The sequence below is a fragment of the Ornithorhynchus anatinus genome, chromosome 4 (assembly GCF_004115215.2).
Source record: "Ornithorhynchus anatinus isolate Pmale09 chromosome 4, mOrnAna1.pri.v4, whole genome shotgun sequence".
NCBI classification, from domain to species: domain Eukaryota; kingdom Metazoa; phylum Chordata; class Mammalia; order Monotremata; family Ornithorhynchidae; genus Ornithorhynchus; species Ornithorhynchus anatinus.
Genome location: NC_041731.1, coordinates 46014557 through 46226848, shown reverse-complemented (window position 1 = coordinate 46226848; position 212292 = coordinate 46014557). Strand labels below are relative to the sequence as shown.

The window sequence follows — 212292 nt, the reverse complement described above, 5'->3', positions numbered from 1 at the left end:
ACAAATCCGTAACAGATAGAGACAGTCGCTGCCCTTCGACGGTTATTCCACTCTTCTGCTTGGATTATTCTTCTAAAACATCATTCTGCCCACCTCTCTCCATTCCTCAAAAACTCCCGATAGCCACCCGCTCTTCTCTGTACTAAGTAGCAACTCCATGGCTCAGTGGAAAGAGCCCGGGCTTGGGAGTCGCAGGTCATGGGTTCGAAACCCGACTCTGCCACTTGTCAGCTGGGGGACTGTGGGCAAGTCACTTCACTTCTCTGGGCCTCAGTTCCCTCATCTGGAAAATGGGGATGAAGACTGTGAGCCTCATGAGGGACAACCTGATTACCCTGTATCTACCCCAATGCTTAGAACAGTGCTCTGCACATAGTAAGCGCTTAACGAATACCAACAGTATGAGCGAAACCGGGTGGTCTAGTGGAAAAACCACAGGCCTGGGAGTCAGAGAACCTGGGATCTAATCCCAGTTCTGCCATTTGCTTACTGTGTGACCTTGGGCAAGTCACTTAACTTCTCTGTGCCTCAGTTTCCTCGACTGCAAAAATGGGAATTCAGTACCTTTTCTCCCTCCTATTAGACTACGAGCTCCAACTGCATCCGACCTGATTAAATTCTATCTACCCCAGCGTTTACAATGGTGCTTGACACAGAGGAAGCACTTAACAAATACCATAATCATTATTAATTATTATCATTGGCTCTGAGGCAGTTCAATCACTCATCATGTATTCAGCTGAGTGACTGTGGGCAAGTCACTTCACTTCTCTGTGCCTCAGTTCCCTCATCTGTAAAATGAGGATTAACTGTGAGCCTCATGTGGGACAACCCGATGATCCTGTATCTCCCCCAGGGCTTAGAACAGTGCTCTGCACATAGTAAGCGCTTAACAAATACCAACATTATTATTATTGCATGCTAACTGTTTGCAGAGCACTGTCTTAAGCGCTTGGAGGAGTACACTAAAACTAGTAGACGTGATCAGGCAGTAGAAGGGAACAAAAGCACAGGAGATTAAAAATGAATTGGGGAAGGGAATATGTTACCAACGGTTATATCGCTATAATGTAATCTCCCCAGCGGTAGGGAAGTGCTCGGCACACGGTGGATGTTCAATAAATACGAGTGATTGATAGATTGGGAAGGCTTCGGTGATTTCAGAAGGGTTTTGAAAAGGAGGAAAAGTGTGATCTTCCAAATCGGAAAGGGTGAGGAGCTCCAGGCTCCTGGGAAAGCGTGAGTAGGAGGCCGATGGACTGGAAAGATGAAAGTGAGGCACAGTGACCAGGTTAGTTACTCTGAGGAGAATAATAATAATAATAATGATAATAATGTTGTTGAGAATAAAGAGGATGACCTGGAGGGCGGTGGGAGAGAGCTGACCGAATGCCCCACCAGTGGCTAGGAGTTTTGCTCGATGCAGAGAGGACTGGATAACTATTTTGAGGGCTGAGGAGGAGGGAAACGTGCAGAGCCGTGTTTTAGAAAAATTATCCAGGCAGCACAGTGAAGTATGGATTGGAGAGGGTAGAGGCAGGAGCTAGAAAGAACAGTGAGAGGCTGATATAGAATCCTGGCCTGGTTACCTGTTTCTTCTCCAGTTCAAAGGAGGTTTTTAATAAATTCTGTTACTACTACTAGGTGTTAAGGAAATAATAATGTTGGTATTTATTAAGCGCTTACTATGTGCAGAGCACTGTTCTAAGCACCGGGGTATACAAGGTAATTAGGTTGTCCCACATGAGGCTCACAGGCTTAATCCCCATTTGACAGATGAAGCAGCGTGGCTCAGTGGAAAGAGCACGGGCTTTGGAGTCACAGGTCATGGGTTCGAATCCAGGCTCGGCCACTTGTCAGCTGAGTGACTTTGGGCAAGTCACTTAACTTCTCGGTGCCTCAGTTCCCTCATCTGTAAAATGGGGATTAAGACTGAGCCCCACGCGGGACCACCTGATTCCCCTGTGTCTACCCCAGCGCTTAGAACAGTGCTCGGCACATAGTAAGTGCTTAACAAATACCAACATTATTATTATTATTATTATTATTATAGATGAGGTAACTGAGGCACAGAGAATAATAATGCTGGTATTTGTTAAGCGCTTTCTATGTGCAGAGCACTGTTCTAAGCCCTGAGGTGGATACAGGGTAGTCAAGTTGTCCCACGTGAAGCTCACAGTTAATCCCCATTTTACAGGCCCAGAGAAGTGAAGTGACTTGCCCACAGTCACACAGCTGACAAGTGGCAGAGCCGGCATTCGAACCCATGACCTCTGACTCCCAATCCTGTGTTCTTTCCACTGAGCCGCGCTGCTTCTCTAATGCTACGTGTTGTCCGTGATAATGACGAGAGGAGGAGATGCAGTAAATAAACAGTGACATTTCTAGGTAATGGCCGTGGAGAAAAAAAATGAAACGTCTGAAAGTGGGCAGAGAGACAGAGAAGGAAAAGTTTTCTAGCTATTGATAGCTCTGACTCAGCACCCAGATTGGGGCAATAAAACTGTGTCAAGGGTGAATTAATGCCCTCATCTTTCAAATGCCAGGGAACAAAGAGCTAGTGGGAGACTTCTTTGCTTGCCTGACTTTGTGTCTTCCCTGGTTAACCAGAAGGTCCCCCAAGAGAACATTACCTTGCTTACAATTAAACTACTTGGGCCTGAGGTCATCGGGAGCAAGGTAAATTCTTCTTGTGTGAATGTTGGCAACAGTCAGAACCCTATCACTTTTCTCTCAGACCCTACACCTCAAGTGGGAAGGCACTCCACGGCCCAGATGGAAATTTGGTTTTGAGATCGGGTCCCCTGTCTCATTTTCCACCTTGACTTGCAAAAGCACTAATTCACCCTCTGCGTATTTCAGAGCAGGGTCGTTTTCAAGAATTTCAAATCCCATTCAACGAAAATGTCCCCCATTAGAATGAGAGAAAATACGGCTCCACAGAGTAGTTCTGTTCTCCTTTGGCAATTTAAGGGCAGCGTCTGCTGAGCATCACCCTGCGGCCTGCATACAGATGAAGGCGTTTGCCCAGATCGGGATGCCGGCTCACGCTCTGATTTTCTCCGCTTCACATCTGCAGCCCGGATTCATTTCGAAGGACTCTGCCTTTCTCCAAAACAGTAAGTTTAGAGACAGTCGTGGGCACGGGCTGGGAGCTTGCCACCCCTTCATCAGATAACGCAGGATTTCTCGAGGCTATATCTGAGAAAGTAGAAGACCCCGGCTTATTGCCTGTTGGAAAAAAGACCGTTTAACCCAGACAGAAATTTACATTCTCCCCCATTATAAGCCCGACCCGCTTTCCGGAAACTCACTCAACGGGAGCCGCTCTGGCTTCGGTTGATCGCGATCTGCAGCTGTCGTGAAGACAAACGTGGCCAGTCTTTTCGAAGGACTGTCGCGTCGCGCCGTACAGCTCTTCTTCTGGAAAAGAACCTATGAAACGCCATACCTGCAGTGGAAGAATCCAGGCCCACATTCGCTCTCTCGCAGTGGTTACAAGATGCCTGGAGGAACCGTGGGATAGTTGCTTTCTTTGACATCTATCTTATTGTTTAGGGAGAGAGGTTTAGCCGTGAGAGACGCCTAAGGACCCTCCTGCCAAATTGGTAACTTGCCCAAACCTGTGGCTTCAAAGCCGCCAAGTGGAGGAGGGACTCGTATATTTTCCAAAATGGATAAAATACAAAGAATAACAGTCGGAGCACTGGCCACCTTTTCCTTCATTTGGTCTATTTCTTCCAGGGGTCTGAGCAGAACGAATTCCTATTCCCTACCTAGTCCTCTCCTCAATCAATCAATCGATGGTATTTCTTGAAGACTTCCTATGGGCAGAGCATTGGATTAAGCGCTTGGGAGAGCACAATATAACAGGATTGGCAGACACGTTCCCCACCCATACCGGGCTTACAGTCTAGAGGGGGAAACAGACATTAATACCAATAAATAATGTATAACATATAATTTAAAGATGCAAACTTAAGTGCTGTGGAGTTGGGATGGGGTGGATATCCAATGCCCATAGGTCACAGGTCGAAGTTCAACTCCTCCACCTCACTTTCCCATCACGGTGAACAGTATTTTTCCGGTCGTTCAAGCTCGTCGCCTTGGCATTATCTTTCACTCCTTCCTTTCTTTCAACCTCCATGTGCAGTCTGCCACCAAATCTTTTCTTTGTTTCCTCCACAACACTCCCAGAATATGCAGAGAAGCAGCGTGGCTCAGTGGAAAGAGCCCGGGCTTGGGAGTCAGAGGTCATGGGTTCAAATCCAGGCTCTGCCACTTGTCAGCTGTGTGACTTTGGGCAAGTCACTTCACTTCTCTGGGCCTCAGTTCCCTCATCTGTCAAATGGGGATGAAGACTGTGAGCCTCACGTGGGACAACTTGATGACCCTGTACCTACCCCACTGCTTAGAACAGTGCTCTGCCCATAGTAAACGCTTACAACAAATACCAACATTATTATTATTATTGAGTCACTTCACTTCTCTGGGCCTCAGTTCCCTCATCTGTCAAATGGGGATGAAGACTGTGAGCCTCACGTGGGACAACCTGATGACCCTGTACCTACCCCACCGCTTAGAACAGTGTTCTACACCTAGTAAGCGCTTAAAACAAATACCAACATTATTATTATTATTGTTACTTCACTTCTCTGTGCCTCAGTTCCCTCATCTGTAAAATGGGGATGAAGACTGTGAGCCTCATGTGGGACAACCTGATGACCCTGTATCTCCCCCAACGCTTAGAACAGTGCTCTGCACCTAGTAAGCGCTTAACAAATACCATAATTATTATTATTATTATTGTCACTTCATTTCTCTGGGCCTCAGTTCCCTCATCTGTCAAATGGGGATGAAGACTGTGAGCCTCACGTGGGACCACCTGATGACCCTGTATCTCCCCCAACGCTTAGAACAGTGCTCTGCACCTAGTAAGCGCTTAACAAATACCATAATTATTATTACTATTGTGACTTCACTTCTCTGGGCCTCAGTTCCCTCATCTGTCAAATGGGGATGAAGACTGTGAGCCTCACGTGGGACCACCTGATGACCCTGTATCTCCCCCAACGCTTAGAACAGTGCTCTGCACCTAGTAAGCGCTTAAAACAAATACCATAATTATTATTGTCACTTCACTTCTCTGGGCCTCAGTTCCCTCATCTGTAAAATGGGGATTAACTGTGAGCCTCACGTGGGACCACCTGATGACCCTGTATGTCCCCCAGCGCTTAGAACAGTGCTCTGCACCCAGTAAGCGCTTAACAAATACCAACATGATCATTAGCATTAAGATGGAGGAGGCGTGGGTGAGGCTGCTCCCCCCCACCCCGCCCGAAACTACAAATCCCAGCCTGCACCGCGGCCTCCCGGCAGCCCCCGGGGCGCCGAGGGCGGGCACTTCCGGCGCCCGCCAGGAAGCGGGCGGGGGTGTGACGTCAAGCGCCGTCGCGAGGGTCCGACGGGAAGTGACGTGTGGCGGCTTCCGGCTTCGCCCCCCGCCGCCGCCTCAGGTTGTTATTCCCAAAATGGCGCCCCTGGACTTGGATAAGTACGTGGAGATCGCGCGGCTCTGCAAGTACCTGCCGGAGAACGACCTCAAGGTGAGGGCGGGGGGCGCGGGCGGGCGGCCCTGCCCCTTCCTCGCCAACGCCGGGCCTTCCGGGAGGCGGCCCCGGCCCTCCGGCCGTCCGCCTTCGGCTTCCTCAGCCCCGCCGGGGGGGAGGGGAGAGGACCCGCCCGCTCCCCCGAAGGCTCGCCCCGCTGCGCCGCGCCCTGTCCCTTCCCCCCGCTTAGCCCAGTGCTCTGCACATAGCAAGCGCTCAGTAAATACCGTTGAGTGGACTGGGTGCCGAGCACTGGTCTAAGCGCTGGGCGGGGGCGGGGGGGGGGGATACCAGGTCATGGGGTGGGCCCACGTAGGGCTCCCAGTCTTCAGCCCCCATTTTACAGAGGAGGTCACCGAGAGGATCGTCATCATAATAATAATGTTGCATTTAAGGGCTTACTAGGTGCCGAGCACTGTTCTAAGCGCTGGGCAGGGGGGATAGAAGGTCATGGGGTGGGTCCATGGAGGGCTTCCAGGCTTCAGACCCATTTTACAGGTGAGGTCACTGAGAGAATCATAATAGTAATAATAAAAAGAACGTTGGTATTTGTTAAGTGTTTGCTAGGTGCCAAGCACTGTTCTAAGCGCTGGGCGGGGGCGGATAGAAGGTCTTCAGGTGGTCCCATGGAGGGCTCCCAGTCTTCAGCCCTCTTTTACAGATGAGGTCATCGAGAGGATAATAATAATAATGTTATAATAATAATAATGCTGCATTTAAGGGCTTACTAGGTGCCAAGCACTGTTCTGAGCGCCGGGCAGGGGGGATAGAAGGTCATGGGATGGTCCCACGTAGGGCTCCCGGTCTTCAGCCCCCATTTTACAGAGGAGGTCACCGAGAGGATCATAATAATGACAATAATGTTGCATTTAAGGGCTTACTAGGTGCCAAGCACTGTTCTGAGCGCCGGGCAGGCGGCATAGAAGGTCATGGGATGGTCCCACGTAGGGCTCCCAGTCTTCAGCCCCCATTTTACAGAGGAGGTCACCGAGAGGATCATAATAATAATAATGATGATGTTGGTAGATTACTGTAAGCCCGTCAAACGGCAGGGACTGTCTCTATCTGTTGCCGACTTGTTCATCCCAAGCGCTTAGTACAGTGCTCTGCACATAGTAAGCACTCAATAAATACTATTGAATGAATGAATGAATGGTATTTAAGTGCTTACTATGTGCCAAGCACTGTTCTAAGCGCTGGGCGGCGGGGGGCATACCAGGTCATAGGGTGGGCCCATGTAGGGCTCCAAGTCTTCAGCCCCATTTTACAGATGAGGGTACCGAGGGAATCATAATAGTGATAATGATAATGTTGGTATTTAAATGCTTACTCTGTGCCAAGCACTGTTCTAAGCGCTGGGCGGAAGGGATAGAAGGTCTTCAGGTGGCCCCATGTAGGGCTCCCAGTCTTCAGCCCTATTTTACAGACGAGGTCACTGAGAGAATCATAATAGTAATAATAATAATAATGTTGGTATTTGTTGTGTTTGCTAGGTGCCAAGCACTGGGCGGCAGGGGGGGATACCAGGTCATGGGGTGGGCCCATGTAGGGCTCCCGGTCTTCAGCCCCATTTTACAGAGGAGGTCACCGAGAGGATCATAATAATGAAAATAATGTTGCATTTAAGGGCTTACTAGGTGCCAAGCGCTGTTCTAAGCGCTGGGCAGGCGGCATAGAAGGTCATGGGATGGTCCCACGTAGGGCTCCCAGTCTTCAGCCCCCATTTTACAGATGAGGTCACCGAGAGGATCGTAATAATGATAATGTTGGTATTTAAGTGCTTACTATGTGCCAAGCACTGTTCTAAGCGCTGGGCGGAGGGGATAGAAGGTCTTCAGGTGGTCCCATGGAGGGCTCCCAGTCTTCAGCCCCATTTTACAGATGAGGTCACCGAGAGAATCATAATAATAACAGTGTTGGTATTTGTTAAGCACTTACTAGGTGCCGAGCACTGTTCTAAGCGCTGGGGGAGATAGAAGAAGGTGATCGCGTGGTCCCACGTGGGGCTCCCAGTCTTCAGCCCCCGTTTCCAGATGAGGGAACTGAGGCACAGAGGATAATAATAATAATAACGATGGTAGTAAGCGCTTACTAGGTGCCGAACACTGTTCTAAGCGCTGGGGGAGATACAAGGTCATCAGGTCCACAAGATACAAGGTCCCACAGAGGGCTTAGAATTTAAATCAGAGGGAGGAGGATTTCATTAATTCAGTCGTGTTTGTTGAGCGCTTACTGTTTGCAGAGCAGTAAGTGCTTAGAAAGTACGATTCAACAACAGATAATATAATAATAACGATGGTATTTGTTAAGCACTTACTATGTGCCAAGCATACAAGGTCATCAGGTTGTCCCACGTGGGGCTCACAGTCTTCATCCCCATTTTACAGATGAGGGAACTGAGGCCCAGAGAAGCGAAGTGACTTGGCCACGGTCACGCAGCTGACAAGTGGTGGAGCCGGGATTAGAACCCACAGCCGCCGACTCCCAAGCCCGGGCTCTTTCCACTGAGCCACGTGGTGACCGGGGATGGTGATGGTATTGGTTAAGCGCTCACTCTGTGCCAAGCGCTGTACTAAGCGCCGGGGGGAGAGAAGCAGCGTGGCTCAGTGGAAAGAGCCCGGGCTTTGGAGTCAGAGGTCATGGGTTCGAATCCCGGCTCGGCCACTTGCCAGCTGTGTGACTGTGGGCAAGTCACTTCTTCTCGGTGCCTCAGTTACCTCATCTGTAAAATGGGGATGAAGACTGTGAGCCCCACGTGGGACAACCTGATTCCCCTGTGTCTACCCCAGCGCTTAGAACAGTGCTTGGCACATAGTAAGCTCTTAACAAATACCAACATTAGAAGGTCATCGGGTTGTCCCACGTGGGGCGTCAGCTGTGTGACTTTGGGCAAGTCATATAACTTTTCCGTGCCTCGGTTACCCCATCTGTCAAATGGGGATGAAGACTGTGAGCCCCCACCTGGGACAACCTGATCACCTTGTGACCGCCCCAGCGCTTAGAACGGTGCTCTGCACGTAGTAAGTGCTTAACACATGCCATCATAATAATAATAATATCATCCCCATTTTACAGATGAGGCAACTGAGGCCCAGAGAAGTGAAGTGACTTGCCCAAAGGCACACAGCTGACAGGCAGCGGAGGTGGGATTAGAACCCACGACCTCTGATTCCCAAGCCCGGCCTCGTTCCACTGAGCCACGCTGACACCGAGTTTGGGGTGTCCCCGGTGACCCCCCCGTCCCCGCTGAACATGGGGAGAGCTAATCCCTCTGGACTGTGAGCTCCTTGTCGGCAGGGAATGTGTTTACTATTATAGTGCACTCTCTCAAGCGCTTAGTAGTAATAATAATAATAATAGTGGTATTTAAGTGCTTACTATGTGCCAAGCACTGTTCTAAGTGCTGGGGGAGATAGAAGATCATCAGGTTGCCCCAGGTGGGGCTCACAGTCTTTATCCCCATTTTTCAGATGAAGGAACCAAGGCACAGAGAAGTGAATAGTAATAATAATAATATTGTTATTTAAGTGCTTACTATGTGCCAAGCACTGTTCTAAACGCTGGGGGAGATACAGGGTAATCAGGTGGTCCCACGTGGGGCTCACAGTCTTAATCCCCATTTTACAGATGAGGTCCCTGAGGCACAGAGAATTGAAGTGACTTCTCCACAGTCACACAGCTGACAAGTGGCAGAGGGGGATTCGAACCCATGACCTCTGACTCCCAAGCCCGGGCTCTTTCTACTGAGCCCCGCTGCTTCAAGTGACTTGCCCAAAGTTCCACAGCTAAGTGCACGCAGTGAGCGCCCAGCAATACGATTAATATTCATAGTAATAATATTGGTATTTGTTAAGCGCTTAGGATATGCCAAGCACTGTTCTGTGCACTGGGCCACCATTAGTAGTAATAATGTTCTAGACCGTGAGCCCACTGTGGGCAGGGATTGTCTCTCAATTGTACTTTCCAAGCGTTTAGTACAGTGCTCTGCACACAGTAAGCGCTCAATAAATATGAATTAATAACCCGGCAGCCAGCGGACCGAGCTGACCCTTGGACTTGCAGAGTTGCCCTTTGGTTCGAAGGACAATGCGTGCATTGAGTCGTACTTATTGAGCGTTCGCTGTCTGCAAAGCACTGTACTAAGCGCCTAGGAGAGGGCCTAAACTAAACATCGTTTAAAGGAAACTCCTGCCGTCTCCTCCTCCCCAGTAGATGGGGGATGGCGAACGTGCCCGCCAACTCTGCCTTAGCGCGCTCTCCCAAGCGCTCGGTCCAGTGCCCCGCACGTGGTAGGCGCCCAATAAATGCCATCGATCGATTGGACTGGGGAAGACCCGTGGCACCAGGGTGCCGCCCTGCGTCTGTGTGTCGCCGGCGGAGGAAAGCTTCGCAGTGCTTTGAGGAGAGTTTGAGGCCCGCAGGATGCGGGGCCCGCACTCTTGTCCGATTTCCGACGGGGTCCTCTCATCTTCGGGACCTGGAGACTGGCTTCGATTCCTACTTTTTCCGAGGCGGGTGTGAGATAAGGGGTGTTTCATTCTAGCAAGGCAAGGAGAAGAAAGTTTCCTGGGATTTCTCCCCCCGGGTGCTCGGTCCCGGGAGAAGAGGGATGGAAATAATTGAGGAGTTGCTTTGGAAAACTAGGGTTTTAAGTCACGGGTCGGCGTTTCTCTAGGTGTGCCTGAGTGGGTGAATATTTGTTACTCTATAAATCCGATCTATCAGCAGGGGATGCTTAGTGGAGAGTCTCTACTTTGAACGCCGGACTATTCTGTTGGAGGGGGAGTTTCGCAATTTTTGTACATTTATAGAGGAATCTTTTATTCCTACCCTTTCTTCTAAATCCTTTTGGATCCGGTGTTGGCATTTATCCCCTACACGACTTTTTTTTTTTAATCTTTTTATAATGAGCAGGCACTTTCTGTTATGACAAACAATGTCAGACTGGATATTCCTGCTCTTATTATTTTTTTTTTGCTATTCTATTTTAGGTTGAAACGTTTGCTTTGTACTTTGATCTTTTCTCCTAAGTCCAAGTGACAAGTTAAAAATGGTTTCATGCAACTTGCCTGCCCCGAAACAACTCCGTAGGTTTGATTTCTGTTGTGCTTCAGAATGCAGACATTTCTGCTGTAACGTGATAGGTTCTTGAAGAACCTCAAATTATGGGGAAAATCAAGTTAGTAGTAATTAAATAATTGGGGAAAATGAGCGAGGGGGGTAGATGGTCCGACGATAACACCAAGAAGTACATCTTTCCGTACAGCTTCCTATACCGTTGTGGTGTTTATCCTTCATCTTTGTCACTCGTTTTTATTTAAAGTATTAAATACTGTCAAGTTGCAAACATACGTAGAAACGCGAATGCTGTCCTGTACGGTAAGGCTGAGGGAGAAGTTGGAACGCGTAGAAGTATCATGCTTTGAACCGAGCCGTGCACAAACGTACAGTTCTTCCTTCCTGTATCAGAAATACTTGGGCAGATCTGTCGATCGGGTTAAGCTGAGGCCAGACTCACGGTGTATCTACTATGTGCAGCCTTTTATATCCAAACTGTTAAATGAAAACGTTAAAGCCGAAATGACTGTATTTCTGAAGCCGCCAGGCCACTTTGAGGCTTTTTTGAAGCGGTGGCTTCTTGTCAGCACTTCAAGGTAGCCACACTTTTGTGATTAGGTCCTAAGTCAGTGAATTGGGTTTCTCTGGGGAGCACTCTTAACCCTTTGGGCCTTGCACAGAATTTGTGAGGTCAGTGAATTATGTGGGTTTTTGGTTTCCCTTTTGCTTAGCTGTGAAACTGCCCTACATTCTGTCCTGTTTTTACAAGTGATTAAAAAGTAGCCGTTAGAGTATCGAGCTGGATTATGCAATGAAAATATCAAGTCGCAGTTATGCTGTGAAAATAATTTTGACATACGTTTTTAAATAATTTGGAAATTAATTTTTTGGGTTAGTCAAGGTTTAGACTCTAGGAAGTGTAACCTAAAGAGCTCAAGTTACCTTTCTCCCCTACCTATCAAGAGAGGAAAAGGGTAGTTGTCTTCACATTTCATTTTCTTTCAAATTTTTTTTATAGTTTGTGTCCTTTAGTAAGTTGGAGGCGTTTTAACACATTTGTTTCATTTCAGAAGAACCGTGTCAAAGATGCTCATATTTTCTAAGGGTATTATTAGTTTTTTTTGGTTTTTCTTGAGAGAATTGGAGAAGCAGTGTGGCTTAATGGAACGAGCATGAGCCTGGGATTCAGAGGACCTGGGTTCCAATCTTAGCTCTGCAAATTGTTGCTGTGTGACATTGGACAAGTTACTTAACTTCTCTGTGCCTGATTCCTCAAATGGGGATTAATAATAATAATAATAATGACGATGGCATTTGTTAAGCACTTACTATGTGCCAAGCACTGTTCTAAGCGCTGGGTGGGGGGTACAAGGTAATGAGGTTGTCCCTCATGGGGCTCACAGTCTTAATCCCCATTTTACAGTTGAGGTAACTGAGGCACAGAGAAGTTAAATGACTTGCCCAAGGTGTCACAGCTGCTTGTGACGGAGCAGGGATTAGAACACATGACCTCTGACTCCCAAACCCGTGCTTTTTCCACTGAGCCGCGATTAAGTACCTGTTCTCCCTCCTACTTACTATGAACCCCGTGTGGGTCAGGGACTGTCCAACAAGTGCTTAGGACAATGCTTGGCACATAATAAGGGCTTAACAAATACCATAATAATAAATACCATAGGAATAATTAGCGACTTTAGAAAATCACGTTTGCTCGATTGAATGAGTGGAAAGAGATTTGACTTCATAATTTTTTTAAGCCGATCACACTGTGTTAAAATTGAGGTGGCCTAGTGTTTCTGTGGCAGTTACCAGGTAGCTGAAGAGCCTAATGTTGAAGAAGATGGGGTGAAAATAATGGTGTTTATTAAGCGCTGGGATAGAAGCCAATCAGGTTGGACACAGTCCACGTCCCACGTCACAGTCTTAATCCCCATTTTATAATTGAGGTGACTGAGGCACAGCGAAGTTAAATGAGTTGCCCATGGTCACCCAACAGACAGGTGGCAGAGGCAGGATTGGAATCCACATCCTCTTGACTCCCAGGCCCTTCTTTTATCCCCTGGGCCATGTTGCTGCTTCTCCCTGCATCTCTGACTTATTCCCCAACCCTCACATCTTCTTCAGAAGCAGACTTTTGGCATTAAACTATTATGAAATTGATTGATTTTTTTTTTTTTTTTGCCACAGAGAGAGGTAGCAACTGAGCTGCTGGTAGTGGGAGGTTGATGGGTTTGGATGAGGAAGGCCGCCTAGCCTGACCGAGCTAGTTATAGCAAGTGATTCCCTCTAATTCAGTAACTTTTGGGGAAATTTTTTTCAACTGGTTGGGAACCTTAAGAGTCTACAATCCTTGGGTGAACCCGGCCAACCTGGGATGTGTGACTGCCTAAATACGAAGAGTGTGGAATTTGCAGGGCAGGGTGGCTTAGTTTCGGCCTCTAGGAATGAAGATACTTTTTAGGGTGAATTCAAGAGGGACTTACCGGAGCCCTCCCCATTTTCCACCCACTCATGGAAGTCCCCCTCCTCCAACAGGCCAGCAGCCCAAGTCATGTAAAGACATTAGAGAAGCAGCGTGGCTCAGTGGAAAGAGCACAGGCTTTGGAGTCAGAGTTCATGGGTTCGAATCCCGGCTCGGCCACTTGTCAGCTGTGTGACTTTGGGCAAGTCACTTAACTTCTCTGGGCCTCAGTTACCTCATCTGTAAAATGGGGATTAAGACTGTGAGCCCCACGTGGGACAACCTGATTCCCCTGTGTCTACCCCAGCGCTTAGAACAGTGCTCGGCACATAGTAAGCGCTTAACAAATACCAACATTATTATTATTATTATTATTATTATTATTATTATTATTATTATTATGTAAACCCATTGGCCATCTCTACCACCTATGGACAAACTGACCCCCCTCAGTATTTTCCATAGTATTTATTGAGCACTTACTATGTGCAGAGCAGTGTACTAAGCGCTTGGAATGTACAGTTTGGCAACAGATAGAGACAATCCCTGCCCATTGACGGGCTTACAGTCTAGTCGCGGGAGACAGACGGACAAAACCAAGACAAATTAATAGCAATAAATAGAATCAAGGGGATGTGCACCTCATTAAAATAAATAGGGTAATAAAAATATATACAAATGAGCACAGTGCTGAGAGGAGGGGAAGGGAGTGAGGGAGGAGCAGAGGGAAAGGGGGCTTAGCTGAGGGGAGGTGAAGGGGGCAGAGAGGGAGCAGAGGGAAAAGGGAAAGCTCAATTTGGGAAGGCCTCTCGGAGGAGGTGAGCTCTCAGTAGGGCTTTGAAGAGGGGAAGAGAGTTTGGCGAAGGTGAGGAGGGAGGGCATTCCAGGGCAGCGGGAGGACGTGGGCCAAGGGTCGACAGCGGGATAGGCGAGGTTGGCGGGGTGACGGGCATGGGCGTCAATGAGGGAAGAAAAGTAGTTTTTGAGGGAAGAAGAGTAGTTTTCTGCATGTCTCTTGATTCTGTTATCCACGCAATTGTTTATCTTGAGTACTCCATCGGTAAAGATTTCTAGGCCCTCCTCTCTGCCAGAGGGTAAACTATCCCTATCTGTAATCTATTTTTAATATCTGTCTCCCTCTAGACTGTAATATACTTGTGGGCAGGGGTCACAACTCTGTTGTATTGTCCTTTCTGAAGCATTTAGCACAGTGCTGTGCACACAGTAAGTGCTCAGGGAGTACAAGTGGTGAAGTGCAGAAGGTAGAAAGGAAGAGAGAGATTGAGGGGTCTCCTTTGGCGAGTGCAGCCTCTTTAGCTCTTGGAAGGTAAGGGGTTTCCCACAATCTTGAAAGAAGGATTTCAAGATTAATGTAATTTTCATTAAGATTGTATTTTGTGGGGGGGGAATTAACGGCCATAAATTTCTTGTTCCTCATCCCCGCTCCGGATCCCGATAGAGGTACCAGCCCAGGTCTCCTGCATTGACTGGAGGGACCCCGTTGATCCCCGCTATTTCAACTCTCAGTAGTGGGTTTGCTTCTCAGTGACGGGATTAACTGCCATGGTGATGAAATGCCATCTAAGTGAATGCCTGGAATTGAAAGCAAACGCAAAATATGCTTGACTTTTTCCTTATTGTTTAAAATCGTTCTGATATTTTAATAATGGGGCTCATTTTACCCAGTTTATCTTGAATCTTAACTGGAAAAGTACCATCTCCAACAAATCCTCTCCATGTAGGTGTCACGAGGATTAATGACCGTGTCCGGAAAGTGGTTTGGACATCTCTGGAACCCGTAACGCCGGCACGTAGCTAGTTCACTGGCCTCTTTTTTTCCTGGGGAAGGGGAACTGGGAAATGACTCCTCACGTTTTTTATCTTTAGCATTCAAGCTTTATGGTCTCATGATCCATTCACAGGATAAATCGTTGTTTTCTCCAGGAGCACTTTGGCTTATCACAATATTTTTTTCTTTTTGGTTACATGTTTTATTTGTCTTCTTGAACTCCTGTCTCTTAAGACTAAGCAACAGGAACTTGTCTGCTGTGCGATCTTGGGCAAGTCACTTCACTTCTTTGTGCCTCAGTTCTCTCATCTGTAAAAAGGGGGTTGAGACTGTGAACCCCACATGGGACAAGGACTGTGTCCAACCCAATTTATCTCTATCCATCCCAGTGCTTAGAACAGTGCCTGGCACATAGTAAGCGCCTAACAAATATCCCAATAATTATTATTATTGAATGTTGTGTAATAATGATGGTATTTGTTAAAGCCTTACCGTGTGCTGGGGTAGATTTAAGATGATCAGACTGGACAGAGTCCCTGTCCCACAAGGGCTCCCCAAGTAGAGGGGAGAACACGAATTTAATCCCCATTTAACAGATGGGGAAACTGGGGCACCGAGAAATTAAGCGATTTGTCACCGGTCACACAACAGGCGAGTGGTGTAACGAGGAATAGAACTCAGATCCTCTGACTCCCAGGCCTGTGCTCTCTCCACTAGGCCATTCTGCTTGTCGCACAGTTCTGCCATCACAAATTTTTCCACAATAGATGTTGATTGGCGTGGGGTTTGGGAATTAGGGACTGTTCTTCTGACAGGACAAGTTGAGGCTGAGCATTGCCGCTTTATTGACAGGAACTGCTTGTGTGCATGTGCACAGTATCGGGTCGGGTGAGTACTACACTGCTGGTTTTCCTGAATGTGAAATTTTACAAAGATGCAACCCCGTGGTTGTATCTTTTTTTTTTTTTAATACAAGGGGTTACTAATTTGGGAGGCAGATATAAATTACACAACTTAGCCAGCCCAAATTTCTGGCAGTATTTGCAGGATGATTGCATTTCAACTGCAGTTTCCATTATTAAACAGTGCAGATTGCCATGTTTATCTCTGGTTTCAATTGCTGAGTTGATAATGGACAATTCTTTTGTGCAGTGAAATTTTCAAACTTTTTTTTGAATTTGTAGCGGTTATGTGATTACGTTTGTGACCTGCTGTTGGAAGAGTCAAATGTTCAGCCCGTATCTACACCAGTTACAGTCTGTGGAGACATACATGGACAGGTAAAAGATCATGCCTTTTTTTTTTTTTTTTTTTAAGGTATTTGGTCCATGGTTTGAGTGGGATCTTTGTTTTCATCTAGACATGCCTGATGGCTGTTGATTGAATGGGTTTTTTTCCCTCGCTGTGAACCCTGAACAAATTCTAGTTATATAATGTATTAAAGTAGTGGAAGGTCAATTACTAAGGGATAGTCTGAAAAAATGGCTAGAAGAAGAATTGGTTCAGGATTATCAATCAAGAGGGTGTGAATAAAAAGCAAATCGTTTTGTCAACTTGACTGCAGTTAATGGTACTTTAAAGTGTGTATTATAAAATGCCAGGGGCAAAGTTAATTTGAATATTGTTCTGTATTTCCTTTTTTCTGCATGATTCTGCTGTATCCTTTTACGCATTTCCAGACCTGCTGGTTTTTCATCTGCAAAGTGGTACTAGAGACCCTGAGTCAGTTTCAGGTCTGGATTAGAAACCCCTCCAAGTCTGCAGTCGCCTTTATAAAGCGCTTCAGATTTTAGGCGCTTCCCAGCAAAATTGCCGTTTACTTAATCACCTTCCCTTCCTTTTGAAGTATTTTGAGCAAGCGATTATAATTCACTTGAGTTTAGCCTAGGTAACAGTAGATGTGTTAGCAAAGTTCCCTGTAGCGTATTAGCATTCGGTGCTTTTTTGCCGCAGAGTGGGTGAGAGGAAACTTGGAGGTGATGGAGCCCGGGTCCAGATGCTAAGAGTTAGCGCTCTGGAAGGTGTGCTTGCTTCCTATATCCACTACACCAAGAGCGTGACTGGCAGGTGGTACGGGGCAAGCCACTAGCGCTAGAATCAATTTCTTGGTGCAGTTCTTTGGAACCGGACCAAGATTTGTCCATCATCTAGAATGAAAGGCTACGCCACTGTCTCCACGTATGTACAGGAAAAAATTGGATCCTAAATCTTTCATTAGTGGTTTATCTTCACCTTGCTATTTAATCAGACCTTTATTGTGGCTTTTATTGCCATTTTAACATATAGTTTTGACTAATTTTGGGATCTTGGGAATGCGCTTTACAGTGTTTCCCTGTGGGAAATGATACTTCATTTAGCACTGTGCTTTGTTGTTGAAAGACTGTTTTCATGGAACCAATGAGGAACAGTAGCTAGGGTGTAGCACAGTAAGACTGCAGAAAACATTCTTACCCACGTCAGGCACAACCCGCTCTAAAGTAGGTGCATTGATGATACCAGAGGTCACATAAGAGGTTGACCTCATTTATATGCAAGCGGGGCAAGAATCCTTTATTGACTAGCATCAGCAGTCGAATCTTCTAGTAAAAAAAGAAAAAAAAGTGGTCCCTGATGTTTAGAAGAATGAATTATGAATTTAGAAACCAAAAAATTGACATCGAACACTTACTCAAAAGAAGCAGTCCACTCAAAGCGCTAAACTCTGATTTATTTATCAACAGTCCCTGTCCACCCATGGATATGTGGCTTATTGGCTGCACGCCGTGGGTGTGATGTACTTTCTCTTTTATAGCTCCAGTCAAGGGCCTTCACAGTACTGCTCTGCAAACATGCTTCTAATTTCTTTCCACATGCAAGGGGAGAAAACACTTGCTCTCTTTCATAGATTCGTAGTAGTGGAGGGTGAGGGCTCGGATCCTCCATCTGGGAATATATTTTTAAGGACAGTTTTAAAATAAAATCTTAAAAATAGATTGCTGTCAAGTTGAAGATGACCGAGCGAGGCAGAAGAGTGCCTGAATTGACAGTCTATTCTTATACCCTGAGGTATTACTCTGGGGAGATTGAAGTCAGTTCAGTGAAAGGGGGACGTATATTTCATTTGGAACCTTTCCCGAGTTTCCTTTCACTATTCAGACCTAAGAGACAGTGCTTTAAAAGGGGATTCCCCGCCTCCTTTCTCTTGCAAGGATTTGGAAAATGTGGACGGCAATTCCGGTTCTGTTCCTTAATGATAAGGTTTCAGTACTGAAGTCTAGATCATGATTTTCAGCCATTTAAATGGGAAAGTGTTACATTTTTTAAGGGCAAGTGACCCACAGATTTAACAAGGGACACTTTAGATGCCACATTTCGTCTTCAGACTTTTCGGCCCTCTCTTGAAGTCGATTCTATAACCTCCGGTACTCAGGTGAGAACTAAGGCCCTGAGGTTTCCACATTTATTACTTTTAATCAAAACTTAGTAATAGACATGAATTATTTTTTATGGTATTGGCAAAACGCTTACTTTGTATCAAGCACTGTTCTAAGCGCTGGAGTAGATACACTCACAGTCTAAATAGGAGGGAGAACAGGTACTGAATCTCCATTCTCCAGTGGAAACTGAGGCACAGACAAGGGAAGTGAGTCGCCCAAGATCTCACAGCAGGAAAGTAAAGGAGCAGGCTCCCAGACCTGTGCCTTATCCACTAGGCCACTTTGCTTCCCACATAAAGTGGTTGTTTTTCCTTCTGAATCCTTATTCTGGGGGCAAATTGCCATGTTGCGCTTATTTATGTTCTAGTTAATGATGTAAAAAAACAAAAATTCAGAATCACAAGTGAATTTGGTAATCCACTAATTTTTCTACCACATTTAATTTTTTTCTTGTGAGCAGGTTGAGTGATGTAGATAATTTGTCTTTCTTTTCTAGTTCTATGACCTCTGTGAACTGTTCAGGACTGGAGGGCAGGTTCCTGATACAAACTACATATTTATGGTATGTAAATACTAGTGGGGTATATAAACCAAAAGTTAGCAGATGTAGAAGCATATTATTTCATATGTGTATGTATAGATGATATTATTTTATATATATATATATATATATATCCTCTGTTTTTGTCACAAGTTCCCAAAGTAGAGGTGATATTTAAAAAATCCAATATAGAGGTAATGAAGTAATTGGTTTAAAGTATATTTCTCCATCATTTTTTGGTAATTGTCCCAAAGAAAGTGAGCGGGTTTTTGTTTTTTTGGAATGATGACAGTTGCTCCATTTTTCACGAGGTTCAAATGAGGCTTAATTAACATGTGATGCCAGGTTAAATCAGTTTCCCAAATTACTCCCCTTCCTTTTTCTTCTCCTCTAAATGCCAACTTTGCAGCAGTAACTCTGTGGATGGCATTTCATCTTGGAGAAGTTCAAAGTTTAGGGAGCTGGGGCGTTACACAGGCTTGGATAGTTTGGAGAGCACAATCAGTTCTCCTGTGTTTTCACCAAGCCTTTTGAATTGAGTGTTGTTGGGGGTTCTTTCCACAATGCACGTCTATGTGGCTAGAGCACAGTGTTGAAAGAAACAGACGTGCCCGTTTGCGTGGCATGGATCTAGCCTTGCATGCAAGTTTTCCACAGCGCAGGGTTCTTCAGAAACGTAACCCCCATGGTTTTGGAGAACTGACTGTTTTGGAATTGCACTTCATCCTGCAGTTCTAGAATTCCAGTTAGTCTGAAAAGCCAGGTGTTCATCATTCCGGTCATTCCCTGTCCTCACCTTTGAAGTGTGGTGATCCCTTGCAGTCCAGTTCTAGGTTCTGTGTTTTTCTAGTTTTATGCTCAAACAGTTTGAGCTCTTCCACACTCACCTAGTTGCAAATGCCCCATCTGTGTTTTTGTGCCTGACTTCCCTTCTCTCCAGTCTCCTATTCTTTCCTCCCGTTGGCACATCACAACCTGTATGGCCTGCTTATATCTGCCTGCCCCTGCCGTGCTGCATTCATTATGTACACTGTCTCCTTGACAAAACAAACTGGTTTCCATATGATTCTTTTGCTTGAGCTTTCACTCATATTATTCCCCACTCCCCTTCCCCTAACCTCTTCTCTCCCTTTCTTTTAAACGTGACTAAAATTGCATTTCCATCAGGAAGCCTTCCTGATTTGACCCTCTCCCTTCTCCCCCCACCCCCGCCCCCACCAGCAAGCCATCCATTCACCTCAGTACTTCTGAATACCTCTGTGTCTTGTGCTCCTATTGTCTCCTCCAAACGCTTTAAACAGTGCCCTGCATGCAATAGGTGCTCAGAGAGTACCATGACTAATATTTCTGCTCATTGTGCTTTTGTGCTTTTATATAATTATTGCCTCTCCCCCATAAGATCAATAAAACCCATTAGGACGGGGCCCGGATTTTATTCTTTTCGGTAATTTCCCCCAGCACCTACTGTGGTGTTTTGCACCAGACCTTCAGGGAGTACCGTTTACGTTAAGTGGGAATAGCTCTTTTGGGTTTGTGATTGGAAGGATATTGGTTTGCACTCTTAAACAGCCACATTTAGTAATATCATGAGTTCTCAGATTGCCTACAACTGTGCTTTTAATTTGCAGGGTGATTTTGTAGACAGAGGATACTATAGTCTGGAGACCTTCACTTACCTCCTTGCACTAAAGGCTAAATGGCCTGATCGTATTACACTCTTACGAGGAAATCATGAGAGTAGACAGATAACACAGGTGTATGGATTTTATGGTAAGAAGTTCTCCCATCTGCTTTGGAATCCCATTTTATTTTCCTTTCTTGAAGTTACTGCTAAACCAATCTTGTACTTCTGTCTTCCCTGTGCACGCCATTTATTTTTCCTCATTTGTTGCATAATTCCCTGACTTGAGAAAACTATTCCATTTCTTTCACAGATGAGTGCCAAACCAAATATGGAAATGCTAATGCTTGGAGATACTGTACCAAAGTCTTTGACATGCTCACAGTAGCAGCTGTAAGTTTACACCTATGAGTGCATATGCCAAACTTTATCGTAGATCTCCCGTTAACCTCACTTGATGTTGAATTTGCTGTCGCTCTTGTCTCGTTCTGACGTCCGATGGGAAACATTCCTCACACCCCCCCCCCCCCCTTTTTTTTCCCCCAGTTAATAGACGAACAGATTCTGTGTGTACATGGCGGTCTGTCTCCGGATATCAAAACACTGGATCAAATTCGAACCATCGAACGGAATCAGGAAATTCCTCATAAAGGAGCATTTTGTGACCTCGTTTGGTCTGATCCTGAGGATGTGGATACTTGGGCAATCAGTCCACGGGGAGCAGGTTGGCTTTTTGGAGCAAAGGTCACAAATGAGGTAAAGGCGAAACCTTTGAAAAGTTACTTCCAGTATAAGAGAAATTTTCGTTGCCCATAACCAGTATCCTATGGAATGCATACTTGCCTGGTGTGATGTGAGAATTGTGATGTGCCTCCATTTATGCTGGCTTGATTTTGTTGGCCTCTGCTTTAATACGGGGGGTTGGGGAGGGGGGGTTGGGGTCGCGGTGGTAGTGAGAGTCAAACTGGGTGTACCCTTAATAAGTTTTCTCAAAATATTGAGTTTTCAGGTAGATTCTCCTCTAGAAATCTGCCCCGTGACAATCAGTTTGTGTCTTCTGCAGACATGTGAAGCCTGCTTTTTCAGCCACCTGAATTCTTCAGACCATCACCTCGTTGTGGGCGGGGACCACGTCTGCTCATTCTGTTGTATTGTACTCTCCCAAGCGCTCAGTACGGTACTCTGCACATAATAATGATGGTATTTGTTAAGCGCTTACAATGTGCCAAGCACTGGGCACAGGCACTGGGGGAGATGCGAGGTGATCAGGTTGTCCCACGTGGGGCTCACAGTCTTCACCCCCATTTTCCAGCTGAGGGAACTGAGGCTCAGAGAAGTGAAGTGACTTGCCCAAAGTCACACAGCTGACAAGTGGTGGAGCTGGGATTTGAACCCATGACCTCTGACTCCCCAGCCCGGGCTCTTTCCACTGAATCACGCTGCTTGTCTGGTTCTCTGCACATAGTAAGTGCTCAATAAATAACATTGATTGACTCTGTGCAGAAACAGGAAGGCAAGGGTAATTTAGCCGTAGTTTCTCAGAAGAGCAAAGGATTTGCTCTTTCGAGCGGTTGCCGCCAAGCTGAAGTTGATTTTTTTCTTTTCCCCCTACAACCTACTCAAGATTCAGTGAATATTTACAGAGCCTTTTTTCTTTAAATCGCAGTTCGTTCACATCAACAATTTAAAACTCATCTGCCGAGCACATCAGTTAGTCCACGAAGGTTATAAATTTATGTTCGATGAGAAGCTGGTGACAGTATGGTCTGCTCCTAATTACTGCTACCGTTGTGGAAATATTGCGTCAATCATGGTCTTCAAAGATGTAAATACAAGAGAACCAAAGTTATTCCGGGCAGTTCCAGATTCAGAACGTGTAATTCCTCCTAGAACAACTACGCCGTATTTCCTTTGAGGCCTTCACCCAAACTGCTGACCCTTTTCCCGTCCTCTTTTTCCCCCCGGTTTCCTTGTATTACCCCTTTACAGTATACTTTTTATTGAGCACTTTGCTGCTGAAATGCTGCCTCTTGCCTTTTTTTTTTTATTTTAAATTATCTAAATTTATTGTGTACTATGGTGTTTAGAGCAATATTTCTATTGATTTCCTCCCCATTCCATCCCCACCTTGGACTCATTTAAGAAGATTTGGGAATCGTCTTAACACTCACTGCTGCATGTAGCTCTTGCTTATTAGTCATTAAGGGAAGACAGGATGTTTTTCCTTTCTCAAAAAGCCAATTAAAGATCCGACTGCACCAAAATACTCAATTATTATTATTCCCCCCCCCCCCCAGTCTCATTCAGCCGTCTGATTTAGTTGGGTAAGTTTTAAGAAATTTCAGCAGCAAAGTAGTTTTTTCAGTGGGCACGATGGACTGTAAATGCCTCTGCGTTGTGTACACCCGTCCCAGCTGTAAACTTCGTTGTCCTTTGTTGGATGATATTTTAAGTGGTTATAAAATAAATTGGTCTAAAGGGCTGCCCTCTTTGTTGTTTTTTTAAATTCAGATTAGAATACAAAAACTGCTACGGCTCGTGACTTTGTACATTAAGATGATTGTACTGATCTTTTACAGATTCCTTGTATTTTTAATAAAGTCCTCTTAAATAAAATCCATATAGGTTAAATATTGGAAATAAACCCTACAGCAGCAGTAGCTTAAAGGTAGTCTTTCTCTCCCTTCCATCCCCCCCCCCCCCCCCCCCCGCCACCCCAAAACCGTTAAAAATTGCTTGACCCTTTGGCTAGCAAGTTGAGAACGTCAATTGAAATTCAATAGTATTTCTATATTTAAAAAAAATCACTGTACTGTGCCTAAAGAACATAACTGCCATAATAGTATTTTGGTTTAGATCTTCTATAGTCGTATCGCAACAGTGAATTCTTGTACCGCTAGAGGCGATTTGATATCGGCAGAAGCGGGATGTGGAGACCGTCCCCTTCCTGGCAAGGTCTGTATTCCACTCGGAATCATTATGCTTACACTTGACCTCTGGAGAGCGTTTATTTTTGAACGTGACTGGAAAAGTTAAAACGGAAGACCCGTTCATGAGAAACACCAACTCTGTAAGATTAAAAATTCAGAGAGAGTCATACTTTTTTGTTAACTTCTGTGATGTCTTAGGCTTTTGTGCAAGTAATCATCACCACACCCGAAGGGTTATGAGGAATTCTTAATAGGCAACGGTCCGTTCAGCTAGGGCAAGCGTTTCGGTGGCGTAAAAGTCAGAGCTGGGTCGTTAATAATGCTGGGATTTACCGTTTTGTGAAAGATCTGGTATCCCTTTGCCGCAGTTCATTTTTATCATTCCAGGAATTTTCTTGTAAAGCCAGCTGATGATAAAGCACTTTAGCATCTCTTTCAGGTAGTTTTGAAAATCAACTTTTTCCCCTCTAGGAAAAGAACTTCCAGGTCACCCTGAAATGCAATAAAAACTATAGCAGCTAAAGCTCTTTGACATTGTTTTTCATTTTTGTTTTTTGTGTGTGTGTGGGGGGGGGGGTGTAAGTGAAGAGCTCAATACCAGTTTGATTTGATTTGTTTTTTTAAAAAAAAGTTTCTTCACTAGTCGGCAAATCTGTTTTCCCCTCACCCATTTCTGCCCTAACAGTTTCCTCGTGTGGTTTTTGGCTGTCTGAAACAGGAGTGGCACGGACCCCTTCTGTACTCACTTGAACTAATGTTGGGTCAGTAGCTTAATCTCAGTGACCCTGACCCCCAGTTTGATTCAGGGGGGAAAAGGTATTTTTGTGTTACAGGATTATATGTAGCTATGTATTTTACTAATTAATTGTGGAACACTGGAAATTGTTGCTCGTTTGGAATGTGATGCAAATAACTTGTTAATTTTGAACATCTTGCAGCATTTTTTCCGTTACCATAAATTGTATTTAATTGTTTGCTCGTTACTGCTTTTAAATTGTACCAATAAAAGAATAATACGTAGCATCTTCCCTTCCCCTCTGACACCCCAGAGCCTGTACTGATGTCATTGTTTTAATTCTCCCTCTGTGACTTTTTTCTGGTACCGAACTTGTTTCACCGGTTGGGAATGCGTGAATGATTGAATGTCCGCCTAATCTGCAGCCGGCAGTCCGATACACAAACGTGCGGAATTGCTCTTTAAAAAGATGGTCATTCTTCGGGACTGGGAAAAAGCAATTTTATAAAGTACCAACTTCTGAGGAATGGAAAAATGAATGTATTGGGCTCTGTCAATTTAACTGGGAATATTGTTTTGAATCTGATTTTTCTCAGAAGGGACTATGTACAGTGGATAAAATAAATCCCAGGAGGTGGGAGAGAGACTTGAAGTTCAAGGTTGAAATAGCCTAAACAGGTTGGGAGGCGGGTTGACAGCTGTTTCTCCCTGTGTAGAGTCTGTACAGGAAATCACTTGTGCTGTATTAATGGGGATGATGATTACTACTTTTTATTCACCTAGAGCAAACTTGGTTTCTAATAAAATATCTTAGGCTGTAGTGAGAACTGTTTGCTTCTACTTGCCATGTACTCCCTTCCTCTGCTTCCAGATACGTCTCGCATTCCGTAGTTAAATGTTTTCCGCTGAATTGAAAGATATTTCGCTGGGGTCGTGAGATCGGAGGGGACGTGTATCGAGCACACAGAGGAGTAGGAAACAGTCTTTTCGTCCCGAGTGGGATACCGCCCGTCAGTTGGTTAAAATGGTGCCCCCCTTTAGCACCGGCTGTAAACCGCTGTGCTGGAAAGCTCCACGACAAGTGTCGAGATTGGCATTCGAGTTGCGGTGACTCGGATATTACTCTTAGGGATGGCCTGGTTCTTCGTTGCCGTGTCGACCTGTGGACGAGGGAGGCTTGGATTACCAGAGAAAGGGTGTGAACAGTTAGGTTCTATCCCAGTTCACTTAAGATCACAAGCAGAGACAAACTCTGAACTGTCGACAGTAGGACGGGTCTCTAGCAGCTCGGGGAAAAGGTGCCTCCTTCGGAAGAGTGCTAGCGAAGATTCAAGTTATTTGTGTAATTGTTCTTACTAAAAGTTCGTAAAGCCCCTTAAGCTCATCAGAGGAAAGGTGCTGTATAACGAACAATAAAAAGGTGATAGGAAGCCCGTCAGATAACTAATAATGCGTGCGTTCGTGATCTTGGTCGATAGAAGAGGAAGCATCTTCCCAACGCGGTTTTGTGTCAAAAATCCATTTTCACTCAACTGGAGATGGTAACTAGTGGGGACAAAATAGATATGCAAACTTTCTCATTTGGAGTGGCGGGAGCTGGTGGCTCTAATTTAGGCTGAGTGATCAGTGATAGTGTTAGGAGGGTACTGATATCGAGAATTGTACTTAACGATCTATTTCTAGCTCTTTCCCTTCCCTGTACAGTCCTTGCATAGGTTAAGTATAGCAGGGGATTCACGCAGTGATTGACTCACTCAAGATATTAAAAGCCGGGCCTCTTTCAACAAAAGATCTGGATGCAGATGAGTTAAGGTGAATGTCGAGACCTGTGTTTCTCAAATCTCCAACTGCGGCTCATCTCTTTAACGGAGAGATCTGGATTTAATTCATTCGATAGTATTTATTGAGCGCTTACTATGTGCAGAGCACTGTACTAAGCGCTTGGAATGGACAATTCGGCAACAACTAGAGATAATCCCTGCTCATTGACGGGCTTACAGTTTCCGTGGGCTAGATCCTGGTAGGCGATCAGTCAATCGGTAGCATCTCATGAGGGCTGACTTTGTTCAGAGCCCTGTAGTGAGCATTTGGGAGGGTGCAATACAGTTGATAGAAATGATCCCTCCCCTCAAGGAGCTTACAGATTAAAAGATAATATTAAGGGGGCGAGGGGAGGATAATGGATTTCTGATTGGCATTTTTGCTCACTGTGTATTGTTTAAAGATCTGTGACGGTGGCAAAGGTCAATAGGTCACACTTTATGCCGCAATAGCGACTTAAAATATATTTCAAACTAACGGACTGTAACTTCCCCCTGCTTCTCCTACTTATCACGGGAGCATTTTCTCCTGCGCTTAGAACAGTGCTTTGCACATAGTAAGTGCTGAACAAATGCCGTCATCGTTATTCTTGTAACCGAGTCCTCGGAGCCTCGATCTCCCAGGCTTTCATCTTAATAGGAGATGCGAAGAACAAGATCAGTTGAGCCTGTTTCTTCGAACAGGGATTTAACTAATAAGGAAGTTCAGCTTTTCACTGTTTGAGCAGGCTGCCCCTCCCAGGCACAAGGACATTCAAGTAGGGCACGTGACAGGAACCCTTCTGCGCGGTAATGGGTCCCCTCTTTAATTTCTGCTCTGAAATTTAGGGGTTGTCAGCCCCACAGCACGTATGTACCTATGTTTGTACGTACGTGTGTATATCTTGATTCACATTAATGTCTGTCTCCCCCTCTTGGCTGTCAAGCTCCCTGTGGGGAGGGAAGAACCCACCCTCTTGTAATAACGATAATGATGATGGTATTTAAGTGCTTATTATGTGCCAGGCACTGTTTGAAGCACTGGGGTAGATACAAGGTGATCAGGTTGTCCCACGTGGAGCTCACAGGCTCAATCCCCATTTTCCAGATGAGGGAACTGAGGCCCAGAGAAGTGAAGTGACTCACCCAAGGTCACAGAGCTGATCAGGTGGAGGAGGGATTAGAACCCACGACTTCTGACTCCCAAACCCCGGCGGCTCTTGCCACTAGGCCACGCTGCTCCTCTTGTATTCTCCCAAGTGCTCAGGACAGTGCATTGCACACAGCAGAGCACCTAATAATAATAATAATGATGGTACTTGTTAAGCGATTACTAGGGTGAGTTGCAGTGCAGCTGTACTCTTGTCTCCTAAGATTTGGGTGGAAGGTACACTTTGAAATATATACAGTTTAAATGGCCGAAGACCCAGCTCTAACCGACTCTTAGGCGCTAGTTCAAGATTACTGTCCGTGGTCCAGTGCAGCCTAAGGTTCTCTTGGCGGGCGGGTGCCTTTTGAAGAAGCAGCGATTAATTTCCACTAAATTAGGGGCACTAAACACCTGCTACCTACTGGTCACCATGAGGTCACTTGAGGGTCCAAAAGATGGCAGCAAGTGGGGGAAAGCTGCTTCACAGACTAGGCCTTGTTCGGGGCGGAGTGCGGTGGGCAGGTGTGGATGGAGTGGGCAGGTAATAGTAATAATAATAATAGTGGTATTCATTAGGTGCTTACTATGTGCAAAGTACTGTTATAAGCGCTGGGGGGGGGGGTTACAGGGTGATCGGATGGTCCCACGTGGGGCTCACAGTTTCAATCCCCCATTTTCCAGACGAGGTAACTGAGGCCCAGAGAAGTGAAGTGACCTGCCCAAAGTCATACAGCTGGCAAGCGGCGGAGCCGGGATTAGAACTCATAACCTCTGACTCGCAAGCCCGGGCTCTTTCCACTGAGCCACGCTGCTTCTAATGATGGTATTTAAGTGCTTACTACTACTAATAATAGTAATGGTGGTGTTTAAGTGTTTACTAATATGTGCAAAGCACTGTTCTAAGTTCTGGGGAGGATACAGGTGATCAGGTTGTCCCACGGGGCTCACAGTTTTTAATCCCCATTTTACAGATGAGGTAATTGAGGCACAGAGAAGTGAAGTGACTTGACCAAAGTCACACAGCTGGCAAGCGGCGGAGCTGGGATTAGAACCCACGACCTCTGACTCTCAAGCCCAGGCTCTTTCCACTGAGCCACGCTGCTTCTAATGGTGGTATTTGTTGAGCGCTTGCTAGGTGCCAAGCACTCTTCTAAGCACTGGGTAGATGCAACGTAATGAGGTTGTCCCCCGTGGGGCTCCAGTCTTCATCCCCATTACTACGTGCCAAGCACTGCTCTAAGCGCTGGGATAGAGAGAGGGTGATGAGGTTGTCCCCATGTAGGGCTCCCAGACTTCATCCCCATTTGACAGATGCGGTCACTGAGGCCCAGAGCAGTGACTTAATAATAACGATGTTAGTATTTTCTTAAGCGCTTCCTATGTGTAAACACTGCTCTAAGCGCTGGAATAGAGAGAGGGTGATGAGGTTGTCCCCATGTAGGGCTCCCGGCCTTCATCCCCATTTGACAGAGGAGGTCACTGAGGCCCAGAGAAATGACTTAATAACCATATTAGTATTTGTTCAGGGCTTGCTATGTGCCAAGCACTGGTCTAAGCGCTGGGATAGGTGGAGACTGATGAGGTTGTCCCCATGTAGAGTTCCCGGCCTTCATCCCCATTTGACAGATGAGGTCACTGAGGCCCAGAGCAGTGACTTAATAATAAAGATGTTAGTATTTTGTTAAGCGCTTACTACATGCCAAGCACTGTTCTAAGCGCTGGGATAGAGAGAGGGTGATGAGGTTGTCCCCATTTGACAGAGGCGGTCACTGAGGCCCAGACTTAATAATAACGATGTTAGTATTTTCTTAAGCGCTTCCTACGTGTCAAGCACTGCTCTAAGCGCTGGGATAGAGAGAGGGTGATGAGGTTGTCCCCATTTGACAGAGGCGGTCACTGAGGCCCAGAGCAGTGACTTAATAATAACGATGTTAGTATTTTCTTAAGCGCTTCCTACGTGCCAAGCACTGCTCTAAGCGCTGGGATAGAGAGAGGGTGATGAGGTTGTCCCCATTTGACAGAGGAGGTGACTGCGGCCCAGCGAAGGGCCGCGTCCCAGGGCCCCCAGCGGGCGGGCGTCGGGATTCGAACCCACGCCCCGCGACGCCTCGCAGCCCGGCCGGTCTCCCCGGGGCGGCCGGGCGTGGTGGCGCGCTGGGGCCGGACGGTGGCGCTGTCCCCCTCCCCGCGGCCGTCCCCCGCGCCTCAACCGAACGCGGCGGGGCGGGCCTCGGCCGCGGACGGACGGGCGGCGCGGCCAATGGGAGGCGGCGGCGGCGGGCGGGAGGGCGGGGGCGGCCAATGGCGGGGCGCGGGGGGCGGGGGCGGGGTAGGCTGAGCCGCGGGGGCCGCTGCTGCTGCTGCTGCTGCTGCTGCTGCTGCTGCTCCTGCTCCTGCTGCTCCTGCCTCCCGCCGCCGCCGGCCAGGACCGGAGCGGCCAGGACAGGACAGGACCGGAGCGGAGCGGCGGAGGCCGGGCAGCGCGGGCTCCTCTCTCTGCTGGGCCCCAGCCCCACCCACACCCTGGACAAGACACCCCCGAAACGGAAAACCAGGTAAGGCCAGCCACGCTCCCTCCCTCCTTCCCTCCCTCCTGCTGCTGCTGCTGCTGCTGCTTCCTCCTCCTGGGCTGGGGGGGGATGGGGCCACGCTCCTCTCTCTCTAGTCCCCAGCGCTTAGTGCAGGGCTCCGCACACGGGCAGCGCTCAGTCCACCCCACCGAATGGAAGCTCCTTGTGGGCAAGGGGCCTCTCTCTCTCTAGTCCCCAACGCTTAGTGCAGGGCTCCGCACACGGGCAGCGCCCAGTCCACCCCACCGAATGGAAGCTCCTTGTGGGCAAAGGTCCTCTCTCTTTCTCTCCCCCTCTGTTGATGCATTGTATCATCCCCAACGCTTAGTGCAGGGCTCTGCACACGGTCAGCGCCCAGTCCACCCCACCGAATGGAAGCTCCTTGTGGGCAAAGGTCCTCTCTCTTTCTCTCCCCCTCTGTTGATGCATTGTACCATCCCCAACGCTTAGTGCAGGGCTCTGCACACGGTCAGCGCCCAGTCCACCCCACCGAATGGAAGCTCCTTGTGGGCAAAGGCTCCCTCTCTCTCTGTTCCCCAGCGCTTAGTGCAGGGCTCTGCACCAGGTCAGCGCTCAGTCCACACCACTGAATGGGAGCTCCTTGTGGGCAAAGGTCCTCTCTCTCTCTAGTCCCCAACGCTTAGTGCAGGGCCCTGCACACGGGCAGCGCTCAGTACACACCTCTGAATGGAAGCTCGTTGCGGGCAAAGGCTCCCTCTCTCTCTATTCCCCAGCGCTTAGTGCAGGGCTCTGCACATGGTCAGCGCTCAGTCCATCCCACTGAATGGGAGCTCCTTGTGGGCAAGGGGCCTCTCTCCCTCTGTCAATGCATTGTACCATCCCCAACGCTTAGTGCAGGGCTCTGCACATGGTCAGCGCTCAGTCCACACCACTGAATGGGAGCTCCTTGTGGGCAAGGGGCCTCTCTCCCTCTCTCCCCCACTCCCCCTCTGTTGATGCATTGTACCATCCCCAACGCTTAGTGCAGGGCTCCGCACACGGTCAGCGCTCAGTACACACCACCGAATGGGAGCTCCTTGTGGGCAAAGGCCCCTCTCTCTCTATTCCCCAGCGCTTAGTGCAGGGCTCCGCACACGGACAGCGCTCAGTCCACACCACCGAATGGGAGCTCCTTGTGGGCAGTGATGGTCTCTCGCTCGATGCATTGTACTATCCCCAGCGCTTACTACAGTGCTCTGCACACGGTCAGCGCTTAGTCCATACCCCTGAATGGGAGCTCGTTGTGGGCAGGGATCCTCTCTCTCTCTCTCTCTATTGATGCATTGTACCATCCCCAGCGCTTAGTGCAGGGCTCCGCACACGGTCGGCGCTCAGTACACACCACTGAATGGGAGCTGGTTGTGCACAGGGATGGTCCCTCTTGCCGGATTGGACTTTCCCCAGCGCTTACTACAGTGCTCTGCACACCGTAAGCGTTCCGCAAGTACCACCGAGTGGGAGCTCCTTGTGGGCAAGGGTCCTCTCTCTCCCTCTGTTGATGCATTGTACCATCCCTAACGCTTAGTACAGGGCTCCGCACACGGTCAGTGCTCAGTACACATCACCAAATGGGAGCTCCTTGTGGGCAAAGGTCCCCTCTCTCTTCCCCAGCGCTTAGTGCAGCGCTCCGCCCCCAGTCAGCGCTCAGTACATACCACTGATTGGGAGCTCGTTGTAGGCAGGGATGGTCCCTCTTGCCGAATTGGACTTTGCCCAGCGCTTACTACAGGGCTCCGCACCCCGTAAGCGTTCAGCAAATACCACTGAATTGGAGCTCGTTGTTGGCAGGGACCCTCTCTGTCCCTATTGATGCATTGTACCATCCCCAGTGCTTAGTACAGTGCTCTGCACACCGTAAGCACCCAGCAAATACCACCAAATGGGAGCTCGTTGTGGGCAAGGGTCCTCTCTCTCTCCCTCTGTTAATGCGTTGTACCATCCCCAACGCTTAGTACAGGGCTCCGCACACGGTCAGTGCTCAGTACACACCACCGAATGGGAGCTCGTTGTGGGCAAGGGTCCTCTCTCTCTCTCTATTCCCCAGCGCTTAGTACAGGGCTCCGCACACCGTCAGTGCTCAGTAAGCTCCACTGAATGGGAGCTGGTTATGCGCAGGGATGGTCCCTCTTGCCAGATTAGACTTGCCCCAGCGCTTACTCCAGGGCTCCGCACACGGTAAGCGCTCAATACATATTACTGAATGGGAGCTCACTGTGGGCAGGGATCGTCCCTATTGCCGGATTGGGCTTTCCCCAGCGCTTAGTACAGTGCTCTGCACACGGTTGGCGCTCAGTAAACACCACTGAATGGGAGCTGGTTGTGCGCAGGGATGGTCTCTCTTGCCGGATTGGGCTTTCCCCAGCGCTTAGTACACTGCTCTGCACACGGTAAGCGCCCAATAAATACGACTGAATGGGAGCTCATTGTGGGCAGGGATCGTCTCTTGCTGGATTGTACTTTCCCCAGCACTTACTACAGTGCTCTGCACACGGTAAGCACTCAGTAAATACGATTGCATGTGAGCTCGCTGTGGGCAGGGGTCGTGTCTCTCTCCTGCTGGATTGTAATTTCCCCAGCGCTTAGTACAGGGCTTTGCACACGGTAAGCGCTCAGTATATGCGAATGATTGGGAGCTCGTTGTGAGCAGGGGTCGGCTTTCTCTCTTGCTGGAGTGTACTTCCCCCAGCGCTTACTACAGGGTTTTGCACATGGTAAATGCTCAATACATACGACTGAATGGGAGCTCACTGTGGGCAGGGATTGTCTCTAATGCTGTATCGTACTTTCCCCAGCTCTCAGTTCAGGTACTCAGTTACTGCACACAGTAAGCGCTCAATAAATACAACTGAATGGGAGCTTGTTGGGGGCAGGGGTCGCCTCTCTTTATTTCAGTATTGTGCTTTCCCCAGTGCTTAGTACAGTGCTCTGCACACAGTAAGCTCTTAATATGATTGAATGGGTGCCCGCTGTGGACAGGGATCACCTCTCTTTATTGCAGTGTTGTACTTTCCCCAGTGCTTACTACAGTGCTCTGCACACGGTAAGCACTCAGTGAATACGATTGAATGTGAGCTCGTTGCGAGCAGGGATCATCTCTATTGCTGTATTGTACTTTCTCCAGCGTTTAGTACAGCGCTCTGCACACAGTAAGCACTCAGTAAATACGATCGAATGGGAGCTCGTTGTGGGCAGGGGTCGCCTCTCTCTATTGCTGAATTGTACTTTCTCCAGCGCTTAATACAGTGATCTGCACACAGTGAGCGCTCGATAAATACGATTGAACGTGAGCGCATTGTGGGCAGGGATTCTCTTTCTTTATTTTTGCTTGATTTTGCTGTACTTTCCCCAGCGCCTACTACAACGCTGTGCACACCGTCAGCGCTCAATAAGTACGATTGAATGGGAGCTAGTTGTGGGCCGGGGTCCTGTCTCTCCTGCTGTATTGTACTTTCCCCAGTGCTTAGTTCAGTGATCTGCACACGGTAAGCGCTTGATAAATACGATTGAACGCGAGCTCGTTGTGGGCAGGGGTCGTCTGTCTCTCTTGCTGCATTGTACTTTCCCCAACGCTTAGTACAGTGCCCTGCAGTAATTATGCCTGAATGAATGAATGAATGGCTCTTAGGCTTAGCCCCGAGGGCAGAGGGCTGGAGGAGACAGAGAGAGAGAAAGGCTTCCCCCCTACCTTGGTTATTGTCCAGCTTTGCTCTCCTCTCCAGAAGGCTCGATCGGCTCCCTGGAGAGAAATGTCTTACTGCCCCCAGGAACCCTTCCTTGGTTGGAGGAGAGAAAGAAACCAAGCAAAAACCAAGCAAAAACCTCACTTTAGCCCCTAAGCCCTCCATTTGGTTGAGCATCTTCACGGGCCATGGAAGAATTTCACTCAGAACTAACTCTCCTTATCCGTAGTAAGAGAGACAGGCAGAGAGAATGCACAAGCCAAGTCAGGACAAATACCTCGTTGAAGATCGTACCATTCAGTTGTATTTATTAAGCGCTGGCTGAGGTCCGAACACCGTACTGAGCGCTTGGGGAAGGACAATACGACAATAAAGAGTGACAGTCCCTGCCCACAACGAGCTAACAGTCTCTCCCAGGGTCAGATCTGTGAGCGGGCCAGGTGACAAGAAGCAAAATGCACTGATCTGAGTTTCATCTTCTCTTCCTTTCTGTGCCTCAATAGAGGAGCTAATGAACGGGGAAATGGAGGCAAGATTTGAGAAAGAGGTGAAGCAAGGGGTTTGGGTAGTCTATATTCTGAAAAGTCAGTTCCCGACGTCCAGAATAAAGGGCCGGCTCTACTTTTGTTTTTATCCCATGTGGGCCATCTCTAAAGCCCGCCATCCTTGACACTCTCCCAGTTCCAGGCCCGCGGCACTTACGTACAAATCTCTGTGCTCTGCCATTTCCCTTGTCTGTGATTTCTTTTAATGTCTTTCTCCCCGTCTATTCTAAAAGCAGCTTGAGAGCAGCGATGGTGTTCACCGCCTCTATAGTGTTGTACTCTCCGAAGCGCTTAGGCCAGTGCACTGCACATGGTAGGCACTCAATAAATACGGTCGATTGCCACATTCTTTGTGGTGGCCTGTTATTTCTCCTACCCAGCCTTAGCCTTAATAACCCCTCGGGGGTGGAGGGGAAGAATAACGTGTTTCTGCCGTTGCTGCTGTGCCTCTGTTTCATTATCCCTCTCATGTTAGCAGTTCTGCACCAAAGAGGAGGATAGGGGTGCACTCGCATTGAGCCATTTTTAGAACTTGGCTAGGAGCTGGGAACTGGAGAGGAAAGGGGCTGCCAGCAGTCTAGTGGGATTTTCTGGTGCAACTCTGGAGGCTGGAATTCCTCAGTCTTTTAGCCCACAGTCCCCAGAAGAGAGTTGGGAGGCCCACATCTGTCACCAATTTGAGTCACCCCCCCAACTGCTAAAAGTCTGACCATTTTTTACTCTCTCACCTGTCGTCCTGGATCGCTGCATCCCCGAGTAGTTTGTAGAAGGCACAGATGAAAAGAATAAGATAAACATCTTCTGTGTTTATGCATTTTTCGAGCCTACTTTTCCTCCCAGTAATTACAGAGGTGGCAAGATAAATTAGCATATTTTGATATTCCTTCAGATCGAGTTAGGTAAATAGGTGAACGGTTACATCATTTGAAGGGCTTTTGTTTGAGATTACGTGGCAAACAGGAATGCAGAGCTGAGATTAGACCTCAGTTCTGGGTTGAATTCTCTTGTTTATTATAGAACCTAGCTGTAGCCCTGCTAAACTCTTAGGAATTATGTTTAAAAAACACTCTTCCAGGAACTTGATCTGTTTTATAGGATTTTGGAGAAATAGGGTAATGTAATCCCATTGTTGTTTGCAAAAGAGGTAATCCCCACCTGTTCTGATTACCAAAATGCTTGAGACAAACATCTGTCAGTTATGCTAGGAGTCCTTCCCTAGCACATAATCCTCCCCCTGCCCCACAGCAGTTGCATGTTCATTGTTGTAAACTTTGATCTTCAAGCTATATCTCACATTAAAATAATGGGTTATTTTTTGCGGAAGAGTTTTTCAGAGCATAGGAGAACCAGACACAAAAATCCAGTTCCTAAGTGCGTACTTCTGGTACATGTCGAGGCAGTGAATAAAGGCATAAGAATAACTGTGGTATCTCTGGAACTCTAACTGTGCCAAGTGCTCTGCTAAGCTCTGGGGAAGGTACAGTGGAATGAGATCGGGCACAGCCCAGGTCCTACATAGGGCTCACATCCAAGGGGAGGTAAAAGGGGAGTTGATTGCCCATTTTATAGATGAGGAAACAGAGGCCCAGGTTGTCGTTTGTCCAAAGTCACACAACAGATGGCGGAGCCAGCGTTAGGATCCCAAGACACCTGACTCCCAGTCCTGGGTTCCATCCAACAGGCCACGCTATTCACCTGTAATGATCGATCTCCCAAAATGTGAACTCTATCATATCAGGTCTGTGGGTTGAGATGCGGTTTGACCCTGGATCAGAATCTTTTTTGGCCCCGCGGCTGGCCAGGGAAGGCAGGGAGCCTCCTTATTCAGGAGGCTAGCTCGCTGGAACCGCTTATCTGTATGGGAAGACTTCCTGGTCTCTCTGGCTAGCTGTCTCCCCTGCAGATTTTCTGCACCCAGAGTCACAGTCAATTCGTTTTAAATCAGTTGGTCATTATTACATTATTAATTACATGCGATGTGTGTCCTAAGGGACAGGACTATGCATCACTCCTTGAACAATTCAGATTCTGGTGGGTATATAAACCTGATTGGGTAGGGTTTTTCAGTCTTGCTTTGTATATTCTGTCTTCCCTGAAATAATACATGTGTGTTACCATTGCCCCTCACTCCTTGGGAGTTTACTGACCAGCCATATCTGCCTCTTAACATAAGAATGGCTACTTTTGACTGGTGTTGCGGTATTTTGTGAAAGTCCTCAAAAATTGAAATAGGTAAAGATGTAGCTCAAGTCTATCAGGATGAAGTAACAGAATAAGTAATTGAATAAACAAATGGACACCCAAATAAAAATATGTCCATACATAAAGAGGATGAGATAATGAAATGCATAAGAGCTAAGGGTGATAGTCGGGTGCTTGAAATTATTAGCAGACATTCTGAAGGAGGTCGGGTTTTAGGAGGGCTTTGAAGATGGAAGAGCTGTAGTTGGGGAATTTTTGTATGTGTATGTGTGTATGTGTTGGGGGCAAGGAAGGAGTTCTGGGCTGGGGGAAACAGTGTAAGCAAAGTGATGGGATGAGATTGTACAGAGCAGTAGCGTGCCAATTTTATTTTATGGCATTTGTTAAGTGCTTGCTATGTGTAAGCACTACACTGTTCTAAATCCCGGGGTAGATACCAGTTAATTAGGTCGAACACAGTCCCCGTCCCACGTGGGACCACTAGTAGGAGACACAAGCAGTATTCCCCATTTTGCAGTTGAGGAAACTGAGGCACTGAGAAGTTAAATGACTTGCCCAAGGTCACACAGCAACCCCTTAGCAGAGCTGGGATTGGAACCCTACTCCCAGGCCCTCGTTCTTTCCACTGGAGCAAGCTACCAATTGAAAGTAACACTAAACTTTCAATTGCAAACTAAGAAAAAAGTATTTTGCTTAAGGAACTTCTGTCTTTGAGGAAAAATTGCTCCTGGGTTAAATTAACAAAATTCTTCCAGTCTGACCATTTTAGTCAGTGCTCCTCGTGAGCAGTGGCTGTTCTTGGGTCCGGTCTGCTTGGTACCTCTTCCATCACTAGTACTTATTGAGCACCTCCTGCATGCAGATCACTGTTAGTGTTAGTGTTGAGAAGCAGCGTGGCGCAGTGGAAAGAACACGGGCTTTGGAGTCAGGGCTCATGAGTTCGAATCCCAGCTCTGCCACTTGTCAGCTGTGTGACTGTGGGCAAGTCACTTAACTTCTCTGTGCCTCAGTTCCCTCATCTGTAAAATGAGGATTAAGACTGTGAGCCCCACGTGGGACAACCTGATTCCCCTGTGTTTACCCCAGCGCTTAGAACAGTGCTCTGCACATAGTAAGCGCTTAACAAATACCAACATTATTATTATTATTGTTAGTGAGTGGTTGGAGAGTTCATCACCATCTCCACCCTCCAAGAGCTAGCAAACTATCAATTTTAAGAGGAGAGAAAGGCCCAGAATAAATTACCCATAGGAAAAAGAGAATGGAAAGATGTTTGAATTAGTACAGCACATAAATCGATTCGTGTGTATGTGCTTGAGTATTTAAGTGCTGAGGCGGAAGCTGGGAGGGTATGACCGGGAGAAGCAAATTAATTGGGGTAGGTGGGATTTCAGGAAGGCTTTTAAGATGAGGGGCTGTGGTCTGGAGGATTTCAAGGAGAAGGGAATTCCAGGCAGGAGGAACGTGTGAGTAAGAAGGGGATGAATGTAGAACAAGGCACAGTTGAAAGAGTAGCTAGGGAGGAGCAAAGAGGGTGAGCTGGAGGAGGTCTGCCAACTCTGTTATATTGTCCTCTCCCAAGCACCTAGTACAGTGCTCCGTGCACAGTAAGTGCCCAATAAATACGATTGATTGATAGCCAGAGTGTAGGCGGGAAAGAGAATGGATAAGTAAGAAAGAGATGGCTCTTATGAGCAGCATAAAGCCAGCGGTCAGGAGTTTCTGCTGGCTGTGGAGAGGAATGGGTAACTGTCGGAGGTTTTTGAGAAATGAAGAGATGGGTGTGGAGTGATATTTTAGCAAAATGACCCAGGCAGCAGAGTAAAGTTTGGATTGGAAAAGGGAGAGATTGGAGTAGTTGAGGAGGCTGATCCAGCAGTCTAGCTGGGATGGGAAAAGTGCCTGCACCAGGGTGGTGACCATTTGGATGGAGAGGAAAGATGGAGTGGATCTGGGAAATGTTAGCGGGATTTGGTGAGAGTCTGAATGTGTGAGTTGAAAGGCAGCGAGGAGTGAGGGATGCTATCAGCGTTACATACTTCTGAGACAGGGAGGTTGGTAATTAAATTATATATTAGAAATTATTTATATTAATGTCTGCCTCCCCCTCTAGACTGTAAGATCATTATGGGCGGGGAATGTGTCCAGTAAATCTGTTGTATGCAGAGAAGCAGTGTGGCTCAGCGGAAGGAGCACAGGCTGGGGAGTCAGAGATCATGGGATCAAATCCCGGCACCGCCGCTTGGCAGCTGTGTGACTTTGGCAAGTCACTTAACTTCTCTGTGCCTCTGTTACCTCATCTGTAAAATGGGCACTAAGACTGCGAGCCCAATGTGGGACAACCTGATCAACCTCATATCCTCCCCAGCGTTTAGAACAGTGCTTTGCATGTAGAAAGCGCTTAACAAATGCCATCGTTATTATTATTATTACTGTCCCAAGCACTTGGTACAGTGCTCCGTATGGAGTAAGTGCTCAAATTCCATTGATTTGATTATGATAAACTTTGGAGGAGCGCATTTGGAAGGGAAGATGAGTAATTCAGTTCTTGACCTATTGAGCTCAAGGCGATGATGGGACATTCATTCATTCAATAGTATTTATTGACCGCTTACTATGTGCAGAGCACTGTACTAAGCGCTTGGAATGAACAAGTCGGCAACAGATAGAGACAGTCCCTGCCGTTTGACGGGCTTACAGTCTAATCGGGGGAGACAGATAGACAAGAACAATGGCAATAAATAGAGTCAAGGGAAAGAACATCTCGTAAAAACAATGGCAACTAAATAGAATCAAGGTGATGTACATTTCATTAACAAAATAAATAGGGTAATGGAAATATATGACATCCAGGGGAGATGTCTGGAGACAGGAGGAAATTCACAATTTTAATCGAGGTTAGATTCGTCAAGTGGGATACTCATTAAATATTAACAGTGCTGATTTATCCCCGGAAAGCCCTCCATCTCTGCTGGCAACTGCCCTTCAGACAGCGGCAGGCAGGGTGAGCAGTTGAAATAGGCAGGGGTCGTTCTGGTGACCCTCAGTGGCTCCTCTCCTCCCTCCTAGTTTTCCTTTACCTTTGGATGATTAAAATAAAGACCCGTTTAACTTTCCTCCGTTCCCATTTATTTTCCCTTGCCATACTACTAGGTCTTTTTTATCTTCTGTCCTCCACCAGCTATTTCTCTCCTTCTTCTGGACTGCTACTTCCTTTGAAGTAAAGGTACAAAAAACTAGCTGGTTGGCATGAATTAAGGTAGGGCGAAAGTCAGTGCCCACGAAGACTGAGCTTCATTCAGTTGTATTTATTGAGGGCTTACTGTCTGCAGAACACTGTACTAACCACTTGGAAGAGTACAATATAACAATAAACAGACATTCCCTGCCCACAGTGAGCTTTCAATCTAGAGGGGCAGACGGGCATTAATATAAAGTACGTTACAGATATGTACACAAGTGTCGTGGGGCTGAGAGAGGAGATGAATAAAGGGAGCAAGTCAGGATGGCACAGGCGGGAGTGGAAGAAGAGGAAAGGAGGGTGTAGTGAAGGCCTCTTGGAGGAGATGTGTTTTCAGTAAGGCTTTGAAGGCAGAGAGGATAATTGTCCGTCGGATTGAGGAGGGAGGGCGTTCCAGGCCAGCCGGAGAGTAGTAGCGAGGTGAGTGTTGTCTGAGAGAGCATAAGCGATGCCATTAGTAGGTCGGACAAATGACCCACCCAGGTGAGGAATAGATTCTGATACTGGCCACAAGATGCCTGGAGGAAGTGTATTTGCTCATTGTTCTCCTGTGCATCCACCCTCCTGATAAAGGATGTACTTTTTAATCACCCTGAACCTTTCTATCTTTATGCGTAGTAATTAATAAGAGGGATTGTGCTGCAGGTATATCTCTGTGGATTGGGGTAGATATAGGCTTTGGAAATGTGCCACAATATTACCTCTTTCTGGAGTAGCATCACAAGGCAGTAGGAGCGATTAGGAAACACCTCGAAGGTAGAGGGAGTTGAACATTTTAAGTGAACATCTGCCCTTTTTACATTTCTAAAGTCTGCAGGTCATAAAATCCAAAATGATGAGTTTGACAAGTGAACAAAGTTGTTCTTTTGTTTTTATTATATTTCAAAGTGATCTCGGGATATTTTCTTCTATTTCGGTAATATTTATGTGACTTTCCCTTTGGACCTCTTTAACGTCTTCTCTCCTGCTTGCCCTTCTCTGGAAGTTGAGTCTTCAGTGAAATTGCTTTATAATGTTTTCCTGGGACAGAGTGATCGAATGACTGTTAGTTGACAGAGGATGATAAATGGGGTGAAGTGCTGCTCCGTGGGCTTTGGCTGGTCTTTGTGGGAGGGGAATTGCCTTATATTTTTCCTCTCCAATTAATTTTTTTTAAAGGAAGAAAAATCAATGACCGGTATTGAATTGTTAAAGAAAACGCTAGTAAAAAAATAAGGATTAGCCATTCTGATGCTTCGTTAGGTCTAGGTTCGAGGGAATGTAGAACTGTCGAGCTCCTCTGTTGGCTGTTGTCAGTTTAGAAAGGAATTTCAAATTCAGTGGATAGTTGATTCATCCATTCAGTCTTTGCTTTGCTGCTCTTAGTGGCTCCTCACATAATCAAGTGAGAGGAATCTTTCTCCATTATTAAATAATTTATAGATATCTCCACTTGAACATGTAATTACCAGGCTAAATTTAATCCTCATGCTTTAGATGTGGCCACAGTGAAAGTTTCCGTAGAGGACTTCAGTCTTTAGTTGAAGACGAAGTTGCCATCCAGATGTGCACTGAGAAACTAAAGCACCAGGAAGGTGAAGGTCATGAAAGAAAATTTACACTGCATTTCAAAAACAGACACTTCTACTAAATACTAAAATTCTAAATGAATTTTAAATCTACCAATTAATTTGATGTTTAGGACTTTGGAGGGTCAGCCCTTAAGGAAGGTTTACTATGGTTAAAGTCAAAATGAGGGCAGAGATCGAAGCGTAGTACAAATGGAAACCGGGGCTGAGTTATTCTTCTTAGCTTAGGCTCTGAAATTTCAATAACTACTGTCGCTGTAAGTTCTGAAGAATATTTTCAAATGTATTAATTTTATTTGCCTGTCCTGATTGTGCAGTTGTTTAAAAAGGAGAGATTGAAATCAAAGCAAAAAATAGTATCTTCAGTCTCTGAGACTTTGTAGTATCATCTTCAGTTCACGGACGAGTATTTGTCATGGGAAAGTGCTGATAACCCTGCCCTTCTGTTGAGAAAGCTGATAATCTAAAATTCCGGTGTTCAAAGTGGGAACTGATGTAGTAGAGTGCAAAGGAGATGTTAGATGCAAAGAAATAAATTTTGCATTTCTGTTTTTAGTTTTGTTCTCTCCCCCTTTGATTTAGTTTTTTCTGAAGTCTGGTTTTCCACGGTCCTAGTTCTAAGGTATTTCATAAGGCTCATGAAACTTTCCAGGCGATTGAGAAAAAGGAAACCGGAGTGTTTTTCACCGCAGCTGAGGTGAAGTACTTTAATACGGATTGTAGCATCTTAGAATCAATTATGATTAGGCTTTAAGATGATACTTGTACAAACTTTGTATATTTAGTGCGTTTTACCGTCTACAGTCTTAAACAACTCTGTAGGCAGCCAGTATTTTTTCTATAGAATTTCAGCAAGGAAGGGTTTGGGTTTGTTGGGGGAGGGGTCAGTTGGAGGTCTGTTTCTGTAAAGTATGTTAGTTTGCTGCCAAAAGAAATATTACCTAGCAGCAGTTTACATGTGCCAAGAGAGAGGCCAGCGAACTCTTGCAGGAGAAATAGTGCAGAGTAGCTGTCAAACTGGATCCCCGAGGATGTCAGACAGGAAACAAGAAATGTGATGCTAAAAGCCCTGGTGGAAAGCTAGGTTATACAAAGAACCACACTTCGTTTGACTCGTTAGGTGTTAGTTTCTCCAATACAATTAAAAGCGGTTTCTGAATCGTCATCTCGACATCATCGAGGAAGCTTCCAGGGTGACAAAGTGTTTAACGGCTGGGGGTCGATTTCATTTTTTCTTAGAAAGCAGTCTCTCTCACCGTTCGTCTCTCCCAGCAAACGAACCTCTGGGAAAGTCAACTTTGGCATCGGAGAGTAAAATTTGAGACTGAAAGCAATTTCCTCCCACCCTAGAAAATGGAAGCGCAGAGACCGCATGGGAGCTGTTGAACAGAAACGTTATCCGTGAAATTCTGTCTTTCCACTTCTGGTAAATATAAAAGTATTTCATTTCCCCTCCCCTCCATATGCTTCCACACTCACTTTGTAGAAGGGGTTGTTGTTTCCCCACCACAGAGGGCTGTTTAGTCTGACTCTGGAAAGCCCCCAAGATCTGGCAAAGGACAACTTTTGTTGCTTAACTGGAAGGGGAAAGAGACTGGGGAAAAGTGACCGCTACATGGACCAGTCGCCCAGAGGGCAATCAAGGCCGTCGTGCATCTGCCGCTGCCCTTAGGTTTTGTGGAGACCTGTGGTCCGGTAGGTTGGTGTCTCCTCCTCTGGCCTGGGCATCCTGTGGTGTCGCTACCAGAGATGGGCACATTGGGCACAATAGTGTAGGGTCCGGGTCAGTAAAGCAGGCCTTCAGAGTGGTTGCTCTAAACGAGAACTGACCTTCCTAGACTCTGAAATGCCAGTGTTGCCCCAAAAGTGGGCACTGATGCCCTAGCTTGGCAAGAGGCTGATGTGTCAGTCTGAATGGCTGAGTGTTCCAATCTTAGGTGGATGGGTTGGGGATATCCTACGCCTGCCCTAGGGGCTGAAATCCTCTCTATCTCTCCAGCAGGGAGCAATGTCAGCACACTTGGCTGTTGAAGTGAAGTCTTTTCCTGATTAATTTATAATCTCCCCACCCTTTATCCTCCAACTCTCACATTACCACTTTTGCGCCATCTAAGCTCTTAAATGCTCACATTTCTCCATAACGCTTATGAATATATCTTGTAGACTCTTTTGCTTCCTACTGTGTTATATACCACCTCTCGGTTGCTCTTGGAGAGTTTCCAGTTCTCTTCCAAGCAGAGGCTGATCCATTCCATTCCTAGCTTGGGCAGGGGCTAGCGAGTGGAAGGCAATCTGCTGCAAGTCAAAACTCACCCGTGCTGGGCAGCAGCGGCCTGGGGGAGACTCAGGTTTGCAGCGCAGAAGGAGGCAATGGTAAACTGCTTCAGTATTTTTACCGAGAAAACTCTATGGATCCACTACCAGAACGGTTGCAGATGGAGGTGGGGCGTTCTGGGAGAGATGTGTCCACGGCACCACTATGGGTCGGATATGACTCGACAGGATAAAACAATGGTGTTATATATTCTAGTGCCTTTCTCGTCCACTTTCTCGTCCTAGAGGACAGGGATTGTGTGCGCCGCATACGCTTAGGTGCTCAAAAAATCCCGTCGATCACTTATTATTGATATACAAGGTTCACTGTCAGTTGGGAGCAATTTTTAAAAGTAGGCATCTCAAGCCCCTTTATGAGATATTTCTATTTTCCCTGATTTGGTGAGAGGATCCAGTCAGGAATCCAGCTGCTGCTCGTATCACCGGGATTGCTAATGAGATTTCGATGATATAATTGCTGCTCTTTTGTTTAAGAGGAAATAGTCTGATTGAATGCAAGTGCCTCCCTCAACCTTCTGTGGTTCACTACTTCATATGGTGATGAAAAATTTACTAGTTGCAAATAAGAGAATAAAAAGTTTGGTTGTAGAGAAGAGGCAGACTCAGTCCATCAATCAGTGGTATTTGTTGAGCACTTACCATGTGCAGAGCACTGTACTAAATGCTTGGGAGAGTAATAATAATAATAATGTTGGTATTTGTTAAGTGCTTACTATGTGCAGAGCACTGTTCTAAGCGCTGGGGGAGATACAGGGTATTCAGGTTGTCCCACGTGAGGCTCACAATTAATCCCCATTTTACAGGTGAGGGAACTGAGGCCCAGAGAAGTTAAGTGACTTGCCCACAGTCACACAGCTGACAAGTGGCAGAGGCAGAATTCGAACCCATGACCTCTGACTCGCAAGCCTGGGCTCTTTCCACTGAGCCACGCTGCTTCTCTGTACATACAAACAACGTAACAGTACAACACATACACATAACAGAGTACAACATCGAGTCAGCGGCACATTCCCTGCCCATAATGAGTTTACAATTTAGAGGGGGAGACAGACAATATAAATCAGTGCTCTGTAATATACAATTTAAAGATATGGACATATGCCCGTACAGAACTATGAACCATCCCCTTCTCGGTAGTTTCGGGCGACTCGAGACTGTCAGCTCGTGATGGGCAGGGAACACGTCTGCTAATTATGTTGAACTCTTCCAAGCGCTTAGTACAGTGCTCTGCACATAGTAAACACTAAATAAGTACCATTAATGGGTCAACTGTGCCCTCCTACTGGACTCCCGGCAGTCCCCTCTCCAGCCCAGTTGAGGGAGGATAAAGCAGCAAAATGCCTTTCCAACTTCTAGAATGTCGGGAAACCAAAAGCTGTGGCTACCAGTCTCCTCCTGCACTGCGTGGCACCCTGTTCTGTAAGCACCCTTCTCTGACCACCAACAAGCATGGCTCAGAACCCCCTAGGACCAAGTCCCCAGGGTTTGACTCTGCCATCTTAAGACCTTTTCATTCATTCATTCAATAGTATTTATTGAGCGCTTACTATGTGCAGAGCACTGTACTAAGCGCTTGGGATGAACAAGTTGGCAACAGATAGAGACAGTCCCTGCCGTTTGACGGGCTTACGGTCTAATCGGGGGAGACGGACAGACAAGAACAATGGCAATAAACAGCGTCAAGGGGAAGAACATCTCGTAAAAACCGATGGCAACTAAATAGAATCAAGGCGATGTACAATTCATTAACAAAATAAATAGGGTAACGAAAATATATACAGTTGAGCGGACGAGTACAGTGCTGTGGGGATGGGAAGGGAGAGGTGGAGGAGCAGAGGGAAAAGGGGAAAATGAGGCTTTAGCTGCGGAGAGGTAAAGGGGGGATGGCAGAGGGAGTAGAGGGGGAAGAGGAGCTCTGTCTGGGAACGCCTCTTGGAGGAGGTGATTTTTAAGTAGGGTTTTGAAGAGGGAAAGAGAATCAGTTTGGCGGAGGTGAGGAGGGAGGGCGTTCCAGGACCGCGGGAGGACGTGACCCAGGGGTCGACGACGGGATAGGCGAGACCGAGGGACGGTGAGGAGGTGGGCGGCAGAGGAGCGGAGCGTGCGGGGTGGGCGGTAGAAAGAGAGAAGGGAGGAGAGGTAGGAAGGGGCAAGGTGATGGAGAGCCTTGAAGCCTAGAGTGAGGAGTTTTTGTTTGGAGCGGAGGTCGATAGGCACTGGAGTTGTTTAAGAAGGGGAGTGACATGCCCAGATCGTTTCTGCAGGAAGATGAGCCGGGCAGCGGAGTGAAGAATAGACCGGAGCGGGGCGAGAGAGGAGGAAGGGAGGTCAGAGAGAAGGCTGACACAGTAGTCTAGCCGGGATATAACGAGAGCCCGTAATAGTAAGGTAGCCTTTTGGGTGGAGAGGAAAGGGCGGATCTTGGCGATATTGTAGAGGTGAAACCGGCAGGTCTCGGTAACGGATAGGATGTGTGGGGTGAACGAGAGGGACGAGTCAAGGATGACACCGAGATTGCGGGCCTGCGGGACGGGAAGGATGGTTGTGCCATCCACGGTGATAGAGAAGTCTGGGAGAGGACCGGGTTTGGGAGGGAAGATGAGGAGCTCAGTCTTGCTCATGTTGAGTTTTAGGTGGCGGGCCGACATCCAGGTGGAGACGTCCTGGAGGCAGGAGGAGATGCGAGCCCGAAGGGAGGGGGAGAGGGCAGGGGCGGAGATGTAGATCTGCGTGTCATCTGGGTAGAGATGGTAGTCAAAGCCGTGAGAGCGGATGAGTTCACCGAGGGAGTGAGTGTAAATGGAGAACAGAAGAGGGCCAAGAACTGACCCTTGAGGAACTCCAACAGTTAAAGGATGGGAGGGGGAGGAGGCTCCAGCGAAGGAGACCGAGAATGATCGGCCAGAGAGGTAAGAGGAGAACCAGGAGAGGACAGAGTCCGTGAAGACCTGGCCTCCAGTGTTTTTCTCTGCCACTTTAAAACCAGGGCTCCAAGGTTTGTTTGGGCGAAGCAGCATGACGTTGTTGAAAGAGCCCTGGCTTGGGAGTCAGAGGTCGTGGGTTCTAACCCCGGCTCTGCCCCTTAGCAGCTGTGTGACTTTGGGCAAGTCACTTCTCTGTGCCTCAGTTCCCTCATCTGGAAAATGGGGATGAAGACTGTGAGCCCCACGTGGGGCAACCTGATTACCGTGTATCTATCCCAGCGCTTAGAATGGTGCTCGGCACATCGTCAGCGCTTAAATATTATAATTATTTTAATTATTATTTGTGCCACCTTAAGAGCAGGGCTCCAGGGTTTGATTCTGCTACCTTAAGGCCAGGACTCCCAGAGTTGTCCACCCCCACCGATGTCTGGAGCGGCTTCCTCCAACTCCGCAGGACATCAAGCATTGCCATTCCCCAAGTGGTCGGAGTTACTGGAGCCCTCTTAAGCCCAGAGCTCTGGAGTGTGCTACAGTAGCCTGGACCAGCCTGCCCCAGCTTGGCAGGACACATTGCTTTTAGATCCTTTTACATCCTCTGGAACCGTGGGGCGCTGGCAGATGGTTCCTAAGTACTTACTGTGTACCTGGAGCAATGGGCATCCGAGGTCTCTCACCCACAAGATACATTCTTTCATTTTTCTAGATGTCGTTGTCTCAGTTGCTTGTTGTTTTTGCAATCCACTGTTTAGAGTTGACTTTATAAGTCTGTTCCCACCTAGATGGTGAACCCCAATTGGGACAGGAACTGCGCCTCATCTTTTTGTTATGTTTGTGTCTATCCCAGCCTCTGACACATAGTGAGCATTTAATAAATGCCATCCCTAACTGCTTTCCGTAAGAGGGGCGGAATGGGCTGTGTATAATAGTCTGCATTTTTTTCCATTGGAATTTTTTTTTTCTTTTCAGTCCTTTTCTGGTACAACTCTTCCTATTTTCTCTGTGCCCTGGGCAGGTACTTTGGCTGGCAAGTTTGTGGGCCCCCAGGTTATCCCGTCTCTCACTTCTCTCTCCAGTTTTCTAAAAGAGTTGCTCTTGAGAAATTAGAAATTCCTAGTTCTCCTAAAATGCAGGGTTTGTGTTTTTCCAAAGCCCACTGTTAAGAAAACCCATAGTATCGTACTCATGGTATTCGAAATTTTATGCATGCTCACACGTCATTTCTTCCAGGACTGCGGTGTCCTCTGTCTAAACAGGTTCGTGTGTCAGATGACTGTTCCTTAACTCCCTAATAATGCTCCAGCCAAAATGCATTGATGAGCACATAGTTTCTCTTAAGGTTGAAGCGATAGTGCCAGAGAGTAAACTTGCTGTATAGATTATTCAGTTTTTTGTTTCCTAAGAGTCCCTCCCTAAATTAGAAAATAGTTGTCTTTTCATGACCAGTCTAGTTAATGCTCTGGGTGAATTAATAGATTTGTTGTTTGTTTTAAGAAATGAGTAACACCCACCCACATCCTGATAGGTGCTTCAGATAATGGCATGGCAATAAGTATCTGAGAAAAGTGAATTATTATGTTTTTATAATTTGTTTTCTCTCCAGAGTCCTTTTTCAACATTTTGTACTCAATACTTGGGGTGATATTCAAGTTCCTGGCAAAATATTGCCCAAAAGCTAGGTTATATAGGGAAGAGTAGGGAAGCTCTTTGTTTCAGATTATTATGATGGTCCAGTTTGAGTAGAAGGGAAATTGAATTCTGCTATCTAGATGGTACATTTTAGTAACACATTAGGAATGGGATGGCCAATCTTGATGAAGCCTCATGCGATTTACTGGAATTGGTACTGGTGATGGTCAGTTTGGCTTTACTACATTAAAGTGATTAGTAGTATTTCCGTGTAAGGATTTACCTTCTGTCAAGTTGTGCACCAGTTCCTGGAGAAAGATACAAAACTGGTAATTTAGACATGGACTTTAGCCCACAGGGGACTCATATATGCACCTCTCCTCTGGGAGGCCTACCCTAATTTACCTCTCATTTTCAGTGGAAAGAGCACGGGCTTGGGAGTCAGAGGTCATTGGTTCTAATCCCGACTCCGCCACTTGTCAGCTGTGTGACTTTGGGCAAGTCACTTTACTTCTCTGTGCCTCAGTTACCTCATCTGTAAAATGGGGACTAAGACTGTGAGCTCCACTGGGACAGCCTGATCACTTTGTATCCCCTGCGTGCTTAGAACAGTGCTTTGCACATAGTAAGCGCTTAACAAATACCATGATTATTATTATTATTATTCCCCCACCCCCTCACCCCCACTCCACTGCCACTTCAGAACTGTCATGTCCCCACTAGATTGTGAGCAACTTGAGGGCAGGGATTGTGTCCACCGACTGCATTGTATTGGACTCTCCCAAGCACATAGTAAAGTGCTCTGTACTGTAAATGCTCAATAATTAATCTAAGCATTTAGCTACCTACTTACCCTTCCCTCTCCAAGTGGCACCTATGTACACATCTTTATGCTGTAGAACTTCCTCCTAGCTGAATTTTAGTGTCTATCCTCCCATCATCATTAGTGGTATTTATAAGCATTTACTGTGTGTGGAGCATTATACGAAACATGTGGGAGAGTACGGTTCAACAGAATTGGAAGATACGATCCCTACCCACCTTAAGTTTACAGTCTAGAGGGAGAGACAGATATTAATGTAAATATTTTGTAATATATGTACATAAGTGCTGTGGGGTTGACGGTGGGACAAATATCAAATGCCCGAATCCCTACTAGGCTGTAAATTCCTTGAGGGTGGGGATCATATCTAATAATTCTGTTGTACTCTACCATGTACTTAGTACAGTACTCTGCACACAGGTGCTTGTCACTATTGCTTGATTGACAAGAAAATATGAGCATGATAAATGCAGCAAAAACAATGAGTGTAACAAAAAAGGACAGCTCTCAGAGTTGCACTACATCACCGTTGGAAAGAACAGTTTTCAAGTTTTTAACTACTCCATCAGGACATCCCTAGGCCAACAGTCACAATCTTCCCAACATTCCAGCCTGATTCCACTGCTCCTTCTGCCTGTAACAGCCAAGAGAACGGGGTAGGTTGCTCTGGTGTGCTGATAATTGTCCTTTTGGGCTGATAATTGTCCTTTTTCATCTTCTTGGATGAGGTCATGACCTCAGAACTCAGGGGACATAAATGGGATGAAGGGGATTATATAGCTGGGGTTGGAGGCACCAATGCCACTGGAGAAGAAAGCCATCACTCTTATGAAGTTGGTATTGAAAAGCATAGTTATTGGCTTTGTTTTTTGTTGGAGGGTCGGGGGTAGGAGATGTAGCTCCTGAACTGACCTCTCACTGAACAAACCTGGAGGCGGCACCAGCCCCCCAAACAGACTGGCCGCACTGACCCTGAGCCTTGGGGTTCCTCTTGTCTTCTTTAGGCCCAAAAGGAAGTGTTGGCCTAGAGTTAAATTTACTCCAGAGGGATGTAGGGAAAATCTTGAGAGTCCACTGGTCTTGGTCTCTACCTAAAATTGACATTTCCCCGACGGGATATGGAACTCTTCCGGTCAAAAATCCATTTCAGTCCCGGCTCTGCCACTTCTGTGCCGTGTGACCTTAGGCAAGTCACTTAACTTCTATGTGCCTCAGTTACCTCATCCGTAAAATGGGGATTGAGACTGTGAGCCCCTTGTGGGACAGGGACTGTCCAACCTGATTGCCTTGTATCTACCCCCAGTGCATAGAACAGCGTTTGGCACATAGTAAGCCCTTAACAAATACCATTATTATTATTATTTAGAGCTTAAGTCAATCTTACCTTGAAAGTAATAACTGTCCTCTTATGAAAACTTATCCAAACTCTGAACTTCAGAGCCAAAATGCTTCACCTCCATTTTCCAAAGAGGATTCTAGCCTAGTAGGAATTCAGCTGCTTTTATCTGTTAATTCTTGTGCTCTGGTTCTCAGAAAACTCTCTATTCATAAAAGCTGCAGAATGAATTGCTTTCTGTGTGCTTGATTAGATAATTCCCTGTACTGTCAGTTTCTGCTGAAAGCTAAAGCCATTTTAAGATCATCAAGGTTTTCTGGAGAGGCTGTAGTGTGCTTACTTGCAATTACAGTGAACTGTGGTTTTATTTCAAAATTTTTGCAGTTGCAAGAACTCAACAAAAGCAACTTCATCTTGTGAAGCCCAGTAAACCAGACACCCAGTCTTTCCCTCTAGCTCCTAGTTTAAGCTAGTAATGAGGGAAAATTTGCAAGGTGTTCTGGTGATTTTGGAGCCTTTGAACAAAATTTAGCATATCAGAATGTAAATATTTTCCAAGGACCCGTAGTATCTTAGCCACAAAACCTAGAGGTAGCTTGTCTCCAAGTGAGATAAAAGAAACTGAATTATCCTTCCATCTGTCCCCTGATCCTTTCCTATACTTTGACTAGAAAATGACATAATTTGCTCCCAAAAGAGAAGAATATAGGGAACCGTTGGACTTACGATCCAATTGGTTCTTGAAAGCAGCATCCTGAGTCAAAGGGCACATCGGAACTAATTTTCTCATAGGAATAATGTCATAAAAGTGGGGGATTGGCTCCTGACCCAAGGTCAGCTATCCTATTTGTTTTTAGCCATTGTTATCCAGAACTCTGTCCCCAGTCAATTAGAGTTGAAGAGCATAGCTACATTAATGTATTTGATTCAGTGTGTTTCCACCATAAAGTAGCTGACATTTACTTTATCGGAAGTAAAATGGATGTCTTAACCTTCCCTGATGACTCCGACTGGTGTCCAGGTAATAACTCCCTGGCTGCTTCTACCTCACCCCACCCACCACAACCTTCCGTATACATTTTTTAAAAATCTCATTTTTGCCCACGTGGTGGCTTTTAATTTTTTTTATGGCATTTGTTAAGTTCTTACTATGTGGCAGGCATTGTTCTAAGCCTTGGGGTAGGTACAGGATAAACAGGTTGGACATAGTCCCTCTCCCAGATGTGATTTACAGTCTTAATCCCCATTTCATAGATGAGGTAACTGCAGCACAGAGAAATGAAGTGACTTCCCCCAGGTCACACAGCAGACAAGTGGCAGAGTCAGGATTAGAACCCAGGTCCTTCTCACCCTCAGGCCCGTGCTCTAACCACTAGACCACGCTACTTCTCAGATTGTTTCCCTAATACTCCCTGGCTCCCATGCAATATGGTCTGCCCCCTCCACTGCTTGCTCACCCCAGAACTAGTACATAAATGAAGCTAGTCCGAAGTCAAATCCGATGGGTTGTAAAGCCGAAATGTAGTCAGTTTTGAAACATGAATGCTATTGGTCTGAACTCAAAATCTTTAGTCAAGGAATTGCCTTCATGCCAGTTATAAACAAAGACAACAAAAGAGGGAATGTATTTTCCTTTCCCAGTTCTGGCCAAGAAAGTTTCCTTTTCAGTTTACCTTTTTTTGTGGAATAACTGACACTGAACTGGTTTTAGAGAGACTGTCTGGCACTATAATTACCATTATTCAGCATGTTAATCATTATTTTGCTTTACCCACCACATGGAAAATTGTCTGTGTTTTCGTAACAGAAGATACATTTCAAATTAGCTACAATCTTCTTGGTAAAATGCAGAATGGCAAGCAGGGCTCTAGAGAGAATTAAAAAGAAAAAGGGAACAGGAGTAGCCTTAAGTTGTAGGATTCAGTAAGGGTTGTTGTTGTTATGTTTTGCTGTCAGTAAGGGTTAATATGTTTTATTCTTAAATAGAAAAGGACATTTTTTCTCTGGCACCCCTTAAAGCAAATTATTGGGAGAAAAAACATCTGATATACCTTGAATATTTAAATAGTGACTTTCAGAATAACAGGAAAACATGAAGGAAGGGTTGGGGGGGGTGGTGGCGGTGAGGGACAAGGGAGAAAAACGAGTTTTTATTTTCAAGGTTAATTTACATTGTAGATCAGTCATTTCCCTCCCATTAGTCCCCCAAATGGATTTTTGATTAGAGCGATGCAGATTCCAATGATGAAGCCTCCATTTTAGGTAATAATAATTTTGGTATTTGTTAAGCACTTATTATGTACCAATCACGGCACTAAGCGCTGGGGTAGGTACAAGGTAATCAAGTTGGGCATGTGAAGATTGGATGATGGGCATAGAGAGAGTGTGCGAGCTTTCTCCCAAGTGCTTTTTACCAACAATAGTGGTATTTATAAAGCACTTCCTTTGTGCCAAGCACCGTACTGAGGTCTGGGATGGATGCAAGGCAGTCAGGTTGCCTAAAGTCCTTGTCCCTCTTTGACCTCACAGCCTAAATAGGAATATGATTCACTTTTACCCCTTACCCTCTTCCCGATTTGTGAGGATGGCCACAAGGAAATTTGGGTGATAGCAGCTTCTGTGTACTTGGAACTAGAAATCCAGATTCAAGTAGCTCTTGAAAAAGAGCCGACTTGTTGCCAGCCAACTAGACATAATGGTAATTAGATTCTTGCCGTGGTGATTTTATAGCACAGTCATAGTTCTTCTGGCCTTTACCCTTCCTTGTGGAGACATTGTTATTCTTTTAATACTTAGTGCACACTATCCATGTGCTAAAAGAGGGGGTGAGGAAAAGATGCTATTAAATATTGGACTAGGTTATGGAATCTCCTTCCAAGAATGCCTTTAAAAATAGATACCCAGCTGTCTGGGCTAGTTTGAGTGTGGTCTTGCCTGAAGGCATTGGAATGGATTAGGTGACTTTGCAAAGCCCTTCTAACTCCAGGGCTCTCAGATGGTTCTCAGATGGAGGATGTTGGAGCTAGTATAGAAACTTGGAAAGTACAATGTCCTTAAGATGATGCCAACTAACTTCTGAAAGGTTAAGGAGCTCAGGGTGGGGGGCTCCTAAAAAGTTATGAGGCATCGTTAATAAAGTGTTTCTGGGTTACTTGCGGGCTCCCCAAAACACTTTAGTAACGGTGGTAGTGTAGTGGTTGTTGTTGAGCACGTATTGTGCACTGAGCACTGTAGACAAAAGAGCATGTGGTCAAACACGGTCCCCTTCCCTCAATGGGCTCACAGTCTGAGGAGGGAGAACAAGTACTGAATTCCAATTTTACAGATGAGGCCCAGAGAAGTGAAGTGGCTTGCCCAAAGGCAGAGTAGGCAAGTAGCATCTCTGTGCCCTGAGAATATTTTTATTGGGATGATTTCATTTAGGTCCAAATACTAATGTCTCACTGAATACAGTGTATCTCCCTTGCTTCCTACCAGAGAGAAGAGGAATGGAGGGCTCTCAGGGTTCTTAGGTCATGGACACCATGCCCACTGAGCTCACTTGTGCTAGTTCAAAGCATTTATCATAGACTTCGATAGACAACTACAATGCGTAAACTCCGTTTGTTTTTAAAGGAGGAGTAATTAGTCAGCATTTGATCCCTGACAGTAGTTCTGTTTAGAACAACAGGACTTTTGGGGCCATGAAATGGAAGTGTTTTTCCCTTCCAAATGGTAAATCCTGGGGCCCAGTTTTAAAAATACCTCGCACACCGCCGTAGCCCGGAGGTAATTCCTAAATTCCCAACTCTGCTGGAATCATGGAGAATACTATGATGAGAGAGAGCTCCCTCTCCCAAATTCAGAGAGCAAACCGATTCAGGCTTCGAAGCCTCACACCAGGATATTTAGTGATCGCCAAAAAGCAATCAAGGGCTTTGCAGATGGTTTGTACAAATGCTTCTAAAAGATCAGCAGGGAGTAGTTTTATACCATGGATACATTAACAGATGCACAGGAAGAGAAGTGTCAAATAATGAGGCATTCATAAAAGACATATGAGAAAAATAAATTCAGTTATTATTGCAGAGAGTGTTCAATAGCTGCTTAACTGCCCTTATTGGCAGGCCCTACTTCTCAAACCTAATACTTGCCTGAAAAATCAGGAATAGGGAACTCTGCCAGAACTTGAACCCAGGCTTCATGGATGGCTTTTTTTTTTTGTCTTGTTCCAATAATAGTTTTTAGGGTGCATTTTATTTGTTTTTGTTTTTTATAAATATTGCCTTGGTCCTGGCCGGTCCATTGATTTCATGGACAGCTGTCCTCCGCCTATGAGCGTGTATTACTAGCTAGAGGAAATAAGACAGGTGTAACAATTAGCTGGCATTTCAGCTTCAGATACATTTAAATAGCACAGTTCAGTCCCTGAAGTATAAATCTACTGTCCGATCTTTTTAATAGTTGTAGCTCATTTATTAACATTTGCCAAATGAGTTTACTGCAAATAACATTAAGGGATTAATGTTGGGAATGTCTTGTAGAAAAGGTAGAATGGGGTGTTTTCACATTTAAGGGTGATCAAGGAGATGGAGATGAAAAATTCTACACCCATTTAGAGATTGAGGAGGTGGATTCGAAGGATGCATCAGCAGCCTCACGGTACATACAAACTGAGGCTCTGTTCTGGACTGTTTCCTGATTTACCCCACCGATAGGGTTTTGCACAGTTCTTGAAGGTAAATCAGTTAATCTGATTGAACAAACTAATGAATGAAAAACCACTTACGGCATCTCTTTTTTCCCATCAGTTTTCAGTCAATCAGTCATATTTATTGAGCGCTTACTGTATGCAGAGCACTGTACTAAGCACTGAGGAGAGTACGATCTTGGGCAAGTCACTTAACTTCTCTGTGCCTCAGCTACCTCATCGTTTAGACTGTGAGCCCGTTGTTGGGCAGGGATTGTCTATCTGTTGCTGAATTGTACATTCCAAGCACTTAGTACAGTGTTCTGCACATTGTATGCGCTCAATAAATGCAATTGAATGAATGAATGATTAAAATGGGGATTGAGATTGTGAGCACCACGAGAGCTGATTACCCGATTACCTTCTATCTACTCCAGCGCTTAGAGCAGTGCTCGGCCCATAATAAGTGCTTAACAAATACCATCATTATTATTACACTCTAACAGAGTTGGTAGACAAGTTCCCTGCCTACAATAAGCTTGCAGTCTAGAGGGGGAGTTTACCTGCCTATCACCCACACCTCAAACTCAGCCTTCCTTCCTCTAATTTTTACCTCTCAGTAGACTCGACCATCATGTTGTAGGTTGTTCTGGAGCAGAACCTAACTTACTGCATGTAAGTCTATGGGAAAAGTCACCCCACGATGCAGACGTTTGTGATGCAGCCACATTTTTGTGGAATTTAATCCAGCTGACTAGTGGGCTGTGCCTTGTACTCTTAAATAACCCTTTAAAATCTTGAGTTCTAGCCTTTGTAATTGCTTCTGGCGCAATAGCTATTAGAACAGACAAACTGAAGGTTTAATAACTAGATTGGTTATTTCCTTCTGAAGTGTACAAATAGGAAAAACACTACCACAGAAAGTTCATTAAACACATTCTCCCTATTCCTCCCTTTCTGTGTCCCCAAACAACCGACTGCATCTTTTTCATGCCTCATTTTAAAGTTATTAAATTATAATGTTCTTGGAGATTGGATTTGCCAGGTTTTTGATAGCATTGTTTCAAGCAGTCACGAAATAGTCTTGCCACTTGCAAGAGTTTCTTTTTTGGAGGCAGCTGCTTGATTTTATGCACAATTAGTGGCACATTACACATATTTAGTCCTTTTGTGGAAAACAAATGATATACCAACCAGCAATTCCTTTTACTATTCTGATTTACCATTCAGTAAGACAATTTGTTTTATTTTTAGCCATATACTTCTTTGTCCATCATGCTTGAAATCTATTGATCAATGAATCAGCGGTATTTGAGCCCCTATTGTGTACAGAGCAGTGTACAGAGCAGTTTTAGTAGACTTCAGTGCAATAAGGGTTGGTAGGCACATTCCCTACCCACAAGGAGCTTATAGTTTAGGAGAGACAAGCGTATCTCGTGTCCAAAATGGAACTTCTTATCTTCCCGTACCCCATCCTCCCCTTGACTTTCCTGTCACCGGAGACGGCACTGCCATCCTTCCAGTCTCATAAGCCCGTAACCTTGGTGTTATTCTTGACTCATCTCATTCAACCCACATATTCAAATCTGTCCCTGTCTGGGCAGTTCAACCTTCCCAACTTGGCTAAAATCCACCCTTTCCTCTCCATCCAAACTGCTACTACAGTAATCCACACATTTACCCTCCCCTGCCTTGATTACTACATCAGCCTCCCTGCCTCCTGTCTCTCCCCACTCCAGTCCATACTTCAATCTGTTACCCAGATCATTTTTCTACATCAGTGTTCAGTCCATGTTTTCCCACTCCTCACGAACCTCCAGTGGTTGGCCATTTACCTCCGCATCAAACAGAAACTTCTTACCTTTGGCTTTAAAGCTCTCAATCGCCTTGCTGCCACCTACCTCTCCTGGCTGCTTTCCTACTTCAACTCAGCCCATAAGCATCTCTACTTTAGTGCCGAGAAGCAGCATGGCATAGTGGATAGAGCACTGGCCTGGGCGTCAGAAGGTCATGGGTTCTAATCCCAACTCTGCTACTTGTCTGCTGTTTGATCTTGGGCAAATTGCTTCACTTCTCTGTGCCTGTAACCTCATCTATAGAATAGGGATTGAGACTGTGAGCCCCACTTGCGACAGGGACTGTGTCCAACCCTACTCGCTTATGTCCACCCCAGTGCTTAGAACAGTGCCTGACACATAGTAAGCCCTTAACAAGTATCGTAATAATTATTAATTGCTAACCTACTCACTGCACCTGGAACTCATTTATCTCATTGCTGACCTCTTATCCTCATCCTGTCTCTGACATGGAATGCCCACCCTCTTCATGTCCGACAGACGATCACTTTCCCCACCTTGAAAGCCTTATCAAAGGCACAACTCCTCCAATAGGCCTTCCCCAACAAAGACCTCATTTCCTCTATTCCCACTCCCTTTTGCGTCACATTTGCACCCTTTATTCACACCTTTCTTAGCCCCCAGCACTTATACACGCAGCCGTAATATATATTAATATCTGTCTGTCTCTCTAGGCTGTAAGCTCATGGTGGGCAGGGAACATGTCTACCAACTCTGTTATACCATCCTCTCCCAAGTACCTAGGACAGTGCCGTGCATACGGTAAGCGCTCAGTAAATATGATTGACATTAAAACAAATTATGAGATGTACGTTAGTGCTGTGGAGCTGAGGGTGGGGTGAATAGCAAGGGCTTTAAAGATACTGATCCAAGAGCATAGGTGAAGGAGTTGGGGAAATGAGGGCTTATTTGGGGAAGGCCTCTTGGAAAAGATGTGATTTTAGTAGATCTTTGAAAGTGGTAACAGTGGTAGTCAGTTGGTTATGAAGAGGGAGGGAGTTCTAGGCCAGAGGGAGGACATGGGCAAGGGATTGGCAGTGAGACAGATGAGACTGAGGAGCAACGAGTAGGTTGGCATTAGAGGAGCAAAATGTGCAGGCTGGGTTGCAGTTGGAAATCGGTGAGGGAAGGTAGGGAGAGAGCTGATTGAGTTCCTTAAGGAGTTTGATTCAGCGTTGGATGGGCCACCACTGGAGATTTTTGGGGAGTGGGGAGAGACGGGCTGAATTTTTTTTATAAAAAAATGATCTGGACAGCACAGTGAAGTATGGACTGGAGCAGGAAGACGCAGGGAGGTCACTAAGAAGGCTGATGCAGTATTCAAGGTGGGATATGATCAGAGCTTGGATTAGCATAATAGCACTTTGGATGGAGAGGAAAGGGTAGATTTTAGAGGTGTTGTGAAGGTAAAACTGACAGGATCTGGTGCCAGATAGAATACTTGGGATGAATAAGAGAGATGAGTCGAGAATAACGCTGTTATAGGCTTGTGAGACAGGGAGGGTGGTGGAGCTGTCTACAGTGATGGGAAAGTCATAGGGAGGACAAGGTTGGGGTGGGAATATGAGGAGTTCAGTTTTGGACATGGGTGGTTTGAGGTGTTTTGGCAGGACACCCAAGTAAGGCAGGAGGAAATGCAAGACTGTAAAGAAGGAGAGAGATCAGGGCTGGAGACTGGAGACACAGATTTGGAAATCACCCACTTAGAGATGGTCGTTGAAGCCATCGGAGCCAACGAATTCTCCAAGAGAGTGGGTGAAGATGGAGAATAGAAAGTGACCCAGAACTGAGTGTCAAGGAACTCCAGTAGTTAGTAGTGATTGCTATCTTTAGAACAATATTTCTTTTCACGTTGATTTCTAAATGTTCGTTCGGTCATGAGAAGATTCTTCCAGAACCAGTCAATTATTTGGTTGTTAGCTTTACCAAGTTAAAAAAGATGGAGCTACATTTTACTCATGTTTCAAAACAGCCCTTCTTGAAGTTTTTAGAAAGTTTTGAAGCACAGCTATAAAGCCATTGTAAATGAGTTGGCAGAATAATTGCAACCGCCCCCCCCGCCGTAAGCAAAAAAGACTTAAAAGACGATTTAAAAGGTAATGATTCTGTGAACATTATATAATTGGTTTTTTACTCCACTGTAAGTTCAGTAATTACTCCAAAGCAGAATTTTAAGATTTAGATGAAAGCATAAGAAGAAACCGGTATAGCAAAATTGCACATTTTTATCCTGCATTATTACCTGCTAGAATCTTATCTTGTTGGTATCTTCTTTATACCATTTAGGAGGTAGAGAATCCCAATGCTATATCTTATTTCCTGGAAAAACTTAAAAAATTGTAATACTGGGTAACACATGTTTCATCCAGCCTTTTTTGTTGGGGGTTTTTGTGGTATCTAAGTGCTTATTATGTGTCAGGCACTGTACTAAGCACCGGGGTAGATATAAAGTAACTAGGGTGGACACAGTCCCATCCCACATAGGGCTCACATTTTACATTTTAATTTTACAGATTTTACAGATGAGGTAACTGAGGCACAGAGATGTGAAGTGACTTGCTGAAGGTTACACAGCAGACAAGTGGTGAAGCTGGGATTAGAACCCAGGTCCCTCTGATTTCCAGGCCCAAGCTCTATCCACTAGACCATACTGGTATTGTGTTTCCAGAAGAGGTTCCAGTACAGGGCAGAAGGGCACTTGAACAAAGAGTGTTGCCTTCCTTGACATCTATCCTCATGGTTATAAATGTATTATCCTACAGCACTAACTTTCTGTCTAATTATCTTATTATACATAAATCTGTTTAATCTTTCTTGAGCGCGCTAAGATATTTAACTGCTCCTTCTAACTGTGGATTAAGGCTCTTTCATGGATGAATTTATCTAAAACCTCTAGAACCGATTGGTTCATTCATTCAATAGTATTTATTGAGAGCTTACTATGTGCAGAGCACTGTACTAAGCGCTTGGAATGTACAAAATGGTAACAGATAGAGACGGTCCCTGCCCTTGACGGGCTTACAGTCTAATCGGGGGAGACAGACAGACAAGAACAATGGCAATAAATAGAGTCAAGGGGGAAGAACATCTCATTAAAACAATAGCAAATAAATAGAATCAGGGTGATGTACATCTCATTAAACAAAATAAATAGGATAATAAAAATATATACAAATGAGCAGATGAGCACAGTGCTGAGGGGAGGGGACGGGAGAGGGGGAGGAGCGGAGGGAAAGGGGGGAGAAGAGGGTTTAGCTGCGGAGAGGTGAAGGGGGGGTAGAGGGAGCAGAGGGAAAAGGAGAGTTCAGTCTGGGAAGGCCTCTTGGAGGAGGTGAGCTTTAAGTAGGGTTTTGAAGAGGGGAAGAGAATTAGTTTGGCAGAGATGAGGAGGGAGGGCGTTCCAGGACCACGGGAGGACGAGGCCCAGGGGTCGACAGCGGGATAGGCGAGACCGAGGGACAGTGAGGAGGTGGGCGGCAGAGGAGCGGAGCGTGCGGGGTGGGCAATGGAAAGAGAGAAGGGAGGAGAGGTAGGAAGGGGCAAGGTGATGGAGAGCCTTGAAGCCTAGAGTGAGAGATTGGTATTTTCTGCCGTCATAACTTCCTGTGTAGAAAATAATCAGGTTGCATAATTTACATAAATGGAATGGAAAAAGCTATACCTAATATCAAATGATCATAAAATACTTTATGTACACAGTGTGGTGGGGTACGTGTGTTTGTGTATATAAATATAGATACAGTACCAAGTAGATATCAGATAGAAAGCTAAGTGCCAAGAAACAGGTAGTTGATTTGAGGGTATAGCAATCAGGAGTTTGATTTGGGTAAAAATAAAGTCAATCCTTAAATCACATTATATGCATATCCCTACATTTGATTGCATTTGCCAGCTATAATGAATTTTAATGCCCGTCTCCCATACTAGACTGTAAACTCCTTGAGAACAGGGATCGTGGCTACTTGTTCTGTTGTCTTCTCCCAAGTGCTTATTTCAGTGCCCTGCACATAGTAAGTGCTCAATAAATTCCAGCCTCACAGCACTTATTTACAAATCAGTTATTTATTTATATTAGTGTCACTCTCCCCGCCTCTAGACTATAAGCTCGTTATGGGCAGGGAAGCAGCGTGGCTCAGTGGAAAGAACATGGGCTTGGGAGTCAGAGGTCATGAGTTTGAATCCCGGCTCTGCCACTCGTCAACTGTGTGACTGTGGGCAAGTCACTTAACTTCTCTATGCCTCAGTTACCTCACCTGTAAAATGGGGATTAAGATTGTGAGCCTCACATGGGACAACCTGATTACCCTGTATCTACCCCAGCGCTTAGAACAGTGCTCTGCACATAGCACTTAACAAATACCAACATTATTATTACTGTTATTGTCATATTGTACTCTCCCAAGTATTTAATACAAAGCTCTGCACACAGTAGGTGCCCAATAAATGCGATTGAATGAATGAATGATTTAAGGGACACCCAGTAATTCGGTCAGGTAAATGCCCCCATTGAGTACATTTTCTAGGAAAGACAGGGGATAGTCTGAATCAGAAAAATGATCGAAAAAGGTACAGCTTCACTGTAGGGGAAAAATCCGAGATAAATGAAATTAGAAGGGAAAGTGGAAGCAAAAAGTTGAGAGTTAAATTCTATGGCTAAGGTCATCACTGTTGCCCACCTAGACATGCTCTTCGTTGGAGTTCTACCCTAGCACTTGATAAGCAGAAAACAGAACCCAAGTGTGCTAGTTAGCACACTGAATACAGTACCTGTCACTCCCAGGAATGACAATTTCTCAGTCCCATTTTAAAGATGAGCAAAGGGAAGCCCTGATGGGTTGTGATTTGTCCAACATCATGCAGCAAGCCATTAGCAGAGCTGACACTAGATCCCAGAGATTCTGACTCCCAGGCCTAGGCTATTTCAATTAGGCTAGGGTGCCTCTCTTACTTCCCTCCCCCTCTACACACTATCTATTTTTCCTTTTTTTCTATTTTTTTTTACCTTTAGCCATGAAACCCCTGCCCCTTGGCTCCTTTTGAACTCCACCAATCTGATCACTTTTACTTACAGTCCACTTGATGACAATATTTAGCAACATGAATGTTATCAGCTTACACACAAAACATTCCTGCTGTAAATCTGCACCATGTTTGGGGGAGAGTGTTGAACTAGTGTGACGTAGTATTTTAGGTATGGAAAACAATCTAATCACAGCCTTTAGGTGACAGGAATACTTGAAAGATGTACAAGTTCGGTTTATTTTCTTACAAGGTGTTGTAGGTGAGCAGGTTTACATGAGAAGCAGAATGGTGTAGTGGATAGAGCATGGCCTTTGAGTTAGAAGGTCATGAGTTCTAATCCCAGCTCCATCACTTGTCTCCTGGGTGACCTAAGGTAAGTCACTTCTCTGTGCCTCAGTTACCTCATCTGTAAAATGGGGTTTGAGACCATGAACCCCTCTTGGGACAGGGACTGTGTCCAACCCGATTTGCTTGTATCCACCCCAGCACTTAATACAGTGCCTGGCACATAGTAAGCGCTTAACAAATACCACAGTTATTGTTATTTTAAAACTTTGTGCAGATTGTTACAACATGGAGATAGTGGAATTACAGGAGCCTGAAATCAAATATTGAAATTTATTTTCTGATTAGCCAAAGTTCCTTTCTGATGGTCTTTGAATAGTTCAGTGGATTACCATATGAATAGCACTGCTGTTGACTTCACTGAGGTTATTTCAGGTCTAATTTAGCATTTCTGAAAATACTAAGCTGTGTCAAACAAATCATCTCCTGCAACTAAGGGGTTAAAAAGGATTTTTTTTTCCCCCAACATCTTAACCTAAGGCTGAGAGAACCACTGAACTTGTCCAACATTTACCCCATAAGACATTCAATAGAGCCTTTCAGAAGCTAAAAAGTGTTTTCATGTTTGAGGCGTATATGTATTTTCTGCTTCTATCCAACTAGCTATTAATAATAACTGTGGTATTTATTAAGCACTTCCAATGTTCCAAGCACTATACTAAATACTGGGGTAGATACAGGACAATCAAATCAGTCTTTTGAGAAAGCTCACCAAACTCATGGCTTCGTTGACTTGTGACTTCCCTGGATATTACCTATTTTTCTGCCCTGTCTCTTAAGTACAGCCAGTTCTGCCATAACAGTGTTTTCATTACAAGATTCATTTAGAGTGCTGCTGAAAACTTAGGGAACTTTGTCCATACTACATGTTTATCTGGATACCGTGATATCTGATTACAGAAAAAAAGATTATGCTCACGCGTGTGACATCAGATGGTAAAGACTGAGTAATAAATTGTAATTTCTTCTTAAAAGGAAGGTTATTTAAGAACTGCCCCATTATAGGAAATCTGACTTTAGTCTTTGGGTGTTGATTAAGTCCATTTATTTCCTTTCTCATTTTGCGACCCTGTTTTTTGAATTTCCCAAGTTTCAAGGTTTCTTTACATCTTCTCTAGCCTCCGTTTTCTGTGACTGCCTCCCTAATAGTGTCTACTTTCTTCTGTGTTCTTAGTTCTATGTTGGAAGGAGTTTTGGGGGAAATGTTATTAGCCACAGTATTTTATCAGGTTTTGATACTGTTATAAGAATCCTAACGTTTTGCATTCATGAGCCCCAGATGAGACAGGGACTGTGTCCAACTTGATTATTTTGTATCTACCCCAGCACTTAGAACAGTGCTATCATACAGTAAGCGCTTCCATCTCTGCATCTTGGAGAAACTCCTTACCTTTGGCTTTAAAACAGTCACCTGACTCCTCCTACCTCACCTCGCTACTCTTCCATTACAACCCAGCCTAGGCACTTTGCTCCTGTAATGTCAACCTATTCACTGTACCTCGATCTCGTCTATCTCGCCCCCCGACCTCTCGCCCACATCCTGCCTCTGGTCTGGAACACCCTCCGTCTTCATATCCGACAGACAGTTATTCTCCCCACCTTCAAAGCTTTATTGAAGGCACATCTCCTCCACGAGGCCTTCAGTGACAGCTGTCATTTCCTTTTCTCCCATCCCCTTCTACATCTCCCTGATTTGCTCCTTTAATTACCTCCTCCTCAGCCCGACAGTGCTTATATAAACATCTGTAATTTATTTGTATTAATGCCTGTCTCCCTAGCTAGCCTGTAAGAGCATTGTGGGCAGGTAATTTGTATGATATATTGTTGTGTTGTACTCTCCCAAGCATTTAGTACAGTGCCCTTCATAACCTAAGCGCTCAGTAAAGACGATTGGATTGCCTTGTAGTATGTTATCATCTTCATATGGGTTTGTTGCTCATGCTAAATCATTGGGTTCTGATTTTGGGTCCAATCTAGCAGGTGGCAGAACTATTCACACGCATTGCTAATCAAGTTAAAAAGAGGGACTCTGAAGAAAAGTTAGACTCAGACTCTCTAAGAGTATATCTGTTCCACTAAGGATACAGGTAAAAGTAACCACCTACCAAGAAGTACTTAGCACTAAGAGTTGGGGTATACAACTTAAAAATGTGGGAATTCTGTAACCATCCCAAAGAAAGAGGAAAGAATGCTTGGCTTTCCAGATTGCTTAGGAGAAAATAATTCCTCTAATGGAATCTAACTTCTCAGGTAAGAGTTGTTAATTACAGAATCAATCAATACTGTTTTTATTGAGTGCTCTCTCTGTGCAGAGCACTGTGCTAAGCATGGTTGAGGATTTGGAGATGAAGCAGATGTAATTTGATCAAGCATTCCTTTCTTTCATTGACTTCCCAGGATCTGCTTAATAATATCTTCTAGCTCCTCATTTAAAAATAATAATCAGGTAGCCCCTTATTAGACATTGCGGACACTGGCTGGGCAGTGATGTGGGCTGTACTTAAGGTATGGCTTTAAAAAAAAATAATTTTACCCTATTTAACCTCAGATTTATTTAAATGAAGGTTGTGCCTGAAATTCTGCCCTTTCTCCCCCACCACCCCAGTGTTTCAAATTTTAAACTTTTATTTTAAACCATCTGTTTTGGCTGTGGAATTAAGAAAAACATGTATTGATTTATTCATCCATCTTAAATCTTGAGATTCAATTTAATAGTTTAGGGAGATTAAGCTTTTGGTATTTCTGCTTTGGTCAAGAGGATTGATATGTGTTTGGGAATGTCGTTTCTTGGCGGTTGGTCATTTTAAACTGCATCATAAATATTTTGTTCCAGAGGGATTTCCCTTCTTTCCAGTCTATGAAACGTGGAGTTTGCTTGGATAACTGGCAATATGTTGTCAGTTTTTCTTTTGTGTGAATGTCATCATTCTCAAAATCAACATTTGAATATGGTTAATTTTGGCTTCATGCTGGAGTCCAATACCCTAAATGAATCGAGAACGTCTTAACATTGCTATGTGTGTCAAAGGTAGCTGTGATGCCGAGCATTCGTTTAACTATTTGCTTTACCTGTTAACACTGGAAAGGGATACTGTTGAATAAATACCATCCAGATGTTGTATGCAAATCGTAAAATAAAAATATGAGCTATAATAAGGCTCCAAAGTTTGACAAATGAAACCCAGTTTTCATATGAATTTTTAAAAAGCCCTGAAAATTATCCCCTACTATCTTTAAACCTGAAAAATCCATATCCTAACTACAACCAAAATTATATTTGTTTTTCTTTAATCTTGCTGAATATATGTGGGTTTTCCTCCTGCTGTGCTCTCCTTTTCCTTCTCTTCCTTCCTGCAGATATTTAAACATTCCCCATGAAAAAAACACTTATCGCTGTGAAACTGCTTCAGATGGAATCAAATCTTCCTGCCTTTTTTTTTTTTAATAAGGGAGTGTGCAAAACACATATGAAATTATCAGGCATTGTTAAAACCCTCCTCCTCTTTCTGGGTTACTATGGTGATTTTCTTTTAATGCCTGATTTGTGCTTTTTAGAAGCTCATACACCCCTTTTGTTAAATGTTCAGTCTTGCGTGACTGTTCAGTGTATTATTGTTCACCTGTGGAGTTCTGGTTCCTTAAGTGCATTTTGTCTTTCAAACACTTTCCTTTGTCATGCTGTCTGGAGCAGTCATCTTGTATATACCCTAGCAGCTCAGATGCCAAGTAATATTCTCCAGGTTTTTATGAGTAATAATAATAATAATAATGAGAGTGGTATTTGTTAACATTTTCCATTTGTCAAGCACTCTATTAAGGGCTGGGGTATATTCAGTATGACCAGATTTAACACTTGGGACTCACAGTCTAAAGGGGAGAGAGAACAGTTGATCCCCATTTTACAGAAGAGGATACTGAGGCATCAAGAAATTTAGTGACTTGCTTAAGATCACACAAAAGGCAAGTCATGGAGCCGGTCTCCTGACTCCCAATCCTTCATTCATTCATTCAGTTATATTTATTGTATTTATTGAGCACTTACCACATGCAGAGCACTGTACTAAGCGCTTGGAAAGTACAATACAGCAAATAGAGACAATCCCTGCCCACAACGGGCTCACAGTCTAGAGGGCGGGGAGATAGACATCAATACAAGTAAATAGTCCTGTGCTCTTTCCACCAAACCACAACAGTAACAGATTCCCACCCCACATTTGAAATTGGATGAGAATTCATGGCAAAATAATTTGAATTTTGCAAGTTTAAAATACTATTCTGGTGTGTAAATTAGATCCTTTTGATTAAATCTGTGACTGATTTATTGGTTTAAAATCAGTATTCTGAAGTCAATCAATCATTGGTATTTATTGAGCACAGAATACTGTTCTAAGCGCTTGAGAGAGTTCAATACAGCAGAGTTGGTAAACATGTTCCCTGCCCATAATGAGTTTACAGTCTAGAGGAGGAAGAATTGGGAGGGGAATACTATTTAGAATATCTTGTGAATTCCAATTGATTTAGAATATCTTTAGAATATCCTTTTGAAATGTAAATATCAAAACTTGCCTTCTTTCTAGTTTTTTCTTTACTCTTTATGTTGAATCTGAGTGATTACTTAAAACTGTTTTTCTTGAGAAGTGGAGTTAAGTCATTTCTAAAGGAAAGAATAATTATTTTTTCCAGAGTAAGACCCATTAGCACATTTTCAGTGAATGGAGAATGGAGGGCTTAATTTTAGAACAAGTGCGATGTACTTGCTTATGTTTAGTAAACTATAATCGTTCCTGGAAAGTATTCTTGCAGATAGTTTTGTAAAACCTGAATGTTAGCAGAAACATGCAGATGTATTTGGAGGGACATAGGGTGTTTAGGTAACTGATACAGTCACTCGGCGTCTAAACATACAGATGATCTAAATGCATTTATTGAACTTCATTCTGCATCTCCCTACCTTCTCTGTCGACCTCTCCCTTCTGCATTGCTTTAGCACTTGGATTTGAACCCTTCAGGCACTTGATATTCACCCCACCCTCAGGCCCACAGGTATCTCTAATTTATTTTAATGTCTCCCTCCCCCTCTAGACTGTAATTTCATTGTGGGAGGGAACGTATCTACCAACTCTCTTATGTTGCTAACTTGTAATCTCCCAAGCACTTAGTACAGTGCTCTGCACTTGGGAAATGTTCAGTAAATTCCATTAATTGAACGATTGATTATTGTTATATCGTATTCTCCCAAGCTTTTTGCACACAGTAGCGCTCAGTAAATACAAGTGAATGAATCTGGGGTGGCAGTGAGCTAGGCATTGTAGAAAAAGGCCTTAAACTCTCGGAAGGCAGAAATCATGTATTGACTATTTAAAATAGAGAGCACTGAATCAGACAAAGCATATGAAGGAGCTGCAGAAAAATTCACCTCATCTCAGAAGTGTAGTCCTCTAGACCTCAAGTCGATTGTATACTTGTGTGGTACAGGCTCTACTCTCTCCTAATCCTCTGTGCCTTTATGCTTCCTTCAACACAATTGACCACTCTCTTTTCCTAAAAATACAATTCAGTCCTGATATCGCTTCTCACTTGGCTCTCTTACCATTCTGCCTGGTTCTTCTCAGCCTCTTTCCTGATTCTTTTTCTGACTCTCATCTGCTAACTGTACGTGTCACACAAGTCTCTATTCTTGGATCCCTTTTCTTCTGTCTCTATTTTCAGGGAAGCTATTCACGTGGCTACCACCTCTACGTGGATGATTCCCAGTTCTACCTTGCTTCAGGAGTACCCAATGATACGACTATGTTGCATTCTTGAAAATGTGGTTGTATCAGGAACGACTGTGTCGTGGGGGTTATTTTCCCATAGACGTTCAGGTTGTAGAGTTAGTTCCAGAACCAACCCTGATGTGACAGCTGAGCACTACAAATAAGTAAAAATTACAGAGTAAATCACTCTCCATTTATTCCTGTTCCTGGTGACCTTCCTGCCCCTTTCCTTCCCTTCCCTCTCTTCCCTCAGCCCCAATTTGCTTCCGTTCCCCACCTGTCTCTCCAATTCCCTTCAGGCTCCCTTAGTACTCTACAGCATTTATTTCTTTTCTCTGAAATTTGAAATTTTGCTTTTGGTGGTAGCTGCTACTGCATCCACCTTAGGCAAAGCAACAGGGACGGTGGGGGAGAAGCAGGAGGGAAGTTTTAATAATAACAATCATAGTGGTATTTCTTATGTGCTTACTATGTACCAAGCACTGTGCTAAATGCATGGAGAGAGACAATATATGCAGATCGACTCAGTCTTTCTCCCTCAATCTGTCAGTAGTACTTAGTGTTTACTGTGTGGGTGCAGAGCACTGTACTAAGTGCTTGGGAAAGTTCCAAGCACTTAGTATAGTGCTCTGCACACAGTAAGCGCTCAATAAATACAACTGAATGAATGGTTGCAGTACAACAGAGTTGCTAGACCGATCCTTGCCGGCAAGGAGATTAAAGTCTACAGGGGGAGGCAGACATCAAAATAGGTTAGGGTTAGGGGAGATAATAGAGTATAAGAATATTCACATATGTATTGTGGGGCCATGGTGAGCATCAAAGTATTCCCCTTTGGCAATACAGTCAAGTTCATAATTGATACAGAGGGGAGGACAGGTAGAGGACATAAAGGTCTTAGTCTGGAAAGGCCTCTTGGAATAGATGTGATTTTAAGAGGGTTTTGAAGATGGGGGAATGGTGAACTATTGGATGTGAAAGGGGAGGGAGTTCCAGGCCCAAGAGACAATCTGGACAAGGGATTGGTGGGGAGGAATAGATGAGATAGCGTACCGAGAGAAGGTTGGTGTTAGAAGAGTGGAGTGTGCTCCCTGGGTTGGACTAGGAAATTAACAAGGTAGATAGGAGGGATCCCCAGAGTGAATGGGCAAACACTAACTAGTCATTAGCAGCTGCTGAGAGTCAATGGGCAAGTGTTGCCAATTCCTTAGCAGTTCGGTTGATGTGTAGAGTCCTAGGTCCCCTTTCTCCTTAGTATTTTCCCAAGCTCAGGGCAATGTCCCTGCTCCTTGGCATGGTCCTGGATTCATGGAATGCAGAGGGTGGAGGTGGGGGATCAGCAACCTTTCCTCTTTCCATGGTCTCAGGGCTACAGTTCTTGAAGGGAAAGCTGAGAGCTTGGCGTGTGGGGGTGGGGAGAAGGAGGAAATGGGTCAGCGTCCCATCCTCCCATTGCAATCTCAGGCCCCCGGTGTGGGGAGGGGTGGTTTGGAGGGGTTGGTGGCCCTTCCCACAGGTGTGCTTCCAGGCCCCCGGCATGATGAGGTGGAGGGCTAGCAGCGGGTTGGCATCCCGTCTCCTCAGCTCATTCCATGGCAGGTCGGTGTCCCTTTCCCTGGCAGGGTCATTCATTCATTCAATAGTATTTATTGAGCTCTTACTGTGTGCAGAGCCCTGTACTAAGCGCTTGGGAGAGTACAATGCAACAGTAAACAGCCACATCCCCTGTCCCAGATGAGCTTACAGTCTAGATGGGGAGACAGACATCAGTACAAATAAATAAGTTACGGATATGTACAAAAGTCCCAGACTTTTGGTGTGTGGTGGGAGGTGTTGGAGGAGTCTGGGCGGGTTGGTATCCCTTCTCCTTGGCATGGTCCCAGGCTCTTGGTGGGTTGGTGTTCCAGTGGGCTAAAGCACTACAGGAGGTAGATACAGATAATCAGATCGGGCATAGTGCCTGTTCCACATGAGCTTAACAATCTAACCATTCCATCAGTGATATTTATTGAGCATTAACTGTTCTAAGGCTTTGGGAGAGTACAACACAACAGAGTTGGTAGTCATGTTCTCTGACCACAAGGGGCTTAAAGTCTAGAGGGCCATCTAAGGTAAAGAGAGCAGGTATCTTATCTCCATTTTGCGTATGAGGAAACTGAGGCTCGGAGAGGTTTAAGTGACTTGCTCAGGGTTAATAATAATAATAATAATGTTGGTATTTGTTAAGCGCTTACTATGTGCCGAGCACTGTTCTAAGCGCTGGGGTAGACATAGGGGAATCAGGTTGTCCCACGTGGGGCTCACAGTCTTAATCCCCATTTTACAGATGAGGGAACTGAGGCACAGAGAAGTTAAGTGACTCGCCCACAGTCACACAGCCGACAAGTGGCAGAGCTGGGATTCGAACTCATGAGCCCTGACTCCAAAGCCCGTGCTCTTTCCACTGAGCCACGCTGCTTCTCCACAGCACAGGGTTCCACAGCAGGTCAGTGGCAGAGCTGGGATTAGAACCTGGGTCTTTTAATTCCCCATCCCTTGCTCTTTCCACTAGGCCTTAAAACTAATTTTATTTTTTAGTTTTATTCTATGGAATTTGTTAAGCATTTACTAGGTGCCAGGCGCTATATTAAACTCTGGGGTGGATACAAGCTAATCGCATTGGACACAGTCAGTGCACCCCACGGGGCTCACGGTCTTAATCCCCATTTTACAGATGACGTAACTGAGGCACAGAGAATTGAAATGATTTGGCCAAGATCACACTGCAGAAAAGTGGCGGAGCTGGGATTAGAACCCAAGACCTTTTGACTCCAAGGCCCGTGCTCTATCTGCTAGGCTATGCTGCTTCTCTAGTTCCTTAAATTCATTCATTCAGTTGTATTTCTTGAACACTTAACTATGTGCAAAGTACTGTACTAAGCACCCAGAATGTACGATTGTATATGGAGAGACAATCCCTGCCCAACACTGTTGCTTTCCCCTCCTGGTAATTTATTTTAGTGTTTCCTCCCTGGCCCCCTCTCCCCCAACCTTAACTGTAAAGTCCACAGGGATTCCGACTACTAACTCTATTTTACTCTTCTAAGTACTAAGTCGAGTAATTTCTCATTAAATATTAGTGATTGATTGATTGATCGTATTCTGTCTCACAGTTGTTAGATGTCCGAATATTAGAAAACCATTTAAATTTTCCTCAGTCTTTGAGAAAGACTAGGGGACAGAATATAATTAGAATAACTCTTCACTGCTTCCTTGAAACAATCTAATTGGTCCTTCTCTATAATCAGCACTTTTGGCAAAGTGTCAGCCTTTAGTTAGGCTGAAAATGGTGCTTTAGTAGTTGGACATTAAAATAGGTAAGATAAGTTTAACATTTAAAGTGATTATTAAGCATATGATATGTAATCAACACCTAGAATTTATGGAAAGAAATCAACAGAGCTCTGTTAGCTATTATCGTCTCTCATATAATTTTCCTACGGTAATTTTTTTAAATCAATTTTATGGAATGTTAAATCATATCAGCTTGGAAACATCTTTTGTACCAACACCTTCAGTTGTTGAAAACATTAGCTTACTGTGGGCAGGGAATGTGTCTACCAACTCTGTTATGTAGTACTCTTCCAAGAACTCAGTATAGTACTCTGCATAAGAGTGCTCAATAAATATGATTTTTTTTTTCAGTTTTCTTACTTGATTTAAATAGTCCAGATTCTAAATTGCTCTAGCTCTTTAGAAGTCTCTAGATACAAAGTGTCTCCAGAGGTGTTTGAAGCCTGACTTGAATCTCCAGGCCAGACTTTGGGTACCCCAAAGCATCCTTTTTAATACTACTACTAATAATAATGGTATTTGGGGTGTGTGGGTTGATGGGACAACTGATGAATTTTGGGGTTTCATTGACCCTCTTGCATCTACTTGAGTAGCTCTGTTACTGCAGTGCAGAAACCACAATGGCAAATCAGAAATGGCTCAGTGTTCTTCCAAAGAGGGAGGATTTGCATTATTTAACCAAAGCCAAACAATAAGTTGAAGAGTCTACTGACTATTCTTCCAGGATGCTGGCCTCCGAATTGTTTTGGTTTCTCAATATGCTTTAATGCTACAGTTCCTTCGAAGGCTTTTTCCCTTTTTTTTCCACTGTGATTTCTGCCTTCTCTGTCTTTCTCCTTCCCTATTTGGCTCGAGCTCTCCCAGTAGCACTTAATGCCAAGAGGATGAAGGCACCTATTGGAGTCAGTTCAGCACGGCCAAAATTGGCTGGAAAAATGAATGTGTGAACTTGGGCCGGCTGAGCTATTTCAGAAGCTTTGCAATTATTCTAGGTGAAGTCTTCCGTCCAGTTTTCCTTATCTGTCGGGTGAAATCATCGTCTTAGCACATTCTGACTCCCTGTTGGGCGGCAGGAACAGATGGAACTTCTCACCAACAAACATCTATTTTCCTGAATGGGGAAACCCAGAAAACACAACACATGTCCCATATGTCATTAATTTGAATGGAAATATTCTAGTTCATCATTATTTGTCTTCCCAAAGCATTAGCTGCTGCTTAATAAAAATTTTAGATTGCTTTTGTAAGGCAGCATCTGTGCAACTCTTTTCATTTTTCATGGGCTTTTTTAATGGTATTTATAAAACACTGTGTCAGGCACTGTACTAAGCAATGGGGTAGAAGCAAGATAATCAGATTAGACACAGTCTTATCTCACTTGGGGCTCACAGACTTAATTCCCATTTTACAGATGAGCTAACTGAGGCACAGAGAAATGAAGTGGCTCACCCGGGTTGGGCGAGCTGGGATTAGAATCCAGGTCCTTCTGATTTCCAGGCCTGAGCTCTATCCACTAGACTACGCTGCTTCTCTAATTTGAGCATTTTGCAACCAACCAGCTTTTATCTTCTATTTTTAAAGCAAAACAGGGCAAGCAATATCAACTGAGGTTATATACCCATGCATAGATGCACTTATATGCACGTATTTTTATTTTCAATTCCTTTGCCTTGGTGAAACCCTCATGACGGGGAGATTCATTTTGGGGCCCAAATTCTGTTTGGCGCAAACTAAATTTAAGCAACGAGCTCGCACCAGGAGGGGTTGTCCTGGGTAGGCAAGTGTATTGTTTTTGGAGCCATGTGCCACTATTTTGGCTAACTGACAGTGTTTGAGTCTTTGCTATAGTCCTATCAGCTGCTTCCCCTCGCTCCCTTTGCAGGCTACCAAGAGGTGAGAAAAGCAGTTCAAGGCCTCTATAGCCACCAGCTGGGCAGATTTCCAGGCATGTCAGTAGGTACACACAAAAGTTTCATCTTACCCCTCCCTTCCCCAGAAAACCCTGCCCGTGTGATGTCAACCTACCCATTGCTTTTCAGTTCACTGTTGTTGAAATGCAACACAAAATGCTAGTAAAAAATAGCCCACATTAGTGACCGACGAGACATATTTTGTTAGTATTATTTGGATCAGATGGGGTGTGCAGAGTTGTTTGTTTTTTTCCCCGAAATTTGTATTTCTTTTCTCTGTTCACAGTCAGCTGATGAGCCAATCAATCACATTTATTGAGGGCTTACTGTGTGCAGGGCACTGGACTAAATGAGCGAGTACAACACAACACTATAACAGACACATTGCCTGCCCACAGTGAGCTTGCAGTCTAGAGGGGGAGACAGACATTAATATAAGTAAATAAATTATGGATCTGTACATAATTGTAACTGTAATGATTAGACTGTAAGCCTGTCAAAGGGCAGGGACTGTCTCTCTCTGTTACTGATTTGTACATTCCAAGCGCTTAGTATGGTGCTCTGCACATAGTAAGCTCTCAATAAATACTAATTTGAATTGAATAACTGCTGTGGGGCTGAGATGGGGGATGAATAAAGGGAGCAAATCAGGGCAAAGCAGAAGGGAGTGGAAGAAAAGGAAGAGGGACTTAATCAAGGGAGGCTTCTTGGAGGAGATGTGGCTTTGAAGGTGGGGAGAGTGATTATCTGTCAGATATGAAAAGGGAGGGTGTTCCAGGCCAGAGGCAGGGTGAGGTGAGAGGTCGATGGCACGAAAGACAAGATTGGGGTAAAATGAGTAGATTTTTCTAGAGGAGTGAAGCGTGCGGGCTGGGTTGTAGTAGGAGAGGAACGAGGTGAGGTAGGAGGGGGCAAGGTGATTGAGTGCTTTAAAACCGATGGGCAACCATGGGAGGTTCTTGAGAAGTGGGGAAACATGGACTGAATGTTTTTGTAGAATGTTAAATAAGTTTTTTAAATAGTATATAAGTGCTTACTGGGTGCCAGGCACTGTACTAGGCACTGGGATAGATAAAAGCTAATCATGTTGCACACAGTCCCTATTATAATAATAATGTGTGGTATAAGTGCTCACTATTTGCCAAGCATTGTACTAAGACCAGGGGTGGTTACAAACTAATCAGGTTGGACACAGTCCCTGCCCCACATGGGGCTCACAATCTCAATCCCCATTTTACAGATATGGTAACTGAGGCCCAGAGAAGTGAAGTGATTTGCCCAAGGTCACACAGCAGACAAGAGGTGGAGCTGGGATCAGAACCTAGGCCTTCTGACTCCCAGGCCCGTGCTTTTTATCCCCTAGGCCACATTGCTTCTCAGCTTCTTCTCCATTTGAACAGTAGGAGAGCACTCCCCCAGACTAAAGAAAGGTAAGTGGATGGAGGGAGGCCCTCTCTGCCACCACCAAAAAAAAATGCTAAAATTCCTTCATCTCCCAAGCTGCCTCCATCCAGTTGCAGCTTCTGCATTTGAGTAGCTTTCTTCCCTTGTCACCTAAATTTGCCTTTCAGGCTTGGATCAAAAGCTTAGAGTTTTAGGGCCTTCTCTCTTCACCCCACCCCCACCCCCCCATGAGCAAAAATACCACTTGTCCTTGGTTATTTGAAGGTGTTGCTGGTGTGACTGTGGGCAAGTCACTTCACTTCTCTGTGCCTCAGTTACCTCATCTGTAAAATGGGGATTAAGACTGTGAGCCCTACGTGGGACAACCTGATTCCCCTGTGTCTACCCCAGAGCTTAGAACAGTGCTCTGCACATAGTAAGTGCTTAACAAATACCAAACATTATTATTAGTAGTAGTAGTATTACTAGTTTTGTGTACAAGTGTGGCTGGAAAGACAGATGGGTGAACTTTAGTCTTTTTTCATCCTGTGTATAAGGATCCTACTGCTGGAGGTTATGACTGTTGGTACTCCAGACTGGAAGCTCATTGTGGCAGGGAATGTGTCTGTTTATTGTAATATTGTTCTCTCCCAAGTGCTTTGTGCAGTGCTTTGCCCACAGTAAACGCCCAATAAATATGATTGAATGAAAGAATGAATGAATGAATGAATGAATGACTACTCTCTGGCTCTATCTCCTTGTTTCTTGACTTACCTCACATTTTTCCTCAAACTGAGTTGCTCCATTTGACTAATGTATGCCAGAGTGGTTTGTCTGATTATATCACTCCTGCTCGATTGATTGTCAGTTATGTTATCAGACTTCATATTGGGCCTTGGTGCATCTTCGTATTGTTACTTTGTTCCCTGCTGACAGCGCTTAGAACAGTGCTTGGCATATAATAAGCACTTAACAAATACCATCATTTTTATAGCCTGCCAACTCAGTTCAATTAGTCAGTGGTATTTATTGAGTGCATACTTAGTGCAGCATCTCAGGGTCACACCTAGAGAGTTCCCAGTACTCTACCAGTCTCGACAACAGGGGGGAGAGTCAGGCAGAGGCGTATCCATTCCATTCCTAGCTTGGCCAGTGGCTAGCGAGTGGAAGGCAATCTGCTATAAGTCAAAACTCACCTGTGCCGGACAGCAGCGGCTTGGGAGAGAAGCAAGGGTGAAGACTCAAGTTTACTGTGAGGAAGGAGGCAATGGAAAACCACTTCTGTATTTTTACCCAGAAAACTCTATGCCTCCACTACCTGAATGATGGAAGCGGGACATTCTGGAAGAGATGTGTCCATGGCGTCGCTATGGATCGAAGACGACTCCACGGCAAAAGACAAGACCATGTGCAGAGCACTGTACTAAGTACAGTTCAACCAAATTAGCAGACGCATTCCTGGCTCATGAGTTTACAATCCTGTTGTCCACTTTACCTTTGCCTGATGCGGCAACTGACTACTTGAGTTGTAGATCTGAGGTCTCTTCTAATTATTACCCAATTTGAGATTAAGTAGACCTTTCAGAATGACATTCGGTTTGGGCATAAACACGCTAGTTTGAAGGCAAGGAGCAGTGGTTTCCACACCTCTGAAACATAGAATGCCTATCGTTTTCAAAAGGCATATTCATCTCTCTGCACTGAGTGAACAAAAATAAAATCCTGGAGATTAGGAAAAAGGGTTTGGAGCTAGTTGGAGCACACATAGTCTATGCCACTTGTCTTTGGTATTTAAAGGTGTTATCGGTGGTATTACTATAGGCAAGCCTACCTCAGAGCCCATAGTCATGCTAGTAAATTCTGTGATAGGATGAAAAGCAGAAAATCTCTCCCTCATTTTTTCTATGTGTTTCCAAAGCTGAATCTGCACCAAGCCTCTTGCCGTTGTTTGGAAATCAGCAAGCATTGTAATAATAATTCTAGAGGAAAACTGTACTCTGCCAAGTGCTGTTTGCACACAGTAAGCACTCAATAAATACCACTGATTGATTAAAAATAGACACTTTTTTCAGCTTCCTTTCAGTTTGCAGTTTGGACGGCATAGTTCAGTCTCACGTTGGTGCTCCCACTCAGCATGGAAATAGGGTCAAGCTTGTCCTGCCTTTTCCTATTCTGTATGAAAGTATTTTCAACAGTGGTGTTGAGAGGCTCTAGTTCCGGTAGAGCTGGGAAAGGGACAGAGAGGGACACGTTTCTTTAGAGGGAAAAAGGGGGCGTGTTTTTTTTTCAACTGCAAAAAGCCATTCTAGTTAACGCTTCTCAGTCTCTCCCTGTCTCGTCTTCCTGCTTGGCACTAGAATTCAGCAGGATCATACACATCTGCAAGACCAAAGTAGAGGGAGCCATTTGTTCCTTTTGCCTAAACTGGTTGCAGTACTGTGTCTTCACAGTGCTGAATGTTGTGCTCTGGAATAGAGAGAAAAATAGAGCATATGCAGGATGAGGTAAGTGAGGCTGTCGACTACTCTTTTATTTTTTTCCTTCTTTTCTAGTGTAATTGTATGCGCTATCATTTTCCTGTTTGTCTGCTTCCTTGCTGTACTCTGAATTTAGGTTACAGTATGGCTGAGAGGAAGCAGGGTTATACTCGATGCTTGGCAGCACTAATTTCATTCTATGGGTCTCAAGTCAAATTGCATCTTGTGGGACCCAGGCAAAGATTTTTCCCTGGGACTTCCTGGAAAATATTTCCAGATAGATCCGTTTCTGATTGCAGCTTGGTTTGGGCTCTCCTGTCTTAAACTTCATTTATGACATTTTCCTGGTTCCCCCTTTTTTCTATTTGCAAAAGAAAAATGATCCCCCTTCCCCCACCAGTTTTGTCTCATTATTTTACGTGATCATTGAAGAGCCTGGTATTTGTAGAGTGGTTTCTTCTATATTCCTCCTAACCGCACTGGCATATTAAATTATTACGTGTAACCCGGAAGAATCTTTAAAAAATTTTTATGTGCTTATTCTAAAAGGCAAATGTTTATATATTTTTGGTTTTTACTGTCCCATTAGGCCAACATTTGTATTACAGACCTGATCAAAAGGAAGAAAATACAACTGTAACAAAATCCTTTTTTTGTTGTTGAAAAATACATCAAACTTTCAACAGCAAGGCACAGCACCAAACTGAGGACTTGACACTCAATCTGGAAGGGCCTATTACATTGCTAGACAGCCAGTACTGTATTAATAAACCAGAAAAGTAGGTTCAGTCCCCCATTCCTGGTAGAAAGTAGTATGTTGGAACACACTGGTGACACAATTTTTTTGCCCTCAACTGTTTTCCAGTGTGTTATAGAGCATTAGTAGTTATTTTTTGGGGTGAAGAGGAAATCTTCCAAAAGGACATTCTGCAGTCATTCTGCCGCATATACCTTAAAGGGATCTTAAGGTCAAAAGGACCCATTGGTAGGACTTCTCTTTAGATGAGTTATTTGGGGGCCAGGAACCAGTACCGAGCAATCCGTAATCATTGCCCTCAGGTAATAAACATACTAAGGTGCTTCGACTTACTAGCTGAGATTCACGATTGCTCATTCTCAGGAAAGAACGGCAAATAATGCTGTGCAGATATTGTGGTAGTGGTATAAATATTATTATCGATATTTAAGTGCTGAGAAAAAATACACAGAAGAGAAGCAGACACTTCATTGACAGGAAGTCCCCAGAAAGAGGAGAACAGTAGAAACACACACAGATGATATCAGTTAAGTGTCTACTATGTATCAAGCACTGTTCTATGCACTGGGGAAATGCAAGTTAATCAGGTTGGACACAGTCCTACTTCTGTTGAAAAACCATTACCAGAGTCAACAGAACAAGCCGCTGCTTCTGTAGCCACCTGCAAAGACTCATAATCAAATTACACTTCATTTAACTGATGTGATTTTGTGCTTTGAATTGATCTAACAAAGTTTAAAGAGTAAACAATAGTTTGTTTTTAATGTAACTGTACATTGCCTGTAAAGGGATTTCATATTATTTTTCCAGAGGTTCATAGCATGTAAAACTGTAGGAAGGCATACCCCACGATTCAGCCATGCACGATACATTCACGTATTCAAGGAACACATCACAACTGTATCAATGATATCCCTGTATACAAGAGGTACTGTGGATTTCACATATGACAGGGTAGCAAGGGAACAATCATTTCATGCACTGATGTGGAGGAGATAGACACAAATCATCTTTCTATAACCTGCTTGCTTACTGATTAAAAATCCTCCAAAAAGAATCTCCCAATGGGAGTCTTATCAGCATGCACAAGGGTGGATGATAAGTCAATGTGGAAGAAATCGTTGGACCCATCTGTCCCCTTGTGGCCCTGCTGTATTTGTTTTCCGCAGTGCCTAGCCTCAATTTTATTTCTCCCTCGTTGAGGATCTGACATTTTGCTTTATTATGCCTTTAAAACATTTCTTGTGTCCTTCCATTTCCTCCCTATAGACCAGGTTTCTGAGCAGCCTTCTCGCCGTCCACTCTCCCCACGTGATTGTGCCAGCACAGGTGCGATGCAACAAATATGTAGTCATATTAATGTTTATTGTAACACCCACTCTATGCAGTACTTTGAATTAGGTGCTGGGGAAGTGTAAAGTAATATGGAATACTTTTATCAATCATGAACACTGTATTAATAATTAAGAACCTATATACAATTGTTTGTAATTCTCTATTTCAATTGATCTCAAATTATGGCATAAAGAAGGTGCCGGTGCTGGGGAAGTGTAAAGTAATATGGAATACTTTTATCAATCATGAACACTATATTAATAATTAAGAACCTATATAAAATTGTTTGTAATTATCTATTTCAATTGATCTCAAATTATGGCATAAAGAAGGTGCCAGAGCAATTTCTAAGACGCTGGATGTGGCATAAGATAAATTCAGGCCTGTCATATGAGTAGGAGAAAAAGAGTCTGTGCAATCGCTCCGTAAACCCTCAGTTGGTTCTAAAATAATACCATGTTGTGCGACCTACGGTCATTCTCCCAGTGACATTATAACCCTCTTGATTTGGGCTGCTTATCCTTTCCAGCAGAGCTCAGTGACAGCATTCAACTCTGTGTCACCAGTGGCGATCCTCAGCTTTGCCAGGTGCAGCCTGGTATCGGACCGGGTTCCGATTACAAGATCATAGCCAGATCCAAACTTGAGAGCACAGTTATCACTTCATAATAGCTTCTCTTTGCTTCAAGAAGTTTTGACGGTGTTTGTAACTTGAGTGGAAACTACTTTCCAGTGGAAAGGAGTCTAATTTAGCAACCAGATTCCTTCCTACTGTATCAAGAATAGGTTGAACAAGACGAAATCTACTCATAAGCGGCCAACTCTTCAAGCTCATCGTGAGCAGCGGTTATGTCTGTTTATTGTTATATTATACTCTCCCAAGTGCTTAACCTAATGCTGTGCACACAGTAAGCGCCCAGTGAATACGATTGGCTGACAGGGGCCAAAAAGAAGTAAGAATTGTAGTTGGGGATGAGGAGTATGAGAAAGTAGACTTCAATCCATCAATGGTATTTATTGAGCGATTAGTATGTGCAGAGCACTGTACCTCACGGAACTAGCAGATCAGAAAGCTGTCACATTGGAACTTTTTCCACCCCGACTGGAAATCCGTGTTATCGTCAACCCTGGGAAGTGGGTCCAGGAGTACAGCTCCAAATGCCAGAGGGGCGATTGCCACCACCAACTCTCTGGCGCTTAGTATAGTGCTCAAACACTTAGTACAGTGCTCTGCACATAGTAAGCGCTCAGTAAATGCAATTGAATAAATGAATGTGGCGTGCGCATTACGGATGGAGTATGCAGCCCTGTCTTATCTCATTGCTGATGGAGAAAACATCAGACTGAGCTCTTCCAGTTGTGATGAGGGGGCTAGCTATGCCATCCTTGAGTAATTTTAGACTCCTGATAAAATTTCCAGGGCAGCCGACGTTTAGGAGATGGTAGAGCCCTAGCTTGTTGCAAAAATTGTGTTGAGGCCTCATGAAAGGCGTAGTTACCATGTACTTCTCAAATCTCACTGAACTTTTAGATTACAGCATGGATTAAGATAAGCAGTTTGGAAGGAGCATTAACTTTTCCGTACCATTTCAACAGCATATGTGCCGTGTCCCCGGGAAGGGACTGAACGGTCCCTTGGTCATCTGAATTAATATTCCTCTCAGAGAGTAACCTTGGGGAACTGGGCTTCTCAATATTGATGGATTAGATTGATAAATAATAATACATGAATAATGTTTCACTTGATTGGTCATTGATTACCTGCCCCAAAGTACTGGAAGCCAAATATGGATCAGATCATCTTAAGGATCCTAGGAATATTCTTCCTGCTTACCCTGTTTTCAAGGATAGGGATTGCATTTGCTCACTGAGTAGAGACATTTATTTGTAGTCTCATCTAAATGATTACTTAAAAATTGCAAATGATATTTTAGGTTTGCTAGATGACTTAAAAGTTAACAGAAAGCAGGGACCCTGTTTGAAGGAAGTAAATCAAGTTATTAAAATGTGATGGAATTAGTTGCTCAGAAAGCTGGTGGTTGGCACCCTTCTCCTGATAGCTTTAAATTAACATTTATGTATGTGTTCCCAGGGAGACTTCTCTTTCCAGACATTTATGGTGGAATAAATAAATAGATGGCTTGTTCTGTGGGAGCATAAGTTGGAAGCCTAAAATCAGTTCATTTTACCTATTCCATTCTTCAGTTGTCTTTCAGCTAGCAGTGTGTATTGCTGGTACTTCTTCTTGCTTCCCCTCCACCCCCCGCCGTAGACTATGAGCTTGTTCAGGGTAGGGAACGGATCTACCAACTTGTATTATACTCTCCCAAGTGCTTAGTACAGTACTCTGCACACTGTAAGGGCTCAGGGAATATCATTGATTCAATTCCCTTCTTTCTTTGGATTCTTGGGCACATTTTTGTCCTAGACCCCTGCAACTTGTAACACACACTTTTACTGGGCACAGGGTGAGAAGGGATGGTATCCTGGGAAAGTAGGAACTTCCTGTCTCCAGGGACTTCGTTGCAACACCTTTTGGGAAGGAGGGGCTCTTCATTTATTCAGTTGAATTTACTGAGTGCAGAGAATTGTACTGAGCACTTGGGAGAGTACAGGTTAACAATAAACAAAAACATCTCCTGCCTTCTCGGTTGGCGTGTCTGCGAGGCAGGGTGGAGGAGCGCACTGCTGTCACCGATGCCAGGTCACGTGGGCTCTGCCTTCTTGCTTCCCCTTGGGTCAGGAGAGATGTGAGGAGGTAAGAGCTTAATCTGTGATGGCTCTTCAGACCTCCTCTCCCTTCTCTTTTCCTACTCCTCCCCTCTTTCTCCTTTCCTCAACCTCTTCTTCTCATTCCTCCCCTCCCCTGTTAGCAGCGACAAACTACGAAACAACTGCACATCATCACACCGCACCATGTGCAGCGGGACATAATGACATCGTGTGTCACGTAGGGGCTCCATAAAACAAAGTAGCCCAGGGACTTCTGGGAGGGAGGGAGCAGGGGTGTTGAAAATGTTAATCTGTCCAGCCTCTTCAGAGCAGGCATTGCACAGGGTTGGGGAGAAGGAGGAGGTCTTTTTTTTTTTTTTTAAAGTATTTATTAAGTGCTTTCTATATGCCAGGCAGTGGTGGATACAAGATAGTTGGATTGGACACAGTCCTCATCCCATGTAGGGCTCACAGTCCCAATCCCCATTTTACAGATGACAAGGTCACACAGCAGACAGTTTTTAGGCAAGGAATTAGAACCCACATCCTCTTACTCCCAAGCCTGTATTCTTTCCTCTTGGCCAAGCTGCTTCCCAGCATTGAAACTGTTAATTTCACAATGGAATAAACTCTGTTAATATGTATTTAAATTGTTTGATTGGTTCTTGGCACACCAACTGTTCTAAGATTTCATTGTGTTTGGCCCTTCTGCACAAAATGGTGGCTGATTCCTGTTCTTTGGCTAATTAAAAAGGCCCTGTCAAGATGTCTTCTTTCTCACCTTTCTTTTTTTTTTTTTACATGAACAGTCAGTTCTTTAATGTGGGGCTTGTGTTCCTGAAGACTCTCACAGTACAGAAAACTTGCACTGTACCTTGGCTGACACTGCACTCAAGGAGAGAATCATTTCATCTGACCCCGGATGTCATTATATCCAAACAGATGCACACTGTAGGAATAATGTTCCATAATTTCTCAATAACTTTTTATCCCACCGTGAAAAGAAAATGTCTATTATGGAATTAACTGTATCACTTCTTTTGTATGTTCTTAAATCACTGGTGAACTAAGAATTTTAAAAAAAAAAGTGGTCGACCTGAGTTGTATATATAAGCTAAATAGAATCGCTCAGAAAAGCAGCATGACCTGGTGGAAAAAGCATGGGCCTGGGAATCAGAGGACCTGAGTTCTAATCCCATTTCCACCACTTACCCACTGGTCAACCTTGGGCAAGTCACTTGAACTTCTCTGTGCCTCAGTTCCCTTATCTGCAAAATGGAGATTCAATACCTCTGCCCCCTTCTACTTCGACTGTGACCGCCAAGTGGAACTTTATTGTTCATTCATTCATTCATTCATTCATTCAATCGTATTTATTGAGCACTTACAGTGTGCAGAGCACAGTACTAAACGTTTGGAAAGTCCAATTCAGTAATAGAGACAATCCCTGCCACACGTCTCATATCTACCCCAGCACTCTTGGTACAGTGGTTGGCATGTAGTAAGCACTTAACCCATATTACTATTATTATTAATATTATTATTATTCTACCATGATGCATATTTTCATTAGCCCTTTTGTTTAGAGCACTGTTAAGGAATTAGGGAACATTCTTCTGAAGTGAGCCTGTTTGCAAACCCAGCCTGTTATTGTGTTGGAAGAAATAGTTGTGGACACATGCGCAGCGTCAAACACAGGGAGAGAACTACAGCACAGGTTTTCCTTGACACCCCTGGGTTATAGGAGAACGGGGTATCATAATAATTAGGATATTTAAGCACTTACAATGTGCTGGGCTCTGTATTAAGCACTGAGGTGGATACAAGCAAATCGGGTTGGACACAGTCAGACCCTGGCCCATGTGGGGCTCACAGTCTCAATTCCCATTTTACAGATGAGATAACTGAGGCATGAAGAAGTGAAGTGATTTGCCCAGCAGAAAAGTGGCGGAGCTGCGATTAGAACCCATGACCCTCTGACTCCAAGGCCCGTGCTCTATCCACTACACTATATAGTGTAGTTCCGAGGTAATCTCTCAGTTGCATTTTAGCAATTCCCCTGTAGGTTGTAAACTCCTGAGGGGGAGAGATCATTTCTAACAACGCTCTTGTATTGTGCTTTCCCGAGAGGACTCAACACAGTGCTCAATATATACCACTGCAACTGACTGATTTCGTAGGAATGCTTGTTCTTTCCCTCACTGCCAAGGCAACTTGATTCCTCTGTCTTCCACGTTTTCATTCCAGAATATTCCATGTCCACCCTTGATACAGTTCAGATCTCTTGAGCTAGTGGAACTGCTCTTCCTCTCCTCCTGTAGAAGCATATTTTCAAATAGTGACGTTTTAAAGGGATCATCTGGCATTTCATAGAAAATCGTCTTTAAACAAGTCGCCTTAGAATACAGATTCATCAATAGTGATCTAAGTCCCTGTTAAGAAATTTGGCCTTTCAATAGGAAGTGGTTCCCTGTGGGAAAAAGGCAACACTATAAAAACCAGTCAGAGTTTGGAATATTCCTTTGAATTTATATCATCTGTAAAATGGGCGTGGAAACTGTGAGCCCCATGTGGGACATGGACTGTGTCCTACCTGATTAGCTTCTATCTACCCGAGTGTTTAGTAGAGTGCCAATTAAAAAACCCCAACATTTCCTTCTCTCCTCTGTAATGCCTCCTCTATTTTCTACTTTGCAACCAGGATATGAATCTAATTCTAGAGCCACTACATGGCCTTCGCTCTCTCTAGTATTCGTTCATTCAATTGTATTTATTGAGCTCTTACTATGTGCAGAGCACTGTACTAAGCGCTTGAAATGTACAAATCGGTAACAGAGACAGTCCCTGCCCTTTGACGGGCTTACAGCCTAATTGACACAGTTAATCCCCTTTAACAGATGAGGTAACTGAGGCACAGAGAAGTGACTTGCCCACAGTCACACAGCTGACAAGTGGCAGAGCCGGGAGTCAAACCCATGACCTCTGACTCCGAAGCCCAGGCTCTTTCCACTGAGCCATGCTGCTTCCCTAGTATGAGAATGGGACCTCCCTATAATAACAATAACTCTGATATTTAAGTGCTACTATGTGCCAGGCACTGTACTAAGGCCTGGGGTGGATACAAGCAAATCGGTTTGGACACAGTCCCTGTCCCACGTGGGGCTCACAGTCTCAATCCCCATTTTGCAGATGCGGTAACTGAGGCCCAGAGAAGTGAAGAGACTTGCCCAAGTCCACAAAACAGAAAAGTGGCAGAGCCGGGATTACAACTCATGACCTTCTAACTCCCAGGTCCATGCTCTATCCTCTATGCCGATCTGGAGCAGTCAAGAATTATAAGCATTCTAGTCCGGGCTCCTACGGACTGTATTTTTGAAGTGGCATCAGATGGCAAGTTGGGATCGTAAACAGTGAAATTCTGGAACCAAGTCAGTCTCCTAGTATCGAAGCCAGACTCACTTTAACCCAGAAGAATGAACCAAAGCAGCATACCCAAATGACTTTCCTCTGACCCTGTTGTACTGTGAGCGCTTTGTCCGACCCGATTAGCCTGGATGTACTCCGGTGCTTAGAATAGTGCTCGGCCCATAGTGCTTAACAAATACCCTATTATTAATTACTGTTCTATTCAGAGCTGAAATTAGGATACTGAAAGCAAGGATAGAAGAAATGATTTCGAGGACACAGTAAAACAATGCCTCTGACCATACTACGTCATAAATGAAAATGGAGAGTTTTTAGCAGGGATAGATCAGCAGGGCATAGTGCAGTCAAGAAAGGAGACACTCTTTTTGAGCAAAAGCTTTGTAACGATTGAGAGACGAGGAGCTAAAAGCTGAAAGAGTGCTAACCACTGCAAGCATCAAACAACCTTTTTGTGCACACGGCGGGGATGGAACAGTGGGTCTTACGTTGGTCTTTCCTTTACATGTTCTCTAGTAGGTGAATTTCACCATCAGCGGTGTCATCTTGGAATACGAAAGGCAAACATATGTATATGTTTGTATATTTATAGATAGGGGAAGCAGCATGGCCTAATGGAGAGAGCACGTTTGGGAGTCAGAAGGACGTAGGTTCTAATCCCGGAATCACCACTTGTCTGCTCTGTTACCTTGAGCAAGTCACTTCTCTTTGGCTCAGTTACCTTATCTGTAATATGGGAATTAAGACTGTGAGTCCCATTCATTCACTCGTATTTATTGAGCGCTTACTGTGTGCAGAGCACTGTATTAAGTGCTTGGAAAGTACACTACAGCAATGTGGGACATGACTGTGGCCAACCTGATTGCTTTGTATTTACCCCTGTGCTTAGAACAGTGGCTGGCACATAGTAAGTGCTTAACAAACATCATTAAAAAAATAGGTACCAAATGGTACCTGTTTCCCAGACTGAAAAGCCAACTGGATAAAGGCTGCAGAGAGGACTCTGCTACCTGTGGCAAAAATTCGAGTTGAAGGAATTCAGTATTTGTTCAGCTGACCAATATGGAGTGAAACTTGATTTTGAAAATCTTATGATCAACACGTGAGCAAGTGGAAATTTCTGTTTTTTACATGCAGGACCCCATTTATGGCCATAATGACTGCAGCATGATGCCAATGCTGTGCCGTAATGTTCCAACGCAGCAGCTGGTTGTCTTGGAGGTTGCTGTGGACTCTTCGGCTCCCTCCACGGTAGCCAGATACTTTTTGAGATTCCAGTTGGGCCAGTCTACCTCATGGAATGCTCTGAGTCATTCTTCATTCAGAAACCTTGGCCGTTCAGCATCATCTTCATCAAGTGCTTAGTACAGTGCTTTGCACACAATAAGTACAATTATTATTATTAATAATAATAGTTGGTATTTATTGGTATTTACTGAGTGCTTACTGGCTGCAGAGTATCGGACTAAGCTCTTGGGAAAGTACTACAGCAGAGTTGGTAGACACATTCCCGGCCCACGATAGTCTAGACATTGACATTCCCCAAAAAGGCAGTCCCCTACTTGCAAAGGCTGGACTAGAACCCAGGTTTCCTGATTCCCAGAGTCACGCTTTTTCCAACAGCAGGGGTAAGGCAATCCCGATAATGTGGTTTAAAAAAAACTAAGTAGAGCAGCTATTAGGCACGTATTGGGGGCACATTCCAGGGAGATGACTTCTGGACGATGTTAATTTGGAAATTTGCCCTGTGCACTCTTCACCTTGTTTCCCTATAGGTTCCATGAAACCTCAGCTCCTGCTCCCCTGACTTTTTTTCTCGCCTGCATCTCATCCCCATACTCTCTCCAGGTATCCACCCTACATCTGTAAGCTGGCCTATCCAGTGCAGCTTTTAAAATGTTATTTTAAAACTCATTTTGTCATTGGCTTCCATTCCCTGGTCTGCGCTTCCCTCTTCTGGGGCCTTTCAAGCCACAAGGATCAGGCTGGGCCAGGGCAGGATAGGGGAAGAGTGAGGCAGTCTCCTTCTAGACTTCTCTCCTCCTCCCAATAACTCCCTGGTAATGGGCCTGGGAGTCAGAAGGTCATGGGTTCTAGTACCACTTGTCTGCTATGTGACCTTGGGCAAGTCACTTCACTTCTCTGTGCCTCGGTTACCTCATCTGTAAAATGGAGATTGAGACTGTGAGCCCAGTGTGGGACAGGGACTGTGTCCACCCCGATCTGCTTGTATTCACCCATCACGTAGTAATGGCATATAGTAAGTGTTTAAAAAATACCATTATTATTATTATTAATACTTCTGAGAGTGAAGTTGCATATCAGGGAAGGGAGCAGTCAACATTTTTTTTTAATGAACAAAAAAAAAGGAATTAAAAATTTAATGCCGGGAGGGTCTGGTTCTGAGTGAAGGGATAGCTTTCAGAAGAGGTATGTGAGTGTGTATATGTGGAGTGGGGAGGGGACAGATTTAGCAGTGTTTGGGAGGTACGCACTTGTGTCTCTACCTTTTAAACACTCGATATTCACTCAGCACTTAGGTACATATCCATAATTCATTTTCAGGTCTTCATCATCATCAGTGGTATTTGAGTGTTTATCATATGCACAACCCTCTACTAAGCTCTTGGGAAAGCACACTACAACAGAGCTGCTAGCCAGGTTCCCTCTCTGTTTCCCCTCTCTAGACTGAAAATTCCTTGTGGGCAGGTAATGTGCCTATCAACTCTTGTATCGAACTCTCCCAAGCGCTTAGTACAGTGCTCTACACATGTAAATGCTCAATAAATACCACTGATTGATTATGCACTGAGAAACTGCAAGAAAAGAAAGTTTTAAAGAGGTGTAGTATAGAATGTTGGAGGAGGTAATAAGTGAAGAGTGAAACTTACCTGACGTCTAGCTGAGACTGGCGGTGGACATCATCATGGAATGACTGATCAAATTTCCTTTGGCCAGAAGTAAAAGTCGACTGCCGTTATGGAACCGATTCTGGGACCCCAAAATGACTGGTGTTGAATTAGATTACATTAAGAGGCAGTACAGTCCAAAAACTCAATTAAATTCTGGCCCACAGTAGGAAGACCTTAGAAAGCAAAATAAGTAGTTTTCCTACTATAGGAAACCAGGATACATCTACCTATTGTGTGCAGTCCTGGCCACTGCATTAAAAGAAAAGCATAGTAGAGTTGAAGAAAGAACAGAGGAGAGTAACTACACTGATCAGGGGTTTGAGCAATTTCTCTTTGAAAATAGAAAAGATGGGGACTCTTCAGTGGGGCAAATTGGAAACTGAGATGAAAACATAATTGAAGTTTTAAAAAATCACGAAGGTTGTGGATAAGGGGAAAATGGAAGTTTTTAAATGGTATTTGTTAAGCGTTTACCATGTGCCTGGCAGGCACTCTGCTAAGTGTTGGGGTAGATACAAGCTATTCAGGTTGCACGTGGTCCATGTCCCACACGGGGCTCACAGTCTTAATCCCCATTTTTCAGGGTAACAGAGGCACAGAGAAGTTAAGGCACTTGCCCAAGGTCACACAGCAGATAAGCGTTGCTCACCAAATCCCACGACGCCCATTCCAGCATTTACGTGGCAGGTTCACGTCAAAAGAAAAACTTGCTCACATACCAGGTAGGTAATTACATGAAATTTATCACTCACATTTTCCAGGCCAAAAATGTAGTTTTAAGAGAAGGGTTTGGATGAATTGATCTTTTGTAATGGATTCTAAGTAGTATTAGTGGTCTTAAGTCCAGAGGATTTAAAATGACAGACTAGAGGTCCATGAAAATTTAATTTTTAAAGAATTACAGTAGTAGTCTCTAACCAAGAGGGTATTTATTCAGGAGGCCCTAGACTGGAAGCTCCATTGACAGGGAATGTGTCTACCAATCTACTGTTTTGTTCTCTCCCAAACTCCTAGTACAGTGCTTGACGGACAGTGCTCAGTAAATGCCATTGATTGATTGACTGATCACAGATTTCCTCTAGATTCTCTGTTACTGTTAAAGATAAGACTTTTGGGTGGATGGACCCTTGTTCTGACTCAGAATGATTCTTTTTATATTCTCATGTTCTAATATTATAGAGCGGGGGAGTGTATTGCATAATGAAAAAACCTTTAGTAATGTAGAGTGTAAGGTCCTTGTGGGCAGAATCACATCTTGGTCTTGTGTTCCCAAGGGCTTAGTACCCAGTGCGTGTTCAATAAACAAATACTCTTACTTTAATATAATGATTTTTTTTTCCGATATGCCGACAAAGATGATGTGTGTGGCGAATTCAAAGATTCATAGAACTGTTGGATTTCAGGAAGACAATTGGACTCTAGCACCAGGCAGCAGAATTCCTAAACTATTCAAACAAACGATTGTTTGTCTTATTTTAATTTTTTTCCTAAAATGGAGCAAATGCTAATGATATGGCTCAGACCACTAGTATCATAATCATTTCTAATCCATGTTTTTGGGCCTATAGTCTTTGTGACTGGATTGAACCATTTGTGTCATTTTCAATGCCGTATGGTCAAAAAGATTTTTGGGGGTTTTTTCTCCCCACAGTTTAAATGCATTTCTCTCATTCCGTTTTCTGTTCGATTGGAAAACAAGTGTTCAATCGCCAGCTTGTGATAATTTTTCCCAATGCTTAAAGTCAATGAAGTCCTCAAGCCTTTCATTTCCAACTCAGCAACCTCGATTCCTAGTTCTCATCCTGTTGTTTTTGCTGTCCTTTTCTGGGTCTTCTCCAGTTTCTGCCCTTCCTTTTGAAAATACAGTAAGTAATAATAATGACGGTATTTGTTAAGCACTTACTATGTGCCAAGCACTGTTCTCAGCATTGGGATAGATAGAATCAGGTTGTCCCACATGGGGCTCTCAGTCTTAATCCCCATTTTACAGATGAGGTAACTGAGGCCCAGAGAAGTGAAGTGCTTTGCTCAAAGTCACACAGCTGACAAGTGGTGGAACTGGGATTAGAACCCACGACCTCTGACTCCCAAGCCTGTTCTCTTTCCACTAAGTCACGCTGCTTCTCCATACTAGAACTGGATGTTGTATTCTCAAGGCTCTGGCCAACCCAAAAGGATGAAGCTTCAGATTTTGCAAGGTCTGTCAGCACTCTTGTGGATAGATGCATCCTCTGATTGTGCTGTCTTCTTTAGTAATTGCAACTTGGCATCTTTTCTGTCATGCATGTGTCTTGACAATCTTTCTCCTCCTTATATCTGGGATTGGTTTCTGCTGCTATGTAAACTAGCCTACACAAATTCCCTGAAAGCAAGGAATGGAATTCCAGAGGAACTGTTTTTTCCTGAGGTGAAATAAATATCATGTTTAGTTTCAATTCCATTTCTTCAAAGAATTTTGATTAGTCAAGGGATAAAGGGTTATTTGGTTGCGTGGGTGTCGACGTTTAAGGGTTTTTTTTGTTTTTGTTTTTTAAAAGAAAAATATCCCAAGGTCGAATATTGGTTGTTTTCATCAGTTAATTTTTACTGGCTTCCAATTGGGTATCTAGCAGAATGTTAAGCCTTCTTGGATAGTAGTAGCTGGACATTGCATTGTAAATAGCTGTACCACCCAAGCCCATGATGATGATGGTATTTGTTAAGCGCTTACTAGGTGCCAAGCAGCATCAAACTGGATCTAGAATTTCACATTCCTAATTTTGTAAAATAACAAGGACAGTGGGAGGAAAAAAATTGGTTGTCCTCATTTTCCCCATAAGGTGTTTGCCATGTTTGGAAGCACTCTTATTCCAGGAAGGGAAAAGGAGCAGTGCTGTGAGGTAGAGCCTTGTGGTTGTTGCTAGAAGGTGGAATTTATTGCTTGCCATGTGATTAGATTTGAAATCTCTGACGTAATTGTTTTTGAGGAGGAAGTTGTCTCAGATCGAGAGGCAGCACGGCCTGGTGGATAGAGCACAGGCCTGAGAATCAGAAGGACTTGGGTTCTAATCCCAGCTCTGCCCCTTGTCTGTTGTGTGACCTTGGGCAAATCACTTCACTTATCTGTCCCTTAGTTACCTCATCCAGAAAATGGGAGTTAAGACTGCGAGCCCCTTGTGGGACGTGGACTCTGTCCGATCTGATTAGCTTCTATCTACCTCATCACTCGGTGCCTTACTTGACACAGAGTAAACGCATAACAAATACCGTTTTTTTTTTTTAAGCAGCTCTGCATATGGTGAGGATTTCTACTGCATTTATCATGTGTAAATCTGGACAGGCTGGATGATGATAATAATAATAACGATGGAATTTGTTAAGCGCTTACTATGTGCCAGGCAATGTTCTCAGCGCTGGAGTAGATACAAGGTAATCAGGTTGTCCTGCCTGAGGCTCACACTATTAATTCCCGTTTTCCAATTGAGGCAGCTGAGGTATAGAGAGGGTAAATGACGTGCCCAAGAGTGGAATTTAGACAGGGAAGCCTCAAGCCGGATGTTGCACCCTCATTTTGGACATTTTCCCGGCCAGGGGTGCCGCAGTTCATGGCAGTTCAGGTGCCATGACAATTGTCCTTGCTTGCAGTATTGGTCGCACTTAGGTATTCACCCCATCCATCCCCTAACCTCCATAGAACTTACATAGATTGCATTAAACTCTGTTGCATCTTCCCTACCTGTAATGTATTTTACTTTGTCTCCCCCACGAGATTGTAAACTCCTTTAGGGCAGGGATTTTGACTGTCTATTGCGTTGAATTCAGCAAAGCACCAGTAAGCACTCAATAAATGCCGTTGATTGATTGATTCATTCAATAGTATTTATTCAATAGTATTTATTGAGCGCTTACTATGTGCAGAGCACTGTACTAAGCGCTAGGAATGAACAAGTCGGCAGCAGATAGAGACAGTCCCTGCCGTTTGACAGGCTTACAGTCTAATCGACGGGCTTACAGTCTAATCGATTGATTGACTTCTGGGATTTCATGTCCCATCTGCAAACAAGGGTTTGCCCTCTGGGCTGGGAGCCATGGCTCAGCCTTTGGTTCAGATTCGGGTGGGCCTCAGAATTTCAGCCCGGACAGAGCCTCTTTGCCAGTATAAGCAATCTCACCTTCGTGAATATCAATTCTACACTCACCTGAGTGTATTTGTGAACTACTTGGAACCGGGGCAGTGCCCATTTGAGGGTGGGGCTGAACTGGATCTGAGTCTCTGAGGGAATGGGGGAGGAAAAGAGGGAGCAGGAAGGAGAAGGAGGTGGGGAAAAGGCAAGGAAGATAGTACGAACCTCTGTTGCTGTGGCTACTCTGCCATGACTGCCTGTTGCTATTACTGTCAGTTGTCAGATGTATTTTTACAGTTTGAGGGGGACACAGACATTAATACAATTAGTGGAATTTATTGAGCACGTACTATATGCAGAGCACTGCACTGAGCACTCTGGAGAGTCCAATACAACAGAATTAACAGATAATAACAATTGCTGCCAATAACGAACTTACAGTCTAGAGGGGGACACAGTCATTAATATAATCAACAAAATCAATCAGTTGTATTTTCTGAGCACTTACTATGTGCAGGGCACTGTACTAAGCGCTGTCCAATGCAACAGAATTAGCAGACGTGTTCCCCACCCATAAAGAGCTTACAGTTTAGAAGGGAACACAGACATTAATGTAATCAGTCAATGGTATCAGTTGGCAGGAATTGAAATGGCATCCCAGGACCGGACAACTGATCCAGGGCTACAGCCCCTTGGCAGGGTTGAGAGGGAATGGCAGCTCCATTCATTCAGTCATTCAGTCGTATTTATTGAGTGCTTACTGCATGCAAAGCTCCAGGCTGGGGAGCTCCAGAACGCTGACACCGCATCACCGCTGGCCTGCTTCTAAGGCTGTCGGAAGGGGCCGGGGAGGAGATGGGTGCGTGATTCGCTTCTACCGACTCCAGGGGTGAGAGGAGCCTCTGACTCTCACCTGGAGCCTAGTGTGGGTGAGAGAGACCCCACAGGTGCCGGGTTTGGACGAGGGAGTGATGATCTGGGCCCAGAAGCAGCGTGCTGCAGTGGCTAGAGCACGAGCCTGGGAGTCAGAAGGACCTGGGTTCTAATTCTGGCTCTGCCACCTGTCTGCTGTGTGACCTTGGGCAAGTCACTTCACTTCTCTGGACCTCAGTTACCTCATCTGTAAAATGGGGATGAAGACTGTGAGCCCTATGTGGGACAGAGACTATGTTCAACCTGATTAGCTTGTATCTACCCCAGTGCTTAGTACAGTGCCTGGCACATATTGAGACTGTAAGCCCCATGTGGGACAGGGATTGTGCCAACCCTATTTGCGTGTACCCACCCCAGTGCTTAGTACAGTGCCTGGCATACAGTAAAGCACTTAACGAATACCACAATTATTATTATTATTATTACAAAGTGCTTAACAAATGTCATTTTTTTTTTAAATGGAGCCCTGACATCCTGGGTCCACTTTCAGGCCCTTTCCGTCTCCTAGGGGTGTGGCGGTCTGGGGATAGCTCCAGCAGGCTGCCTTACCTCCAAAGCTGGGAAGGTGATGACTCCCTTCATCCCCCATGGAGTTGCATGGAACAAAAGTGATGTTTATGTAAATTGAAGACTAGGTCTGTAATTCCCTTCTAAAATTGTCTTGGATTTTCAGGAACCTGGCCATGTTTTCACTCTCACTCATTTATTCTCCTCTGCCCTTTTGGAGCCTGGTGACAAATGAGAAGAGCTATGTGTTTAAAACCTACTGAACTCTTAATCTAGTGAAAGTACAATTGCTCCCGGCTAATGCATGTATGGATTGTCCTTTTTTACAGGACTGAGTTTGCCCTAAAAGAAATCATGTCCTCAGGAGGAGCCGAGGATGATATCCCTCAGGGAGAGAGAAAAACGGTCACAGATTTTTGTTACCTTCTGGACAAATCTAAGCAGCTCTTCAATGGGTTAAGGTTAGTGGATTCTTGTTGCTTTTCTGCTGTTCTCATTCCTCCTTTTGAATCAGGAAAGGGCAAAAATTTCTGGAAGCGGAGGGAAGTAAACATCTTAAAGAAGATGTTGGATTTGGGGGCAGTGGGACTAGATGAGAGAAAACGATTAGAGAGAGGTTTATTTGTAAATTGTGTATTTCAAGTGTTTTCTCAGTCTTACTACACTTGAAGACCTAGTACTCACTTTAGGCCTACTAGACCTTACCTTTGAAGACCCGAGTCTACCGCCTTGCACAGAATATAGACAGCTGATTTTGAAACCTATTTATGGGAGAAGCAGAGTCATGTTGAGGGGAAACTTCCAAATACACAAGCAGAGAAGCAGCATGGTCTAGTGGCAAGAGTGTGGACCTGAAGCCAGAGGACCTGGATTCTCCTCCCAGCTCTGTTACTGGCTTGCTGTGTGACCTTGGGCAAGTCACTTCACTTCTCTGTGCCTCACCTTTCTCATCTCTAAAATAGAGATTCAATATCTGTCATTCATTCAGTCGTATTTATTGAGTGCTTACTGTGTGCAGAGCACAGTACTAAGTGCTTGGAATGTACAATTCGGTAACAGCTAGAGACAGTCCCTGCCCGACAACAGGCCTTCCTCCTTAAACTAAGGGTCCCGAGTGAGACAGAGACTGTGTCCGATTCAATTGTCGTATCTCCAGCGCTTAATACAGTGCTTGTTACATAGTGCTTAACAAATACTATTATTATTATTATCACTGATGAGGGGAGGAAGAGCCTGAGGCAGGGCAGATGTATATATCTGTAGTTTTATTTATTTGTATTGATGTCTGTCTCCCCCTCTCTAGACCATGGGCTCATTGTGGACATGGAAGGTCACTATTTATTGTTATACTGTGCTTTCCCAAGCGCTTAGTACAGTGTTCTGCACACAGTAAGTGCTCAATAAATAAGACTGACTGCTCTGTGCAGAGCAGGCCAGCTCCCCCACCCTCCCTTTGGGCCCGATGCCATAGCCACCACCAAGCCGCCCATCCCGATGTTTAGACTGTTGTGCCGGCTTGGGACAGTGAGTGCAGTGAATGAAGAACCAGAGAATAGTTTTTATAGGCAGTTTCTTCCCTGGAAGCCCCCTGCCACTTCTCCCACTGTGTGGAGTGCCACCATCCAGCCTCTTCCTCCTCCCCCAAATTCATCCCTCCCTCACAGGGGTAACACGATCCTCCACCAAGTGGCTTGCTCCCCTCTGCTCGGCCACCTGCTGGTCCGCCAAACACCCTGTGCCTCCTTTCATCCGACTCCTCTTCTTTCTTTCTCTCCCTGACCTCTTCTCCTACCACTTCACCAAACCTCCACCTCCACCAGCGGCTAACGCAGGGCTCACATTTGATCTCTTGGGTACAGTTGCTGTGTAAGTTTAAGACATCCTTATCCCCTGTAACAGTATAAAAGAGTTTACTAGTCTAATTATGTTTTATGCAGCACTGCTCACATCTTCTCTTTTTTAATGGTACTTATTGTTGATAATTATAATAATGATGATGGTATTTAAGCGCTTACTATGTGCCAGGCACTGTACTAAGCGCTGTGGTGGACACAAGTAAATCAGCCTGGACACAGTCCCTGTCTCATATGGGGCTCCCAGTCTCGGTCCCCATTTTACAGATGAGGGAACTGAGGCCCAGAGAAGTGAAGTGACTTGCCTAAAGTCAAACAGCAGACAGGTGGTAGAGCTGGGATTAGAACCCATGACGTTCTGACTCCCAGGCCCGTGCTCTATCCACTATGCTATACTCCTTCCATTAAGCGCTTACTTTGTGCCAGTCACTGTGCTAAGCGCTGGGATGAATACAAGTTGATTCATTCATTCAATCATATTTATTGAGTGCTTACTATGTGCAGAGCACTGTACTAAGCACTTGGAATGTACAATTCGGCAACAGAAAGAGACAATCCCTGCCCAACAGCGGGCTCACAGCCCTAAAAGTTGATCAGGGTGGACACAGTCACTGGCCCACATAGGATTCACTGTCTTAATCTTAGAGAAGCAGCGTGGCTCAGTGGAAAGAGCCTGGGCTTGGGAGTCAGAGGTCATGGGTTCAAATGCCAGCTCTGCCACTTGTCAGCTGTGTGACGGAGGGCAAGTCACTTCTCTGTACCTCAGTTACCTCATCTGTAAAATGGGGATTAAGACTATGAGCCTCATGTGGGACAACTTGATGACCCTGTATCTACCCCAGCGCTTAGAACAGTGCTCTGCACATAGTAAGCACTTAACAAATACCAACATTATTATTATTAATCCCCATTTTAGAGATGCGGTAACTGAGGCCCCGTGAAGTGATCTGGCCGGGGTCACACAGCAGTCAAGTGGCAGAGCGAGGATTAGAACCCAGGTTCTTCTGACTCCCAGGCCCATGCTCTATCTACTAGGCCACTCCCCTGCCAGTCACGTCCTCACTGAGGCACAGAGGGAAGAAGAGAGCAATTGGACAGAGGTGCAAAGCACTGTAAGGTTCATGCAAACTTTTTAAAACATTTTAATTTTTTTAACATGCAGCATCCATTTGTAACTAGTGATTGATTGATGGCTGAAGTAACTGGAGCATAGTGCTAAAGTTGATCTTTAGCACCCTAGCCTGGCAGGCCAGAAGGAACAACACAGTACCGTTTTGGGAAGATATTCATGTTCATCCCATGTTCGTGGATGGCATTTGTATCACTGGAAAATCAAATGGATAATTTTTTTTTCTTTAGAGTCCCCTTGTAACTTAAAAGTTTTCAGCTGTAATTTATTTAGCTTGCACTCCCCTTTTACCACCCCCCCCCACACACCATGCAGCCTATAGATGGGGGCTCTGGAATCCCACTCCACTGCATACCTCTTTCCCTTCCCCCTCCTTTTGTTTCTGGCCTACTCACCCCCATCCCCTCTCCCGCCATCATTGAGTCCAGGCTCTCTCCTGAAGACAATGTGTCTCATAAAACTCATTGCAAAGGTTGATATACCTTCTCCACTCCATTTTTTTTCTCCCATGAGATGGTGGGGAACATGGCTTACTCCTTTGTCTTCCTCCCACGTTGTTTCTGGACCCATTTGCCACCTCCATCTTGAAGACAGTCTCTTTCACCTTTACCACCCAGTGCTGCTACTAGGTTACTGCATCATAATAGTGCACAAAGTGCACAGTAAATTTGAGTGACTGATTGACTGAGGTAGTAGCAGTAGCAGCACTAATAGTAACCTATTATGATGTGCAAGGGAGATGCAGGAGGGTGTCGGAGAAGAGGAAATGAGGACTTAGTTAGGGAAGTCGTCTTGAAAGAGATGTGCTTTTAGTAAGGCCGTGAAGGTGGGGAGTGATGCTTTGTCAGATGTGTAGAGGGAGGGCATTCCAGGCCAGAGGCAAGACATGGGTGAGGTGTTGGCGGCGAGAAAGAAAAGATAGAGGTACAGTGAGTAGGTTGGCATTAGAGGAGAAAAGTGTGTGGGCTGGGTTGTAGTAGCAAATCAGAGAGGTAAGGTAGGAGGGGATGAGGCGATGTTAGGGAGTTTCTGTTGATGCGGAAGTGGATGGGCAACCACTGGAGGTTCTGGAGGAGTGGGGAAACATAGATTGAAGGGTTTGATTAATTAATCCCATAGCACCATCCATTTATCACCCCATCTCCATGCTTCCAATCCTGTGCAAGCTTCCTGAATGGGTTACACCCACTGCTTTTCCACAAGTGTCTTCTCAACCCATTGCTAACTGGTTTTTGTACCTTTCACACTTCTGAAAGGGAGCAGAAGCAGCCTGACTTAGTGGATAGAGCACGGGCCTGGGAGTCAGAAGAACCTGCATTCTAATGCCGGTTCCACCACGTCTGCTGTATGACCTCGGGAAAGTCACTTCACTTCTCTGTGCCTCAGTTACCTCATCTATAAAATGGAGATTAGGAGTGTCACCTCCATGTGGGACAGGGACTGTGTCTAACCTGATTAATTTCTATCTATCCCAGTGCCTAAGAACATAGCACTTAGCAAATACCTTAATAATATTATTAATATTATTATTATATTCACTAAAGTCTTCAACAAACTCCTTTTGGCCCAATACAAGATACTCTCCTCTATCCCGGTCCTTCTTGCTCTTTCAACTGTCTTAGACACTGAGGCTACTCTCTAGTCTCAGACACTGTCTCGAGCCTCACTTTCACTCACATAGTACTTTCCTGTTTTCTTCCTATTTTTCGGACTGCTCCTTCTCAGTCTCCTTTGTGGGCTCTTCTTTCTGCTCTCCCCCTTTCCTAAATTCAGTCAGTCAGTACAGCAGTATTTATTCAACACTTACAGCACTCTTAGTATGCAGAGCACTGTAGTAAGTACATGGGAGAGTACAATACAGAATGGTTGGTAGATACTGATTGCTGGCCACAAGGAGTTTACAGTCTAAAGGGGGAGACAGACATTAATTTGCAGCTAGGGAAATGGCAGAGTATAAGGATATGTACATCATTGCTGTGGGGCTAGAGGTAAGGTGAAAAATGAAGTAGTTAAGGGGTGCCTATCCAAGTTCATAGGCGATGCAGAAGGAAGAGCAGCTGAGGGAAACGAGGGGGCTCAGGGGATCAATCATTCAATCAATCAGTGGTACTTATTGAGTGCTGACTGTTTGGAGAGCCTAATACAATAGAGTTGGTAGATACGTGCCCCGCCTACAGTGAGCTTACGATCTGGAGGGGGAGACTATCTAGAGGGAGAAACCCTTTTGGAGAAGATGTGAATTTAGATAAGAAGTATGCCTTAGTGGAAAGATCATGGACTTGGGAGTCAAGGAACCCAGGTTCTAATCTGGACTCCGCCACTTGTCTGCTGTCTGCTGTGTGACCTTGGGCAAATCACTTAACTTTTCTGTGCCTCCGTTCCCTCATCTGCAGAATGGGGACCTTTTCTCCCTCCTAATTAGACTGTGAGCCCCATGTGGGACTTAATTATCATATATCTACCTTAGTGGTTAGTACAGCGCTTGACACATAGTAAAGGCATAACAAATGCCACAATTTTTTTTTATCACTGTTTTATTAGTAGTAGTAATAGGACTCTGAAAATGGGAAAAGTGTTGGTCTGTCATATATGAAGTGGGAGGGAGTTCCAGGCCAGAGGGAGGATTTGGACGAGGGGTCCTTGGCAAACTAGTCCAGATTGAGGTTCATTGAGAGATCAAGATTGGCAGAGTGAAGTATGCGGGTTGGGCTGAAGTAGATTAATGAGGTAAGCCAGGATGGAGAGAGCTGATTGAGTGTCTTAAAACCAATGGTAAGGAGTTTTTGTTTGAAGTGGAGCTAGATGAGCAACCCATTAGGGGTTTTTGACAAGTGGGGAGAAAATGTTTTTTCAGAAAAATGATCTAGGCAGCAGTGTGAAGTGTGGACTGGAGAGGGGAAAGAGAAGATGCAGGGAGGTCATCGAGGAGGCCGAGGGAGCAGTCAAGGTGAGGTTTAAGTGCTTGGATCAATATCGTAGGAGTTTGGGTAGAGACGAAGGGGTGGATTCTAGAGATATTTTGAAGGTAGAAATGACAGGATCTGGTGACAAACTGAATATGTAATAATAATAATAATAAAGCTGGTATTTGTTAAGCGCTTACTATGTGCAGAGCACTGTTCTAAGCGCTGGGGTAGATACAGGGGAATCAGGTTGTCCCACGTGGGGCTCACAGAGTTGAATGAGAGAGGTGTCGAAGATAATGCCAAGGTTACAGGCTTGTGAGATGGGGGGATGGTGGTGGTGGTGTTTATAGTGATGAGAGTCAATCAATTATATTTATTGAGCACTTACTACATGCAAAACACTATACTAAGTGCTGGGGAGGGTACAGTACGATAAAATTAGTAGACACGTTCCCTGACCATTACAAGCTTACGGTCTAGAGGGGGAGACAGGCATTAATATAAATAAGTAGTTTATAATATCTAATTGAAGGATATCACAGATTTAAGTGCCTAGATGATGCAGAAGGGAGAGCAAGTTGGAGAAAAGAGTCTCAGAGAAGACAGGGTTTGGGTGGGAAGATGAGGAATTCTGTTTAAAAAAGTATTACTCTGTCCCTCAAACTTCCAGAGCCTGTCTGTTAACAGGAACTCCTGATCATTTCGTTAAATAATTATATTCAAGGCTCTCCATCTGTTGTTCCCTTTCCTTTCCATTCATCCACTCTTCCCAAGCTAACTACATAACTCTGTTCTTTGCTTGGACATCTTCCATCTCTAAGTAGCATTTCCTAGTAGAAGAGTACGGGCCTGGCAGAATACCTGGGTTCTAATCCCGGCTCTGCCTTATACCTGTTGTGTGACCTCAGGCAAGTCATTTAACTTCTCTGTGCCTCAGTTACCTCATCTCTAAAAGGGGGATTCAATACCAGTTCCCCCTCCTACTTAGATGGTAGGCCCCATGTGGGACAGGGACCATGTCTGATCTGATTATCTTGTACCTTCCCCAGCACTTAGAACAGTGCCTGACACATAGAAAACATAACAAATAACCACCGCCGTTATTATTACTTCAGTCAATCATGTTTATTCATTCAGTCATATTTATTGAGCACTTACTGTGGGCCGAGCACTGCACTAGGTGCTTGGAAAGTACAATTCAGCAATAAATATTTTTTTTTATTTTAACCACTGCTTATGCTCATCTTTTTGCCTGACACTCCCTCCCTTTGCAAATCTGCCAAATCAGCCCTTTCCACCTTCCAAGCGCCCATAAAAAGCAACCTCCTCCAAGCAGAGATTCCTCTCTTAATCTACCTCATGTCATCCTGAACACTTTCATATATATCAATTTTACTCCTTTATAATAATATAAATATATATGTGTAGATATTGTATATATGTATTTGCAGATATAAATATATGTGTGTATAGAGAGTAAATATGTGTGTCCATTTTTGCTGTTGTCAGTTGTGTGAAATCAATTTGTATCTGCATATGTCCCTGTTAGAACATTAGTTCCTCAAGGGCAGGGACCCCGACATCTTCCTTTAGGGTATGCTCACAAGCACTTAGTACAGTGTTAGGTATGCCGTAGGTGCTCCGCGAATACTGATGATGATGATGCAGCAGTTAGTTTTGTTAGTTTTGACTTTTTCAGACCGTTTTTAGCAACCCCTTAAGTCCTTCTCCCTGAACATGATCTTCACCGTAGATCAATATTGCAGGGTTTTTAAAAGTTTAAAATAGTTATAACAAACCGGTGTCAGGGGACAGATCTATTAAGTAATATTAATATCCAGAAGAGCCGACCTTTAGCCCTGTGGATTCAGTACTAAAGAGCTTGCATTGCCTGTAGACTTAGCTTGATTTCCTGGCTATTCAGAGGTCCTATTTGGTTCTTTGACTTTTGGATTCTGAAAAGTGTGAGGAACGTTCCTTCTCCCACACCGTCTTTTCAAAGTCCTCCCAAAATGACGCTCCCTCCAGGAAGCATTATCCAGTGTATCGTCCCACATTCCCAGTCATGCCACCTCATCTGCTACCTCGGCGCTCGCGCGCGTATTCATTTGTGGCTATCATTTTTATGTATTTATCTGATTTTAATGGCATTTGTTAAGCGCTCACTGTGTGCCAGGCACTGTACTAAGTGCTGGGGTAGATATTAAAATATTAAATATTAATTGTATCAAGCGCTTACTGTGTACAAAGCACAATATTAAGGGCTCGGCAGAGTACAGTATAACATCGTCAGTTAGCATGTGAGCTCTTTGTGAGCTGGGAATGTGCCACTTGTCTTGTTTTCTCCAGTTCTCAATGTTGAATGAAGTTTCCCTCGTTCCCTAACAACGTGACGTGAAAACAAGCACAATGGCAAAACTGGTGTTCTCAGTTTATCCAGTCTTCCCAAATGGGTTGGCAACAGCCACATATACCCCAGTGCACCGTGCTTGGGCTGACGGTGGTGGGGAGAGGATTAGGATGTGGTAAGCAATAGCATCAACAGCTAAATGCAGGTAACTAGGAGCAGTAGCATTTATTGAGTCCTCACTTGATGCTGTGCGATACTAGGCACTTGGGAGATTGAGGATTTCGAACTAACATGTTCCCTACCCTGTCACGGCATGTTCATGTGCACCAGTACCCTCCAGCCCCCCTCAGTTCTTGAAGACCCAAACCTCCAAGGGGGAGGAGAGTTGGGCTTGTAAGCTCTTCAAAGGGCAGGGACTGTCTCTATCTGTTACCGATTTGTACATTCCAAGCGCTTAGTACAGTGCTCTGCACTTAGTAAGCTCTCAATAAATACTTTTGAATGAATGAATGAATCACCCACCCCCACAAAATGGGCCATTCTCTGGAGGGCAAGCGACAGTGGGGAAGCTGATCCATGGACTTTTGCAAGCCTGAGTAGGGTAGGTAGGGATACTGTGGAATTAACAAAAACAACAACTAGAAACTGTAGGATATAAACTGAACTTGATCTCTGCCTTATGGGTCAGGATTGTTCCAACGATATTGTTTTTGGAACAGTTAAGTAGAGCGATTTTAAATAAGAATGGTTAGATGAAAGGAGCAAGGAAAGAACAGCCCCAGTGATGGGGTAGATGTAAAATGGTCTTGGCGGGTACGAGGAAAATTAGAACACACTTTCTTCTGCATTTGGCAGCTGCATCTGAAAAGGATGGAAGTACATCCAGCTCTTCTAAAGTGAGGGAGTCATGTGCTTGCAAAACCCGACGTTGAGGGAAAACTGTCTCTGTAGTCGCCATGGAGTCCAAAGCTGTGTGCCTGCACTCGTACACATATGCCATTTCTTCTGGCACTGCAGCTTTTCCTCTCCAAGTAGGCTTGCATTGTCGGATGAACATTCCCTATTTCCCTAATAATGTTCTAGCCAAACCTTACAGTGATGACACATTTTGGCCAAACCGGGAGTATAGCAAACAGATACCAAACTGGGGCATTGGTTCAGTGCTTACTATATGTTAGGCACTGTACTAAGTGTTGGAATGGATAGAAGATAATCAGGTCCGACAGTCCTTATCCCACTTGGGGCTCACAGTCTAAAGAAGCTGAAGAATGGGTATTTAATTCCCATGGGGTATTGAGGGGTGAGGGAACTGAGGCATAGAGAAGTTAAAAGTGACTTGCTCATGGTCACACAGCAGGTGAGTCGCAAAACCAGGATTAAAGCTCAGATCTCTCACTCCCAGGCCTGTGCTCTTTACGCTAGACCATGCTGCTTCTTGAGTATCTTTAAATAATTGGTACCAGCAAGCACTCCAAACCCCAAAACTTTGATCTTGCCTAGTGGAAAGAGAACAAGACTGGAAGTCAGGAGACCTGGGTTCTAGTCTCCACTCTGACCCCTCACCTGCTAAATTACTGTAGGCAAGTCACTTCTCTGCACCTCAGTTCCTTTCTCTTTACAATAGGGATAAAATACCTGCTTTCCTTCTTAGACTGTGAGCATTGTGTGGGGCCTGGATTGTGTTATTCTGATCATTTTACATCTTCCCTAGGGCTCAGCACAGGGGTTGGTGCATAGTGAGTTGTCCAATTACTTTATTTAGCCATTTCATCCTGAAATGCTTGTACTAATATGTATAATATCTTTTTGTTCTTCCTTCTCCCGCTGTTTTTCAACCATTTGTATATGCGTGTCTTCCTGCCATTAGACTGGCAGTGCCCTGAAGACAGGAACTACGTCTTTTGCTTCTGGCGAAAGTCCAGTGCTGTGCATACAGAAGGGGCTCAGTAAACACCATTAACTGATGGGTCACATTTGGTTACATTTGAAAACAGTCTAGCTTTCTTGGTCATGATGAACTTCATCTGTTTATCACCAGGCTGGGAAAAAAAATCTAGATTCCTCAGGATTGGATTCGTCAGTGCTCAGTTTTATGTGAGGTGCCTCTTCTCCATTTTCTGAACAAGCCATTTGAGTAACAAGGGAATTTTCTTTTCAGAATGTTCAAGGATTACACGGAAGTGTAGCTCTATGCCAGCGTTAGCTATCCCAGTTCATGCTATCATTCAGAAACTTTCTAGGAAGCAGAAGGATTTTAACTTCCACATTTAAAATTCCACTGTGTTTCCTTAGGGTTGGAAAATAGGCACTTCAAGCATTCTCCAGTTGGTTCTCACGTATCCAAACAAGGGAGCAGGACACTAACCAGATGTCAGAAAATCTTAACAGTAATTGGGTCCAGAATTTTGTAACTAAATTTCTGACGTGACTGATTTGCTTTGAAAAGCCACAAAAAGGTAGAGTGGTCCATAAGTCCATATTTACTTTTCATTAGACTAATAAATCGGAGATTTGGAATGAAGACTGTTTATTTTGTATTCTGAAATTCAACTCATTAAGCAAATGAAGTATATTTTCAATAGATCAAAGGAAAGGGGCAACATCTTGGCTAGCCATCTGTGTTTCAAATATCAGCAGATCTTCTGGGCCAAAAACGATTACACAGAGAGCAGTGTGAGGTGGAACTGGCGGAGGGAAATATCGCCTGTTAACTGTGGTGCGGTGGGTATTACGAAGTAGCTAGAGATAACACAAAAGCAGGTCTTTAAAGAAGCTGCGTGGCTTAGTGGAAAGAGCATGTGCTTGGGAGTCAGGACGCGGATTCTAATCCTGGCTCTGCCACTCATCTGCTGTGTGACCTTGGGCAAGTTACTTAACTTCTCTAAACCTCAGTTCCTCATCTGTAAAATGGGGATTAATACCGCGAGCCCCACATGGGACAACCTGAAAACCTGTAGCCTACCCAGTGCTTGGAACAGTGCTTGGCATGTAGAAGGTGCTTAACGGGTACTGTAATTATTATTATTATCTTTCAAGAAAAAGGAATTATGCCCACTTTGCTGATTAATCTTTGGAACATCTCCATCCCCTGAGCCTCTCCGTATTCTCCCTCCTATGATATGATGGGAAACTAAACTGCCCAGCTGTGGTTTAGATCTTGGGAGCCATCTATATTTATGTCTTCAGAATGCCCGGAACCTTCTTAAGGGATATTTTCCTTTTCCCACTGTTTCGTTAGGATGAACCATTTCATTTATCACAAGACCGCCGCAGGCTCTGGATTGCCCTGTCAAGGGACCAATTTTTTAAGGGCTCAGCTTGGCCTTGGTATGTCTGGTTGAACAGTGGTCAAATAGCAGAATTCGTATTCATCCGGGGAGCTAGATACTGAGCCCCTCACCATAAGATGCCTCGCAAATGGTGGTGATTCAAAGGCTGAAATGGAGAATGATCATTGGAAAGCCAATTTGAGGAGGCGGGGGTGGGGGGTGCTGAAGGACCCAATTTATCCTATCTCAGGGAAAACAAAATGAACTTTCACTTACTACTGGCTTTGAGGTTACACTTTCTCACCAAGAAGCAAAGAAACACTTTCTCCTCAGCTTATTCAGACTAACTACCTCTCCTTGTGAGATATTAGAAGGAGCTAGAGTCACTCCTTTTGACCATTTTTTGGTATTTAATTTTTGACTTTTTGTACATCTTTCTCTTGTTCTCCTTAGGTAATAATAATAATAATTGTGGTTTCTGTTAAGCCCTTACTATATGCCAGACACTGTACTAAGTGCTTGGCAGGGGAGCTCCAAGCAGATCAGGATGGACACAGTCCCTGTCCCACATCAAGCTCACAGTCTTAATCCCCATTTTACAGGTGAGGTAACTGAGGCCCAGAGAAGTGAAGTGACTTGCCCAAGGTCACAATAAGCAGACAAGTGGTAGAGCCGGGATTAGAACCCATGGTCTTCTGACTCTCAGACCTGTGCTCTCTCCACTAAGCCATGCTGCTTGAGGTTCAATACTTGGTGTGGAATTCACCTGCCAGATTTGCAAGAGAAGTTATCAATGAGCTGTGAAGTTGAGGTAGTGAAAAGGATGGGAAAAATGGTGTCTCGGTGTTGTATTGTTCTATCTAGTAGTGCTGGTGACGGAATAAAATTATCGGTGGTATTATTATCAGTAACAATGATAATAATTGTAGTATTTGTAAAACATTTGCTATGTGCCAACCACAGTGCTAAAGGCTGGGTAAATACACTCAGATCGTACACAGTCCCTGCCTCACATGGGATTCACATTGTGAGGGGGAGAGAGAACAGGAACCTGAAGCCCATTTTATAAATGAGGAAACTGAGAGACAGAGAAGTTAAGTGACCTGCCTAAGGCAGGCAAGTGGCAGAGCCAAGATTAGAACCCATGACCATCTAACCCCCAGACCTGTGCTCTTTCCACTAGGCCATGCTGCATTTCAAAACAGAAAAAGGGAGCAATTTTCCATATTCAGATTCCCCCAAGCACTGTACTTCCCTCCAGCTTTCTAAATCTTCAGCCAATGGGAATCTGAATAATAGCCGCATTCTAATGAAAATTGAAATGTTCTTCCAGGGAAGATGGCAGTGTTATCCCTGCCTGGTGTTTCTTTCTTCCAGTGTGAATATCATAATGGGATTTCTCCATGATTAAAAATAACTTCTTGTAACAATTGTGCATAATTAAATAGTTTTCTTTTCATCCCACTGTGAAAGATCAGCACATTAGGGAAGGCACACAGAGCCCAGAAAGGAAAACCCAAACAAATCGAATAGCATTTCTGTAGTAACAGCTCTTGCATGTAGTTACAGCAGTATAATAAAATCAAAACGTTGTTTGGAGCAACCTTACCAATCAAGTCTCATAGTGGCAAGACAATTCAAAGCACAAGTGCTTGCTGATTTCTAGTTTCCATGGCAACTCAGCTTTTCACTGCAAATGGAAAAGTACTTGGGATTATGTAAGGCAGCTGTCTCGGGCGTCTATGTCGACATCCAGCAGTCGCTATCAATAATAAGCAGGCCGCATGGAGGCCTCCTAGTACGTTACTAAGTGTTTGACATCAGGAGAGAAAATTGATAACCAGACAGAAAGCATTGCGTGTCTATGGGCATGTGTTTTTAAAAGAGCGGTGCAACAAGTACAGAACCGCATGTGGAAAGGAGTCATTAACTCTTCTGAAAATGGAAGATGCATCTACAGAAAATGCATTCCTTACTTCAGGATTCCCAGCACACCACTCATCGCCAAACTATTGTCCGACGCTCGAAGAAGTGAGCCTCCTTAGTATTTTCCTCCCATTTGTGGCACTATGGTGCTCCCCTGCCCCAAAAGGGGAATGATTCTGAAATCAACTATCTCCCAAGCGCATAGTGCAGTGGTCATAAATGATAGGCACTCGACAAGTACCACTGATTGATTGATTTCTACATATTAGAATGTGAACCATCCATGTTTGCCCATGACCTTTATGAGAACTTCTACAGCATATACCTTTCAAAGCAGGTATATAAGTGGGTGTTGACCAGTTATCTTCCTTCCATTAATCACTCCGTAATATTTAGTGAGTACTTGCTGTCCGCCAAGCACTCCACTAAGGGTTAGGGAGAGTATAATAGAGGTAAAAGACATGCTCTCTGCTCCCAAGGTGTTATAATCTTGTAGGGTAGAAGGACACCAAGTGATATAAAACTGGGTGAGAGAGGATATGGAAGGATGGCTAGGTGAATAAATAAGTGGTTAAATAGCACCGGGTGATGCTAGGTGATGATAGGTGATGATGATGATGGTATTTGTTAAGCACTTACTGTATGCCAAGCACCATTCTCAGCACTGGGGTAGAAACAAGGTAATCAGGTTGTCCCACATGCGGCTCACAGTCTTAATCCCCATACAGTTGAGGTAACTGAAACACAGAAGTGAAGTGACTTGCCCAAAGCCAAACAGCTCACGTGGTGGAGCCAGGATTAGAACCCATGACCTCTGACTCCCAAGCCCGGGCTCTTTCCACTAAGCCAGGCTGCTGTGAGCTTGTGATGGGTAGGGATCACATCTACCAACTCAGTTGTGTTTTACTTCCCCGAGTGCTTAGTAGTGTGTTCTGCACAAAGTAAGCACTCAATATACCATTTTCTGAATGATTTTTACGAGAGCCGGGGTGACCCAGCCTCCTCACTGAAGAGCTGCAAGTCAAGAAGACGGTGACCCAGAGTCTCAAACCGGAAGTGGCACAGAGCAGACATTCTTGTGGGAGGTGTCGGGAAGTGGCTTTTCACATGGGAATAACTGGCCTGAGCCATGACAAGCGCCACCTCGGGCTAGTGGGGTGACAGTGGAGGACTTGGCTTGGGCAAGTGTTGGGGGCTAGGTGACATGGGACGATGCTTCTGTCCCTTGGGGCGTCTTCCTTCTCTTCTTCCCCCTCCTCTTCATCTTGGCTGCTTAGCTGCAACTTCCTCTTCTGGTGGCTCCTCTCAGGGCTCAGGCTGCTTCTCAGGGCATTGTGAGGAGTACAAAAGTGAGTGGAAGCACTCCAGCTGAGAAGCAGAGTGGCCTAATGGAGAGAGCATGGACCTGGGAGTCAGAAGGACCTGGATTCTAATCCATGTGTGCTGTGTGACCTTAGACAAGCCACTTAACTTCTCCGCACCTCAGTTACCTCACCAGTAAAATAGGAATTAAGACCGTGAGCCCCATGCAGGACATGGATTGTGTCTAACCTGATTCATTTTTGTATCTACTTCAGCCCGTACTCGGTGCCTGGGACATAGTAAGTGCTTCACAGATACCACAGGAAAATGGTGACAGTCACTTGGATCAAAGCACAGCAGTGGCAGGTAAAGTTAGGGCTTAAAATGAGGACGTGGCATGGAGCCATAGTAGTGCTGGTGGCTGTGGAAAGGTGATGCCCTGGGATTCCTATTGTCGATGTCCTCGTGTGGCATTTGCTGGTGCTGCCGCTTGGGTCCCACTTCCTCAAATTTCTTGAGGGTGACAGGAATGGGGGTGGGGGTGGATGGTGTTCATTTATTCTTCCCTCTCCCCCATCAGAGCTAATGAAAAGGAGGATGACTCTTCTCGACCCAGCTCTTCAGAGCCAGCACTATTGCCATACCCCCTTTAACGCAGTCCGGTGGCCCAGTCCAACCTCCCATTTTTCATGACCGGGCCAGGGATGGCCAGTTGCTGCCTTTAGGGAGAACAGATTCATCAATCTGCCTCCCCATCGACACTCCACCTTTGCAGTCAATCATTCAGTCAATCAGTGATATATATTGAGCACTTACTGCATGCCAAGCACTATGCTAAGTGCTTGGAGAGTACAAGAGAGTTGGCAGACATGATACCTGCCCACGAGGAGCTTGCACCATGCCAACCACGAGGAATGTCAGTTATCATCACATGACCCACTCTATTGGGGATCCAGGGTACAGGCTCCACGACATCCAAAAGGCCCTGCAGGAGGTAGTCTGGCTGGCCAGCCACCACTCTGAATGTTATTTTGCCTACCCTGGTCATTTTTCTGAAATTCCATTCCCCATATGCCTTTCCATTACTCAAAAACTTCCAATGGCTGTCCCCATTTCTCTCCACAACAAGCAGACACTTCTAACCACTAGTTTTAAGGCACTTAACTCTTTCCCTTCTATCAATCAATCAGTCAATCAATCAGTCATTTACTGAGCACTTACTGTGGGCAGATTAAAAGTGAGACTTGAAAGAGAGTGAGCCGTCAAACTTTCGAAGTTATGACCTTTGGGAGAGAGGACAGTAATGTGGTTGACTGTGAGGAAGAAGTTAGGTAGGTGAATCCTACATCATTCTGAACACTAAGAACTGATCCTATCAGGGCCTTGCTGCTTGTATAATCTATGACTAAATTATTTTGGGCATCCTCACAATCTTTGCCCCTGGAGTTACTTCGAAAGGGGGTAAAAAGACAGCCATTATCTGCAGGTGATTTAGATATTTACAAATATTAAAACAGAACACTGTACTACATCATTTACTGAGGTCATGTTTAACATCGGGATTTTATACCTATGAAGCTGGCATACATCAAAATGATGGAGAGGTCTGGGTGGAAGAAATGGACACTTCTGATGTTAGCCACCATCTTGACCTTAAAATGTCTAGCCATGATCACATCATCACCCCTGTCAAAACTTCCCCAATTGTTCATTTGCATCAAGATCTGCCTGCCCCTCTTGCAGGGAATTATCTTGGATTTTAGAATTCCAAACTCAGAGATTTCTTTTTTCCTCTTTAGAAACAGCAGAGAGGCTGGGAAACAATGCAAAGCAAAAATAATGAAATTTTTTGGTGAAATAATATATCTTATTGCTGTTTACTCTGACAAGAAATATTTGCAGAGGATCATAAAGCTGTTCACATTCCTAAATCAAGAGAAACATAACAGAGGAGAGTGTGAAATCTAACCGTTAACATATACTCATTCAACTTTAAGGAGACAGTCCTTTCACCTCCTACAGAGCAAAGGAAGCTTTTTAGCCAACTTGGATTATATTTGTGAATTTACCAACTTTGTTCCATTGGGCAGTTCTATGTCAAACTGAATAAATTGGACATGACCAAGAGTTCTTTGTCAAGAATGCTGCATTTAAAAAAATCCCCTCAAAGACAATTTTAAAATGAGAGCGGATCACATTTCCAAGGGAAGAGAATCCTTCAAATATGATCTGTAATCCCAGGAGATTATTTCCGCTTACCTCGACTCTATATAGCACTTTTATTTTTTTCCCCAAGTGGTTTCACATCCTCTAAATCTTCACAACCCTGGGATATTATCCCCATTATTCAGATGAAGAAGTAAGGGACAGAATGTTTAATCAGTGTGCCTGACAGTCAGTGGAAACAGATCTAAAGTAGTGCCCAAGATTTTAGATTTCCCAGATCAGTGCTCTTGTAGACGCCACTGCTTCGCAATAATAATTATTTAGGATGGAACTAATTGCTACAGTGAACCCCCTTATAATGTACAGAATGAGGTCCAATAGAAAGTTTGGTTCCAAGAAACCAGCTCTTTCATCACCCCGATTTGACTGCTACAGAAATTAAACACATTTTGTAAACCAGACATGAGTGCAAAAAATCTGTCAGGATTTGTCATGCAGAAAGGAAGCAAAGTATTTTATGAAATGTCTCTGGATGCTGCCCAAAGAGACCAGAAAATTGTATTAAAATGGTTGATTCCTTTTGAAGCAACCATTCTCTTCCTTAAACATGGTAAGAGGGAAGCCGAGAAGTATTTCTGCACTTGCTTTGTCCGACTGATTTCTGTGTTTATATTTGACAGTATGGTCAGTTCTCTTGTAATGCAGGGATGGCATTCTAGTAGAATCCTGTATTAAGAAAAACTCACATTTTGGCAAGCATCCCGTATGTGATGCCGTACACATGTGCCCAACCATTTTTTCCAACATCACTAACCGAGTAGTCACACATCGTCAAACAGACTGTTCTCTACTCCTGCTGTTGCGATGAAACCAAAATATTTGGTGAAAATACATATTGCCAATCAGTCAATCTATCGTTGGTATTTATTGAGCGTTTACTCATTCAATCGTATTTATTGAGCACATTTACTGATCACTGTACGAAGGGCTTGGGAGAGTACAATGCAACAGAGTTGGTGGACACGTTCCCTGCCCATAATGAGTTTATAGTCTAGAGGGGGAGACAAAACTGCCTGTGTTTATTTAGTACCCTCTGTGTACTGAGCATTCTACTGTGCTGAGAGTAGCAGTAAAGCAGTAAATTGCTATGGTTCTGTTAATATTCAAACATTAGTAGACAAAAACATCATAATAGGACAGCAGATACAGCATCATACAGCATGGCCTAGTGGAAAGAGCATGGGTCTGGGAGTCAGAGGACCACGGTTCTAATCCTGGGTCTGCCAATTGCTTGCTGTGTGACCTTGGGTGAGTCACTGAACTCTTCTGTGCCTCAGTCCTCCTGTTCTCCCTCCTACTTAGAGTGCAAGCCCCAAGCCCCATCAGGGTCTGTGTCCAACCTGATTAACTTATAGCTGCCCCTGTGCTTAGAACAGTGTTTGATACATAGTAAGCACTTAACAAGACTGTAAGCTCATTGTGAGCAGGGAATATGTCTGTTATTTGTTATATTGTATTTTCCCAAGCACGTAGCACAGTGCTTTGCACACAGTAAGCCCTCAATAAATATGATCGAATGAATGAGTGAATGAACAATTGAACAAATATCGTTAAAAAATACGTACATAGACCATAACAATGAAACACTCATAATGTTCTCTAGGATTGATTGGTTTGATCAGATTTAGGTCATATCATTTTAGGAAACTTCACAAAGTGGGTAGGCTTTTAATTAGCCTTTTAAAGGAAGAGGGAGAGGTGGGATTTGATGAAGAGCATTTCTGGTAATATCAGTCTCAAGGAAAATCAATCAATAGAATATATTTTGTACATTTTGGGTGCAGATCGCCATACTAAACTCTTGGGAGAAGACCGTAGAGTTAGAAGACATGATTGCTGCCCTCAGGTAGCTTTCAGTCTAACAGGAGAGGCAGACACAAAAATAATTTACAGATAGGAGGAAAAATAGAGTGGAATGGTGGATGTGATGGATAGTAGAGTATGTGAATCAGGATATACAAAAGCCCTCTGGGTAGTTTGTGAGTGAGTAAATACTCAGTTGTCACGTTAAGTTGGAGCTGAAGTAGGGATGGTGGCTTTTTTGGGCCAGGGTGAGGAGTGAGCAGAGGGGAAGGGCTAATGGCTGGCCGAAAAACTGCACAAACATATGAAAGAAACAAAGTTGAGGAGGGGATTCCCCTCCCTCCTGATCAGTGAGGGCCAGATACTCTATCCACGGACAGGTCTGGGCAAGTATCATCCTGTCAGAGAGGTGTGAGTCTGGGCCCTGTAATCTTACCAGAACCTCTCTGGCCCCCGATGTGGTGCTCACCTGCCCCACCCAGCAGTCCTCCACTCTATTGCTTATAGGCGCAATCAAGGATCCCTCTTGCTGATTCCCTCTCCCTAATGAGGTCATGTGTCATCAGTCAGTCAATTAGTGGTATTTATTGGGCACTTTCTCTGTGCAGAGCACTGTACTAAGCACTTGGCAGAGTCCAATACAACAGAATTAGGAAATACATTCCCTGCCTGTAACGAGCCTACAGTCTAGAGGGAGAGGCAGACTTGAATGTAATATAGGAGGCCATAAATTAGGCAGCTCTTTGCATCCAGCTGTTCCAAGGTTTCATTTTGTGTGGCTCTTGGGCAGCAAAATGATGCCAAAGCTTGGAATAGGCAGTGGCCTTCGGGCAAGAGAGTTGGGAATGAAGGATGCTGAACACCTTAGCTCAGGGTAATGGGTAAGGGGCTGGTATGGGCAGTTAGGGAAAAGAAGAGCCAGTCAGTGGAAGAACTTGAAACTGATGACCAGGGGTTTCAGTCACCATGAGTGGAAAGGGAGAGACACTGACACATGGATGCTTGAGGAAGATGAATTTGATTGTCTCAGGATGTCTGGTGAAAGAGAGAAAAAGAGTCAGTAAGGTTGCATGAAGCCATGTCAGACTCCTTTAAAAATTAATTGTTAGTTTGCAGTAAGTTTAAGATATTTCCCCGGTCCCCGACTAATGCATCTGACCCCTTTTTCTTGTTTTGATGTGGATGAAGTGAAGGTCTTTGGAGTCAGATTTTCTTTTGAGGTTTGAGGCGGGTTTATGAGCAGCCTGTTCAAAATATAGGTGCCTTTGCTCAATGTGAAATCCAAGGTTATTCAGCTTATGGGGGGAATTATTGGGCCTCATTTAATTTAATTCTATGGACCATTAATTTCCCATCTCTGCTGACAGAAATAATGGCCATATGATATATTCAGTATCTGAAAAGGGAACCAAATCCTGACTGGTAGAAAAATTGGTTCTTCTCTTTTCTGAGAACTTCAACTTCAATCCATTTCAGACTGTGAACACAATTTTAGTGATTTGTGTGTGGTTTTTTGACCCTCCTCAGTAAGAGAGTAGCCAGGGAAGTTTATACTAAAACCAATAGAAAATATCAAAGAAGCAACCGATAGCTAAAAGGAAATGATATATTCAGCAGGATTTTTAGATCCAGATTGAGACCCTGTTTTTATAAAACAAAGGGCATTTTAGACAACTTTGGAGAATGATAGGGCATCTTAATAAAAATCAGTCTTGTCGAGTCAGGAAAATATTGACTATTCACAGATTATGTTTTGGAGTTAATGATTATGTTTCATTAGTGACTGATGCAAAAAACAGACTAATAGCCAGGGGCTTGAGAAGCTGTCATAAGACTGCTCAAATAATACTTTATTAGAACAAAAGCAGAAGTGTAGAAGGAGAACCTTTCCTTACATAGTTGACTTTTTTTTCTTGGTCATTCCTTGAACAGCAAAGGAAAATAAGCAAAGAAAACGTCTAGGTTTGTATTCTGGGTCCAAGGTAATATCTTTGTATAATGGGTTTTTCATGCCCTTCGGGAAAGAAACAAGAAAATAATAATAATGGTATTTGTTATGCGCTTACTATGTGCCAAGCACTGCTCTGAGCACTGGGATAGATACAAGGTAATCAGATTGTCCCATGTGGAACTCACAGTCTTAATCCCCATTTTACTGATGAGGTAACTGAGGCACAGAGAAGTTAAGTGACTTGTCCAAAGTCACACAGCTGACAAGTGGTGAAGCTGGGATTAGAACCCATGACCTCTGACTCCCAAGCCCATGCTTTTTCCACTAAGCCACACTGCTTCTGATATGTGTGTAGGTGGGGGTGGGGGGTGGGAGGGGTGTCTGTGTGTCTGTGTCTTATGTAAGTTTTAGGATCTTCTGACTTTGGGGGGGCAAACATGTCCCATGTGGAAAAACCATAGACTCAGCAGGAATACCAATTCTCATGTGTGTGTGGGTGGGAGGGAGTTTGTGCCAGAGGCAGTGGGAGCTATTGTCATGTCTTATGCCGTTGCGTCATTTCCTACCCAAAGCGACACCACAGACACATCTCTCCCAGAACGCCCCACTTATTTTAGCTCATGTCTCCCTTTCTATATTGTAAACTCCATGAAGGCAAGGATAATATGCATAATTTGAAAAAGGGCACTTAAATTTTATATTTGCTATTGATTAAGCATTTCCCCTATGCTGAATGCTAGCCCTCTCATTTACCTCCTAGCCCTGCTCCTTAGGAACACCCCCAGTCCACAGACAAGTGAAGTGACTTGCCCAGGGTCACAAGATAGACATGTGGCAGAGCCGGAATTAGAACCCACATCCTCTGACTCCCACACCTGTGCTCTTTCCACTAGACCATGCTGCTTCCAGAGTAATAGATCTTACCATCCAGAGTGGGAGATAGGCATGAAAATCAATTATGGATGGGTACGTAAGTGTTGTGAGGCTTAGGGTGGAGTAAATAGCCAGTGCTTAGAGGATAGAGATCCAAGCTCATAGGCGATACAGATGGGAGAGGACTGTGAACCCGTTGTTGGGCAGGGATTGTCTCTATCTGTTGCCGAATTGTACATTCTGAGTGCTTAGTACAGTGCTCTGCACATAGTAAGCGCTCAATCAATACGACTGAATGAATGAATAGGAGAAATGAGGGCCTAGTTGGGGAAGGCCTCTCGGAGGAGATGTGATTATAGGAGGGCTTGATGTCATATGAGAAGTCAGGGTAACCAATAGTTTCCTGGAACACAATCCATCTACCAGCATTGAAAGCATTTTCATTGCTATCAGGTGAGCTGAAATGGGAAGGTCACAAGCGAGGGGACAGAGCCAATGCTTTCAGGACAGACTTAGACGTATTTTCAGGCAGCTGAATGTTGGGAGACAACCAGGGTAGACTGACAAGCCTGGCACGCTGTGATCAAGAGAGTAGCGGTTCTTCCTGAGCAAAAGCTTCAAGGGGATTGTGAGCCTTAAAAATCAAAACCCAAGCCAGGTGCTGCAAATTGCAAACATGTCAATGTAGAGGGGATTATTTTATATTGCTATCACTGCCAGTTCTGCATTAGCCTTTTCATCCACAAATGCACTCATGGGTAAAATTTACCCACAGGGCTGTCATCCTCAAACATGAAGGTCAGATATATATAGAATAACTATCTAAATGAGTTGCTGTTACATGTGTGTGGCTGGGGGGACTGTAAGCTCCTCCCTTTAGACTGTATCCTCTTTGTGGGCCAAAAATGGATCTACCATCTCTGTTGTAATAATAATAATTAAGCTAAGCACAGTTCTAAGCGCTGGGGTAGATAGAAGGTAATCAGGTTGTCCCACGTGGGGCTCGTAGTCTTACTCCCCATTTTACAGATGAGGTAACAGAAGCACCGAGAAGTAAAGTGACTTGCCCAAGGTCACACAGCAGACAGGTGACAGAGCCGGCATCAGAACCCACGTCCTCCGACTCCCAAGCCCGTGCTCTTGCCACTAGGCCATGCTGCTTCTCTCTGTTGTACTCTTCCAAGCACTTAGTATAGTACTCTGCACACAGTAAGTGCTCAGTAAATACTATTGATTGATAATGTGTGTGTATGTGCACAGTTTTCAAATGTTTGTTTCAGAGCAATGTGTAGTTAAACACACACGTATTTATTGTTACAGGGATTTACCACAGTATGGACAAAAGCAATGGCAGTCTTATTTTGGGCGGACCTTTGATGTTTACACCAAACTCTGGAAGTTTCAGCAGCAACATCGGTAAGAAAGCAACTATCCCAATGATTCTACCAGACTTTTACAGACAAAAATATCAAATATATATAGAATGCAGTGAAGTTAAAGGCAGAGGACTACTCCTTTTTGTTAATACCAATTAAAATCTTTCCTCTGCTGCCTTTTTTTTCCCACTAGCCAACTGATGGTTTGGGGTTTCGTTTTGGGGGAGGGTTTGCTTTTGTTAAGTCAGGATGGAGAGGTGGAATTGTAAAGTTTCATATCTTAACGTTTGAAACTGTAATGCCCTTATCTGACCTTATTCCTAGAAATATCCGGCACATCTGGATTGGCTCATAGCGACTCTCACTTTGGCTGATGAATCATAGAATTTTAAAAAGAAAGTCTCCCTGGATACACATGTGTGGTCTCACACTGCATCAGTTCCCCATTCCTCTTGGGCTGTTGGCTCCAGATGTCAAAGAGTCTCACTAGAAGGAAAAATGGGTGGCTCCCTGTTTTGCCTCCAGACCTCCTGTCGCTGCAGTGTTGGGAGGCACTAGGGCTGAATTTTAAACTCGGTTTTTAACTCTGCATTCTGTGAACTTTAAACCACTTCCTTTTCTCTTATTTAAAACAGTCAAGTTTTGGACAATCGGTATGGCTTGAAGCGGTGGCAAATAGGAGAAATTGCCTCTAAGATTGGGCAGCTGTACTACCACTATTAGTAAGTGAATTGTACACTCAGAGAGTGAAGTCATCTAATGTCTCTGGTACAGTTTGCGGGCACTGCACTCCCTTCCTAGGCTGTGAGGGAAGCAACTCGCTGCAGCTGCATCCCCGGGAGTTAACTCTGCTTTTCTCAAACACGGTGGGGGCACCACAGATCAGCCCAAATGAAGCAAAATGACTGGAGCAAAGATCTGTGGGGTGAAGTAATGTATTTCCAGCAGGTGCCCACCCCCAAATTATACTGGAAGGCCATTTATACTCATTCATCTCAATCAAGCAATGTTTTCTCATTGATTGCATGCATAATTTGAAAAAGGGCACTTAAATTTTATATTTGCTATTGATTAAGCACTTCCCCCATGCTGAATGCTAGGGCAGATAGAAGACGATTCCATCAGAAAGGCTCTGTCCCACGTGAGGTTCACATCTGGTATTTATTGAGCGCTTACTATGTGCGGAGCACAGTACTTAGTGCTTGGGAGTAGACAGAGAGGAAGTCGATGGAGAAATGGAGAGAGAGAAACAGACAGAAAGACCCCGAGACAGATGTGGAAGCAGAGAGGTGTAAGAGGAGATGAGGACTTAAGTCTGCACATCCCCTAGAATACTTATGTACATATCTCTACTTGTAATTTACTTTAGCTCACGTCTTCCTTACTACATTGTAAACTCCAAGAAGGCAAGAATAGTATTCTACTAATTCTATTGTACTCTCCCAAGTGCTTACTTAAAACAGCGCTCTGCATTTAGTAGGTGCTTAGTAAATACTGTGTTTTGACCAGCCGGGGGGCAGGGGCGAAGATGGGAATCAGGAAAGACTCTATTATCTGCCATGATGGGGAATCATTAAGATTGGGATTGGGGGTTGAGGTGGTCTTGCCCACCTCCCTTCCTGATGTAGAGGGGTGTGGGTGGGACACCCCCATGATGTGGTTCTGTCCAGACAAGATCCTAACTTCCTACCTCAGCCAGGAAAGGGAGCCCCCACCTCCTGCAACCCTATTATTATTATTATCATTAATATTAAGTATTGTCAAGTCATTTCTGATTCCTAGCAACTCCATGGATATACTTTCTCCAGAATGTCCTGTCCTCTGCCATAATCCACAACCCTTCTAATGGTTCTTCCGTTATCGTTGTTATGGCTGAAGCCATTATTTACCTCTCCTTCTCCCCTGCTGGGGGACAAAGAGAGACTTCTTCCTTGGGTCTAAGTCTCTGGCCCTTCAGGGCTATCTGAGTTGAATCCTACTCAGCACATTTTTCTTTGGACTTTTTCTCTCTAGACTGTAAGCTCGTTGTAGACATTGCACTTGACTTCCTACTCTATTGTATTGTGCTCTCCCGAGTACAGCAAAGCAGTAAGGCCATGTGAATAAAGCGCAGGCCTGGGAGTCAGAGAACTTGGATTCATTCATTCATGCATTCAGTCATATTTTTTGAGCACCTGTTGTGTGCAGAGCATTGTACTAAGCATTTGGGAGAGTACAATACAACAATAAACAGACATATTCCCTGCCCACAGCAAGGTTATAGTCTAGGGTCGGGGAGACAGACATCATACACATAAATAAGTTACGGATATGTACGTAAGTGCTGTGGGGCTGGAAGGAGGGAAGAACAAAGGGAGCAAGTCAGGGTGATGCAGAAGGGAGAAGAGGAAGGAAGGAGTTTATTCTGGGAAGGCCTCATGGAGGAGATGTGCCTTCGATAAGGCTTTAAAGGGGAGAAGAGTAATTTGTCAGTCAGATTTGAGGAGGCAGGGTGTTCCAGGCCAGAGGCAGGAAGTGGGCTAGGTGTTGGGGGTAAGAGAGGTAAGATAGAGGCACAGTGAGAAAGTTAGCATTAGAGGAGCAAAGTGTGTAAGCTGGATTGTAGAAAGTGAGTAGCGAGGTGAGGTAGGAGGGGGCAATGTGGTGGATGGCTTTAAAGTCAACGGTGATGAGTTTTTGTTTGATGTGGAGGTGGATGGGCAACCACTGGAATTTTTGGAGGAGTGGTGTGATGTGTCTTGAAGGTTTTTGTAGAAAAATGATCTGAGCAGCAGACTAAGTATGGACTGGAGTGTGGAGAGACAGGAGGTTGGGAGGTTAGCAAGTGTCTCTAATCCTAATTCTAATCCTAATCCCGGCTGCACCACTTGTCTGCTGTGTGATCTTGGACAAGTCATTTCACTTCGGTGCCTCATTTACCTCATCTGTAAAATGGGGATTAAGGCTGAGAGTCCCATGTGGGACATGGATTGTGTCCCACTTGATTAGCTTGTGCCTACTCCAGGGTTTGCTACAGTGCCTGTCATATAGTAAGTGTTTAACAAATTCCATCTTTAAAAAAAGTGCTTAGTACAGAACTCTGGACCCAGTAAGTGCACAATAAATGTGATTGATTGGGAAAGTACAACAGAGTTTGTAGATGCGATCCCTGCTGTCAAGGAGTTTACAGGGGGAGAAAGACATTAAAGAAGATTGGAAAGAGGGAAAATAGGAGATAATAATATTTACATAAGCATGTAGGGCTAGGGTGAGTTTCAAAGTGTTTAAGGGGTATTCAGCCAAGTTCACAGTTAATGCAGAGGGGAGGTCAGATAGGGGAAATAAAGGGCTTAGTCTGGGAAGGCCTCTTGTAGGAGATAAGAATTCAGAAGGATGTGGAAGGTGGGGAGAATAGTGGACTGTCAGATATGAAGAGGGAGGGAGTTCCAGGCCCGAGGGAGAATGTGGTCAGTGGTAAGGTAGACAAGATTGAGGTACAGAGAGTAGGTTGGTGTTAGAGGAGTGGAGTGTGTGGTTTGAGTTGTAGCAGGATATTAGCAAAGTTAGTAGGAGAGAGAATTAATTGAGTGCCTGAAAGCTGATGTTTAGGAGTTTCTGTTTGATGTGGAGGAGGATGAGCAAGCACTGGAGATTTTTTGAGGAGTGGGGAGATATGGACTGAATTTTTTTTTTATTTTCAGAAAAATGAACCACATAGAGTGAAGTATGGATTCAGTAAGATGAAGGGAGGTCAGCAAGGAGGCTGACGAAGTAGTCAAGGAGGGAAATGAAGAGTGCTTGGGTCAATGAGGTAGCCATTTGGATGGCAAAGTAAGGGTGAATTCTAGAGATATTGTGAAGGTAGAATTTACAGGATGTGGTGACAGATTGAATGTGAGTTGAATAAGAGAGATTGAGTTGAAGATAATACCAAGGTTATGGTTATGTGAGACAGGGTGAGTAGTGGTGCTCTCTACAATGATAGGGAAGTCACGGGGAGGACAAGATTTGGGTGGGAAGATGAGAAGTTCTACTTTGGACCTTTAAGTTTGAGGTGTGGGTGGGACATCCAAGTAGCAATGTCCTGAAGGTAGGAGGAAATGTGAGACTGCATCCTGCATAAAGGTGGCAGTTGAAGTCCTGTGAGCAAATGAGTTCTCCAAGGGAGCAGGTCTAGATGAAGAATGGAAGGGGACCAGAACTGAGCCACTATTAGAAGGTGGGAGGCGGAGGAAGAGTCTGTTAAAGAGACTGAGAACGAACAGTGAGAGAGATAGTAGGAGAGTCAGAAGGACAGTGTCAGTGAAGCCAAGGTTAGATAAAGTTTCCAGGAGAAGGGGTTGAACCTGTGTTCAAAGGCAGCAGAAAGGTTGAGGAGGATTAGGGTGGATTAGGCCATCGGATTTGGCAAGAGGAAGGTTCTAAAGAGGACCGTTCCCTTGTAGCAGAGGTGGCGAAAGCCTAATTGCAGTGGGTCAAAGAGAGAGTTGAAGGAGAGAAAGTGGAGGCAGGAAGTGTACACAACTTGCCCAAGGAGTTTGGAGAGAAATGGTTGGAAGAAGATGAGTGATGCTGTGGAGTCAAGAGGTTTTTTTTAGGATGGGGATACATGATCCTGTTTCAAAGCAATGGGGAAGGAATCAATGGAAAGTGAGCAGTTGCAGATGTCTGGCAGGGAGGGGACAACTGCTTTGATGAGGTGAGAAGGAATGGAGTCAGAAGCACAGGTGGGAATGATAGAATTTGAGAGGAGGTGGGAGAGAAGGAGTATGACTTAGTGGCAAGTGCATAGGCCTGGGAATCCGAGGACCTGGTTTTAATCCTGTCTCTGTCAATTGTCTGCCATGTGACCTTGGACTAGTCACTCAGCTCGTCTGTGCCTCATTTACCCCATCTGTAAAATGGGGATTAAATTCTCCTCCCTCCAGTTTAGACTGTGAGCCCCATGTGGGACAAGGACTATGTCCAACCTGATTATCTTGAATCTACCCCAGCACATAGTACAGTGCCTGTCACCTAGTAAGTGCTTAACAAGTAGCATTTTAAAAAAAATCTCCTCTTGAGATAATGCTGGGAAGGGTGGAGAATCCAAGAGGGGGACTAGAGGAGGAAGGGGCTGTAGAGGAGTAGGAGAGATTTTAGGGAGACGATGCCCAATGGTTACAGTTTAATTGAAGAACAATTTTGACCAGAATATTAGGTAATGTCTGTATTTGGCCAATGAGAAAATTGAGGTACAGAGGGCTTAAGTGACTTGCTCAAGGTTACTCAGCCAGTAGCAGAGTTAGTATTAGAATCCAGATTTCCTGTCTCCTAATACCCTGTTCTTTCTCCAAGGCCCCACTGCCTTCTGTCATTTTGCCATCCTATTATGGCATTAAGATTTGAGATGTTTTATAGAAAAGAATGCTTTGCGGGAGAACCTTTTAAAACTTTTGTAGATTAGTAGGTTATCAGTGAAGGATAATTTCAGATGAGCAAAGGAGCTTTGCAGTTGGCTACTCCCCTAGAACAGTAACACTTTCAAAATCACATTCATTTTGTAAGGAGAAAGAAAACGGTCTTTGTAATTGTACAACAGCTAGCACATTTTAAACCCCATGTACAAACCACCATTCTAGACACAACAGGAACAATTTATAAAGTTGCAGGCCTTGACCTGATGGAGCTGAGAGCTGAGAAAAAATGTCTTAGGAAAAGGAGGTGGCTGGGAATTTTATATGAGGCAGGGTTTAACTTAAACTCCAATATGAAGAATTAAAGTAATATATTTTTCCAACAGCCTCCGCACATCTGAAACCAGCTATCTGAATGAGGCCTTTTCCTTCTATTCCGCAATCAGACAGAGATCTTATTACTCTCAAGTCAGTAAAGAAGACAGGTATGGGAGTGTTGATATATTACCTATTACAGACTGGGAAGAGGTGATTAAATACCCATGCATTCATTGTAAACGATGCCCAAGAAGATTACATGGGAGAGCTCATATTTTAGAAATAGATTCCTGTTAATCCTAACGGGAGAAATATTATCTCTAAAGTGTGATTCTTTTCATCCAGAGGCCTATCTAGAGGCAGGAAGCATTTGAAAGCCAAATCCTACGGCCACATTGAAATCCGTAGCCGATCGATTCAGTTTCCCCCAGACCCTGTCTGTTTGTCATTGCACATTAGCCCCGGATGTTCAGTAGCTGTAGATATCTGTCAGGCAAAAGCAAAGTGGATAAAATAATACTTCTTTTTCCCTCTGCTCTTTGCTTTCACAAGCCCAGTACTGTTTGCAGTTCAGTAAGCTACACCAAGGCAAATGTGAACAGGTGAATGAGATGCACCCAAAATAGAGGCCAGCAAATTGTGCATGTTACAAGCCGCTCCTGACCGGTTGCCCAAGGGCAAAGTGTTGCCATTATCCCTGCTACCTAGGTGATACAGCCTGGCTGGGAGTTTTCAAATCAGGGAATCCAGGTGCTACAGCTGGTTCCCGAAGTACAGGTCAGGGGAAGCCCAGGGAATGAAGCTCAAGGATGTCCGAAACTTGACTCCGGCTCCGCTTCCTTACTCTAGCTCTCCAGGTCCGACTTCACTCATTCTGATTCTCCGCATCCAGAGGAAAATGGAATTTTCAAACTGGGGAAAGGAAACTTAGCTCTAGTTTATGGATAGGGATTCATCTGTCTGAGCAAAGCATTAGGAGCTGAGTCCATTCACAGGCATTTAATACAAGTTGGCAAAGATTAGGACTTGAACGTTATGTCTTGTGCTATGATCCGCAGCTCAAGAATTTAAATCCAGTACGGTCGAGCTGCTTAAGAAATCGTGAATGAATTGAAATGTCAAAAACATTTCCTCTCTGCTTTATTGTCACAGTTCAAGAACTCTTTTCCCTTTTCATGTCTTAGGCCTGAGCTGGTGGTTAAGAAGTTACGTTACTATGCAAGGTTTATAGTGGTTTGTCTTCTTCTCAACAAAATGGATGTCGTGAAGGATCTGGTAAAGGTAAGTAGTCTCCGGCACATCAAGTCCAATTGTCAGTGATCTGTGTTTGTCAAGGGACTTGAGCCTAAAATTGACCCTGAATGGATTTCAGGGTGCTCTTACAGCTGCAACCCCATCCCCTGGCAAAACCAAACAGAAGCAAAACCAAACAAGAAGTCCATCTCGTATTATCGGCATAATTGTCTTTACCCACTGTTTCACTGGGGCAGCGGGTACTTTTTTTTTAATGGTATTCGTTAAGCGATTAGCATGTGCCAAACGCTGTACTAAGCCCTAGGGTATATACAAGCTAATCAAGTTGGACACGGTTCATGTTCCACATGGGACACCCAGTTTTAATCCCCATTGTATAGATCAGGTAACTGAGACACAGAAAAGTCAAGTGACTTGCTTAAGGGCACACAGCAAACAAGTGGCAGAGCCAAGATTAGAACCCAGGTCCTTCTGACTCCCAGGCCTGTACTCTATCCACCCAGCCATGCTGCTACTCAATCTTAATTTGAGAAAATAATTTATGCATCAGATTTCCCTGAGAAAATACTCTCTGCAACTGATTTGTGTGTTTTGCGAACAGTGGCTATTTAAAAACCCCCAACAAAATTGTCACAGACTTTCATACCTTTCCTTTTGGTTCTGTTCCATTCCCTTTCATCTGCCGATGGAACTAGCTTCAAGAAAGTTGCCAAGGCTGGAGAGCATATCTGGGCCCAGATGAGAGGCAGCAAGACATCTATTAATGATTTTTTTTTCCATATATCCCTGAGTCCTTTGTCTATTTCTGTGATACCAGTGACTTCTTGTGGGTCAGAAGTAGTAATCACTGAGACAGTATCAGGAGGACCCCAGTGGGTCTTCGTCAATCAAAGACAGAGCACTGAACTAAGCCTGTGAACAGAAGCAGAAGACCCAGAACCTGCCCTCAAGGAATTAACAATCTAATGGTTTGTATCAGCATTTTATGAGCCCTACCCAGCTATAAAATGGAATCCTTGAAACCCTGTTACCCCTGGTTTTGAAATAACTACATACTGGTTTCTCTTCTTTCATTCTTGATGCGGGTGGGGCCAAGTACTGTTGGCAATCAATGTTCTTTATCATTAGATTTCTTAGCTGAATCATTCCTTTGGTGTCCAGAGCACGTCATTTACAATATGCAGGCACTTAAAAACAGGTTATTTATGATCTCTCCTTTTTATGGATTCTAACATCAGGAATTGTCAGAAGAAATTGAAGATTACACCCACCGCTTTAATACTGAGGATCAGGTGGAGTGGAACCTGGTGCTTCAAGAAGTGGCTGCTTTTATTGAGGTTAGTTTGTACGGGAATATGTGTTGTTTGTCAAGGGGAATGGCTTATTCCTTTGCTAGGTAAGCGTTTAGATGATGGACAGTTACATTTGATAAGCGCTTACTCTGTGCCAAGCACGGTACTAAGCGCTAAGGTAGATACAAGATAAACAGATTAGACACAGTCTGTGTCCCACAAGGGGTTCAAAGTTTACATAGATGGGAGGCCAGGTATTTAATCCCCATTTTACAGTTATCTCATGCGCACAGACATCCTTTCCTACCATCTGATTTCCTGCCCTCCGATTTGGGACAGGTAACTGGTGATTCCCTTTTTTCTCCAGGCAGATCCTGTCATGGTTTTAAATGATGACAACACTATTGTTATCACCTCTAACCGTCTTGCTGAAGCAGGGGCCCCCCTGCTGGAACAAGGGATGATTGTGGGACAGTTGACTCTGGCCGATGCCCTCATTATTGGTAACTGCAATAATCAGGTAAAGAAATGAAGTGTCACTGTGTTTAAATGTGCTGAAAATCTCCGGGATTACCCCCCTAAAAGAAGAGTTGCCAAATTTTGGAGAAAAATGACAGAGGTGATTGAATAAGCCTAGAGGAGACCGTCCGTCAATAGGTCGGTTGCATTTATCGAGTGCCTACCTTGTGCAGAGCACAGTGCTTGGAAGAGTACAGTTATACACAGTGGGTAGACACATTTCCTGCCCACAGTGAGTTTAAAGGTTAGAGAGGGAGACCGACATTGATAAATAAGTTATGGATGTGTACATGAATCCTGTAGACCTGAGGGAGGGGTGAAAAAAGTAGCAAATCTAAGTGCGGGGGTGACGCAGAAGGAAGTGGGAGTGGAGGAAATAAAGCCTAGTTGGGGAAGGCTCTTGGAGGAAATATGCCTTCAGTAAGACTTTGAAGGTGGGGAGGGTGATCGTCTATCGGCTATGAACGGAGGGAGGGCGTTCCAGAGGACCATGGCAGAGGAGGAAGTGTCCAATCAGCAAATGCTACCCTGATGTCAATTCTTGGTTGATCTCAGCATTTGATTATGTTAGGGCTGTTGGCGGGGGGTGGGGGAATGGGGGGGAGAAGAACCCTGACCTGAGGAGCTTCAGTTATGTAGGCCTATGGAATATGCAGTGTGGTGCGTTTGTGGCTTGTACTGATGCTTATTTTGCACATTCTCCCAAAGGGACTTATTATGATAACCCATGACCAAATAGTGCTAGTGGGAGTACTTACTAAGTGTTTACTGTGTGGAGCATTCATTCAGTCGTATTTATTGAGCACTTTGTGTGCAAAGCACTGTACTAAGTGCTGGAGAAGAATGCCCGTGTGGGAATTAGACACCGTCCTATCTAACCAGTGGGAAAATATTTGAAGAATTTTTAAATTTCTATGTGGGTGACGTTTACAATCCCCAATTTTTCTTCTGTTGCCTCTCCTTCCAGGAAGAATTGTGTCCACTTTTAGGCAAAATAATGTTGGATTGGAGGGAAAATTGGAAGAATCCCAAATCCGTCTCTCTAGCCCTAACCTCTCCTCCCATCTGCAATCTCGCATTTCTTCTTGCCGGCAAGACATCTCCATATGGATGTCCTGCTGACAGCTCAAACTCAGTATATTGAAAACTGAGCACATCGTCTTCCCTTCTGAATCCTCTGCCCCACCTAACTTCCCCTTCACAGTGTGACAACACTTTCAATTTCCCTGTTTTCAAAGCATGTAACCTTGGCATTATCCTTGATTTCTCACTCTGTTTCAACTGTCACTCCCAGTCTGTTGACAAATCTTGTTGGGTTTTCCTCCACCACAATTCCCGGATCCTCTCCTTCCTCTCCACCCAATGTCCATCAGCCTGTTCCAGGAACTGCTGGATCAGTCCTCCTCACTGATCTTGCCTCCAGCCCATCCCCTCTCTAATCTATATCTCACTCTGTTTAGGTCAAGTTAATAAAAATAACAATAATAATAATAATGGTATTTAAGTGCTTATTATGTGTCAGGCACTGGAATGGGTTCAAGCAAACCAGATTGGACACAGTCCCTGTCCCACATGGGGCTCACAGTCACATTCCCCATTTTACAGGTGAGATATCTGAGGCACAGAGAAGTGAAATGACGTGCCCAGTGCCTCACAGAGCAGAAAAGTAGTGGAGCCGGGAATTAGAACCCATGACTTTAAGACTCCCAGCCCTCTGCTCTATCCACTACACCATGCTGCTTCATGTTCCTTAAACACTGTTCCGCACACATCTCTCCACTCAGAAGCCTTCACACGTTTCCCATTTATCTTCACATCCTGACCATTAATTTGAAGGCACTCCAGAACTCTCTTCCTCTTCCCTATCCACCTATCTTTTCCTACTACACCCTCACTTGCACACGCCACTCTTCCCCAGCTCACCACCTCAACTTTCCCGCCTTTGAGAGCAGGCTCACACCCTTCTTCCTGCCTAGAACTTCTTCCCCTTTCAAATCTGCCCCATTACAGCTTTCCTCATCTTCAAAACCTTTCTAAAATTCCAATTAAATCAGGATGCTTTCATGTTTTCCCTGATTAGTTTTTTTTCTCTCCAAGTCAGATTCTTGGCTACTCCACAATGGAAATGTTGGTTCCCTGCCATCACTGAAACTTGGTTCACCTCAGATGACACTGTCTCCCTTGCCACTCTCTCTGGGGTGCGGGATGAGGAGCTCCTCTTCTCCGTCTCCCCAAGACTCACCAGGAAAGGGGAAGGAATTGGCTTCCTTCTCGCTCCCCAGTGTTGCTTTCCCACACTCCCACTTTTTCCATCCCTCTCTTTCTCTTCCTTTGAAGCCCATATCATCCGCCTCTACTAGTTGAAAGCAGCGTGGCTCAGTGGAAAGAGCCTGGGCTTCAGAGTTAGAGGTCATGGGTTTGACTCCCGGCTCTGCCACTTGTCAGCTGTATGACTGTGGGCAAGTCACTTCACTTCTCTGTGCCTCAGTTACCTCATCAGTAAAATGGGGATGAAGACTGTGAGCCTCACGTGGGACAACCTGATTACCCTGTATCTACCCCAGCGCTTAGAACAGTGCTCTGCACATAGTAAGCGCTTAACAAATACCAACATTATTATTATTGCCCACTCCAATTACTAGTCATAGTCTTTTACCACCCTCCACCTTCTCCTCCAACTTTCTGAACCATTTTGATCTCTTTCTCACATTCCTTCTTTCATTTGGCATCCCTATCTTGATCCTAGAGGACTTCATTTTCCAAGAAGGGTCCCCGATGACCCTTCCACTGTTTACTTCCTCGCACTCCTCTACTCCAGTGACCTCCTGCTCCACCCCATCTCCCACACTCACCAACTTGGGAACACATGTGATTTTATAATCTCTTAAAACCACAATCTCTTTACCTGCTCTCTTTCTGTTATACCCACCCCCTTCAAATCGGTCCTGTTTTCCCAAAGAGAGCTCCAATCTTTTGAACCCTGCCTATATTCTAAAGCCATCTTGCCTCCTTTGGCCTCCATACCCAAACAACCTTTGAATGATGCACAAATTAACGCTCTCAACACTACAGTGCCTGGTACTTAGTAAAGCGCTTAACAAATACCATTATCATCACTCTCTCCACTGAACTCAACTCCCTTGCTCCCCTGACCCTCTGCGTATTTTGTACCACTAACCCGCAACCCTGGATCACCTCCGCAGTCCGCTTCCTCCGCTTCTGTGTCCAAGTTGTGGAGCGCTGCTGGCGGAAATCCAGACATCTTTCTGACCTGGTCCACCTTAAATTCATTCTTACCTACTTCTATTTGGCTTCTTCTCTGCCCAACAACAGTACTTCTCCTTCCTTAATTTACTCCCATACCCATTGCTCCCACCAGTTGTTTCAAATCCTGGTTCAGCCACTTGTCAGCTGTGTGACTTTGGGCAAGTCACTTAACTTCTCTGGGCCTCAGTTACCCCATCTGTAAAATGGGGATTAAGACTGTGAGCCCCATGTGGGACAACCTGATCACCTTGTATCCTCCCCAGCGCTTAGAACAGTGCTTTGCACATAGTAAGCGCTTAACAAATGCCATTATTATTATTATTATCATTACTTCAGCCACTAAATTGAAGCCTTCTGGTTTGATCTCCCTAAAATCTCCCCTGCTCCTATCCAATCCCTCTCCTCCACCCTCCTTGACTCTATGTTCCCTGCAGTATCTCAAGAAGAGATCTCTTTCCTCCCCCTCAAAATCTACTCCCTCCACCTATACTTCTGACCCTATTCCTTCATAACTTATTAAAACACTCACCCCCTGCCTCCCTGCTTCCTCCTTCCCTCCTTGATTGTCATCTTAAACTGTGCGCTTTCCAGTGGCTTCTTCCCACTACTTTCAAAAGTGCTTACATATCCCCTATCCTAAAAAAACCACCCTCCTTTAACCCAACAGTATCCTCCAGTTATCACCTCATCTGTCTCCTACCATTATTCTCCAAGCCCTTTGAGCAGGTTGTGTACACTCGCTGTCTCTTCTTTGTTTCCTCCAATTCCCTCTTTTACCTCCTCCAATCTCGTTTCCACCACGGTCACACTGGGACATGGGACATTGCTCAATCTTCACGACTACTCTTTTACCTCTGGTAGAACTAAAAAGAGGGGCTTGCAAAGGTCTTGAATGTCTTGCCTGAGGATTCCTGAGGCAACTTTATCAAAGGCATCTTTACAACTAAGGATTTGTGTTCCGAACAGAGGGAAGGAGCCAACTTCTTCCTCTGGAATACTGTTAATCAATCACATTTTTTGAGTGCTTACTGTGTGCAGAGCACTGAGCTAAGTGATTGGGAGAGTACAGTGTAACAGAGTCGGTAGATACATTCCCCGCCCTCAATGAGCTTACGGTGTGTAGGTGGAGACAGACATTAATATAAAGAAATCACGGAGATGGTGAGTGCTGCGAAGCTGTGTGGTCTTAATTGGTAGGTATGTGTCTATTGCAGGTGAAATTCAGCGAACTGACCGTCGATATGTTCCGAATGTTACAAGCCCTGGAAAGGGAACCGATGAATTTAGCTTCACAGATGAACAAGCCGGGAATGCAGGTGAATTTTCCTCCTCAGTTAAAGACTGATCAACACACACTTGTCTTTACAGAAAGGGTTGGGTCTTCTGTGCTTTCCCATTTTCTAAGAGTGTGAAATATCCCTTCCAAGTGCCTGATAGAGTTAGAAAGTAAACTATGACGGGGCTTTTTCTGGGATTGGGAGGCCAAACACATTGTCATATTTATCGAGTGCTTAATGTGTGCAGAGTACTTTACTAAGCACTTGGGAAGGTGCAGTATAGCAATAAAGAGAGACAGTCCATGCCCACAGTGAGCTCACAGTCTAGAGTTGGGGAGACAGACATTAATACCAGTAAACAGACCAGAAATTATTATTCATTCAATTGTATTTATGAAGCGCTTACTGTATGCAGAGCACGATACTAAGCACTTGGAAAGTACAGCTCGGCAACAAAAAAAGACAATCCTTACCCAACAACGGGCTCACCATCTAGCCAGAAAGAATTAATGTAAATGGATGTCCTTGGGGGTAGAACTGATGAATAAAAATTAAAGCTAAGTATCCACTATTAAATGTGAATTGCATGATGTGTGCCTGTTGTTGATTATGTGCGTGAATACAGGAATCAGCTGATAAACCTGCCCGGCGAGAGAACCCCCACAAATACCTCCTATATAAACCAACTTTCAGCCAACTGTACACGTTCTTAGCAGCATCTTTTAAGGTTGGTATGACCACATATTTTTTACAACATGGGAGAAAGGCTCGTTTTTAACATGCCATTAAGTAAGCTGCTGATTTTAGGAAAGTTTACCCTTGAATGAAGGTATAGGTGGAATAGACATATGTATCTGTTACAGCACAGCTGAACTCAGAACAGGCAGGCCTGGTTCATTTTTATGTAGAGATTAAACCAAGAGGGTTTTAATGAGAAGTGGCTGCTTCATCAATCAATCGTCAGTAATGTTTATTGAGCGCTTACTGTTTGCAAAGCACTGTACTAAGCCCTTGGGAGCATACATATCATGACAGAGTTGGTAGACATCTTCCCTCTCCACAGCAAGCTTACAGTCGAGAGGGAGAGGTACCTCAATCCCAATACAGTGTCATCACTCATAATGTAAACACTGCTGTTGTGCAATTATCCAGCAGGATTTTAATGGGACATACACTGCTATAAAAGTGTATTTTTTTCTTTCTTTATTGTTTTGTGTGTACGTATGTCTTAAATTTCAGGAGCTGCCAGCCAACAGTGTTCTTCTGATTTACCTGTCAGCTACTGGTGTATTTCCAACAGGTCGTTCTGATAGTGAAGGTACAATAAAGGAATGCTCCCTGTCATGAGCAGGGCTTGAATTCTCTTTATATTTTACAGGCGAAGGTCCACAAAGAGCAGGTCTCAAAACTCCTGCCCAAGAGAAATAAGTCCGTGTAGAGGATTTACTATTGCTGATAACCTTCCCCATTTCCTACACCAAGGCAGTGTTCCCTAAGTAGCACTCAGAGACATGTATTTACCATTATCTTGCCACTTGTGAAGCGCATAGCTCAAAATCTGAATGCCTGACCATCCATTATATAAACTTTGTTGATTCTGAAGACACAAGAAACTTGATTGGTCCACTTATTTGGAATCGACGGCGAAGTCTGTGAGCCAAGCGTGAGTCACGTAGTTGAGTCAGGGGGTCCCAAGAAACTAAAAGCTTTGGAAGAAATCATTGAACTTGTTTCAGTGTTGTTTCTGTGATAATTCAAGCCCTTGTCATGATTTTGTTTGCTCTGTCCTTCTTCTCATTTTGCCTTTTTAAATTTGACCCAGTGGCATATCTGGGTGTAACTTCACCATAAAAACCTAAAAACTGGCTGACTGGAGTAAAAGCCAATGGACGATTGAGTTACATTTGTGTAACTTTGATTTTAACAGTTTTCCTTTTGGGAAGAGAAATTCTGTCTACATCCTTAATATTTTGTCCACTCATCTGTTTGTTGATTGTTGAGATTGCATTCCTTTATAAGATGCATGTTCCTTCCATCTTCCTTGCATGACTCAAAGATTTTCTTAAAATGCTAAAAAGAAAATGAAAAATCCCTGTAAACTTTCCAGAGATGCAGTGATTTTTTTTTGGAAGGGTTGGGATCGGGTATGAGAAATCAAATTTGGTTTTCCACTCTGGTGACCCACTGTATTTTGCTTTGTTTTCTAATCTATGTCTTTCATTTTGGTTAATTTCCTGGCATGCCATGCTCCAGATAAAAATTGTCTATAGTATCCCTGTCCTGTACCTACCCAAAACAAGTTGATAAACTCCCCTCCTTTGTTTACACAAAGCTTGTTCCTTTCCTTAAATCAGAAGGGAAATTGGCCAAGGAGGAAGAAGGTTGTATTGTGTTTTTCCTTTATCACATACTTATTGCTTCCCTTAATGGTAACTGAAGTGCCCAGCTTGTGTGGAGGAGAGACTGGTCTACTTTGTTTGACCTTAGCGAGAGATTGCAGACACTGCTGAGGTCTAATATAATGAGTTCTTTCTATTTTGGTTTCTTTACTATCTCTGTACCACTAGGAAAGAAGCCATATCCCCAGGCATACTTCATAATAGCTTAGCCGTTCTGGAAGCGAATCTTGAAAGTCTGGTGAATTCAGTTGGATAAATTCAGACCTAACTTTTTGAATACTGGGGAAGCATTCAGAACTCCCTTACCCTAAGAAAGGTGTAAAATAAAGGTTGTCATCTGAACCTGGGGGATGCCATGTTACTGAAATCTGACCTCTGATTTCTCCTCAAAAACCAAATATTTGTCCAGTGAGAATCCTAGAAGTCCTTTAATCAATACTGCTTCTTACAGTGTTTCAGGAGATGAAGAGTGGTGGGTGGCAAACCTAGAAAGGTTCATTTTACAAAAAAATTATTTGAGCAGATTTCAGTTCTCCAGCATGTTAATCATTGTAATATTTTAACACTTACTGTTTTTCTTTCTGCATGAAATATGTGATTTTTTTTTCCTTTTCTGGAGAGGATCCCTGCAGTTACTGCATCCCTTTCATTACCCCAAATGATGGGATATAATAGATTTATGATTTGCTTCTCATAATACTCTGAGAATAAATGAGTAATGTTAAGGTTTTTGCAAATGTGGTATTGTTGGACCAGGCAGCACACATTCAAATGTCTGCAAATCATAAAAAATTGGTTTACAATATATTGTTAGAAAATGCTTCATGAATACAGTGCTCATCTCCTCTTTGGAGAGCAAATAGATTGCACTGTACTAGTTAACGTCAGGAATTTTCTCTTACATTTGCAGGTCCATATGACTTTGGAGGCGTCCTCACCAACAGTAACCGGGATATTATAAATGGGGATGCCCTCCACAAAAGGAATCAGTCCCATAAGGAGATGCACTGGTAAGCAGTGTCTGCCCGGTCAGCTCTCCTTGACAAGTATACTGGACCCTACTTCGTGTTTCACAGGAAAGACCTTGCTTAATTGGGCCAGAGAATTCCAAAGAATGATTACATTTATATAAGGTGCTAATATTTTAGGCCCCCTGAGCCTTCTCCTGACTGTCTGAGGGAGGCAAGAGTTTGTTTTTAACTGACAATTTAATGGCTCTGAGAGGTTCTGATGGTTGTGGAGGAGAGATTCAAATTCTGTTAACTGCAGGTTGTTCCAGTTCGTGCTCACTGCTTCCTAAGGGTCTTACCTGGGGGGAGCAAAGAGCCTATTCAATCATTCAGTTGTATTTACTGAGCACTTACTGTGTGCAGAGCACTGTACTAAGCACTTAGGAAAGCACAGTACAACAGTAAACAGTGACATTCCCTGCCCATAACAAGCTCTTAAGTTCTTACCTTCACGTGGCATTTAGGGAAGGGAAATTCACTACATTTCTCAGTGAAGTCAATCCATCCACCTGTGATTGTGTAGAAAGACCCCAGAATTACCCTCAGACCATACAGATACGCTTTGGAAGAAAAAGGAATTCGTTTGGTTCCAGAATTTCCAACCTATGTCTTTTGAGGAGACAAAAAGTTGGGGGGAAGGCGTCCCTCCCCCTGCCCATCCTCCATTCACCATTGGAAAGGACAAGGACTTCCTCACCATGCTATCGTATGGTCAGTGTCTGGGAGATTCCAGACGGGAAGGATTGGGCTGCAGATTAAGTTGTGCAGATGGATTGGCTGTCATGCTGGCTGTGTCAAGTGAGCTCTTAGGACACAGGCCCTTTGAGAAGAGTCAAACGAGGCCCTCTCATCTCAGGTTGCAATAATATGCCTTCATTTACTTGTACCCTATGTTTTCTCGATGGCGTGGACAGCTTCTGGCTCAGTGACATTTTTAGTTGTATGTCAGTATGCTGAATGAATATCGGGCTAACCGGGTTCTGAAGAATGTTCATAAGAAGTGCTCCTATGAGTTTTAGCCAGACCAGAGAATGAGGTCTGTACTGTATGTCCAGTTTGGGTTGGGCTCTGAAATCTCACTTTTCTTTTTCCAGCCTACATCCTGGAGATCTTTATCCTTTCACAAGAAAGCCCCTATTTATCATTGTGGATTCATCAAACAGCATTGCCTATAAGGTGAGGACACTGACAATTATGGCCTGCATGTTAGGGAGAAAGCATCAAGGCCAGGGCAGCCTGCTCTTTTAACAGGCGCCTGTTGGCTTTTTTTTTTTTGTTTAATTTTATTTCCGCAGTTGGTATTTAGTCTTTCTTTTCTTTTGAGGTTGTGCATGCTTGTCAGGATCGGGTGCTATGAATCAGAATAAGAAGAAAACCTCATGAATGGATGCTCAGTGGAAATTAATAAACCCTTCTGCAGGAAAAAAACCCCTAAAAAACTCAAGATTTCCAAGATCTCTGGTGGGCGGTTTATTTTTGTTATGTACCAAAAATGGTTTTCTTTGCGTAGGTTGGGATGGGAGAAGTTTTTTCCTTTCCAGTGATTAGACATTTTTCTTAGGCATGGAGGTTTTTTCAAATGAAACTTGCCATGTAAACTACCACATTAGTATATTTCACATATTTAAATACATTAAAAAAACCTGTGTTTTAAAAATTGAGGCACGTGGAAACTTGAAAAAATGGTGGTACTAAATGCAGAAAGATACACCACCCAGCTTCAAAATCCTTTGTGTAATCTGTGGCAAAACCTGTAGCTCTTCACAACAGTGTAGGAATTCAAACGGTAAAATATTTCAAATCTAAACATTTGTTAAACCCAAATCATGGGTAATTCTCGGAAGAATGGAAGCCTCCATTCAGGAGTCAGTCTCATCTGGATGAAATAATTTAATTAGTTAACATTATGTCCTGCAGAATATGCAGGACAGGCAGAACATAACTTCTCTTATTTACATTCAGGTCAGATAAATTAGGTTTCACATATTTATTTCTGAGAAGTAATAGAAATGCATAGTGACCAGGAAAACTGCCTCACTCGAACTTTAATCCAGAAGATCATAGACTGTATTTTGAATGAAATGGATTTGATTCATTCAGTAGTATTTATTGAGCGCTTACTGTGTGCAGAGCACTGTACTGAGCACTTGATTTTATGCTAAAGTGCTATACACTATATATTTATATGCTATACACTCTGAGGGTTGTTCTGGGATCTGTCTACACAACCACAGGTGGATGGATTGACCCCACTGAGGAGTGTAGTGAATGTCCCTTCCCTAAATGCTACATGAAGGTAAGAGCTAGACTGCGAGCTGCTTGTGGGCAGGGAATATCACTGTTTATTGTTGTACTGTACTTTCCCAAGCGCTTAGTACAGTGCTCTGTACACAAACATAAATATGATTGAAAGATTGAATGAACTGTATGCTAAAGTGTGAACAAACTCTCCTGAGCAACAGGTAGTGGGGGGAAAGGAATAATACTAAACAGATATGGCTTGGTCGGCGGTTGATTAAGGCAATCGATCAATCAATGACATTGATTGAATGCTCATTATGTGCAGAGCACTGTACTAAGTTGAGCACTTGGGAGAGTACAGTACAACGGAGTTAGCAGACGTGTTCCCTGACCACCATGAGATTAGAGTCTAGCACTCGTTTGTTCTATGTTCACTTAACCTTAATTCACATGCCATTGTTAGAATCAGTTACGTTATACAGATCCTAAAAGTCAGCACCCAAATCACTTTTTATTTAGTGCTTACTGTTTTCAGAGCCTGCAGAACTCAGAATAGTAGGTAGTGAATGGTTTAAAAGCAAACAGCATCATTGTGCATAAGTAACTTCCAGGGAGTTTGAGTTATAGACACTAACACTTAGAAATTCAGGATAGGTGAGGGAGAATAAAAGTTTTTACTTTTCCATGACACAGAAAAGCATTTTTGCTTGAGGTAACATGATTTTCGGCTGTTAAGTAAATTATAAGAGTATATTATTCTTTAGCAAACCTAGTAACAGGTCTCTCATTAGAGAAATTTGAAATCCAAACTCACATTTTATTCTGTTGCTGCTGCTCCCTTCTTGACTTCCTAATTAAGTTTCTAATCCACCACTAAGCAGGTGTTCCACGTCCTGGAAACTTAGATCGATTTTGGGGTCTAGAAAGAAAAGTGTCATGCCTTCTAGGAAAATATTCTTAATGTAAAAAAGATCGGTGAAATGTCATCCCCTGTAAGAAATTCTTTAATGAGACTTTCCTTCCTACTGTTTTCATGCTTTTCAACCAGTCCGTCAAAAAATGGTCTTTATCGAGTTTCTTACTCTGTGCTGCACAGTTTATTCTGCAGTTGGGAGGAGTACAGTAGAGGGAGGGTTCCCTGCCCTCAAGGAGTTTACAGTCTAGTTGGGGAGGCAGATGCTAAAATTCTTTAGCAGTAGGGGAAGCACTTAGTATAAGGTTACGTACAGAAGTGCTGTGCGTGGACGTGGGGTGATGAGGCAATTGCTAGAATAATGTGAAAGGCCTCATCTGTAAAATAATAATAATAATTATGGTATTTGTTAAATGCTTATTATGTACCAGGCATTATACTAAACACTGGGGAAGATACAAAATAATGGGGTTGGACAGAGTCCCTGCCCCACATAGGGCTCACAGTCTTAATCCCCATTTTACAGAGGAGGAAACTGATACACAGAGAAGTGAAGTGACTTGCCCAAAGTCACTCATCGGACAAGTGGTGGAGCTGGGATTAGAACCCAGGTCTTCTGACTCCCAGGCCCATGCTCTTTCCATTAGGCCACGCTGTGTCCAAGCAGTAAATCAGGATGGAGACAGTCCCTGTCCCACATGGGGCTCACAATCTAAATAGGAGGGAGATTGAGTCCCCATTTGGCAGAAGTCAGAGGGCCCGTATTCCTTCCAGTAGGCCACACTGCTCCTCATAGATATGTTTAGTTATAGTTATTAAGTGCTTCCTTTGTGCCAACCATTGTGCTAAATGCTGGGGCCTTCTCTTATGCCATCAAGTTGTCTCCGACCCATAGCAATAGCATGTACACATCTCTCCCAGAACGCCCCACCTCATCTGCAGTCATTCTGGTAGTGGATCCATAGAGTTTTCTTGGTAAAAATATGGAAGGGGTTTACCGCTGCCTCTTTCCACACAGTAAGATCGAGTCTCCGCCCTTGACTCTCTCCCATGCCGCTGCTGCCCAGCGTGGGTGAGTTTTGACTTGTAACAGATGGCCTTCCACTCGCTAGCCACTGGCCAAACTAGGACTGGAATGGGTAGACCTCTGCTTGACTCTCCCTCCCATCGTCGAGACTGGTGGAGTACCGGAAACTCTCAAGGTATAACCCTGAGAGGGGAGATGCTGGGGTAGATAGAAGAAAATCAGTACGGGCCCAATCCCGGTTCCATTGGGGCTCGCCATCTAAGAGACAGGAGTAGTGGTTATTTTCGCCCTATTTTACAGATGCAGAAACAGAAGGTCAGTGAGGTTAGACATCTGGTCACATGTCCGGCCAGTGGCAGAGATGGGATTAGGGGAAGCAGCGTGGCTTCATGAAAAGAGCATGGGCTTGGGAGTCAGAGGTCGTGGATTCTAATCCCAGCTCCGCCACGTCAGCTGTGTGACTTTGGGCAAGTTGCTTAACTTCTCTGCCTCGGTTACCTCCTCTGTAAAATGGGGATTAAGACTGTGAGTCCCAAATGGTCAACTTGATTACCCTGTATCTGCCCCAGTGCTTAGAACGGTGCTCGGCACATAGTAAGCGCTTAACAAATACCATAAGCGCTTAACGAATACCATTATTATTATTATTGTTATATAGCTCTTGGTGTTGTTTGGTTTCACTTCTGCCTCCTTGTCTGTTGATTCTCTTGAAGCTTCTATTCAAAAAGAGTGTGACTTTACTTATTGTGTCATAGAACTACTGAAAACTGAGGAAAGAATCTGAGCTGCTTGTAGGTAGTATCGAATAGTACCACGTATTGAGCTTCTGGCATCGGAGCATGCCAACATTGCCAAAGCATTTATGAATGCCAAAAATAGGTCCCAGCTCTCGTGAATGCGTCACGTATCAACCCAGATCTAAATGAATACAAGTGATTAGGCCGTTCTTCTTTTTTGGGTCATAATCAACTGGTTTTGTTTTGTTCAAACTGAGTTGTCCCACCTCTATTTGTTCCGTGCTAGTTGTAGATTGATTGCAATTCTGGGTGTGACTTATAATAGTTCTTCACAGTTGGCATTTCCAAACTGTTAGTGACTTGACCAGTGACTGGATACTGGATATTTGCCCCAACCCCACCCCACAGTCCTTATATACATGTCTTTAATGATTGTAAATTACTAATTTATTCATGCTAATGTCTGGTCCGTCCCCCCCCCCCCCCCCCCCCACTGTGAGTTCTTTCTGGGCAGGGAACGTTTATGCTAATTCTGTTGTATTGTACTCTCCCAAGTGCTTAGAACACTGTTCTGCACCTAATAAGTGCTCAATAAATACCACTGATCGGGAACCATTGATTGATTGACTATAAGCTCGTCCTCTAGGCTGTAAGTATGGGCAGGGAATGTGTCCGCTAATTCTCTTGCATTGTATTCTCCCAAGTGCTTAATATAGTGCTCTGCACATAGTAAGTGCTGAATAAATACCACTGATTGATGGATTGATTGATGATCCATACATCTGCCTGTCATTGTTCTTGGAACCGTGTGACCAGGCCACAGTCTTTTAATAGTATTCATCTACTCAGAGCAGCATAGTCAAATAAAACCTGATATTTTACATAGCAAAGGGTCAAATTCATAGCTTGGCTTGGGCTAGAACCAAGAGCAACAGAAAGATGTGATCCAGATCATTTCTTGAAAATCTCTTACTTCTTGGACTTTGCAATAAATGGAGCTTTTTTTTTTCAAAAAGGTGTTAACTTTCAGTCTTTCCTTCTTTCCTCATCTTCCTAACTCCTCATTTCCTAGGAATGTTCTAATGTGTTCCTCGGGAATCGTATAGTTCCCTCTGACTTGGTTGAATGAACTTGTAAAACGATATGTGGGCAGAGGATCCTGGTCTTTGTTTCTGTTGACATTATAACAAATTTTCTGAGCCTTCTTATTGAATAAAATAATCAAGAGTTGCCCAAAGGGATATGGTTTTTCATATTAGCCACGCAACCGTGTTTACTGAATACCACAAGAATCTCCCAGAAAATGAGTGGAACAGGTTATGAGTATTGATGCTCCGATTCTGGGGGACATTCCAGTTTGCAGCAATTAATGCTAGAAGAAAATTGATTAGAAAACTATCTCATGTTAATCTCTACCTGGTGGTAATTGCAGTTTAATCTAGTAAAGAATGGCAGGTTAATTCTCTCCTGGAGGCTTTCCTATGTCAGTGGGGTGCAATTATTGCTTTTCAGAAATAAACATTTTCAATAGAGCTCCATATTCAGACTGGCATACCCTAAAATGGCAACCAGACCTGTTTTTAAAGCATGTTTTCACATTTTCCCTGTTTGCATTTTATAATATTGCCACCTACAGGGCACTCATAAGGATAATGGAGATGGGCCCCAGGAGAAGAGAATTAGTGCACAAGGGAGATGTTTTCTCTCTGAGAAATCTCTGCATCATTCTGTATCCCAATATTTGACTAAACTCAAGTTTTATGGGCTCTAAAAATCAATCCCGTCATGTAATCGTGTAATAGAATAGGAAAAAGTCATCTGTTTTTATTTATAGTAGAATATTTATGTAGAGGCAATTTTGAAAATTTGACATCTATGTGAAATTCATTTGTTTTTTAAAAAAAGTTATTTGTTGATGGTGGTGCTAAAATGTAATTAGCTGCCTTGGGAGACTGTGACTGGATACCATTGGAGGATGAAACTACAGAAATATAATGACAATAATAGTAATAATAATAGAGAAACGGTGTGGCCTATTAGAGCATGGGCCTGGGGATCAGAAGGACCTGGGTTCTACTCTTATCTCTGCCACTTTCCTGCCCTGTGACCTTGGGCAAATCACTTCTCTTCTCTGTGCCTCAGTTACCTCATCTATAAAATGGGGATGGATCCTGTGAGCCCTTTGCAGGATAGGGATAGTATCCAACCTGATTAGCTTGTGTCTAACCCAGCACTTAGTACAGTGCCTGGCACAGAATAGGTACTTAACAAATACCATAAAAGAATATTGGTAAGTGGTATTTATTTAGCACTTACTATGTGCCAAGCACTGTAATAGATACAAAATGGTGAAATAAAATAATAAAAGTGATTTGAAAGAACAGACTACATTAGTCCAGGTCCTCCTCTGAAAAGCATGAAATATTTGTTGCTTCAGTTTCTTAATAATCTGCATTTAGGCAGCTAATTGCTATAAGTAGTCACTTAAGGATTTGTTCTTTTGGACTCCTCAGCTGTTTTTTTTTTTTCTTTTCTTAACAGCATAGTTTATTGTCATCAAAAACACTGATGACAAGCATTTTAGTATGGTTTCTTCGAAGAAGATGCCACATATGCAAATCTTGAGCTTGCTGTAACAATAATAATAATAATTGTGGCATTTGTTAAGTGCTTACTTTGTGCCAAGCATTGTTCTAAGTGCTGGAGTAGATAAAAGGGAGTCAGGTTGGGCATAGTTCCTACCCCACCTGGGTCTCACAGTCTCAATCCCCATTTTGCAGATGAGGTAACTGAAGCCCAGAGAAGTGAAGTGGCTTGCCCAAGGTCCCAAAGCAAAGTGGCAGAACCAGGATTAGAACCCATGCCCTTGTGACTCCTGGGCCCTTGCTCTTATCCACTACGCCATGCTGCTTCCCCTAGAACTGTTGCATACTCCCTCTCTTCCATAGCGGCAATCTTCTAAGGTTCTTCATTGTTATTAATCCCTGCTGTTTAGCACCTACTTTGTGCACAGCACTATACTAAACAGGAACCTGCAAAAATATATATTGAAGAGAGTCCCTGCCCCCAAGTAGCCTACCTCTAACTCCCAGGCCCTTGATCTTTCCACTAGGCCATGCTGTTTCATCCTGCCGTACTGTTGTCGAAGGTTGTGCTTATGCTTTGTGCACCAAACAGATTTTCTAACTTGGGCTAGAACCTTATTCAGTGTCTTTCAATTGTGTATTTCAGAATTTCACAAACTTATTTGGTCAACCACTGGTCTGCTTGCTTTCTCCAACAGCATATCCAAAAGCATTACAAGGTATGTTTTGTCATGTGCTCCCCATCAGTTGAAACTGCCGTTCCTTCCATTACCAAAATATTAAACTTTTTCTTCCCTCCATACTGAGCATTGCTGCAACTTGATGGTGAATCCCTGTCTTAACGGGGTGGGTGTCGGGCTGCAATCTGCTAGGCTTTCTTGGCAAGCACTAACTCACCTGTCAGTGCGAAGCCAAGTCACCCCCATGGAGCTGAGATGATCACTCCTTTTGGGTCCCAAAATCACTGTAAACAGAATGCATTAGATCCTGTAGTCCACAAAAGGTCAGCCTGCTTTCTACAGCTTGGAAAGTTGACTGCGAGTTTGAATCCAGTATGATTTGTTGTTAAAATCTTAAAGGGAATTTTAAAGGGAGTTTTTGCTTTCATAACTGTAGATTTAATCTGTACTCTGAATGAAGTAAAGTGTATTTGTCTAGAAAAAGTTCTGAACTCTGTGTCAAGGTTAAGAATGGCTCAAGGGATGGGGTATTCGTATTGGGTCTCTTTAATCCATTTATTCCAAGCCTGTCCCTGTAAGGCACAACAGTACGGAACTCATTTCCTAGATCGCTAAGTGTGACCGCGGCATTAAAACTTGAACTCAAGTCCAAACACCTTGCAACACCAGTAGAATCTGTGAGTGCTAACGGCCCAGTTTGGTCCTCCAGCCTCTAGTCGCAATTCAGAGTTAGAACTATGCTAAGCAAGACTTGCTATTTCCCAGTAGATGTTGACAACTGTATTTAGCGATACCTATCACTCTTTCGCTATCTCCCTAACTGTGAATAGTCCTGGTGTCTCTCAGTGAGAGATGGCATTTTACTGCTACTTCCCAGCCAGAAGTCCAGTCTGCTGATATAGTTTGACACAGGAAGTGGGGGTCAGCATATGAGTGCTCGAGAGAAGCTGGAGACTTTCACCGTTGTTTTAAGGTAAGTTCTCCTATTTATTAGAAAAAAATGAAAGTAGAAATGGTAGTAAATATCTGAAATGTTGAAATGGCACATTAGTGGAACTTACCTAAAACAATGGTGAAAGTATGTTGCCTGGGACTCTCTTGTCTCGTTTTTTTTACTCCCCCTCATCACCTGAGCAGTTTGCATTAGCCAGTGCCCTAATGAGGAATCCACAGTTGGACCTCTTATCATGGATTACTTTCCAGGTGATACATTTCTAGCAAAAAATAATGAAAGGTAGAAGATAGGTCAATCAATCAGTGGTATTTACTGAGTGAGTGCTTGCTCTGTATAAAGCACTGTACTAACTGCTTGGTCCAGTACAACAGAGTTGGGAGACAGATTCTCTGCCCGCAGGGAGCTTACAGCCTAGAGGGAAAGTAGAGTAATCTTCGGTGTATGTGCAAGTCTCTGAACATTTTGTGTAGGTGGAGATGCAAGTTAAATATTCTGTAAAGTATGTTCAGCGTAAAGTAACAACTTAATCAGTAATTGCAAAACTCAGAGCATTACGAAAGACTTGTGAAAAGACCCTTGAAAGACAAGAAAAGTGATGAATGCATAAAAATGGCCTTAAAGGACTCTTCTGCCCTGATGGAGCGCACGTGGTCTCTGCTAACATGGAGTGGCGGACTGAGTCGGTTTTTAGGAATCTACAGCCTGAAGTTATGGGGGTACTAAAAGAAACAGAGGGACCTGCTTGTTCAATTCCACTTTTCCAAAAGCATCGTGTTTGTTATTTCAGATCAGTCTCAGCGTGGTAGCCTCTTCACCCTATTTCTGAACAACCCTCTTATGGCCTTCCTGTTTGTCTCTGGATTGTCCAGCATGCGCAGAGGCTTATGGGAAAAGTGTCAAGAGTACCTTCGAAAAATCAACCGGGATATTGCCCAGCTGCTGACCCACTCACGCTCTATAGGTACCCTGCTGAGCAAACTGCAGCCTTAATGGAGAGCTTGATACTGCAGATTTTGAGTTGGTTATTACTTGTTGAGAAAATTGAAGTGCTTTTCTAAAAATTGTCATCTTCTTTTAAAGAGTGTGAACACCTGAGAAGTCCACTTTCATATTGTGTTTTTCCTCTTTGCAGATCAGGCATTTCTCCAGTTTTTTGGGGATGAGTTCCTCCGCCTGCTACTCATACGATTTATCTTCTGTTCAGCCACCATGAGGATGCATAAGATTTTCCGGGTACGTAGGGAAATTGAATACTTGGAGACTAATTTACCAATTTAGACTCACCGGAACTATTTTCTGTGGATGGGGTTGAGGAAATTTAGAAAGATTAAATTCACAATTAAATAAGCATATTTGACTTCGGCTAGACTAAATTTGTCCGAATCAGCGTTGTTGTGGTGGATATGCTCTAGACTAATGCCTTCAATTCTTGTGTTCATAGAATTGAATAAGAACCTCAACTCTGTCTTATTCCAAGGTAACTCTCCCCTAAAATCAGATGCTTCAGAATGGAAACTGATTTTATGATCTGACTCAGAAATTTCAACCTGACCATGATTCTTCTAGAAGATGTGCTGGTGATGACTATATAATTTAGGAGGAAGGAGGACTTTTCAAAAGATATAAAATGCCTAACTTTGTCACCTTTGCCCCCAAAAGTGTTATTCTAAACATTATATTTGACCCTCTTCTTATTAGCAACAGGCATCAGTTTTGTTGTATATGAAGGTGAAAGACTCCCTGGCTACTTTTTCATAACTGAAACATTTTAAATCTTTTTTGTCTCGATTACATCATGAAAGTTCTCTCTCTTCTTTGTCTAGCAGGAAACACGAAATTATCCAGAGTCGTACCCCCAACTGCCGAGAGATGAAATAGTGGAAAACCCTCACCTCCAGAAGCATATTTTAGAGCTAGCATCCATCCTGGATGTTCGAAACGTGTTCCTTGAAAACACTATAGATGACTATTAATTGGACTTTCTGGTTAAAACTCTGTTTCATTACCCACAGATTTTGAATGGTGCAGTTTTCTAATGTGAAAATACCCAGTAGAAGTTACTTGATTTTTATTTGTAAATCTAGGACCATCATTTTAAAAATAACTCATAGCAGTGCTGTTGTAACCTGTAAAGTAACTGTTTTATAAACAATGCTCTTCAGCCCTTTTAAATGTTAGGTTAAAATAATCCTGGGAATTTTATTATGGCACGTTGGGTGGAAGTCAACCCCATCTCCTGCAACCGATCCTAAACTTAAACAAATAATCCGTGACCGCCTTCTCCCTAATGAGGGTAAATCATTTATTTTTATATGGTGAATCCAAAAGCAATGCTTCCCCTGAGTATTTGGAAGAATCTTCAGTTGTTGGCAGGGATGGAGTCGCCCAGCACAGACCAAGGCTAGGAATAACAGAACAAAGCCTTTTTACCTATACTCAGCTGTGTTCAAGGCTGACTGGGCCTACACTGAGGTGCCAAGGATTAGTGGAGAGGGCATCCCCTGAAATCTAGTGTCCACTATGAATTAGTCTCTCCAAACACCGTCAGCTTTTCAGAACTTTTGGAGAATAATTTGCTGATGAAAGCAATATATTTTCTTGGGAGCTTAAGGCAGCGCATGCTAAAGTTCTGGACTTCGCGTGTCTTGATTTGTGAATTTGTGTGTGAGTCTTGTTGTGTGTCTGTTCTTTGCCCTAGGAAGTCAGTTGAGAACCACAGACTTGAAATAGTTCAGTCCAAAGGGCAGAGCTTTATGATGCTGTCACGGCTGCAAGCAAGTGTGCATTTAAACTGAGATTAGTAAGTATAAGTGGATAGGCTGGATGAGTTCATCAGTGGAATAGATCTTCTGCTCCCTGAATGCAACTAGAAGACAGTAGAGAGTCCTCATCGTTCCTGTTCTCCTCCCCAAATCCCTAAACTTTCAAAGCCAAAGCTGTCTTTAGATTTGGGGTGGGTGAAAAATGGGTGGTGGTGTATCTGAAAGTCCTTTAGTGAGAAGCTTACCTAAGTGATTTTCAGATACAAAAGAATCCTGCTAAAAATCCTTTTCCCAGTTCAGACTTTTTGTGTGAATTGGGATGGAGATACATGTACATTTCTTTTTGGGAAAAGGGATTTTAAATAATGGGTAGCCGAGGGATTTTGTATGCTTGGACCCCCTCTGTACTGCAACCATCCTCTTTGTGTTTAACTGCTGGACCAGTCGTAGATCAGGCTTTTGCCTCCATTTGCAACTCTGTTAGTGTGAGTGTTAGTGTGTGGCTTTTACAGTGCTGGAGGATAGAAATCCATTCTCTGGATGCCCTTCTACATTATTTTGGAAGGGGTCCATATTCCAGCTTCTGCAGCCCGGGAGGAAACCAGCCTGGTGACTCTTTTGGTTCCCTTTCCTCTTGTGTCAGTAAAGGGGAATTTTTAAAATGGTAGCATGATTTAAGATCATGGCTGTAAGTGAGGTTTGGAATGTGCAGTTGGTGGTTTTGAATTATTCAAGTACATTCACCCACCTTCTCTCTTCTAAAATGTTGGAGGATTCGATAAGCATTCCTTTAAACTTTGGCGTTTTAAAGCACACTGGCCGGAGTTAGTGTGGAAATACATTTAAGTTCCTGCTGGAGGAAGGAGGGGGGCTGATTTTTTGCCTCCCAGCAAATACGGTGGCCACGGTGCTCTCACCGTGCCTGCGTGAAAGAGTTGTGCCGGCACTGAAATCCCTGTGTTTTCTCTGGGAGAAGTCCCAGTAGCCCACAGGGTATCGGCAGTGTTCGCTACACTGCCCTTCCATGCCCCTCCACCCATGGGTCGAGCCTATGGGTCGTGGGACTTTGGATGGGCTGTAGGATCTCCGCCCCTGCTGCCTCCTACATGGGGTGATTTGCATGTAGTTCCCAATCACTTCTGTCGTAGAAACATCAAGAAGTATGGATGTCAGAAGCGATGAGTGTGTAGGCATGGTTGCCCAGGTGCTAGAGACCTGGGAAGAATCACTAGCGGAAAGAAGCTGGCAGTGTCTTCTGGAACTACAGCTTTTTCTGCAGCTTTGCATATCCTTCAGATGACAAGAGGGCATCTACTGTGTACTCTCTAAGGCATAAAGAGAACCAAAATGTACTTCTAGTGATCCCAAATATGATAGCTGTCCCTACTTTAAGGGATAAAACAGTCTATTCTCTACAAAACAGATTTTAAGCACAACTGTCTTGTTTCGTATGATATTCGTTTTAAATGTATGTCAATTTTTAACTTAAACTGACTGCCAAAATGGTATTTATGCTTTAGAACCAATGAAATGCTTATATAGATTAATAGAACTCTTCTGTTCGATTGCACAAATTTACTGTTACAGAATTGAAATAGTGAACCCAGGGACTCAGCACTAGCAAACTTTTGTTTACTGAAGTGTGTCGGTACACACCTTAGACTAACAGAACTTGACTTTCTGCTGGGCTATCATCCCTTTTCTCAAGCAAGCGGTGCTCCTAAGGACATGGAAATGGAAAAAGCACAGCCTAATAAAGCCCTTCTTGAAATGCTTGCAGCCTGTAGATGGAGAGGGCAGGACAGCCCTAAACCCCACACTCCACCTCATTTCTCCTCTTGTATTTGAGTTCTCTGAGACAGATTGGATGCAGATTATTTGTTTCTTTGTTGAGATCAAGGGAGGAGCAGAGAGCAAGCCTCTTTACTTGGGGGAAGATCAGATTTAGGTCTTGGAAAAGCTAAATTTGATGCCTTTTTAAACGAATCTCTCCCAGTAGATCCTAGTCCGTGACAGGCCGTGCTATCTAGTGTCCTCTAAGGATTCTCTGTCCCCTCCGGGCGATCTTGGAGAACGGGCTTACTGCATTGATAAAATTGATTGGAGAACTTGGCCTATAATTTCAGGGGAGAATTGAAGAGTAGAATTAAGTTGCCCTGAAAGATCTGTCATCAGGGTTAGTGATCAGGACAGGTAGGCAGAGACATATGATTCTGTAGGGCACAGGATGAGTGTGGATGTTGCCGCTTTTCATCCTTTGTTTCTTAACCATGATTGGGAATGTGTTTTCTATTTTGTAAGACAGCAGTTAAAGAGAAATCAGTCAAGAGAAGGGTGCAAAACCATGGTACTTTTACAAGACGAATGGCAAGGGGTGGAGGAGGGTGGAAACTAAGGGGAGGGTCATGTCCAAGGCCCCTTTCATTGCTTTAAAAGGGAAAGAGGTGATGCTTTCTCAGTTGCACTGGTTCTTGCCCGCATTTTCAGACCCTCCGGTCCAGATCACTGAAAGAGGTTGTAATATTCCACAGCGGAGCGTATATGTGAACGATACCTTGGCTCCCCTCTTAATTGGTGGTGATAGGTTGCTGTGTGTGTGTGTGTGTGTGTGTGTGTGAGAGAGAGAGAGAGAGAGAGATAAATGAGGTGTTCTTATAAGGGACACTGATTCTTTAGTCACCCTTATTCTTTTGGGTTCTTTTTAATTTTTTTTTGTAAGTTGAGTGCGTTTATCTTTGTGAGGCTTAATGCAATCTAAATGCATATGTATATATGTGTACATAACTGTAAATACGTTGGGATGAAATGATAAAATATGTGAATAGTTATATCTACGATGCCCATTGTGGGATAAATATTGAAGTTCTGTGAGGACATTGTGGTGGCATCTTTCATGCTGCTGTAGTTAAAAGTGTTGGTTTTGTGCCTCTCACTGGCCTCTATTTTAAGTGGCTTGTGTTTGGGTTTTATGGGATAATTTGGGCTGCAACTAGGACTTGGAGAGCTACACCGGAGAACGTGGACTTTCACAGGTTAAAAATATTCCCATTAAGTCAATGGTAAATTTGTGATGTGGATTCAGAGAGACTGGGCACATATTTGGAGATTAATCCCCATGGTCCTAAATCCAGGACACAGGATGAGAGTGTTGGTGTTCACTCCTTTTCATCCTTAACTTCTCTACCCGTCTTTGGGCTGTGTTTCGTACTTAATACGTGAAAAACCTAGTTACTTTCAAAAGACATGATGAGTGGCGTGGGGATCGGACCGAGGGGAGGGATCACCTTCATTGCTTTCTGGGGGGAAGATTTCATGCTTCCCCATTTGCACTGAGATTAGTGTCCTAAAGCCCAACATTGGATTGAACTCCAGACACTTTCCTTCATTGCTTTGCCATTGTTTCCCTCCATCTCTCTGAAGTCGGTAAAGAAAAAGGTCAGTGCGTTTTCTGAGCATTGGCTGTTACCTTGTCTCCTCCTTAGGGAAAAGTTGAGGGAAGAGTTGTTTATTGGTGACCTAGGCACTGGTAAAAAAAAAAATTAAATTGCTTTTTATCCACTAAATGACACGTTTTTAAATCTATGTCTGCAGCAGCTAGTACGTGTCCTTGGCATTTTCCCCTGCAGACTGTCTGAGGTGGAACTGGGTATAGAAGGCAGGAATACTCAAGTAACACAGGTTAGGGCTTCTGGGGTCTAGAAGAAAAATGTGAAGTTGTGCCTCTGTAAGACCACTACACTCCCTAAAGCAGATGAAATGGAGTGCCCCACAATCAGCTATTAAAACCATAGATTCTGCACTCTGCCTCACTGGAATTACTGGGCTTTTATAAAGGGGACATAGGTGTAATAATCGATCATATTCGTATTTTGGGAACCTTCACCCATCCTTGTTGGTGTGAAATAATCGGAACACACAGATTTGAGTCATTTAGTAGAGGCCACTGTATCTTTGGGCAGTCTGTTTAGCTGCATAAAATCACTGGTGGAATTTGCAGTGTACATTGGGTATAAGTGGAATGCCTTTATTATGACACTTAAAGTGAAAACCAGCTACCAAAACAGGCCAAGCTTTTTTCCTATGTTCAAAGACAACTGGAAATCATCTGTGTGATGATCTCCGGAATATTGAAACAATTCAAGTGTAGTATAGGATGTTCCTAAATGAAATCATTCAACTTGGAAGTCAAATTTCACATCCAAAATGTTGCCCTCACCTCACTGTGGTACTCCTAGCAGATGAGACGTCCTTTTGCTGCATTTTCTGTTTTTCAATTAAAAGTAGGAATTTTCCATAAATTTTACTTGATTGGTTCAAACGAATGTTAGAATTTGCATGTACAGTTTCCGGAAATCAGATGAAGCATCCAAAAAGTCACTTCAAGTGTGTGCGTTCTTAAAGCAAAATCTATCTTGGCAATGTAAGACCTAAGAAATGGATGATGTTTCATTTAGACCTCATTGCAGTGGATCATCCTAGGTTTTGAAGCCATTAACTCCAAAATATGTCTGACAGACTAGTTGTTGAGTTGGTGATGACGCATATTGAGGAAATAACAGAATATGGTGGTACCTAGACTTTACAGCAGTTGCCTGGGAAACCAGGTTATGTTTCCTCAAAATGACTTCATGTACGTATGTAAACCGGTGCTTTCTACTTGTCAATTTAGTTACCTCCCATTCTGCCCAGGTACTGGAACCTCCTGGGTCCTCCAGGTGTTGCACGTGTAATGTTTTTTGTTTTTTTCTAGAATCAAGTTAAAAATATAAAAATTGAGGTGACCTCGGCCCTCTTAACATGGGACAGCTATATTAATACACACCACTGTTGCAGGATGCCCTGTGTTTCATGACTGGCGAGGGCTGTGAAGGAAGGGAAAAGAAGAGTCAAAAGAACAATCTTCTAGGAAAAAAACGTGTTGTTAAAATGGGTCTCGTTTTCAGCATCCTTGAAATGTGTTTTTTTCTTGGAGCTCTGTATTAATCTAGAATACATTATTTGTGGCTAGGATTATTCGTAATTGTTTTTTGCCTTTGAATTGGGTAAAAATAGTTATTTATGGTTACGATTGTTATCCTTATGTTTTTTCGCTTCTGAACCGGGTAAATCCTTGGTACTGAATTTACCAGAACAACTCCATTTGTACTTGAGAATGTTACCTGAACACTTGACTGAAGATTCACTCCTTAATTTTTAATAGGTATTTTATATTTTCTTTGAAACGGATTTATTCCTTATCTGTTTAATATAAGAAATTGCATTTGTAAAAAGACAATTGTGTCGTTCATTTTGCTTGTCCTTTGCAGGTGAAACCTCACCCGTAGTTATTGTCTGTCTCTATGCCCGATTGAATTCTTTGAATCTGTATTTGGTGGTAGTACTGTTTTGCATTTGAGTTTCCTTTCCCCCTCTCATGGGACTTTTCATCCTGCCCATCTCCTCAGGTAACCGGCTTTGAGGGAGATCACTTGCTTCTTAAAATAACATTGATTTCAAGATTCAGAATCTGACCTTCCAGAAATGAGTGATTTTTTAGTTAGTCATATTTGAGCATTAAATATATTGTAGGATGCTCGGGGAGAAAAGTCATAAAGGAGTCTTTCCTTCAGATCCCCAGTAAATTTGACCTCAAATTTAAAGTGTTTACACACTTTCTCGAAAGTACAAAATGATAATATATGGGAAGATCATAGAAGACCAACACAAGCATTTCAGAAATGGCCACTTGATTAGGCATTATTTCCTGAGATTTTTTTTTTCTCCAACCCCCAAACTATAACTGGTTTACAGAAGAAAGAATGGGAGAGAGGGTGCTGTTCAGAGATGTTGATAATATGTCCTTCCGGATTGGGTTTCTCCAAATCATCTGGACTTTCTGAGTGACAGATTCTAGAGATTCTCCCCCACCATTCCAGCATCACCCCCCACCAGCCATGGGATTTGACTTTCAGAAGCAAATCAGCTTTCCATCCCATTTTTCCTCTCTAGGTGTCAAGGCCTTGGATAGTAGAGAAAGCAGAGATAAACTCTTGAGATGTCCAGTTGGCATACGAAAGGAGTCTTCATCTGTGCAATCATCCTCAGAGTGGTGGTTGTTTAAATTTATGGTTTGTTTATTATTTAATGAGAAAGCAGATGCCCCTAAATTGAGGGACAGGGGCAGTAACACTTACTCTAAAGATTTAACAAGTTCCACAATGTTATATTTTGCTGTCCTTCATTTCCCAAGACAATGTAACCGGCGATACGATTCTGACATTATGCTTCTTTAACAGTTGTCATGAAAGCGTAAATCCTGTGAGGAATACCGATACTTTGCATCTGATCTTTTTTCCATGGAAATGATTGTTATCTTTTTTTATATCCCTCTGTGGTTATTAGACAGAAACATACTTTTTTATGTAACCAGTATTATTTGGAAATTATGCTTTAATTTTTCTAGTAGCATGAAAGGAATTTTTAATTAACTGTGGCAAATACTTGTCTTACCTGGAACATTATTGAATTGTGACACCGTTTGTAGGGATTATTAAGTCGTATATCTATTAGGAGCTCTCCAGAAGAGACTGAAGCACAAGAGTTTTACATATATCTCTCCTGTTCCAAGTGCTGCTAGTCTGTAGTGCATATAATGAAACTGTTGGGTAACAAGCCTATTTAGCTGTTCACAAAGTTACTGTAACCTCTAAGGTATTGTCTTGTTTCCCATTTGTATTAACACTTGAGGATCAGTGGGAGTCTGTTTTTTTTTGGTATTTATTAAGCGCTTACTCTGTGCCAGGCACTGTTCTAAGCACTTAATTAGAAAAACTAAGAAGGAAAACCATTAACTCAGCCCTTTCAGACGGCTGAGGATTCTAGATGTGGTCTAGTTTTATTTTCCAAGGTGCTGTGGGTTAACTTTCCAAGAAAAATATCGTTGCCAGTACCTAACAAAAAATTGTTATAGTCAATACCAATCTGTGCTACCGGCATGACAATCTGATGTCTTCTGTGTATGGTACTGCATAGGCCTTGTCTGTTGATGTATCTGAATTGCTTCAAACTGTTTGTTGAACATGGGTGTTTGTTTTGTTTCATCCTGTCCGATAAACCTTTCCCAGCTTCGAGTCTGTGGCTATTGATGCTTCATAGTCTGCGCAAGTGATTTGAGCAAGGTTTTGGAATATTTCTTCAAGTCTTATGAGCTGGCTCTTGGGGGTATGTGATCTGTCTTTACAAAAAAAAAAAAAAAGCAACCCTTTCATTCTTTCCATTTAGGAAATGGGAAGTGCTTTTTTAAACTTCAGAGTTAACACTGTGATTTGATTCTGTATAGGACAATACAGAGGGACCATGATTTTGTGTTTTGTTCTGCTGAACAGTGCCTAGCACACTGGGCATTCAAAGACTAAATGATAATGAAATGAAAAACTGTTAACGTTTGCCGCATCGAGTGACGAGACTATGAACGGTTTAATTTTTTGCTGTCAGTTGTGTTTTGAAGACATTTTCGTTTGGGTAAATGTTCTCTAGGAATGTGACCACACTCATCAGTTGTGAACTATTGTACATTAATTTTGTATCCGGAATCCACTAGTAAATTATGTGTATCATCAATATGAAAATAAACATATTTGCTTAAGGTTTTTGTACTTCTCTGTGTTCAGGAGCATGAGCGGAGCTCAGTAAATGCAACTCGAGAAGCACCGGCCTGAGAGTCAGAGGACCTGGGTTCTAATCCACTCATCCCTCCCCTCCCCCCATCTCCTGAGTGACCTTGGGCAAGTCGCTTCAGTGGGCCTAAAATTCCCTCATCTGTAAAATGGGGATAAAGGCTGTGAGCCCCATCCGTCGCATGCCTGTGTGACCTTGGGCAAGTCATTTCACTCCTCTGGGCCTCAGTTCCCTCATCTGTAAAATGGCGATGGAGTCTGAGCACCCCACGTGGGACAGGGACTGTATCCAACCTTATGTACTTGTATTCATTCAGTAGTATTTATTGAGTGCTTACTATGTGCAGAGCACTCGAATAAGCGCTTGGAATGTACAGTTCAGCAACAGTAGAGACCATCCCCGCCCAATGACGGGCTCACAGTCTAAACGGGGGAGCCAGACAACAAAACAAAAGAGAACAAAACAAAAACAAGACAACATCATCAAGATGAATAGAATCAAGGAGATGTACACCTCATGAACAAAATAGGGTAATAATTAATATATACAAATGAGCACAGTGCTGAAGGGAGGGCAAGGGAAGGGGGAAGAGCAGACGGTGGGGGGAGAGCGCTTGGCACAGTGCCTGACACATAGTAAGCGCTTAACAAATACCACAATTCTTAACCATTCTTCTATAGATCATGAACTGTCCAACCTGATTAGCTTGTATCTACCCCAGGGCTTAGTATACTGCCTGGGGCAGGGTAAGCGTTTAACAAATACCATAATTATTATTGCTAAATACCATAAAAAGAACTATGACAAAATCTGTTTTCAAGCCATGCTGAGATGAGGGAGTTGATTATCATTTGTTTTGTTTTGCTGTCTCCTCCCTTCTAGACTGTGAGCCCGTCGTTGGGCAGAGATGGTCTCTTATCTGTTGCTGAATTGTACTTTCCAAATGGTTAGTACAGTGCTCTGCACACAGTCAGCGCTCAGTAAATATGATTGAAGGATTATTCGCCATCGCCGGCCCTGAAGGAAGGAACCAGCCCATTGTGGGCAGGGATGGTCTCTCCTAATTGCTGTATTGTACCCTCCCAAGCGCTTAGTACAGTGCTCTGCACACAGTAAGCGCTCAGTCAATACTTAAGACTGTGAGCCCGTCATTGGGCAGGGATGGTCTCCATTCATTCAATAGTATTTATTGAGCGCTTACTATGTGCAGAGCACTGTGCTAAGCGCTTGGAATGTACAAATCGGCAACAGAGACAGTCCCTGCCCATCGACGGGCTTACAGTCTAATCGGGGAAGACAGACAAAAACAATAGCAATAAATAGAATCAAGGGGATGTACATTTCATTAACAAAATAAATAGGGTAATAAAAAATATATACAATTGAGTGGAGGAGCAAAGTGCTGAGGGGAGGGGAAGGAAGAGGGGGAGGGGCAGAGGGAAAGGGGGGGAAAAGGGGGCAGAGCTGAGGGGAGGTGAAGTGGGGGGTAGAGGGGCAGCAGAGGGAGCAGAGGGAAAAGGGGAAGCTCAGTCTGGGAAGGCCTCTTGGAGGAGGTGAAGTCTCTATCTGTTGCCCAATTGTTCCTTCCAAGCACTTAGTCCAGTGCGCTGCACATAGCACTCAAAAAACATGATTGAATGAATAATTAATAATAATAATAATAATAATAATGGTATTTGTTAGGCGCTTCCTAAGTGGCAAGCACTGTTCTAAATGCTGGGGGGGGGGGGGAATCCAAAGTCATCAGGTTGTCCCCATGTAGGGCTCACAGTCTTCATCCCCCTTTTCCAGATGAGGTCACTGAGGCCCAGAGAAGTTCATTCAATAGTATTTATTGAGCGCTTAGTAAATAATAATAATCACGTTGGTCTTTGTTAAGCACTTACTATGTGCCAAGCACTGTTCTAAGCACTGGGGGAGATCCAAGGTCATCACGTTGTGTCCTGGTAGGGCTGGGAGTCTTCATCCCCATTTTCCAGATGAGGTCACTGAGATCCAGAGAAGTGAATAATAATAATCATGTTGGTCTTTGTAAAGCACTTACTATGTGCCAAGCACTGTTCTAAGTGCTGGGGAATACAAGGTGTTCAGGTTGTCCCCCCATGGGGCTCACAGTCTTCATCCCCATGAGAAGCAGCATGGTTTAGTGGAAAGAGCCTGGGCTGGGGAGTCAGAGGTCATGGGTTCTAATCACGGCTAAGCCACTTGTCTGTGTGACCTTGGGCAAGTCACTTCACTTCCCTGGGCCTCCGTGACCTCATCTGCAAAAACGGGGATTAAAAAATGTGAGCCCCACGGGGGACAATCTGATTCCCCTGTGACTCCCCCAGCACAGAGAACAGTGCTCTGCACATAGTAAACGCTTAACAAATACCATTATTATTATTATTTTCTAGATGAGGTCACTGAGGCCCAGAGAAGTGAAGTGATTGGCCCAAGGTCACTGAGCTGACAAGGCGGAATTAGAACCCACGACCTCTGACTCCCCAGCCCGGCCTCTTGCCACTGAGCCACGCTGCTTCCCTATGAATGGATGGATGAGTGAATGAATGAATGGATGGGTGGATGAGTGAATGAATGAATAGATGAATGAATGGGTGGGTGAATGAATTGATGGATGAATTAATGAATAGATTCATGAATGAATGGATGGGTGAATGGATGGATGGATGAGTGAGTGAATGGATGGATGAGTGAATGAATGAATGGATGGGTGAATGGATGGATGGATGAGTGAGTGAATGGATGGATGAGTGAATGAATGAATGGATAGATGAATGAATGAATGAACTGGGGGGGGCGTTTTGGGAGCAATGCCGCGGCGAGAGCGCCCTCTCGCGGCCCCTTGGCGGCAGCGGGGCTGAGCGTGGGGCCGGAGCGTCCCCCATCCCCCGGCGCTAGGACCCGGCGGCCAACCGACGGCGGGGCCACGCGCGCCGCGCCGCCCCCTCCCCTCGGCGGCCGGGTCCCGCGCATGCGCCGGCGCGCGGCGGTGAGGCGGCACTTCCGGCGTGGGGGGGGGAGGGGGCGCCCCGGAGTCTGCGCAGTGGGCGCCTCGTCCGCCGGCCGCCGGGAGCCCCGGTGGGTGATGGGGGCGGGGGCTGGGCCCGGCCGGGGGGAGGGAGGGAGGGGGGGGGGCTGAGGCGGGGGGAAGGGGAGCACGGGGGGGGGGGGGACGGGACGGGGGAAGGGCGGGGGGCGGCTCCTCTCCTCTCCTCTCCTCACCAAAGCGCTGTGGGCCTGGGCCTCAGAAACCGCCAGCGGTTGCCTATCGACCTCCGCTCCAAACAGAAACTTCTCACTCCAGGCTTCGAGGCTCCCCATCCCCTCGCCCCCTCCTACCTGTCCTCCCTTCTCTCTTTCAAACGAATTCTCTTCCCCTCTTCCAAACCCTACTTCAAACTCACCTCCTCCAAGAGGCCTTCCCAGACTGAGCTCCCCTTCTCCCTCTACCGCCCCCCCTTCACCTCTCCGCAGCTTAACCCTCTTTTCCCCCCATCTCCCTCTGCTCCTCCCCCTCTCCCTTCCCCTCCCCTCCGCACTGTACTCGTCTGCTCAACTGTATATATTTTCATTACCCTATTTATTTTGGTAATGAGACGTACATCGCCTTGATTCTATTTCTTTGCCACTGTTTTAATGAGATGTACATCGCCTTGATTCTATTTCTTTGCCACTGTTTTAATGGATGTACATCCCCTTGATTCTATTTATTTGCTAGTGTTTTAATGAGATGTTCGTCCCCTTCATTCTATTTATTTGCAGTTGTTTTAATGAGATGTTCATCCCCCTTCATTCTATTTACTGCTACTGTTTTTGTCCGTCCGTCTCCCCCAGTTTGACGGGCTTACAGTCTAAGGGCAGGGACTGTCTCTATCTGTTGCCCAATTGTCCCTTCCAAGCGCTTAGTGCAGTGTTCTGCACAGAGTAAGCACTCAATAAATACTATTGAATGAATGAATGGTCAGGACTGGTCTCTCTCTGTTGCCCAATTGTCCATTCCAAGCGCTTAGTGCAGTGCTCTGCACATAGTAAGCGCTCAATCAATACTATTGAATGAATGGTCAAGGCTGGTCTTTGTTGCCCAATTGGACATCCCAAGCGCTTAGTGCAGTGCTCTGCACAGAGTAAGCACTCAATAAATACTATTGAATGAATGAATGGTCAGGGCTGGTCTCTCTCTGTTGCCCAATTGTCCATTCCAAGCGCTTAGTGCAGTGCTCTGCACAGAGTAAGCGCTCAATCAATGCTATTGAATGAAATGAATGAGTGTATATTATTCATTACTCTAATGATGTGTCTATATCTGTGATTCTCTTTACCTTGATGTATTGAGGCCTCACTACTTCTTTTCTCTTGCTGCCTGTCTCCCTTTTAGACTGGAAGCCCATTGGTATACTGTACTTTTTATTGCTGAATTGTCCTTTCCAAGCGCTTGGTGCAGTGCTCTGCACACAGTAAGTGCTCAACAAATCCAACTGAATGAGTATTTAGCTATTTTGATGTTATTGAAGCCTGGCTACTTGTTTTGCTGTCTGTCTCCCCCACCCACTTCTAGAGTGGGAGCCCGTTGGTGTATTGTAGTTTTTATTGCTGTATTGTCCTTTCCAAACGCTTAGTGCAGTGCTCTGCACACAGTAAGTGCTCAACAAATCCAATTGAACAAATAATTATCTATTTTGATGCTATTGAAGTCTGGCTACTTGTTTTGCTGTCTGTCTCCCCCACCCACTTCTAGAGTGGGAGCCTGTTGGTGTATTGTAGTTTTTATTGCTGTGTTGTCCTTTCCAAGCTCTTAGTGCAGTGCTCTGCGCGCAGTCAGCACTCAACAAATCCAATTGAACAAATATTTATTTTGATGCTATTGATGCCTGGCTACTTGTTTTGTTGTCTGTCTCCCCCCCACTTCTAGACTGGGAGCCCAGTGGTGTATTGTATACTTTTTATTGCTGAATTTTCCTTTCCAAGCACTTAGTGCAGTGCTCTGCACACAGTAAATGCTCAACTAATCCACTTGAATGAATATTTATCTATTTTGATACTATTGATACTATTGATGCCTGTCTACTTGTTTTGCTGTCCGTCTTTGCGGGACTGGGAGCCCGTTGGTGGACAGGGATGGTCTTTATCTGTTGCCGAATTGTCCATTCCAAGCATTGGAATTGTCCAATGCTCTGCGCACAATAAGCCCTCAACAAATCCAATTGAATGAGTATGTATCTATTTTGATGGTATTAATACCTGTCTACTTGTTTTGTTGTCTGTCTCCCCCGATTAGACTGCGAGCCCGTTGTTGGGCAGGGATGGTCTCTATCTGTGGCCGAATTGTCCCTTCCAAGCGCTTAGTCCAGTGCTCTGCACACAGTCAGCACTCAGTAAATACGATTGAATGAATGATGGGAGTGGGTGAGGAGGTGAGGGGTTACCCGCCCTCCCTTGAGGAGCCGACCACGAGCCCAGGGTGAGACGGGGTGTCTCCCCCTTTTAATGTTGGTGTTTGCTAAGCACTTACTATGTGCCAAGCGCTGTTCTAAGCACTACTATGAGCCCGATGTTGGGTAAGCATTGTCTCTATCTGTTGCCGGATTGTACAGTCTGAGCGCTTAGTACAGTCCTCTGCACCCAGTAAGCGCTCCATGAATATAGAGAAGCAGCGTGGCTTAGTGGAAGGAGCACGGGTTTAGGAGCCAGAGCTCATGGGTTCTAATCCCGGCTCCGCCACTTAATAATGTTGGTATTTGTTAAGCGCTTACTATGTGCCGAGCACTGTTCTAAGCGCTGGGGTAGACATAGGGGAATCAGGTTGTCCCACGTGGGGCTCACAGTCTTCATCCCCATTTTACAGATGAGGGAACTGAGGCCCAGAGAAGTTAAGTGACTTGCCCACAGTCACACAGCCGACAAGTGGCAGAGCTGGGATTCGAACTCATGAGCCCTGACTCCAAAGCCCGTGCTCTTTCCACTGAGCCACGCTGCTTGTCAGCTGTGTGACTTTGGGCAAGTCACTTAACTTCTCGGTGCCTCAGTTCCCTCATCTGTAAAATGGGGATTAAGACTGGGACAACCTAATTACCTTGTATCTACTCCAGCACCTAGAACAATGCTCGGCACACAGTAAGTGCTTAACAAATACCAACATTATTATTATTATTACCATTGAATGAAGGAAGGAGGAGGAGTCCGCCCTCCTTTGGGAGGCCAGGCCCAGGTGGGCTCCTGAGCCGTCCGTCTGCCCATCTGTCGGTCCGTCTTCTCGTCAGAGCCCAAGCCAGGCCGGGACACAGTGACCCCCGGGACGCCGCCACCCTGACCACCCCCCAGCCGGATCAGCCGAGGCCCTCAGATCCTAAAGAACAGTGAGGGAGCTGCTATCAAGCGCCTGCTCTGTGCTAAGCACTGTCCCGGGCGCCGGGTAAGATCCAGGGTAATCAGTGTGGGCCCAAGTGCGGCTCGCGGTCTTCATCCCCATTTGACAGGTGAGGGAACCTGAGAATTCATTCATTCATTCATTCAATCGGTCATATTTATTGAGCGATTACTATGTGCAGAGCACTGTACTAAGCGCTCGGAATGTGCAATTCGGCAACAGAGACAGTCCCCGCCCAACAGCGGGCTCACAGTCTAAACGGGGAGACAGACAACAAAACAAAACATGTAGGCAGGAGAAGCCAAGTGATTTGACCAGGGCCACACAGCAGACGGGTGGCGGAGCCGGAATTAGAACCCAAGTCATCAAGCTCCCAAGCCCGGGCTCTCACCCTAAGCCGTGTACGGGGGCGCGGACGACTGGCCTGCCGACCCCCGGGCTCCCAGCTCCCCCGGACAGTGGGACAGCGGGGCAGTGGTCAATACCCCCCAGCCTTTGGCGTCATGCAGGCCGAGCTTTAGAGCTTGGGCTTCCCCAGCCATTTCCCAGGGGTTGTGCCCAGCAGAGTCATTGATCAGTGGTATTTTATTGAGCGCTTCCCAAGTACCAAGCACTGTACCAAGCGCTCAGGGGAGTATTTAATCAATGGTATTGTATTGAGCGCTTCCTGGGGGCCGAGCACTGTACTAAGCTCTCGGGAGAGTACTTGATCAATGGTATTGTATTGAGCGCTTCCTGATTGCAGAACACTGTACTAAGTGCTTGGGAGACTAATAATAATGTTGGTATTTGTTAAGCGCTTACTCTGTGCAGAGCACTGTTCTAAGGGCTGGGGTAGACACAGGGTAATCAGGTTGTCCCTCATGAGGCTCACGGTCTTAGTCCCCATTTTCCAGATGAGGTAACTGAGGCACAGAGAAGTGAAGTGACTTGCCCACAGTCACACAGCTGACAAGTGGCAGAGCCGGGTTTCGAACCCATGACCTCCGACTCCCAAGCCCATGCTCTTTCCACAGAGCCGTGCTGCTTCTCTAACTTGATCGATGGTATTTTATGGCGTACCTCCTGAGTGCCGAGCACTGTAGTAAGCGCTTGGGAGAGTGCTTGATCAATGGTATTGTATTGACCGCTTCCTGAGTGCAGAGCACTCTTTGTGGGCAGGGATTGTCTCCTTTTATTGCTGTATTCTACTTTCCAAGCGCTTAGTACAGTGCTCTGCACACAGTAAGCACTCAATAAATGCAATTAAATGAGTACTAAGACCTTGGGAAAGTACAGTATAACAAAGTTGGTAGGCACCTTCCCCACCCACGACGAGCTTACGGTTAAGAGGGGGAGACAGATATTATTAATATCAGTAAATTAGGGATAGGCACATAAGTGCTGTGGGGGGGCTGAGGGAGGGGTGAATAAAGGGAGCAAATCCTAGTGCAAGGGTGACGCAGAAGAGAGTGGGAGAAGAGGAGATGAGGGCTTAGTCAGGGAAGGCCTCTCGGAGGAGATGTGCCTTTACTAAGGCTTTGAAATGGCGAGAGTTGCATTTGCTGTTTGGTGGTGGAGGCCGGGGAAAGCTAGTCCTGGTTCAGCCTCATCAGTGGTATTTATTGAGCGCTGACCGTGTGCAGACCGCTGCTCTAAGCGCTCGGGAGAGTACAGTGCAACAGCGTTGGTAGACACGTTCCCTGCCCACAGCCGTCCAGGGGAGATTTTGAGGTCTCACCGGTACTTGAACGCGGAGGGCAGGATTCAGAGTGCTAACCATTATACGATGAGGCAGATTTGAGGTTTCCTGGAGTATAATTAATAACTCGTAAAGAATCAGTCGAGGCCAAAAACTCAACCCACAAAGAAAAGGATTAGATTAATTATTCTGGTGGCTGTAAGGATGACCTGAGTATCCTCCAGTTGGAAGGAGAGCTTGAATTTTGCCTTCACACACTCAAGAACCCTAGTCAGAAAGTAGCAGTTACTGGCCCGGCTAATACCCTTTTCTATCTGACCACTAAATGCTTAGTATCGTGCTCTGCCTACTGTAGTAAATACCCTCTACAGACTGACAGATGGAGTAGATGACTACATGAAACGTGAAGGAAATTTGAAGGGAAGAGACACAGGTTTGTGGTAGAGCTGCTCCATAATTTGCCCAAATACCAGATAGCTGTGTGTGCGTGTGTGCGCACACGCTGTCATCCTAGAACAAAGATTGACACTCCAAACTCCACACACAAGACAGGTAACGGTGAGGACTCGATATTAGTTCTCCATTTGAGTGGGAGGAAAGCTGTGCATTTCAAGAGGATGTGCCCTCTGGTACTACCTGTCGATCTGTCTCCTCTACACCTGGATGAATATTATTTTTAAACCATTTTGCCAGGAATCGTGCTGTGTGTGTGTGTGGCAGAATTTGTGGAAAGTGACCTTCTTTCTGGTTCACAGCTCCTGGGATGGCTTGAGCCCGGTTTGGATGTTGCTTAGGTTTGGACGGGAATGCAGCTCAATCTTCACTCGCTGAATTTCTAAGTCGTTGGCTTTTGGATTGCTGGCGGCTGGCTGTGGGAAGCGCTGCCTGCTCTTATTCACTCCAAAGACACAGAAAGGCCGCCGCAACACTGGGCCAAAATGTTTGCAAAATTAAAAAAGAAAATTGCCGAAGAGGCCGCCGTTGCCCCACGGCCCGGAGGGGCTGCCCGGATCCCCAGGACAGGCAGCAAGGAATCGATAACCTCCATGGGAGCGGATTCGGGGGATGACTTTGTAAGTATCATGCTTTCTCCAGTTTTATTCTCTGGTTTTGTCCTCCTACGTAGAGTGTGAGCCCCAGGTGGGAACTGATCATCTTGTCTGTCCCCCGACGCTTAGTGCAGTCTTTAGCACTTGGCAGATGACCATAATTATCAATAGGTGCATGAAAGTACTCGTAGTTGAGCAGATACTTCAAGGTGCCCTGTGACTTGTTTGAGATTCCTCCGTTTGCTGGCATTAACATTCTAATTGCTTTGGGTAGTAGAAAATAAAGAAGTGAATCTTTCAGCGGTAATTTGTTTTCCTTTTCTGTTTGCGTGATTTCTGTTTTGACCTTATTCAGTATGTCTTACCCTGCGCTTCCTGAATTATTTTCCTTTTCATTCATTGTCGTATTTACTGAGCCCTTACTGTGTGCAGAGCCCTGTATTTATCTCTTGGGAGAGGACAATACAACGACAAACAGTCACATTCCTCGTCCACAGTGATCTTTCCCTTGCGGTCCTGAGTCTACACATTTAGAATGCTGACTTTCATTTCTTTCTCTCCATCAGATAACACTGCCCTAACGTCTGTTCTTCTCCTGCAATTATTTTAAATGCCAAGAGTGGTAGGCTTTCTACCCGGGGGATATTAGTGAAGCTGCAAATGTTTTTATATTATTTATCTACCCAGGATATTATTTTAAACCAGGTTGCTCCTGACTATTCTCTTAGGGCACCGCGGTATGACTCGAAGATCTCAATTATTAAAATGTCTTCGTAGTCGAAAGCATTAAAAAATCAAGAGGATATTGTATGCTTGGGGATTACAGAGTTCTTTTATTCTCTGTTTGGAACCCTGTCATCTGTCAGATGACTCTTACCACTGATGTCATCTGAACCTGGGGTCAGATTACAAGGTAGTTGATAGTGAGTGTGCTGTTGGTGTACAGCAACAGGTTCGAAGATCTCTGTAGACGTTGGCTTCCAGGCCTACCAGGAAATCCTGGTGTACAATGCATATGACCAACGAAACAGTCCAGAGACACAGCCAATGAAAGTCGTGGCAAGAAGGGCAGAGGACCTGAGTTTCCTTCATTCTAGAATCAAACAGGAGCCTCTCTCCTAGGAAATCCTTCAGTATTAAACCTGACCTTCACTTCCGGGCCTCTCGTTTAGGGTCCTGAAGTCCAGAGTTAATTTTCTGTCCAGAGAGAATTCCTAAATATTCCCCTCCCCACCTTCACCTCCTGACGCCCTCCCTCCCCCCCCCCCACGATAAACCAGTCTGTATTTACAGAGGTTGGTGATTTAGCTTCAGAGATTGGTGGTGATTTCCTAGTATAAATCTAACCTCGGTGTCTTAAATTCCTTTGTTCAAGAACACAATAATTCTAGATTTTGCCTCTATCTTTCTACCAGGGATTAGCACAGTTGGGACAAGAAAATAAAAGTAATTCTCATTAGGGTTGAGGCTTTAACATTCCTTAGTATTATAAACTTTTCTCTCAGAAATGTGTCTGTTTTCTAATTTATTCACTATGCATGTGAAGTAGGCAGGCACGGTGTCATCAACATTTTACAGATGGAGAAATGAAAAGTATTATTTGTGTTCACTGAACATCCACTGGTGCCATGCACTGTAATTAAGCCTTGGGAAAATTCACCAGATGTACATAACACATTTTGTACCCACAACTAGTTTTCACTCTAACAGGGGAGACAAACATTTACATGTCAAATAATGCGTAAATAGTAAGTACACTTCACTTGATTATGCTTACATATAATGCCGCTGAAGAAGAGAAGCTGTGGATTCAAAAGAAAATGGAATGAAAAGTAACAGCAATACCTAGCGTAGTCGCCTTGAAATAGACAACAAAAACCTTTTGCCCAACTTCCTGAAACTAGACAAACAATAATAATTGTGGTATTTCTTAAGCACTTACTGTGTGCCAAGCACAGTTCTAAGCGTTGGGGTAAAGAAAAGATAATCAGGTCAGACACAATTCCTTCCCTGCATGAAGCCCACAGTCTAGGTAAGAGGGAGAACAGTTACTGAATCACCATTTTACAGAGGAGGGAACTGAGACACAGAGAAATGATGTGACTTGCCCAAGGGGACATAGCAGAAAAGTGGGAGAGTAGGGATTAGAACCCAGGTCCTCCGACTCTCAGGCCCGTGCTGTGTCCACTAGACCATCAGTCAGGCCACCGATGGTATTTATTGAGCACTTCTGGTGTGCAGAACATTGTACTAAGCATTTTGGAGAGTACATTACAAAAGAGGAGGTATGGACTATTCTAGAGAAAAGGAGCGTACAGACTAGAGGGAGACAGACATCAAAACAAATTATAGATGAATGCGAACATAAGCGCTGTGCGTTGCGGAAAGTATGACCCTCAAAGTCCTAAGGAGGAAAGACCCAAGTTCTTTGGCTTAGATAGGGAAATGAGGGTTTAGTTCAGGGAGACCTCTTGGAGGAGATGTGATTATAGGCAGGCTTAAAAATAATGCAATGTTTCACAAATTTGCCATTCTGCTTCCCCACTTTTCCCGAGTTCAAGAACCTTCAGTCCCTCAATCATACTGTCTAAATGCATTTTTGCAGGATATGTGCTGCCAAGAAAAATGTTATGATGCCTGATGGATTGACAGATTGAATACTGGGTTATATAATGGTCAGAGCAATTGGGAAACTACTTCCTCATTTGCTAAAAAGTAGATCTCAGTACCAATTTCTATATAATGCAGTGTGTTGGAATATTGTTTTTCCATTTGTACTGTATTCATTATCTGGGGAAAAAGTATGCATTCAGTGTGTGTTGAGAGAAATAAATGGAGTCTTTAGCAACAAAAACCATCTACCCCACTACTACTAAAAATCTCCTTTGATTTTCTTTATATGCTTTACAAAAATATAACATTTCTGCAGGGTTGAAAATGACTGACCCAAAACTGTACTTTAAGCTTTTAGTATTTACCTCCCTTTTGTTAAGTCACAGTACAAATATAATCATGTCCAGAAAATATGTAGGAGAAATAACTATATTAAATGGAGGGGGTAAACATTTCCTCCAACTCTGTTTTAATTCAGCTGTGTAAATTACCTTGGGTCACAGGTCTGAAAAGAGGCCAGATCTAAAATCTATCAGGCTGCAGATGAGTTAAAACCTTTAGAGACATTCTAGTTTTTGTTCCATAAATAAAGAAAAATGGCAGTGTATATAAGTATCGGAGGCTCCATATTTTTAGATTGTGACACTTGTGGCTTGCTCCTTGTTAAACTTGCTCTGGGCAGGGTTTCATCCAAGTCTCCCTGAGTTTCCTCAGCATAGTTCCTTAAGCAGGGCATGGAAAATAGGGCGCCTCTGCTACTGGCTGGCTTCAAGCAATCAAAGGAATATGTAAATATTTTATAAAGGTAAGGATGAGGCAAAGTTCACAGGAAAGCAAAATGATTTTTCCGCGGATGCAGAGGCACAACCATAAGCAAAGGTCCCTGGACTCCGACATTGGTGCCTTTATTCACCAGACCTTGCTTTGAAGCCGGTTGTTATCCGGTAGCCTCTTAAATCTCAAGGTACAGCTTTTGTGCATTAGGAAATTTAAAACCAGGCATTTCTAACTGTCTGTTGGTCATTCGATAGGCTTCTGATGGAAGCAGCTCTAGAGAAGATCTTTCATCTCAGCTCTTCAGGAGAAATGAACAGATCCGGAAACTAGAGGCCAAGCTTTCTGGTATGTCTTCTAATTAAATTTAAACAAAAACGTTACATCACATTACAGTTTTAATCAAGCATCATTGGGTATTTTTCTTCCCGGGCAGTCATTATCAGGATTCCTTTAAATGTTTAAAAGTTAGTCTTCATCTATTTTCCTCCAAGCAAACGTTAGGTATAAAAGTTTTTTCGAAGGGCAAACTCTTCGTCACCAAAAGGAATGCTTTTACTCGAACACGTCCCAAGTGCGCGAGCTTGGTGGTGTGCATTCAGCTGACTTGGGATGTAGAGGCTTTGTTTTTGATGAAACTCATGGTAAGAAAGACTTGTGTTATGGAAGACGTGCCTTGACGAACACCGCCTAGGTATGGTTGCTTTCTTCCGACGCCGTGCCGGGTTCCCTTCAGACAGCACTCTTCAGATGAACATTTCCCAGTTCCCTAACAGCCAACTAACTAAACTCTGTAGGTAAAACGTGCGCTATGGGTAAACCGAATAGGCTTGCTTTTCAGGAAAGTAAAAGCATATGTTACATGTCCCCTCTTCAGCAACCTAATATTGCTAGTTCATTGAGTGAAGGTAGGTCGGTTGAGCAGTCGAATCAAAATACAGCTCTTGGTTTTGAAATGGAAGAGCAAGAAACTAGGGACTCTTAAAGGGTAAAAATGCAGATGTAAGAAGGAGGCAGAGAGAATCCAAATTTGTGATTGTGGGAGCACTCCATTAGAGCGATCTATCAATTAGAGGTATTTACCGAGCATTAGATTAAGTGCTTGGGAGAGTACCACAAACCGCAGCAAGATCCACGTTCTCTGACTTGGAGGAATTTAAAGTCGAATGGGAGGGACAGGCCAACAAGATGTCAGGATGAAATAACCAAATAAATAATTGAAGCGATGTATGTACATAACTAGAGAGGATTGGAGTAAAATACCAAAGTGCTGTTGCATTTTTGTATGTATTTACATAGATTACTATTTAGATGTAGCAGTGTGGCACAGAGGATAGAGCACAGACCTGGGAGTCAGCAGGTCAAGGGTCCTAATCCTGGCTCTGCCACTTGTCTGCTGAGTGACCTTGGGCAAGTCACTTCACTTCTCTGAGCCTCGTTACCTCATCTTTAAAATGGGGATTGAGACAGTGAGCCCCACAGGCTACAGGGACTGTGTCCAACATGATTTTCTTATATCCACCTCAGTGCTTAGTACAGTGCCTGGCACGTAGTAAGTGCTTAACAAGCACCATACTTATTATTATTTAAGCACTTTTTCTTCCTATCGAATGCGAAGGAAGAACCAGAGGGAATTAATAGAACAGAGTCTGTGTTCATGTACAAATTTGTTGAAATACAGACGACACTGATTTTATATTACAAAGCAAACATAAATCATTTCTACCAACTTTGTTGTACTCTCCCAAGCACTTACTACAGTTCTCTGCACAAAGTAAGTGCTCAGTAAATATTATTGATTGGTAAATATTGGAGACCTTATTGACATTTATTAAGACTGGGAATATTGTCCAAAAGACGCTAACATCGGCTTACAGTTACCTTCTATTGTTGAATTACTGTAGGTGCTACTGTAGGTGCTATTGATCATTGTTGTATTTATTTAGCGCTTACTATATGCAGAGCACTGTACTGAGTGCTAGAGAGAGTAGTACAATATAATAGTCACATTCCTTGCCCCCAACAAGCTTACGGTCTAGAGGGGAAGACTGGCATTAATATAAATGCATAAATTTCAGATATATACACAAGTGCTGTGGGGCTGGGATAGGGGACAGATAAAGGGAGCAGGTCAGGATGCTGCAGAAGGGAGTGGAGGAAGAGGAAAAGAGGGCTTAGTGAGGAAGGCCTCTTGGAGGAGATGGGCCTTCAATAAGACTTTGAAGGGGGGGAAAGTAATTGTTGGGTTTGAGGAGGGAAGGCCTTCCAGGCTAGAGGCAGGATATGGGCAAGGGGTCGGTGGTGAGATAGACGAGATTGAGGTACAATGAGAAGGTTAGCATTAGGGGAGCCAAGTGTGCAGGCTGGGCTGTAGCAGGAAAGTAGTTACCTTTCCTCCTCTCCCTCTCCCTTCTGCATCGCCCTGACTTGTTCCCTTTGCTCTTCCCCCTTCACAGCCCTCAGCACTTATGTACATATGTCATTTTATTTATTTGTATTCATGCCTGTCTTCCCCCCTTCTAGACTGTAAACTGGTTGTGGGTGGGGAGTGTGTTTGTTTATTGTTGTATTGTTCTCTTCCAAGAGCTTATTACTGTGCTCTGCGCATAGTAAGCGCTCAAATATGATTGAATGAATGAATAGATGAAGTGAGGTAGGAGGGGGCAAGGTGATCGAGTGCTCTGAAGCCAATGGTGAGGAGTTTTTGTTTGATGTCGAAGTGGATGGGCGGCAAGCACTGGAGTGTCTTGAGGAGTGGGGAAACATGTCCTGAACGTCTTTGTAGAAAAACGATCCGGGCAGCAGAGTGAAGTACGGACTGGAATGGGGCTGAGAGGTCAGCAAGGAGGCTGATGCAGTAATCCAGGAGGGATAGGATAAGTGATTGTTTTAAGAAGGTAGCAGTATGTATCATAAGTATATGCGTACCTCTAATTGGTGGGCCACATGGTCTTGAAAACAAGTCTTCAAATTATTTTTTGAAGGCAGAGATAAGCAACTGATGGGAAGATGAATATTAACTGGGAGCCCTCCTTAAGCAGGCTACATTTCACAGGGGACACGTGGATCTGGGACCTTTGGGCGCTTGCTATTTGCCCCATCCTCAACCCCATCGCACTTGTGTAATCACAGATTATATATAATGAATTATTCATATGAATGTCTCCCTCTCTAGACTGTAAGCTCGTTGTGGGCAGGGAGCCTGTCTGCCATCTTTATTGCGGTGTACTCTCTCAAGTACTTCAGTGCTCTGCACACAGTAATCAATACCATTGATGATGATGGGTAAGAGAATGTCCTGCTTCTAAAACAGGAACCAGAAATAGTAAAAAAACCAAAGCCCCTAAAAACTGGGAAGTGGAAATGGTCAATCTTCTTCAGACTAAATTTCTCTAAAGGTTTTTTCTTACATTTCCTGTGTGCCCCTAGAGTTTAAGCTCCATGAGTACAGGGATCGTGTTTACTTTGTTGTACTCTCCCAAGCACTCTAGGGCAGTGCCCTGAGTGCAGTCAGTGCCGCATAAATGCAGTCGATGGATTACCTAAAGGCAGGATCTTAAAGGGGGATGTAGGAAACTTTTGCTGTAACTCTGGTACACTGGCTCCTGCTACCCTGCTTCTCCAATCATAATTATGGTGTCTGTTAAGTACTTACTACGTACCAAACACTGCACTAAGTAAGCACTGGGGTGGATATAAGATATCCAAGTTGGACACAGTCCCTGTCCTGTCCCGTTCTCCTCCTTAGCTCCGGGACTCACCATCTGATTAGGGGTGAGCCTCTTCACCTGTGACCCAGGATATGTCCGCTGGCCAAGCTTCCTTGGCATTTTCCTCTGGGAATTGGCCTTTCTATATAGTGAGTGATCATTTAACCATCTTGTTCAATTTGTTGTGTATGTGGGAGAAGTTCAGGCCAGGCAATAAGGGTTTGAACTTTTGGATAGTTTCCTCTTTCTTGGTTAATTCCAGTCCTCCTCCGATTTAAATTCTTGTTTGTGAATAGTCTCAGTTCTCTCAAAGTGCATATTTCCAATACACCATTTGGCTAGAATATGATTTGGGAATTAGGAAATGCCCTTCCAATAATGCGAGCCTGTCTGAGCTTGGCATGATGCCTTGTAGAAGAAATTGCTTATACTCATGCACATGGTATTTGGACAGGTAAGTACTCTAGCACAAGTTTGCCTTAGCACAAGATTTCACAAGAGCACAAGTCTTGCGTTATAAAAGAACTGGGTGTATTGTTCCTGTAAATAAGCATCTCGAGAGGTATGCTGAGAACTCATTGCTTCTTCGGGGTCACTCCCAGTGCCTTTTACAGTCTTATGGATTTGTCTCAGGAGAGTAAGATTTCCGAATCTCAACTAAGATATTATTTCGAAAATATCTGAACCTAACATATGTTAAGGGATTTTACAAGCTGCCCTGGTAGGTCCCTTTGTAGTCATCTTGAGAAGGAGTGGATGAGCCATTTTCCCCTGTCTTCCTTGTTTATCGTTGTTAAGTAGTCCCTTAGCATTTGTGGATTTTTGTTTGTTTTAAGTTTAGCCTCTCTGTGGTTAGCCTGGCGGTGCAGGACCTCAGCCCCTGCTAACATCTTGACTGCCAGTAGCTGCAGCCCTAGGCTGGTTGTCAATTGTTGAATCCACTTTTCCTGTTGGATGCATGTAGATTTCACGATTTTATCTCATTTGCTAGGGCTTTCCGACCAATCCCTTGAGGGATACAGAGGGAATAACAGTATTTACAGCTGCAAATACTGGCCTTCCAGATTGATTTTACTTAGGTCAGGCCAAACTAAAATACTGTATTTTATGTCAAAAAATAAGACCTTTTCCTGGTGGAATTTGAAATGCAGTCAGTCAGTAGTATATACTGAGCACCTATTGTGTCTGAATCGGTGAACTAAGCATATGGGACAGTACTAGAGAAGTAAAAGTCACTATCCCTTACTTCCAAGATCTTAATGAAGGAGATGTACAAATTATGTACAAGTAGTGAAAATGTGAGGAAGAACCAAGGGTAAAGTTGGAAGCAAGACAAACATATCTGGAGTAAAAAGAAAATGGAAAGATGGATAAGTGAACCAATAAGTGTTTGAATAACATATGTAAATTGAAATGTACAAAAGTCTTCTGCGTGACTTGCAGTGCATAAATACTGAGGAGGTAGGTGGGAGGATATTTCTGTGGAGAGGAAGACTAATTGGGAAATGAATACCTCTCGGAGGAAAACTGGAATTTCAAGAAGTCTTGGAAGATGAGGAGAACTATGGTCTGGTGGATTTTTAAGATGGTGGGGTACGGTGGACTCCAGGCAGGAGGAAGGGCATGAAGAAGGGGTCGGAGGTGGGAGTTCAGAATGAGGCACAATGAATAGTCAAATCCGTTGAGAGCTTACTCTGTGCAGAACACTGTATTGAATGCTTTGGAGAGTATAATATAACACATTCCCTGCCAACAGTGAGCTTACAGTCTAGAGGGGAGATAGCCATTAATACAAATATATAAATAAATTAAGGATATTTACATAAGTGCTATGGGGATGGGACCCGGGATGGTGGGGTAGATTCAGGATAATCAGAAGATCTGACACAGTCCTTGTCCCAGATGGGCTCACAGTCCAAGGGGGAGAGAGAACTGGCATTGAATCTGCGTTTTAAAGATGAGGAAACTGAGTCACAGTGAAGTTAAGTGACTCTCCCGAGGTCTCAGAGAAGGTAAGTGGTAGAACCCAGGTCTTCTGATTCCCAGGCCTGGGCCCTCTCCACTAGGGCACACTGCTTCTACGTCTTTGTGGGCAGGGAACGTGTGTTTTCTCTTATGATTTCCAACATGCCCAGTATTGGGCTTCAAACCTAGGTGCTTAATAAGTACCATTGGTTGATCAAAGCGATTGCACTTGGAGTTGTCTATTAAAGAGATAAGAAGGAAGGGAATAGGTGTTTCAGAAGATGAGAGGGAAAGGTGAGAGGCATGGGTAAAGGGATAGAGAATGCAAAGTGTACCAGTATCCAATAAGGCTAGCAGAGTGTTTTGCATTATCAGAAGGTATATAAACAATAAAATAAGACCGAATTTTACTACTACTAAGTTTTGATTCTTAGGAAGAACTTGGTAGAGCTAGTGAAGGAATGTCAGAGCAACCCAGATGATCATGGGAGAGGGTTAGTTTCGGGAAGACATTAATTTGAAAAGATGAGGACTCTTCTGAATGAAAAGCAAAGCCTGTGTAAGGTTTCCAAAAGAATACAAAATTGTGAAGAACTCAGGCAAGGGAAACAAGAAATTGATGTTCAAATCCCTCAATGCCAGGATGAGGAAGCAACCCAATTACTGCATTCCTGCAAATACCTGTGTTACTCAAAAATGGAGTTGTCTACAGTCGTTTGAGTGGGAAATAAGACCTTAGGGGAAAATGGCCTGGCAGCAGTTGAAACAGTGCATGGCTCCTGCCACAGCAGATGAAATTCAAGAGGGTTATGGAAAGCAAAAGCCTTTAAAATTTGTTTTTCATTCATTCAATCGTATTTATTGAGCGCTTACTGTGCGCAGAGCACCGTAGAAGATTAAAACTTGAAGTGTTATTTTTCTTGTTTCTCTGACCCTCATCAGCAGTCTAGAAGGCTTGGGAATAAACCGCTCACAGTAACATCAGGGCGTCCTACCTCAGCTGTGACACCCTAACATTCTCTTCTCAAATGGTTTGGGGCAGCCATTGATTTGTAATCAGTGCTAAAGTTAAAAGAGAACCAAAATGGGCTAAAAAAAGGTGATCTGTTCCACTTTTGACAACAAAAGCCTAAGATTAAGTGGTTCTTTAAAATGGGGAGCCGCCAGAAATGACTATAGGACTATGGCTCACTGTGGGCAGGGAATGTCTGTTTATTGTTATATTGTACTCTCCCAAGCGCTTACTACAGAGCTTTGCACACAACAAGGGCTTAATAAATGCGATTGAATGAAGGCATTCCCCAATTATCCCCCTCTGGTCATCTGTGTATGGGGCATTGGGGGGGAAATGGGGAGGGACTGCGGGTTGAACTGTGGAGCTATGCATTACCAGCTCCGGCATGGACTTGAGAAGTGGTGGTAGAGAAAGCGAAGCATCAGTGAGTTCCTTTTCCCTCTCTCCTCCTCCTCCTTTCTGTTTCTGACCCCTTTCTACCCTCCCATTTTCTCCGCTTAGTACCTCTCTTTTTCTTTGACCCACCTCTTTTCTACCTCGACCCCCACTTCCTCCCTTCTGCCTCTTTTGTCCCCACATTGAAAGGGAAAAGTTGACACCCCAGGTTATAATACTCCCCCATGTCCTGATCCCGTGCTTATGTGCCCAACCATTTCTTCTGACACCACAATGCCTCCAGAGATAGGTATTATAGCCATGACTTTGCCTATTCTGCCATCGCATTCTGTCCAAATCATGTGTTCTGGCCAACTGAATATTTGTGTTCGGATCTCCTTGCAGTATTATCGAAGGGTTTTTTAGCAGGGTTTGCACACAATCCTGTTATCTGCTTAAATAACATTTCTTGACTGAGCTTTTAAAAATGTAATGTAGCTGAGCATTACAGCTGATTCAAAACTGCATTATGATAATTGTGTTCCAATAGTCTTCTATTGGGTTCTCTCCAAATCAAGTAACAAAACCATGCGTTATACAAATGTCTGAACTCAACACAACAGGAGGTAATGTATGAAATTTGCTATCACTGGAAATTGTGCAAACTAAAAATATTAGTTCAATAAGGACTTGGATTCAAAGCCCTGCTAAATTTGAATAATACGAATAATTCATGGGTGAAAAGTCAAGACTGTGAGCTCCATATGGGACAGGAACTATGTCCAGCCAAATTAACTTGTATTTACCCCAGGGCTTAGAACAGTGCTTGACACAAAGTAAGTGCTTAATAATACTGGAGAGATGTGTAGGATGTAGAGGGTAACGTCTTACTGAGGTCAGCTGACTCAGAAGAAGGTCAAGCAGGACAACCATCACAGTATTCCTCCTAGTTTCTTTGGCTGGATGGAAAGAAACAGCCTTCTTTCATGTTCTAATTAAGTGCATATTATGAAACATACACGTGGGACATGCAGAGCCTAGCCCTAGCATAAAATTTCTCTCCAAGCCATGGTCTTTATCACGTGCTAACTGGATGTCTTGCACTTGCGAGAGAATAATGCAGTGGAGTTGGTAGACACCTTTCCTCCCCACAAGGAGCTCACAGTCTAGATGGGGAGGTAGACACTGAGGTAAATTATCGATAAGGGAATGGTAGAGTATAAGGGTATGTACGAAAGCTCTAGGGGATGGTGTGAATATCCAGTGCTTAAGCAGAATGGATCCAAAGCCTTAGGCAATGTAGAAGGGAGGGCAAGTGGGAGAAATGAGGGCCTAGTCAGGGAAGGCTTCTTGGAGGAAGAATTATTTTAGTGGGGCTTTGAAGGTGGGGAGAGTGGTGGATTGTCGGATATGAGAGAGGAGTGAGGTCCAGGCCAGAGGGAGGACATGGACAGAGGGTCAGCGGTGAGACAGGTGATGTTGAGGTACAGTGAATAGGTTGACATTTAAGTCCTTTAGACGGGCTTCTGTCCAGATACTAATTAGTTGGGGAAGAGGATCACTTATGCAAGAGTACATGAAAGGGCATCTTCCAATTTTAATCGAAGATTTCTTTGAAGAAAAATTGGGGAATCAGTGGTTTTAATACTGAAGATATTATTGACCTGACTTTCCCATTTACAGCAGCTATAGATCACATTTGGGTGTCAATTATTCAGTATAAGAAGTAGTACCTATAACTTCATTCTAGGTCCTTGGTTTGCAATTCTTCTCTTCAAATGCCCTGAATGAGACAAATTCCTCCCCCTACCCCTTAGCAAAAAGTCTCCTCTGCTGCCCGAACAACTTTTTAGTCATAACTAATTGAAGGCCTCGTCCACAACTTGTAAATTCTTTCCCGGACTTTTACCTTCCAGGTTTCCTTTTCAGTCTGAGCATCCCTTCTAGGACCTTATTCCATCCTTACTAGGTCAGCTTCAGAAGACTACTAACTTCACCCATTTGCAATATACATTCATGTGGTTGAGGCCCTATTTCCTGGATGCTTAAATTCAAAGTAGGCATATATCCACCTAATAAACTACATTACAACGGGAGTGTACAATTTCATGTGTTATGCCAATATTTTTTCACATAGAAGTAACTAGAAACAAGCAAGACCAGGGAAAAGAATAAGTATGGACTTACTCATTCTTGGAAAACACAAGCATCTCCAGGAGGCATCCTGATAATGAATGTTTAATGTGGTAGGTAGGTCAGCTGGCTTAAACAGGAGGCTAACTTTCCCAGACTATTAAGTGGGAAGTAGAGAGGCTTGCTGTTAGCTCAGTGGTGGGGAACCCTGCTCAGAATATCACCTTCCCCAGAGTTCTCATAGGAAACTGTGGGTTTATCCTGGAGCTAAGGCTCCTTAGTGGGAGGTAGCCTTTTAGGAGAGAGGAGTGTGTAAGCAGCTGTGTTCTTGCCCAAAGCAGAGTGTGATGATATGTTTACCACCCTAAATCCAGCACGTGGTCTCTGTGAACCGGTGTAAGTAAGACCTTTTGTTTGTACCTGCCATTTACCCCCATGGATAGTTTGGAGTAGAACTGTCTGTCTATGGTATTCATTGTTAAGGAAAACTAGGCAAGAGCCTTCCCTTAACAGGAATGATTTTCAAGTTAAGAAAATCATTATCATTTACCACTCATTTTTTTTTTCATTTCCTTTCCCTAATGTCTGTCCATTCCTGGTCTGTGCATCTCCCTCACCCAAGAATATGCCGAACAGGTCCGAAACTTGCAGAAGATGAAAGAGAAGCTTGAAATTGCATTAGAAAAGCATCAGGATTGTATGTATTTTTTTTTTATCATTTTCTTAATCTTGCCTGGGTTAACTGTTTTAATGTATTAGTACTGTTTTAAAATATGAAAGCAGTATGTAATGCTTTTCTCCCAGAAACTCAAATATCTAGTTTTCAGAGTTACCTATTCAGTAATCTAGCATTGGTTCTAGATTTTTTTTGGTTCACTGTCTTTTCATAAATACTGTAGTTTGAAATGTACGCGTTTCTTAGGAGTGAAGGACTTATCTGCATTTGGCACTTCATTAAATCTGGTGAAATTGCCAAGTAGCTTCCCTCAGTCAGTAGAATGGGCTAGTGATTTGGAGCACTGGATTCAAATTCAGGAGAACTGCATGAACTCGGGGAAGTGTCCAACCTCAGACCCCCTTTTGGAAAAGTCATTAAAAAGAATTGTGTATTGGCCAGTGTATTCCCTTCAGGAGAATAGATGAAAAGCAAAATCAAAAGATAAAGAGTAAGTTTAATGCAATATCTTGGAGTATAGATGGTATTTTTCTTAAAAAAAAAGAAAACTAGCACACAGAGCCCAGAGCTGTCTGGTAAGGAACAGTTTTCTAGCTATGTAACCCTTATTTGTGTGTCTTTTAACATTATATTGTAACATTTCTGTAGGGAATGGATGTTAAGTACATAAGCATATTAATCGTAATGTCCCTTAAGTGTTCCCTCCCACCCCCTCACCTGGAGACTCTTTGTTAACAGCTTCTTTGAGGAAACTTCAAGAGCAGAATGAGACGTACCAGGCAAACAGAGCCAAAATGGCAGAAGGAATGGCTTTGACTTTAGAAAAAAAGGACCAGGTAAAATGCGTATGTCAGGATCGTACAGGACTGTATAAGAAGATCCTTGTTCAATATTGTGACAGTTTCATGTGCCTAAACTTTAGTGTGGATTTACAGCCAAAATTGAGGCACTGCGCTGTTTTCTAGTGCATGCTCTGAAAACCTTCAGTTTGGGCAATGGGGAAAATAAAGAAGGGATTTTTAATAGCAATAATGGGGGACAGGTGGGAATCTCAAAATCCTCTTGCAGTCTTGTGGATGGGAAAAAGAAAATGCCACAATTTAAAAGAATGAGGTATCTAGGAATGCAGTAGTAGGTGGAACCTAATCCCGTTTTTCTTTAGGTATTAGGTCTCCAAGGCCTTACCTGCATGAAAGTTGCTATATCTGTAACAAAGATTTTCTGTATAAGAAGGGTGCAGGGGTTTTGGATAGAAGTCATTTGAGGCAAAATACTATCTCTTTTCCCCTTCCCTCTTGGGACACATATAAATGTTTGGGAAGGGAGAGGGAGGGCAAGCAAATCCTGTACTCTCTTGACTCACATGAGAGATGGTGAACCGGGCTAGTAAAAGTTATAAGGAACGATAATTGGTAGGTGTCATTTCTTTTTTGACAGGAGGTTAAATTTGGGAAATGATCTGTGATCAGAGCAAGCACAGAGAGGTGCCGTGGCTCATTTAGGATTATACTACTCTTGGACAGTGTTCTTAATGTTTGAGCAGACGAAGTGCTCTGGATGTTGCATGTCTGTCCAGGCTAGGATTTTTTACCATTTATATTTCATTAGTTTGATTTCATTTTCATACTCCAGTAGGAAAATTTGATAACAAGTATTTCTTTTTAAATCTTTGTTGTTTCCATTTATTCTTCTATATATATGTATTTTAGAGTTTGGGGTGAATTATGGGTATTTTTTGTTTTTAGGAGTGGACTGAAAAGTTGACTCAGCTTGAAAAAGTGAGTTCTGTCTTTTTAATTTATCGGGGGGGGGGGTCACATTTTACTGTTTTGTATAGAGTCAATGAGATTTGTTCTCCAACTAACAATCATTGAAGTCCAACTCTTTACCAACAGTTGCTCTTTTTTAAATGGTATTTGGTAAGCACTTACTATGTACCAGGCGCTGCTTCTACTCATATAGAAGCAAACTATGCTTCTATGCTTCCATAATTGTCCTAGGTTTATGATAATGTATTAGGTGCAGGATTATTAGTATAATTTTGTTTTCCTTTGGTTTTTTTATGGTATTTAAGTGCTTACTATCTGCCAGGCACTTGTACTAGGCACTGGTTTAGATACAAACCAGCCAGGTTAGATACAGTCCATGTCCCCTGTGAGACTCAGTTTTAATTCCCATTTTACAGATGAGGTAACTGAGGCACAGAGAAGTTCAATGACTTGCCCGAGATCACAGAGCAGATGTGCTGCGGAGCAAGGATTAGAACCCAAGTCCTCTGGCTCCCAGGCCTGAGCTCTTTTTGTTGTTGTTCAGTTTTTCTTTTATGGCATTTTTTTTTTAGCACTTACTGTGTGCCAGGCACTATACCTAAGCACTGGCTTAGATACAAAATCATCAGGTTGGACACAGTCCCTGTCCCATGTCTGGCTCACAGTCTTAATCGCCAATTTTACAGATGATCTAACTGAGGCACAGTGAAGTTAGATGTCTTGCCCAAGGTCATCCAGACAAGTGGCAGAGCTGGGATTTGGAACCCAGGTTCTTCTGATTCCCGGGCCCATGCTCTTTTCACTAGGCCATGCTGCTCCTGAAGTGGAAAATGTACCTGAAAATAGCTCCCTGCACCCCTTCCTCTTTGGTGACAACAAATGAGAAAATGTAAGAGAACACTGAGATGGAGAGTATTCTCAGGAATTGAGCAGAAAGGCAGGATCTTTTGCTACGTAATGAACAACGCTGGCCGTTCTGTCAAGTCCAGCTGCCCACTAGCATTTTGTCAGAAGTAGTTTCATCTTGGCTCCCTGAGATGAAGGGAAGATTAGAGGTTGTTGAATTTGGAATGGGAAAGTATTTAATATTCAAGGAGATCCATTATGTTAACCCTCTCAGCCCTCCTGGCCCATAACTGTTGCCTAATACATTCCTTTTTCCTATTGCATATGCCTAGTAATGAGTCCTCTCCAAATTGAGAGTGAATTCACAGGTGTCATATGACATCTACTGAACCAGGAGTGAGTTTGAATATTAAAACCTGTGTTTCTCATGTAATGCTAAAGTTAGCAAGACAATTTCCATATGTTCTGTGAAAGAAAAGTCAGCGATGATGGTATTTTATCTTCCAGGTGGTACTATTTATAACAAAATTATTCATGCAGTTGATTTTTAAATTTCAAGTTTTCCCGAGAAAAGTTCACACTAAAGCACTCCAAGTGCAGTGTTTTTAATGTGGTAAGTTAGACTGATAACATTTCTGGGTTTAGAGTATGTGAATTCAGAATTCTTCAAGCCATAAATAATTTGAAAGGATTTGGGTCAGGATTTTTTTTTTCTGATCATGTAGTGAAGGGGACCAATACTAAGCAGTTTCTTTAGTTAGCCCAATAGCTAAAAACTCAATTCATTGCAAGGATTTTCATTTTAATGAAATAAAAAGCCTTCTCGACAGATTTGACATGTAAGAAAGTCAGTCAAGGATATTAAAAGCGCATATGCAGGACTTCAAATTCTGTATAGACTCTCTCTAAAAAAATCTAAAGATTAGAGCAAGAAATCATCAAGGCATTGTAATTCTCAACAGGGTCTGGATCAGGAAGTTGTCCATTAATAATTGGCAGCAGTTGATGCCAGGCATGCATAATTCTTATTATTTTGGTAACGAATCAGTTCTACCTGAAAACATTGTAAATTTTAAGGACCCTTGATCATTGCTTCAGTTATTCCTGTCATTTAGCTAGTTCAGGGTCCTTGTGAATAAAGAGATGAAATGGACTTGGAATTGCTGTGGACTCATGTTTTAAATAAATATTGCCTTTATTTTCTTTATGCTTGTATGATCTAGTGGATAGAGCATGGGCCTGGGAGTCAGAAGGTCATGGGTTCTAATCCCAACTCTCCCTCTTGTCTGCTCTGTGACCTTGGGCAAGTCACTTAACTTCTCTGTGCCTCAGTTACCTCATCTTTAAAATGGGGGTCAAGTTTGTGAGCCCCATGTGGGACAGGAACTGAATAATAATAATAATAATAATAATAATGTTGGTATTTGTTAAGCGCTTACTATGTGCTGAGCACTGTTCTAAGCGCTGGGGTAGATACAAGGTAATCAGGTTGTCCCACTTGAGGCTCACACTCTTAATCCCCATTTTACAGATGAGGGAACTGAGACACCGAGAAATGAAGTGATTTGCCCAAAATCACACAGCTGACAGGTGGCAGAGGTGGGATTAGAACCCTTGACCTCTGACTCCCAAGCCCGTGCTCTTTCCACTGAGCCACGCCGCTTCTCTGACCCAATTTGCATGTATCTAACCCAATTTGCATGTAGCCACCCCAGTGTTTAGTACAGTGCCTGGCCTATAGTGAGTGCTTAACAAATACCATAGTTACTATTATATTATCTTTTTTCTTTCTTTACCTTTTTTAATGTAAAGCTATTACAAACTGTTCCATTTAGGTTACAATCCATATACTGCCATAATGATGTTTTTGTTCACTTGTACTATAAAATATTCCCCAAAGACCCTTCTTTAAAGAGGAATTTTGATAGTTTGCCTCCACTCACTTTAAAAAAAAAAAGACTTAATTTCCTGGGTTGGTATTTTGTTTTTGTTTTTTCAATAGGAAAAAAGGCTTCTCACAGCTCAGCTAGAGAAAATGAAGACCCAGAGCTTGAATCTCTTCCAAAAGAGAGATGAAATTGATGAATTAGAAGGTTTTCAGCAGCAGGAATTGGCTAAAATTAAACATATGGTGAGCTTAGTTTAAAGGGCTGTTATCTCTTGGAAATAATATCGGGATATTGGTGGGGTAACTGGGGAATCGTGAAGATGAACATCTACAGTGGCAGTCTTTGGTAGCATATTCTCTGAGAATAGAGTCTCCTGTCCTTTTGTGGGGCGGCTGAAAATGCAAAATTCAATGTGAAATCCATTTCCCACTCATAGTGCTTGGTATCTTCAAGGCACATTAACTTTGTCTTAAGAATCTTTAGAAGTTCGGCCTGTCGGCTGAGCTTTCCTAAGAACTAAATCTGGGTAGTCGATTGGCCTTTTTGACATTGTTGTTCCATGTTTGTTGTGCGTATTAACATCTTGATATCCAGCTTTTGAAAAAGGAGGAAAGTCTGGCAAGAGCAGAAGAAGACCTGAAGACGAGAACCAATGAACTCAGTCACACCAAGGAGGAGCTGCTGGCTTCTAGTCATCTGTCAAGTGATCTGAGCCGGGAGCTGGAGGCATTACAGAAGCAGTACTCAGCGCTGGAAGAGCAGAGGTTCTTAGCTGGGTCTGTGGGTCCCAAGGGAAGTGGTGTTAACACACCCTGAATCCAGCCGGCTCACCTCCTTACCCAAATGCATCTTGCCCCACGCACTGGCTCAAGATGCATGAGAGCGAGGACTGAGCTGGAACCCAGTGAGCTGGAACTGAGCTGTAAGCTGTGATGGGGGTCTGTTATAATGGGAGAGCAGAATAATAATAATTGTGGTATTTAAGTGCTTACTGTGTGCCAGGCACTGTTCTAAGCACTAGGGTGGATACGAGCAAATCGAGTTGGACACAGTCCCTGTCCCACATGGGGCTCGCGTTCTCAATCCCTATTTTACAGATGAGGTAACTGAGGCACAGAGAAGTAAGTGACTTGCCTAAGCTCACACAGCAGACAAGTGGTGGAGTCGGGGCTAGAACCCAGGTCCTACTGACTCCCAGGCCTGTGCTCTATCCACTCTGCCATGTTGCTTCTCTAATGACCGTAGAAAAATACCTCTCCCGGCTTTCTGTTGCTCATTTGTTGTTGAACTAAGCTTTGCTTATAACCTGGGGCAATATTTCTCAACATTGATCGGTTTTGGACCTTCCTCTTCTTGGGCTTAGCATTTTGTTGAGGAACAGAGTGGACAGATGGTCTACTGCTGACCTCCAGATGACTAATGAACATGTATTTGAGACTCATGATGTGGAAGAGTCCATGTCTCTCCTCAGATCTTTGAGGAAGCATGGTCTGCCCCCAAAAAAACTTGGGCCTAGGAGTCCAGAGCTTGGGTTCTAGCCCTAGCTCTGCTTCTGGCCTGCTCAACAGGAAAATCACTTAGCTTCTCTGTGAGAGAGAACCGAGAATTGACGTGAACACCCTCTAAATTATGTCGTGGCAGTATTCTCATCTGAGCTTTCCATGTGTGATGATGGTGGTGGTTGGCTACTGAATATATTTTGCGTTCTCTTTCGATGAAGGGCTGACTTGATGGCGGCAGAAACAGATGCCGAAAGCAAGATCACTGCCTTGGAGCAGAAGGGAATGGAATTACAAGCATCCATTCGACGACTTTCTGGGGATCTGCAAAAGGTGAGCGGTGGGATTCTGCCTGGATTCCCTGGAGTGTGCAGTACGAAGCTGAGTCTCGTGGATGGGAAAGAAAAAGTCGACACCAGTGTCGAAAGAGCCAAATTCTAGCTTAACTTTTCTAAATGGCGCAGTTGGCCTTGTCCCTCTCTGCTGGAGCAGGAAGGGCACAGAGACAGCACCACTTGCAGGGAAAATAGAAGTCCGTGATTGCTCAAAGTGGCAGGTGAGACATCCTCCCTCTTCCAGTTATGTCCATAAATGCACATAATGAGTCCCAGATTTGGCTGACATTGCATTGAACTTCAAGAGGTAGTGACTGCCAGCCAGAGAAGCAGCGCTGCCTAGTGGATAGAGCATGGGCTTGGGTTCTAATCCTGACCCCACCACTGTCTGCTGCATGACCTTGAGCAAGTCACTTCGCTTCTCTGGGCCTCGGTTACCTCATCTGTAAAATGAGGATTAAGACCGTGAGCCCTATTGCGGGATAGGGACCGTCCAACCTTGATTAACTTGTATCGACCCCAGCGCTTAGTGCAGTTCCTGGCACATCGTAAGCGCTTAACAAATACCATTTTACAAAAAAAGCTGTATAGCACAGGGGTCTTGCACACTTTTCTTTAACGTACCGATTTCCAGCTGATACGCACTCTAGTCGTTCTTGAGCCTTTTGCCTGATTTTATGGATCGGCAAGAGGCCGGTGCAAATCGGTTCCTTTTCTGCAAGACTTTCCTCTAACTGGGCCTAGAGCAATATTTTAAGTTTAGTGTTTCAAAGGCCTCTATTATCGGAAGGTGTAAGAGTTTCCTGTGTACCATGCTAGAGTTCTCTATCTTCATTTCTTATACCTATTTCTAAAATCCTTAAATCATACTCTTCCCTGCAACTATAGGCCCAGGGTGCTGCATCTGTTTCTGAGAAGAGATTGGGCATACTGCAGGCTGAGCATGAATCACTGAAGCTTGAGAACGAGCAGCACAAACAGAAGGTAGGATACTTTGAGAACCAGAGGAGGCGGTGATAAATGAAGGAACCCGACTACAACCTGCAGTGTCACGGTGCTCTTTGCTGAGAAGTGGCTATAAGCCTCAGGGAATGGGTTTACTCTCATGGGCAGTGCCAGAACCTGGATTGGAACAACAAGAGCAGTACCCCCAGGGTGGTTGGCTTTAATTCCAGTCCTGACTCAGCCACTTCCCTGCTGTGTGACCTTGAGTAGGTCACTTAACTTCTCTGTGCTTCAGTTACCTCATTTGTAAAATGGGTTTTAAATACCTGTCCTCCCTCCAACTTAGACTGTGAGCCGCATGAGGGGCAGGGGCTTTGTCTAACCTGATTATCTTAGGTCTACCCCAGTGTTTAGTGCATTGTTTGGCACATAATAGACGCCTAACAAATACCACAATTAAGAAGAAGAAGAATTCACAACAAGTAATCATCTTCTAAAGAATTGGAGCATCTTTCAATTTCTTGGACAGACACCATTCTGGATAATTGCAGCGCCGCTTTTTGTCTCCTAGAGCTTTAATAGAGCTTCTAGTCTGGACTGTATTTAGAGGCTTTAGGAGAGAGCCTTGTAAAGTTTGCTCAGTGAAAGTCTGGTTGAGAGGGTCTGCTTTTTCTTGAAGGTCTCCAAATCTGGCCATGCCAAACCACCCCTTCCCCTGAAGAACAAGGAGTTAGTTTTCTGTTTTTCTGGGTTCAAAAGTAGAATGTTCCTCATCGCCAAGTACGCCAGCTACACGCACTTTCAAAAATACTTGTTTTATAGTCTTATGAAGTGAATGCCCCCCCTCCTTTTCCAACAGATGGCTGTTGAAGCTGAAGAGAGAGGGAAACTCATTGAACATTTACAGGAAAAGGTCCTGTCTTTAGAGAAAAGACTAGAAGGAAACTTAACAGGGGATGAACATGTGCAAGAATTACTTAAAGAGGTAATTGGCATCTTTCTCCTTTGGCGTTTGCTGAGATCAGAGGTGAGTGCAGGTGGTAGAGTCTCCCCTCAGCAACTTGAGGGCTGACCACCTGCCCAGAAGAATGGATTCCGGGGCTGATGATGTACACAGTGCCCCTCTCATCCCTGCCATTCATGTTCTCACTGAGCAGTGGATTTCAGTGAATGAGTAGACAGGTGAAAAAATGCATGTGGTCTTTGCCCCGCATTAGCTAGCTGCAGGATAAACTGACTAGAACCCAGGTTTCCTGATTTCCAGAACAGTGCTCTTCCCAACAGCAGATCTTAGAAATGAGTAGGTGACATCTGAATCCTGTAGATTTACCACTTGGTTGGAGGCAAAAAGTAATTCCCAACTTCGGCCTGTCCAGGTGACAAGGAAAATGTTTCATTGTCTCCACACTGCCTACCAGCACTTGCCCAGGAATTCCAGCTCCAGCCCTAAGAAATGTGGTACACCAAGCATACACCCGTACTTTGTCTCCACTTGCTCGTTACCGACTCACTTGTCGCGTGGCTCAGTGGAAAGAACACGGGCTTTGGAGTCAGAGGTCATGAGTTCAAATCCCAGCTCTGCCACTTGTCAGCTGTGTGACTGTGGGCAAGTCACTTAACTTCTCTGTGCCTCAGTTACCTCATCTGTAAAATGGGGACTAAGACTGTGAGCCCCACGTGGGACAACCTGATTCCCCTGTGTCTACCCAGCGCTTAGAACAGTGCTCTGCACATAGTAAGCGCTTAACAAATACCAACATCATCATCATCGTGAGCGGAGGTAGGAGAGGACCTTTTCACAGAATGACTGGTGTCCCTGGCTTGGCAGGAAATGGAAAACGCACTGAAATCAGTCTAATTGATGATGTGGTGTTTGTGCTATTTCTTTTCCTGATTTTCAGAAAACTGCGGTGGAACAGAAGTTGGATGACACTAGGCAGCAGCTTTTGGCAGCTAGAACCAGTCATGCTGAAACTGTCAGTGTCCTAGAGACCCAGGTATCTCCTCCCTCTCTTCTATGGGTCATCTGAGATTGGACAGGGAGAGCTGGGTGGGCATGATTGTGGCTCTTCGGGACGGGGTGTAGGAAACGGATTCTTCAAGATGTACCTTTCATCCTGTCCCTATGTCACAGTGTTACAGGAAGCATTCTCTGGAGGATTCTGAAACCAAAATGTAACCTCACCTTAAGTGAAGCTGGGAAGAGCAGCCTTTCCCTGCCTTGCTCCTCTCCAGGAGGAATGAATGAAAGGCATATTCTGTGTGTTCTCCTTTCACCACCCCCCCTTCCTTAAGCTAATGTTTTCTGTGTATTTGGTTCCAGATCTCCAAACTGAATGGCCAAGTCACTGAGAGACAGGCACAACTGAATGAGCGAGAAGAATTTATAAAAGGATTCCGAGATCACAGCACGAGTCAGGTGAAGCATCTCTTTAGAATATAACTCCTAGCGCTTGTCCTTCGTGGTAGCCACACACATTAGGGAAAAGGTGACTTTCTTATTTTCCCCCAATTTAGGTGATGAAACTCGAGCAAGCACTACAGGTTTCTGAAGAGAAGCTAAAGAAGAGCAGTGAAATAGTGAATGAGAAAGAAGTACAGATCAAAAAGCTTGTGAGTAAATATGTTCTCAGTATGTTGGGGAAATCGACTCTTCCCGCTAGATTGTAAGGTTGTTATGGGCAGGGAAAGAATCTGCTGATTCTGTTGTGCTCTCCCAAATGTTTAGGAAATTGCCCTGCACATAGTAAGCACTCAGTAAATGCCTTTGATTGATTCTATTCGGGTAACTCAGTCAGTGGTATTTAGCCACCCAAATGGCTCATTCAGTGACTAGTGCCAGACCTTCAGTAAATGTGAGAGTGTATGGCCTCATTTTCTGAGGCAATTAGGTCTGTCCTCTTTGAAACAAGTCATAGATTTGCTAGGGGTGATGTTTTGGGGGATAATCAACTAGATAGGAGCAGAGGACGAATTTTCCAATTGCTATTAAGTACGCCTTTTTCTTTTCCCCAAAGCAATCTGATGTGGAAATGGAGAGCAGCAAGTGGCAGCAGGAAATCTCAACCCTGAAACAACAAAGTGAAGAACAGGTTAATCAACTGGAGGCTCAAATAAGTACCTTGAAAACTAACCAAACAGCGACGCAACGCATGATAGTAAGTGGAAAAGGGTGTGGCAGTTAGTCATCAAGGACACCACTTTGTACCCAATTCAGAGAGGAATAAGAATCCAAAAGCACAAAGTGCAAAGACAATTTCATTTTGTAAGCTATTCCCCTTGAGATAAGGTGAGCCTATGTCTAGATCTCACACTTTAAAAGCCACAGCCCCCAACTCTTCCCATCAGTAGCCCCTATTATCAAAATGCTGTTTGAATTATAAGCCCTGTTTTCTCTTCCCTCATGTTTCTCCAGCAGTGGTTCTTTACCCTCTGAGAGGCTCTGTCCTGTACTCTTTCCACCAAAATCATCACCAATTTATACTCTCCCAGTTCAATCTCCTATTTCATTCCCTCCGCCCCGCCCCGAGGGCATTCTAGTTCTGTAATCTCCCCAATTCTCCCCACACTGCACTCAGTACATGAGAAGGGCCCTTTTAAAATCCAAGAGAAGGAGTTACATATTCAGAATGTGAAGATCAATCGAAAAATGTGCCCTTCATATGTAATTTCTTTTGATACAGAGTATTTCAAATTTTCAGGTGGAGCTAGAAAATGAGAATGCTGGCCTTAAAGAACACAGAAATGAATGTGAAAGTTCTTTACAAAATCAGAAGCTTGAGTTGGAGAGACTGAAGGTATTTACTAATTCAATCAGGTTTTTAACCAAATGAACTGCTTTTGGGGAAAATGTGCTGTTTGTTGCTTATTCATGTAATTTATTGGGACAGAAAAGGCAGATGCAAGTCTGCATTTTCTTTTTGGCCCAAAGTTTCCTTTCTCATAAACAAGGCGATCTGGTTATCAAAGTGCAAGTTAATATTCAGATAGAGTAACCTGAAAAGTTGAAATCTGTACATTTAGAAGATCATGGAATTTCAAAAGTCCTCTGAAGAATTACCAAAAAAAAAAGAAGTCCCTTGTATTATCATAACACATTACTTTCAGAGAATTCAGTTATTTTCTGTTAGAGGAATTTCTGTCTTCACAACCTCTTCTGAGACAGAATCCATTCTCCTGTGGACCTAGCAGTGCTGCATCATAGTCATAGCGCTGTTGGATCATTATGAGGGAACTCACCTCTAGAAGACTAACCCATAATTGGCAAGACTTTCATTTGAGGAGAACACATTTAGTATCCTGTGGACCTACTTTGTGATTACAGTAGCAAGAAATCCCCATCTCGGTAATGTGAAGCAAAGGAACATTTGTCTTTGTGGCTTTGGGAGTCATTGTGCTGGCCCCGTAGTCCCCATAAACATTATGGTCAGAGAGTGGATCTCAGCAGAGCTGTAGTCCTCTTCAACTCTCCCCCCAAGCCCTCCACCTTGAAACATTTCATATAGTTCAGCCAAATGGATCCGAGGTGAAGATTTGGGTGGCATCTGAATGTATCTTGCCGTCGACTCCACCTAACAAGCATTTTTTTTTTTTTACATGAGCTTCATGTAGTAGTCTACACTCATGCAGTGGTATTTACTACATGCCTACTTTGTGCAAAACATTGTATTAAGTGCTGGAGAATAATAATAACTGTGGTATTTGTTAAGCAGGCACTGTGTACCAAGCACTGTACTAAGCAAGATAAACAGGTCAGACAATCCCTACTTTGTAACAGGTTTTCCTAGTCTAAGTAGGAGGGAGAACAGGAATTTAATCCCCATTTTACAGGGGAGGAAACTGAAGCGCAGAGAAGTTAAGTGCCAAGATCACACAACTGGCAAATTGCAGAACCAGGATTAAGACCCAGCTCATCTGGCTCCCAGACCCATGCTCTTTCTGCTAGGCCATGCTACTTCCCTGTACAATTAAGGATAAGTAACTCAGTCTCCCTGATCCTCAGGGGCCTCGCAGTCTAAAAGTGGGGGCTCTGCCACTTGTCTGCTGTGTGACCTTGGACGAGTCACTTCACTTCTCTGTGTCTCAGCTCATCTGTGAAATGGGGATTAAGACTGTGAGCCCTGTGTGGGGCAGGGACTCTGTCCAACCTGATTACCTTGTATGTACCCCATTGCTTAGTACAGTGCTTGGTGCATAGTAAGTGCTTAAATACCATAATGATTATTATTACTATAATTACTGGGGTCTGGAAGGCTAGGGATAATCATTTAAGGAAAGGTTGACTACATAAAGACAGTGGACAGCAAGCTGAAGAGAAAACTGAACTTCCTCCATAAAGCCGTAGATGATTGAGCAAGCTGACTGCAGAGAGCAGCACTGAAACCTCTCCATCTTGGGATTGGTTGGACCGCTTTAGCCTATTTGGTGCCTAGCCGTGTCCTACTATGGGAAACCTTCTTTGGGTGCTGATAAGAAATTCTGCAAATAAGCAACAGGTGTGGGGAAGAATTCGCTACTAAAGAACTGTGGGATTTATAAGGTAATTGTCTTTTATGATGCCAAGTTGTCTCCGACCCATAGCGACTCCATGGACGCATCTCTCCCAGAACAACCCAACTCCATGTACAATCGCTCTGGCAGTGTATCCAGAGAGTTTTCATGGTAAAAATACGGAAGCGGTTTACCATTGCCTTCTTCCGCACAGTAAACTTGAGTCACCGCCCTCGACTCTCCCGTGCCGCTGCTGCCCAGCACAGGGGAGTTTTGACTTGGAGCAGATTGCCTTCCGCTCGCTAGCCACTGCCCAAGCCAGGAGTGGAATTGGGTAGACCTCTGCTTGACTCTCCCTCCCATAGCCGAGACTGATAGAGTACTGTAAACTCTCCAGGTGTGGTCCTTAGAGGGGTATAAGGTAATTACCTTGAAGTTAATGTTTCTGGAGAGAGCCTTTTACACTAGAACTTGTTATTCTTGGATAATCTCCTGAATTCTTTTCACCGTTTTGCAGGAAGAGTGGAACAAGAGAGAGACTGTCAGTGTGGAAATTGCCAAAGCCTTAGAAGAAACCCGAAAGCACAAAGAAGATCTTCAGCGGCAGGTTTGTCCAGTTCTTACCTGATGAGGTTGGTGGGAGACTTCTTTGGTGCCAAAGTCTTTAGGAGATCAGATGTGATGATGGGTTCTGCTCATTTTCATCTTGTTGTTGTAAGTGGTTGGACGCACAATCTACTTAGTTGGAAATAGAATTTAAGGAATTAAATTTGAGCAGTCTTTTAGGGCCTCAGTTTGCACCATTGAAAACAAATTTTGCCTCCCTTATGGTTACCCTGTCCTCCCCTTGACTTTCCCATCACTATACACAGCACCACCATCCTCCGTGTCTCGCGAGCCCATAACCTTGGCATTATCCTCAACTCACCTCTCTCATTCAACCCACATATGCATTCTTTCACAAATCACGTCAGTTCCATCTTCACAACATCGCTAAAATCTGCCTTTTCCTCTCAATCCGAACAGGTACCAGGTTAATCCAAGCACGTAACCTAACCCGCCTTAATTACTGCATCAGCCTCCTTGCTGACTTCCCTGCTTCCTGTCTCTCCCCACTCCATTCCATACTTCACTCGGCTGCCTTTATCATTTTTCTAAAAATACATTCAGTCTGTGTTTGCCCATTCCTCAAAAACCTCCTATGGCTTCTCATCCACCTCATATCAAACAGAAACTCCTTACCATCTGCTTTAAAGCACTCAATCACTTTGCCCCTCCTATCTTACCCCAGTGATTTCCTACTACAACCCAGGCTGCAAACTTGGCTCCTCTGACACCACCCTACTGGCTGTACCTCGATCTCATCTATCTGACCGCTGACCCCTCGCCTACATCCTGCTTCTATCCTGATACGCCCTCCCCCTTCCTAACCGACAGACCATCACACTTGGTATCTTCAAATCACATCTCCAAGAGATCTCTTCCCTGATTTAAGCCCTCACTTCCCCTACTCCCTCTTCCTCCTGGATCACACTTGGAATTGAATTTGTACCCTCTAAGCACTTGCCTTTCACCCCACCCTCAGACCCACAGCACTTAGGTACATAGCCGTAATTTCATTTCATATCTGACTCCTCCCACCTCCTGGACTGTTAGCTCATTGTAGGCAGGGAACATGTCTCCCAGCTCTGTTACACTGTAGTCTCCCAAGGGCCTAGTACAGTGTGCTGCACACAGCAAGCACTCGATAAATATGATTGATTATGACTGAGGAAATCAAGAATGCTTGTGAAGGGCAGTAAGCTCTTCTGTTTAGGAAATGTGTAATACGATTTATCATCACGAGGTAGTCATTCAGTGGAATTCACTTGGATGACGGTAATCACTCTGTACATATTTGTAACAGACACTCTTCATCTTCTCACCTAAAAGAGAATACACTCCTTGGAGTCTTGGGCTTCATTTCTGAACTCCTCTAGCAGGACTGACAAATACTGTCATGGGGATGGTAAACTTTGAAACAGGAAAGAGGCACAGCTTTATGTAATTAATTTGGGGCTAAGTTTAAAGTGAATTTTCAGGAATTTTCCCCAAGGCTTGGCAACTGAGCCCTTTTGAGACTCCTCTCCCAGAAGACTTGCTCCAATTAATCTCTGTATTTTATATTCTCCAACTGCTACTTTGGCCCTTCCATGCCACCTAAGAACTCAATTTCTAACAACCTTGTGAGAAGCAGCATGGCCTAATGGATAGGTCTGGGAGTCAGAAGGACCTGGGTTTTAATCCTGGCTCTGCCACTTGTCTTCTGGCTGACCTTGGGCAAGTCACTTAACTTCTCTGTACCTGCTACCTCATCTCTAAAATAGGGATTAAGACTGAGTCCCGTGCAACATAGGGACTGTGTCCAACATGACAACTGTTGTATCTGCCACAGCGCTTAGTACAGTAGCTGGCATATAATAAGCGCCTAATGAATACCATAAAAAACCCGTAACACTTATGTACATATTTTAAATACTCTATTACTTTCCATATTTGCAATGTATAGTTGTCTGTCACCCTGCTAGATCATAAGGTCCTTGAAGGCTGATGTCATGTCCTTTGACTTTCCTGTTCTCTCTTCCAAGCACTTAGTACCGTATACATAGTAGACGTCGAGTAAGTGTTATTGAAGCGCTCAATAAATACGATTGAATGAATGAATTAATAAGTCTGAGAATTCATTTTAAATTTAGAAAAAGACTGAAAACTTTTTTTTCTTTTCACTGCCAGCTGAAGAATGCAAAGCTCAACTGGATGACCTTGAGTTTTGACTTCATTTTTCAAACAGGTGTACTTACTCTCAGTATCCCTCGGAACACATGAGGATGGTTGAGTCAGTCAGCATCATGACCTGGTGCCTTTCCTGCAAGGGCCAAGCAGAAGAGTCAAACGAAGTTGGTTTTTCTGTGCCTAAAGAGAGATGGAATTTTCCCAAAAAAAACCCCATGTTGGAAAATAACACATTTGTTCTGCTTTCAAAGGCTTGCCTTTATCCTATAGACTGGGAACATTTGAGAGGGCAAAACGTGAGGCTCTTAGCAGGAACTGCTCATCCTACTTTTCCTGGTTTGTCTTTCTTCAAGGTTGCTGATCTGATGGCATTAGTGAACGAGAAGGACAGGTCTCTCAGAGAAAATACTGAAACTATCCTTCTGCGAGAGGAGGAGATAAACCAGCTCAAACAAGGTTAGACCAAGAGCCCCTTAGAGTGTTCAGACCCTCCTTTTCCTGCAGAATCAGCCGTGAGGCAACTGACAGGGCCAATATATTTGCTCAGACCTGAGCTAATCCGTGCTGCCAGGCCAGCCTCCCATGTTCTCCCTCAGCTTTCATTCTGGTTTGGGTTAAAGTTCTACTGTTTTACTCAGCAGCTTGTTGTGAGGTGGTAGGTGCCAACTTCTCCGTCCCGGTGACTGCGGTTTTCAGGGAGAGACATCTGGGAGGGTGGTAATTCTCCTTTAAGTGGCCACTGATGCTGTTTCCAGTGCCTTCAACTGCAGTTAAGTGACTTCTTTCCCAGCTGAATAACAACTGCACGTTCGGACCTAGGTCACGAGTCCGTTCTCCTACAAGTGCACCAGTTGCAGAGTGACCTCGAGGAGTGCAAGAGCAAATCAGCAGAGAGGGAAGAAGCAGCAGGACAGCAGATCAGGGTGTTGAGATTGCAGATTCAAGAGCAGCAAGAGACCAGAGTCAGTGAGCTCAAGGTGGGTGACATGAGAAGCAACGTGGCCTAGTGGATGGGTTCTCATCCCAGCTCCGCCACTAATCTGCTCTGTGACTTTGTGCGAGTCATTTACCCTCTCCATGCCTCAGTTACCTCATCTGTAAAGTGGGGGTTAAGATTGGTTAGTCCCACGTGGGACGTGGACTCTGTCCAACTCAGTTGTCTCATATTTACCCCTATGCTTAAGGGTAAACTGCTATAAGGGTAAAAACTGCTATAAGCTGAGGCTTACACTGCCTGTGAGGAGACTTCAGTACTTGATGTCTTGGGATGATGCCAAAAGACTTGGGTTTGACTTACCCGTAAGAAATGACACCCCGTCACATACAGTGTCATATCAGAATATTAATTTTACTACGCATATGTCTTTGCCTAAAGTATAGTCCCCTGGCTCGTTCCCTGGTGGTAATGGGTGCATATCTGATAAGATTGGTAAATATGTATTTTTAAACCTGCTTTTCTTTCTCCTGTACTCTACCATTAGGTAGCTGCTTTAGAAGACACAGAAAAATCCCTAAGTGAGTGTTTGTACACATCTGAAGGTGATGAAAGAACCCCAAATGGAGATCTTGAAGCTGTGCATGTATTACAACTACAGAAAGAAAACCAAGACCTGGAACAGCAGATTATAGAGAAAAACAAGGTGATGGAGTGATTCCTGGGGAAGCTGCCGATGTTTGTCTTTCCTTTTCTCTTCTCTCTGTGCACTAATCAGATCTCTTCAACAAATGGATCATCAAAATCACTCAGCCATTTCTTTGATTACCTTTACTTCTTCTCACCACAGGAGTCCTTGCTCTTATTTCTCCCTCCCACTCCACAGCTCCAGGGAAGCTCACAATTATAATGTGTCTCTGAGTGGGACCGTCCTACTGAAATCCCATGTTCTTCGGCTTCGTTTTCAAATGTGAAGCATTTTTTAATGTGTGGGACCACTCCCAGTAACTAACTTAACTCTGAGATCAGACCCTAATCCCATTATTTTTATATTCTGATTCCACTGGATTATTTCAGTTTCCAAGTTACTCCCATTTAGTTTTTCCTTAAATCAGTTCCCTGAGTAAAAAGAACATCACTTTCTTATCCTTACTCTTGAGGTCATTACTAAGTTCTTGACCTATACTTTTACGTATTAAAGTCGGCCTGGCCAAAAACTGTTGCTGTAGTTCAAACTGGTGATCAGATCCTTGTTCTGCAGACTATAAGGCACCTGCAGCAGAGGATGACAGAGCTCAAAAAGACTCTGCAGAAGGAACTGGTGAGTGATCTTTGAAACTGCCATTGATGTCTGGATGGGGGGGGGGCCCTAGGGTACAGTCAATCAACCAATCATATTTATTGAGTGCTTACTGTGGGCAGAGCGCTGTACTAAGTGCCTGGGAGAGTACAGTATAACAGAGTTGGTAACCACGTTCCCTGCTCACAAGGAGCTTACGGACTTGAGGACCAGTTGGCAGTCTAGAGCGTGCAATGCCTAAGAACCACCTACAGACCACAAGCAGCCACAGCCCTAACGGCTCGTGTAAGGATTTTCCAACTGGCTGTTTTTCATTTTGAAAGTCACCTTGAAAAGACATTCCCTGTTAACGTGACCTGTTACACTGGAGTATTGCAGCTCTCGAAATGCTTAGGGCTCATGAAGTTCTGTGATTTTACCGTCTTTGAAAATAGTTCAGGTGGAATGTGTTTGCGGTCTGTGCTTTGAAGGATGGGTTGAGAGGTGTCCTAGATCTGGAGGCTCAGATTCACATAAGAGAATATTCTTGATTTAAAACAAGCTTAACGGATAGTCATACCAGTATCTGAATCTGTAAATGCTCTGAATAAGCACCCCAAAGCCCTCCTTTAAAGCCACCTCCTCCAGGAGGTAGCCCTGAATAATTCACCCACTTTCCCAGTCATTCCAGTAATCAATCAATCAATCAGTCAGTGGTATTTATTGAATGCCTACTGTGTGCAGAGCACTGCCTACTGTGTGCAGAGCACTGTACTAAGTGCTTGGGAGAATACAATGTAAAGGAAATTAGGGGACATGTTCCCTGTCCATTATTAGCTTACAGTCTAGAGGGAGAGGTAGACATTAATATAATTTATAATAGATACCAGTACCTCTCATATTTATCTTTTGTTATTGTCTATTACTTTCTCTGTCCTTAGTCACTGATTAGTTTATCTTCCTCCCCCTAACTTAGACTGTAAGCCTTAAGAGCAGGAATTGCATCATTTGCTTCTTTTGTTAGTTCCCCAAGCCCCTAGCAAAGGCCCTCAAAAGAATGGTCTTGTGACTGAGACCTCATGAGCCTCAAAAAATTCCTGTGGGACCCATAGGGTGCCCAGAATCCCATAGCTTTCTTATCAATTTGGCCTATCTGTTGGCAGTGCAGCAAATAAGTGATGGGAAAGGATACTTTGGTTCTCAGATTAATCAGTCGATATTATCGGAGCACTTGTTGTATTGACCCAAGAGAGGTAAGACACGGTCCCTGCCTCGACCAAGGTGTCACCCCTAAAAGTACCCATTATGGTAACTACACCTTGCCTGCTCTGCCCCAGCAGGCCTTTTAAATGGCAGCTTCCTTTTCTTTCCAGAAAATAAAGCCTGATAATGAGATCTTTGACGTTCGAGGAGAGAAACCCAACCCCGAAATGCCGTCTGCCTCTGCAACCGTCACCAATAACTCAGATTTGAATGACTCGAGGGAGATTAACTTCGAATACCTTAAACATGTGGTTTTAAAGTTCATGTCCTGTCGGGAATCGGAGGTAAAGAGACCTGTTTCTTCGGTCCATTATTCTGAGCGCTGCCCTAACCCTGGCTCATCTTTAAACGTCGTCAGTGCCCATTCGTCTTCTGCTCCCTTCGTTACAGAGGCCTACCCTTTCCTCGGATGGTCAGTAATGTGTGTTTCATTTCAGGCTTTTCACCTCATTAAAGCTGTGTCTGTGCTACTCAATTTTTCACAAGAGGAGGAAAACATGCTCAAAGAAACATTGGAGTATAAGGTAAGAACGTCTTTGCGTTCTACGTTAATTAGTGGGAGCGAGGCCGTGAAACAGGGCAAACCTCCTTCCCTGAAATGTGAGACACAATTGGAAGTTGTAGTTGCTGGGCTAGTTTGTTCAGAGATTGGTTTGGGAACGTCAAATAAGGGAGACCGGTTAGAAACGTTTGTAGCCATACTGTGTTAATTTGGTGACTCCACTGAAAGACAGATACACAGATGAACAGTCTGCCATCCCCATCATAATAGTACCTTGGGGAACATGGCCTAGCAGAAGGACCCAGCTCCAGCAATCAGGAGATCTGGGTTCTAGTCTTAGCTCTCCCACTTGCCTTTTATGTGACCTTGAACAAATCACTTAACTTGTCTGTGCTTAAGCTTCCTCATTTGTAAAATGCAGATCAAATACTTGTTCCCCCTCTCCCTTAGACTCGGAGCCTCTTGTGGGACAGGCACCGTGCCCAGCATGATTATATCTACCCCAGGACTTAACACACATAGTTACATACTTGGGACATAGTATGCACTGAACAGATAGTATTGCTATTATTGGAAAAGCACTATTTCATACTGATTTTACCTTAGCATAAGCATTTGCCCTACCTTTAAAATATTTTGATTTTACTCTCTAGTGATTAAAGCCTATTTCACTTTAGGATTAGATAATGGCATCTGTTTTCATAGTGTCAGGTCTGTTAGCACAAGGTGTTTTTTTGCTAAATAGGAGGCCAATGAAGTATTATGTTTAAATAGGTGTATCCAAAATATCAAATGGAATATCTGTCATTATGGGTATATAATGTATTCACTTGTATAGTTGCTGTCACCACTTAATTTCCCCTCAACGTTTGAAGAGAAAGTTAAATAATATTTCTGTAAGCAGTGATAATGGCAGCTGGCAGGGGTGGAATAGAAGAAAGATCAGGACACTAGCAAATACAGGTTCGGGAGATAAGCAAACTCTATGTAGGGAGAGAAGGGAGTTGCGGGCTACTGTCTTAGAAGTAAGAGAGTCAATCAAGCAGTGTTACTTACTGATCAGTTACTTTTGCAGAACACAGGTCTGAAGGGTTGGGAGAGTACACTACAATAGAGTTGATAGCCACATTCCCTGCTCACAAAGAGCTTATATTCTCAAGGCAGTATTGTGCCCAGTTATCTTCCGCTTCTTTCTGCCGCCTTTTTTTCATCCTCCTGCTCCCCTTATTGAGAGATTTAATTACCCCCCTCCTATTTGAGTAGCAAAAAAGTGGAGCAATTATGTAAATAAATAGTGTTTACGTCTCACATACCGATCATGTGGCTTTTCATCACTGAAATATATTTATATTGTTTAGGTCAAAATTTTTATATCTTGGGAACCCATAAATGTTTTCTGCATTATTCCCTATGGGAGGTTATACTGTCAGGAGATTGTGAGCCCCATGCGGGATAGGGACTGTGTCCAACCCGACCCGATTTCCCAGCGCTGAAAACAGTGCCTGGCACATAGTTAAGCACTTAACAAATGCCACGGTTATTATTATACGGTAATCTTTTGCTTAGAACTCTATTTCCATGGGCCCAGTTAAAAGTGCGTACTGGGTTATAGCGGTATGCCAAATGGAGGTTCTGACTTGTCATTTTGAGTGTAAGGGCTGCAAGGTCGGATGGAGTTTTTAAGCAGAAGAGAGGACTGGGAAGGGATCTGCTTCCCAGAGAAAGCCAAAAATCTACCATCGTGGACCTTTTTTTGTGTGTAGTATTAGTTATGCGCTTACTATGTGCCAGGCACTATACTAAACACTGGGGTAGGCCCAGGTTAATCAGGTTGGACACAGCTCCTGTCCATATGGACCTCACAGTCTTAATCCCCATTTTACAGATGAGGGAACTGAGGCACAGAGATGTTAAGTGACTCGTCCAAGGTCACACAGCAGACAGGTGGCGGTTCCAGGATTAGAACCCACGTCCTACTGACTCCCAGGCCCGTGCTCTATCCACTAGGCTATGCGACTTCTGTTTTCAGCCCCGATTGGAGACTTTCAGGCTTGTCAGTGACAGTGGATGAGCAAGTCTGGGAGTTCATTCATTCAGTAGTATTTATTGGGTGCTTACTATGTGCAGAGCACTGTACTTAAACACTTGGAGTATACAATTCTGCAGCAGATAGAGACAATCAGAAAACTGTTGGGGGCAATTGCACTCCACAGATTGGGCTCCATAATGCGGATCCCTTGCTGACCGGATTTTTTTTCAATGATATTTGTTAAGCACTTATGTGCCAGGCGCTATACTAAGTGCTGGGATAGATACAGGTTAATCGGGCCGGACACAGACCTTGTCCCGCATCGTGCTCACAATCTTAATCCTCATTTTACGGATGAGGGAACTGAGGCACAGAGAAGTTAAGTGACTCGTCCAAGGTCACACAGCAGACAGGTGGCGGAGCCGGGATTAGAGCCCAGGTCCTTCTGACTACGGGGCCGCGCTGCTGCTGCTGGGGGCAGTTCTGCTTCAGGCCCCCAAGAGAGTCATTCGATAATATTTATTGAGTGCTTACTATGTGCAGAGCACTGTACTAAGCGCTTGGGTCAAGCTAATCTGAGGTTTCCACCTCTCAAAACAGTTAGAGGGTAGAAGTAGCAGAACTGCAATCACGCTTTATGTCGCTTTGCTCCTTATCACTGTTAGACCTCTAGTCCAGCGGCTCTGCCAATGACCACGAGTCCAGTCGTCTCTCTTCAAGCAGGAGAGACATCCGAGGCCCCCTGGGCGGGGAAGGCGTTGGTCGTCTTCCTCATTTAGCGCTGTATCCTAATTGTCGGTTACCATTCTGTTTAAACGATAGATGTCGTGGTTTGGATCAAAACCGTCTCCCAAAGGCAGCATCCGGCCATCCATCTCGAACCCCCGGGTACCTTGGTCCTAAAAGGGAATCTGACAAATGGAGACTCCTTGTGTGGCCACTTTTTCTATGAAAATGACACTGAACACACACCGGTTTGGGTGGGTTTTAATCACTGTAATTGCAGTATTTTGTACAAGCCTTTTGAAATGTTGTTTACAGGAAAAATGATGGTCAGAGCTTCTTTCATTGTGAACTGACGGGCACCTAGCTGCGGGAGGTGGCCAGTCTTAGAGCGGTCTGCTGGGAGCCCAGAACTAGGGAACCATTCCTTGAGGGCCACTGTTCATTTTGGAGTAGCAAAAAGCCTGACTTCTCCCCCTGTGCTGCTGAATCTTGGTTTTGGGCACCTTAGAGTTTGGATTTGAATTTCTCCGCCTCCTAGTTCTGGCCACTTAAAACTGCGGCTGTGTTTATCAGAAAGGAGAAATTCTGGCGTCTCAGGTGAAGTTAACAATGACGGTGACCCCGACGCACACTCCCGCAATCCTTTAGGAGCTGCCAAACTCCTTTGATTGCCTTTCTCTTTAAGCAGAACGTAAAACCCAACTCCTGACAGTGTTTTCTTTGGAAAGATGGAAGGAGGCGGGTGATCTGCTGGCACTTAGTCCCTTTTAAGTTAGCGATCTGAAATGAATTGGGAAATCTTTTAAAACACTGGAAGTAGGATTTTCTACTTCTACTTCCTCCTCACTCCAGAACCCGGTGACAGACTTGACTTGAGAATGTGTGCATCTCAAATTATATGATTTAAGGTGCCCAGTAGTAGGGCATAGTGTTGATTAATTTGGGGGAATGTACAGCTCCCCAGAGGGTTCAGACTTTACTTTTCTTAAAGAAAAAAATGCAACATTTTAGAAGGTCTGAATTTAGTACCTAATACACTTAATTGCCTTTTAAATTAACGTGCTGGTCTCGGACAGGTTGCTGGGTAAACCATTTTTAAATACACTTTTTAAAACTGAATTTCACTGTGTTACTATAAACATTTATTCTGAATTGAAAAATCAGTTTACCGGTATTCTTAAAGGAAAATTAAAGAACTGCTCATGTGTGATTGTTTCTCCTACAGTTTCTGTAGCACTATCAGACATCTGCTTCCTTCAGAAGTAGTCCTGATATTTCACCTGTAGCTGGAACGTGGTTTGCTACTAACTCTCTGCTTAGGTTACATTGTAAATAAAAACGTTAATAGAAATATTAATTCCCTTTTTATAACTAAACGTACATTTTTTTCCCCAATCCAAGCAGAAATTTTCCCATAGCCTTTTAATGAAGATTTAAATGAAAAATCAGAAGCTGCAGTTTATCTGCCTTGTTTTTATGTAAAAAAAAACCAACAAAAAACCAAAAACCCAATACCATATTTATAAATGCACTACGTGTTGTAAATAAAAATATACAATTTATAAAGCTAACTAAACTAAGGTACTTGATATTTTGAAACATGTTCTTTGGGTGAATGCTAAATAACTATTTATTAAGAAAGTCAACATGCGTTGAGACAAACTATAAAGATGCTTCTCTATTAAAGGAAAAACACTTGGAGATGATGAAATTTTGCTTTTACAAAAGCATTTGATAAAACTGAAATGACATTAAAACATATTCATACAGTTTTACCTCATTTTTGGGTATTTATCTGCCATTCCCCCATCGATCTTTCACAGCCTTATACTCATCTTCAGATCTACCCCTAAACAGTTATGCATTCTTGCTTTTCAATAAAGCATTAATACCCAGAGCACGATTTTCACTCTAGTTCATAATTCATGATCTTCAAAGCATCGGTCTTTCTTTCCATGTTAAAAACGCCGTCTCCGGCCAGCCTAGCATCGCGGCCCATCAGGTCCAAACCTCTTTGGCCACCTGGCAATCTATCAGCTATTCCTACATTTCTGTTTCCTCCCAATCTTGTCCTAATCAAGATTTCTCAGCATTGTCCCTGACCTTCATATTCACTTTAATGAATGGCTCTGGATCCCAACACAGACTTAAATACGTACGTGAATGGCTTTCTTTTAGCTCCAGCTTAGTCCCCTCATTCCCCATTGTATTGTTCTTTTAGCACGTTCTGTACCACTGTCAGTTGGGCTTCCTTCCATTCTCATTTTCAGCAGAGAAGAACCTTCCCCTCATTTTTCCTCTCTCTGGGAGGTGTGCTTTAAAATTCCATCCCCACTTTGGTTCTTTTCCCGTTTTTCAAAAGTTAGCATAAAAGACGTTTGGATTAAACACGCCCAGCCTCCATCCTTTACATCCAAATAAGTAATTTCATACTGTTAATTCCATGTCCTTCTAGGATGTAAAAGCCTTAAATTGTCCTCCAAACGTGTTTCCGTTACTCACCGTTCCTTACTGACTTTAAAAACTGCTCGATTGGCTTCATTCTGCTTCATTTGTTTTTGAGATCATTTCCAAAATTTGCTTGGCTTTATTCTTCCTTGAGCCTCTAAAGTTTTCTTCCCCACTTTTTCTTGTACCGTCTTGTCCCCCAAAATAAGAGTTCTATAACCTTTTCCCAGGCCCTTCCATTATTAGCTCCTTGACCTCTTTCTGGGTGACTATCTTTTCCACCCTTCTAATCCCATGTTTGCCTTTGCCTCTTAGAAACTTGCATATTTTCCATTCATCCGAAAGCAGCACTCCATCTCTTGCACTTCTGCCACAGTTAAAAGGCTGTTACTGACTCCATTTGGCACTTTATCCTCCCTGTCTCCTCTCTACATGTGAAACTTCTTGCGGCACTGCCATTCCAAAGGTAAATTGGGCTCTGCCTCAACCCCCTCACAGTGCCCATCTCCTCACCAAACCAGCATTTGCCTTGTGGGGAAATCCCTGGTATGTTCAACTCCTGAATTTTTGGATGCTCCCGGGTACACCTAGGCCTGTCAGTACTTTAATTAGAAAACTAATTCCCATTCTTTCTCAAATCTTTTCCTGGCTAATATTCACCCCAGCTTCTTTCCTTCACAAGCCCCCACCCCAGTTTTCCCTTGACCGACCAGGCGGCCCAATAACCTTTCCGGCTTTTATTGTCTTCGGTATCCCATGGATCATGTTGCCATCGGTATTTAAGAATGAGTGATCTCCCATTCTTAATGTCTTTTTTTAAAATCTCTTCTTATACAGCTGGATGATGATGCCATGTCCTATTGATTTTATTACCATCTTGCCCTCCCAGAGTTCATTAAAAACTGGAACTTGTTTTCACAGCATATATATTCTTTTATCAAAAAAACAGCACTGTCTGCTCATGCTACCTACCATGCTAACCACCCCACCTTCTGTAATACCCCTTCCAGCTCTTTCTCTTGTTCTGCTAAATTTATTTTTGGCAAGGGATATCTCCATCCATCTCTAAGCGTTCTTTATAAAAGGTGGTCATTATGCCCGGCACTTCCTTCTTGTCATCTCTCTGTCCTTTGATCTTAAATGCCATCATCACATGTTCATCCTTCCTCTGAGCACACTCTAGAATATCTCATGGCAACCCCTTACATCTTCCTTTCTGCTCTTAGCCTTCTTTGTATACACACACACACACAAACTCTGTTTACTTGTTGAAGCTTATTCCTCGATCTATTGCTCTTAATGTCTTTTTTCTTAAAAACCCAGTATTTGCTGTTTGTCTTCCTAACAGCTTCCCTTCGCCCACTTATGAAACTTCTCATCTTTTTATCAGTTCTTGTATTACTTCTTTAGCTATATTTTATGGCTCTCAGAGAATCCATGCCCCTTCTCCAGAGCATCACTACTTTGTTCCCAATCTTAGTTACAGTTAACCATTAAATGGTTGGAGAATCAATTCTCTCACTCCTTGGCTTGGGAACAACATCCTCACCTGTATATGTATTTATCAGTTCTGCTGTGCCCTTTTTATAAGGTGGCTTTTGCACTCTCTCTTCACTACCGTAAAAGTGTCCTTCATCCAGCTTTTTGAGGTATTATTTCCACATGTTTAGCATCTCTTTCAATCTTTCTCATCAGTGCTTGGTCTTAATATCTTCTATCAGGGTGACTGTACTTGTAATTTGTAAAAAAGAAACTATGTTTTTAAAAGCTTTCAACTTTTTTTTTCAATCTGACATAAATAAACATGACAGTCCTCATCCCCATTGTCACCACCCTCTTCATTTTTCTATTTATGAAGATACCAGAAAAAAACCCCACTCCATCATTATTAATCATCCCAGATAGTCCACCACCACAAACCCCATATCCATTCCCTTTTAGCTTGCCTTACAGTTCCTTGGATTTATAAACCCATTTATTATATGAGCAGAATGTCCCATTCCTCTTCATCAGCCACATCTCTTAGCTCTCTGAATCTCATTCGGTTCACCTTTGCAGAGCCAATATTTAAAGTTCATCTGTTCAAGAATTGTTTTCCCATTCTTTTCCTCTCCCTTTTAACCCCACCATTCCTTTCCTATTGAATTATTGGAATTCTTGGAGCTCTTGTTCCTCCTTGTCATGAGAAACAAGAGGAGGATGGTGGCTCAGAACTTTGCTCTTCCAGCTGACTCTGCCCTCCATCAACAGCCCCACCCCCCGCAAATCTCCCCCTGGTCCGCGCCATTGATTTCTTTCCCTTCACTATATTTTTTTTCTTTTTGCCCCTCACTTTGGTGAAACACTCCCCTTTTGATCTTCCCATCAGTTTCTTCCTTCGTTATTTGGGCCACGTCTGCTTTTCTTCTCCTTTTGTACTTGTCTTCACCCTCTCCTCCATCAATTGGATTTCCTTGTCTGGAGACCCACCTACCTATCTTAAGTCTGTTTAAGGGAATGATGAGAAGGTCTCTCCAGAAGTCTCTTTGTTTTTCCTCACACGTCCCCCGTTTCCCTAAGTCAGACCCTGCTTCTGATCTTTAACTCGAGTCACACGCCTTTGGCCCTGTCCTCCAGATTCTCACATTTATGTCTGTCAACTTGCAGACGAGAAAGGCAGGGGCTAGGGCTCCCTGAACACTCCAGAGGGTACCTTGCTACCTTTCTGATAAACTGGAACTTGGTCACAGATCTTCCTTTCAAGGACAGCTGTGCTACAGTGTCTCTCTCCTCTGACCACTGACTTAGCCGATGTTCCCTTCTTCACTGTGCTGTCTTTCTGTACTCCTTGTTGAGCTGCTGCTGCTGCTGCAAAAACAAAAAGCCTGGGCCAATCTCTGGTTCATCATTTTCTCTCTTCCTCCACGTGCCCTTCCACATCTATCATTCTCCTACATCCCCTCGGGCTGCTGGAACTTAGCAGCCTCCCTGGCCTGTAGCCTGGGTACACGACTCCACATAGCGGCGTTTCTCTTGCTGCTCCCCTTCGATTTCGATTCCTTCCAAAGCCAACCCAGAACTCCAGCTGCAACATCCCTGCAGCCTCTCCTGGGGATTCTTTCTTTACCCCAAGGAACTCACTCCACACTGCCCACTCACTTTAGACCTCTGCTGTCCATGTTCCATTCCAGCCTTAGCAGCTCTCTGCAGACTCCTCCTGGCCTGTCCAAACATCTCAGCCGGGGACTTGGTTTACCTGACTTCCCCCCGTCACAGGAGGAGTTGGACCAGAAGCCTTCCCCTGCTGGAATGGACGCAAGACCAGCAGGTTCCCCACCAGCCTTCCTTCTGGTGCTTGCTGAGCCAGCTTAGGGAGGGCCAGCAACTCTCTTCTAGGACTTCTAATGGCCGGACCTGACCCGCAACCCAGTTGGGATCTCCACAGGGTGGAAACTGGAGGCCACCGGCAGGTCCCTCTAGCCTGGGGCCGCTGAGGCTCCAACGTAGGAGCTTCTGACCCTGTCTATTCCCCGAACACGGGGTTTCTTCTGGAGGGAGAGATTGCTCTCCTCTGCTCAGAGGAGCAGGTTAGGACTCGGCAAAAGCACACGCCGGCTCGGCTCGGGATTTTCCCCGCCCCTCAGTGCAGGGCTAGCAGACCCCCCCTTCAGCACAAATCACAGCAGTGGGACGGTCTTGTTCTAGCCTGAGCGGCTGCTAAGATTATCCATTTGTGGCTGATCGGGCTTCCTTGCATGTGGAATTTCCTGTAGCTTTAAAAGCAAGAGGAATGTAAGTATGTTTTGTAATTAACGCACTTTTATCTGTATAAGATCTGCTCTGGTTTGATCTACAGGAACAGTCCTTTGTCTGGGGCATTGGCTTTTAATCTCTTATTGTAAATATGGAGTGTGAATTATGTGACAAAATCTGCTGTTAGACTCACCTGGGGTGCAATACGTTTTTGATTAAAGCTCTTTATTCTAGAGGAGAATGGAGTGGACTATTTATTTCAAGTTAAGGGTCAGCAGCACCTTTCCTACTGGGTGATATTAATGGAAAGGAGGAGAGAAGGTGAAGTAGTTGCTGTTATATTTCCAAGCTTGTATCTAATGTTAGGGAATTGGAGGCTGCCTCAGCAGCACAGAAGTGCAGTTTTCTGTTTCAAGTGCCCCCCACCCAACCCCTGGCTTTTTGGAATATTAACAGGAGTTGTGGAATTGACGCTGCTGCCTCCCTACAAATGACCTACATCTGCACTGACTTGGAGAAGGTCATCCATTTCCCTGTCTCCCCCCCCCCCCCCCCGTCTTAACGGGGGCCTGTGGGACAGTCCTTCGAGGTAAGTCTAGTTAGAGGCGGCATGGCCAGGTTTTGGGCAATTTTTGGCAATATCCCCGCACCACGAGTACGCGGATCGTTTGCTCCCTCATGAGGAGAGACCCTCCCCCTGGTTTTTTCACGTGAGCGTTCCTAGAACGAAACAGCAACCGCACACCATTGAACACTCTTAAAAACCAGCACAGTGTATTAAATATGTTTGGCACTTTATTAACTTAAATTTCAAAATGTACATACGAGAAAAACCAAGAGTGGTAAGAAAGGAACAATAAATATTCAGTAAAACATCAAACTGCAATCAGCGCCACTGCAGCTTAGGGATCGAGACTCAAATGCGTTGCTTACCCAGCAGCTGCTGTGAAGTTCAAATAAGAATGCCTGTGAACCACGGACTAGCTCCATGGATTTTAAAAACAAATCCACCCGTCTAATCCTCGCGGGGATTAGTTCTAATTCACCTGTCTCCGTACGGCGACATCCTCTGCCCTTTCGCAAGACGCACCAAAAAAGTAACGCGGCCAGAGCTCGGTTGATGCAGTAGGCACTTTGCAATAAAACCAAGTCCCCCCCACCCACCCCTCAGCTTCCACCACCTCTAGAAAGAATATTCCTGAACAAACCCGCCTTCCTCCACAACATTTGTCAAAATACTGCCTCTGCCAAAGACATAACCACTCGTAGGTGGTCCTGGGCATCGCTTATCTCTCTCTCTCTCTAATGTACAATCTACATTTTAAGTCCATTCCGTATGATACTTAGACAAAGGAAGAGGGGACGGCAGATCCTGCAGAAGGTTTCCAAAAAACAGAGCAAGACGTGTGATTTTTTTTTTCCCTCCACCTCTAAAATAAAAAGCGTTTCAGCAAACAAGTGTTCCCAAACAGTTTAATAGATTGTAATTTCTAGAAAGATAGGCCCACTGTCATTCGGCTAGTTCCATCGTCGTCTTGGGTCCAAACCGTTCTTGTCATCTTGACGTAAAGTTAATAATTTTTAAACAGTCTTTCTTGCCGTAAGAACTCTTATTATGGAACCTAATCCACCTACCGCTAAGGCCTGTGGAAGTGGAAAAAGAGGACACCGTTAAATATCGCCCACAAACAAGGCAACCTCACGTCAAGCAACAACCACTCCTACGTGCCAAAAGTCAGTCAAAGGAGCTTGAGTTTGAGCTTCTGGCAAACGGTCGAGAAGAGCTGCTCTAGAAGAGGGATGATCCTTTACGTGCCAAATTCCCGGTGTCACGAAGAGGGGCTCTTTAATCAACCAGCCCCCGTTGCTGTTGGAAAAGACCCTTTAGGGAACACCCGGCTACTAGCACTGATATTTTAGTGGAAGGGGAAAACAAAACACTGCATATAGCTTCTGGAGAACTCACGAGGGCTAGGCTACTCCACGTCCTAAACTACAGCACGAAGGGTGAACTTGGGACGATCAAACGGGCATTCGACTGGACTGGAAATTAAAAGGACTATTTACGAGACTGTGTTCATCCAGGCGCGCATTGAGAACGAACAGAGTAGAAGACGTGTTTACTCAGATTAGATGAATGTTAGAGCCCCACTACCCTAATCACCATTCTGTTGGACCTTGCTCTTGGGCAAGGGTTGGGAATCATCTTTTACAGGCTCTCACCAATGAGGCTTTCCACTGAAATGACTGAGGGAAGGAGGGAGCGGGAGAGAGGGAACGGAGAGAAAGCCTCTCAAACCACGCCTACCGACCAAACAAGGCACCAGGAAGGCCCGTGGGACTCCACCCTGGACTTTACTCGGCCCATCCATTAGCTGCAGCTGTTGGACTCGCAGGAACGGTCCCTGTTTCTAGGCTGAACACAACACGACACGCCTACAGTACTTATTTGTTCGACACGGCTACAGTACTTATTTGTAGGAACACTTTAATTTCCACTTCTCTCGGGGCCCAGAGCCCAGGGTGCTTTTCATCACTTCTAACGGTGGCTAATCCAACTGTCCAGGGGAAGATGTGAAGGGCAAGCAGCCCTGGCCTCTCTCCTGAGGGAAAGGGGAAGACAGAACATACTGGTGGCACTCCTCCTCAAGACAAATGTTTGTCTTCGCTGGCAAAGCAAGCGAACCCCGAGGGGAGAGGCAAGACGGCTTGGCCACCGCCTGTGTCCAATCAGTGAAAACCAGCACAGCCCAACGAGAACTGGAAGTGGGTCAGCAGCCAGAACTAAAGCCAAGAAGAAACTCGGAAAGTTGGATCCTTTTCTAGCCTCAGCATGGGGGCGGGGGAGAGAGCCAGCTAGCTGCCACCATTCGCGCTGGGAGCAAGCCAACTGGTCCACCGCTGATCCGAAAATGGAACATCCTCTTTGGGCTGGCCACCGCTGGGCGGGGAGACGGCTAAAGAGCCGCCTTGGTGATCTCGCGAGACACACCCCAAGAACCTTACAAGCAAATACACTTGAAAACCAAAGGCGACTAGAGGATAGAGTGAGGAGCCCAGTTTCTACTCGACCTCCCTGCCTGTTGCCTGCTGGGTGACCTGACCCAGGTGACCCAACTTCTCTGTACCTCAGTTTCCTCATCTGTAAAATGGCTGGGGGGGGTGGGGGGGTTACCTGTTCTCCCTCCCTCCTAGGCTGTGTGCCTCATGTGGGATAGGGACTCTGCCTCTTATAATCATCTGGTTACCCCAGCTTAGCACATAGTAAGGGCTTAATACTATGATCACCATCATCATCATCATTACTATAATTTTCCAAACCCCTCTAGCCTGGTAGCTCGTGGTGGGCAGGGAACGTATCCGCTTATAATAATAATAATAATGATAACGTTGGTATTTGTTAAGCGCTTACTATGTGCCGAGCACTGTTCTAAGCGCTGGGGTAGACCCAGGGGAATCAGGTTGTCTCACGTGGGGCTTATCGTCATACTGTACTCTCCCAAGCGCTTAGTACAGTGCTTTGCGCACAGTAAACGTTCAGTACGCCCAACGGAACGAATAAAATCAAGCTCACCGTTTACGAATGACTCACCGGCCGGGACGCGGTGGTTAGCTCGGTGAGGAGCGGGCCCCGCCGGCCCTAACTACCAGCTGGGGGAGGACGGACGCACACATACCTTTTCATGCCACTGAAGTAAGACGGCACTGCTATTTTCTGTAGGCTTTTCAAATCCTTTATAAATGTACTTCATTAACAAGTCAATCCCATCACTGTCTAAGGACTGAACGGCCTGCTCGATCTCACTGCTTCTAAAGTTGGTGAGAACTCTGAGGACGACTCCTTGGGCACGTTCCTGCGGAGAGACGAGAAGGAGAGGGTGAGGATCAGGCTGGGAGGGACGCTCCCGGTGCCCAGGAGGCTGGAAGGCATTTGATGGAAGCAGCGAGGCTTAGTGGAAAGAGCCGGGGCTGGGGAGTCAGAGGTCGTGGGTTCGAATCCCAGCTCTGCCACTTGGCAGCTGTGTGATTGTGGGTGTCACTTCACTTCTCTGTGCCTCAGTTACCCCATCTGTAAAATGGGGATTAAGATTGCGAGCCTCACATGGGGCAACCTGATGACCCTGTACCTCCCCCAGCGCTTAGAACAGTGCTCTGCTCATAGTAAGCGCCTAACAAATGCCAAGATTATTATTATTGATCGCGGCTCGGCCGCTTGTCAGCTGGGTGACTTTGGGCGAGTCACTGAACTGACTTTCCACTTACCTCAACTGTAAAAGGGGGATGAAGACTGTGAGCCCCACGTGGGACAACCTGATGACCTTGTATCCACCCCAGCGCTTAGCACAGCGCTTGGCACATAGTAAGCGCTTAACAAATACCATCATCATTATTTAGAAAGGTGGCCCGCTTTCGGACCCTGGTGCTCTAAGGGTTGTATTTAGGCATCAAGACCCCAGCATTATGGACAGCCAAGGTCCTCTGCGGGAGATCAAGGTGATGTTCGGCAAGGATTTCACCGGTGGTCCGTGATGCATCAAAAAGCTGACGGTGAACGCTATGGTTTATCGAAAGCTTTGCTTCTGTCCCGGCCCCAGCTGTACTAACCGGCTCGCCCGGGGCCATTGGTCTCCCGGAAAATATGCGCACCAGGGGCTCATCCCGCTGGAAGAGTCAACGTCCCATTTACCTTCACGGCTGGATTCTTCGTATTAACAGGAGAGTTTCGTAAGGCTGCCTGGAAAGCTCTGAGCATATCACCTGTGCATCACCTCCAGTCAAGGATCGGTCAGAATCTGCATCATTCTTACGTGTCATTTAACCACCGTGTTCTTACGGATCAGGGAGTCAAACAGGATTTTCCGGTAAGCCGCCTCCCCGGGAGCAGCGAATACGAGGTCGCAGGCGATGGGGGCCGGCTACGCCCTTTCCGTGCCGCTCGGACCGACCTTTCGGTTCCCGGGCGGCGGGCGAGAGGCCAGGGTGGGGGTTAAAGGCTCGGGCGCTCCCGCGGATCCGGATGTGCTCCGCAAAGGCACGGAATGAGCCGCCTGCCCCAGCTCTGACAGTTTTCCCTCCCGAGGAGACTTGAAAAAAAAAAATCTCCGCACTACAAATCTTGTTGTATTCTCACAAGAGCTTAGCACAACGCGGCATGGCCTAGTGGGCAGAGCACGAGGCCTGGGAGTCAGAAGGACCTGGGTTCTATCTAGTCTGCTGTTGTCTGCTGTCTGACCTTGGGCAAGTCACTTCACTGGGCCTCAGTTCCCTCCTCTGTAAAAAGGGGATTGAGCTCTATGTGGGACAGGGACTGTGTCACATCTGATTATCTTCTATCTACCCCAGCGCTGCAGGGCGACCATTGCAGGGCTTTCTTGCTTACTACCGACCACTTTCTTCACCTGTCGGAACTATCAGTCAGTTGTCTGGATATCCTCGGGGCCGGGTTGGGATGAAATAGAAAAGGCAATGTTTAAATATGCCCTTTCGCAGGTGGCGGCCTCTCCCTATACGTGCAGGTTATAAATCAGTCCGATTTTGGTATTTTCTCCCACCCGTTTTTTTCAAAGCCTTATTAAGGTCACATCTCCCCGAGAGGTTTCCCGATTAAGCCCATTCTCTCCCGACTCCCTCTCCCTTCTACGTCATCTATGGGCTTGGATCTGAATCCTCTGGGCATCGGGAAATCGCATCACCCTCAGCCCCACAGCACTGATGCACATATCCGTAATTTGAGTATTTATATCAATGTCTGTCTCTGGTCCTAGACTGTAAGTTGTCTGTGGGCAGGGAACGTGCCTAACAACTCTGTTGTACTGTACTCAAGCGCTTAGAACAGTGCTCCGCAGCCAGGAAGCGCTCCGTAAATACGGTCGAATGAATGCACTGTATTCCCCCCAGGCACTCAGTTCAGGGCTCCGCACGCCGTAAGCGTTCAATAAATGCCACTGATTGACTGACACAGAGTCAATGGAAATGGCCATGAGGAAGGCCCGGTCCTAGCGATTCGTGAGTCGTGACGGCAGGTGGATCTGCTCTGTTCCTACAACTGGGACACTTCCGGTAGGCTGGACGGAAGAAGATCGTCTAGTGCCTTCTCAGCACCTTGCGAATAAAACACTTAAGGAAAAAAAAGACGAGTTCCCACCCACAGCACCCACCACACAGAGAAGGTCAAGGCACAGAATAATCCAAAGCCTATTTCCGTCTGGACACTCACTGGGCTGTCAATTCAGTTTCAAAGATCTTCTCCGAACTGGACCGGAAAGCCCAGGCCAGCCAGTCACAGCTAAATCTTAAAAAGAAGAGTTCAGGTCACCTATCCATCACCGTCGATTTATATCCACATCAGAATCTTTTAAAAGAAGTCGACGATGCGATTCCATGTGAAGTGAAATCACTTCTTGGCCGTTCAATTCTTGATTCCAGGAGGTTAGGGTCTAAGAGAGAATCTTTATTTTCGGGCTGCTCTTCTCCTCAATCCTGCCACGGCTGCAATAGTCCAAAAGTTATTTTTTTCCTCAAAGCTGTTAGTTAACTTTAACGAAATGTCACAGCTTCTCCTCTTCCCTCCCTCTCCTAGGCCTCAATCTCCGCATTTGCTAAAACCCCTCTCTCCGTTCAGCGCTCGGCACAAGCTGCTTCAGAGTAGCACAATCTGGGTTAGGTCCCTAAAGAAGTCTGGCTATTTTAAACTCCGGCAGGTTGATGAAACTTTCCCATCCCCACTGCCTACCCAAAAAAGAAGAGGCAGCGACGAGCACTGGCGGAAAGAGCACAGGCCTGGAAGTCAGAGAACCCGGGTTCTAATCCCGGTTTCTCCACTCGCCCTGCCGCGTGACCTCGGGAAAGCCACTTCACTTCTCTGTGATTCCATTTCCTCATCTGTAAAATGGGGACTACATCCCTGTTCTCCCTCCTATTTAGACCGAGCGCCCCATTTGGGACAGAGACTGTGTCTGACCTGATTATCTTCTAACTCCAGTGCTCTTGGCTCACAGAGAGCACCTAATGATACCACAACTATTATGAGCTCATTACTATCAAGGAACTATTAAATCCCTCCCCTTAACCTGTGGCTAGCATTTCCCATACTTTTAAAATCGTTCTGCCCGAGGAACCTGTTTTGCCCGTGGGTTCTGTAAGGCTGTCGGGCAAACGGGATGGAAAGCAACACTGTATCTGAAAACCACAACTGCACGTACAGGTGTGCCCCTGGATGCCGAGTGAGGGCTACAACCTGAAATCAAAATTCTCGAAGAACACATCCCCTCCACACGGTAGGGTACCCATTTTCGGTGTTCTTGACAGTTCCTGGCTCTCTCGAGTTGGGCCTAAAACCGCTTTGCAACCAAGCGGTGGCGTTTTCTACACAAAGAACCGTGGCTCTCAGTGGAAAGAGCACGGCTTGGGAGTCAGGGGTCCTGGGTTCTCATCCCGGCTCGGCCACTTGTCGGCTGGGTGACTTTGGGCAAAGTCGCTTCTCTGTGCCTCAGCGACCTCATCTGTAAGATGGGGGTGAAGACCGTGAGCCCCATGTGGGACAACCTGATCACTTTGTATCTACCCCAGAGAACAGGCTTGCCACACACTTAACACATACCATCATCATCATTATTATTTTTACAACCTCTCACGCCTGCCAAAGAACCAAGGAATAGCCCCTCGCCTATTCCGGTCCGCCGCCGGACGTCTCCGTGCCCATTCTAGCAGGGGGGGAAGCAAGGATTGACAGCACCCAGCCCTAACAGAAATATGCCTCCATTCTAGTGCCAAATTGCTCCCCACTTTAAGCAGCAGCAGGATCAGACAAAGGGGCCATCTTCCTACTGGGGTGGCACTAAAGTTTTCACCTCTAAAATGGCTGGAAGGCTGGGGGTCCCGTGACACCCCCCCAGGTAGGTCCAGAATCTGATGAAGTGCCCCGTTTGCAGCTCAACAAACCAGTAGCTGCCAGAGTCCGGGGGGCCATAGGGAAGACCGTCCTTTCTGTAAGCCCGGCGACGACTGACTGCTGCCAGGCCGAGGCCGGCCCTGTGGGCACCCAAAGCCAAGGAAAAGGTGATGCCCGGCTCAGCCGAGCAGCTCCAGAGATGGCTGTTGAGATGATTTAAAAGTCCCAGAGTGGGGGGGGGGGGGGGGAGGAGGAAGGGAAGAGCTAAGCATTAAGCCAATGAGTAGAGGTTAGGGGTGGCCCGAGAGCAGGGAAATGACCTCGCAAGATCGCTTCTGAAACCTGCATTTCTGAGCGGGGCCGAGCCCCTACCCCCCACCCCGACACCCGGGCTCAGCATAGCTTAGTGGCTGAGCCTGGGTTTGGGAGTCAGAGGACATGGGTTCTAATCCCGGCTCCGCCACCTGTCTGCTGTGTGACCTAGGGCGAGTCACTTCCCTTCTCTGGGCCTCATTTCCCTCATCTGCAAAATGGGGATTAAAAGCGTGAACCCACGAGGGCCAACCTGATTCCCTTCTATCTCTTCCAGCGCATAGAACAGTGCTTGGCACATAATAAGTGATTAACAAATACCCTTAACAGATACCATCATCATCAAGGGACCCGCACATCGCCAAAACCGTTTTCTCCCTGTCTGTGTGTGTCGGTGTGTGTGTCTGTCACTGTGTGTCAGTCTTGGAGTGTGTCTGTGTGCCTATCTGTGTGTGTGTGTGTGTGTGTCTATCTGTGCATGGCTGTCTCTGTGTCTGTGCCTGTCTCTGTGTGTGTACCCGTCTGTGTGTCTTTGTGTGTGCCTGTGCGTCTCTGTGTCTGTCTCTGTGTCTATCTGTGTGCCTGTCCGTGTGTTTCTGTGTGTGTGTGTCCGTGTGCCTGTCTCTGTGTGACGGTGTGCCTGTGTGTAT

At 44.3% G+C, this 212292-nt stretch overlaps 4 protein-coding genes, 1 long non-coding RNA gene and 2 other non-coding genes across 9 annotated transcripts in view; 4 read left to right on the top strand and 3 right to left on the bottom strand.

Moving 5' to 3' along the window:
* The first annotated feature begins 5465 nt into the window (after positions 1-5465).
* PPP6C (protein phosphatase 6 catalytic subunit) lies at positions 5466-23111 on the top strand. Its single transcript, XM_003430954.4, has 7 exons — positions 5466-5606; positions 16102-16197; positions 18830-18895; positions 20503-20644; positions 20809-20888; positions 21042-21251; positions 22162-23111. Exons 1-7 carry the CDS (start codon positions 5532-5534, stop codon positions 22408-22410), a joined length of 918 nt encoding a protein of 305 aa, XP_003431002.1. The 5' UTR covers positions 5466-5531; the 3' UTR covers positions 22411-23111.
* A 6448-nt stretch (positions 23112-29559) lies between these two features.
* SCAI (suppressor of cancer cell invasion) lies at positions 29560-152592 on the top strand. Its single transcript, XM_029062830.2, has 17 exons — positions 29560-29665; positions 93722-93853; positions 116301-116396; positions 116992-117078; positions 122118-122216; positions 123234-123330; positions 124542-124640; positions 124963-125115; positions 129596-129697; positions 130284-130385; positions 130898-130976; positions 132968-133067; positions 134162-134243; positions 141217-141289; positions 142993-143166; positions 143338-143438; positions 144029-152592. The coding sequence occupies exons 2-17, from the start codon at positions 93747-93749 to the stop codon at positions 144176-144178; spliced, it is 1701 nt and encodes a 566-aa protein (XP_028918663.1). The 5' UTR covers positions 29560-29665; positions 93722-93746; the 3' UTR covers positions 144179-152592.
* LOC114811837 lies at positions 75282-75419 on the top strand. The gene has a single exon (XR_003759533.1). It is a non-coding gene; the product is annotated as a small nucleolar RNA SNORA7 (small nucleolar RNA).
* On the bottom strand, positions 96372-97002 carry LOC114811176. The gene is made up of 2 exons (XR_003758854.2): positions 96857-97002; positions 96372-96569 (listed from the first exon to the last, which is right to left on the bottom strand). It is a non-coding gene; the product is annotated as an uncharacterized LOC114811176 (long non-coding RNA).
* A 3052-nt stretch (positions 152593-155644) lies between the features above and the next one.
* Positions 155645-198470, top strand: GOLGA1 (golgin A1). 3 transcript variants are annotated; one of them, XM_039911800.1, is made up of 24 exons: positions 155645-155704; positions 161427-161744; positions 165365-165455; positions 174928-175002; positions 175720-175817; positions 176727-176759; positions 179599-179727; positions 180092-180249; positions 181206-181317; positions 182208-182303; positions 183124-183249; positions 184166-184261; positions 184588-184683; positions 184782-184877; positions 185282-185422; positions 185966-186061; positions 188272-188361; positions 190880-190982; positions 191346-191503; positions 192008-192166; positions 192722-192781; positions 194113-194286; positions 194440-194526; positions 197356-198470. In XM_039911800.1, the coding sequence occupies exons 2-24, from the start codon at positions 161610-161612 to the stop codon at positions 197434-197436; spliced, it is 2490 nt and encodes an 829-aa protein (XP_039767734.1). In that variant the 5' UTR covers positions 155645-155704; positions 161427-161609; the 3' UTR covers positions 197437-198470. The 3 variants fall into 3 exon arrangements, with proteins under 3 accessions (XP_039767734.1, XP_028918485.1, XP_028918486.1); XM_029062652.2 differs by having other exon boundaries at positions 180080-180249; XM_029062653.2 differs by lacking the exon at positions 155645-155704 and adding an exon at positions 160870-161104 and having other exon boundaries at positions 180080-180249.
* On the bottom strand, positions 188031-188169 carry LOC114811426. The gene has a single exon (XR_003759130.1). It is a non-coding gene; the product is annotated as a small nucleolar RNA SNORA7 (small nucleolar RNA).
* Positions 198471-204211: 5741 nt separating the features above from the next.
* The window catches only part of ARPC5L (actin related protein 2/3 complex subunit 5 like), an 8567-nt gene continuing 486 nt past the window's right edge, over positions 204212-212292 (bottom strand). The window contains exons 2-4 of the mRNA XM_029063775.2: positions 208127-208199; positions 207117-207293; positions 204212-205083 (exon numbers count right to left, since the gene is read on the bottom strand). Of these exons, the coding sequence (XP_028919608.1) occupies positions 205021-205083; positions 207117-207293; positions 208127-208199 (313 nt within the window). The 3' untranslated portion in view covers positions 204212-205020. The remainder of the gene's footprint in view (positions 205084-207116; positions 207294-208126; positions 208200-212292) is intronic.

Coding starts and splice junctions, on each gene's coding strand:
- GOLGA1 (XM_029062652.2), top strand. CDS start 161,610: ATGTTTGCAAAATTAAAAAAGAAAATTGCCGAAGAGGCCGCCGTTGCC. Junction 191,504..192,007: donor CCAGAGTCAGTGAGCTCAAG/GTGGGTGACATG, acceptor CTCTACCATTAG/GTAGCTGCTTTAGAAGACAC. Junction 194,527..197,355: donor AAGAAACATTGGAGTATAAG/GTAAGAACGTCT, acceptor TTTAAACGATAG/ATGTCGTGGTTTGGATCAAA.
- PPP6C (XM_003430954.4), top strand. CDS start 5,532: ATGGCGCCCCTGGACTTGGATAAGTACGTGGAGATCGCGCGGCTCTGC. Junction 20,645..20,808: donor ACAGGTGTATGGATTTTATG/GTAAGAAGTTCT, acceptor TTTCTTTCACAG/ATGAGTGCCAAACCAAATAT. Junction 20,889..21,041: donor ACATGCTCACAGTAGCAGCT/GTAAGTTTACAC, acceptor TTTTTCCCCCAG/TTAATAGACGAACAGATTCT.
- SCAI (XM_029062830.2), top strand. CDS start 93,747: ATGTCCTCAGGAGGAGCCGAGGATGATATCCCTCAGGGAGAGAGAAAA. Junction 117,079..122,117: donor CAGCTGTACTACCACTATTA/GTAAGTGAATTG, acceptor TTTTTCCAACAG/CCTCCGCACATCTGAAACCA. Junction 123,331..124,541: donor TCGTGAAGGATCTGGTAAAG/GTAAGTAGTCTC, acceptor TTCTAACATCAG/GAATTGTCAGAAGAAATTGA.